Source organism: Crinia signifera, chromosome 7, assembly GCF_055691185.1.
Source record: "Crinia signifera chromosome 7, ASM5569118v1, whole genome shotgun sequence".
NCBI lineage: Eukaryota > Metazoa > Chordata > Amphibia > Anura > Myobatrachidae > Crinia > Crinia signifera.
The window spans coordinates 125,755,231-126,043,588 of NC_139223.1; the positions used below are offsets into that span (position 1 = coordinate 125,755,231).

At 45.5% G+C, this 288,358-nt stretch overlaps 3 protein-coding genes and 1 pseudogene across 3 annotated transcripts; 1 reads left to right on the forward strand and 3 right to left on the reverse strand.

Moving 5' to 3' along the window:
* Positions 1-42,002: 42,002 nt before the first annotated feature.
* CFAP65 (cilia and flagella associated protein 65) lies at positions 42,003-139,387 on the reverse strand. The gene is made up of 33 exons (XM_083153732.1): positions 139,210-139,387; positions 135,841-135,934; positions 134,861-135,048; positions 132,805-132,907; positions 130,117-130,283; positions 128,466-128,665; positions 123,863-124,002; positions 123,013-123,235; positions 117,577-117,842; positions 114,967-115,167; positions 113,554-113,901; positions 111,798-111,935; positions 111,478-111,723; positions 109,888-110,112; positions 107,895-108,047; positions 89,668-89,833; positions 87,997-88,125; positions 85,428-85,653; positions 85,175-85,303; positions 78,863-79,039; positions 76,343-76,409; positions 72,857-72,967; positions 71,233-71,424; positions 70,991-71,140; positions 68,330-68,473; positions 68,002-68,118; positions 67,801-67,926; positions 66,203-66,274; positions 59,508-59,722; positions 49,329-49,463; positions 47,816-48,100; positions 43,799-43,933; positions 42,003-42,992 (listed from the first exon to the last, which is right to left on the reverse strand). Exons 2-33 carry the CDS (start codon positions 135,916-135,918, stop codon positions 42,881-42,883), a joined length of 5,364 nt encoding a protein of 1,787 aa, XP_083009858.1. The 5' UTR covers positions 135,919-135,934; positions 139,210-139,387; the 3' UTR covers positions 42,003-42,880.
* On the forward strand, positions 98,501-100,536 carry LOC146020535 (uncharacterized). The gene is made up of 2 exons (XM_083153733.1): positions 98,501-98,521; positions 99,241-100,536. Exon 2 carries the CDS (start codon positions 99,242-99,244, stop codon positions 100,178-100,180), a length of 939 nt encoding a protein of 312 aa, XP_083009859.1. The 5' UTR covers positions 98,501-98,521; position 99,241; the 3' UTR covers positions 100,181-100,536.
* Positions 139,388-185,754: 46,367 nt separating the features above from the next.
* Positions 185,755-186,450, reverse strand: LOC146019546 (pyridoxine-5'-phosphate oxidase-like; annotated as a pseudogene).
* A 1,304-nt stretch (positions 186,451-187,754) lies between these two features.
* On the reverse strand, positions 187,755-226,824 carry LOC146019547 (motor neuron and pancreas homeobox protein 1-like). The gene is made up of 3 exons (XM_083152054.1): positions 226,567-226,824; positions 191,334-191,494; positions 187,755-188,737 (listed from the first exon to the last, which is right to left on the reverse strand). The coding sequence occupies exons 1-3, from the start codon at positions 226,754-226,756 to the stop codon at positions 188,456-188,458; spliced, it is 633 nt and encodes a 210-aa protein (XP_083008180.1). The 5' UTR covers positions 226,757-226,824; the 3' UTR covers positions 187,755-188,455.
* Positions 226,825-288,358: the final 61,534 nt, after the last annotated feature.

Consider the following 288,358-nt stretch of genomic DNA (forward strand, 5'->3'; position numbering starts at 1 on the left):
ATAAAATAGAATAATATAAAGCATATACTTATGACACATAATATGTGTCATAAGTATTTTGTTTGTATTATTTTATTATTTTAATCATTAATGACAGGGGAGGCACTGCCTCCCCTGCCTCCCCTGACTGCACGTCCCTGGTCTGTGGGCACCTTTAGGATTAGAGATTGGACTGTCCAGTAGGTGGACTGAGCTCGGTGGTGAGAAATAACTAGTGTAGTGGGACGACAACAGGAGCAGCAGGGGTCTAGCAGATTTAGAAGCAGCAGAGGTGTGCCAAAGGGACCAGGGGCAATAGGGATGAGGTCCGCAGCTGCAGGAGCAGTAGATGCACTGCAAGTCTCCCCGGAATCGGCTCCCTCGGCGGATTGGCCGCACCTGCATAACGCGAGCCGAACGAACAAAACTCTGTATCAGGCATTGCACGTCTGGCTCGACGTCAGGCAGATGCAGAGCAGGCGGCGGGTGTGCGGGCTCTTCGGTGCTCCAGACTTCATGTACCGGATGTCTCTGCAAGCAAAGGAGAGGAGTGAGAGCACCGGCCAGACGTGGCAGGAGAGAGGGCAGCAGATCACCCGCACCTTAGGGAGAGAGAGGCAGAAGTTACAGCAGGCACTGCGAGTCAGGGGGTAAGCTGTATGCCAGAGGCAGACATCCTGTACCATACAGACGTATGTGGGACTACAAGTCCCAGCATGGACGGAGCTGGGTGTTCATGCTGGGACCTATAGTTCCTTTACACGTTGCCTATACCGGTAACTAAACAGCAGTGATAGCAAGGAAATAGCCATCCACAAGTAGTAATACACACAGTGATATACAGCATGTACAGAATAAGGGTGTGGGTTATACTTACAGCATTGCAGGCACTGTCTGACTCAGCTGTGGGAGTACATGGAGAAGTTATTATGCCCAGGCTGCAGCACTTTCCCTGACTCACTACAGTATACCTGCCCTAGGTACCTGTGGCACTGCAGCACTTTCCCTGACTCACTACAGTAAACCTGCCCTAGGTACCTGTGGCACTGCAGCACTTTCCCTGACTCACTACAGTATACCTGCCCTGGGTACCTGTGGCACTGCAGCACTTTCCCTGACTCACTACAGTATACCTGCCCTAGGTACCCGTGGCATTGCAGCTCTTTCCCTGACTCACTACAGTCTACCTGCCCTAGGTACCTGTGGCACCGCAACACTTTCCCTGACTCCATTCAGTATACCTGCCCTAGGTACATGTGGCACTGCAGCCTGTGTGCCCATGAGGTAGCTGCACCTATAAAAAATAAAAACATGAATACAAGCCAAAAACCTAGCATCTGTATACCTATGGAAGAAGGCATTGAATGCTTGCCCAGGAAAGGGTCACTTGAAGCTCTGTGTACCCAGCTATGAACAACCTAGATGACAGGTAAGAACAATCTGCAGGTGAACTGTGCCTAGGAAAGAAAAAAAAACAAACTTTTCCAGTTAAACTCCTGTAGCCCTGTGTGCGGAAGCAAAAGGCCATCTGTAGCTCTATGTGCCCAAATGGGGACTACCTGTGCGCCAGGTTAGGGAAGGCGGCTGTTGAGTGCTGTGCTTCTCCTTTGCATATGGTTACAGGTAAGAAAGTCCTCGCTGCTCCGTCTGTGTTTGCTCAGGTAGGAAGGTACCTGTAATTCTTCATCTATGTGCTAAGTGTCTGTAGTTCTGCTTGACTGCTGTGACACGTTGGCAGGAGTTTGTCAGGTGGAACCAGCTGTCTTGCAGTTCCTGGGTAGTTGTGGAGTGAAGCCAGTGACTGAGGCTTTATATAGCCCTCCCCCAGTTATCCAAAGCTTTCTAATTTATCAGTGGACAAGAAAACATCCATATAGATATACAGGTATATACATAAATGCATACATACAGGCAACGCATGTCCGCAGAAAGGATATTGGTTTTGGTGTAAATGGAGAGAAGCTCTTCTCAGCACACCTGTCACATAGGTGCGTTGGTCCAGTGCAAATATTGACACAAGTGGGGGGGAGGGGGGTTGTAGGAGGGGGAGGGAGGAGCTGATTAGGTTTGGGCAACCTTTCATTTCTAGCATGCCTGCTTTTTATGCAAAGTAGCACTCTGGCCTTTTGTTAATGCAAGCCTGATGGGTGAGAATAGAAGGCTGTTTAAAAAAAATAGGGGAAATGGAGGTGGGGGGAGGGAAATCATGGATTTATTAACCTGCATTGAAACAACACCAGCTGCCACTTTCCACCCACCTGAAATTGCTCATTTGCACACATGTCTGTAAAGGGGGGCAGAGGTGATTGGGAGGTAGGGGGTTGCTAGGCAGACATTAGTTGATGGGGTATTTTAAGGGAATTAAAGCACCAGACTGCCCTTCAACATTATAAACAGACATCATGAATTTGCTAACAGAACCATGTATGCTGTTTTTTTTCCTCCCATTATTCCCTGACGCCATCTGCGCAGCCTTTGAGTCACCTGGCTTAACCGCTTCACTGCTAGACACAACTCCATGAGAGGTGGATTAACTGTATTTGTTATTAAATACATTATATTTAAAGACCATTGCTCACTTTTAACTGAACTATTTGTGGGGGGGAAAAAGCATCAAATGTGCTCTATACTTTAAACTTTAATTTGTGCAAGATACATAGGGGGAAATTGTCTTCTACTTCACATGTGATGTTGCTATGGGCAACCAATTAGAATCTACTTCTTATTTATTTAGCACCCTCAGAAGATAGTAGACCGGATCTGATTGGTTGCCCGTAACAACATCACATGTGAAGTAGAATACACATCTTAGCAAATCTCCTACATAATTTGTATCACTCAACTCATTTTAAATCATACTTGCCTACCTGACCCTCTCCATGCGGGAGAAAATGCTCTGTTCCAGGACTTCCCTGGTAATGTATGATTGCCATCACCTGTGGTGAAAAATCTTTCTTATCAATTACCTATCTCCCCACAGGTGATGACAATCCTACATTATCAGGGAAGTCCAGGAACAGAACATTTTCTCCCTCAGGACGGGATGTATACATCGCCGCCCTTCGCCTGACAGCCGCCGCGATGCTGCCGCATATGTACTAACATATGCGGCTAGGATCGGGTTGCGGTGACGGAGACCCCCGCGATACCTGTGATGTGGTCTGCGGGGGTCTCCGTCACATCCCGGCGGCTGCCAATGTCCCCCTGCGTCTCCGCCTCCCCCTGCAGCCGGATGTCCTCCCGGCTGTGACACCTGCTGGGGGAGGAGGAGATCAGGAGGGAGGGGGGGGGCGCGGACGGCGGACGTTGGGCAGCGATAGAAACGGTGGTGGCGATACCCTGCCAGGCGAAAACGGGGCGGACGGGTAATGGTAAATAGGAAAATGCGGTAAAAACCCCTGTGTTACTGCATTTTCCCTTTAGTACATCCCGCCCTCATGGAGAGGGTCAGGTAGGCAAGTATGTTTTAAATATAGGAGGTACAGTGCCATTGTAAAGAACGCCAGTAGTCTGTTCTTGTGCAGGGAGTGTACGTGATCTTGTCTACAGCAACCCTAAATACTGAGGATATAGAGGACGAATCCCACTGGGATGAGTAATAAGAGTTTACATTTCCAATCACTTTCCTCCTGTGTATAACATTTCTAATTTTTTTTCCTTTTTGCAATTTTTGATCCACTTGCTGCTGTTGTTGTATTTTTTTTTAAATAATACATGGATATTAACCCTTTGAGTGCCAATGTTGCTTTGAGAGATCCTCAAATATCCATAAAAAATGCCAGCGCCGCACACAGAGACTATTTTGTTTTTGGGTGCAATATTAATCTAATCTGTAATTAATTGACTTGGCTGTAATTGTATTTATTTATACTAAAAGTCGCTGTGAGCGACGCTGGCAATTTTTTGTGGATTTTTTGAGGATCTCTCACAGTGACATTGGCACACAAAGGGTTAAGGGTGATGTGAACACTCTAGTCTAGGACTCTATTATTATAGCCATAGTGCGACTACACGGTTTTAAAGCAGTTAACTATGTGATCTCTGTTGATCTAGGCCAGTGGTAGCCAACTCCAGTCCTCGAGAGCTACCAACAGAACATTTTCCAGGTCTCCTCACAGAGGCAGGGATGTACTAAAGGGAAAATGCGGTAAAACCCCCGTTTTACCGCATTTTCCTATGTACTATTACCCGGCCGCACGGCTTTCACTGGGCAGGGTATTTGGGTGGCGATACCCTATAGAAGCCTATGGGCTTCTTTTCGCCGCCTCGCCGACCCCCCCCCCCCCCCCCTTTTCCCCTCCCTTCGGCTTAACTTCTTACAGGTCCTCCTGGACCCCGGAAGGTAAGCCCTTCCTCCCCCTACCAACGGAGCCGGGCGTCCTTCCGGCTGCAGGGGGTCGGAAGAGGCGTCGGGGACAGCCTGCTTAGCTGTCCCCGGCATGAAGGCAGTTCAGGCGGCAGGGAGGAGACAAAGACCCCCCCCGCACACCACAGTATAGGTATTGCGGGGGTCTCTGTTACCGCACCGCGATGCCAGCCGCATATGTTAGTACATATGCGCTGGCATCGCGGCAGGCGTGTAGCGAAGGGCGGCGATGTATATTAATACATCCCTCCCAGAATCACAAGTGAAGTAATTAGCTCCACCTGTGGATCATTTATAATGTGTCAGTCAGTAATGAGTACACCTGTGCCCAGCTAGGTGATCTAGAAAACGGGAACTGTTGGTAGCTCTCGAGGACTGTAGTTGGCTACTGCCGCCCATAAACGTCCCGATACAGGCGTGCGTTCCGTGCTTAACTAGCACGGATCACATTGCATTGCATTGCCTGTGCATGCGTTGTGCATGCAATGCGATGCAATGTGATGAAAACAAAGTACAAAAAGTATGTGCAGGCACATACTTTTTGTACTGTGCGATAAGGTCCCGCGGGAGCGCGCACCTCAAAGCACACATCGGACAGCCCGCAACGCAGTGTGTATGGGCTGCTTACCACTGATCTAGGCTACTGTCGTTTTATTTTATATGAATAGCGAATGTTTAAGCAGATTACACAAAAAATATTTCAATATGTAGATCATTTCAGTCCTTTTAAACTGAAAATAATAGAACTTTTTTTATGCTGTAAAATACAGCACAAAGTTTATCCACTAAAAGTGATTTCTAGTAAATGTCATATTCACACATTTATGACCGAGAAGCCACAATCGCATACAGTGCATAAAGCAAGACCTGTACAATTGATCTTTGGGATAGGAAATTAAATAGTACAGGCCTGATCCTTATCTTAATGGAACAAGTTTCATAAACAGTCTTTTGTAATGATGGGTGTCATTTTTTGAAGTCAGAGTTGGTCTTCCCAATGTAATTTTGGTCTGAGCCAAATGTAATATGACAGATCCCTGTTAACCTACAGTAACAAGCCCTATCCTGCTTTCCCTGTGAATGACAAATCAGATTAGTCCTATCTACACAGCCAGCTGCATGGGGTCATAATGGTAAAATAAGTAAGTGCTCCAGAGTACTGGTGATGTCTGTATTCAACAGGGTTAAATACCAAAAAGATTTAGGCAGGAAGAGATGGCTATTTCTGTTTGCTTGTTTATATTCTTGAAACAGTTATGCTAATTATTATTATTATTATTATTATTATTATTATTATTATCCTTTACTTGTATAGCTGCAGTATATTCACTTGTGCATTACAGTGGGGAACAAAATGATAATAAAACAATACTGTGTAATATGAGAGACAGAGAAGTAAAGGTGCCCATACATGCACAGATTTTCCCGGTGCGATGTGTGCTATGAGATGCACGCTCCCGCGGCATCTCATCGCACAGTACAAAAAGTATGTGCTGCACATACTTTTTCTACTGTCTTTTGATCGCATGCGATGCTATTTAGCACAAAATGCACGGCAAAATCGGTATGGGCACCTTTAGAGGGATCGATATATACAACAAGCAACTGCCACATAGAGCCACTAAGAGATACTTTTTAAATGTTTTTTATATCTAAATGTTGTTTACACTTGAGCGTTCTTTATTGTGACACTCTATGGGCGGTATTCAATGAGGCAGAATCGCCAAGTTTTATGGCGATTCTGTGTTTTTTTCGTGTGTGCCGGCGATTTTTTGAGCTGAAAAAGCGAATCACCCTATTCAACGTCTTCTATTCGCCGATGACGACCGGTGAATGAAGCACCAATCGCCAAATGTTATTCTCTACAAATCGCCGGTTTTTGTGTATAGGGATTTTCATGGGGATTCGCCGGTAGTCGACGGGAATCGCCAAAAGTGTATTCAATGAGAAGTTGGCGATTCTTATTTCTTGTTTCATATCGCCGTTCCTCACCGAGTGTCCCTCGTCATCTTTTTGTGGTGAACTTTTATCGGAACCTGTGAAATAATTGGTTTTAAGTGTTCAATTTAACTCTGCAAGTGTAATGTATTATTATTTGCTGCCCTGTTGTGATGTGATGGTCGTAGAAGTGCTATACAAATATATATTTAATTTTTTCTGGTATTTTTTTTTTCTCCCACAACGCACTGTTCTTACCCATGGTGCACCTCACTTACCCATGATTCTCCTCCCCACCTCACTCCTTCGTTTGGCCTTTGAGGAGATTACACAGCTTTTGCAGTCTGCTGTATTGGACTAGTTTTTTCAGGGTAATTTGCATTTTTCTTGCATTTCACTGCGATTTCTTACAGTACTGAAGCTGTTTAGGGAAACGCCGGATTGGCTGAGAATCGCCGTTGGGGGCGGCGATTCTCAGCCACGTTGAATAGGGTGACACAGCTAGTCCCGGCGACTCCCGAAGCTTGGCGAATCGACGTAAAAAACCAGTGAATGGCTGGCGAATGTAAAATCTGAATCGCTGTGACCAACGATTCAGGTCATTGAATACCGCCCTATGGGCGGTATTCAATGAGGCAGAATCGCCAAGTTTTATGGCGATTCTGTGTTTTTTTCGTGTGTGCCGGCGATTTTTTGAGCTGAAAAAGCGAATCACCCTATTCAACGTCTTCTATTCGCCGATGACGACCGGTGAATGAAGCACCAATCGCCAAATGTTATTCTCTACAAATCGCCGGTTTTTGTGTATAGGGATTTTCATGGGGATTCGCCGGTAGTCGACGGGAATCGCCAAAAGTGTATTCAATGAGAAGTTGGCGATTCTTATTTCTTGTTTCATATCGCCGTTCCTCACCGAGTGTCCCTCGTCATCTTTTTGTGGTGAACTTTTATCGGAACCTGTGAAATAATTGGTTTTAAGTGTTCAATTTAACTCTGCAAGTGTAATGTATTATTATTTGCTGCCCTGTTGTGATGTGATGGTCGTAGAAGTGCTATACAAATATATATTTAATTTTTTCTGGTATTTTTTTTTTCTCCCACAACGCACTGTTCTTACCCATGGTGCACCTCACTTACCCATGATTCTCCTCCCCACCTCACTCCTTCGTTTGGCCTTTGAGGAGATTACACAGCTTTTGCAGTCTGCTGTATTGGACTCGTTTTTTCAGGGTAATTTGCATTTTTCTTGCATTTCACTGCGATTTCTTACAGTACTGAAGCTGTTTAGGGAAACGCCGGATTGGCTGAGAATCGCCGTTGGGGGCGGCGATTCTCAGCCACGTTGAATAGGGTGACACAGCTAGTCCCGGCGACTCCCGAAGCTTGGCGAATCGACGTAAAAAACCAGTGAATGGCTGGCGAATGTAAAATCTGAATCGCTGTGACCAACGATTCAGGTCATTGAATACCGCCCTATGGGCGGTATTCAATGAGGCAGAATCGCCAAGTTTTATGGCGATTCTGTGTTTTTTTCGTGTGTGCCGGCGATTTTTTGAGCTGAAAAAGCGAATCACCCTATTCAACGTCTTCTATTCGCCGATGACGACCGGTGAATGAAGCACCAATCGCCAAATGTTATTCTCTACAAATCGCCGGTTTTTGTGTATAGGGATTTTCATGGGGATTCGCCGGTAGTCGACGGGAATCGCCAAAAGTGTATTCAATGAGAAGTTGGCGATTCTTATTTCTTGTTTCATATCGCCGTTCCTCACCGAGTGTCCCTCGTCATCTTTTTGTGGTGAACTTTTATCGGAACCTGTGAAATAATTGGTTTTAAGTGTTCAATTTAACTCTGCAAGTGTAATGTATTATTATTTGCTGCCCTGTTGTGATGTGATGGTCGTAGAAGTGCTATACAAATATATATTTAATTTTTTCTGGTATTTTTTTTTTCTCCCACAACGCACTGTTCTTACCCATGGTGCACCTCACTTACCCATGATTCTCCTCCCCACCTCACTCCTTCGTTTGGCGTTTGAGGAGATTACACAGCTTTTGCAGTCTGCTGTATTGGACTCGTTTTTTCAGGGTAATTTGCATTTTTCTTGCATTTCACTGCGATTTCTTACAGTACTGAAGCTGTTTAGGGAAACGCCGGATTGGCTGATAATCGCCGTTGGGGGCGGCGATTCTCAGCCACGTTGAATAGGGTGACACAGCTAGTCCCAGCGACTCCCGAAGCTTGGCGAATCGACGTAAAAAACCGGTGAATGGCTGGCGAATGTAAAATCTGAATCGCTGTGACCAACGATTCAGGTCATTGAATACCGCCCTATGTCTGCCTCACCCACGTACACTTTACTTTGTTTACGCAGGTCGCCTTGGTTACCTGCGACAAGCGCTCCCGGCGGAAGAGCCGGAAGGTGAACACTGACCACTTCCGGTCATACGCCGGACGCCGCCGCAGAGAACGGGCTCCCGCCTTCATATCTCTTACTCTATAAAGGTAAGAGTCCTAGCACATATACTGTTGTTGTTTTTCTGCACCTTGAAAACGGGGTTACCACCCCGAAACGTCGGACACCCACGCACGATTGATTGCTGTGATGTAAAATAAATACATTGTTTTTTTCATCAAGACTGCCAGTGCCGCCATTTCTTCCCCTAACGTACTCACCTGTATTGGAAGGCACGACAGCGCACACCTACAAGGGAGGAGTGCCGGTCCGCCACCATTGTCTATATATATATATATAGATATATATATATATATATATATATATATTGTTAATGACGATTAAATATGACCAGAGAGACAATAAGTGAAAAGCGCTGGTTACGTAATAAGTCCGCAACCAACGTACCCTTTATACCTAACTACGTGCGAACAAAGCGTAGCGCAGCGTAGCGTACCTTTTATTGTATTATGTACACCAAGAACCAATACCTTAATCAGAGATTCCTTCGCAGTACTTTGTCTCTAATCGCGAATATACCTTATCGGACAGTGTCCGTAATATACCTTGTCGCTATTATGCGAATAAACAGACACGACCACTGTATAGAAATAAGGAGATAAGAACTCCGTAAAAGGTTGTATTTAAGTCCAAAATGGACAAAAGGGGGTTACAGAAATAAGAATAAACAGGTATAACAAGTAATACAATATACTAACAATGAACACTAAACAGACTCTGCTAAGGGGAAAGAATACAGATACAAGACACAACCAGCCAACATACAAATAAGTATAAATAGCGTTAATGCAACCGTTACCGTTCTCATCAAATATGCGAAGTGTAGTCCGGTCAGAGCTCACTATCGTTCAGGGATGAACTATAGTCCGGTGGTCAGGTCAGGGAAAGGTAGATGTGCCGAAGAGACTTTGGCTGCTCTGAGTCGCCTATCTTATAGGGTCAGAAAGGGGAGGTCAAAGGCCATTCTCATTGGTCAGAGATCATATGTCCGGTCCACTGTGATTGGAGGTTATACGCTGTACCTGGTCTGACCAGGTGCAGGGGAGTGAACTTTAAGAGTCCTTTGTTTGGTGGTTTCGGCGTCAGCAGGGATAAGAACTGGTTTCATCTAGTTTCCTTTGTTAGCTACTTTCAACAGAAACTGTCTCTGAGTTATGGATTATGTCCATAACTATCGGGCAGTGTACATTGCGAAATATTCGCAATGACCGGAATACTTCGCATAATGAGCTGAACGGAACGGTACTAAACATGATACAGACAGATGTATGCGGGGCTAACTAAGCTATGTGTGGCGTTCTAAACCTTTAACTACATTTTACTTAGTGTCAGTATGTATTTATGAATTTATGTGTGATAGTATGGCTACTCTTCTGGTCCACTTTGTCACGCATACTCGGGTATGGAAACTTTATTTGCGCAACTCTGCGAACCAAAATGGCGGCCATACTATCCTAAAATGGCGTGTGTGTAACTCGACTTCCATAGTCCACCCTTTAACAGTAATTATAAAACTGTTACAATACAAAACATTTCACACGACAATACAGAAATTCATAATCCTAACAGAGAAATTGGGATACATGAATTAAACATATAAGGGGAGTAAACCATCTGCTCTCGGCCGATCCAGGATCATGGATAAACGATGGGCCGCATTTATCGAACAACCTACTCAGGGTCACGAAGGATAATGTACAATTTTGGGATAAAAATAAAAACAGGGGTGGTTACAACATATACACGTTCACAAATATGGTTTCTTTAAAGGGAGGTGGTTTCGATTTTAGGGTCATATACCAAACCCTGGTCTTCCTCTGTATCTCTCGTTCTTACACTCATGATTTCGGTACGTTTTGTCTTTCCCCGGGTCACCACCTTTATACATTTGAACAATAGCACAAAGACTATGATGGCACCACCGATACAGAGAAGGAGTTTTCCTATGCTAGCTATGATCCCTTGCGCCCATTCTCCTAAACCAGAGAACCAGTGCATTGGATTCAACCAGGAGGTCCATTCACTAACTTTGTTACCTATTTCTGCCAGGCTGATATTATGTTCCCTTCTAAATTCCCATTTAAGCTGAAGAATCTCATCCATCCGATGATCGATGATTTCTTCTGGGTCTTCAGTATTGTTGGTGATATATGTACAACACTTCACCCCAAACTGTGTAGAGAGGGTGACACAATATCCTCCTGTCATAGCTGTCAGATAGTTCAGCACCATCCGATGTTGGACTAGCTCTCTTTTATATGCTTGCAACTCCTTCCCAGTGTATCTAAAGGTGTCATCATAAATCTCTGTGATGTTATCTACCAAGCTAGCTAATGCTTGTATATATTTAAAATGTATGACTCCTCTGGCGGTATGGGTGATATCTAAAGCAATGAGGAGTTGGATACCGAACGACTCGTGTATCATTTCAGAAGCTAGGGGTTCTTTCTTGATTGTTAAATCCCTTTTATGGATTTGATCATAATGGGTATGAGTGTAAGGAGGAGGTATACCTCTGTGTATGCCCACCATCTCATCATGTGTGAGGGTCATCACTTCAGGTAACACTCTGCCTAGATAACAAATACCAACGTAGTTCATGGAGAGCCAATTGTACGCCCTCCTACCACAAATATAATAAACATCGTCAGGGAGAAAATAAGGGACAGAGTATTTCATGATCTTGTCACACATTATCCATAAGAACATCCCCGTCCCCTGTTCCCTGACTTGTTCCTCACAGATCTCTGGCTGTAGGGTTACATTACAGTAGCCGGCTGATACTCTGCCGGCCATCATTTTACTTCTCTTCACCGTGTAGACATATTTATAGTGTCTCCCACTGGTTCGGATTTTTAACAACAATTCTTTATCAATAGGCTCTCCATCTGGACGCTGGGAGTAAGTTATTGTCTGGTTATGCCATGTCACTTCCCAAGTACCAATCGCTCTGGAACTTGAGAAGTTCATACATACCAGGGATTTATCCACTTGGTATGGGTGTAATCTAAGACTAGGGGACCTGGTATACAGGTATCTCTTATCCAATGGCCTCCCCTTATTTAATACGCTTATCTCTGAAATATTAAGCGGGTATGGGACTAGGCCTACACTACTCCTTTTATGTAGCACTTGTGAACACACCCAGCATTCTGTTTGGTTTAAAACCTTACCCACTAGTGAGTGGTAATCACTCAAGGGATGTCGGCCGGTAATTGCCTTACTTGTCGACTGACATCGCTGGATGCATTCTTCTTCCATTTTAGGTTGACAATATCTACAGACACAGTACTCACCAGACAATAACTCATCACATAGCCCTTGAACTACGTTTCCCTCATACTTTTTACCTTCTCCTGTCATGGGCAAAGTGTCAAGCTGGTTTAGGGATTCTACCTCACCCATATCTGGGTCCATTATTACACTGTCAGAACTCCGCTCCGATCGCTCTAGGATGTGGCAGCCACCGAGTATCTTTGGGTGAATAAAAGAACACAGAAAGAAAACAAAGACATATATGCATAACTGTGAACCTTTTGCTTGGAGTCCTTCCATCATCTCTACCAGGGGACTTTTATTTTGCTCTGCTCTTAGACCTTTGTTTGCTCAGGTTGCTCGACCTTGGCTGCTTCTCAGTGTTCCCGAAACAATGCTTCTAGCGACACTTCTTCTCTCTCGCTCTCTGCACACTGGGACTCTGGGTTACTGGCTTTCTTGCAGTGGGACGAATGTATCCAAGTCTCTCTATCTGCGACTTTAATTGATGTAGTGCTGGTCAACAAAACTTGGTACGGTCCTTCCCAACGGTCTATCAAACAACCTGAGCGTAAAAAAATTCGGATCATAACAAAGTCTCCTGGTTTAAGATTATGACAATTCTCTGTAGGCATATCAGGGTTCAGTAATTTCAGCTGCTTTTGTTGCTCCCTTAGCTGTTTGTTTAGCTTTAGGAGATACTGTACAGTTAGCTCATTGTTACATTTGAGATCATCCTGTGGGTCTATCATAATGTGTGGCTGCCGACCAAACAATATCTCGAAGGGGGACAAGTTGAGCGGAGTCCTGGGAGTGGTCCTAATGCTATACAACACAATAGGCAGTGCCTCTGGCCATAACAACCCTGTTTCAGCCATCACTTTACCCAATTTGTTCTTAATAGTACCATTCATTCTCTCAACTTTGGCGCTCGCCTGGGGACGATATGGAGTATGAAGTTTACTATTAATCCCCAGGAGTTTACACATGATTTGGAAGACCTCTCCTGTGAAGTGAGTGCCTCTGTCACTCTCAATGACCTTTGGGATACCATACCTACAGACAAACTCCTGACATATTTTCTTTGCTGTAAAGGTAGCAGTGTTGGAGGCAGCGGGGAAAGCCTCCACCCAACTGGAAAACATGTCAACACAAACTAATACATATTTCAAATTTCTACAGGGTGGTAACTGTATGAAGTCGATTTGTATTACCTGGAAAGGGCCTTCTGTAGGAGGGATGTGGGATGGCTCTGTTGGGATGGCTTTTCCAACGTTCTTCCTCAAACAGGTGAGGCATGACATTGCCACTCTACCTGCTTGAGAAGCGAACCCTGGTGCACACCAGTAGGCCTTTTCCAGCTTGCACATACCTTCCTTCCCAAGATGTGTCAGCCCATGGGCCGCCTCGGCTAGACTAGGAAGGTATGCTCTGGGGGCCACTGGTTTCCCGTGTCCATCTCTCCAAAGTCCGGTAGACTCTTGGCCACATCCCTTCGACTTCCATACTGCTCTTTCCTGTGGGGAACACAAATTCTGCATGTCTATCAGTTTGGATGTGGATACCATGTTCAGTGTACAAAGGTTGGTAGGATGGGTGAAAATATTTACAGGGCATGCGGCCCTTTTCGCTGCCTCATCAGCGCGGCTGTTACCAAGTGACACCGGGTCCTTCTCTGATGTGTGAGCTTTGCACTTGATAACAGCCACTCTGTCTGGAAGCTGAATAGCTCCCAGAAGTCTCCTAATATATGTCGCATGCGCCACTGGTGTGCCAGCCGCCGTCATGAAATTTCGGAGGCGCCATAGGGCTCCAAAATCATGGACTACTCCGAAAGCATATCTGGAGTCGGTATATATGTTGACTGATTTTCCTTGGGCCAGTTCACATGCTCTGGTCAGTGCCACCAGTTCCGCTACTTGTGCTGAGTGAGGTGGTCCCAAGGGTTCAGCTTCCACAATACCTTCTCCATCTACTACTGCGTAACCTGTGCACAGCTCTCCCGTGTCCGTCTGTCTATGACAGCTACCATCTGTGAATAAGGTTATGTCTACCTCACTTAATGGGCTGTCGCTTATGTCAGGACGTGCTGTGAAGGTCTGATTCAGGTAGGACATGCAATCATGTTTGTCCTCACTCTCACTAAACTCTGCTTTACCATATTCAGCAACATTCCCATCACCCTCCACCCTTTGTGCCTTGGAAGGCACATGAGGAAGGAATGTGGCTGGGTTTAGTGTGTTGCATCTTTTGATGGTAATATTTACTGGGGCCATCAGCGCCAGTTCCCACTTAGTGAACCGTGCTGAGGACACATGACGTGTTTGGGCAGAATTTAGGAGGGCAGAGACAGCATGGGGAGCATGAACAGTTAAATCGTGTCCCAACACTACGTCCTCACTCTTACTTACTAGTTGTGCTATTGCAGCCACACTTCGTAAGCAAGTTGGGAGTGAGCGTGCTACTGTGTCCAGCTGGCCACTGTAGTACGCTATTGGTCGGTTGGCATCACCATGTTTTTGTACAAGCACTCCTGCCGCACACCCACCTGATTCAGTTCCGTACAGTTCAAAGGGTTTCCCATAATCTGGCATTCCCAGTGCTGGGGCCTTGGTTAGGCTCACCTTTAGTTCCTCGAAAGCCAGTTCAGATTCCTCAGTATGAGAGACCCGATCAGGCTTAGTTGAGGAAACCATCTCTTGCAGTGGTAATGCCAGAATAGAGAATCCTGGGATCCAATTGCGACAGTATCCACACATGCCTAGGAACGTACGGATCTGATGCTGGGTCTGTGGCAGTACCATGTTCTGAATCGCTTGGATTCTGTCGTCGGTGAGGTGTCTCAGCCCTTGGGTAAGGCAGTGTCCCAGATACTTAACCCTGGTCTGGCATAATTGCAGCTTATCCTTTGATACTTTATGTCCTGTCTCTGAGAGATGCATCAGTAGCTGTCTAGTGTCATCCACTGATGACTCCAGTGACCCAGAACACAACAACAAGTCATCGACATATTGTATCAGTATCGAACCACTCATGGGTTGAAAGGATTGTAAACAATCATGCAAGGCCTGGGAGAAGATGCTGGGGCTGTCTATGAACCCTTGGGGTAGTCGTGTCCAGGTATACTGTACTCCTCTGTAAGTAAAGGCGAACAGATACTGGCTGTCAGGATGCAAAGGGACGGAGAAGAATGCTGAACACAAATCAATGACTGTGAAATGAGTACAATGAGGTGGGATTTGCATTAGGATGACAGCTGGGTTTGGCACTACGGGGAATTGGCTCTCAACTACCTTGTTTACCCCTCTTAAATCCTGCACTAGTCTGTAGCCCCTCCCCCCGCTCTTTTTCACAGGAAAGATGGGACTATTGGCCGTGCTGGAAGTTCTAACTAGGATTTCCTGTTGGAGCAATCGTTGGATCACTGGAAATATTCCTAGCTCAACTTCAGGTTTTAAAGGGTATTGCGGTATTTTTGGGGCTATCCTGCCTTCTTTTAAGCGGATTTCTACTGGAGCTACATTTGCCATTAGCCCAGCGTCCTGTCCATCTTTAGTCCAAAGGGAACTCGGTATTTGTGCTGTAATTTCAGCTACCCTAGATGGATTTGATTCTACAACAGTGGAATACAACATTAGCCTCTGAGGACTGTCCAGCATATCTTGCACTTCTTGTGTAAGATTTTTAGGAGTATCTAGGAATACTCCATCGGGAGTGCAATAGATGACACATCCCATTTTACATAGTAAATCTCTACCCAGGAGGTTAGTCGGGGCCGCTGCAGCCAACAGAAAAGAGTGTTTGGTATGCAGAGGCCCGATTGTAACCTCCGCTGGTTTCGTCAGTGGGTAATGTTGTATTTTTCCTGTTACCCCAATTGCCGCTACTGATTGGTTAGTGAAACCCAAGTGAAGAGGAGTGTTGAGAACAGATCTGGCCGCCCCTGTATCAACCAAAAAGGTTTGCCTTACTCCAGCTATATCAACCTTCACCTGAGGTTCCTCTCCAAGGTGTTGTGTTAGTCTAACTGGCTGTAGGATACAGGTATGACCTGTTTCCTATGGTCTGACCTGGGTTGCCCTTAGCACAGTGTCAGCCATCAGATGGGGAGGAGGCATGTTGCGTGACCTGTCTGTCTCCTCCCATTGTCTAGGGGCTGGGTATCTCCGTGTCTCACCTCTGTGAGATTCCCATTCTCGCTTATGTGTTTGGTAACTCCTGGGGTTTCCTGCCCTACACTGAGCTGAGTAATGACCTTCCCTATTGCAGTTATAACAGATAATTGGCTTTCTACCTGTGTCCTTGGCGTTTCGTGGTTGGTATGCAGCTTTGTTTGGGGCATTAGAAAGGGCCTGTATGCTAACCATCATCAGTTTGTCAGTTTGCAGTTCCTTGCGCTTTTTAATGTTGCGGTCGTGGTCCACAGCAGATTCCCGTAGGGCATCCACTGTCATTCCACGCCAATTTGGGAAAGAAGTTTGGACTCTGGTTCTCAGGTTTTCGCTAAGCCCTTCCACCAGCACAGAGACAATCAGCTCCCTCAGGTGGGGGTCGTCCTTAGGCTCGGAGACACCAGTGTACTTTGATACCGCCATCAAACCCCGGTTGAAATATTCGCTAGCTACTTCACCATCTTGTTGTTTGATAGTGAATATCTTGCTATATTCCACTGCTGCAGGAAAATACACTCCCAACTGTAAGTTAATCAGGCGTATATTCTCCTGGTTGATCTCATCATTTATCTCCTTGTCCACTTTCAATCCACTATCCCGAATGAATTTCGGGATGTCAATGTGAGTGGGGAGACAGGCCCTCAACATGATTCTCCAATCCTTGTTGGTGGGCTCATCAGAGTTTCCTAGATCCCTTACAAATTTCCGGCACAATGCCAGATCTTTCCTAGGATCAGGGAAATCTGTAATGATGGACCGCAGCTCTAACCGTGTCCATGGGTTTAGCATGGTCATCTTTCTGGTAGATATCACACCCTCTCTGTCTGCCTTACCATAGGGAACCTCCAGTGTGCGTACAGGGTATGTTTGTACCACATTCGCATTACTGGGACCTGCTTGGGAGTTATTTGTGTCTGTGCTGTGTGGTGCATCATTACTTGAGTTCAATACTATGCTGTTGGCATCAGCCGTCTCCTCCTCCTGTGCTGGGGCCTCAACAGCGGGTTGAGCTTTTCCCTCAATCATGTTAATTGCATGAGAGACGGCCAGTGCCAACAGCTGCTCGTTTTCCTCTCGGGTTTCCTTGTAAGGGGATAAGACAGGGTACAGGTTAGCAACGGATACATTATTACTTATTCCTTTCTTATGAGTCATTATCCCCTTCGGCACATATGGGGGTGGGGGAGCTGATTCTATTATGGCAGCGGTTGCATTTATATTTTGGCTGATTGTGTCAGGTATTGCCAGACCTCTGCTTCCCCATTGTTCCTGTCCTTCCTTCTGCCACAATTTAAGAATCTCTATATGCTTCACTCTCTCCTTACGACTGGAGAGTAGGCATATTTCATCTTTTACTGCCGATAAGATTTCTGGATCGAAGCTACCAACACTGGGAAATTCTAACTTGCTGCCTTGTGTCATTTTTCTCCATTTATTTTGGTAAACAACTGCGAGTTCACCGTGCTTCCTGCACATAATAAAAGCAGCCGATCCTTTTGGCCGGCTTGCTTCCTCCCTAACATGCACGTTATCACAGCGTGACCCGTTATTACCCATAATTACAGGAATAAACGTTCACAGCTTAATAGATACCGGTGGGTTATTTAAGTTGAGAGCTCCCCAACCACTCACTTCTCCACACAGCGACACTACAACGCAATCAAGCGAAGAGCCCACAATGCGAGGTAACGTACTCAATCACCAAGTCTTTCGACTAGCAGCGAACTTCTAGCCAACTTGCTTGGTGCGGCACAATTTTTCCAGGGTATAACAAACTTGTTTTCCTATACCCCCAAAAATCGGATTTCTAAAGTAGCTAATCGGAAACAAGTGCGTTCCGATATATCTTCTTGTACCCTCCTAGCGGAATCAATTCCACTGAAGGGGCAGTTCCTATGGGCACGTCGTCACGTGAACCCTAACCCTGTCCTACCTGGACTGTCCTACACTGGACTACACTGCGCTTGAGTCGTGTCGTCACACACCCGTTCGCCTCAGTTATTTTTCACACTGGGCGCTGGTTACACCTTGGTCTTATGCATATATTTGAAATATTTCTGTACAGAAAATCTTCCCAGGCCGGTAGCTTGTCACTAGATACTTATGCAGGTATAAATCCCTTATAATACGCTATAGGAATCTATTAAAATAATGCTTGAGTTGCTTGCTTAATGAAAAAATGAACAAAAAGAGAAAAAAAAACTATTTTCTCTTTATTTAATCACCGCCTCATTCGCAGTATATTACTATACTGTTTAAATAAAGCTAGTGGTTTAATACTGTTCACCTTTTAGTTCCTATGTGTGCTGCATGTGCAGTACCAATGAACAGCCACGTGTGTACATGCGCTGTTCACAGGCCGCCGATGAATCGGCCACCCACGTGTTCTATAGTGTATTTGCAAGGTTGCACTCGGGTTTCGTTATACGCAGTAATTGCGCCTAAATGTGGAATAAATCCCTTAACTCCGTCCGAAAGTTACGTATCAAGATGCGAAATAAATCCCGCACTTAATCCGTAAATCACGTACAAAGATGCGAAAATTTCCCGATATGGGCACGTGCGCGCGCACCTTGCGTAATACACAATAGACGCTTTACGTTACTGCAAAAAGGCCCAGGGCTTGTCGCCACGTGGCGGAGTCCCTGTTTTTGCGGTAACTAACAATAAAAGTTATAGTTTTGCACAGAGGGGATCCTCTATGTACTATAATAAACACAGACTCCACGTGTGCGAACCTTATCGCACGTGGTACTTATACTGTAATAAACAAGCAACTCAAAACACTATACCCCGTTAAACTACTTGTGGCAGGCAGAAGTACAGTTTACTAAACACTTAATATATGTTTTAAAACACGTGGCTTTCACTTATTGTACTCCGGGTTCAGCGCTAGCACTTCCCGAACCCCGCACCGCCGCGGACTCGGCCTATCCAGCAATGGAAACAAATAAATACTTCCACCCTTTTGCTGGTATAGGTCGAGCCGCACGCCTGGTACTGAGTTCCGGACTGTGGAGCGGACGGACGAGCCCTCAATTGTTAATGACGATTAAATATGACCAGAGAGACAATAAGTGAAAAGCGCTGGTTACGTAATAAGTCCGCAACCAACGTACCCTTTATACCTAACTACGTGCGAACAAAGCGTAGCGCAGCGTAGCGTACCTTTTATTGTATTATGTACACCAAGAACCAATACCTTAATCAGAGATTCCTTCGCAGTACTTTGTCTCTAATCTGCGAATATACCTTATCGGACAGTGTCCGTAATATACCTTGTCGCTATTATGCGAATAAACAGACACGACCACTGTATAGAAATAAGGAGATAAGAACTCCGTAAAAGGTTGTATTTAAGTCCCTAATGGACAAAAGGGGGTTACAGAAATAAGAATAAACAGGTATAACAAGTAATACAATATACTAACAATGAACACTAAACAGACTCTGCTAAGGGGAAAGAATACAGATACAAGACACAACCAGCCAACATACAAATAAGTATAAATAGCGTTAATGCAACCGTTACCGTTCTCATCAAATATGCGAAGTGTAGTCCGGTCAGAGCTCACTATCGTTCAGGAATGAACTATAGTCCGGTGGTCAGGTCAGGGAAAGGTAGATGTGCCGAAGAGACTTTGGCTGCTCTGGGTCGCCTATCTTATAGGGTCAGAAAGGGGAGGTCAAAGGCCATTCTCATTGGTCAGAGATCATATGTCCGGTCCACTGTGATTGGAGGTTAGACGCTGTACCTGGTCTGACCAGGTGCAGGGGAGTGAACTTTAAGAGTCCTTTGTTTGGTGGTTTCGGCGTCAGCAGGGATAAGAACTGGTTTCATCTAGTTTCCTTTGTTAACTACTTTCAACAGAAACTGTCTCTGAGTTATGGATTATGTCCATAACTATCGGGCAGTGTACATTGCGAAATATTCGCAATGACCGGAATACTTCGCATAATGAGCTGAACGGAACGGTACTAAACATGATACAGACAGATGTATGCGGGGCTAACTAAGCTATGTGTGGCGTTCTAAACCTTTAACTACATTTTACTTAGTCAGTATGTATTTATGAATTTATGTGTGATAGTATGGCTACTCTTCTGGTCCACTTTGTCACGCATACTCAGGTATGGAAACTTTATTTGCGCAACTCTGCGAACCAAAATGGCGGCCATACTATCCTAAAATGGCGTGTGTGTAACTCGACTTCCATAATATACACCATTGTGGAGTCAGTCCGGCACTCCTTTAATTAGAACAGCTGCCCCAATGCCCTCATCTGGTATAGTAGACAGGAACAACAAAATAGTAGTGGCACTAGGAGTCTGGTGATAAAAAAAAAACTTTGGTACTTGTTTCCTAGCACGGCCACACCGATTCTAATCGGGGGCATCGTAGGTAAAAAAATCTCATCGGTCGCATCGCATGCGTGCTAAAAAATCGCATGCGATGGTCCCGACGCGATGCCCCCGATTTCCCATAGGGAACAATGTTAAATGCCTCAATTTACCCAAATGAACAGGGAACAATGTTAAATGGTCCAGAAACCCCCCAAAACACCCCAGAACAGTGAAATGGCCCCCCAAAATTAGTTAACGCCACCCCACGATCAACGTGAACCCGAAGCGTGGCGTGGAGTTGAGAATAGAATAGTGTGGCGAGCGCAGCGAGCCCCGCGAGGGGACGCGGATACCTTCACAGTTATACGCGTCCCCTCGCGGGCTTCACAGGTGTCCGTGGCGACGCGGACACCTGTGAAGCCCGCGAGGGGACGCGTTTACCTGTGAAGGTATCCACTGCGCTCGCCACGCTTCGGGCTCGGTGGCTCGCTGCGCTCGCCACACTATTCTATTCTCAACTCCACGCCGACGTGGATAGTGGGGGTATGAAAAGGTCGGAGGACGCGTACCGCCGCCCCTCGCAGGCTCGCTGCGCTCGCCACGCTTCGGGTTCACGTTGATCGTGGGGTGTCGTTAACTAATTTTGGGGGGCCATTTCACTGTTCTGGGGTGTTTTTGGGGGTTTCTGGACCATTTAACATTGTTCCCTGTTGATTTGGGTAAATTGAGCCATTTAACCCCTTCCCGACCGGGCGTTTTTTGTTAACTTTTCTTTTTTTTTTCCTCCTCGCGTTCAAATAAGCGTAACTTTTTTAATTTTCCGGCTATATAGACACATGAGGGCTTTTTTTTTGCGGGACAAGTTGTACTTTTTAATGGTACCATTTACTATACCGTATAATATTCTGGGGAATCAGGAAATAATTCAATGTGGGGTAAAAAGGAAAAAAAACGCAATTCCACAATTTTGCGCTGGTTACGGTTTTTTTGGAGTTCATAGTTCGTTTAAAATGATGGGTTATCTTTATTCTATGGGTCGTTACGATTCCGGTGATACCAAACTTATATAGTTTTCGTTACGTTTTACCACTAAAAAAAAAATAGAAAGTTTTACGGTTTTTCTAATTTGCGTCGCGTCGCCATGTTCTGCGGCTTATAACTTTTTTTATTTTTCCACCTACGGACCTGGGTGAGGGCTCATTTTTTGCGGGCTGAAGTGTACTTTTTAATTAATACCATTATGGGATATGTGCGACTTTCTGATCTCTTTTAGTTACATTTTTTTGGGTAGGCGATGCGACCAAAAAACGTAGTTTTGGCGTTGGGAATTTTTTTCCGTTTACGCCTTTAACCGTGCGGGATAACTAATGTTATATTTTAATAGATCGGACTTTTAGGAACGCGGCGATACCAAATATGTTTATTTTTTTTATTTTTTATTTATTTTTATTTGTGAAATGGGGAAAGGGGGGTGATTTGAACTTTTAATATTTTTTTTTTTAACTTTTTTTTTATTTTATTTTTTACTTTTACTACAAGGCCCCCTAGTGTACTTTACCACTAGGGGGCGCGATCGCCTGTACTAGGTTCAGCCATAGAGCTCTATGGCTGAACATAGTGATTTTCAGCACTTCCTATTACATCCTGCCTCAGGCAGGATGTAATAGGAATGCTGACATGGCCAGCACAGGGGTCTACATTAGACCCCTGGCTGCCATGGCAACCGATCGGCACCCTCCGATCTCGCCGCGGGGGGCCCCGATCGGCGCCGGAGGGGGGCGCCCCCCCTCCGATCAGCTATTTAAGCACTGCGGGCGCTTTGCCCGCGGTGCTTAAAGGGTTAAACGGCCACGATCGGCGAACTCGCCGCTCGTGGCCGTGAGAGCAGGTACCTGGCTGTAATATACAGCCATTACCTGCTCTCTTTCAAGCCAGCTCACTCCGTGAGCTGGCTTGATTCCCCCGCAACCGTCATATGACGTACATGTACGTCATATGTCGGGAAGGGGTTAACATTGTTCCCTATGGGAAATCGGGGCCATCGCGTCGGGACCATTTAATGCTTATTTAGCCGCATGCGACGCGACCGACGCGATTTTTTAACTTTTCAATGCATTTCAATGGGAAATCGGGTCCATCGCGTCGGGGGCCATCGCATACCACTATTAAGGGCACAAGATCAATGCGATTGTGGCCGTGCTAGGAAACAAGTACCAAAACTTTTGTTTTCAAAAAATCATGGGTGTCCCACATTTCAGGGTTAACATACCCCTTTATCAAGGTGTGTGAACACCTTGATAAAGGGGTATGTTAACCCCGAAACGTCGGACACCTGTTGTTTGAATACAAAAGTTTTTTTATCGCCAGACTCCTAGTGCTTGATTACACTTCACCAATGATTAAACTTTTTTTTTTGGGGGGGGGGTGGGGGGGGGGGGGGTGACACTAGGACGAGGGGAAAGAACACTATGCCACCAAGTTTTATTTGGTTGGGGGAGGGGGACACACACTATGCCACCAATGTTTATTTGATTGGGGTCAGGGGGGGCACTATGCCATTGTTTATTTATAAGGCTGCTAATGATGTTAATTATCAGCCTGGCGCCCACTGCCCTGTGGTGCCAGGGACAGCCTTGGGCTTCAGCCCGGGTCAGTGGCACCCTGGAGGGGGGGACTCATTTATTGGGTTGGTCCCCACTCCCCCGGGGACCTGGCCTGGGCTGACCAGCCACAGAGGTAATGTGTCCCCGGCTGTGGCATTACCCTGATGGCTGTTTGAGCCCGGTGCTGGTTTCCAAAATATGGGGGACCCCTACTCCTTTTGTCCCCATAATTTTGGGAACCAGGACCGGCCCAAGAGCCCGGTGCTGGTTTCTTGAATAAAGGGGACCTTATAAAAAATTTTCCTCTGGTATTTGAGAAACTCAGAGAGTCCAGGGCTGGTCATGCTCGTATGGAGACCCTCACAACATTTTTTGACATTATTTATTCATTTTTCTATTATAGACAAATTTGAAGACTTTTTTTATTCCCCTGAAGTCGCCTGAGAGATTTAAAATCTGTCATGCTGAATCTCCCATTATGAATCTCTGGCACAAATCTCTCTATGTGTAGGGCCCTTAATAAGGGTTCCTTAGAAAGTAAAGTATTTGTAATTAACCAAACCCACTGCTGCTGGTAAAAAATCTTTCAAGTTGTATACCCTAAATCAGGGCTGGCCAATAGGTCGATCGCGATCTACCCGTCGATCGCTGAACTCCCGCCGGTAGATCGCGATCAAGTGCCCTAATGTACCATGGAAACAGCTGCTGAAACCTCTGAGAAGCTCTCAGAGGCTTCAGCGTTCCCAAGGATGCAGTGCGCGGGTACAGTGACGTCATGACGTCACCTGCGCACCGCAAATGAGGATCCAGGTGCTCGGCACAGTGGGGAACAGGCACTCGCTCCCCCCACACTGGAAAGCATGCATCCTTATGACATCCTCCCGGCCACCTGTGTCTCCCGTAATCCGCCTGTGTCTCCCGTCATCCATCCATCCGTCAGCCTGCCTGCCTGCCTCTGCCTTCCGTCAGCCTGCCTGCCTCTGCCTTCCGTCATCCGCCCGCCCGTGCTTTCCGTCATCCGCCCGCATGCCTGTGTTTGCAGCTGTACCACAGCAATACAGCAGGACAGATCAGGATGTGAAACGACAGGCCTGGAAGTAGTGTCTGCCGCTCTGCACTGCGCAAAGACAATTTGCAAGGTGAGGGGGCAGGGAGGCTGGGCAGGAAAAGCAGCCTTTATTTATACAGTGTGTGCATTTGTATAATTATATATATAAACACAAGAGGTGCAGCTCTCCAACCTAGTGTAAATCCTTTTTATTCCAAAATTTGGATTAAAAAGGATTTACACTGGTTGGATTGCTGCACCTCTCCTTTTTCTATACCTGGTCCCTGCTGTGTGGTCACCCACCAAAGTAACAGCCTATTTGTAGCTGTGCCGGACAACCGCCAAAATATATATATGCTTTCCCAGACACCCGCTATCCTAGCCTTCTCAGTAACAAGCTATCACCCTGTCACCCCAGCCTCACCAGTCACCCTCTATCTCTGTCACCCCAGCCTCACCAGTCACCCTCTATCTCTGTCACCCCAGTCACCCTCTATCTCTGTCAGCCCAGCCTCACCAGTCACCCTCTATCTCTGTCAGCCCAGCCTCACCAGTCACCCTCTATCTCTGTCACCCCAGCCTCACCAGTCACCCTCTATCTCTGTCACCCCAGCCTCACCAGTCACCCTCTATCTCTGTCAGCCCAGCCTCACCAGTCACCCTCTATCTCTGTCAGCCCAGCCTCACCAGTCACCCTCTATCTCTGTCACCCCAGCCTCACCAGTCACCCTCTATCTCTGTCAGCCCAGCCTCACCAGTCACCCTCTATCTCTGTCAGCCCAGCCTCACCAGTCACCCTCTATCTCTGTCACCCCAGCCTCACCAGTCACCCTCTATCTCTGTCAGCCCAGCCTCACCAGTCACCCTCTATCTCTGTCAGCCCAGCCTCACCAGTCACCCTCTATCTCTGTCAGCCCAGCCTCACCAGTCACCCTCTATCTCTGTCACCCCAGCCTCCCCAGTCACCCTCTATCTCTGTCACCCCAGCCTCCCCAGTCACCCTCTATCTCTGTCACCCCAGCCTCCCCAGTCACCCTCTATCTCTGTCACCCCAGCCTCACCAGTCACCCTCTATATGTCACCCCAGCCTCACCAGTCACCCTCTATCTCTGTCACCCCAGCCTCACCAGTCACCCTTTATCTCTGTCACCCCAGCCTCACCAGTCATCTACTATCTCCCTTTACCCTTGGGGGAACTTTTGTGTGGCCATGCCCTTTCCTTGCAAGACTACAACCCTTTTTTGTGGCGCCTTCAGTGCACTTAGTTCCTGGTTGACAAAAATCTAGATACGCTTTCCAAATAGATGAAGCTCGGGCCGGCCCTGATCCTCTGCGCCCCCTGTAAGTAGATCTCAGAGCTGGTACTGCCACCCTTTACATATGATTTTGGTAAATATGATGCCACAAACCTGGAAGTGCTCCATGTACTGGCTGTCACTTGTACCCTGTGCACCTCACCCTATGAGCCTGTGCTGGACCTTCTGTCCTTCTGTGCATTTTGCACTGAGGAGGGGGGGGGGAGGGGTGTATTTTGCACAGGGGGAGATGCCGGTAGATCACCAATAAGTAAGTGTAAAAAAAGTAGATCCCGGGTTACAAAAGTCCGGCCACCCCTGCCCTAAATCAAGGATCCTCAAACTATTTTGCTCTGGGACCTCATCAGACAATAAAATAATGACAGGACCCCAGCAAGTTACTGCAGAAGGTCATGATGTCACACATGCAGTCAGCAGACCTGCACCTGCATGGCAGCATTGTGGAGGCACAAAATGATGGGAGGAATCTAAACTAACAGACAATTCAACAGATTGTTAAGACTCCTTGAATCACTGACTGATGGTGATCATCATCCTGATGGTCAGCAACATGGAGACCTGACCCCATGCTGAGAAGGTTGGGACCCACTTTGGGGTCAGGACTTAAGCTGGGTACACATCTATACAATGTCGTCGAGCCGTTCCTCCGTTCTGGGACGGGCGGCCGTCCAGATTGTATAGGTGTGTACGCTGTCCCGACTCCCTCTGTACGAGCGATAAACGTCCAAAAACGGTCTTGTCCGTCCATACTCGGTCGGTCGAAGGTTTAGTGCTGTTTAATATTCATCTGACAGGACGGGCCTATATCGGAATAAAAGTGCAGTGTGTACGCACGTTCGATCGATATGCTGGCCGTTCTTGCGATTATACTCCCAAAGCTGGAACGCCCATGTAGGCGAACACTAGACATATATATATATAGAGATGATTACCAGTTATTTATATAGTGCACACATATTCCGCAGAACTTTACAGAAAATATTTGAACATTCACATCTGTCCCTGTCTCAGTGGAACTTACAATCTATATTCCCTACCATTTACTTTCTATAGAGTAGGGAAGGCCATCAGTGTGGTCACCATCAATGATTGCCATAGATGGTAATACTGCAATCAGCCATCGATAGTGACATATAATGTGATGGATGACCTATCGATAAACATTCATTTTCTTTGACTGACTGGCCCGTAGGCCAATCAGAATGTGGGGGCAGGGCTTCAGGGGTGTTGAGGGCAGAGCTATGCTCCGTGTCCCGGCACCTTGGTAAAAAAAAAAATACAGTGCCGCTGTGCCATCGATGGAAGTAAACCATCTGGTTCCCCCCATCGATGGCAAAAGTATGCTACATCAGCCATAAACCATTAATGATTTAGAATCATTGCTGGCCGATGGCCATCCCTATTGTGGAAGAGGCAGCTTAGGAGTGACAGAGCGGCCAGGCCACACATGGATCCATGCCTCTCCTACTACCAGGATACCCCATCTTCCAAAACAATCATGTAATCCACCAGTGTGGGGGGATAAGTGTCCATCCCCCGAATCAGCCTATGTTACTGAGTACCCACTGTATGTTTGTGTTTGGTGCTGAGGACACTGCCAAGTTCAGAAGTGGAAAGGAAGATAGAGTTACTGTGCATTTCAGCATGGCAGCGAAATCGGGGATCCATACAGATTGACAGGCACTGAAACAGAAGCAAGACATCTCATAGTCTGCATGTTCCTGGCTGTCTGTAGTTCCTACTGTAGGGCCACAGTTTGGCCATGCCTGCTTTAGATGAAATAGTTTTAATTCAAGTTTCCATGGTTTACTCCTTTTCATTTCCCAATCTTTTTCTAATCCCGGCACACTAGAGTATCAGAATTTTCCCATGGTACCCCTAGGCCCCAAAAAATATATATCAAATTCAGTAGATTGTGTTTATATGTGCTCCATAGGTTCAGTTATGTGGTAAAGGGCAGGATTTGGTTCTGATTGTACACATTTTATGATTGGCAGCCACCAGCACTGGTTTTATCCAGAAATAATTGATCATAAATAATTTGAATTGGTCCTGGACGACCAACCCAAGGCACCCCTGCAAGTGTCCCGAGGCACCCCAGGGAGCCTAGGAGCACAGTTTGGGAACCACTGCATTAAAGCAATAGTGTTAATAAAATTATCTGGAAGCATACTTATTCATTTGGTTGCTTTTAAGGAGCCTAAACACTAGTCCAATTTGGGAAGATTTCACCCTATCCAGATGGAAAAGGCAGATAAATCAGCCCAAATCTGAGGTGTTTGATGCCCCCCTCGGGTCCGATGCCTGGTCCCGTGCCCATCAGACCTAAGGGTCCCCATACATAGTGTATGGGGGTCAGTGGTCAGACCTGCTGCCTATACAACCTTTGACTCTGACTTGGCGGAAGATGGGGTTGCATGCGATACATTGCACGTGAAAGGCCAAATGTGATGTATTGCATGTGACCTTGCCGTCCGGGAGGGTCCATGCGGCTCAGGGGGTCGGATGAGGAATGTGCAGTCAGGGGAGGTAGGGGAGGCAGTGCTTCCCCTGTCATTTTGTTTAAAATAATACAAAGAATATACCTATGGCACATATTCTGTGTCAGAAGTATTTTCTTCATATTATTTTATTAATTTGTACTCTGTAAAATAGTTCGGTTGGGGGGCGTCGGCAGCGGCCACCGCGGGGGATGTCAGCAGGTGGTAGGCAGCGGGGGGTATCAGCCATGGGGTGGCGGCCGCGGTGAGTGGTAGTTCGTCTCTGGACACAGCCACCACAGCATGTCACTGGGTCGGATGGCCCATACACTGCTGCAATGGAATCGGGACATCTGTCAGAATGAACTTAGGTCTACAGTCATTAGGTCGACCCCACTAGGTCGATTGGCAGGAAGGTCGACCTGACTTAAGGTCGACATGGGGCAAGGTCGACATGACTTAAGGTCGAATTTGCATAAAGGTCGACATGAGGAAGGTCGACTGGTCATAAGGTCGACATGGGTTTTTCACTGTTTTTTGATCCGAATGTCGACACAGTCGACATGGACACAGTTGGCAATGAGAATCGGACCCTCGCATCGCTCGCTTCGCTCGCAATGCTTCGGGCACTATTTTATTCTCCCACCACGCCCTTGTGGATGGTAGGGCATGAAATACCGCCTGTCGGCACATGTCGGCTCAAAAAACAGTGAAAAATCCATGTCGACCTTATGACCAGTCGACCTTCCTCATGTCGACCTTTATGCAAATTCGACCTTAAGTCATGTCGACCTTGGCCCATGTCGACCTTAAGTCAGGTCGACCTTCCTGCCAGTCGACCTAGTGGGGTCGACCTAATGACTGTAGACCTAAGTTCATTCTAATAGATGACCGCATCCCGCTGCAATACACTTTAAGCTATGTACACACACTTTGTTTTGCTTTAGATTTGATGTTAGATTCGATTTTCTATTAGATCTGGCATTAGATCTTCCCATTCAATTTGGCATTAAGCCCTGTACACACACATCGATTTGCTTTTGATTCGATGTTAAGGTGTGTACACACGTACAGAGTTTCTGTCTGATCTATCTGGTGGGAACAAAAACCTGGAAATGTATTAGAGCAACTGCCAATAAAAAAAATGTTTCCAAACACTTGAAAACAGACAGTGATCCGTCAGACAAATTATTTAATTGTTCTAATATAACAAATTTATCAAAGCATATTTATTTTTTCTGTTTTCCTGCATTTGGTTGAAAATGTATGATTGTCATATGCTCCCATACATTTCCAGGTTTTTTTTCACACCAGATAGATCAGACAGAAAATCTGTACATGTGTATGCACCTTAAGATTCGATTTTCTATTAGATCTGGCATTAGATCTTTCCATTCGATTTGGCATTAGATCTGTACTTTTTCATTAGATATCGAATTAGATATCGAATTAGATATCGAAAGTAACGAAAAAACCATTTGATTTCCTTTAGGATTCGATTTTGCTTCTATAAGCAAAATCGAATTCAAAATCGGGAAAAAATCGATGCATGTGTACCGGGCTTTTGATCAGTACTTTTGCATTCAATTTGATTTCAATTTCGCAATGTAGACACAATGTACTCATTCGATTTACTGGATCGAATTTGAGATTTCCTTGGCTGGACAATCTATTTTTCTTTTCGATTTTGAGAAAACGGGAGCGCGCATCGAATCGAATGCAGATCGAAAGTGTCCTAAAAACCATTTGATGTGGATTCGATTTTGCTTCTATAAGCAAAATCGAATCGAAAATGGAAAAATCGAAGCATGTGTACACCGCTAAAGTCTCCACAGCTACAGTATAGTTATCATTTTGGATGGACAGATGTGAATGTGTTCATGTTTCATGTAAAGTTAAAATGATGAGGAATAACAGAATTATTGTCCTTGCTTTTATATGCAAGGTTTCTATTGTTTCCAGGATATGAGAATAAAACTTCTGATGATTTTTGTGAAAACTGTAAATATTTTAAAAATGAGTAAGCATATGGGAAGCCCTGATGTGCCGTATAATATGTAATGTGCTGTAAATGTAACAGAATTACTGAACTGATCTGATCTATTTTTCTATGTTTTTTTTTAGCATGTTAAGTTAATTTCACCCAAGTTTCTATACTTCCCAACATAATCCATTCCCCAGATAAACCACCATGGTCTGTCCCGTACTTCCTCTGCGATTGAAGTCCTGTGTCACTAGTCTCAGGTGTAACTCTGGGAGGCAATGGAATCATCTGCTGCCGGGCTCCTGCTCTCAAGGGGGCACCTCTCCTCCTCTGACGCTTTAAATCATTTCAATGAAAGTGGTCTATATAGCTTCTGTAGCTGATTTCTGAAATATGTATGTGTTCTCTCTATACGGTATATAAAGTATTTTTTCCTGTGTGTGTGTGTGTGTGTGTGTGTGTGTGTGTGTGGGGGGGGGGGGGGGTGTCCAGGGGTGGATTGGCCATAGTTTCCAGCTTACTTGCCGCAGTTTTGGTCCAGCATCTACAACACTGTGGCTTTGGACCCTGCCCTCTCCGATGTTTGCCTTGCGAAGTGCTGTTTGCTCATATACAGACTACTCCAGATGGATCTGACATATCTCAAGGATAGCTATCACACCCCAAGTTGGGCATTATACCGGGACAGCCCACCATACTCATTACACTGCAATGTCCCTACTCATTCTGTTACTCAATGTCATCCAGTGATGCTGGCATGGCTACATGACACATTATGGCCCATATTCTAATCTGTTCAGAATGGGGTGCACATGTGCATGGTCTTTTATGTGCATGTGCAGCTCCCTTTTGCGAATGGCGGGGGGTGGGGGTGCGGCTTTTTTGGCAGGGCAGTGTTATAGGTGCTTGGTAAGCTGTGAGCTTCTCAGTGGGCCATTTGTACAAACTTCCGTGACAGTCGCCCTTTGTTACTCTCTATACATTGATGAGGAACATGGTGCTTTTATATACAGTACAGAATATGTAATAGTATTAATCCTACAGGATTTGAACATTCATACTCTCACCATAAAAGTGTATTTAATAATAATTTATATGCCCAGCTATTGGTAATGCCTGATAACTAAACATGATTATTGTCAACAGCACCAGCTGTAGATGACTGCTTATGAATATTCAGGATGTTGTGTCTTGAAATGGGTTGGTCAGTTGTCCCAAATGCAGTTAGATACAATGCATGGGAAGGATGCAATTAGAATTTTGTCTTCTTCCTTGTATCAAACAAATTTGAATCTATATCTCCAGAACCACAAACTGCAGACATCCTTGTACTATCCGACCCACACCAAAGTTACAACATGCATGAATTGAATGATAATATAAATCATTTACTGGAGTGATATTTTTCCTTATGTATGGAACAGACCTGTCACTGTTATTAGGAAGGTTTAATTTGTGTCTCAGTAGAACACAAAGGATTGGGAATGTCAGTTGCTTTTAAGCAATTGCTCTCCCCACCCTCCTGGTCTCTACCTTTACCATCTGCCTCTGCATGATGTTTATTTTCTTCCTCTTTCCTATCAACAGCTTCCTTTCTGTTAGTTTTGAATAATAAGGAACCTGTTTGGCTTCATTCAAATCTCTGAGAAGTGGATTATGACTTCCATATGAAAATTATCTCCAGTCATTTCTCTCCTTGCAGCTGCTGTCACCAGTAAAACATGGAGGTTTTGCATATGACGTTATCACATTAGAGACAGGTACAGGAGCCCTCAGGACTGACATGCAGGCAAAGAAAGTCTGTAATCACTATGATGGGAGGGCTGCATTTACAGGCTGGGAATCATTTACTACTTTTCAATGGATCATGTGGTGTGTCTGTGTGTGTGTGTATATATATATATATATATATATAATACACACACAAGTATGATGGTACTTGCCGGTACGGTGTATCTTTAATAGATTGGCAGCCGGGACGCCTTACAGCTCGTTCTGTTCATCCCACAGCTGCATTGAAAACTTTCAAATTAGTAACAATAGTAATAATAGGATGCTGGTTGGCTGAGAATGGCTGTCTCTCAGCCAACCAGCGGCCTGCTACCATGGTAATGGCAGGTGACGATGTTCCCAGTGGCTGCCGCTGTGCCTGTCCTCTGCGCCCAGCCCCAGCACTGTGCCTTCCACATACTGTAGATGTGGCAAGCGGACAGAGCTAATTAATGTGCACCTTTTGGCTACCATAGCCCCAGCTCCCTCAGTCCCCCTTTGGGCATTCATAGTACATCGGCCTCATGCTCGTGTGTTGGTCTTTGCTGCTACCGTTAAAGTGGAGCCACCCAGCGCCCAGAGAGGGCTGGATCTGGGAGAGAAAGAGTGACTCCAATATCAGCTCAGTGATGGCAAGAGACCCCAAAAATATGTCATCTACATGTTTGGTAAGGTGATAAATGTGTAGATTGTAAGCTTGCAGCAGGGCCCTCTTTTCTCCAAGTCTGTCTGTTGTTACCCAGTTTGTTTTATCTCTGTTTACAATTGTAAAGCGCAACAGAATCTGCTGCGCTATATAAGAAACTGTGGTACTGTGTATTATAGCGGCGCCCATCGCATCGCATACCATAAGGCATGCGATGGTATGCGATGCGACGCGATATCGCGCGATATTGTACAATGTCATACAATTTTAAAAATGTATGACATTGTGTATGGCATACAATGCCATACAATGCGATGCGATTAAAAATTGTATAAGCACCCTAATGGGTGCTTACAATGTTAAATGCACCCCCACGCCACCCCCCCACTATAAACGTGAACCCGAAGCGTGGCGAGCGGCAGCGGTACGCGTCCTCCGACCTTTTTATACCCCCACTATCCACGTCGGCGTGGAGTTGAGAATATAATGTGTTGCGAGCCCGAAGCGTGGCGAGGGGACGCCGATACCTTCACAGGTATCGGCGTCCCCTCGCGGGCTTCACAGGTATCCGCGTCCCCTCGCCATGCTTCGGGCTCGGTGGCTCGCTGCGCTTGCCACACTTTCTATTCTCAACTCCACGCCGACGTGGATAGTGGGGGTATGAAAAGGTCGGAGGACGCGTACCGCCGCCCCTCGCGGGCTCGCTGCGCTTGCCACGCTTCGGGTTCACGTTTATAGTGGGGGGGTGGCGTGGGGGTGCATTTAACATTGTAAGCACCCAGTTGGGTGCTTAAAAGCACCCTTTAGGGTGCTTATACAATGTTTCATCGCATAGGGGGCCAAAATCGCGTCACATCGCATGCCATCGGGTGCATGGCATGCGATGCGATAAAAACATTGCGCGATGTACATCAGGGGCGCCGCTATAATACACAAGTACCGAAACTGTTAATAAATAAATACAGTATACACCAGTGGCAGTTTTTACCTATGGGCTTCAGGGCTGCAGCCCCCCTCTAGGTAAAATCCGTCACTGTGGTGAACTGAAAATCCGTCACTTTACTGAAGCCAGATGCAGTCTGTGAGACCGCACTGGCTTCACTGTGACTGGCAGTGACTTCCTATTGGAAGTCCGACCTGCCAGTCACCAAGGCAGTCCCATTGGGAGGTGCTCCCTTCCTCTAGGATGCCTCTATAGGCTGCTGAGTGGCAACTCATAAAATCCGGGGTAGGCGCATGCGAAGTACCTATGTCGGTACTGGTCATGCGCTGGTCATCTGTATTGTACAGGCGCCGGAACCATGATTTCCCTTCTTTGGGCTGTTGCAGAAGCAGCCCATAGAAGCTGGCCACATGCGCAGTACAGAGGTCGGTACCGTGCATGCACCAGTCCCAGCACCTGTTATCATAGTACAGGCGCTGGGTGGGAACGTGAATGATGTGGCTATCTTATATAGCGCAGCATATTCCATTGCGCTTTACAATTGGAAACAGTGATTAAAAACAAACTGGGTAGATACAAACCGACATGGAGGTAGCTTACAATCTATAGATTAGACGGCTAACTACATCCTGCCTTGGTGCTTTGCAACAGGTGTGTTGGTAACTGCCTCACCTTTAAAAGCACAGTTGCTGTGAGCTTTAAACCACATAGCATACTTAAAGTAGAACACTAATGTTTTATGGTAATTATTTTGAGCAATAGAGTAGAAACCTGCAGAAAAGTGCTTTAATATTATTAGTTAATATAGTGAGTGTAGATTTCTATTTAAACAATGTGGTCACTAACCATGTTGCACCCCAAATCTAGCAATGGTGAGTGCCATGGATTAGTTCTTTATATATGTATATGAAAAACAATTATGTACAGTTTTGCCATACCAAAGTGGCAGGAGTCTCACTTCATTATTCTCTGCTGTTGGGGGTACACTAGTTATTACACTAGCAGTCTTCCTGCTGTTTTTATTCGTCTCCTCACATCATGCAGGTATGGTTATAACTCACCGACAGTCGGAATGTTGATCCTGACTGTCCTGACAGTCCGGCAGGGGTGAGCACATTTAAGCCCCTTGCTGGCTCTCTTTGCTCCCCACCTATTCTATTCTCCTCTATGAAGTTTGTGGACCCCCATGAGGAAAAATAGCCTGTGTAAGTCGGGATTCCGACTGTCAGGATTCAGATGTCAGAGAAACGACCATCGGAATCCCAACTTACAGTGATTCATCCGGCACCCCATAATGCAGCCTTGTCCTCACTAACACATCACCCTTCTCCTGATATACTCTGTGCTGTGTATGCCAGTTTAATGAGCATAGTGTATTTGGCACTTCAGTTCCCCTAAAGTGAAACATTTGAATATTTCAGGATCATAGGCATATTTATAATGGGTGCAGATGTGTGGTGCACACAGGTTCCTTGATCCAGGGGTGCCTGCATTGTGCACCCTACAAGTGAGTTCCTCCTCAGCAAAGGTTAAAGTGAGGGGGAACGGGGTGGAACATTTGAATCTCCACATTGGCCCTACACAGTAATTCTCACAGAAGAGCATTCTAGTTTGCACGGGGATTCCAAAAAAACCCTACCACTCTCCCTGTCTCTGCCTTATGGGGGGAGGGTAATTAGATGGCATAGAGAAATTAGTTCCACCACCTCTACATGACCACTTTAGGCCCTGATCCTTGTCCACATCTTTACAGTGCCAGCATAAGGTCAAATGTGGAGTTTGGGAGTTGTGGGCTCACTGCTCAGTGGTGAGGGCCCTTGCTTAGTACCAATAGTTACCTTTGTGGAAATCTAAATGCTGTCACATAAGGAATGGTACCATAAAACTTTGGGAGATGGGCTAAACCTTTCATGCCATTGGGACCATCTCTAAATATTGGATCCTGATTTATCAGGGCCCATACTATAGTCTGTTTGTCTCATTTTTTAGTATTATGAGCCATTTACGAGGGGGCAAAAACAGCAAATATTAGTAATATCCTCTACAGTTCACTTTTTAATCCACACAATATCAGTCCCCAAAAAGGTTCACGGTGAGTAGGTGGGGTCCGTGCCACTCTTCAATATAGAGGTTACTGGTGGTGTTTGCAGCTTGAGTGAGATATAGTGGAATACAGTATCCCCTTAGTATAAGAATAGGGAAAGTATAATACTCTGTGGCCAAAAATGGGCAGGAAAGATAAATATTTTCCACCCATTTAGTAATTGTGAACTTTTCATTTATTTTTCAAAAAAGTTAATCCTGTTTTGGATCTCATTAATTTTAAATCTGGTCTTGAATCTCCTTAATATTCTTCCAATGCTTGTCTTCAGATGTTGCCATCGAAAGATTTAACAACACCAATACAATAATTTGTGCAAATATCTATTAAGCTGTGCATACATTATGCAATTATCGGCAAGCTCTGCAGAATGTATGCCCAAGGCCGATCAGCGACTGACAGGCATCTTATCTGACAATGTCTGCCTAGCATAACTCTTTGTAGTTTGGGATGAAGTGTTGTGGACAGCAGAAATTGGTCTAGTGATCATCTATTAGACTATAATCCTTCTAGCTCTCAGACTACCGCATTTAACTATCTTGATTTAATTAAATAAAAATATCAGCAAAAACTTCTCAAGTTCTATTGGCAGGAAAGGCAGCATGTATTAACAGTTCTTAATTTAATATTTGGAATGCTGTAGAGTGTGGTCGGCAGTTGGTTACACCGTAGATTTGAGAAGTGCTAAGTTAGGTGGCAGATGACTCAATGACAGTCAGGATTCTGACGGTCGTTTGTCCAACATCGGAAACCGGACGGTTATAAGCCTGGCAGTTGGGACCCCCCTAGAGGGAGAACAGAATAGGTGGTGAGCTCAGTAACCCCGCAAGGGGTTTTGAATGCGCTCCCCCTCCTCTCAGGCTATTGACAGATAGGATTCTGATGTCTGAGAAATGACCGTCAGAATCCCAACTGTCAGCGGGTAGTACAACATCCACTAGCTTAAAGATAGAAGTGGATTTTACAAAAAAATTTGCAGTCTTCCTATCAAACTATTTCACAGCAAATATGAAACAGTTGGACCTTTTTGTAGGGTGCCGTATGACGCTCCGACAGGGGGAATTCTGACTCACAGGGGCTATTCTCCCTTGTGGGGGTCCACGACCCCCATAGAGGGAGTATAGAACCTGTGGTGAGCACAGAAAGCCCGCAAGGGGTTTCTTTGCACTCGCCCCCCTGTCGGAGCACCAGCAGTCAGGAATCCGATGTCGGGATACTGACCGTCGGGGTCCCCCCTGTCGGAGCGCCATACCACACCCCTTTTTGTAGGTTGGAGTAAGTTAAGTGCTAAGTGTACTGGAGTACTTGTAAATTTGGTGATCAGTGTGTGATGCTGCATGTCATCTGTCTACAGAGGAATGACAAGATCTACAATGGGAAGTGCTAACAGTACATGAACCCTAAGCAATATGTAGCCTGTACCTGTTCTTATAAAGAAACCCTCTAAAACCGGGGTGTAACATTTATAGTGATTTCTTGTATTTAGAAATTTGTTCTATACAATTTGCTGATAGGGATCCCCAGGCTTTCCCTCGGCCTTGCCAATCAGAAGGTTGTTCCGGCAGAGTGCCCTGTTTTAAGGACGATGGGCGATGCGGGGGAGGAAACTCGGGACTAAACAAAGTTTCATCAGGATTTATTACAGAAAATGTCAAAGATAATCTGCTTCCAGCAGAGAATAACCAAACCTAAATACCCCTCCCCTATTACAGAGGAGCTGTGTGTGTGTGGGGCTAGGTTAGAGGAAGGCCTGAGGCCACAACTGCTGATAAGGCAGAACTAGAACATTAACCACTCATTATCCACACACTAAAGGCTGATTAAAAGCAGAGAAAATAAGCTTATTTTTTACTTGTCTCTATTTGAATTTTAGAAATGGCTTTTATCAGTGTAAAACAGAAAAAAATAGCAGTCACCATTACTTTGTGTCTTCAAAGTCACATCCACAGAATAAAACCCCTTAAATCCCTGTAGTTTGGGCTGTGCATATGAATGATTCAGCACCGAAAATTCTAAGTGATTCTACAACATATGTATAAAGGGCATACAGCTGCTACAGGACACAGATGTCAGTGGGGTACATAAATACTGGGTTGCCCTTATATAGGATCTCTGCTTTGCACATAACAGGCTTCTTGTGGGTCCAACTGCCAAAGCACAGCTACAGCACCATCACCGGATATTATCACAATTGTAGTACTGGGTCCAGTGAGACCCTGTACTGCCCAAGAGAAGCCAACCTTCAGCTTATAAATTCACTTTAACTAGGGACATCATTCAGGCAAGAGTCTTCTTTATCAGAGTACAAGACTGTCTTTATTTGTGCAAGTGAACCTAGATTTAGTGCATACCTCTCTTCATTTGAATATCGGGGTGGTAAAAGACAACCCTATTTGTCTAAGATACCCCTTTTGGATAAAAATTCCAGTTAGGACTGTACAGCCAAAATGTGGACACTTGGGAGGTACGTGATGGTACAGATTTAATGAGCAATGTGGTTGTATTAAGGGAGGAAAGGTTAGCACTGTGTATAACTGTTGGGCGTGGGTGGGTAGCTGGTTTCTTTGCTAAAAGAGATTATTGAAATTAGATTGGAGTCTTGCACACCTACAGTAGTTCTGAGACCCCTCTATAGAGAACATAGAGCAGAAGGGCACTGTGATGTACACAGGATGGACCAGCTAGGTGCATTGATGCAAAACTAATGTAGGGTACACACCAGGACGACCCGCTCACGATGCATATCGTGAGCGGGTCGTCAGTGTCTCGTCCGACCCGCTCACGGTGACGCGGGGGGGGGGGGGGGCACGACCCGCTCACAATGTGCACCGTGAGCGGGTCCGATCCGATGGCGACCCGCACCCGGCTGTATGGTCGTCATTGAGATCCTACCTGCATAACGACCGACCGACCCGCGGGACCGCGCATCGGATCGGTATCGGTCCACACCAGGTCAGAAAAGGGCCCAATCAGCACACAATCTACATCCAATTGATCGGAATTGGATGTAGATTGTGGGGATCTGGCCCTAGTCGTCCTGGTGTGTACCCAGCATAAGATGCTTTCAACTGTGTAGCAATTTTAGTCCTTTGTGTCTCATGCTTCAATTGTGTAATTATTACTAGTGAGGGGATTGGCTGATTCAGGCCACGACAGGGCAGCCTCCACACTTCTAAAAATATTTCTAAATAAAATTTTAAAACTCTGAACCCAAGAATTTTCTAGTATTTACTGATTGTATTTCAAGCAAATGCCCTGTAGTCTGCGCACCATGCTATATGTACACTCATGAGCAGTGTGCAGATCTGCAACCAATGAAACCATGGAGGTTATTCTGGTTGACTTGCAAGGCTGCGAATTTCCCAGTCTGGCAAGTCCACCAGATGCTGCATGCATGCCCCCCCCTCGCACGCCGTGATCCCCACATTGCTGCAAATGGATGTTTGCTCTTCGCAGCCTTGGGTGTGGGGGGAGACTCGATGGTTGCCGACCATTGAATGATTTCTCCTGCACTCGCAGATCTGAGACACCTCTGTGGTGTCTCAGATCTGCAGGATGCCCTGTGCGGCAAGCGGGCAGGCAGCTGACATCCGCTGACTTCAGCTGCCTGCCCCCCGCACCTGCGTCATTAGGGAAATACCATGAGAACGCACATGGTATTGCACTTCATCTCTGAATCGGGCTTCACATTTTCCATTTCACATTTTCCATTCTGCAGCACAAAATGTTTTTAATTTCTTCTAGGAACAAAATTTGCACCGAATAGCAAACTCTCAATCAGCCCCTTAATCTTGGTACCCTCTACCCAATTTTTAGCCCAAATTGCTAATAATTGGATGATCAGCTTGTGTTTGGGTGTAGTGTGCAGAGTGCAGGCTTCACCACACAACCAATAAACCTGTCCATAAATTGGCAGAAATGCCGGCCAAAACGCGTCAATGTTTCCTATTAGTTAGCCTGATCAGCCTTGTGGATGAACATAAGCAAATGTAATGTTGTTTGGCAGAAATCACCACCTTTAACAAAATAAATACTTAAGTGTGTTCTGGTGCTATAGTGTCGTTCCATTGATAGGAAAATTGCACAGTGCACAGTGTGTAGTAAGGTTTAGCCAGGGATTTGTCAGAGAACTGAAAGGTAACACTTATTCCTTATTACGTTCCACCAGGCAGGGGCGGAGTATTAGAGGGATAATGATGCATGAAATGACTGTGGATTTATGCATACCTGGCGCAATAAGTCCTGATCTAAGGAAAGCAGAGGTGGGTCAGCTTAAAGTGACCATTTAGAAGTTTAATGTATTATCAGGATAAGCAGCTGCAATGCGTGGAGATAAGTGAACTGCTTTACCATCAGATAGGCCTGACCTCATAGATGTTACTGTAATTAGTTGTTTGTCCTTAGGGGCTTATTCAAACCAACACTTAATACTTTTGCATGCAGGAAAATACTGTCTGCTTCTGCATGTAGCCAAACAAATATACAAATGCTTCGTATATTTGTTTTTACACCAAATTTTAGAATAATCTAGGTCACATCCTTTCCCAATTCTAAATGTCTGCGCATTTAAAATCTGTCCGACCTATAACTGAATAAGGTTTCAGAAATGCTGACGAGCTCTCCCCATCCTGCCCACTTCACTAGAATGTGGACGGGATGTCGAAGATAAACTCCCCTTTCCCAGCGTGCAACCAGAACCGGTAGTCTCCCGCCTGGACTAGGAGAGCAAGTATTGCTCCTTTTTTTTGTGTGTATTTTTTTTATTGGTTTGAATTACACATCATGCACACATCACCTATAATATAGCGTGACATGTGCATGCTATATTTTAAATTTATTTGATTTTAAACCATTTATTAAGCTGTGGGACATTACAAGTGCAGCTCATATTCTATACGCTGTGATCACCACACCGATCCTGACCCCTAAACACCTCTTCAGAATAACGGATGAGTCTTGCGGCAGTTAGAGCCTCACAAATCATCATTTATTCAGTTTTTACAAATAATTTCAAGATTATTCAACATTTGCCATGAAAAGGCTACAAAGGGAAGGTGGGACTTTAGATTCACAACAGCTGGTATACACAGTATAGCTATACAGTGTCTGCACAGGTAACCAGTTTTCAGAGAGCTATAACGTTCTAAGCACCGATGGTTGGGCTCCTCTCCAAATCAGGTGATCTGATGCCTGAAAGGTTCACCGGGTAGCTGCACAGATGCAAAAAGTGTGTGTATGTATGTGTATATGTATATATATATATATATATATATATATATATATATTATACAGCAACAACGATGCTCTGGCCCCCTGGGCTAGTTTGCTCCGGTGCCCTCAGGTAGGAACAACTTAACCATGTCCCCAATGATATGTAGGGACAGTGCGGGCGGCACTCGGAGACTGCTCGAAATTAGAAGTAGAGTGTGAAAAAAATGGGTGCTTTTATTGCCAACTCAATGTTTCGGGGATCGTGCCCCCTTCGTCAGGATGGGGGCACCTGTCAGCACCCATTTTTTTCGAACTCTACTTCTGATTTTGTGCGGTCTCCGAGTGCCGCCCGCACACAAGTGTTGAGCATATCAATAAACATTCTCAAGGATTTCGGGACTTTTTATTGTTGATGATCTTATAAGGTTATATTGAATAAGATTCACACCATTTTGCACCATCTCACCATTGTTGTTTTTATATATATATATATATATATATATATATATATATATATATACACACACAAACACAGGGGGCCCAGCACTCACTACAACAAACTAACTCACCTTAACATTCAAATAATCAATTAAATAAATAATGGGGTTTTAGTTCATGAATTGATCAATGCATTTAAGCTTGCAGCCCATCGCCAAAGGTCACAGGCCAATGCACCCCATCCTGGGAAGTGGGTGCTGTTTGCACCCCATTCTTAGGAATGGTGAGTGTGTTGGTACTTCTGTATCTATATTTTTGGGTTGATTTTTAATTAACCTGTTACTGTGATCATAGCTTTCTCATGCACCCTAGATAAGCTCATTTACCTGAAACCTGTGACAGCTGCCCCTTTAATACTAATTCAGGTGCTGTGTTTGGTATGGTCTCAACTTTAAAAGCCATAAGGACATGGCAGTTGAGCTTTAACCCAGGAAAATAACACATGTTCTTTTTAGCTATGATGTGCAAACAGTTGCCAGGTTCCCATGAAAACCAGTTGTTAGTGTAGGACTTGTAGTGAAATGGGGTCCCTTGGCGATGGGCTGCAAGCTTAAATGCATTGATCAATTCATGAACTAAAACCCCATTATTTATTTATTGATTATTTGAATTTTAAGGTGAGTTAGTTTGTTGTAGTGAGTGCTGCGCCCCCTGTGTTTGTATTTACTAGAGTGTGTGGTCACAGGCCAATGCACCCCATCCTGGGAAGTGGGTGCTGTTTGCACCCCATTCTTAGGAATGGTGAGTGTGTTGGTACTTCTGTATCTCTATATATATATATATATATATATATATATATATATATATATATATATATATATATATATCAATTTATAAATCTGAATTTTGAAAAACATAACAATAAATCCTCTGTAATCACAATCATTTTATTTTACCTTTGAACTGACCGATATCGCATGAGTAGCATGTTTCATATTCCTGCATTTCCACATAATGAATTCCTATCAATGCTGAATCGTCAATGTTTGGAAGCCTTTGGAAGGCAATATGAGGTAAGGCCTTATAGTCACAGCACAGAAAACAATTGGAGAATTATCTGTAAATTACTGGTAAGATCTTTTGCAGTATATCCTATACACTTTGGAGGTGCCAAGTTTGTGGGGGGCAACGCGTATGAAATGACAACCTATCTGCTCACTAGGGGGTTTATTCTAGTTCATTCTTTCTGACAAAATCCTTCTTAGATGGACAAAACCATGTGCACTGCAGGGGGCAGATGTAACATGTGCAGAGAGAATTAGATTTGGGTGAGTTATTTTGTTTCTGTGCAGGGAAAATACTGACTGCATGATTTTACACTTCAATATAAGTCTCACTTTGAAGAAAAACCCCACCCAAATCTAATTCTCTCTGCACAAGTAACACCTGCCTCACCCGCAGTGCACATGGTTTTGTCCATCTAAGAAGGATTTTGTCAGAAAGAATGGACTAGAATAACCCCCTAGGTGCTATTGGCATTAGAGAAGCGCTTTGTTCCTTATGCCTCATTGATGTTTCTAGCGAACTGAATATCTGATCCACTTACACAATGGCTGTCTCCACTATGTGCAGGCAAAAATATCTGATCCACTTACACAATGGCTGTCTCCACTATGTGCAGGCAAAGGTCACACTTACATTTATGAGCACATTAGCTTTATTACTAATTATTTTTAATTGGCAATGGATTAATGAACGCTGTGCTGAGTAACCTTGTGATATTACACTCTGTGGTGGACAGAGAGTCCATTACTGAATATCCATAGAAAGAAGAGGTCTTGGAGCTGCAGGCAAGTTAGAAGCTGCTGGTACATTGTGTGCTATGGATGCTGCCCGGGATGAGGAGCTCGGTGTGATCCCCCTGTCAAACACAGACGCAAGATATATTATTTGTTCACAAAGCCACAAACCTTTGGTGTTTACACAGCTGTAAAGTGCTGAGCGTCTGTCACCTGGGACAGTGTCTTCTATGGAGAGGTGCAGTAGGATGAAATTCATCACTGTACTCCAAATCTATCATGTTTGCAGACAATCTGTTAAATTACACATATATTGGTTAACCTACTCTTACTGCTACTAATATTAATTCACAAAATGTATACCTATCCAGAACATTTAAAAAAAAATGCTGCCATTTTTTTTGTTGTAAAGGTGCCCACACACTAGAACGATTTTTTTGGCAGATTTCCGATAAATCGGCTGATATATATTGTCCGATGTTTACCGATAATCGGTTGATTATCGGCCAATTTTTTTTACCGATGCGCACTCCCGTGGATCTTTTGCTAAATCTTCTGATCTTACGTGCTGCATGAAAGACCAGAAGATTTAACAAAAGATCCATAGGAACACACACAGGATCTTAAGAACAATCTTTGGTAAAGATGTGCGCTTGCCTGAAATCTTTTGTCCAGGAAAGGCAAAAGATTTGAAGGCTAATTTATGCGCACATCTTAAGATCGCAGATCTTTCTAGTGTGTGGGCACCTTTAGAATAAACTATGCAGTTTACCCTAACCCAGTAGTACACATTAGTAAAGAGCGAGTTTCCCGATGGTAGGACCCCCATAAGGATTCTGAGATATACAATAGTGGCTTTCTTTCACTTTTCAGTAGCAAAGTGACAGGATTATGGACTACCTAACTCTGCACCAGCACCAAGACACACCTGGGGGTCACAGGAGGTAGGGCGATGACACGAGGACGGGTTGTGAGTACAACTTCTCCACGGTTTGCTTCAGTCATAATGTTCTGCAAAGTGTTCTCCAGAATGGCCTCTGCAAGGTGGCTAAATATTGGTGTCCTGGAAAAGATGTTCCAAAATGTCACAATATTTGGGTACAGTACAAGTACTTTCTGAAAATGTTGAGAGGTCAGTACAGTCACAGAAGTAACCTCCAAATGGTAAAAGGAACCTTTGACACATTCCTTTTAATAATCTTCCTGCTGGGTGGTGGTGGGGGGGTCTTTTAAAACTGGTTTGATACATGCAAGCTGAAACCTCCTCTGAATAGAAAGGTGTAACCATGTTTAGGATCTGATTGTGTTACACTTTGCCCAGTTTGGGATTAAGCTGTGCACCTTGCTCCAAACAACACAACAGCCTTGTGTACCCTTATGAGGCTCTGACACCAATATCAAGAAAAAAAAAATCTATAGCACTGTATGAGCTGGATATTGGGGGGGATATACAATAGTCTATGAAAAAAATGGAAAACATTTGTAAAAAATATATATGTAAATAATAAAGTTTATTGAAAATTTCAAATTTTTACAAAAATATTTGTAATTTATCCCTGCAATTTCATAATAAAATAGCGATATTTATCATAATATAATCTCTTCCGATACAGTAATTTCCTACTTTCTTTCTTAGATTCTAGTGAAACAATTAGAAAAAAAAATCTTCTACAGTATGTATTATAACGTGTAACAGTAACACTTTATTGTGACGTTAACTAAGCCAGGCTCACTTATTTATATTTAGCATAAGAAAAATACTATAGAGTAAGGAGCACAAAGATGGACAAACCTAACCAAAAGACAAAACTCTGAATTACTAGAATTAATAAAACAAACATTTACAATACCATCCTACTGTCGGCTTACATGGCACAAAAGTATGTTGGGCTTTTATGTTTTTGTATGTATTTGTATTTTGTCTATATATATTTAGCAGCACGGATGGTGTAATGGTTAGCATTACTGCCTCACAGCACTGAGGTCATGCGTTCGATTCCCACCATGGCCCTAACTGTGTGGAGTTTGTATATTCTCCTCGTTGTGTGGGTTTCCTCTGGGTACTCCGGTTTCCTCCCACAATCCAAAAATATACTGGTAGGATAATTGGTTCCCAACAAATATTAACCCTAGAATGTCTGTGTGTCCGTGTACATGTGGTAGGGAATATAGATTGTAAGCTCCACTGGGGCAGGGACTGATGTTCAAATATTCTCTGTAAAGGGCTTCAGAATTTGCGCGCTATATAAATAACTGGTAATAATAATAATAATAATATGTACAAATATGGGTGGATCCACAATTGTTACATCTTTCTGATCTTTCATTGTTCATGGATTGAAATTCAGTTACTTCATAAAGCCCATACACACTGGGTGACTTTGAGCTAAAAGTCATTTAAAACAGGAGGTTTGAGTGGCTTTCAGCTCATAGCCGCCCAGTGGGGATGAGCGGTGAAAAGCGGTGAGTGGGAAAGCCGTTCATCCACCAGCAGATGAGCGGCTTTCAGGATGGCTTTGCATAGTGCTCCGCTATGCAACGCCGTCCTCCCCTCCTCCGTCGGCGCCAGGCAGGGGGAAAGCCGCTCAGTGTGTATGCACTGAGCGGCTTTCCCAGCAGCGATGAATGCGATCATCGCTGTCCATACACTCTGGGCATAGTCGCCCAGTGTGTATGGACCTTTAATGGTTTTGGTTATTAGGTCGACATTAACTAAGGTGACATTGACAAAAGGTAGACACAAGCATTAGGTCAACATGGCAATGGTCGACTCATGAAAATGTCAACATGAGCTGTATACAATGACTTTCTTTCAGATATTTGATTCATACTTTACGAGCAACGTGGTCTACAATTTAGATTGGTAAAGTGTGCTCATGTGAAGCGCGGCACCATGGCCGAAGCATGGCGAGCAAAGCAAGGGTACGCCTTACACTAATTGAGGGTCCATGTCGACATCAACACAAAGATGTGAAATATCATGTTGCCCTTTTCCTGTGTCGACTATTTGCTTGTGGCAATCTTTTTGTCACCTTTGTCGACCACATGCATGTTGACTTTTTCATGTTGACCTTTTCTTCTTTTGATCTAATGACCCACACCTGTCTATACTGTGGGTATATCAGACGTACATATTGGAAAATTGACGGAATACAGGATTAATATATGAGGTGTGATTCGCCCTTTTTGTTTGTGGTAAGGAGTTTGCGGTAAGGAGATGTTCATAGGTGTAAATGTAGTAACAATGAGTTACATAGACCTACATGGAAAGAAGGAAAATGATGTCCCGATTATTAGGACTGTTTGCTATGTGATCTATTAGTGCCACCTGGTGGTCAGCTCTAGAAAATGACATAATTCAGTGTCAATTCTCCTATACCCTTGATGGCTAACCTTGACACTCCAGCTGTTGTTGAACTACACATCCCAGCATGCTCTGCATCAGATTTAGCATGGCCAAATATCAAAACTAAAGCAGAGCATGCTGGGATGTGTAGTTTAAAAACACCTGGAGTGTCAAGGTTAGCCATCAAGGTCCTATACCTTACAATAAGATGTAGTGCGTATCCTGGCCCTCAGGACGTTGGCAGATGGAAGACTGGTGCCATAATCCCGACAACTGTCAGGATACCATCAGCTGACATCCCAAATTTATGTATCAGGAAAGGGCTAGGGTTAAGCTGCTTGAGGGGAGGGTTAGGTTGCAGGGAGTGTAAGGTTTATACTGCAGGGAGGATAAGTTTAGGGTTGAGGAAAGAAGGGTTACTTTGAGGGAGGGGAGAAGGTTAGCATACCTACCGTACAACTGTCAGGATAATTGACATCTTGATTCTAAAAACCACAAACCTTGTGTTGTCCAGGGCCCCCACAAACCTTAATCTGGCCCTGGTCTCAGAGGTAGATTTATTAAGCTTGTGAAGTGATAAAGTGTCTGGTTTTTATCACCGGCCAACCTGTCATTATTTAAACCAAGCCTGTAATGGAGCTGATTGGCCGGTGATAAAAAACAGACACTTTATCACTTCACCAAGCTTAATAATCTCCTTGTACATTTGCATGCATAGATGTACATAAGGGCTTAAAATATGTCCTCTGTCCAGTTTTGAAGGTCAGATGTGCAGATGGGTGCATAGAAAGATGAGCTGTGAAAATGACAGGTTTTTATAACAGCATAGGTTAAAAATATTATAGAGCGAGAGTAAGGGATCAGAATAAGAGGACAAGAACTACATTGCTGGGGGTCAAAGAAGGAGGAATGAATTGGCTGGAATTGCAGTATGGATAAAGTAGAAGGGCTATGTGGTTCTCATCAACAACCCCCCCCCCCCCCCCAAAAAAAAAGCCCATACTCCATACAGTACGTAACCATCGTCAGTGGCATCCAGCAGGGGCCTCCTGTTTGAACCCTAAACTTGTGCTCTCTATTGTACGGGATATATACGGTATATATACAGAGACTGACGCCGGCATTCCAATGGCGGGCAATCCCGACATGGGTCAGGTAAATATACTTACCCCCTCTAACCCTCCCTCCTGCAGCCTAACCCTATCCCTCAATGCTAGTGCCTAACCCCCATACCTTGCCATCTAAACCTAAAGCTTGCTGTGCCATCAGCTGTCTCACAGCAAACATGGGGCAGTAAAATCGTGGAATTAAATCACCTTCTTGCAGTGTTCCCTGGGCATTCATTAGACACGCACCTGATAGTGGACCAGTGAGCAAGCACTCTCAGCGACATCACACTCAGTCTATGATCATGTGAAGGAGGGTAGAGTGGGGAATGACTAACAAAGTTTGGTTAGAGCTGTGATCTAAGCAATAAAAGGCCTGGTCATGTATATAGTTGGATATTTAACTTGATGCTAGTGGTCTGTGTTGGAAAAAGCCACACACTAATGCCAACTGATACAAGGTCTATCACCCATAGCCCCAACCACCTTTTACCTTTTAATCTTCTCTTTCATTTCCTCCTTTAAACAAAGCAGATCTGTGGTTTCAGCCCTCTCATGTGTGACATCTGGCACTGGATGAGATGCTGGTGACTTCTCCATGTCCTTCTCCTCCTCATCTGCTGCAGCTGGGGTCTGCATTGACGTTACACCCGAAATCTCAGGGATGACTGTTGTACCTGGGCATATATCTGGGCTGTGCAGTTGGCTGAAGTAAGGGAGAGGATCGTCTTGTATCTGTTCCAGGGCTTCATGAAACTGCTTGTCATCCAAGAGATTTCTACAAAATGGATACTGTATACTTAATAGCTGAGAGCTTTACAGGGTCATAAACTAGATCTAAGGAGGTGATATCCAGATATCAGTTGGGGCACTCAGTGGACAGCTGGGTTTTCAAGCAGCAGCTACACAGGATGGGTAGTCACCCCCCATAACATGAACAAGAGGCTAAAGAATGGAGTAACTGCGCTGAATATAATCATTGTGTGCAACAATATAAAACATTAAAAAACTATTTAATAATACAATTGAAATAAAAAATTGTATAGTCCAGAAGTCCAGTCCTCTATTGCAATGGCTGGACCCACTGAGTGCAGCAATTGCAATAGAGTGTCCTTTCCTATTGGGCCCCAATGTAGAATAACCACTGTAGATTGTTACTGTAATTTCCACTCCATCTTCTTATCCTTGGTTTGGCTTAAAGAGGTGGTGTTCCTCCTAGTAGATGATGGTAAGAAAGAGGGTACTGTGGTAATGGTATGCCAGGAACGGAGGATGGCGATATCTGCGTAATAGTTGGTTCGTGTGTTTTGGCTATACCAGGGCTGGTTTGGTCACTGGCAAATTGGAGTGGGAGTCTTTAGTTCATAAACTAAATCTCTATTGCAGATTACAATTTATTCTGTAAGCCCCCTACACACTAGCAAACTCCTCACCGACACCAATATTGGTGGCGACGGGGACCCGGGCATGGTGCCGACCTCTGCAAGTGCATACACACTTGACTATGTGGGTGAGGAACGGAGCGACGGCCATGTTGCATCTGCAGCATGGCCATCCTTAACAGGGACCTCCCTTGCCAGAACATGCAGAACGAGAGGGGGGTTGTTAATAATGTGTGAGAGCACGCATCGTTAACGATATTGGGTGTACACACTAGATGATATTGTGAACAATACTGCTCAGAAAGTCCTTTCTGTGTGTATGTGGCCTAACAATGTCAGGCCTTTACTGTATGACTGCAGTGCTGGTTTAGTGCTGTACAGAAATACATGGATATTAGGCAATATTAGAAGGCGTAATTAGGCACTAAGCAATTGGTGTGTATCATGGTATTTACAGTGCAATATATGGAATAAAGCACAAAATAAGATGACACAAGAGGTGGTCGGTCTGGGCCAGGTTGCATTAGAGAAGTATATATGTGATAGCCAGTAAAGGTGCATACAAACTGGGCGACTGTAAACATCGTCTAGTGTGTACCCAACTAACCACTTGTGTCTCATTACCTGATTATTCCTGCCATTATGTCTCTTGTCATTTCCTGTTGTACCCTAGTAGGTTTTACTGGATACCCATCTGGCTCTCCTGTCTCAGGTTGGAGGGTGACAGGCGCAGGTTTCTCGACCTTCTTTTTGGGTAGTCTATAGAGGAAACAAGTAAAATTACTCCATGCATAGATATAGTATTCATACTGAGGTCTTAGCCCGTTAGCCAGTTGATTGGTGAGAGTGCTCTCTGCTCTCTCTCAGCCAATCAACGGGAGGCCTGTCTTTTGAAATTTTTTGTCAAATGTTGCCACCACACAGCACCTGCTGCTCAGCACTTCCTGGACACTGCCTGCCCAACCGCTGCATGCCCACCCCCTTAGCACTCAGCGCAGCCTAGACCCCGTTGCTGGACCCTGTACGTCACCACTGGTACACCTATGGATTGGACCCAACTCATTGTGGATGCTAAAAAGCACCCACGATGTGCCACTGATGGGTCCGGACCGATAGATTGCACCTGCAGCAGGTTCAATCTGTCGGGTGTCAAACACATCCGATTTGGGGCGAATTCTCGGGTTGATCCGTCGGTATCGGGGAAATCGTCCCAAATCGGATAAGTGTATGGGTACCTTTAACTCCCATTTTTTAAACATTGCGCTGTCACCTTCCACTTCATCTCCACTTTATCTCTTCACCAGGCTCAATACCCACTGTGAGCTGTATTCAGTAAAAGTAGCGCATAGAGGTTGCTCTCTGTTACTAATATTCTTTATGCAGCAAAACCTTTATTTAATTGACTTTGGATCTAATCCACTAATTAACAAGAATAAAAGCCTTTGCCCTGAATTGATTATAACGAAAAATAATTATAGACGGGTGTAAGGTGCCACTATCGTGGTGAATTAACACCAACAACGGTACTTAAACTTACACTCCGTTTTGTGGCCGACATGCCGTGTGGTGTGTACACACGGTGAGATTTGACATAAGATTTTGACTATATAGTCAAAATCGCATGCAGATCGCACAGGTTTTTACCTTGCGATCCCGATGCGTTCTCCCGGCACAGAAGAAATCGAAACCCAGATAGACAGGGCAGCAATGACTATATAGTGAAAATCGAATGTAGATCGTATGAATTGTATGTAAATAGTACAGAGTTAGCAAAGATTGCATAGCACTCGAATCTTAAGTCAAATAGCAAGGGAATCTCACCGTGTGTACACTCCATAAGTGCGACATAGTACGGCACTTACTCACGCGAAAAGATTGCCTTATGAAGTACTTAGTACTATCCATGCAATATACAAGCAACTCTTTTTCTGTTTTGCCAGATTCTATAAAATTATGCAGTCATAACGTCAGCACTAGTAGGTCAATACTGATGATGCCGAACTCATTAATTCCCTATATGGTTCAGGAGACAATTATACATTACAAGACATTAGCAACATTTCAGTACCATCATGCTGGCGGTGGGGGTTGTGTACAATGGGCTGCTGCTTTACTGCTGTGCTCCTCCCCCTGGTTGCCTCAAAATACAACCCAGCATCAAAAAAGCCTGGGGAGGACATCGAGAATGTCAACATAATATACTTTACCCCCTATCAAGTTAACCTGGATGGCCATTGAAGATGCAAATGCTTGCTGCCAGGCCTGGATTTCCACTTTTTGAGTCAATGAAAAGTTTCTTCTATATAACACTATGGCCCTTATTCAGATCGCTTCGCTCGAACGCGTACACGGGCTGAAGCGAATGTACCAAACCCGCCAAGCGAATGGATCGGCCGCGCTGCCCATTCGCACACCGAATTTGGCCGATCGGCATGCGAGCGGATGTTTTATGTGAACTTCCATTAGCATGCTTGTGGGAACCTCCCCCATCATTCGATGGTCGATGGACCATCCAACGATGTGGAAAGCACTCGCCCATGCACAAGTGTTCTAGACCACTCGTACATATGAGCGAAGAAAAGCAGGGATATGGGTGGGCAGCTGACATCTGATTAAGTCAGCTGTCCGCCCCCCGTACGCACGTCACAAATGCATCTCCATTCGCACGCCCTGCGTTTTCATGGGAACGCCCATGAAAGGCAGGGAAGCGGTACATCTGTCAGAACAGACTTAGGTCTACAGTCATTAGGTCGACCCCGGAAGGTCGACTGTTCCCAAGGTCGGCAGGGTTAAAGGTCGACATGACTTAAGGTCGACATGGACCAAGGTCGACATGGTTTTAGGTCGACAGTCATTAGGTCGACATGAGTTTTTCACTGTTTTTTTTACCCGAATGTCGACACAGTCAACATGGACACAGTTGGAGTCGAACCGCAGCCCCTCGCATCGCTCGCTTCGCTTGCGATGCTTCGGGCACGGTGCCTCGCTGCGCTCGGCACACTATTTTATTCTCCCACCACGCCCTAGTGGATGGTAGGGCATGAAATACCGCCTGTTGGCACATGTCGGCTCAAAAAACAGTGAAAAACTCATGTCAACCTAATGACTGTCGACCTAAAACCATGTCGACATTGGCCCATGTCGACCTTAAGTCATGTCGACCTTGAGCTATGTCGACCTTTAACCCTGTCGACCTTGGGGACAGTCGACCTTCCGGGGTCGACCTAATGACTGTCGACCTAAGTCTGGTCTGACAGATGACCGTTTCCCGAAAGGCAGGGCGTGCGCATATGGCAATGACCCTGATCAGGCCGCAGCGTCCCTCTCCACCCCCTGCTCGTAAGGCCAGGAGTGAGCACTCTGCGACTGGACTTCTCACCGAGTTCGCACGCTCCCTGCGTAGAGATATGCACAGAAATGGGTCTGCGCATGCGTATACACGCAACATGGGTACGCTGGCTGAATTCGCGTCCGAGCGAAGCGATCTGAATAAGGGCCGAGATCATTAGCAGTTTATGTGGACTGACATGCATAAGGGAATTAAGACATGAGAGCGTGAGCGTGGCCATCATGGATGTAATTCTGCCATCCTAGGCCTGGGCTGCTGTGGTCAGTACAGAAATCAGAATCTGCTGAGTGACTCACTGACTGACTGAGGAGAGAAATATGAAAGAGAATGAACACATTTATTCACAGAACAAAATAACTGCTCACTCCATTATACTGTGAAAAGAGTCTGTTAGAGTAAAATACAGCGTGTAACCCTAAAATTAGACACCTAAATGTATTTATTGCTTACATGTGAAGTCACCATTGATGCTACACTGTTATTATTGATGTGAATATGTATTAGAACAAAACTGAACGAGTATACAGGTCATACATCCACACGTTAGTTGTGCTGCTGCACAGAAAACACAAATAATGATACAGAATGTGATAGAGATGGTAGGTAGTTTATGGTCCAATATTCATGTGGCCAATGTGATTACTCAGTAAGCATAATGGCACTGAATCCACACTAGTACCGCACCTGCAATGCACACATACTGCTGGAAATCACCACAGCTTAGTTATTACATTCACACAACCGTTTCCTCAAGGAATTCAGTCGATATTTCGAAATTAATTAGGTGGACAGTCAATAGGTCGACCACTATTGGTCGACAGACAAAAGGTCAACACTTGAAAAAAGGTCGACATGGTCTAAAGGTCGAGACAAGCAATGGGTCAGCATGGAAAATGTCGACATGAGTTTTTTGTGTAATTTTTTTTTTAAGGCGGTTTTTCATACTTATCTAAGTGGACACAGAGGGAGAATACAATAGTGTGCTGAGCATAGCGAGGCATAGTGAGCACGGGGAGCCATGTGAGGGGATGCGGCACACTTATACAGTGTCCAGGTCAACTTATGTTCACATAGACACGCATAAAAACACATGGAAAACTCATGTTGACCCTATTTCATGTCAACCTTTTCCATGTGTCGGCCTTTACTTTTTCATGCGTTCATCAATATTGCTGAACCGATTGACTTTCGGCCTAACTACTGGCGACCCTATGACCCATACCCTTCCTGACTTGGCTGCCATATGCATGCATAAGACAAAATACGCTCCATAGGTTGACCGTTAATAGGTCAACACCATATGGTTGACGTGCACAAGGTTGGCATATGGTTGATACAAGCAAAATGTTGACATGGTAATGGTTGACACAAGAAAAGGCCGTCATAAGTTTTTTGTTTTAATGTTTTGGACCTTTCCATATATTCCCATCTGTGTGCAGCAGTAGCAGAGTGATCACCTGGCCTTATGCAATGAGTGTGAATGGAGCCCCGTGAGGGCATGCAGTCATTTGGAGTCCACACGATGAGTGGGAGTTCACTCTGGAATGGCGGTGTATACCTGATCACTGGGCTCCGAATATAAGCATCTGCCCTATCAGGTCTGAATTACGCCCCAGGTCTAATGTGAATGTATTCAGGGAACTCACAGGGTGCACACACAGGCTGGACGATTTTGACTAATCCATTCGGTCAGGCGATTTCGATTAGATAGGTGATTAGCCAGAATCACCCGTAAGTACACTGCAGGTGATAGTGATGCGCGGCCCTGCAGTGCTGCTATCGACCAAGTAGACTGTGCCGGAAAGTCAATGTTGACCGCACAGTGTATCAGGCTGTACACATGGGCTGCAGCTGGGGATGGCTACTTCTTGATGTTTGACTAAGCCAAATATGTCAAAATCTCTGAGGCCAAGCCTGTGCCTATACCCCTTTAGACAGGGGCGGATTGGGAATTAAAACCAGCCCGGAAAATATCTTGAAGCAGCCCTAATGGGGGTGGGGTTTTGCTTGCTGGGGACGCGCCCGATTTTTTTTGGGGGTGTGGCCCATCAATATAGGGGTGTAGCGTTTATTCTGCAGGCTGGGAAGATAGAGACGGGGGGGGGGGGGGGGGTGACAGTGGGTCTCCCAAGAATGCTGGGAGGGGAGATGCAAGGTGGCTGAGAACAAAGGAAGGGGGGACTTGCACAGGGTGGCACAGGATGCAGAGTGTGAGGGGGGCATGGTGGCACAGGATGCAGGGTAGGAGGGGATGCAGCGAGGGGAGTCACAAAGTGGTGGAGGATGCAAGGAAGGGAGACAGTGATGCCCATTATACATATGCCACACCCCGTGATGCCCATTACACATATGCCACACACCGTGATGCCCATTACACATATGCCACACACCGTGATGCCCATTACACATATGCTACACATCGTGATGCCCATTATACATATGCCACACATCCTGATGCCATTATACATGTGCCGCACATCCTGATGCCATTATACATGTGCCGCACACCGTGATGCCATTATACATAGAGAACACACCGTGATGCCCAATATACATATGCCTCACACCGTGGTGCCCATTATACATATGCCTCACACCATGGTGCCCATTATACATATGCCAAACACAGTGATGCTCATTTCACATTTGCCTCACACCGTGGTGCCCATTATACATATGCCAAACACAGTGATGCTCATTATACATATGCCTCACACCGTGATGTGAATTATACATATGGCACACACTGTGATGTCCATTATACATATGCTACACACCTTGATGCCCATTACACGTATGCCGCACACCGTGATGCCATTATACATATTCCGCACACCCGATGCCCATTATACATATGCTGCACACCGCAATGCCATTATACATATGCCGCACACCCTGATGCTCATTATACATATGCCACACACCCTGATGCCATTATACGTATGCCACACAACGTGATGCCCATTATACATATGCCGTACACCGCGATGCCCATTATACATATGCCGTACACCGTGATGCCATTATACATATTCAGCATACCCTGATGCCCATTATACATATGCCACACACCCTGATGCCATTATACATATGCCGTACACCGTGGTGCCATTATACATATGCCACACACCCTGATGCCCATTATACATATGCCACACACCCTGATGCTCATTATACATATGCCGCACACCCTGATGCCATTATACATATGCCACACACCGTGATGCCCATTATACATATGCCACACATCCTTATGCCATTATACATATGCCCCACACCGTGATGCCCATTATGCATATGCCACACCGTGATGCCATTATACATATGTTGCACACCGTAATGTTCATTATACATATACCACACACACCATGATACCCATTACAGATATGCCACACACTGAGATGCCCATTACATATTATGGCACATAAGCGCCGCTTACCGACATGCTCATTCCAAGGAGGTTTAATGCTTGTTGCCAAGGGGGTTTACATGCTCCTATCCAGGGGAAGCAGTCTGACAGCCAGGCAGAGAGGGGTGTGCTGCCCGGCTGTCTAAAGAGGGGGTCCGCAGTGGCTGCAGTGAAACAGTGTGACAGCCGGGCAGAAGAGGTGGGCTGCCCGGCTGTCTTTAGAGCGGGCCCTCAGCTGTTTGAAATTGTGCGATGGGTTGCCAGTCAATAGGAGCACACATTTACATGACACCCCTGCCCAAGCACACATTTACATGTCATCCCCTGCACATATAAACATGTCACACACACCCCCCCCCCCCCCTAGCACACATTAACATATCATGCCCATCCCTAGCACACATTACATACTTGGCTGTAGAGCTGCTCCAGGCTCTGCCCATGCTTGGCTGGCTCTTCCTATGGCTGTGGCTGCCAGGCTGCTGCTGCTATAGGGAGGAGGATAGCAGAAGGGTGGGCGGCGCTGCAGACTGCTCAATCTTTAATTCTGCCACTTTGCCAGCGCTGCCCCCTTCTTGTTTTTGATCCCCAGCACGCAAAAAACTCGTGCTGCGCTACCTGCTGGGGATCACCTAAGCAGCCGCACACACACTCGGAGGGGCCGCGGGAGCTGCTGCGCACGACCAAGCATGAGCACCAGCCATTATCACTACTGCAAGGGATGAGGCTGGCCGCAGCCATCTTTGTTGTGGTTAAAGTGCTGTGGCCGTGGCCGATAACCGCGGAAAAGGCGGTCTGTGGCCCAGCCAGGGGGGCGAGCGGCCGTTACATAGCTGAAATGGGCCGGCCCACCAGGAAAAAGCCCGGTATCCCGGTGGGCCAATCCGCCCCTGATGGGAGAGAATACTTTTGAGGGAAATTTGCAGCCACAAAGACCTATAGGTTGCAAGGGTATTGTTGTAACTGCCCCATTACAAACACCCACTGCTATTAATTAATGAAGCTAAGGTTTCTGTTTATAGGGAAAAACTTTTTATTGTACTGTGTACATTGTATTGTAAGGTGTGAGTTTCCTTTAATTACAGCAAAGTACTATTGGCACATTGATACCAGATACATAAGGCTGGGTAGACTGACGTCAGTTCTCTTACATGTCTGGATTTCAGTCTGCTAAACATGAATTATCATATATGCCGGATAATCTGGGGTTATAAAATGTGGAATTTCCAGTTCCAATAGAAGAGCCCATTTATTTCTGTGTAACGAGACGTGTTATTCATTAATCCTAGGTCGCAGGAAAAGGGAAGATAACACAGCACCTTGGAGAAAAACTTGCCATAGCCGTTTGCTATAGCCCACATAAATGAAACTATATGCAAGCACGTTGTTAACAAATCTATTTTAATCATTTTTATATATATATATATATATATATATTATATATATATATATATATACAGTTCAGTAGTACCGGCACTCCTTGGATCAATCACCAACGTTTGTGCTCAGGTGCCTTCTTAGAACGTGAAGTTCAATGTAGTAGATGAAGGAAGAAGCGGCACTCACGAGACTTGTCTTTAGGTGATAAAACAACAGCTTTATTCCAACATGTTTCGAGATATCCTCTCGTCGTCGTTCCCTGACGACGAGAGGATATCTCGAAACATGTTGGAATAAAGCTGTTGTTTTATCACCTAAAGACAAGTCTCGTGAGTGCCGCTTCTTCCTTCATCTACTATATATATATATATATATATATAATGGGCCTTATTCAGATCTGAGCTCAGTACAAATTTGTTCGGAAAATGGGCAAAACCATGTGCACTGCAGGTGGGGCAGATGTAACATGTATAGAGAGAGAGTTAGATTTGCGTGAATTATTTTGTTTCTGTGCAGGGTAAATACTGGCTGCTTTATTTTTACACTGCAATTTAGTTTTCAGTTTCAGCACACCCCACCCAAATTTAACTCTCTTTGCACAGGTTACATCTGCCCCACCTGCAGTGCACATGGTTTTGCCCATTTGCCAAACAAATTTGTACTGAGCTCAGATCTGAATAAGGCCCAATGTACACACACACACATACACACACACAGGTGTTGAGTATCCATTATCCAGATCTCCAAAAACCAAGTATTCTGAAAACTAGGCTTGATAGCTGACGCGTTGAACACCTGACTACAGAGACCCTGATCTCCCCCTTTCCCCAAGTCTCCTCCCTCCCAGGGAGTTCAGCGCATGGCACCTAACAGAGGATGGGGTTTGCGGACGTGCAGGATCTAGCGATACCGCTCGCTCCGTGGCCGTCCGAAGTCCAGAGGCACTGTGGATACAGGAAGCCCTAACCGCCCACATTGCCAGTGAAGCGAACAAGAGGAGGAGGCTGAGGGACATAGAAGGACAGGTAAGAGTGTACCGCGGTTAGGATGAGATGCCAGCCTCCTGCGACACTGACCTGTGCTGCTACCCAGTACCTCATTAACTTTGCTATCACCCACGGACATACCACAGCCACTTGTGAACTTTTACCCAAACCCCACCAATGTGACACAGCACCTTTTGGCATTGAGACATGTGTCACAGAAACTGTTTCATGAGCCTTTATATACCTGACACAAACTTATCCTCTGCGCAGATTCACATATGTAATTATAATTAGACACATTAACAGCTGTGATATAAGTTTTAGTGCATCACCTCACAAGCACAGGTCTCACCCCCCCTCCCCCCCCCCCCACCTATTTAAACCTGCAAGTAGGAACTCTCAGCAATGCATGTTTCACCTTATCAGCATCACTCACAGAGGATCTATGGAATGCAATTTCCCTTGAAGCTCCCAGTGCGAAAAATCTGTGTTTTTTTTTACCATCCGATGTGCATACAATCGAGCGATAAGTCACATGCCCCTTGCGACCTGAAATCGGGTGATGGAATAAGGGCTGGGCTAAATAAACTGGCAGATCGCACATCACATTGTGATATATTGCATGTGTTTAAAAACCACATGTGATGCGATAAATATTATGTGCAGCACATAATATCTTGAGATGCGAGACTTGGCCAACGTGCCATGTGACACATACTATTGTCATGCGATCCATGCAATTTGTCGGTGAGATTGATCAAAATCGCACCATTGTACCTTAGATCTCACAAGTGTATGGGCACGAGTTCACACTGGGCTCATATGGAAAAATTGTCAGTTTCTCAGCACAGTCTAAAGATGGCATACTTGCAAAAGCTTTTGTTTGTGAAAAATCATTTTTGAAAATGGATAAATGAATTGCTTATTGAGACGATCACACATCTCCAGCCACAAGATCATTACATTTGATACAGTGATACAGTGGCAAACGCAGGATTTTTATAGGGAGGTTTCCAAGTGTAATCCAAAATCTCCCACGCTGCAGGGCATTGGAGTAAATATGGGAGTCTGGGGGAGTGGTAACAGCCCAGAATATTGGTCTTTTTATACACTGGATACCGTATAGAATACAGTATTAATATTTAACAGTACATATGGTCTATATAGTATACGCTGTTTCAAACATTTAAATTAGATAATAGAAACAGTACTGCCCTTTCTAAGCTCACAATCTCCCACTTCATAGTAAGGCTCCTGTTTCTTCCTCCTGATAGCTACTCTCTGGTCCTTTGTGGTAGAAGAAGCTGGTACACTAGGAATATGCAGCAGCTTTGCTCTGTCACTTACACTGCATGATGAGGTGGCAACCCTATTGATCATATTACATATCAGTGCTATTGTTGTCATAATTTAAGGCATTTGCCAAGAGGAGGGAGGTTTCCGGGCAACCAGAAACCCTCCTGCTTTTGCCTATGTGATTTGCAATCATCTGGTTTGGACGGACCTCCATTTAGATCACTAAATTCAGAGTTGTGTTATATTTGTATACACAAATCATGTGTGAGACACCTGACAGAATAAACAGCTATGGAAATGCAGATTCCTTGTCCACAACAAGATCTATCGAATGTATCTAGCCGATCACAGATCTTTCATCAGGTACAAAGAAGGCCACTCACCGTTGCTGGAAATGTCTCTGGAAGTCATTGTGGAATTGGTTCAGAAAGTCTGGTATGTGATGTGATCTTGCAGTCACCGACAAGTGGAGCTGTAATGGAATAGGTGATTCAGGTCTAGCCAAGACTTTCTGTGCCTCTTTCTGTGCCCTACGACTCTTTCTGTCTCGGCTGACTGGTGGCCGGGCAAAATCAGCATTCTTGATGGGTGGTAGGGTCTGGTAACAAAATACAGCTCTGTTAAAGAATTCAAACTGGACTTATTACTCTGCACATTCTAAAGATAAGGATGCCCCCTTGTGGAAATTTCAATAACTATGAACATTTCTAGAGGAATACTGTTTTTCTAACATCACATTAATCAGGGTGACATGTCTGCAATCAATCATTTAATCATCACTTTCACATATTGACAAGGATAAAATGTTGTTCGAAAATCCCATTCCTAGCTCCAATGTTATCTGTGATTTGCTAAGAGAATACTTCAGGCTTCCATTTATACCTGCTGAAATCACATAAATCTTCAAGGGGATGCGGTCATTTGGTCTACTGCATTATGGTCGACAGTCATTAGGTCGAATCCATTAGGTCGACATGCTAAAAGGTCGACATGACTCTAGGTTGACATGGGAAAAGGTCGACATGATTCTAGTTCGAAAGGTCATTAGTTCGACAGGTTATTAGTTCGACAAGGTCATTGTCTATGTCGACATTCACAAGGTCGACATGGAGTTTTTCACTGTTTTTTGAGCCAACATGTGCCGACAGGCGGTATTTCATGCCCTACCATCCACTAGGGCAGGGCTGGGCAACACCGGCCCTCCAGATGTTAATGAACTACACATCCCAGCATGCCTTGCATCAGTTTCAGCATGGCCACATAGCAAAACTAATGCAAAGCATCCTGGGATGTGTAGTTCATTAACATCTGGAGGGCCTGTGTTGCCCAGCCCTGCACTAGGGCGTGGTGGGAGAATAAAATAGTGTGCCGAGCGTAGCGAGGCACCGTGCCCGACGCATAGCGAGCGCAGCGAGGGGATGCAGTGCACTTTAAACTGTGTCCATGTCGACTGTGTTGACATTCAGGTAAAAAAACAGTGAAAAACCCCATGTCGACCTTGTGAATGTCGACATAGACAATGTCGAACTAATGACCTTGTCGAACTAATGACCTGTCGAACTAATGACCTTTCGACCTAGAATCATGTCGACCTTTTCCCATGTCGACCTAGAGTCATGTCGACCTTTTAGCATGTCGACCTAATGGATTCGACCTAATGACTTTCGACCATAATGCAATAGACCAACTGATCCCAACCCATCTTCATGGGACAGATAATAAAAAAAATCTTTTTTGTTCAGCCATAAAAGTGTTGCATTACGCAAACTATTGATATATTAATATACATGCCACTAAAACGTTGGGCGTCGCCATGCGAATGCAGGTGGGAACCTGCCTGCCAGGGGTGGGCGGCTGATGTCACAGGACATCAGCTGCCCGCACAGTTCCCAGACCAGGACACCACAAATCTAAGTCAGCCCAGTACGCTATTTTCTTAGTGGGCTATTCTGCGTAGTGAAATCGCATCACATGGCACTTTGTCGAATGGATGTGATGCGATGTGATTCGATCTCACTAGTTAATTTATTCACTGCACCCTGTACAATTTCTGCATAGCACCGCATACCATAACACTAAAAAACGCATGCGATCGCATGCGATTTTATGTGTGTTGCGATTTACCTCAGAACACCCTGTGTATGTGATGCTTAATAACAGTGTGTATATATGTATGTGATGCAAATCCCGAAGCGTGGCTTGCGCGTCCTGCCGACCTTTTCATACCCCCACTATCCACGTCGGTGTGGAGTTGCTTTTATATAGTGTGGTGAGGGCAGCGAGCCACCGAGCCCGAAGCGCGGCGAGCGTAGGCGGAATACATGTTAAGTAATCCGCATCCCCTTGCGGGGCTCGCTGTGCTCACCACGCTTCTGACTCGGTGGCTTGCTGCGCTAGCCACACTATATAAAGTCAACTCCACACCGACGTGGATAGTGGGGGTTTTAAAAGGTCAGGAGGACACGTAACGCATCCCCTCGTGGGGCTCACTGCGCTCGCCACACTTTTGGGATGACGTGGATAGTGGGGGTCTTTTCAGGACACATTCACACCTGCAATATCATACATCTGACACAGTAATGACGACGTGTGTTAACGAATAACTGGTATTTACAATTAAATAATCACAATCTCTTATATATTTAGCCAGATCTGTCACTCAACCCCTGTGGAGAACGTTCCTGTGTAGAACAGTTTCATGTGTATAACGTTCCACCCCCTTGACATCACCTCCCCCCGCCCAGCCAGGGCTACAGTACACACCCACCATTACTCCAGAGGCACCATCCACCATTACTCCTGCACATCCCTACCCTCTGCCAGGACCCCCGCGACCCCCCTCCCGCAAATCGCGGGACCCCCGCGACCCCCCTCCCGCGAATCGCGGGACCCCAGCGACCCCCCTCCCGCGATTCGTGGGACCCCCGCGACCCTCCCGCGGTTCGCGGGACCCCCCCCCTCCCGCGATTCACGGGACCCCCGCGACCCCCCCCTCCCGCGATTCGCGGGACCCCCGCGACCCCCCCTCCCGCGATTCGCGGGACCCCCATGACCCCCCCCCTCCCGCGATTCGCGGGACCCCCGTTACCCCCCCTCCCGCGATTCGCGGAACCCCCACGACCCCCCCTCCCGCGATTCGCGGGACCCCGCGACCCCCCCTCCCGCGAGTCGCGGGACCTCCGCTTTCCCCCCTCCTGCGAGTCGCGGGGGTCCCACGACCCCCCCTCCGCGTGATTTGCGGTACCCCCGCTTTCCCCGCGATTCGCGGGACCCCCGCGACAACCCCCTCCCGCGATTCGCGGGACCCCCGCGAATCGCGGAACCCCAGCTACCCCTCCCTCCAGCGAGCCCCCTCACGCGATTCGCGGGACCCCTGCATCCTCCCCTCCCGCGACTCGCGGGACCCCCCCTCCCGCGATTCACGGCACCCCCCCAACTGCGATTTGCGACCCCCCCTCCCGCAATTCGCGCCGCCCCCTCCCGCGATTCACGGAACCCCCCGTAGCGCCCCCCTCCCGCAATTTGCGGGCCCCCTCGGCACCTTTTGCGACCGCTCCGTAATTCACACATTCGGGGACCCCCCCTCCCGCGATTCATGCCCCCCTCACGCAATTCACGGCACCCCCCACACCCCCCTTCCTGCGATTCGCAGCCCCCCACGACCCCCCCTCCCGCGATTCAAGCCCCCTCCTGCGATACACGGACCCCCGCACCACCCCCCTGCGCCCCCCCTCCCTTGATTCACTCCCCCCTCATGCAATTCACGGCAACCCCCCACACCCCCCCTCCTGCGATTCGCAGCCCCCCCATGACCCCCCCTCCTGCGATTCATGACCCCTCCCGTGATTCATGGACCCCCGCACCACCCCCCCATGACTCACGGCACCCCACGCGCCCCTCCCGCAATTCACGGACCTCCGCAACCCCCCTCCCGCAATTCACTAACCCCGACAACCACCCTCCCGCAATTTGCGGACCCCCCTTCCCACGATTCAAGCCCCCCCGCGCCCCCAGCCCACGATTTGCGGACCCCCTCCCGCTAATCGCGGATCCCCCGCACACCACCCCCCCTCCCGCAATTTGCAGACCCCCCTGACCCCCTTCCGGCAATTCCACCCCCCAGCGGACCACCGCAACCCCGCTCCCGCATTTCACGTACCCCCCGTGACAATAAGGGATCCTGTACCACCACAAGCAGGTACCGCCCCTAGGTGGGAAATCCGGCCCTGGCTGCCGCACTGCAGGTTTCCCCACTGCCCTCTGCACCAGCGCCACAACTTTTATCAATGTCTTGCCCACATACCACTATTATACAGCCTCCTGCTCTCATGCACGCTCACTCCCTCCCAGTGGGAGGAGACGCTCACCCACTGCCGGGAGCTGCATACTGTCCCCCACCCTCCTCCAGTTCTAGGGATGCCCATCGACCATCAATGATTTCAAATAATCGATGGTTTATGGCCGATGTTGAATACTTTTGCCATCAATGTGTGAGGACAAGATGGTTTCCCTACAACGATGGCAAAGGAGAACCGATCAAGTTTCAAATATTTTTAAGGCCACCAAGTTCTGATTGACCCACGGCCTATTCAGTCAGATATAATGGATGACCATCGATAGCTACAACAATCGATAGTTATCCAAGTAATATGTTACTACTATCGATGGCAGGGTGCAAAATCGCCATCAATGCCAACCATCGATGGTGTCTGCACCAATGCCTATCCCTACTCCGCAACAGCCAAAAACCTTTATTACCCCTCATGCCCACACACCTCTATCACTGCCCTGCCTCCTGTTCTCCTGCCCCGTAACTTCCGCCAGTGGAGACCCGCTCACCCTGTGTTGCCCACATTCCCCTATCATGCTTTACCGCCCAGCCTCCTGCTCTCATGCACCCTAACTCCCACCCAGTCGGAGGAGACACTGACTCCTGTACTTCTGTGCTGCCACACTGGACCCTCACCCACTGGCAGAAGCTGCACAGTGTCCACCACCCTCTTTAGTCCCCCGTATGCCCACACACCCCTATCACTACCCAGCTTCCTGCTCTCCTGAACCGTAACTTCCACCACTGGGGAGTCGCTGACGCTGTTTTGCCCACATGCCCCTATCATGCCTCATAGCCCAGCCTCCTGCTCTCATGCACCCTAACTCCCACCCAGTAGGAGGAGACACTGACTCAGGGCCACCGTCCGGTACTCCTGTGCTGCCACGCTGGACCCTCACCCACTGCCAGAAGCTGCAATACAGGGCATCTTTCATACAATTCTAACCATATTTCTCACAATACAAATGTTCACAAATTAAGGGGCGTAGCCCCTTACGCCGGTGTGAAGAGCGCCCGTAGGGCGCGATGAACCACCTCGTAATCACAATAAATAATGACAATAATAACAATCAATCAAGAATAACAACATTAATGAAGAAAAACTGGTATTTCCTTAATAAGTTATAATGAAAGAGCATATTAAATCAAGTAATCACAATAAATAATAACAATATTAGCAATCAATGAAGAATAACAACATTAATGAGGAAAATAATGTCCAAAAAAGATAATACAACAGTCAATTTGCCTTTGGAAGCAGCGTCAGCGCGTGAAGGATGCGCTCAAATGGCTTATCAGCACCCAAAGTTTTACGCCACATGAACTCCTGCAAGTAGGATTGCAAATGGTGACGTGCTGTGCCTCTTTGGCGCTTGTTCCGCCATTTGCAGGAGTTCCAAAGCCGTTCGATGTTTTGTGTGTGTACACCTGTATCGGGGTCAACAAAGTTATATCTGTGATTAACTCTGGCATGATTATATCCAACCTGTTCCAATTGCTCTGTGCTGTACGCCCGCCAGCAATCAGAATAAATGGTTGTGCCCAGCTCAATGTTCTCATTTATGGCCGCCATTAGAGTGGTGGCATCACGTTTTGGCCACTTTCAAGTGAGATCCCGCCAAAAAATCCATTGTTGAGGCAAAACACGGCTGACATTGCTTTTTCTCTTTACAAATAAGCTCTCATTGACCTCAATAATCTTCCCAGGTCCGATACACCGGTGCGCCATCAGGTCCATGGTGCAGGCCTCCCGCATCCATCCATTGTACAGGACCGCAGTTTTGTTAGAAATTTGGAGCTGACGCTCACAATAAATTGATTGATGTGAGCTCCTCTGCCCAGGAATATATAAATCGTATCATGGTGAGGAATGATAAGCGGCACCCCGGCACCAATGGCCTGCTCTTAGGCTCACCTTCTGACGGCATGCTTTGATATGGCACCGCCACATGCACTCCTTAACTGCATGTGCATGGGGTGCCCGTTGGTACAATTCTGTGTCAGCGGCAGCAGATGATGGTGCTGAAAGAATTGGACAGCCTCCTCCTCCTTCTTAGGCAGGCTGAACATATTAGTGACAGGTTCAGCCATTTCGGACAATTCTCCTCCAGGTCTGAGTGATGCTGCCATTCCTGTCAGAAATTCATCTCAGAATGATTCTGACAGGGAGCGGGAATACTATCTCTGACTGACTACGCAATTTACATTACCTATGCTAATTCTGAAACCACATGCGTAACAGACACCACTATAGAAGTACCATATTAACTACTGAAATAGCATCGCATGGCACTCTAACGCGTTGCGATTTCAGTACGGTAGCGTACTTATGCTAACTGGGCACCGTGATAATACACAAGTACCAAAGTCTTGTTAAGCAGTGAACTACTGTGTAGAATGACACAAAAAGGTTGATGTGCACAAGGTCTACATCAACAACACATCGACACATAAGGTTGACACATGAAATGGATGATGTAAGTTTTTAGGAGAATTGGGAACAGTAACCTGGTCCAAAGCATAGCGAGCAAAGCAGTACACTAAATGGGGCTCCACGTGCTCAGGTGTCCACACCGAAAAAAAGAGAAAAAGTCATGTAAATCTTTGCATGTATTAACCTTTTCGATGAAGACCTTTTCACAATGTCGACCTTGTGAATGTCGATCTTTTGCTATCGACTTAATGACTGTTGACCTAGATATTGTATGTCAGCTACTCCACCCCCGCTACAAAGGCTAGACTTCTCACCTTATATCTCTGTATCTCTGTCAGTTGCTGCTTAGCTTGAATCATGTCAGTTCCACCGGACTCTAGACAACACTAGGAAATAATAATACACAAAATAATTAATGACATGTCCAAAACATGTACATATAGAGCCATCCTCATCTAGCCCTTTAATAGGTTTAAAGGAGCCAAAGCTGTCTGATTTAATCCTATGCTAATCACCTACTGTATTGTTCTATATATTGTATTGCAGCTGAGAACAATAGGCCTTGGTGAGCCATGGCTATCCAGAGATGGCTAGTTGAAGAAGGCTCCATCTGTATCTTACCAATGATGGATAAAGCTATACTTAAAATGATTGTTAATAATGCTTATTTCTCCACATTCCATTCGGAGCACTAGAGGGGTGAGTTGAGCAAAAAGAAAAAAGTTAATGATTTCTGACTAAAACATAGCCAAAGCCTGATAGAAAATGTAAGGTTTCTCCTAGGCTTTTAACTTGTTACCATTTTCCAGTAGATGTTCAGGAAAATGGGAAAGCATGAGACTCCTCCTAAAGTGTTTGTACACAGTGACATAACTATAGAGGGGGAAGGGAATGTAGCTACTATGGGCCCAGGTGCTTGAGGGTCCCAAGGCCTAGTAGGCTATCCCCTGTACCTGCTTGAATGTTTTAGTGCGGCATGGTTCCATAGCTTACTTACTGGGAGGGAGGGAGGTGGAATACCTTCCCCCGCCAGTCCCATTCTCAGCAGCTTGAGCAGCCAACCACTGGCATTTGCAGAGCTGCAGTTGGCCAGCAAGTACCCTTCCTGTGAGCTGTATTCCCCACTCCCGTCTCCTCCTGTCCCCAGCTCCCCTCCAAATATAAGTCCTGACTCCCAGTCATTGTCCCTTCTTGTCCCTGGCACTTCACCACCTCCTCCTCCTGTGTCCTCAACCCTTTCCACCAGAAATCTAACTCCCAGCCACTGTCCCCTCTTTTCCATGCCTTTCCACCTCCTCATGTGTCACTAAGGGGGCCCAGTCAAGATTTTGCTATGCTGCCCACAAAGTTCTAGTTACACCCCTGGTTGTACTAGCTGTACAACCAGGGGTGTAACTAGAACTTTGTGGGCAGCATAGCAAAATCTTAATTCTCATCTTAAAAAAAGCTTTGTTAAAGAATGGTTCTGAAAGAAATTGTCAGGCTATTATGAATGAAATCTATTTTCATGGCAGTAATTATTTCTCTTAGAACTATGCAGGGTACAGTTTGCACAATTGCCAGGGTAACAATAGTAAATAGAAAATGTTAGCCATTTTATTTATGTATAATAGATTGAATATCATAAAATATCATAAATACATATATATATATATATATATATATATATATATATATATATATATATATATATATATGAAAAATATGGACATACAGAGGATTTTTTTGTAAATGGCTTGTTTGATCAAGAAAAACTGGGTGCAGGGTGTGTGGTGTGGGCCCCCCTAAATAAATTAGTGGCCTGTGAAAGACAAACAAAACATCTGGAGAGACCTACACAAATACCAGAGAACAGACTCACACAACAATTAATACAATAATGCCCGCATAATATGTTAAGAAGCAGACATACCACCCTTTGACCTCTCCTCTCTGAAACTGGTTCCTTGATCATAAACTCCACTGATTGGCGTTCTTCTTCTTCTTCCCACTCTCGAAGGTCTTGCTCATACTCAGCCAGCGCTTTCTCTATGAATATCTGCCAGGAGATGACAGGCTACAATTATATGCTCCATTACAAGTATTGTCGCCCTACAACGATTGAAATACCAACCTCACACACCAACTCCAGGGTATAGAAAGAGGCTTGTTCTCCAGACTGCAGACTAACCACAACACTGGTACTGTCACCTGGTCGCACTACACCTGACAAAGGAGAGACCTGAAGCGTCTGTCAATAAAGAATCCCAATAAATAAAACAATCAAATGAGCAACTTTCTTCCAAAGTCATCTAGAAACAATCAATACAATTTCAATACACGACAGATAAAAGATTTAGCCAGTAGGCTTCAGTTCCCCAATTCCCGTCAAAATACAATTCATACCTTACACTGCCCTGCTGGAAACAGCGTACATTATATGCACTGACTGTTCTACTCACCTCGCTAGCATTGGATGACCCTGCATACCAAGTAAAGAAAATGGCCTCTCTATCGGAAGTGTTTTTCAAAAACAGCAGACGGCTTGACTTGCAGAAGGTAGGAATATCACCAAATGTCAGTTTCTCCTGGGTCAAGTGAGAAATCTGTAGGAGGTAATAAGAAGAATGTTTGGTACTTGTTTCCTAGCACGGCGCCCATCGTATCGCATACCATAACACTAAATATCATATACGATGGTATGCGATGCGACGCAAGGTTGTACAATAAAATATCGCATTGTATACCATACAATGGCATAGGATGCGATCGTATACGATTTTTGATTGTACAACCACCCTGATGGGTCCTTACAATGTTAAATGGCCCCCCATTCTCAACGCCACCCTCACGATCAACGCCAACCCAAAGCGTGGCGAGCCCGCGAGGGGTGGCGGCACGCATCCTCCGACCTTTTCATACCCCCACTATCCACGTCGGCGTGGAGTTGATTCTATATAGGTCGCGAGCGGCCGTGGAATACGAGCCTGAAGCATGGCGAGTGGACGCGCAATACATGTAAAGTAATCCATGTCCCCTTGCAGGGCTCGCCACACTATCTAAAATCAACTCCACGCCGACGTGGATAGTGGGGGTATGAAAATGTCGGAGGACGCGTACCGCCACCCCTCGCGGGCTCGCTACACTTCGGGTTGGCGTTGAGTATGGGGGACCATTTAACATTGTAAGGACCCATCAAGGTGGTTGTAGAATAAAAAATCGTATACCATCGCATCGCATGCATTGTATGCGGCTATATGGCATGCGATGCGATCGCATAAGATGAAAATATTGGGTGCCGTGCTAGGAAACAAGTACCGAATGTTCTATACATTATATTGTACACAGTGGGGAATATCTACATTATGACAACCATTCTACAGGTAACTATACAAAAGAGAAGTACAACTATTCAGATCTTGAATGTAATATTTTCAGCACAATTTTGAAAATGTAAGCAAGCATCTGATTGGTTTCTGGGCTTGACACCACCAATTATTGAATATATGGAATAAAAATTATATATGAGTGTTATTATAAATGCAAAATAAAGATTTTTTCAGATTCATTCTGGGTCCAGTTTTATCATTGACACAAATTGAAAGCAGATGTACAAGTGCTCAATTGATCATGGTGTGGCTACACCATATATGGTGTGCAAAAAGTGTTCAAAAAAAGATTGGTGAGCATAAATTTATTCTTGATGCTTCCTAAGCTGACGTAGGTATGAAATAAATGTCTATGTCTTTATTCGCAGGTCCAGGATACCCATGGAAATGGACATTTTGGGCATAGCATAGTAAGCAATATACTGTTAGGATAGCCGGATTGTAGTTTGTGACCAGTGGCAAATTTTACCTATGTTCTGCAGGACTGCAGACCCCATTAATATCTGCCGTTTGTAGGGACTCTGTGCTAATCACAGCCAGGGAGGCAGTACCAGAATGTGTGTTCAACCCCTGTGACTGCCAGTCCAGACTGTGATAGCAGAGAGATCGTTTCCTATGGGATGCCCTCCACTGCTTTACCTTAAGTCCTCTCTGGGGTCTACGTGCTGCAGCCAATGTAATCTGTAGATTCCAGAATATTAGTTACTAGCACCGGATTTAAGCCCCACCCCCGAACTTAATCTCAGCCCACTCCTGCCTCTGGATTTACGCTCTGCCTCCCAGTGAATTTAGCCATTATTCACCAGGAGAGCAAGGCTAGGGAGCCAGGAGGAGATCAGCCAGCCCTCCATGCCAGAAAGGTAAGGTGCCGACACTGAAGTAATGAACATGACCACTAATTACAATATTAAAATAAACAAAGAACGGTAAAGTGTGCAGCAGTGGTAGAGCGAGAACACTATTTGGGGGTCCATGTGCTCAGGTGTCGACATTGAAATAAAAAAAAAAGTGAAAAAACTCATGTTGATCTTTATGTGTACTGACCTTTTCCATGTTGACCTTTTGCATGTGTTAACTTTTTTGTCACTGTTGACCTTGTGCATTTTTGACAGTGTAGACTTTGCATGTCGAGCTATTAACTGTCGACCTAGACATGGTCTGTGAGCTGATCCACACCCACTTCGTCATTACGGTCTATGCTTGAGCACAGGTAACTTAAAAAGCACCTCAGGCAATATGATATAACCATCTGGACTCAAGCATATATATCTTTAAAATTCAGACTATAGTGATGGAGTTTGTTAAACACTGTAGTACAGTGATGAGCTATCTGTAATAAATGCACTTGGTTTGATAGACACAAGATAACTATTATGGACAGTGGCATAGCTACGGACTACGGGTGCTGCTGGCTGAGCTGACAGGCGACAAAGGGAGCAGTGCATATTTAATGAGTGCCCCCCCCCCCCCATGCATATGTAATGGCCTTGCTCATCCCATATGCACGGGGCGGGGACCCGCTCATTCACTATACACTGCACTGGGTCCCCGCTCATTAGATATGTACAGGGCGGGACCAGCTCAGCTCTCACTGCTGCCTGGGTCGCCTGTCAGTTCAGCCAGCGGTCCCACCACAGACCCTGCTGGAGCCACTCCCCCAAGCCGCCGCGGGGTCTGCCACATATGTAGCTATGCCACCGATTAATGACAACAATGCATATAAAACCTTTTCACCTGTCCAGGAACTGAGAGCCTCGGAACTGTAGCCAATGGGAAAACATCGTCAAAAACAGCAATATCACCCAGTACACTACGCTCATAGCCAACCCCTTCAAAGGTAATGAGAGCAGAGTCACCTCCTAAGATCTGTACAGGGACAGTCACCTACATGTGAGAGTAAAGTCATTAGTATCAGTAAATGAGCAGCTTCTAGTGCACAGAATAATAAGAAATGCGGTAAGTGTAGAATTCGTTACCGAATAGGTTTTCGCCTCAAGTGGTGAGAAGATCCATTCCACAAAGGCAGTTGACCCTGGTAATATTTCCCCTCTGGGGTTCAGACACTGAAATATGGGGTGGTGATAGTTCTGTTCCTGGATCACCCTCAGCGGCTCCAAATTAATCTCATAGATTACAGCTACAGCCCCCCCGTTAAACAGTTCATAGATCTAGAAAAATAAAAGGCAACATGATCATTACAACAGACTATTAAGGGGTCTAGAAGATTAATAACAAAGAAAACAAAAGAAAAATTAACATAGGGTATAGCTAGATAATAATAAATAAAAGGGGTTCTAACTTCTAAGAAGCTTATAAAGCAGTGGTTCCCAAACTGTGTGCCGTGGCTCCCTGGGGTGCCTCGGGTTGGTGGTACAAGACCAACCAAAATTATTTATGGACAAAACCAGGTTTGGTGACTGGCAATCATAAAATGTGTACAAAAGGAACCATTTACAATATAACTAAACCTAAGGATCACCATATATAAACACAATTCACTTAATTTTATATAATTTTTCTACATTTGTTTGGCCATGGGGTGCCGGGAAAAGACTCTTGTACTCTAGGGTGCTGTGATTCAAAAAAGAATGGGAACCCCTGTTGTAAAGGAAAAGACTGGATAAGCATTAACACTATATTGTGTTAAGAAAGAATCACTATCAAACGAATCATTTTGTCTTACAGTGTGGTACAGTTACAGATATAATCAGTGGCGTAACAATAGTCCCGCAGACCCCGCAGCGGCGGGGAGACGCTGAGTAAAGTGTTGGCGCTGGGGGTCTGCGGGGCTATCATTCCACTGCTGCCTGCCTGCCTGTTCCTCTGCTGTCCCACCCCCTAAGAAAAGATAACACCCCCCCTGCCTTACACACTGCCACTTGCCGACGCTGCCTCTGTAACCGGGATACGTATATGTCCTCTGCGGTCCCGGCGCTCCTCCTCGTTCGGCTCTTGAGTCCTGCTATTATAAAGAAACTCCCACACAAAATGTCTATCCCCTTATAGCAGACCGTTTGTTTGGATGCTAGAGGAGGCCGCGGCCTCCTCTAGCATCCAAAACAATGGTGGGGGGGGGGGTCCAGGGGCGGGGGTAGCCTCACTATCCTCCCAGGACGGTGCTTTCCTCCTGCTCTCCTCACGCTGGCGGGAGTCGGGACCCTTCCTACTGCTGCTGCTCCTCCAGGCAGCTCATTACCGCCCTCCAATGCCTAGAGCTGCCTAGTGGTCGCGCCGGCCCTGGGTGTTCCTATGGTCCAGCACCGTCACCACCCCCGTCCGTCCCTAGACCTTCACTCCATGCTGCGAAGGGACTGGCGAGTGTGCAACTCGCCGTGGCCGTTCGCTGTCAGAGTTTGCACATTCGCAAAAATGGACATACACACACCCTGACCATTGAGATCACAGCGACTGATCCAGATTCGGCCCCTAAATTCCAGCCACACTAACTGGCACATTCCTTGGTGATTTAAATAAGAAATAAAATGCAATCTAGATGATTAATAATGGGGAGATAATTAACACTTAGATAACTAATAAATCAAGGAACCACAGACATTCTAGGTAATCAGGAGTGAGAGGACAAGATGAGAAATGCCGTACCTGTTTTGAAGGACTGGAGCTGCCAATAGCCACAGGAGTAAAGCGATGTTTTGTGGAGGTAAAATGCACATAGCGTTGCTCCTTCTCTACTGTGACTCCAATGAAATTTAGCTGAAGGAGCAAAACATTCACAGGTGAGTATTTCATGTTTCCTGTTAATCATTTATATTTGTAACTTGGTATTTTTTTAGATTACTAAACCCTGCTTTAACTGACATTCACTGGTGCTGAGTGACAGAATGACATGTCTGGTGCTGAGTGACAGAATGACACGTCTGATGCTGAGTGAGTGACAGAATGACATGTCTGGTGCTGAGTGACAGAATGGCATGTCTGATGCTGAGTGACAGAATGGCACGTCTGATGCTGAGTGACAGAATGGCATGTCTGATGCTGAGTGACAGAATGGCATGTCTGGTGCTGAGTGACAGAATGGCACGTCTGATGCTGAGTGACAGAATGGCACGTCTGGTGCTGAGTGACAGAATGGCACGTCTGGTGCTGAGTGACAGAATGGCACGTCTGATACTGAGTGACAGAATGGCACGTCTGATGCTGAGTGACAGAATGGCACGTCTGGTGCTGAGTGACAGAATGGCATGTCTGGTGCTGAGTGACAGAATGGCATGTCTGGTGCTGAGTGACAGAATGGCATGTCTGGTGCCGAGTGACAGAATGGCATGTCTGGTGCTGAGTGACAGAATGGCATGTCTGGTGCTGAGTGACAGAATGGCATGTCTGGTGCCGAGTGACAGAATGGCACGTCTGGTGCTGAGTGACAGAATGGCACGTCTGGTGCTGAGTGACAGAATGGCACGTCTGGTGCTGAGTGATATAGTGGCACGTCTGGTGCTGAGTGACAGAGTGGCACGTCTGGTGCTGAGTGACAGAATGGCACGTCTGGTGCTGAGTGACAGAATGGCACGTCTGGTGCTGAGTGACAGAATGGCATGTCTGGTGCCGAGTGACAGAATGGCATGTCTGGTGCTGAGTGACAGAATGGCACGTCTGGTGCTGAGTGATATAGTGGCACGTCTGGTGCTGAGTGACAGAGTGGCACGTCTGGTGCTGAGTGACAGAATGGCACGTCTGGTGCTGAGTGACAGAATGGCACATCTGGTGCTGAGTGACAGAATGGCACGTCTGGTGCCGAGTGACAGAATGGCACGTTTGGTGCCGAGTGACAGAATGGCACGTCTGGTGCCGAGTGACAGAATGGCACGTCTGGTGCCGAGTGACAGAATGGCACGTCTGGTGCCGAGTGACAGAATGGCACGTCTGGTGCCGAGTGACAGAATGGCACGTCTGGTGCCGAGTGACAGAATGGCACGTCTGGTGCCGAGTGACAGAATGGCACGTCTGGTGCCGAGTGACAGAATGGCATGTCTGGTGCCGAGTGACAGAATGGCATGTCTGGTGCCGAGTGACAGAATGGCATGTCTGGTGCTCAGTGACAGAATGGCATGTCTGGTGCTGAGTGATATAGTGGCACGTCTGGTGCTGAGTGACAGAGTGGCACGTCTGGTGCTGAGTGATATAGTGGCACGTCTGGTGCTGAGTGACAGAGTGGCACGTCTGGTGCTGAGTGACAGAATGGCACGTCTGGTGCTGAGTGACAGAATGGCACATCTGGTGCTGAGTGACAGAGTGGCACGTCTGGTGCTGAGTGACAGAATGGCATGTCTGGTGCTGAGTGACAGAATGGCATGTCTGGTGCTGAGTGATATAGTGGCACGTCTGGTGCTGACAGAATGGCATGTCTGGTGCCGAGTGACAGAATGGCATGTCTGGTGCCGAGTGACAGAATGGCATGTCTGGTGCCGAGTGACAGAATGGCATGTCTGGTGCCGAGTGACAGAATGGCATGTCTGGTGCCAAATGACAGAATGGCATGTCTGGTGCTCAGTGACAGAATGGCATGTCTGGTGCTGAGTGACAGAATGGCATGTCTGGTGCTGAGTGATATAGTGGCACGTCTGGTGCTGAGTGACAGAGTGGCACGTCTGGTGCTGAGTGACAGAATGGCACGTCTGGTGCTGAGTGACAGAATGGCACATCTGGTGCTGAGTGACAGAATGGCACATCTGGTGCTGAGTGACAGAGTGGCACGTCTGGTGCCGAGTGACAGAATGGCATGTCTGGTGCTCAGTGACAGAATGGCATGTCTGGTGCTGAGTGATATAGTGGCACGTCTGGTGCTGAGTGACAGAGTGGCACGTCTGGTGCTGAGTGATATAGTGGCACGTCTGGTGCTGAGTGACAGAGTGGCACGTCTGGTGCTGAGTGACAGAATGGCACGTCTGGTGCTGAGTGACAGAATGGCACATCTGGTGCTGAGTGACAGAGTGGCACGTCTGGTGCTGAGTGACAGAATGGCATGTCTGGTGCTGAGTGACAGAATGGCATGTCTGGTGCTGAGTGATATAGTGGCACGTCTGGTGCTGACAGAATGGCATGTCTGGTGCCGAGTGACAGAATGGCATGTCTGGTGCCGAGTGACAGAATGGCATGTCTGGTGCCGAGTGACAGAATGGCATGTCTGGTGCCGAGTGACAGAATGGCATGTCTGGTGCCAAATGACAGAATGGCATGTCTGGTGCTCAGTGACAGAATGGCATGTCTGGTGCTGAGTGACAGAATGGCATGTCTGGTGCTGAGTGATATAGTGGCACGTCTGGTGCTGAGTGACAGAGTGGCACGTCTGGTGCTGAGTGACAGAATGGCACGTCTGGTGCTGAGTGACAGAATGGCACGTCTGGTGCTGAGTGACAGAGTGGCACGTCTGGTGCTGAGTGACAGAATGGCACGTCTGGTGCTGAGTGACAGAATGGCACATCTGGTGCTGAGTGACAGAATGGCACATCTGGTGCTGAGTGACAGAGTGGCACGTCTGGTGCTGAGTGACAGAATGGCACGTCTGGTGCTGAGTGACAGAATGGCACGTCTGGTGCTGAGTGACATAATGGCACGTCTGGTGCTGAGTGACAGAATGGCACGTCTGGTGCTGAGTGACAGAATGGCACGTCTGATGCTGAGTGACAGAATGGCACGTCTGATGCTGAGTGACAGAGTGGCACGTCTGATGCTGAGTGACAGAATGGCACGTCTGGTGCTGAGTGACAGAATTGCACGTCTGGTGCTGAGTGACAGAATTGCACGTCTGGTGCTGAGTGACAGAATGGCACGTCTAGTGCTGAGTGACAGAATGGCATGTCTGGTGCTGAGTGACATAATGGCACGTCTGGTGCTGAGTGACAGAATGGCATGTTAACAGCCCCTTGTATCCATAGATTAGTACTGGCACTTAGGACCACTGTGCAGTAAGTTCTTTCAGCAGGCAGAGCATAAACTGAGTATTTAAATGATGGCCTCTATGCCTTCAAAATCCCTGCACCCGGCAGACACATGGGGAAGCATCTTTACAAACCATATTGCTGGAAAGCAGAGACATATTAATCTAGAAATAATTATGCATGGCGTACGTACCAAAATCTCCCGGCCATGAGACACTTTTAGGAGGACAGGCAGGCGATCGGTTCCAACAAAATCATGCCTATGCACAGCCGCAAAAGAAGATACAAGAAACATAAATCCTAAGATAGGATGCAAGACAAGTATATTATAATAAATACAGCTGTGTCTTCACAATGGGTAGCAATATAATAAATAAAGCCAATCCTCATAAACAGGGCTACACTAGATATAGAAGTTCTCTACTTGTATCACAAATACAGACCTCTCTCCTCATCCGTGTTACCCTAGAGTTGTGCCTCTATACATCTCATGTCATGATTCTGGGACAGATATAATGGATACACACTATAAGCGGACACAGATTATGAGACCACTCCTTTCTTATGTCAGTGGGTCCAAATCTGACTGATGGCCCCTCCTCCTCCTGTCATCCACGAATCACCATTGTTTCTACCTCTCTCACATCCATTGTGTCGTTCTCAATGTTGTGCTTGAAGGGCTAATTACTTAAGAAGGTGCCCTGAGACTGCATAGGACATGAATTGGGTTTAGGGCCTAATTCAGACTTGGTCATAGGCAAATTTATTTGCAAAATGGCTGGGCACCAGCGGACTGGAATTGTATATAAGGAAGTAGGTAGGCACCAGTGGACTGGAATTATATATACAGCAGTAGATAGGCACTAGCGGACTGGATTTATATACTGCAGTAGGTAGGCACCAGCAGACTGGAATTATATATAAGGAAGTAGGTAGGCACCAGCAGACTGGAATTATATATAAGGAAGTAGGTAGGCACCAGCGGACTGGAATTATATATACAGCAGTCGGTAGGCACTAGCGGACTGGATTTATATACTGCAGTAGGTACTGGTAGGCAGGGCACCAGCAGACTGGAATTATATATAAGGAAGTAGGTAGGCACCAGCAGGCTGGAATTATATATAAGGAAGTAGGTAGGCACTAGCGGACTGGAATTATATATAAGGAAGTAGGTAGGCACCAGCGGACTGGCATTATATATAAGGAAGTAGGTAGGCACCAGCGGACTGGAATTATATATACAGCAGTAGGTAGGCACTAGTGGACTGGATTTATATACTGCAGTAGGTACTGGTAGGCAGGGCACTAGCAGACTGGAATTATATACACTACTCAGTTGCAGCACTGAGTAGGTAGGCAGTGGCACCAGTGGACTGGAAGTACTATATGTAGTATACAGCAGTAGGTTGGCACTAGGACTAAGTAAATATATACTGCAGACGGCAGTAGGTAGGCACCAGCAGAGAGGAGCAGAGCAGAGACACGTCCTATCTGTTCCAACTCCAAAACTGATGTTTTGCCCGTGCGCTGGGATCTGAGGCTGGCGGGAACATCTGAACGCCACTCGGATCCCAACTAGGATTTGAACCATTCAGGTGGACTCGGATCTGGGGAATCCAGGCCTGCTCTTTTTTTCCACATTCTTGATTCTTGATCCTCCATAAACCAGCTTTCCAGTAACAGGGCAACAATTCACTACAGTATGTGCTGCTGTACTCTCCCACCTCCAATTCACCATCCAGAGTGCAACACCATCATAACCACTTGCCCCAGACGGTGGAAGGTCAGATACTCCATTGAAGTGATCGAAGAATGCTCTGTGCAGCACTACAGCTTTCCCCTAACCTCGGCCAACACTGTGGAAGACATAGGCCCTTATTCTGGTTGGTGCGGTAATATCCGCGTGCGTTCGTGCCGCCGATGTTTTGTGTCTGCGCATGTGCAGAGGCGTCTCTGCGCATGTGCGAGCGGGACGCACGGCTTCATTCCGCATGAAATGTGTACACTACGAACAGGGGGTGGAGAGGGGTGTGAAGGGCTGTTTGGGCTCATTACCATATGTTTACACCCCGCATTTCATGGGCTTTCCCATGCAAACGCTGGGCGTATGTATGGTAATGCGGCCGTGACGCACGTGTAGGGGGCGGACATATGACATTGCCGGATGTCAGCTGCCCGCCCAGATCCCTGCTTTTGCATGGAGAAATGCCTGTGTGGTCTGAGGTTGCGGGAGCTGCCTGACCACTCGGTCCTGCATTCAATGGTCTGCGACCATCGAATGATGGGGGAGGTTCCCTGAGATGGAGGAGGTGTATTCATGAGAAATACACGTGCGGTCCGTTCGGACAGCTTCTTACCGCGTACGGACGGAGTTGGCGATCCGTATGGAAGGCGGGGTTAAGGACGCACGGTGCTGGCCGCATATTCGGATCCAGCCGCACCGATCAGAATAAGGGCCATAGTGACATCTTTCCCACAGTGTAGCACTTGGGAGACAGAGGAGGACAGGCAGGGACATCAGATGAGTAAGCAATTTCCTGCGCTGTGCAGACCAATATTTTGTTTGAATTGGAAGGAAACTATATATAGAGAGGGTCCTCATCAAGGATTTAATTTAATGACCACGCTAGTGTTGTGAGTCATCAAATATGCTCAACAGCACTGTCTGCTTTCTAACAATATATTAAAATAATGAATCAGTGTTTCTCACCTATATGTTAGCTGCACCGTCTGTTGCTGTCCAGGTCTCAGATTCCCTGATTTCGGGTTAACAGAAAACAGTTTATTGTCTTGAATTCTCATCTGGTGGGTCTCACTGGGGTCAAACTCCCAGGTCTCAGCCCAGAACTCAAGCTCAATCTGTAGATCTGATGGAAATAAAAAGTCCCTGCAGAACAATATAACATAGCACAGCAATAAGAAGTATTAGACAACACTAATATACTGTATACCAACATCATGTACAAAAGGAGATAAGAATGAAGAGAGGAAACAAAAAAGTAGACTGTGTGGGGGCACAATTATGTGTCAGAGAGTGAACTGGTACAAATACTCATATTAAAATAGCTTTTCTTAGATATTCATAATATATTAATAAGTAATCATTGTCACATCTTTGTAATAAGTAACCCTTGTCACATACAAAAAATGTCTGGTACTCTTTACCTAGGACAGCGCCCATCGCGGGCATCGCGTCCATCGCATGCACTAAAGTAACGGGTGCGACGCGACCGACGCGATGCCCGCGATTTCCCATAGGGATCAATGTTAAATTTTTCAATGGACGCGATTTTTCAGTTCAATGCCTCAATGCCCGCGATTTTGCCATAGGAAACAATGTTAAATGGGCCACAGAGCCCAAATAGGCACCCTTAGCAGTGAAATGTCCCGCACAATTGTTAACGACACCCCACGGTCCACGTGAACCCGAAGCGTGGCGAGCGCAGCGAGCCCGCGAGGGGCGGCGGTACGCGTCCTCCGACCTTTTCATACCCCCACTATCCACGTCGGCGTGGAGTTGAGAATAGAATAGTGTGGCGAGCGCAGCGAGCCACCGAGCCCGAAGCGTGGCGAGGGGACGCGGATACCTGTGAAGCCCGCGTAGGGCCGCGTTTACCTGTGAAGGTATCCGCGTGCGCTCGCCACGCTTCGGGCTCGGTGGCTCGCTGCGCTCGCCACACTATTCTATTCTCAACTCCACGCCGACGTGGATAGTGGGGGTATGAAAAGGTCGGAGGACGCGTACCGCCGCCCCTCGCGGGCTCGCTGCGCTCGCCACGCTTCGGGTTCGTGTGGATCGTGTGGTGTCGTTAACAAATGTGGGGGTCATTTCACTGCTAAGGGTGGCTATTTCGAATCTGTGGCCCATTTAACATTGTTTCCTATGGCAAAATCGCGGGCATTGAGGCATTGAACTTCGCTCGCCACACTATTCTATTCTCAACTCCACGCCGACGTGGATAGTGGGGGTATGAAAAGGTCGGAGGACGCGTACCGCCGCCCCTCGCGGGCTCGCTGCGCTCGCCACGCTTCGGGTTCGTGTGGATCGTGTGGTGTCGTTAACAAATGTGGGGGTCATTTCACTGCTAAGGGTGGCTATTTCGAATCTGTGGCCCATTTAACATTGATCCCTATGGGAAATCGCGGGCATCGCGTTGGTCGCGTCGCACCCATTACTGTAGTGCATGCGATGCCCGCGATTTTTTACACCCGATGACCGCGATGGACATCGTGGGCGCCGTGCTAGGTAAAGAGTACCAAATGTCTAAAAGAAATGCGCTGCAAAATATATTGTTATAAATAAATATTGGTACTTATGTAATATCTGGACTCCCGTTTTTCTTATGAGACCGCGTCCCCTCGCGGGGCTCGCTGCGCTCACCATGCTTCGGGCACGGTGGCTCGCTGCGCTCGCCACACTATATAAAATCAACTCCATGCGTAGTTGGATAGTAGGGGTATGAAAAAATGGGGTGCATTTAACATGGGAGTCCAGATAATACATAAGTACCTAAATATTATTGCTCAATGACTCGTACATAAAAATTGCTGTACGGGCCAGCGGTAAGGTGTTGGTAATTTATAAGGTGACCTTCATCTCACCTATCGTTATAATCCCAACATTGGGAGAATAAATAGGATTTAACCCTTTGAGTGCCAACATCCCTGTGAGAGATGCTTAAAATATCCGCTAAAAATGTCAGAGTCGCTGACACTTGGGTACTTGTTTCCTAGCACGGCCACAATCTGGAGTAATCGTGTACCTTAAGTTAAGGTACACGATTACCCCGATGGACCCGATTTCCTTTGAAATCAGGTCCATTTGGCCGGCTAGGACAAAATATCGGGGGCATCGCGTCGGTCGGGACCATTAACAATGGTCCCGACGCGACCGACGCGATGCCCGCGATTTCCCCATAGGCTTCAATGTTAAAAAATATTTTAACATTGAAACGTGTCGGGAAAGGTAAAATATCGGGGGCATCGCGTCGGTCGGGACCATTAACAATGGTCACGACGCGATGCCCCCGATTTTTCCATCGGGTTCAATGTAAAAATATTTTTTTACATTGAAATAGTGCAAAAAATGTGAAAAATGTGAAATGGGCCAATATGACCCATTTCACATTATAGATGTCCCCGTCGTCACCCCACGATAGACGCCAACCCGAAGCGTGGCGAGCGCAGCGAGCCCGCGAGGGGCGGCGGTGCGCGTCCTCCGACCTTTTCATTCCCCTACTATCCACGTCGGCGTGGAGTTGAGAATAGAATAGTGTGGCGAGCGCAGCGAGCCACCGAGCCCGAAGCGTGGCGAGCGCAGCGTGCCCCGCGAGGGGACGCGGATACCTTCACAGTTATACGCGTCCCTTGGCGGGCTTCACAGGTGTCCGTGGTGACGCGGACACCTGTGAAGTCCGCAAAGGGACGCGTTTACCTGTGAAGGTATCCGCTGCGCTCGCCACGCTTCGGGCTTGGTGGCTCGCTGCGCTCGCCACACTATTCTATTCTCAACTCCACGCCGACGTGGATAGTAGGGGAATGAAAAGGTCGGAGGACACGCACCGCCGCCCCTCGCGGGCTCGCTGCGCTCGCCACGCTTCGGGTTGGCGTCTATCGTGGGGTGGGGTGTACGCCGTTAAATTTGGGGGGTGTTGGGAATATTTTTACACTGAATCCAATGTAAAATCGGGTCCCAGGGACCCGATTTACATTTCATCAAAAAAAAAAATCGGGTCAAAAATCGGTCGGTCGCGTCGATCGCATCGCATGCGACCAAATCGCATGCGATGCGATCGACCCGATTTTTCCGACACGACCACCCCGATGTAAATCGGTGTGGCCGTGCTAGGAAACAAGTACCGACACTTGTTATATAAATTCAAATAAAAAATGTTATGTACAAAAAAGATGATATTTCCTATATAAGGTAAACATTACAGGTCATTATGATGAATAAAAATGTTTGCATGGCAATTTTCACACCTATTTTGACAAATTCACTTGACACTCAAAGGGTTAAATATAGGTCACTTGTTTTATACCAAATACGAACTTAAAAAGGGAGCTGATACTTGGATGTGTTACAAGGGTTTGGTATTGTATCACGTCATAATTATAGATTATGTATTATATCAGGACAGAACCTGCACCTCAAGGGTGTGCCACTTCTGCTGTTCTCCTGTCTTGGCCTTGGGTATAGGACAGGGAATGAGAGGTTGGCACACCGGCACCAGGTATGAAGGGATAGATGGGAGGTATCAAGCTATGGTAATGGCAGTAATTGGTCCCTGTTGCACCAATGTGCATTGCAGAGTACAGAAATTATCACCAGTCCAGGTGATACCGTCCCATGGAAAAGCAAACGACACTGTGGAGAATATACGACACATCACATATGCAAAAGGTAGAACTTTACCAAATTATTGCTAAACGTTGCTATAATCCATGGGCTGCAAGCAGCAGTACAGGAAGAGGAACAAACCACCGTTAGTATAAGTAAGCTGGCATTAGATAAAATGCCAGTGTCTGCCTATGTAGTGGCTTGATTTTTGTCTCTACTATGCAGATAAATAAATAATTTGCCATTTGAAAAGACATGTATTAACCAAAGGTATAAGATGAGACAGTAAAGAGCCGCATAGACATACCCAGACCAATACCAAGTAAGGTGGAGAGGTGGAAAGTATTATGTGTGGGCATATAGTATCTCGGCACCCCAATGTTGCTCTCTGTAAGTGTGCTGACTGCTGTGGAAGCCCGCATTTCTGCACAGATTGGCACTACCGGTTATGTGTGTGCACCACGTGACCCGACAGGGTTCCATGACGTACGTTTTGCAGCGCTTGGTCACAGGGGGTGACCAATGAAGAGGAGCAAAGTGGGAAAAGCAGAAAGAAACAAAGAAGATGCCTGTAGGGGGAACGGGAGTCTGAAGCAATGCACCAAAATGTTGAACATAAATAAGAGGCTAACTAAAGCCAACAACAAACTTCTATAATTGGCAAATTGATCAAATACACAAAATGTGAACTTGCTATCAAGATGTGGTCTATAAAGATAATGTAATGTTGTGAGACATTTGCATAATGCTGGTCAGGTCACATAGATATAGATACTGCTAATAATATCAGAATATCTGACTGACATCGCTGCCATGTATTATCCTATAGGCATGATTAATACAAAGCTGTGAATGTCATTCGCAGTGGGCTGGCACCAAGCAAGCTCCCTTACTAGGCTAGACCAAGCTATAGATCTGAATTGGCTGAGTTGCAGTCACAGAAATCTCTTTGGAGTTGATCTAAAATTTGGCATAAACACATTTATTCTGTGAACATTTATTTATTTCTTTGCACGTTCACATTTATTTATTTAATAACAGTTTCTTATATAGCGCATACATATTCCGCAGCGCTTTACAGCGAATATTTGAACATTCACATCAGTCCCAGTGGAGCAATCTATACAATCTATATTCCCTACCACATGTACACGCACAAACATTCTAGGGTTCATTTTGTTGGGAGCCAATTAGCCTACCAGCATATTTTTTGAAAACCCACACAAGTACGAGGAGAATATACAAACTCTGCACAATTAGAGCCATAGTGGGAATCAAACCATGACCTCAGCACTAGGGTGGCCCCCAAAACGCGGGGATTTCAATCCCGGGATTAGAGTTTCCAATCCCGGGATTTCGGGATTAGACTGTGCATGCGCAGTCTAATGCCGGGCAGCGTCTGAGGTGATGCTCAGACGCTGCCCGGCTACTCCCGTCCCGGGCAGTGCGGCTCTGCGCAACACGCCAACGTCAGAGGTCACGCTGCGCAGGCCACACAACAGCCGCCGCCTCCTTCTGTGTGCGGTGTGCACCGCGCTGACCTCCTGCCGCCGCCTCCATGAGACCGCCCGCCCACCTAGGCTGCCTGCATATCTTCCCGGACCCCCGTACCATAGCCCGACGCCATGTATTTGTATTAGGGAAGCCAATACCGGGATCCCGGGAATACCGGGATTGGGCATTTTTCAATCCCGAATCCCGGGATTGAAAAGAAGCCCCGGGATTGGCATCCCTACTCAGTGCTGTGAGGCAGTAATGCTAACCATTACACCATCCGTACTGCACAATGAAATAATATATGAAATAATATATTTCACATATATGCCTATGTATATTTTACATATATTACAACTGAGATTTGGAAGTATTTTGCTGTAGCTTTTGTTTAGCCAAGTTTGTCTTGATCCCCCCCACTGATATTATTACCATTATTACTATTATGTCCCCCATTCACCAATTAACCTGCAATTTGGGCTCTTTTCCTTTGGTTGCAGAAATAAATCACAGGAAAAGAGCCCACATTTCAGGTGAATTACAGCAGGTTCAATGCAATGCGTAGCCCTATGTGCGTCACACTGGGCCCACGAAATTTAGTAGGATGAGAGATTCAGAAAGTGAGAGATTTGGCAAGAAATCTCCAGTTTTTTAAAAGCTATATAGCTGGATATTTCTTACCAAATCTCTCACTTTCTGAATCTCTCATCCTATTAAATTTCACCCTTGGTATGAAAATATCTCACTACAACAGAATTGAAAATGCAAATTGCGATAAATAAGCCACACAGACTGAAAAACCACCACCAGCCACCGTCAGGTATGATATGGTGGTGGGGGGAGCAGGATCTCTGTGCTTAGCAGTGACAAGGATACTCCTTATACCATGGGTCTTCAAACAGTGGCCCTCCAGATGTTGTGAAACTACAAATCCCAGCATGCCTTGCCACAGTTTTGTTATAAGGGACTGTGGCAGTCAACAGGATTTTAAACATTGAATTTGATGGCAGATAAGAACAGATGGCCCATCTAGTCTGCCCCTTTCTTTAGGTAATATCAACCATTTTTTAACCTAAGGTCTTTGTCAGGATAGTAATTATAAAAAAAATTATAAAAAAAAAAAACACCCTTTGACTAAATTCACATTTTAAGGGCTTATAATATCATGCACACCTCTTACACACTCACCACTTCACAGGTAATAATCCATTATTCTCCAGCAAAAGCAGGGCCACAAAAGGCTCCAACCCTACAGGAGCAGCCCCGAAATTGAAGTCAAGTAGGATAGGAGTGTTGACTGAAGGACGTCTGTGGGTGCTGTGTGGGAAAACAGGAACCATTACAAAACTCCAAACAAGAAAGTCACAGTGATGGGTTATAGCATGTTAATGGCAATTGCGGGACAACTGTGTTCAGTTATTTTCCACCCTTTGCTCCGTACCTGTGTCGGGTAGGAACCCTGTATATAAGTTCTCGTGGTGTAGGGTCACTTTGAAGACAGGAATTGAGTTCTTTCAGAGAAAAGAGCCTCCAGAGTTGGGTCTTGCTTAGGGTGCTGGCACTACCCGATGGACATGCGTCCACCACAGAGAAGGTGGGGTAGACTCCCTGCGCTGTCAGGGTGCACAGAAACCTTTCCTCTCCAATTATATTTGCTGGATCCAGACCTGCGAAGATGGAACACACAAAAGTCTGCTTAATGTGTGTAGAATTCTGAATCTGGCGACTACTGATCACAATGGCTTATCGTTTCTTATGCTCTTTTTTAAAGTGAATTTGATAGTCAGAGCCCATTTGTATTAATTTGCAGCTTGTTTGTACACAGGGTTCAAATGAGTAGTTAAAAGAAAACTTCCAGCCCATAGAATAAGATTTGTTGCAGCAACATAACATTTCAGGAGATGATTGTACTCATCTTGCACCCATATAGCTGCTCAACAAAGTTACCACAGAAATGGTGCAGTGGCATTTGCAGTAGGGAGATCACCTGTGCATGCACAGTAGACTCTAGCACATCCATAGAGTGCTAGTCAGCTCTGCCGGTAGCCAGGTAGAGAGGGGAGGGCCTGGACGGATGCTGCATATGGGGCCTTCTCTAGCTTAATACAACTCTGTGCCTGTCATTGTCATGATGTAAGGAGGGGAATAGTCCCCATTAGAGCAGGAAACAGCTAAATGTATAACCTGACCAGCTATTTCCAGCTATAAAGAGGATTACAGGAAAACATGAGCCCAAGCTACTCTCCGGAGATGTGCTGAGGCAAGCATACTGCCCAATGTTTCTCTGTGGTAGAGGAAATAGTAAGAGGAATCATTCTGAGGTATGCTATTTGCACTGCAGTGAGTGAGCTCAAGGGTAAATTAAAAAGAGATTAAACTAATTTAAGTAATGCAAGCCGGCCACTTAAAAGGAGTCCCACAAAATGGTGCCTGTTCCTGACAGCACCAGACTGAAACTGACTGTCCTGACTGTCCTGTGCCTGAGGGTGGGGTATAGTGGAGAGAGAGTCTGAGGCTACTGAGGAAAATAGTAGTAACCATTTGTTGCCCAGACTCTCTCCTCTCTAGGCTACGCCCAGTGCTCCCTGTCCCCCCTAGTGGACAAAAGAAGAAATATATTTATACTAGTAAGCCTGCTCGAAGCAAATGCTTTGAAAGCTGTTCTGCTACCTTGTGTTAGTGCATGTGTGAGAGAGAAAGAGATATAGTTTCGCTTGCTGCCAACAGATGTCAGTGTTTCGGAGACACACAAACAAACACTAAACATATATATATAGATGATATGTCTAGCCATAGCCATAGTAAGTACTGTATTTATTATCGCTACTGAAAGAGTACCTTTCAATGTTAGTACCACTAACTTTGAAAGTGTTAGTACACTGCAGTACCTTTCAAAGTTTTATTCTGCCTTGCAGTCTTAGGGGGTGTTTAATGTCGGCAGCCGCCTATTCACGAGATGCCTACTTTTCACCTCTCGACAGGCGAAACATTGAATTCCGCCTGTCAAGTATCTGCCGAGCATAGCGAAAACAGGCCAGGTTTCAGATTGTTGGTATTGTGTCGGATTGTCGGAATCCCAGACTGAATACCACCCTTAATCTAAATAAAACTGCAGAACAGTGGCCAGTGGGGAACCCAGCTGCATGTTTGGTGGTCCTGTCCACTAATCCACCAATATTGGTGAAAGATTCATAAACTAATACTGATGTAGTTGTCCCCAGCTCACCCCTATACTCTCTGCTCTCCAGCTCTATCCCTGATACCTCGCGCCAACTACAAAAGCAAATTAAGCATATGCTGAATACGGCTAAATGCCAAATTGGGGCAAATTGGAAATCAGCAACACCACCTACCATATACACCACTTTTAATATATATGGTTATATAGTTCACCTACAAACTAGAGCGCATGTTGCCCTACACGACACCCCGGATCATTTTATTAAAACATTGATGCCTTGCACTTTACACTTTCACGCAGAACCGCCATTGACAGCTAGCTCAGTCATATCCAAACTATGGCATCCAGCTGTTCTGAAACTACACACCCCAGCAGGCCTTGCCATAGTTTTAGCATTCCATAATAAAGGCATGATGGGACTTTTAGTTTCACAACAACTTGAGGGCAATAGCTTGGCCATACCTGACCTAGCTCAATAACTTTGTATAATTGAAATTGTTATTGCAAATTGCCTTGACTAGCCAACACTCTCCTGTTACCTTTTCTCCCTACCCTCTCCTCTTCTTCTCCCTCTCCAATTCTACTTTCGTTTACGTGTTGTGGTAATGGTATAGGTGATAATTGGTTAGAAGGGTTATTGAATGTCTTGATGGTAATTTTTATTGATGATATTCCCTTCACATGTTCTTTTTTATTGTACCATGCTTTTATTCCTGTTTACATATCATTATATTTGCAAAAATCAATAAAAAGCATCTAAAAAAACCCCTACAGAACAGTTTCTGTTTTAAGGCAAAAAATGAAGCATGTTACATAGAAATACACCCACTTTTGGGAGAGAGAATGCAATAGCTGATAATCCAGTTGTAGAAGAGCCTTCGGGCAGGACGAGCCGTGACTCTGATCCCCATCTTGGTACGTGCTGGCAGTTTGCCCTTGTTATGTTCAAACCCCAAGGCTGTTTAGAAAAGCATAGGTCATGGAATTACACAAATTGTAGTAACGTCTATAAAATAGCTTCATTGTTAAACTATAGGGAAAATAAAATATTATTACATAATTTTATTATTTTCTATTCCATATAATAAAGATTAGAACGTTATTAATGAACTGCTTTGCAGGTGTCTTCAAGTTAGTTGTATAGGCGGAAATGTAATAGGATGAGAGATTCAAAAAGTGAGAGATCTGGTAAGAGATCTCCAGTTGTTTTTAAAATGGCAATCATTTACACTTCAAAATCAAACTGGTTTTGCAGTGTAAATGATTGCTGCTTTAAAAAACTGGAGATTTCTTACCAAATCTCTCACTTTCTGAATCTCTCATCCTATTAAATCTCACCCTATGTTCGGAAAACACAGATTCTCCTGTGCGACAAGAAGTTCTATTATAAGTGGGATGGTATCGGCATCCTAGCGCTTGGGATGCCAGTGGCCAGAAGACCAACAGCAATATCTTGATGTGGGGGATCCTGACACACAGGTGTAAGAATTTTAACCTTACCCTCTAGTCCTCCATATCTGCAGCCTAACCCTCCTCCAGCTGCAGCCTAAATATAACCTGCCCCTTAGTGCTTAAACCTAAGCACCCTCCCAATCTAACCCTAAGCGTACCCCCTTAGTGCCTAACCATAACCTTCCCTGCTTAGTGCCTAACTTCCCCCTCCCCCAGCAGCCTAACCCTAACTTCTTCTAACTACAGATGTAGCGCCGCTTATCCAGGGCCGTGGCTCGCCAGACCACCGCCGCTGGCGAGCAGACGCTACATCTGACTGGAATGTGCTCGTCCCACACGCACGCGTGTCCTAATTTTCCATTGGCAGAGGACGGGAACCTTGCCCATCTCCACTTCAGGGAGACAGGCAGGGTTATGGGGGAGCGGGGAGGTGGGGGAACGCAGCGGGAACCCGGGAGAAGCCCCATTGTAAGAGGACGTGCGCACGTCCACTTCCAAAGGCTGGAGGGGGGCTGGCACGTGGCAAATCCACCACCAGCCCCTGCAATGATGAGCGGTGCTACATCTGTAGTGTTGGAATTACGGCATCAGTATTCTGACTGCCAGCACCCCAAATGCATCTGTTATAGTGTATAATAAATAATGCTCTTACAATAGTAAACATGTATTTTAGTCAATCCTAGCAAGCGCTAAGGGGGAGATTCCCGGCTGTGATGGTGTACAAACGTCGGCAACAGCACTGCAACTCCCCCCCCCCCCCCCCCCCCTTGGAGAAGAGGAGGGTGGTCCACAGTGTCAAAAGCAGCAGAAAGGTCAAGAAGAATAAGTAGAGAGTAGTGGCCTTTAGATTTGGCAGCATGAAGATCATTGCAGACTTTTGTGAGAGCAGTTTCGGTGGAGTGGAGAGGACGGAAGCCAGACTGGAATGGATCAAGCAGGGAGTGAGAGGAAAGAAAGGCAGTAAGGCAGTTGTGGACAATACGCTTAAGGAGTTTGGTGACAAAGGGATAAGAGAAATGGATCGGAAACAAATAACAAAGTGACTGACCTATTGGGTCATTGATGACTTCATCTGGGTCACATGGGCCAGTAATCTCCTGCTTAGCACTCAGTGTATACTCCAGGGTGCAGTCACTATCATTTATTAGAAGAAGATCATGTGACTGAAAGCTGCCAACCAAAATGTTTCCCAAATCCACTATCTCCTGGTGTGACTGCAAAAAGAAGAATGTAGATTATAATGTAGGAGTGGAGGGAGAGATAGTGTATATGACTGGCATATATAGAAAGAAAAGTCCTCAGTATCACTTATATCAGTGGTTACCCATCGAGGTCCTCAAGGAACCCCAAAAGTCCAGGTTTTAGGGATATCTCCGCTTGTGCACAGATGGTCAAACTGACTGACGTACTCATTAAGTCACCTGTGCTTACGCATGGATATACTTATAACTTGGTCTGCTGGAAGGCCTTGAGGACAATGTTTGGAAACCACTGGCATACATAAGTTCGGACACCCCTAGTTAAGTTGCATGTTTAACTGGATAGTTATATGAAAAGAACTGAACTCAACTCATGTATTTTAAAAAGATAAAGGGGGGATTTACTATCATCTGAATGGCTACAAATGTCCGAATTTGTAGCCATTCATAGCCATATACAGCCGCAAATTCATATTTTCGAATTTACAGAGCCAAGTAAACAGCTATTCACATTCGTATATTCATTCGTATTTTGAAAATATGAATGAATACACCATCGAAAGAATATGAATGAATTTCACCATTCATGAATGGTGAATCCAAATTTACTATCAGGCCGTATAGTATATACCGGTATTTCTCCTGGAAAATACTCCATATTTTCCAGGCGTATTTGGCTGAAGTCTGCATGGATCAGTCAGAATGCAGTCCCCCTGCCTGGAAATAACCAGCCCTGGGCTTATTGAGCCAGTCCTGGTTGCCAAAATACAGGGGGGGGGAAAGGTTGGGGTCCCCTGTATTTCATTAACCAGCATCAGGTTCATGTGCCAGTCCTAGTTCCCAAAATACGGGGGACAAACTGAGTAGGGGTCCCATGTAATTTGAAAACCAGCATCAGGCCTAGACAGTCAGCATGCTAATGCCACAGCTGGGTGAAACTTTTCCCAGCCAAAGCATTAACCCCTGACTGGTCAGCCTGGGCTGGGATCCTTGGGGAGTGTGGGACCCCCAATAAAGGGGTCGCCCTCTCCAGCCTGAACTGAAGCCCGGGGCTGTCCCCGGTGCCCCTGTGTGATGGGCACCAGGCCATACCTGCTAAGAATGCCAGCGTCTCTCACATTTGTTATATAAATTCAAATAAAAATTGTTGTGTAAAAAAAGGCTATATTTCCTATATACGGTAAACATTACAGGACATTATTGTGAATAAAAATTCACAAAGTTTGTATGGCAATTTTCCCACCAATTTTGACAAACTCACTTGGCACTCAAAGGGTTAAACCCTTTTTATGTAGCTATTCTGGAAGATAAAATTTGAAAGTGTCATATATATATATATATATATAGTTAAAGGTCCGGCACTCCTCACTTGCCCCTGCACCACTGGATAACTTGGCCTGGGTGCCCGCTGATCGCTGGCTGTACCAGCGCTTGTCAAATAGCGTATAGGAAGAAGCGTCACTCCAGGTACTAGTTCAATAGTAGTTTTACTGTTAGTCTACAGTGTTTCGGGCCGGAGCCCGTCTTCAGGACATAAACAGTGTGATACAAATGCTACAGATGTTAAATAGCTTACCAGGTCCCTGCGTTGGCGTCGCCATTCCGCCCCCTCCTTGGCGTCGGATCATACTTCCGGGTTGTCATAGCCGGAAGTGACGCGGCGCCCTTACCGGAGGCCTCATGCGTGCGCCTCACTGACTGTCTGCCAGTAGTTCTTTCTGGCATCTGAAAACCAACAAAATACTTTATCAAACTCGTTATAGTTGGTGTCTATATTATGGTGTGATGTTATCATGTCACCTTTCTCCCAAGTAAAAAACTCTTTTGTGCATTTATTAAAATATTAATTCGTGACTGACTGATTGATATGTGATGCGTCTTAAAAGAGGTGTAAAGTGGCCAGGTCGCCACTAGATGGTGCTCATGTTGCTTGTATTAATTTTCACTTACAACCTTATTGCTCTCATCTACGTGATTAACCTGTTGTGTTGATCTATTTAAGTGTGCTTGTGTCTTTTAAGAAAAATTGTCTCTAAGCAATTTAAGTAATAGGGATAGGTCTATTTGAATATATGAGTGTTTATTGTACATAGTGTGCCTGTGTCTCTGTCATTGGATTATCACCAATACGAGAGGATCAAAGCCTGTTGCATGTTTTAATTGTAAAAATTACATTCCACGCCACTACGTCTTGTGGCCTGATTTGTCATTGGGCCTATCTGTGTTTATATATGAAAAAACACAAATGTAAACAATAAATAATAAAAGAAGGAAAAAATTATTATTAAATAAACTTAAAAAATATGAAGCAAAAATGCAAGTGAAAATGTGCTAATGGTCATTAATAAAAATTATTAGAAAATTGATGTTGTAACCGATTCCCGTTTATATCAGCATATCTGCACAGCACAGGTGGATATAAACGGGAATCGGTTACAACATCATTTTTCTAATAATTTTTATTAATGACCATTAGCACATTTTCACTTGCATTTTTGCTTCATATTTTTTAAGTTTATTTAATAATAATTTTTTCCTTCTTTTATTATTTATTGTTTACATTTGTGTTTTTTCATATATAAACACAGATAGGCCCAATGACAAATCAGGCCACAAGACGTAGTGGCGTGGAATGTAATTTTTACAATTAAAACATGGGTACTTGTTTCCTAGCACGGCCACACCGATATCAATCTTGAGAGTCTTGAGCATCGCGTCGCATCGGTGGTTTTTTTGTATGGTAACGATGCTCCCGACCGATAAGATACCCCCGATATAGTTATGTACTCACGATGTGTTTTTTTCGCGTCGGTTTTCATATCGGCATCTTGTTGATTGAGTCGTGGCCCTTTTAATTGTGTACCCCCGACCGACGCGATACTACCGATTTACTTCTTTTCTCACGATCTCTCTATTAAATCGCGTCGGTCGCGTCGCATGTTTAAGTAAAACCCCCCGATGCTCACGATGCACACGATTTTCATCTGTCCCATTGGCCCAACGATTTTCCCGCTGTTTAGGCCCTTTTTAATAGGCCCAATTAATCTATATAGTCCGACCCCCTATAAAATCTACCTAGTAACATATGTTTTAATGTGTTGGAGTGTGTGTTTCTATGTCAATATGAAATCTTCCCTCTGTAATCTGCTCAGTTACAGCATCAATGTCAATATTTATTGTGATAGTCCGGCCCCTTACTTTGACAGCCCCTTCTGTTCTTTTTTCCCCTACTGCCTTTGTGGGTTTGTCTCGGTAGGAGTGAGACGTGTATTCAGTTGCTGGTGATTTCTTGGCTGATTGATCCTTTGCTGGTGATATCTCCCTGATTGATCTTGTGCTTTGAATACTATTTGCTGTTGTTCGTGAGCCTTGTGCTGCGGATTGCTGCTGTTCCAGTGGATTATTGCTGATCCTGATTATTCTGCGATTGATTTCTGCTGATCCTGACCCTGAGCCGTGCTGATCGTTAGTCCTGAGCTGTGGATTGGTCTGCTGTGGAGTGCTCTGTGGGTGATTTCAAGACCTCTGAGATGGCTGAGGTGAATATGTTCTCACTGCCTACAAGTGAGGAGGAGGCAGTGGCGTTTCTGCAGCGCCATCATCTGCTGCCATCAGAGGCTACATGCGACAATGGTCATCCGATGCGGCTGAATTTGAAGGAGACCATGTGGCGCTGTAACGTGAGGGACTGCCGTTTGAAGAGGAGTCTGAGAGCAGGACTGTTCTTTCCTGGCTGTCGTTTGCCTTTCGCAACGCTGGTCCGCTTCATATTTTCCTGGGTGGAGGAATATACCAGCATTGACTACTGCGAGAAGAATTTGTCCCTCTCTAAGAAGACGGCTGTCCTGTACAACAAGTATATGAGGGAGGCCTGCCTGCTGGACCTCATGGCGCAGCCGCAGCGCCGGATCGGAGGTCCCGGCATGATTGTCGAGGTGGATGAGACCCTCTTCGTCAAAAGGCAAGCCAATGTTGGCCGAGTACTGCCTCAGCAATGGGTATTTGGTGGTATATGCAGAGAAACTGGCCAATGTTTCGCCACCAAGGTTGCCACTCGGGACGCCAACACCCTCATGCAAGCTATCCTGCAGTTTGTGGAGCCGGGCTCTCATGTGTACACTGATTGCTGGAGAGCCTACAGTACAGCCCAGCTGAATGCTGCAGGATATGAACATGCCCAGGTCAATCACCGTTATAACTTTGTAGACCCTACAACAGGGGTACATACCCAGAATGTTGAACGGATGTGGGGGGCATGTAAGTGGCGGAATAAACGCCACAGGGGCACCGCCAGGCATATGCTCCAGAGTTATCTTGAAGAATTCATGTGGCGGAAGAGCCTGGGACAAGAGAATCCTTTTGCCCGCATACTAATTGCCCTGACTTTATTGCCCAAGGACTCTTGAGATTTACCCCCATTTCTGTTTCCCCCATTAATGCTCATGTCATATGTTTTGTTTGCCATTGATTATATACAGTTTTTATATTTTCATTTCAAAAGTAAATTTTCAAAAATGCTTTTAAAACACTTGTGTTTCTTGTCTCAGGTGAATGATTTGTGATGGATGAATGCTATGGAGTCACACCACCACTATCCAAATAATTTTTGGAGCGCGGTGAGTGTAGTGGAGCACTAAGTCAAAATCGTGGTAAGCGCAGCAAACCCCAAGAAGCGTGTGTGGGTTATTAACATTATAATTTTCATAGGCTTCTGGGGCTTGGGGCCCTCACCATGGTTTGGACACAGAGAACCACTTTTTTTAAGCATACTAAGCATGATCAACTTGAAGTTGACATGTTTAGTCGACATGTCGACATGATACACATGTTGACATGTTTAAAAGCATATCGCGTCGGCCGCAATGTACTGTGAGCTTAACAGCTCAATGCTGCCGACCGACGTGACATGTACTTGATTAAGCACTGTATAGTGCTTAATCAAGATCTTAACGTGTCCGTCGCGTCGGGGCCGTTTTACAACGGCTCCGACCGACGCGACCGATCAGTATAAGCACTATACAGTGCTTAATACTGTTCTTAACATATCCGTCGCGTCGGGAGCATTTTACAATGGCTCCGACCGACGCGATCGATAAGTATAAGCACTATACAGTGCTTAATACTGTTCTTAACATGTCCGTCGCGTCGGGGGCATTTTACAATGGCTCCGACCGACGCGACAGATCAATTGCGAAGTAACTCCCTGCATTACGCGCTACACCGTCAATATACAAAGAAATATCGCGTCGGTCGGTCTTATGCATTGTCGTGAGCGTAACATCACCGCCCGACCGACGCGATTTTTCTGCCTGCCGGAAAAAAAGCGCCAAAAGCACTCTGGGGAAGGACATCAGCAGCCATTTTGATGGTAATCAGTGAGCACTACGCAGCAGCTGTGTCTGTCTCCCTGCCCCTGCATAAAACAGTAAGTAGATTTACAGACTTACTGAGCATAGGTGGGCCTTTGGGTTTGTGAACAATATATACAGGCTTAGGAGGGTGGGGGTGGGGTGGGGGGGGGGATTTGGAGGGGTAGGGGCGCTTACTGTGGTTATACATGTGTCCTTCATATATCATTTGTTTGAGGATTAGGGGTTTATCATTGGCTGAATAGAGTGGATAATGCTTATGTTCAAGGGGTAGTGCTTATCTAAATAGCTATAAAGTGTTTATGTGCAGTAGTTTATGAAGTGTATGACTTTAGTGTCATGGCAATAATGATAATATGGATAACACAGGTTTATGTGCAGAGAATATCATGTGCCTGGAAATGATGTACTGTGTGTTATAATACATACAAAATAGTCTGTTGTTTCTGATAGTAATGCATGGTGACATAGACTGTAATGATTTCTTGGTACATATTTGTTAAATAGAGCAGTTTGAGGTGTGTTGTGCTTGTTATTGAAATGGTGCAGCAGGCAGTATGCTGTGTCTACTTTATAGTAATGTGCATGTAAAGTGGTTGGTAATTGAAGTGTGAAATGGACCCCACAATTGTTAACACCACCCCCACTATCCACGTGAACCCGAAGCGTGGCGAGCGCAGCGAGCCCCGCGAGGGGCGGCGGTACGTGTCCTCCGACCTTTTCATGCCCTACTATCCACGTCGGCGTGGAGTTGAGAATATAATAGTGTGGCGAGCGCAGCGAGCCACCGAGCCCGAAGCGTGGCGAGCGCAGCGAGCCCCGCGAGGGGACGCGGATACCTTCACAGGTAAGCGCGTCCCCTCGCAGGCTTCACAGGTGTCCGTGGTGATGTGGACACCTGTGAAGCCCGCGAAGAGACGCGCTTACCTGTGAAGGTATCCGCGTCCCCTCGCGGGGCTCGCTGCGCTCGCCACGCTTCGGGCTCGGTGGCTCGCTGCGCTCGCCACACTATTATATTCTCAACTCCACGCCGACGTGGATAGTAGGGCATGAAAAGGTCGGAGGACGCGTACCGCCGCCCCTCGCGGGGCTCGCTGCGCTCGCCACGCTTCGGGTTCACGTGGATAGTGGGGGTGGATTTGTATGTCATTCCAGTTTGATTATTGATTTTTTTTTATCTGTTTTGTGGAATTGCAGTTGCGGTTATCGGTGAATTAACACCTGAAAGGAATCTAATTCCATTTTTGCAGAGAATAATGTGAGTTGTGCTTAAATTGTGCTTCTAATTAATTTGTTAATGTACCCAAAATGACTTTTTTTCACAGTGTACCAGCCCCACTATCCACGTGAACCCGAAGCGTGGCGAGCGCAGCGAGCCCCGCGAGGGGCGGCGGTACGCGTCCTCCGACCTTTTCATGCCCTACTATCCACGTCGGCGTGGAGTTGAGAATATAATAGTGTGGCGAGCGCAGCGAGCCACCGAGCCCGAAGCGTGGCGAGCGCAGCGAGCCCCGCGAGGGGACGCGGATACCTTCACAGGTAAGCGCGTCCCCTCGCGGGCTTCACAGGTGTCCGTGGTGATGTGGACACCTGTGAAGCCCGCGAAGAGACGCGCTTACCTGTGAAGGTATCCGCGTCCCCTCGCGGGGCTCGCTGCGCTCGCCACGCTTCGGGCTCGGTGGCTCGCTGCGCTCGCCACACTATTATATTCTCAACTCCACGCCGACGTGGATAGTAGGGCATGAAAAGGTCGGAGGACGCGTACCGCCGCCCCTCGCGGGGCTCGCTGCGCTCGCCACGCTTCGGGTTCACGTGGATAGTGGGGGTGGATTTGTATGTCATTCCAGTTTGATTATTGATTTTTTTTTATCTGTTTTGTGGAATTGCAGTTGCGGTTATCGGTGAATTAACACCTGAAAGGAATCTAATTCCATTTTTGCAGAGAATAATGTGAGTTGTGCTTAAATTGTGCTTCTAATTAATTTGTTAATGTACCCAAAATGACTTTTTTTCACAGTGTACCAGCCCCACTATCCACGTGAACCCGAAGCGTGGCGAGCGCAGCGAGCCCCGCGAGGGGCGGCGGTACGCGTCCTCCGACCTTTTCATGCCCTACTATCCACGTCGGCGTGGAGTTGAGAATATAATAGTGTGGCGAGCGCAGCGAGCCACCGAGCCCGAAGCGTGGCGAGCGCAGCGAGCCCCGCGAGGGGACGCGGATACCTTCACAGGTAAGCGCGTCCCCTCGCGGGCTTCACAGGTGTCCGTGGTGATGTGAACACCTGTGAAGCCCGCGAAGAGACGCGCTTACCTGTGAAGGTATCCGCGTCCCCTCGCGGGGCTCGCTGCGCTCGCCACGCTTCGGGCTCGGTGGCTCGCTGCGCTCGCCACACTATTATATTCTCAACTCCACGCCGACGTGGATAGTAGGGCATGAAAAGGTCGGAGGACGCGTACCGCCGCCCCTCGCGGGGCTCGCTGCGCTCGCCACGCTTCGGGTTCACGTGGATAGTGGGGGTGGATTTGTATGTCATTCCAGTTTGATTATTGATTTTTTTTTATCTGTTTTGTGGAATTGCAGTTGCGGTTATCGGTGAATTAACACCTGAAAGGAATCTAATTCCATTTTTGCAGAGAATAATGTGAGTTGTGCTTAAATTGTGCTTCTAATTAATTTGTTAATGTACCCAAAATGACTTTTTTTCACAGTGTACCAGCCCCACTATCCACGTGAACCCGAAGCGTGGCGAGCGCAGCGAGCCCCGCGAGGGGCGGCGGTACGCGTCCTCCGACCTTTTCATGCCCTACTATCCACGTCGGCGTGGAGTTGAGAATATAATAGTGTGGCGAGCGCAGCGAGCCACCGAGCCCGAAGCGTGGCGAGCGCAGCGAGCCCCGCGAGGGGACGCGGATACCTTCACAGGTAAGCGCGTCCCCTCGCGGGCTTCACAGGTGTCCGTGGTGATGTGAACACCTGTGAAGCCCGCGAAGAGACGCGCTTACCTGTGAAGGTATCCGCGTCCCCTCGCGGGGCTCGCTGCGCTCGCCACGCTTCGGGCTCGGTGGCTCGCTGCGCTCGCCACACTATTATATTCTCAACTCCACGCCGACGTGGATAGTAGGGCATGAAAAGGTCGGAGGACGCGTACCGCCGCCCCTCGCGGGGCTCGCTGCGCTCGCCACGCTTCGGGTTCACGTGGATAGTGGGGGTGGATTTGTATGTCATTCCAGTTTGATTATTGATTTTTTTGTATCTGTTTTGTGGAATTGCAGTTGCGGTTATCGGTGAATTAACACCTGAAAGGAATCTAATTCCATTTTTGCAGAGAATAATGTGAGTTGTGCTTAAATTGTGCTTCTAATTAATTTGTTAATGTACCCAAAATGACTTTTTTTCACAGTGTACCAGCCCCACTATCCACGTGAACCCGAAGCGTGGCGAGCGCAGCGAGCCCCGCGAGGGGCGGCGGTACGCGTCCTCCGACCTTTTCATGCCCTACTATCCACGTCGGCGTGGAGTTGAGAATATAATAGTGTGGCGAGCGCAGCGAGCCACCGAGCCCGAAGCGTGGCGAGCGCAGCGAGCCCCGCGAGGGGACGCGGATACCTTCACAGGTAAGCGCGTCTCTTCGCGGGCTTCACAGGTGTCCGTGTTGATGTGGACACTTGTGAAGCCCGCGAAGGGATGCGTTTACCTGTGAAGGTATTTGCTTCCCCTCGCGGGGCTCACTGCGCTTGCAACGCTTCGGGTGCGTGTGTATAGTGGAGGGACACAAATATATAATTACTTCTGTTGTCAAATGTGGTGTAAATTGCATTTATTGTATCATATGCTATCAATATCTCAGATAAAAGTTTTTTTTTTTTGCGGTTTCTATTTCAGTTTGATTGTGATTTTTTGGCCCTTTAGGGGAATTAGTTTAAAACTCTTTTTTTTACACCTGCTACTGACTGAGGTAAATATTAGTGGTTTTTTTGTAGTGTGTTAATGAATAACAGTGCAGTGCGTTCATTTTAATAGTGTAAACCTAATTTTTTTTTTTTTTTTTACAGAATGGCCCGTCAGGTTGATAGAAGCATCATGAAGAAGTTGATCGATCTCTACAAAGAGAATAGATGTCTGTGGCGACAAGATCACATAGATTTTCACAACCAGGCAAAGAGGAATGAGGCCTTTGGGAAGATCTCGGCCTACGCTTTGAGACGTGTCCCTAATGCAGACGTCACGTGGGTCCGAAAGAAGTTCACTAATATGCGGACAGTGCTGGTGAAGGAGCACAATCGGGTCCAGCAGTCGCGATCTTCAGGAACTGACCCTGCAGATGTGTACCAGCCGAAGTTGTGGTACTACGACCGTATGCTCTTTATTGTGGAGGAGCAAGGAAGGAGGGAAGCAGAGGGAACTGCTACGGATGAAGACTCTTCATCCACTGCACAGGAGAGTGCTGACGTAGCAGTTCCCTCTGAGTCGTCGCAGCAGGGTGAGTCGTTGTCGGAGGTGGCGCCTCCTGTGGTGGCGAGCACCTCATCAGCTCCCCCCAGGAGGCGTAGAAGGAGACGGGCGACAAGACCTGCTGCTACCGGCCAGGAATATTGCTGCCCATACAAGGAGGAAGCAGTAAACAATCCCTCAGATGACTGCAAAATGTTCACGAATCATGTCTGCGCAGAAATGCGAAAGTGGAAGGGGTCAACACAACACCACTTTAAGCGTGTGCTGTATGGCCTGATGTTGCAGGCAGCAGAGGATGATATCTGTGCTGACTGCAACGGAACGTCATGCCGCAATGCGCACAGACAGCCACCACGCCCACACCCACATCACCCCCCCATGTTCAGTGCGCCGGTTGCTCCTCCGCCTGCCCCTTACTATGCGCCGGGACCCCCTATGCCACCTCCCACTGATCCCTCGACTTTGCCTGGTGCTGTGTACTCCGCATTGCGGAATGTGCAGCCCCCCACCCCAGGCGAAGAGCGTTATTCCAATTATTAATTTGGCTAATTCTGCTAATTTGACTTTTAATTTATAATTTGGCAGCAATGTTCTTGTTTCTCTTCCTTTCTGAGTACTCTACAATAATGAGTTTTTAGTCATGTACTACAATTTTGGTTGGTGAACGTTGCAGTGCGGTCTTCCTGAATTTTGCGATGGCTGTACTAGTTTTGCTCCTTCACTAACCACTGTTCTGCATATTTGTAACTTCTTTCGGATTCATGTGATTGTTTGCATTAGTGGGCACTGTTTTGTAGTGTGCCGTGATCTTCCCACGCCTCATTTCAATTTGCCTGGTTGTGATAGCCAGGCATCTATTCTCTTTGTACTGATCGATCAACTTCTTCTGATTTTGTATTTTGTGTGTCTCAAGTGTAATGACATTCCTATTGTTTAAAAATGAAAAAAAATGAACAAAAAGAAAAATGTCAAAAAATATTTCCAAAATGACATTTAAATTGTTAAAAAATAAAAAATTAAAAAAAGACAAAAAAAAACAAAAAAGCAAAAAGAAAAAAAACATAATATTTTTATTTATTGATTGTTTTCTATGTAATGTAATAAAATATGTTTCATTAAAAAAAAAATAAAGGAAAAAAATAATAAATTTTTAAATACGTTTAAAAAAAATAAAGGTAAAAAAAAAAACTTTTCAATAAAAGTGTTGAAATATATTATCATGTGTCGTGTTATTTATTATTTCGGGTGTAAATGAGTGTTTAAATTTGCGTCGCTCGCATCAGGGCCATTGAATAATGACATTCAGTGCTCCCGATGGGAACGATAGTTCAGGTGTAGTTTGAAATAGTGTGTAAATTGTAAATGGGTGCTTGCAATAAAAAACATTTAATCGCTCGCGTCAGGGGTATTGAATACAGACATTCAGTGCTCCCGATGGGACCGATAGTTCAGGTTTAGTTATAAATAGGGTGTAAACTGTAATTGTGGGTGTAAATGTGGGGTTCAATTGGAAGCAGCCATGTAAAACCATAAAATGGGTGCTTTCAATAAAAAAAATGTCGTCGCTCATGTCAGTGGCATTGAATACTGACATTCAGTGCTCCCGATGGGACCGATAGTTGAGGTGGAGTTAAAAATAGGGTGCAACTTGTAAATGTGGGTGTAAATGTGGGGTTGTATTGGAAGCAGCCATGTAAAACCATAAAATGGCTGCTTTTGATAAAAAAATCGCGTCGGTCGCGTCGGGAGCATTGAATACTGACATTTAGTGCTCCCGATGGGACCGATATATGGTAAAACCCCCGATATCGTTGAATTCTTCAATTATCGCGTCGGTCGCGTCGGGGACAATAAATCCTGTCATTTAGTGCTCCCGATGGGACCGATATCTGGTAATCCATCCGATTTCAGGAAAATCTTCAATTATCGCGTCGGTCGTGTCGCGGTAATTGAAGCATGGTACACGATACACAGGATTAGCAAAAATCAAGAGAATCGCGTCCGTCGGGGGTGATCGCGGCCCTTAAAGTGCACTAAATAAGAGCCGCGACCGATCCCGATTGTGGCCGTGCTAGGAAACAAGTACCGATTTTTTTTTATCTGTTTTGTGGAATTGCAGTTGCGGTTATCGGTGAATTAACACCTGAAAGGAATCTAATTCCATTTTTGCAGAGAATAATGTGAGTTGTGCTTAAATTGTGCTTCTAATTAATTTGTTAATGTACCCAAAATGACTTTTTTTCACAGTGTACCAGCCCCACTATCCACGTGAACCCGAAGCGTGGCGAGCGCAGCGAGCCCCGCGAGGGGCGGCGGTACGCGTCCTCCGACCTTTTCATGCCCTACTATCCACGTCGGCGTGGAGTTGAGAATATAATAGTGTGGCGAGCGCAGCGAGCCACCGAGCCCGAAGCGTGGCGAGCGCAGCGAGCCCCGCGAGGGGACGCGGATACCTTCACAGGTAAGCGCGTCCCCTCGCGGGCTTCACAGGTGTCCGTGGTGATGTGGACACCTGTGAAGCCCGCGAAGAGACGCGCTTACCTGTGAAGGTATCCGCGTCCCCTCGCGGGGCTCGCTGCGCTCGCCACGCTTCGGGCTCGGTGGCTCGCTGCGCTCGCCACACTATTATATTCTCAACTCCACGCCGACGTGGATAGTAGGGCATGAAAAGGTCGGAGGACGCGTACCGCCGCCCCTCGCGGGGCTCGCTGCGCTCGCCACGCTTCGGGTTCACGTGGATAGTGGGGGTGGATTTGTATGTCATTCCAGTTTGATTATTGATTTTTTTTTATCTGTTTTGTGGAATTGCAGTTGCGGTTATCGGTGAATTAACACCTGAAAGGAATCTAATTCCATTTTTGCAGAGAATAATGTGAGTTGTGCTTAAATTGTGCTTCTAATTAATTTGTTAATGTACCCAAAATGACTTTTTTTCACAGTGTACCAGCCCCACTATCCACGTGAACCCGAAGCGTGGCGAGCGCAGCGAGCCCCGCGAGGGGCGGCGGTACGCGTCCTCCGACCTTTTCATGCCCTACTATCCACGTCGGCGTGGAGTTGAGAATATAATAGTGTGGCGAACGCAGCGAGCCACCGAGCCCGAAGCGCGGCGAGCGCAGCGAGCCCCGCGAGGGGACGCGGATACCTTCACAGGTAAGCGCGTCCCCTCGCGGGCTTCACAGGTGTCCGTGGTGATGTGAACACCTGTGAAGCCCGCGAAGAGACGCGCTTACCTGTGAAGGTATCCGCGTCCCCTCGCGGGGCTCGCTGCGCTCGCCACGCTTCGGGCTCGGTGGCTCGCTGCGCTCGCCACACTATTATATTCTCAACTCCACGCCGACGTGGATAGTAGGGCATGAAAAGGTCGGAGGACGCGTACCGCCGCCCCTCGCGGGGCTCGCTGCGCTCGCCACGCTTCGGGTTCACGTGGATAGTGGGGGTGGATTTGTATGTCATTCCAGTTTGATTATTGATTTTTTTTTATCTGTTTTGTGGAATTGCAGTTGCGGTTATCGGTGAATTAACACCTGAAAGGAATCTAATTCCATTTTTGCAGAGAATAATGTGAGTTGTGCTTAAATTGTGCTTCTAATTAATTTGTTAATGTACCCAAAATGACTTTTTTTCACAGTGTACCAGCCCCACTATCCACGTGAACCCGAAGCGTGGCGAGCGCAGCGAGCCCCGCGAGGGGCGGCGGTACGCGTCCTCCGACCTTTTCATGCCCTACTATCCACGTCGGCGTGGAGTTGAGAATATAATAGTGTGGCGAGCGCAGCGAGCCACCGAGCCCGAAGCGTGGCGAGCGCAGCGAGCCCCGCGAGGGGACGCGGATACCTTCACAGGTAAGCGCGTCCCCTCGCGGGCTTCACAGGTGTCCGTGGTGATGTGAACACCTGTGAAGCCCGCGAAGAGACGCGCTTACCTGTGAAGGTATCCGCGTCCCCTCGCGGGGCTCGCTGCGCTCGCCACGCTTCGGGCTCGGTGGCTCGCTGCGCTCGCCACACTATTATATTCTCAACTCCACGCCGACGTGGATAGTAGGGCATGAAAAGGTCGGAGGACGCGTACCGCCGCCCCTCGCGGGGCTCGCTGCGCTCGCCACGCTTCGGGTTCACGTGGATAGTGGGGGTGGATTTGTATGTCATTCCAGTTTGATTATTGATTTTTTTGTATCTGTTTTGTGGAATTGCAGTTGCGGTTATCGGTGAATTAACACCTGAAAGGAATCTAATTCCATTTTTGCAGAGAATAATGTGAGTTGTGCTTAAATTGTGCTTCTAATTAATTTGTTAATGTACCCAAAATGACTTTTTTTCACAGTGTACCAGCCCCACTATCCACGTGAACCCGAAGCGTGGCGAGCGCAGCGAGCCCCGCGAGGGGCGGCGGTACGCGTCCTCCGACCTTTTCATGCCCTACTATCCACGTCGGCGAGCCACCGAGCCCGAAGCGTGGCGAGCGCAGCGAGCCCCGCGAGGGGACGCGGATACCTTCACAGGTAAGCGCGTCTCTTCGCGGGCTTCACAGGTGTCCGTGTTGATGTGGACACTTGTGAAGCCCGCGAAGGGATGCGTTTACCTGTGAAGGTATTTGCTTCCCCTCGCGGGGCTCACTGCGCTTGCAACGCTTCGGGTGCGTGTGTATAGTGGAGGGACACAAATATATAATTACTTCTGTTGTCAAATGTGGTGTAAATTGCATTTATTGTATCATATGCTATCAATATCTCAGATAAAAGTTTTTTTTTTTTGCGGTTTCTATTTCAGTTTGATTGTGATTTTTTGGCCCTTTAGGGGAATTAGTTTAAAACTCTTTTTTTTACACCTGCTACTGACTGAGGTAAATATTAGTGGTTTTTTTGTAGTGTGTTAATGAATAACAGTGCAGTGCGTTCATTTTAATAGTGTAAACCTAATTTTTTTTTTTTTTTTTACAGAATGGCCCGTCAGGTTGATAGAAGCATCATGAAGAAGTTGATCGATCTCTACAAAGAGAATAGATGTCTGTGGCGACAAGATCACATAGATTTTCACAACCAGGCAAAGAGGAATGAGGCCTTTGGGAAGATCTCGGGCTACGCTTTGAGACGTGTCCCTAATGCAGACGTCACGTGGGTCCGAAAGAAGTTCACTAATATGCGGACAGTGCTGGTGAAGGAGCACAATCGGGTCCAGCAGTCGCGATCTTCAGGAACTGACCCTGCAGATGTGTACCAGCCGAAGTTGTGGTACTACGACCGTATGCTCTTTATTGTGGAGGAGCAAGGAAGGAGGGAAGCAGAGGGAACTGCTACGGATGAAGACTCTTCATCCACTGCACAGGAGAGTGCTGACGTAGCAGTTCCCTCTGAGTCGTCGCAGCAGGGTGAGTCGTTGTCGGAGGTGGCGCCTCCTGTGGTGGCGAGCACCTCATCAGCTCCCCCCAGGAGGCGTAGAAGGAGACGGGCGACAAGACCTGCTGCTACCGGCCAGGAATATTGCTGCCCATACAAGGAGGAAGCAGTAAACAATCCCTCAGATGACTGCAAAATGTTCACGAATCATGTCTGCGCAGAAATGCGAAAGTGGAAGGGGTCAACACAACACCACTTTAAGCGTGTGCTGTATGGCCTGATGTTGCAGGCAGCAGAGGATGATATCTGTGCTGACTGCAACGGAACGTCATGCCGCAATGCGCACAGACAGCCACCACGCCCACACCCACATCACCCCCCCATGTTCAGTGCGCCGGTTGCTCCTCCGCCTGCCCCTTACTATGCGCCGGGACCCCCTATGCCACCTCCCACTGATCCCTCGACTTTGCCTGGTGCTGTGTACTCCGCATTGCGGAATGTGCAGCCCCCCACCCCAGGCGAAGAGCGTTATTCCAATTATTAATTTGGCTAATTCTGCTAATTTGACTTTTAATTTATAATTTGGCAGCAATGTTCTTGTTTCTCTTCCTTTCTGAGTACTCTACAATAATGAGTTTTTAGTCATGTACTACAATTTTGGTTGGTGAACGTTGCAGTGCGGTCTTCCTGAATTTTGCGATGGCTGTACTAGTTTTGCTCCTTCACTAACCACTGTTCTGCATATTTGTAACTTCTTTCGGATTCATGTGATTGTTTGCATTAGTGGGCACTGTTTTGTAGTGTGCCGTGATCTTCCCACGCCTCATTTCAATTTGCCTGGTTGTGATAGCCAGGCATCTATTCTCTTTGTACTGATCGATCAACTTCTTCTGATTTTGTATTTTGTGTGTCTCAAGTGTAATGACATTCCTATTGTTTAAAAATGAAAAAAAATGAACAAAAAGAAAAATGTCAAAAAATATTTCCAAAATGACATTTAAATTGTTAAAAAATAAAAAATTAAAAAAAGACAAAAAAAAACAAAAAAGCAAAAAGAAAAAAAAACATAATATTTTTATTTATTGATTGTTTTCTATGTAATGTAATAAAATATGTTTCATTAAAAAAAAAATAAAGGAAAAAAATAATAAATTTTTAAATACGTTTAAAAAAAATAAAGGTAAAAAAAAAAACTTTTCAATAAAAGTGTTGAAATATATTATCATGTGTCGTGTTATTTATTATTTCGGGTGTAAATGAGTGTTTAAATTTGCGTCGCTCGCATCAGGGCCATTGAATAATGACATTCAGTGCTCCCGATGGGAACGATAGTTCAGGTGTAGTTTGAAATAGTGTGTAAATTGTAAATGGGTGCTTGCAATAAAAAACATTTAATCGCTCGCGTCAGGGGTATTGAATACAGACATTCAGTGCTCCCAATGGGACCGATAGTTCAGGTTTAGTTATAAATAGGGTGTAAACTGTAATTGTGGGTGTAAATGTGGGGTTCAATTGGAAGCAGCCATGTAAAACCATAAAATGGGTGCTTTCAATAAAAAAAATGTCGTCGCTCATGTCAGTGGCATTGAATACTGACATTCAGTGCTCCCGATGGGACCGATAGTTGAGGTGGAGTTAAAAATAGGGTGCAACTTGTAAATGTGGGTGTAAATGTGGGGTTGTATTGGAAGCAGCCATGTAAAACCATAAAATGGCTGCTTTTGATAAAAAAATCGCGTCGGTCGCGTCGGGAGCATTGAATACTGACATTTAGTGCTCCCGATGGGACCGATATATGGTAAAACCCCCGATATCGTTGAATTCTTCAATTATCGCGTCGGTCGCGTCGGGGACAATAAATCCTGTCATTTAGTGCTCCCGATGGGACCGATATCTGGTAATCCATCCGATTTCAGGAAAATCTTCAATTATCGCGTCGGTCGTGTCGCGGTAATTGAAGCATGGTACACGATACACAGGATTAGCAAAAATCAAGAGAATCGCGTCCGTCGGGGGTGATCGCGGCCCTTAAAGTGCACTAAATAAGAGCCGCGACCGATCCCGATTGTGGCCGTGCTAGGAAACAAGTACCAAAACATGCAACAGGCTTTGATCCTCTCGTATTGGTGATAATCCAATGACAGAGACACAGGCACACTATGTACAATAAACACTCATATATTTAAATAGACCTATCCCTATTACTTAAATTGCTTAGAGACAATTTTTCTTAAAAGACACGAGCACACTTAAATAGATCAACACAACAGGTTAATCACGTAGATGAGAGCAATAAGGTTGTAAGTGAAAATTAATACAAGCAACATGAGCACCATCTAGTGGCGACCTGGCCACTTTACACCTCTTTTAAGACGCATCACATATCAATCAGTCAGTCACAAATTAATATTTTAATAAATGCACAAAAGAGTTTTTTACTTGGGAGCAAGGTAACATGATAACATCACACCATAATATAGACACCAACTATAACGAGTTTGATAAAGTATTTTGTTGGTTTTCAGATGCCAGAAAGAACTACTGGCAGACAGTCAGTGAGGCGCACGCATGAGGCCTCCGGTAAGGGCGCCGCGTCACTTCCGGCTATGACAACCCGGAAGTAGGATCTGACGCCAAGGAGGGGGCGGAATGGCGACGCCAACGCAGGGACCTCGTAAGCTATTTAACATCTGTAGCATTTGTATCACACTGTTTATGTCCTGAAGACGGGCTCCGGCCCGAAACACTGTAGACTAACAGTAAAACTACTATTGAACTAGTACCTGGAGTGACGCTTCTTCCTATACGCTATATATATATATATATATATATATATATATATATATATATATGTGTGTGTGTGTGTGTGTGTGTGTGTGTGTGTGCGTGTGTGTACTCTTCACGCTGTCTCTGACTTACTGACAAAGATCCTTTGCATCCCTCTCCAGTAATACGCAAGATGTAGCGGTTTCTTGGCGTGGGTTCAGAGCCTCCATCGGCACACCATGACACTACAGCAGCTTTCATAGAGTAGGATCTTTCTTCTTGAGGAACAAATGACCAAGTCTGGGCCTGCCAAAGACAAATACAGGTCGAGTATCCCGTATCCGAATATCCGTTATCCGAATTATTCCGAAATACGGACATTCCAGAAAGTGAAAAAATTTTTTTTTTTTGCTAAAAACTCACTGGGGACATTTGTTACAGCATCACTGAGGACATGATATGTAACTGGCACTATATATGTACAAGAAAATGATTGCTTGGCATTCAAATTCAGTGCTGAGATAGTACACACATTTTGTTTCACGTTTTGAAACCTTGTTTTTTGAACAAATAAAATATATTTGTGTGTATTTTATGTGGTAATAAAATATATTTGTGTGTATATTATGTGTTTATACAGCATAAATGCAAGATACTTCAAAATACATCATTGAAATATAAAAATATTCCGAAATACGGAATAATCCGTTATCCAAAATTCTCCTGGTCCCGAGCATTTTGGATACGGGATACTCAACCTGTATAACTATTTTCACTTTTCAGAGTCACTGCCTGCAGCCCTAATATACATATCCATAGCTTTAGTTACTGTACTATTTCTAGTACTTATTCCACTGTGGACTACTACAGAAGGCACGGAAGTAGGTTTCTCCAGTACATATATATGCAAACATACCGATTAGGGGATCACATTAGTTATGTATTGTACAATTTCTTATTTGTTAAACTTATCTCATTTAACACATTTGAATAACAAATGATTTAACGCCAAAGTGAATTATAAACTTTTTATCCACTGTATTTTCTTAGTTCTGTAGTGTTACAACAAAAAATGTGTGGCTTCTGTGTACGGCTGGTGACCATTGTCTCATAGGTTGATTACATAAATCTTCTGTTGCTTATATTGCATGTATATGTTTGCACAACACCAGTAGAAGGTATATCACCAGTCTGATCATTTATACAGCTTGTGTGATCCTTATATTAACTTACCAAATTCTGTAAACATAAGTAAAGCAGCAGACAGGGTAATAGTACGTGCAGTGTGTAACCAGCATCATACAACTTGTTACTGAGCTTTATCACTTATTATTGGCACCAGTGCCATATTGCCAAAGAGGCAGATTAGAGCCCCGCAACAACTGAAAATTACAATCAAGTTTTCTTAAATTGTTTCCAAAGGCAAAAAACTTAAAAAACAACAACTTTAGATTAAAGACTATAGCAAAAAAATACTGTATTAATGTAATGTACATTAACAACTTAAAGTATATAAAGTATAAACTATAGAGATCATATTCATATTACATTTTCCAGATCATAGACATTTGGTTGGTAAAATTAAAAACATTTTCGGAGATAATACACGAGGGAGGCCCCTAGATTTTTGTGAGGGGGGCTCCAAGATTTAAACTGCCAACGGGCTTCCACAGTGTTTAGGGCCCAATTCAGAAGTGTCCTCAGAAGTACCGGAACCACTACTTGGCGACTTTCCGACTTCTGCATATGTACACACGCCATAGCGCACATGCATAAGCACTGAAACTGTGATCAAAACCAATCGGCAATGGGTTGGTGACAAGCAGTTGCGGAGGTGGGACAGGCCTTTTGTGGGAGCTGTCCAGAAAACGCAGGCGAGTCTGGGAAACTCAGGGGAGGTGGCTGTGGCAGCTGCATGACATCACATGCAGCCGATGTGACCAAGGACATGGCTGGCCTTCGTCTGGCTCTGCAGCTAGGCTGCGAATGATCACTGTGTAGCAAGGCGCTCGCACTTTAGCAAAGTGCCCAGGAGTTGTATTTAGCAAGGAATTGGCAAACTACAACTAGGTCTGTATCAGGACATTTAACCGACACTGTTTGCCACATAAAGCCCAGTTTATATTTATCTTCTATGGCCACTTACCAAGGTTTCATTCGGTTTGATAATTCCACAGCTGGGACTAACTGTAATAAAGGGCAAATCTGCTGGCTGGATCTTCCATTTGAAGTGCACAGGAACTCTGGAGCAATTTCTCAGAGAATAGCTATGCTCAGACTCGGTCCCAATGCATGTTGGCTTGAAGAACAGTTTTCCTTCCCCCTCTAAATGCAATTGAGGGGTCTCAGCACGACAGAAGAGAACAAACTCCTGCCAAGACAATGACACTCAATTCAAATGGAGAAAGATGAATAATTATTTTAGAAATCTATATATTGATAGGACCCTAACCATTAAACATAATCTATACATGTATGCACATGACATTATATTAAACAAAAACTTCAAGTTATTTCATTGCTTCGACTAAATCAGAATGTTAGCTGAAGAAACGCTTCAGTCTCTCCAGGACCAGGGTGCTCATTACTAGATTCTGTTACTCATTCTTAAACATAAAAACATAGAATTTCACAGCGGATAAGAACCCCTTAGCCATCCAGTCAGCGTTCAATATTCTAGTTACATGTGAGCCCCAGAATCTGTTTTATTGATATAAGAGGCTTAAGCAACCTGTGGCTCTCCAGCCACTATAGTACTGAAATTCCCACCATGTCTAGTCAGCCCTTATTGGTTCTGTTTGAACCGCAAAGTGCTGTAACATCTAAATCCCCAATTGGAGTGCTACAGGGAAGGTGCAGAAATTATGTTAATACTACAGGAGGAGTCTTATATTAATAGATGCCTGCTGCATGCTTGTTTGATTCACTACAATGCTCAACACAGCCATCAGATCACTTGCATGAATATCGGCCATATGACCATGGTTTCCACACTTCCAGAGCCAGGAAATCTGCATTGTGGGAGGACCCTGGCCTTGGCACAACTACAAAACAGGGATGACAAGCCTCTATTATGTCAAATGGTCCATGTTTGCTCGCACTTCATCCCCCAACATCACTTGAAACAAGATCAGAGATGGAGATTGGCACATGTGCAGTAGAGATCCTGTGCATGTGCTGATCTGAAAACAATAAAGTTGTGTGTAAACCACATGAATCAGGTGAAATCCCAAAGAAGAGATCAGTAGTAGAAAGAGTTAATTCCCATTATACACAGTGATGTGGATGGCTGGTACAAATAGTATGTGATTGTCTTCATGTTGCCCTTTTCAGATGCTCCTTGTTTATGTTTTTAGATCAGTGGTTCCCAACCCTGGTCTTCAAGTACCCCCAACAGTGCACGTTTTCCAGGTCACCCGGCAGGTGCAGTCATTATTAAACACATTTTAATAGATCCACAGGTGGAGCTAATTATGTCACTTGTGATTCTGTGTGTACTTGAGGGGGTACTTGAGGACCAAGGTTGGGAACCACTGTTCTAGAACAGGCATGTCCAAACTGCGGCCCTCCAGATGTTGTGAAACTACACATCCCAGCATGTCTTGCCATAGTTTTAGCATTCCCTAATAGCAAAACTGTGGCAATGCATGATGGGACTTGTAGTTTCACAACAGCTGGAGGGCCATAGTTTGGACATTCCTGTTCTAGAGCTTCTATCAATGGAAAGAAAACTCACCTGCACAAAGTCCGAACTGCAATTCAGCTGCAATGACAGAGTGTTCCTAATCAGTCCGGTTTCACTCGGGTGGGTCCTCACAAGCAGAACCTGATGGGATCCAGGTTCCAGGTAGCCCGATGGTGGACTCACTTCAACTTTAGGGCAGCTTTTTCTGTCTATGACATAGGTCATTATTGTAGGACCTGTGTTCTGCAGAAGTAAACTGCGATGTGTGTAACCATTGTGGTTTACTGGTGGAAACACCTATAAAAGATGGTGCAATGTTACCATTCATGTGTTTTATAGAAGTGGATACTCGTGCTATTTACAGGCCTTACCATACGTGGGGAATCTAGAACACAGCTTGGTACAAAGTGTTGCTGCCCTAACTCAAATGTGTGTCCCGTTGTTCGTAGTGTTATGCACCATGGGGGACAAACAGTGGTGTCCTCAACATTACGATAATCCCGCAGAACCTGTGAATAAAAGACTCATTTTCAAGTTACAGATGAAGAATGAAAATGCACAGTTTCTGATTTCTGATTTCTGATTCTAGTTTCAAAATTGTAGACTGATCAAGTACAAAGCAAATCCAGATATCATTTATAAGTATGGTTGATACATGTTTTTTTAATTGTGCTTATGACTAACGGTTGTTGTGCCGATATGCAGTCACTATTTTGACAAACAGAATATGGCTACCGTGATGTCATCTTTGCCAGAATTTAAAACTGTGACAGTCTACATGATTTTAGAGTTAGGCTGCAATTAAGGTTACAATGGCATTTACTGCAATCCATTGTAGATCTGCTGACTGTCCTCATTCACAATCTCAACATTTTGGCAATGTTAACGTGGGAATATAATAGTGTGCCAAGTGCAGCAAAGCACCGTGCCCGAAGCTAGCCATGCGAGGGGATATGGTACATATATACAGTGTCCATGTTGATGTACGATTACATATGCACCAAAACATCTTGAAAAACTCATGTCGACCTTTTGACTGTTCACCTTGCCTATGTCACCCCTAAGATTGTGTCGACCTTTTGGCAGCACATAATGGGACAGATGTATTAAGCCTGGAGAAGAGATAAACTGGAGATAAAATGAAAGGAGATAACGCACCAGCCAATCAACTGTTTGAAAATGACAGTTGGGAGTTGATTGGCTGGTGCCTTATCGCCTTAAGGTGACCAGCGAAGAGACGCACCCATGGGAACGCCCAGCGTTTCATGGGTGTTCCCATGAAAAAGCAGGGCGTTCCCATGCTAATGCATCCGTGACGCAAGTGCGAGGGGTGGGCTGCTGACGTCAGCTGCCCGTCCGCTTCCCTACAGGGTGCCCGCAGACCTAAGACACCACAGAGGTGTCTTAGGTCTGTGAGCACTTGAAAAATCATTAGATGGTCGGCAACCATCGAAAGATTTTGTCCCATGAGTGCGCTGATATTCGGCATGCGAGGGGGGGTCACCGGTAGTGCGGCGTTTGAATGACCCCCAAAGCTGAGAATAACCAGAATAACCTCCACAGTTTCAAGGCTCATCAGAAACTGAATCAGGCCTGTACTCAAATATTCATTGAAACGGCCCGTACTCACATATTCATTGAAACGGCCCGTACTCACATATTCATTGAAACATATTTATTTATGCCATTAATATTCCTTTCTGCAAGTTTTCCATGGATTTAGGAAAATTAAAAAAATATTAATAGTATACCGCATTAATAGTGTACGTCAGTGGTTCCCAAACTTTTTAAAATCACGGCACCCTAGAGCATCAGAATTTTTTTTCACGGCACCCCTAGTTCAAAAGTTTCTTATTCTGTAAATTGATTTGTATGTCATACATGGGTTAATTTATGGGTGAGGGACAGGATTAGCTTCTGTTTGTCCACATATTTTATTATTGGCAGCCCACCAGCAATGTTTTTGCCTTTTACAATGACCATAAATAATTTCAATTGCCTCTAGACCACTAATCCAAGGCACCCCTGCAAGTGTCCTGAGGCACCCCAGGGAGCCTAGGCACACAGTTTGGGAACCACTGGTGTACGTTATTCATTGGAGTTTGTTTCTCTTTAACGTCTGCTTACCTTGTAAAAGACAAAACCTTCCAATTCTGCTGCATACAAGGTATTAGTCTGTGAGGGCTGGAAGACTACTCTAAAAGCTGTGGATTTCAGTGGAGGGATCTCAGTGCACTCTGGGGTAATTCGGAATGGGCTGTGAGGTTTGCAGGTCCACACAACTGTCACCTTTCCCTTTGTGTGATTGGTCAGGGACAGGGGAAGAGGTTCTGGAGAGTGTCCTTTGCACTGACCAAAATGAAAGTCTCTGATGCTGGCTGTAATATGTGATGACAATGTGGAGACCTCATGGTTTAACTCATCAAAGAATTCAGATGCAGGATCACTGGTGGTATAAGGTGAGTTGACTGCATCCTGGAATCAACAAATTAAGTTACTTCAGGATATAAACATAACCATGCTGAATCTATGAAGGAGTTTTAACACAGTCCCTTTCCTTAAAACATTGGTATTAAATAATGGCAGAAAAATAATTGCAGGACAAAGTACTTATGTTATAACATCTACTACCAGTACAGCCAATCAAGTTTGAACAAATAATAAAAGTGTCAGACCAGACCAATAAATAACACACATTTCCTATGTCTGTTCATTCTTAAACACTTTATTCATATTATTTCAGTGAAATTAGCAATTAAGCTTAAAGGCCCATATACACTATGCGATTTTGGGCTCAAAGTAACTCAGTTTTGCTGTTTGATCTACTCTCAGCTCAAAAGCCCGGGCCATGAGCAGTGAGCGCTGGTGTGCACTCCCGCATAATCACCAGCCGCTGACGCTCATCTGTTGGTATTACCAGCAGATGAGCGATGGGGGTGGACGGCTTCCCATAGCGTCCTGCTATGGAAAGCCATCCACCCTGGAAAAATCAGTAGAAGGGAGAAATTTGGTCAGTGTGTATGCACTAAGCGATTGTCAGCCTAGCTATTTTCTCCATCATCGTGGTCCTAACACGCTGGGCAAAATTTAGTGGGTGTGGTATGGTGCTCCCACAATCGGGATCGCGGCAGTCAGTATCCCGACATCAGAATCCCGACTACCGGTGTTCTGACAGGGGGGGCGAGACCAAAGAAGCCCCTTGCGGGCTCGCCTTGCTGCGGGCTCGGTGGCTCGCTTCACTCCCCACAGGTTCTATTCGCCCAGTATAGCCCCTGTCAGTCGGGAACCCGTCTGTCGGGCATTTAAACAATCGGGATTCCAATGTCGGATGCCGCCACCCCCTTTAGTAATGTGGGAAAATTGGTATATGAAGGGGAGTGCCACAGGAAAACAGGTGCTTGTGCTTAGAGTCAGACCTACGGTATGTTGCATTAGTGTACATGCTGAACATATTTCTGGTAGGGAAGGGGCCACAATCTAATCTAGGACTGCATACAATTCTAAGCAAAGTACTGAAAATTTCTCATTACAAACAGAAACCTGCTCTTGCTGAATGAGAGCTCCGGATGGGTCTGTGCCTAGCTTTCCTTCTTTGATCATGGTGCCCAGGATATCCGGAGGGTACACAGTCAGACCCCGTGTCATATTTGTTCGGTAAACAGAGATGTGTTTTGGAAGCACAGTGACAGGTTTTACCACGTCTGTGTGACAAGTGCCAATCAAATCCAGGAATAAAGGGTCCTAGAAAAACAATATTATTTCATCACTTCAACTTAAATAACAAACTACCAAGTTTTTCTGATATGTGATTATGGGGCAGATGTATTAAGCCTGGCGAAGAGATAAACTTGAGATAAAGTGGAGATAAATTGGAAGGAGATAACGCACCAGCCAATCAGCTGTGTTTGAAATATGACAGTTGGAAGTTGATTGGCTGGTGCGTTATCTCTTTCCAATTTATCTCCACTTTATCTCAAGTTTATCTCTTCGCAAAGCTTAATACATCTGCCCCATTATTAGTTACTAGATGTTGTCCCTGTGTTTTTATCTCTCTCCCTCTCTCTGGGCCACATGTACTAAGCTTTGAAAAGTGTGATAAAGTACCAACTAACCATCTACCAACTGTCATTTTTCAAACAAGGGGACAGATGTATTAAGTTTGGTGAAGAGTGGAGATAAAATAGAAGGTGATAATGCACCACACAATCAGCTACAGTATGTTTAGAAAATGTCAGTTAGGAGTTGTTTGGCTGGTGCGTCATCACATTCCACTTTATCTCTTCACCAGGCTTAAAATATCTGCCCCATAGCCTGTAACATGATAGTTAGGGGCTAATATCAGAATCAGCTTTATTGGCCAGGTAAACTTCATACACTAGGAAATTGAGTTGGATTGCTGTGCAACAGCCGATAGAGACAGTACAATTATCACAAAGGGAACACATACCCGCTGAGCTGTACAGCGCCTAGGCAGCCAATTCAGTGGCATCACTGGTCGTTGCACAGCCAGGCAGGTAACAATACAAGATGAGACAGTACAGTTATCACTCAGGGAACACATACCCACCGAGCTGCACAGCGCCTAGGCAGCCATCCGCGGCGCAACTGGTCATCGCAGCAGCCAGGCAGGCAATAATACAAGCAGAGGCAGTACAGTTATAGGTTGCTAGGCAGTGTACGAGACAGGGGAGACACAGAAGTGCATATGGCTGAGTGGCACAGTTCCTAGCCAGTCATTTGCTGCTCAGAGGCAGCACCAGGAAGGGCTCAACAGGCCATCCCCCCTACAGCACACTACAGGATGGAGCCTTAGATTGTAGGGGGGCAGCGTGTCAGGGCCCTGGCTGGAGCTAAGCTGGGGGGGAGGGGGACGTTCCAGCACGCACGACAGTCAGAAGATTCAGTCAGTGAGGCTGTGGGCCAGTAGTTGGAGTCCATAGGAGTTGTTGGAGCCTGCAACAACAGGGCACGCTGGGTGCTCGTGCGGCCAGGGGATCTTGCTGTCCCACTGCAGCAGCAGGGGTTGTCCTCTGGGCCGCCTGCTTTGGCACCTGTTCCAGGCCGGGGGGAGGGGTGGCTGCTGTATCAGGGCCCCCCCCAGCTTCCTTCGTGCCAACCTGGGTACACGTGCGGTGGTGGTGTAGCATGGAGGCCCACCACACGGCGCAGGGAACGGGAGTCATCCGCTTCTCTCCTCTGCCTCCTCTCCCCCATGTGGTGATGGAGCGCTCCGTCTCCACGCTGGGGGGGGGGCCGCACTGGGGGTCATCCGCTTCCCTCCGTCTCCTCCGTCACCTCTCCTCATTCTTCGCCTCCTCTCCCCACACATGGTACCTCCTTTCCCCCTCTCCGCTTCTCCGACCACCCCCGACCCCACCGGAAGTCATATGTTACAGATTGTGTTTTGAAAAAATAATAGTTAGGAGCAGATTGGTTGGTACTTTATCACTCTCCACTTTTTCACATTTCAAGGCTTAGCACACGTCGCCTTTTCTCTCTGTCCTCCTTTATTTTCAACAAAACACACAAACACATTTACACACAATCTATTTTTCGTATAAGAATTTTATTTCACCCAACCCTTAGCATTACTTTTTTTTTGTGAGTCCCTTTTTTCTGCACAGTGTTTTATCTTCTCTGTATTTGGCCAGTGCATATTATATATTTATTATGTGCCTTATTAATTTCTTCTATGCAGTTATACATTTTTGGCTGTAGATTATATTGTCACTTTGTAATTGGGTAATTTTTTGAGTGTCTGTGTTATCATCATAAGGTGGTATGTGATGGGTAAGCAGTGGCCTTTGCAAGCTGAAGGCATGTGCCCGCAAAGAGAGGCATGATCTTGCAGGCGCGCGCGCGGGGGGGGGGGGTGTGTGGCTTTGCAGTGCAGCCGGAGCAACTCGCATGCTCCGGTGTGCACGAGACCGCACATCACATCGGATCTGCTGTCAATCACATGCTTTTTCATGTGATTGTTCCACAATTGCATGAAAAGAGCCCAAATCTCATGCAAATCGCCTTGTTTATGGCCAGCTTTATACAAACACACACACACACACATATATCTATATATGAAATTGAATCTAGTACCTTTATAAATGGAAATAACATTAAGTATATGTTGTTTAACGTTAAACATTCTCTGACCTGGTGGTGAATAAGGCAGGCCACTCTCCGGTAGTGTGGGATTGGATGAGCTGGTGAGAAGATAATCTTCACACTCCGAGTCTCCCGTGGACCCAGGGTCCCATATGGATGATCAAATGAGAAAACACTTTCATTTGTGTCGATGTTAAACTGGTAGCGTGCTGGCACATCTGTGGAATTGGTCATTTCTAGGGTACGTAGAACCTTCTCCCCCAGGTTTATTAAACCAAAATCCAGTAAAGATGTCTGAAGAGTCATATATGGCCCTGCAAGTACATATAGAGGTTTATTACGTATAAAGTGCAACACTAACTCAAAAGAACTAATCAGTATTCAGATTATTTTGACCCATTTCAAGGGTATACAGTCGTTAGTTCGACACAGCTAAGGTCAACATCTATAGGGTCAACCACATGGTCAACCATGGGTCAACCACATGGCCTTAGGTTGACACCTGAAAATGGGCTTAGGAAAACAGGGTCATTAGGTCAACACAAGCATTAGGTCGACATGGGGTTCCAGGTTTTTTTTTGAGCCGACATGTGCCAACAGGCAGTATTTCATGCCCTACCATCCACTAGGGCAGGAACCGGCAACTGGCGGATTGGTGAGTGCCCAGAGATCACCGTACTCACCAACCCCTCTGTGTGTGTACCCTGTTCCTTTGCATGTGTGACCTCCTGTACACTGCTATCCCTGTGTGTGACCCCTCTACCCCCCTCATCCCTGGTATATGAACCCCTGTACCACCAACTATACCCTGCTATCCCCTTCCTCTGTGTCTGTGACCCTGGTGTCTGATCCCCTCTTACCCCTATCCCTGTGTGTGTGACACCTTGTACCTAAAACCCACTTCTTCCGACTAGCCTATCCCTCCTCCTCCTAACCTCTTTCGCTCCTCCTATCCTGCCTACCCTACCCCTCCATCCATTCCCATCTGTTCCTACTTATCCTATTGTTTTTCGTTCGTCTACCCACCACCTTTTAGTCTGTTAACTTTTATGAGCAGGGCCCTCCTTCCTCACGTACTCACCCTGTTCTTCCCTTCCTCCACTTCATCTTCAGTCTCCTCGACAATTTCCACACCTACTTCAGAACTGATGCTGATATTAGTTCTACCAGCTATACCCCTATTTATGCTTTATTTTATCAACACACCCTGTACGTTACCTTGTAATATGTTTTTTTGTTTGCTATGTACGGTGCTGCAGACATTTTGTGGCGCCTTATAAATAAACAAACTACTACTACTACTAATACTACTACTACTACCCCCATCCCTCTATGTGTGTGTGTGACCCTGTTCAACCCCCTATCCGTGTGTGTGTGAGAGACACCATGCCCCTATCCCCGCCCCTCTACCCCCTAATCCCTACCCCAATGTTTGTAGCAGCCTCTAACCCCATACTGTGTATAACACATGGTACACCCCCCTACTTCTTTGTGTGTGTGTGTGTGTGTGTGACACTACTCCAGTATTTTTAAGGCACCTTTTATCCGCACATGTCTGTGTTACCCTGTACCTTTCTTCTATATAGAAGGGGGCCCTTTCAGAAAGTAGGCCCACAAACTTCTAGTTACGCCAGTGAAGGAACCCCCTTGGCAACAAGCATGTAGGTTCTCCCTGTAGGTCCCCTTAGCAACAAGCATTTAACTCTCCTCTGGGCAACAAGCATGTAACTCCCCCTGGCAACGAGCATGTAACTTCCCCTGGCAATGAGCATGTAACTCTCCCTAGCAATGAGCATGTAACTTCCCCATCGTAACAAGCATGTAACCCCACTAGACAATGAGCATATAATCCCCTTGGCAACGAGAATGTAACCCCTGGCAAGAAGCATGTATCCCCTGGCACTGAGCAAGAAACTTCTGACTACGAGCAGGTAACCCTTGACCCCGAGTGGTCTTTCTTCATAACATCTGCTATTGCACAAAAGACTTCAATTGTATACTTTCATGTTATATTTTTAATCGTGACCGAACTATATTGTAAGAATCTTCAAAACCTATTCGGCTCACCACAATCTTCATCCAGAATTTTCCAATTTTCAGGACCGGTGGCGGGTGATGTGGTGCGGGCTGCTGCTTCGCTCCACGGGCAAGGGGGGGCTTACCGCCATCCGGGGGGCTGCTCCTAACTGCCGCCCTCCAGTGGCCAGCGCACCAAGCAAATGCCTAAAGCTTCCTAGTGGTGGCACCGGCCCTGCCAATTCTGCTTACATGAGAAGGCATTACATACGGCCGTCAAGCTTCCACCGCACTCCCGTGACAGGTCTCTGCCTGGCTGAACCTAACGGGGGCTCTGCTTGGTGCAACATGTAACAGGGGCTCTGCCTGGCAAAGCTTATATATGCTACGCTTAATTTTTTTTTTTTTGGGGGGGGGGGGTGAGGGGGATGTCTATTTCGTCAGTCCCGGGCCCCACAATTTCTATTTTTTACTTATCTCCAGTATCGGATTCAGGGGGGGGGGACCCAGGTAGCCGGGACCTGCAGTGCTCTGAATAAAGCCGGACAGCCCCCGCTCTCTGCCCGGCTGTCAATGGCTGTCACTTCTGCCCGGAGGCGGCTGCCCCCCAGTTTCTGCAAGCATGTATTCCTACTTGGCAACGAGCATGTAATCCCATAAAATTTAATAGGCCTTACGGTGTTTGGCATAATACGTTATGGCGTGTGGCTTAACGTGTAATGAGCATTACGGTGTATATTTTTGACACGCCCCTTCGGCGCGCAATGTCCCTGTTTATTGTATATATTGTGAATTTTGGAAAAATCCGTGTAGCATTATGTGAATTTTGGCTCAATCCTTGTAGCATTATGTGAATTTTGGCTCAATCTGTTTTGCATTATGTGAATTTTGGCTCAATCTGTAAAGCATTATGTGAATTTTGGCTCAATCTGTTTGGCATTATGTGAATTTTGGCTCAATCTGTTTGGCATTATGTGAATTTTGGCTCATTCCAATTGGCATCTGTAAGGGGCAAGTATAATGGGATCTAGTATTTTGTTGCATCATTCATAGAAGGTATATATGGTGTGGTACACTACACTCAAAGACACGCCCCCTTTTGAGTGGCCACACACCCTTTTCTAGAGCGGCTCGCACATCCTTCACTTTCGACGCCAAGGTGGGCCTGTGTACTTTAAATGCCAGGGCCTATTTTTAATCCCATTCCCGCCATCTCTCTTCTCTCCTCCTCTCTCTCTCGCCACTCTCTGAGCATGTACACAGGCACCACTAACACCCCCCCTCCCCTTTCATCCCCTCTCCTATCATGGTGCCATCCCTGGCATTTTCTCCTGGATCCGCCCCTGCTTATCTCTCTCCATTGACAAGGACATCCACATACTATTGACATAAAAAAAACATTCACAAACCTCCACAACTTTTTCAGAACATTTTTTATGCTGAAACCCCCCCCCCCCCTCGGCTTATACTCGAGTGAGGGTCCCACTTGAGTCAACAAGTTTTCCCAGCTTTTTTGTTGTAAAATTAGGTGCCTTGGCTTATATTCGGGTCGACTTATACTCGAGTATATACAGTACATTTATCTCTCTCCTGCTTCTATAACCTGGTGACATTTCAGCAAACCAAGGCCCCAACAGCTTGCCCCGCTCACAGACACCTAACTCACAATAACATATAAACCCAGCTAACCTCATAAACATCAAATATCTCCCCTTCACTTTCAAAATCACTAATCCTGTATGTGCCTTATAGAATGGTCACTCTACTGGCAACAAATTAACATCTATACACAACTTCTTCATATCCAACCTGCTGGCTTTAACAGACACATGGGTCACACATTCAGACACTGCCTCCCCTGCAGCCCTGTCATATGGTGGTCTCCCCTTCACACACACCTCCAGGCCTGGTTACAGTAATGGAGGTAGGGTTGGAATATTATTATTCCAATCCTCCTAATACATAGTGGTACCACAGGGTCCATCACTTACATTCACATCATTTGAAGTACATTCTATCAGGACTAAAGCCCCATACACATGGGGAGATTTCAGGGGAAATCGCCAGGATATACTCGCCGAGTGACCATATACCTGTGAGTACAGAGCGCCAGTCGCTGAGAGAGCGACAGCCCTGCAGTGGTCGCAGATGACAACAGGACACTCAGCAATTTGGTTGATAATTTGGTTTCATGTATCGCTGACCGATATCAATGAGTGACCAATCGCTTTGTGTGTTCGGAGATTTACACTTCTTTTTTGCTACATGTGGCAACTATCTATTGCTCCCACCTGGGAAACCCATAAAACTTATATTAGATATCTTTACCTGGCTCCTTCATTTCCTATCCTCTGATATCTCCTCCATCACCATGAATGATTTCTACAATGCTATTGATAGCCCAAAATCTGCTGGTCATGCCTCCAAACTACTCTATCTAACCTCCTCTCTTGGCCTATCCCAACAGACTGACCCCTTTACTCATCAGGAGGGCCACTGTCTTGATTTTGTTTTCACAAAACTATGCTCAGTTTCTGAATTCACTAGCACTCCTTTCCCTCTCTCAGATCACAATCTTATCATCTGCATGCTCTCCTCCATTTCTTCAAACTCAATGTCACTAAATTCCCCCAGTCTACTTCACACCCACAGAAATATTAATGCTACTGATTTCTGCTTTCATTACTCCTGAGATGCTTGTATCACATGTGAATAAGACCCCATGGTGCTTTAATACCCCTTTTACACAGAGGCAACCCAGGTTGGACCCAGGTCAGCGTTGGTATAAAAGGGTCAACCTAGGTCCATGTACACTGGAATCTTATTCAGGTCCTGACCTGGGTGGAACACTGGTTGGATCTTGGTAGTGGGCGGTGTAAACAGTCCCAACCCAGGTTGGGACATCCGGGTAGTGCTGAAAGGATACCAGAAGAGCAGGACGCCATTCCGTAAGTCAGCGACATGCGTTCCACAGTGCATTGCAGCGGCAAAAGGCAGCAACCAGGAAGGACGCAGCCACGAGCGGACAGTGCACACAGGCTCCGGGCACCCCTGATACCTGGCGCTCCACAGGCGGACCTGCCACAGCCCTATCCGGCACTAGGAAGCAGCACTGACAGGCAGTAGCAGGACCAAGAGCTTAAAAGGAGGAGGTGTGCCTGATGTGCCTCCCTTTTTAGGGATATATACCCTACCTACAGAAATCATAAATGGCTGTGTAAATGGGGTATGAAGCTGGGTCCAACCCTGGTGTTCAAAGACCAGGGTCTTACCAGGAATTTTGGTGTAAAAGAGGTATAAAGACTGTAGACAGGAGTTGTGCCTTTAGTTCTCATATTGAGCATTTTTGTTTGGTACTGGATTGGGGGTTATGAAATTGTACAGCACTGCAATGTTGAGGCTTTTTAAAGTTAATAATAAATATTATACTGTTGTTTTACTGCAATTTATGTTAAATGCCAATCATACCTTTACATGTTCCAGAAACCTTGAGCACGGTTTTCATGAGATTACCGACTGAGAAAACATGGAAATAGTCCACACTCTCCATGTTCACGGTACGTGGATGGAACTGCAATGGAATTCTCAACTTCCCTTGAGTTGGAACAACTCCATGTGTAACATCACAAAAAAAGTCGCAGTCCACTTGGGAGGACTGCTTCTGTCGTGTTAAACTGAAGGGAGCGTCTACCTATAGGTTAGAAGATGTGAACATATTGTTTAGCACTTACTGATAGTTTTAGCCCTTGTAACTATAGCAAGTAGCTTTTTTTATTATTCTTACAAATTCTGTGTCATAAAATAAAACCTCTAAAAGGCAAATTGAAATGTACATTTATTAAGCAACTCAGGCAACAATACAAAAGGTAATTTGGTAACTTAAGGCTGAACTAGCTTAAAGTCACTGCATGAATGGGACTGAGATAATAAGCAAACCTAATAAATACTGGATCAGAAGAAACAGTTCAGTCATATCAGTGGTTCCTAAACTTGGTCCTCGAAAAACAGTAACGTGTCCATGTTTGAAGTATATGCATGCTTGGCCACAGGTGACTTAATTAGTACCTCAGTCAATATGATTTAACCATCTGTGCTGAGCCATGGATATACCTAAAACTTGCACCGATAGTACTCCTCGAGGACAGAGGTTGGGAACCAAGTTGTAGACAATAAACCATGTTCATTATATTTTGGCCACTAGGGACACTGTTTAGTAAGAATTGATAGATGGTAATTATGTATCTATAACCAGCATTTTTTGATACCCAATTTTACATTTAACATGTAGAAGACATTTACAGATACCAAAATGACATACCAGTGACAGGTTGTGTATCTCTATGATTTTCTCAGCTACCATGTCCACTCCAACAGATCCGAACTGCAGTACTGGTCCCTTCTCTCCAGTGTTCTCACGAGATTCCCCCGGCACTGTCACCAGTAGATGAGGGTACTTTGCTGTAAAAGGAAACACACTGTAAAGATGTGATTGACACAGACAGTGGTTTTTAAATGTTCCCCACTTTAGTGCACAAATATGTAACCAGTGGCTCTACATCGCCTTTAGAGCCATAGACTGCCCACCTTTTGCTGTAGATGACAGAGTGATAGTTATTTACCGTAAGCAGAGTTAAGATTAGCATAGGGTTAGGATGGGGTGGTATAGTATACAAAGGAATTTATAGTTTGTGAAAAGGAGCTATTCAATTCAGCGAGCTTCTATGCCCGCAATGCTGTTTTGGGCTTTACCTGACACAAACAGAATCCGGGCAGGCACTTAGAGGGTTATTCTGGTTCACTCGCAAAGGCAAATTCACTCTCAGATGGATTTGGGAAAGAGATGTGCAGTAGGGCGGAGTGAAAAAACTGAAATTGAGAAATTCAAAATCGGCTAGTGTGGAAAAGTTGTGACTTGACTTGAATAAGAAACGTGCAAAAGCATTTTGATCTGAGTCAACATCTTCTGTTCTGGCAAGAGGCCTGAAGTTTCACTTTTTTGGTGAAAATGACGAAAACTGCGAAGATGCTTCGATCTAGTTATAATTATGTCAGGATGTCTTAGAGTGGTTCATTAATATACTTTAGCATAGTAAAAGAGAGTACGAGATTGTCCTAGTGCAAAGTGAATGACTTTGGTGGGAGAAAAAATCCCTAATAATTGACCCATTTTCATGGTCACAATTGTGAATATTGTGTGTTTTCTCCTGAACATGTTTATAATAGAAGAAGCACAAATACTCTAAATGGAATTTCGGTGACACTGTGTGAAATATAACACTGCATAATGGCCCTTAATCAGAGCTGATCCCAGCACAAATTTGTTCTCAAAATGGGCAAAACAAATGCTGCATTGCAGGTGGGGCAGATGTAACGTGCTGAGAGAGTTAAATTTGGGTGGGGTGTGTTGAAACTGAAATCTAAATTACAGTGTAAAAATAATGCAGCCGGTATTTACCTTGCACAGAAAACAAAATAACTCACACAAATCTAAAGGTGGCCATACATCTACAGATCGATTGTCAGATTGGGCCGGTTGGAACAAACAGCTGGTAATATCTGAATGACAGTTTTTCAGCATTTCAAAGCAAATGGTCAACTGTCATTTGCTCTCATCTTTTACCAGGATTTTGTTACAACCAGACAGATCGGACAATAAATCTGTAGATGTATGGCCACCTTAAATCTCTCTGCACATGTTACATCTGCCCCACCTGCAGTCCAGCATTTTTTTGCCCATTTTGAGAACAAATTTGTACTGCGATCAGGTCTGATTAAGGGCCATTATGCAGTGTTATATTTCACACAGTGTCACTGAAATACATGAAATTGGATTTATGCTGCTCTCTTTGCAGTGCATATACAAAGATAGACAATCCTGTGTATATAAATAAGAAATAACTGTTGCAGTCTGTTATTGAAAAACAGTAACTGTTACAATAAGTTTTACAAGTAACAGTGTAAACTGTCTAATGTATCATTTTACATATCACTTCTGTTTATTGACAGAAAAACAGTGTTGCATCCCCTATACTGGGAACATGATTGGGCTGCATTACAGCATATAATGATGCCAAAGATAAGCCAATATATTAACTGTTAAATATGTTGAAGTGTATTATGATGTAATAAATTGTAAGCTTGCAGCAGGGCCCTCTAACCCCCAAGTCTGTCTGTCATTACCCAGTTTGTTTTATCACAGTCTACTATTGTAAAGTGCAACGGAATCTGCTGAGCTATATAAGAAACTGTAAATAAATAAATAAACAAATACATTGATTCAAAAAATAACAGGTTAATCATTCTATGAGTGGTGTCCAGCAGTACATATATGCCAATCACTGTATTCATTTCTAGGCAGCAGGGCTGTCTTAACAGCAGTGTGGGCACCTGGGCAAAGCAATGCACTGGGGCCCTTACCCATTCTCCCCTCCTAGGGGTGGGGGGTGGTATCAGCAGCAGCTTTGATGTCCCACGGGTGGCAGGGGGTGCTCTATCTTCCATTCAACATGTAGGACCTGGAGCAGTAACTTCTGCTAATTACTCCTTTACTGCACAGGTGGTGGGAGGGTGAACACTAACGTGTGGAAGGGGGCACTGGGCTGTATGAAGGGTCCCTTGTAAATGACTTCCAGGGAGGTAGGGGGTGTTTTATACGCAGGGGACGGTTGGATAATGGAGTGGGCTTAATATTCGTCATTTTCCAGTGGAAGGGCAGCTTGTTTGACTGCAGATATCGCCATTATCTGGAAATAGATTTCTTAGCCTTCAATAGTATAGAATAGTATAAAAACCTAGAGTCCCAACTTTCAGGAGGTGCTGGTAACTTGGGGATCAGTGATCAGGAGCCAGAGCAATCCATTGACAAATATATAAAACTACACCAGATGTTTGGAGCTGGAGCAGGGACTGGCTGCTTGAAGGCTGATATCTCTGGTTCTGGGCATGATAGAGACAAGCCGCTAGTGTCAGAGAGAACCTGAGAAATATGACTGGCAATTGTACTTAACAGGTCGGATGTGGACTGCTGCTTTGAAGTTGGATATCTGCAGTTCCCCAGGGCCGATTTTCAAAATTCTGGTATCCCTGTAAAAAGGGGATCCTCAGCTATCAACATAGAGCCCTTATACGCCTGGGGCCCCTGGGCAAGTGCCCATTAAGCCCATACAAAAAGACGGCCCTGCTAGGCAGGATTGATCAGCAATACTTATTACAGCATAATGCATTTTAATGTATTTAACTGTTAATATATTGGCTTATCTTTGGCATAATTATATGCTGTAATGTAGCTGCAGGTGGGGCAGATGTAACATGTGCAGAGGGAGTTAATGTGGCCATACATCTACAGATTTATTGTCCGATCTGTCTGTTTGGAACAAAATACTGGTAATGGATGCTTTGAAATGCTGATACTTTGCTTTGAAATGCTGGAAAACTGCCAAAAACTGTCATTCAGATATTACCAGGTATTTGTTCCAACCAGCCAGATCTGACAATCGATCTGTAGATGTATGGCCACCTTTAGATTTGTGTTGAGTTATTTTGTTTCTGTGCAGGGTAAATACCTGCTGCATTATTTTTACACTGCAATTTAGATTTCAGTTTCAACACACCCCACCCAAATTTAACTCTCTCCGCACATTACATCTGCCCCACCTGCAATGCAGCATTTGTTTTGCCCATTTTGAAAACAAATTTGTACTGCGATCAGGTCTGATTAAGGGCCATTATGCAGTGTTATATTTCACACAGTGTCACTGAAATTCCATGTAGAGTATTTGTGCTTCTTCTATTATAAACATGTTCAGGAGAAAAACACACAATATTCACAATTGTGACCATGAAAATGGGTCAATTATTAGGGATTTTTTCTCCTGCCAGTCAGTCACTTTGCACTAGGACAAGCTCATACTGTTTTTTACTATGCTAAAGTATATTAATGAACCACTCTAAGACATCCTGACATAATTATAACTAGATTGGAGCATCTTCGTAGGTTTCGTTATTTTCACCTAAAAAGTGAAACTTCAGGCCTCTTGCCAGAAGAGAAGATGTTGACTCAGATCAAAATGCTTTTGCACGTTTCTTATTCAGGTCAAGTCACAACTTTCCCACACTAGCCGATTTTGAATTTCTCAATTTCAGTTTTTTCACTCCGCCCTAATGTGCAGGTCCTGATTTACCCCGATCTCAAAAGGGATCTTATTGGCTATATGATGTCACATGTTTTTGCTCCAAAACATGTGACAGCTGGATAGCCAATAAGATCCCGTTTTGAGATCCGGGTAAATCTGGACCTGTACATCTCTAATTTGGGTGGGGTTTTACTTTAAAGTGAGATCTATATTGCAGTGTAAAAATAAAGCAGTCAGTATTTTCCCTGCACAGAAACAAAATACCTCACCCAAATTTAAATCTCTCTGCACATGTTACATCTGCCCCACCTGCAGTGCATATGTTTTTGTCCATCTGAGAGTGAATTTGCCTTTGCGAGTGAACCACAGTAACCCCCTTAATTCAGAGACTACTGGTTCTCGTAACTAAACTCCTAGTTTAATTTGCGAGTGTTGACACTCTCTGACTTAAAAGAATTGAATCAACCACTATGCGCCCACTGCAACTTTTACTATATACATTGCTATTTTATTGCAGTAGTACATGATATAAAGGGTGTAAATCCTCTGCTCTAGCGCCTGCTGATGGAGATAATATGCAAATGCGACTTTTAGCCTTTACCTTGTGCACTAGCATGCTGGATGGAGTGCAAACCCTGCCTATTTTCAATGACTCTTATGCATTAGCACCGCGAGTGGTTCTAGACAGTCCACCATCAGCCCACCATTCACACTTGTCCCAGCCTATGGAAGATGCCATCTCTCCATCTGAACATGCAATTGGTTAGTCCATGAATCCTGCCTCCTCACCAATTGCCGTAAGCTGGATACTCCTTTGATATTCCTCATTCGCTCCAAAGTGACATGTTGCAAGCACATTGTATACGAGAGCACTCCGTGGCTGGAATAAGACTGTGGTCCGAATCTCACATCTGGGATCAAGCACCCCGGTGGCAGGGCTCAGCAGAAACGGCTCAGGGATGTCCCATCTGAACTGTGTCTCTAAGTCACTAAAACATATAGGGAAGATTTAATTTGCACTCTCTTTTTTCTTCTTCTTGCAACTCCTCTTATTTGGACTATAAAAAAAACCCAAATCCTGCAGAACTAAAAATATAAAGAGCTGAAAATCCCCAACTCCATGGGGATAAAATGTACATTTGTACTCATGTGCTGCCCAGAAGTAAACTATGCTTGTGTGCTTAAATCACTGTGTACTATCACATATGTGTTCCTAGATGTCTCCGTAACTAATAATTCCTCCAAAATGTACATGACTGCAATTTGAAATTACGTGGAATTATCTACATTCTCTCAATCTATTTGCAAAGTATATTTGCCACTTTGGGCTAGTTCTTCTGCTGAGCATTAAGGTGATGGAAATACTCCATAAAATGTACTTTTTTTTCAATGCAATCTATTTTTATTGAAAAGAGGCAAAAGCAACATATATAGCAAAGTACATGTTCAGGTCATACATGGGATAACAGCTACTGTACATAGCCTAAATCAATTTTAGAGTGGCATAAAATGCACAAATAGAGATATAGGGCCTAATTCAGGGCTGGTCGCTGGGCTGCAAATCTTTGCAGCCCAGCAATCAAGTGAACGCCGCCCCGCCTGAGTGGTTCCCCGTCCCGGTGCACAGCTGTGAATATGTTCACAGCTATACAAACAGAGGGAAACCAATCGCAAGTAAGTCTAGACTAGCCTGCATTATCAGGTGGCACGGCCTGAAAATTCCAGGGTGCCACCTACAAACACCCCATGGCTTGCGAACAGCCAGCGATGGCTAGCCATGTGCGGTCATTTGATAATTGGCAGGGCTGCAAATTCGCAGCCTGGCAATAGGCTCTGAATCGGGCCCATAAACTTGACAACAATGAAAGAAGAGGACAGAGATAAGAGTATACAGAAAGTTAGAAAAGGAAAGAGGAATGGGAAGGAAGGAAAGGGGGCACGATTGCCACCACTGAACCAGTATGTTTTCACATCAAAATGTGTCTTTTATCAGGCAATACAATCGGATAAAACATCAGATGAAACCAATGTTTTACAAGGGGTTTCATATGCTCCAAATCACTGTTGGTATAAACCTCAACCAAAATCAATCTCATGTCTTTTGATATTAGAGAATGGGTGGCCAAATTGGATGTAGATCCTGTCACTTGACACACGGGGACAGTAACAATTGTATAGACCCACCTGTGTATACACAGAGTTATTTTTAAGCAGATGTTATTTTTTTCTTGATATTAAAGTAATGTTTAAAAAAATTGAAAATGTAGAAAAGAGTTCAACAAAGTGATAAAGTTAGATAATATTTTTTTTCCATTGGCCCACACTTTACTTAATGTGGAGCACTCAGAATTAGCTCACGCTACCAAATGAAGAACACACTGGAGGGTACAATGGCTCCAGAGAACCTGCATGGCACATCTGTATCGAAGAAAACATTTACCTTGCACTGCGCAGGACAAACGCACCCTCTGAGGCATCATATACAGAACATGGGGGCAGGCTAAGTTCCACTGGAAACAACAGCTTGTGGCATGGAAGGGTAGCTCGCAACGCCACAGAAAAATGTCCCTCTTCTGTTTCAAAAGTGATCGAATCTTCAAAGTCACGCTATAAATTGACACCCATGTAAACACAAAAAGTCAAATAACCAGGTAAGCAATTACAATTGATCACATATGTATATAAACATGGAGATTGATAGAAACTGCTCTATAACTTGCTCTTACTGTTCCTTGAGGAGCGAAATTTGAAATACCTTTTTACGGTTGCAAGTCATCTGATCTCAGGTTCTCAGAAATTAACACTCAACTTACATACAACTTAACACTGTATTGCTCAATGCAGAGAAATGGACCTTTTTATGGAACTATTATGTCATCTTATTTTAAACAAACTCCCATTTTCTGTTGGCATTTAGGAATACTTCCCTACCTTTAGTCTGCTCTCCGGGAGAAGCCCGGAGAGCAGGCTCTCTGCAGCTTTTCTGGGGGCGGGGCTTGTTGGAATTAAGGCACATCCCCATTAAAACCGGGTTTTTGGAACCCTTCTGGCCATTCCGGGAGGGTAGGTAAGTATGCCTTATTTAGGTTGGTTTAATGGACAAAACCATGTGCACTGCAGGTGGGGCAGATGTAACATGTGCAGAGAGAGTTACATTTAGGTGAGGTTTGATCAAACTGAAATTTGCAGTGTAAAAATAAAGCAGCCAGTATTTACTCTGCACAGAAACAAAATAACTCACCCCTTAATGCGAGCGACTCCAGTATGCAAATGAGAGATTCAGTAGCAATCTAGCGAAAAAATATATAGATGACCCCTACCACTTAGCTTTTGGGAAAATTAAATATCTAATGTTTATATTACATTTCATTTTGTAACACAAATTATAAATAAAAGAAAGCTATATTTGACATGTAATTTATTTATTTCTGTAACCTCCATATAATAATTTCACAAGCTTTACATGCAGTTTCAATAGTTTATCTTAATATCATTAAAGACATTAATAGCTTAAACAGAAACTGTCCCAAACCTATTTTGTGGTTGGAGTACTTTTTTTTGGTTCCGTTTGCAGATTCCGTGGGGTTTCCCACTGGGTGTAACAGTTCCAAACCCACACTCCAAACCGGGAACAGGGTATTGAAGTGTAGAATGGGATTGTTATACTACTGGGGACATCAGTGGATCCAGTGAACAGATAATAGTTAAGTAGGTTGATTTTATAGGGCAAGTCACTTCTCACTACAGCCACAAGATGGCAGATGAAGACAAGTAAATAGAAAACTGACATGCACTCATCTAATAAGGCAGTTTCCCAAACTCGGTCCTCAAGGTACCCTAATGGTCTAGTTGGAGGCCACATATGGGAACCTCTGTACTAAGGGATTTTCACATTTTAGAAGGAAAAATGGCCAGTACAAATAAAATAAAATTGTAGGATAAAAGACCAGGGTAAAGCCCCATATAGACAGTGCACAGTGGAATAATAGTAGCATTTTATCCTGCAACATATTGGTCCTTTACAGGTGGCAAATGTTTAGTAATTCATATCAACCAATCACCAAGTAGATATGATGCAATTTCTGCAAGTCAGGCAATGAAAGCAAAAATGTGATTGGCAGCATACTGGAGCAGCACATAGTGAACACGTTACTTAATAAGCTGATATTTCCTTAAAACAAAATTAACCAGTAGTGATAAAAGGTGGGGGGGGGGGGTCCCTTTCAAAATTTTGCTATGGGGCCCACAACATTCTAGTTACGTCCCTGCCGTTCACATTATATATACAGCATGCAAACAGGAAACATGGAATGGAACACATTTATTTCTAAAAATGATCTTACTTTATTATTTATTTACGTATGTGCAGTAGTTATTATTCAACTTATTATTTTATGATTAACAAGATGTTATATAACTATTTCTGCACCTTCACCATAAAGGTGGCCAGACATGATGGGATGTGTAGTTTCCTAGAAGGTGGAGTGCCGGAAGTTACCTACACCTGTTATATTCCACGTTCTGTCTTTTGCTGTTATTTTTGGAAATTATCTTGTTTTAGTAATAGTTTGCTGCATGAAAGATGGAAATATTCGGTTATGGTATAAATCATAGACTGACTCATGATAGACAGTCATATGGTCGACCACTAATGGTCGACAGTCACAAGGTCAACAGGGTCAAAAAGGTCGACATGAAAAAGGTCAATATAGTCAAAAGGTCTACAGGTAAAATGACGCTGCGCTCGCCATGCTTCGGGCTTGGTGCCTCGGTATGCTTGGGACACTATTTTATTCTCCCTCCATGCCCTAGTGGATGGTATGGCATGAAATACCGCCTGTCGGCACATGTCGGCTGAAAATGTAGTAAAAAAACTGCATGTCGACCTTTAAACCATGTCGACCTTTTCCATGTCGAACTTTAGACCCTGTCGACCTATTGTGTGTCGACCTTTAAACCCTGTTGACCTTTTGACCCTGTGCTGAGCCAGTCTATGATCAGTCCGGATACTGAAATATTCTGTAGTGTTTCTGAAACATAGTAAAACATTTGCTAGCCAGTGTCAGCTATATACAGATCAGCAAAGAAAACACTGTTTATATACTAGGTATAATTCAGCACGCCATACCTTTTCCAGGGGCCGGAAAGTGACAGGGAGAGAACAAGAGATCCCTGCTCTCAGTGTGATGCTCTGCGGGAACAATGTGCTGAAGAAGGCGGTGACTGGAGGGCTGTCAGGTACACAACACATGGTTATTATTAATACCATGCTTACATAGGCGTGCGCAGCAGCACATTTTATTAGGGGTTGCACCGTCAAAGGGGTGTGTCTAGCACCACCTATTGGGCATATCTAGCACCACCAATCAGGTGTGTCTTCCATCATCTATTTGTACTCACTACAATATAAAACCTCTCAAACACACTATAATTTCCTGCCTATTTTGGTTTTAATTGGTCTGTGTAACAGTACATGCAAATAAAGTCAAAAACATATATGGATGACACAGGTATGTAGTGATATGACAACGGTACAATTAACTCTGCAAAACACACATACTTGAGAATGGGCGCTTCTTTTAATAGAATACAGTTCTAAAAAGCAAAGGTCTTTGCTAAAAGGTATTGCTGGTATTGCTATCAGCAGGGGGATGTTCATAAGGGTGGGCACAGCACTAGCATTAGGGGGCACAGCATTAGGGGGTGCCTGTGCACCCCTAACACTCAATGTGTGCAGGCCTATGCATGCTTAGCTCTTTAGATATACAGAGTGTTTATGTCAGTGGTGGCCAACCTGTGGCTCTTGAGCCTCATGCGGCTCTCCCCCTTGTAAAGTGCGGCTCCTGCTCCCACTGCTGCCGCCCAGTCCCCCCTGCTGCCAGTTCCCTGAATCCCTTCTCCTTTTGAGGGGAGGAGAGCACGCATCGCGCATCTCTCCTACCCCTTACTGTGCATCCTTGTGACTGGGCCGTCCGCCAAGCAGAGCTCGTGGGACAGCAGCCAATCAGGAGCCGGCCAGCGAGCTTTGATTGGTGGGCGGCCCAGTCACAGGGAAATGAGGGGGAAGGAGACGCGCGGTGTGCTGTGCTCTCCTCCCATCGGTGACATGACAGGAGGACTGCAGGGGGACACCAGACTGTCCTCTCCCCATCTGGCAGCAGCAGCAACAACGGTGAGTGCTGCTGCTGGGAAATTTGCACTGTGGGGGCATAGCAGTTTGTGGCACTGTGGGGGCATAGCAGTTTGTGGCACTGTGGGGGCATAGCAGTTTGTGGCACTGTGGGGGCATAGCAGTTTGTGGCACTGTGGGGGCATACAAGCTTTTTGGCACTGTGGGGGCATACCCGGCACTGTGTGGTGCATACCTGGCACCGTGGGGGGGCATATGTGTATCTGGCACTATTGGGGGCATATGTATATATGGCACTGCACTATTGGAGGCATATTTGTATCACACCCACCCAAGGGGTCAAAATAGACTATGCCCCTTTTTTGGCGCATGCGCCTTCGGCGCGCGCATGATGTCGGCTCTTTAGCTTGACTACCGATATTTTTCGGCTCTTTACCTCTGACCGTTTGGCCACCCCTGGTTTATGTTATCCATCTTTGCAGATAATGAATACAGATTTGTGTCTGTGGCCTCTTTGGCCTTTGTCTGTTATACATTCATTAGACAAAATTATACAATATAAATACAATTCAGACCCTTAATTTGCCTCGGTCACCCAATATTACTATATTATAATGCTTCTGTGCTGTATAACATGTAGTATGATACATGATACCTTACGTACAATGGGCCCGATTTAAAGATGGCCAAATTATACATATACTGTAGATCAAGGGACTGAATCAGAGGTGTGCGCAAACCCAGTAGTTTGTGTGCATCTGCAAAGGCTGGAGGAATGCACACATGTAGAATGAGTCATGCATTGTGCACGCAGTTATGCAGTTATGTACTTTGCCCACCCTTCCGGGGGGCAGGGAGGGGGACCCGATTTTTGTGAGACTCCCGGTAATTCCGGGAGGGTCGGCAACCCTGTCATACATCATATATCATACATCATACAACCTCCAGGAAATTAGAGTCCAGAAAAACAGATCCATTAGACCTACAGGTTGCTAACATTTATTTACTGCACTTACAGCTAAGTTTCACTCTTCATTCTAAATTGTGTAATCACCTGAATTTCAGTTTCTGTGTTCTTAGCCGGACATTCTTCAGGGTGAGAGTCTTGGTAAACTCCTTGCCCAGTTCCCAATTCTGCCAGTGTAAACACTTGCATACCTCAAACCCCAAGACAATGTCCTTCTTTTCCTTGGCCTTTCTGCGTGTGAGAGTACTAGATGGCAACTCAGTGGACACATTTCTCTGTAACACAAAAAAGTGTGAGATAAACATTGTGGAGGCCACAATTTAAGTGCTCCCATCAAGTACATACAACGGAGCCAGGCACTTTGTGGGGGGAGGGGAAGATACTTGAGATTTTGGTTACATCATACTTGCCCTTCCCGAAGCCTAAAAAATAGTTACAACGGTACTCTTTACCTAGCAGGGCGCCCGCGATTTTGATCATGGGCATCGCAGGTAAAAAAATCGCGTCGATCGCATCGAATGCGGCCAAAAAATCGCATGCGATGCGATTGACGCGATTACCGCGATTTTACATAGGGAACAATGTTAAATGGGTCAATTGACCCGATTTAACATTGGGAACAATGTTAAATGGCCCACAGACCCCAAATAGCCACCCTGGGCACCCCCAATTGTTAACGCCACCCCACGATCAACGTGAACCCGAAGCGTGGCGAGCGCAGCGAGCCCGCGAGGGGTGGCGGTACGTGTCCTCCGACCTTTTCATACCCCCACTATCCACGTCAGCGTTGAGAATAGATAGTGTGGCGAGCGCAGCGAGCCACCGAGCCCGAAGCGTGGCGAGCGCAGCGTGCCCCGCGAGGGGACGCGGATACCTTCACAGGTAAACGCGTCCCTTCGCGGGCTTCACAGGTATCCGCGGCCCCTTGCGGGGCTCGCTGCGCTCGCCACGCTTCGGGCTCTGTGGCTTGCTTGAAGTTTATTAATATTCTCTGTACAACACTTTGATATACAGTATGTGGTTGTTAAATAATCAAGAGTAATGCGATATTACATGTCTGTACTTACCGACTGAATGGAGGTGTTACGGTTCTGTCTCAAGAATGCACCGCAGTCCAGTGGTCTCATATGAACTGGCCCAAGCATTTTACTTTACCAGATTCTAAATTGAAAATAAAAATAGGAATGTATTGATAGAAAAATGTTTCTCCAATGGGATACATACAGATGACCGGTGGTTAGTATACAGACATCAGCATCCGATATGAATCCGAACAGATTAGTTAGGTTAGGTTAGTATACTTACCATCCCTTCTTGCAGCCTAATCCTAACAACCCCCCCCCCCCCACACACACACACACACACACACCAAACCTAACCCCCGCACCACACTGCCTAAACCCAACCCTGTTACACAGTCTGACCATAAAACTCCTGTCTTGGTGCCTAAACCTAACCCGCACACTATCCCTAATCTTCCCCTTCCCGCAGCCTAACCCTAAAGGCCCCCATACATTAGGCCGACTTGTCTGAAAGACAAGTCGGACCTAATGTCCTCTGAGCTCTTCCGGCAGCTCCCCGGGAGAGCTCACTACGATTTGGCACTTGATGTGCCATTTTTCACATGGGATAAATTGCATGCGATTTATCCCATGTAAATTCCCGGGGAGCTGCAGGGGGTCTGGAGTCCGAGCTGGATGGGGTCCAGGGTGGGCAGGAGTCTCCACAGTGTCCGGCTGGATGGTCACTGTGGAGACCGTGCGGTCAGCGGCGGCAGTGTTTTGAAAACAATTCAAACTATAGGCTGGTCGCTGAGAGAGGATGCGCTCTCAACCAATCAGCGACCTCGTTGATGATTGGCTGGGAGTGCTCTCTCCCTCAGCCAATCAGCGGCAGGCCTATCGTTTGAATTGTTTTCAAAACACTGCCGTCGCTGACCAGCGCAGTGTTTATGCAGAGCCGCCCCGGACCCTGCACCCGCCGCCCACTCCGCTGCCCCACTACCACTACAGACTAGGTCCCAAGTCGGGTGATCGGACGCGCAGCAGATCCGACCACCCGACGCAGATCCAATGCGCACGGGACCGCGCATCGGATCTGAGGGGGCATCAAAACTAGCCGATTTTGGTCCGATTTCTGCCAGATCCGACTGATCTGGCCGAAATCGGACCAAAATCGGCTAGTGTATGGGCAACTTAAGTCCCCTTACTAGTGCTTCCTTCATCCCTAGCCTGACCCTAACCCACCCCATATAATCACTGATCGAGAAGCTGGCTGTGAGTATGCTAAGGCCAAGGTACTAACTGCATGCAGTTCTCATGAATGCAGACCAATATAACCCTGCTTATCTGTCTAGTGTTCGTGAGTCTCCGAAACATTGCCATCTGCTGGCAGAGAGTGATAGTACATCTCTTTCTCACACATGCACAAACACAGACAGTAGCAGACTAGCTTTCGAAGCTTTTACTTCGAGAGGGCTTACTAGTGTATACATATATACAAAGTGTTCCTTCTAGGAACTGGGCAGGACAGAGCAGTGCTGGATGGGGGCAGCATAATGGGGGCAGACCGGGCCCACGTCATCACCAAGGGGGGTGTTGGCATCTACGGGGGCGCTGGGCTTCCCAATGCCTGCCGCGGGTGGGACAGCCGGACAGGACCTGAAAATCGGGACTGTCCCGCTGTAATCGTGACAGTTGGGAGGTATGCAAAATGGGTCATACTGAAGAGCTCATTGACTTCAAGGATGGAACTGGTATAGGATGCCTCCTTTGCAATAAGAGGGTTTATAAAATATAATCACACTACCTACATGTAGGTAGAATATTGGTCTATATCAGTGGTGTAAAACTCATGGCCCTCCAGCTGTTGTGGAACTACACAACCCAGCATGCCCTGCCACATATTTTATATAATGGACTGCTAAAACTGTGGCAGAGCATGCTGGGACGTGTAGTTCCACAAAAGCTGGAAGGCTATGAGATTGACACCACAGGTCTATATGTTGGGGGGAATATGTTTTTAGAATACAGCTAATATATTATAATGCTGTACAGAGTAGTGTGTGTAATGTATATAACCTGTAGGTAGAATTTGGGTGTATATGATGGGGGAAATATTTTTAGAATACAGCTAATACATTATAATGCTGCACTGAGTAGTGTGGGCAGTACGGATGGTGTAATGGTTAGCATTATTGCCTCACAGCACTGAGGTCATGAGTTTGATTCCCACCATGGCTCTAACTGTGTGGAGTTTGTATATTCTCCCTGTACTTGCGTGGGTTTCCTCCCACAATCCAAAAATATACTGGTAGATTAATTGGCTCCCAACAAATTAACCCAAGAATGTCTGTGTGTGCGTGTACATGTGGTAGGGAACATAGATTGTAAGTTCCACTGGGGCAGGGACTGATGTGAATGTTCTACTACACTCTGTAAAGGGTTGTGGAATATGTATGAGCTATATAAGAAACTGTTAATAAATAAAATAAAATAATAATGTAAATAACCTGTAGGTAGAATATTGGTATATACAGTATGATGGGGGAATTTATTTCTAGAATATGCTAATATATTTTAATACTATAGCATTAATACAGTATTGCGAAGGGGCGATGGTGCGAAGGCGATGATGCTATTCTGAAAGCGTCTACCGTAATTGGCGTAAGTGGCGGCCGCAAAGATGAGGAAGTACCCAGTCAATTACTGTACTGAGTAGTGAGTTAATGTATAGTATTTATAGGGATAAGTTGGGTGGTTATGCCTTATAGACAGGGATTTATAACTATAAAATAATATAAGTGGGTATTCTATTTCCCTAGAAACACACATTTTGGGTATATCCACAAATATTTAGTATCCCGGGAATGTACCTCCAATTCTAACAGCAGCTGCAGCCCCCATAGGTTTCTGGGTGCCGGACGTCTCTCCGACAGTTGGGATTCCGACAGTCATTACTCCGACGTTGGAATCCCGACTGCTCCCTCGTGGGGGACCACGACCCACATAGAGGGAGAATAAAATAGGTGGCGAACGCAGCCAGCCCGCAAGGGGCTTCATTGCGCTCCCCCCGCTGTGCAGTCGGGATTCCGACGTCGGGCTAATGACTGTCGGAATTCCGACTGTCGGTGTGTTATACCACACCCAGGTTTCTATGGGAGCTGCAAAACTTTCAGGATTACCAAGCTTTACAGAGTTTAGCTATGATAGATAACGCCTTATCTAGATAGCACCAGTTGGAGGGAATACATTTCTACTACTAATACAATATATAGCACTGTGCAGAACAGCGAAGTATTAAGTTTAGTATCTGTAAGATAAAGGTGTGTGGTGGTAGGTGTATATTACTTCATGGAAATGTAGTACAGCAGAACAGCACAGATATAATAATAACAAGTATAGAAAGGAACAGAGTAGAATAAGGACAAAGCTCACCCTACTGTAAATCTCTGTCCTTACTGTCCGAACAGTTTCAGGGCAGCCATGTTTCTATCTCCTAGGTAACCGGACGCGGCGGGCCAAGAAATGTTTTTCTTAGCAACCACGGCAGGGGCAGAGGGTCAATCTCGTTTGAAGGCGAAGCATAAAAAGTGTACGCAGTCCTCCTAGCACGGTACGTGCGACGGTGCGAGGAACAGGAAGCCGCGTCCCGGGACGGGAGACTGGATCTATTCTACAGCACTACAGTAGCTCTATGATTGTGCTTATCGGCACCGACCACTGTGACGAGACACCGCCCGTATGCCCATAAATAATATCATTCATATTAACACAGTTCTTAATGGGGTGTCAGCACTTCGTCATTTGTAATGAAATGTATTAACTCATTTTTGGACACAGAAAACATGTACACTTTGTATGCAATATTTAACTTTATATTTTATTTAGTTATATTTTACATTGCAATCCTCCCCCTGCCGAGATCCGAACCCTCCCAGAAACCTAACCCTAACCACCTCACGCCTCGGGCAGCCTGACCCAACGATCCCCGGCAGGGGTCAGACACAGACTGCACTAGCTAGGCTAGGGGTACTGGGGACGTACTAAAAGGAATGACAGTCTGGTCTGCTGAAAAGGAATGCCAATTGACTATAATGGGATAAAATATCAAAGGGCGTCATTCCATAGCAAGCAGCCGTCATTCCGCATCATTCTGCATGTAACATATGTGTAATGGTCTTAGCAAGATGTGTACCAAAAATATAGTTGATATGTTTAATAATGGGACTATGTAAAAACCGGACCGGACTAAACCCCGGACTAGACATCAAAATCTGCAGTCCGGAGCTTGTAGGGTCCGGTCCGGGGGGTGTCCTGTCCAGGGGTGTCTTGTCGGGGGGGGGGGGGGGGGTCCCTGTGATAGCTATCACCAGGGACATGGGGGAGGGGAGATTACAGCCTCCCCGGGTGGTCCGGACCGTCCGGTTTTTGCTACATGCCCGGACCATACAGGGAGGCTTTATTCTACCCCCCCCCCCTCCTCTACCTGGTGACAGGCAGCACCCCCGGACAGGACACCTAGGCTACAAGCTACAAAATGCAGAGTTTGATGTCCGGTCCGGCGGTCCGGAGGTTTTGTGTTGGTCCGGTTTTCACCCATACCCTTTAATAATTTCAGAAATATACATATAAATGTCATTTTCTACCATTATAGTCAATTGGCATTCCTTTTCAGAAGACCAGACTGTCATTCCACTGTCATTCCTTTTAGTACATCCTGGGTAAGGACCTCCAGACCCCCCACCCCACCCCCTTGAATCTGGTTGTGTTTCCCCGTACTCTGTTATACTCTGATTCCATGTGCTCTTATGCTGTGGTTTGCTTCTGTTATACTATTATATAAAGTTCACGATATCTAACGTGTAATCCGACTGATTACAATTATATCTATAACTATAGATATATCTTATTCACGCTTCCTATGTTCATATCACTTTAAGATTAAAAATCTCTTAAATTTTCTATTATAATATTCCTATTTGAGCGATTTCACTTTCACCCATATCACCATCACCCAACGGGTGTACCCACTGTCTTTTTCACATTATTCCTGATAACTTTGTCCAACTTATTTATGTGTATCTCTAAATAAAGGAAATATATGACCTCATGTATCCAATACACCATCTGTCAAGATTTTGCTCATCATACTGGTAGATCTATGAAAAAGTATTATACTGCTCGGTATGTAATATATTTCAATAACAGCCAATGATAAGGGAAAAGGAGAAACCCTACGTAGGGACAATTGCTACACACTACCGGTTACGCAATATACACGTAAACCGATAGAACACTCACCATTCCTTACCACTTCATACCGTGAATCAGAGCTGTCAATCAGAGTTGCCAGCAGACTCCCCGTCCCCGTACAGCGCATATCGCTGATAGGGAGACGTACCTGCCAATCAAACCCACGAACGCCTCACTCACCCTGCACGCCCACGGCTACAGGGTATTTAAGGAGCTTCAGGTCTATGAGTCGGGTTGGCCTTGAAAAAGCTGGAGGCGAAGCGCGCGCCGGCTAGCGGTGGTGCCTGCTCATTCGCCATTATTTAGCACTGTATCTTGATTGTGTATTTTTTACCCACAGGTTTCTCTGTACCTTGTCCTATACCGGCTGCTGATCCCTCGCTCTGTAGAAGGGCAGCAGCGGTAGCACGGCAAACCTAATAGCTTATGCACCTGGCACGCCATTGAAGCGCGTCACTTGCAAGGCTAGCACGTATCCCTGTGTAATACTGATTAAACGGGGGTCTAGTATACAGCCATAGAGCTGCTTGATTGACTAAGAGACCCGCCGCTATCACAGTATTAGTGCGGCATACGCCACAGGGATCTCCACGACAGAGCTCCTTTAAGTAGATACCAGTGTCGGATTTGGGAGACAGTAACCCAATCCACTCCTCTTATTAAACTTAATCAACCCATGGCAGCAGTTACAATTGTTACAATTGAGCCACCTGTATTCCATTTCTAAGTCCACCTTGCTAATGAAGCATCCATTACAGTGTATCAGAAGTGAGAATATGTAAAAATATTGCTGTTTAACAATTGTTACAATAAAAGTGACGTTTCTGACCCACCAGCATTATAACTGCTGAAGGGACTCAACTCATTTATCTATATACACAGTCTACACGATAAATTTATGCTTGCCGACTGGAAATGTGAATACTGCCTCCTAAAAAACACGCACACCTTCATGTCGACAGGTGACAGTCGACATACCACTGATAACCTATTAGGTCATATATAGATCGGTGTCAGTCACTTCATATCAAAAATAAAATGTTCAGATTTACATTCTAGGTTCCCTTATATCTCAGTACCTTATCCACTAACATGTGTCGACCGACACACAGCGTGTCGACAGTGACAGTCAACACCTGACCCGATATCATATAAATGTCTCTGGAACCTACTGTATCATATTTACGCGACATTATTTGATCTTATGTGACGACACCAAGTCGACTGAAAGAACTGTCCTAACTACCAATTTATTGAGATCGGTGTCAGTCACCTTATATCAAGAACAAAAATAAATTGTTCTAATTTACATCCTAGGTCCCTCCATATTTGAACACACCACCCACTAACAGGGGTCGACCGACACATAGTGTGTCGACAGTGACAGTCAACACCTGATGAGATACTTCACTGTATAAATATTTTTGGAACCTATTGTATTGTATTATATCTAATTGATACTATTTTGACCTCATGTGACGACACCAAGTCGACTGAAGAACTGTCTCAACCAACAATTTATTGATTTACCACAGTTTTTCTATGGGAATCATAACTACACTGCTATTTTGATGATTGATGTGTGATGTTTGACATTGATGCTTCATTTACTGCAAGACCACTGATATAACTTTTTTCTAAGAGCAAATAAACAGACACGGTACCAATCTAGAAATTTATTTCAAGGAGCACACATATACGTGAATTTTGAGACAAATTTATTGTCCTATTGTACAGATATATTTGAAACCTTAGACAAACCTGTGTAATAACAATAGTGCGAATTGAGCAGGCCACCGATTTTAATAAACACACCTACCCTTCCCCTTGTATTCACGTTTCAATGTTACATGTGTGTTTGTCATATTTCGCTTAGTTTTAGTTATCATCTAATAAAAGTTAAATTTTACCTTATTTAAGGACCTCATAGATGCACCCCACAAGGACATACCTTTCTTCTCTCTTCCAATAAAGCTAATCATTTTTGTCCAGAGGTCGCACACCTCCCGCAGTAAACCTATATATTCTAGGCTCACGCCATTTTGGTTATTATTTAGGGGGGTCCTATTTTCCTCACTAATGAAATGAGGATCCTGTGCGGATGACCATCCCTTCTTTCTGGTGTATTGGCAGATGTCAACATCTGCAATGACAGCACTTTTATAATGTCAACATTTTCGACATGTATTTTCCCAATTAGAAACCTTATAAACTCCCTGTCCTAGATTTGTACCCCCCAAAATGTTAGGGACTTGCCCGACTAATGAGGTCACCTAAACGCGGTGGGCAAGCCGTTACTTATGGCCATAAATAAGCGAACAACCTCGTTAAAAATGCAAAATTTTATTGCAATATTCATTAAATTGGGAGTTTGATTTGTGCACCTGCAACTTTGACTTTGCATGCAGTTCTACTGAAAGGTCTCCGCATGGTCGCACCTCTCAATTGGTGTGCACCCTAGGACCCCACCCCTGTAAAAGTCCCTGTATAATAAGTTCCAGAAACAAAAAAGTTTCAGGACAGAATTTAAAAGGGGCCCCTTCCTGCTAATACTTGTTGATAATTGTGACTGGGCCAATTCGTTAACAGCCGTTGATTGGAGTGGAGCTGTGGATGTCCTATCACAGACAGCAGGGGCGATATGTAATAGAGGTTGATTTTTTAGACATTTAGAAATCGCACGTTTTCCGAAAGTCACACAAATAATAAGGTGCAATTCACGGTAAAAAATTTGCACTTTTTACCGCAAATTCACACATTTTGAAGTGGCGATTTTTAGTCACACCAATTCACATCCAGATGTTTTCCCATTATAAAGTATACAAATTGCACATGTAATAGGGTGTGATTTTTGGTAAACATTACCAAATATCGCAAAAAAATTAGACCAGGTTCTGACAGGTGAATTTGACAGAACCATGCCCAGATCATTGAGATCTGGGCATGGTTCTGTCTTTAAAAATGTGTAAAAGTTAAAATTTAAAAAAAAATGACGTGGGGGTCCCCCCTCCTGAGCATAACCAGCCCCCGGCTGATAGAGCCGGACCTAGTTCCAAAAATATGGGGGACAGAAAGCGTTGTTGGCTTGATGCGACTCCATGGAGACGCTTTCAGCCAATCAGGGCTGAGCTATGCGCCTCCATGGAGACACGTCGAGCCAAGGATGCTAGCAGCCTCTATAGCGCTGGGACATGGTTCATGGTTCTGTCAAATTCGCCTATCAGAACCTGGTCTAATTTTTTAGCAATTTTTGGTAACATTCAAAATGTGCGAATTCGCGTCAGGGGTCAGACTACGGGTACTGACCTCCAGACACCCCACCCTCTTGAATCCGGTTGTGTTTGCCCATACTCTGTTACTCTGGTTGAATGTGCTCTTATGCTGTGGTTTGCTTCTGCTTGCTTTGCCATGGTTAGTCTAGCTTAGCTCAGAACACTCAGCACATCTCCCCGTGTTTTGAGAATGGGGACTGACTGATACATCAACTTTTGTGAAATACTGTAAGAGCTTTCCATTATATCTGTGTTGACTTTAGAGGACTGTGAGAAATCACCAGAAAGAATGGAGGGTGTCACTGTTTATTTACAGTAAACATATCTCCAAGTGATTCATAAGCTGGCAAATGTTTGCGTTTGAAAGCAGCAGTGAAAGTTCTGTATGTAAATGCAGCAGGGGTACAGGTAGATGCCTCCTGCTGCAGTAGTGATTTGTGTCGTGTCCTAGGGGCATAGTTGCCTACCCTCCTGCATTCTGCAGGAGACTCCCTGAAATAGCAGCAATCTCCCTCTCTGCCTCATTAGTCTGGCAATCTCCCTCCTTTCACCTATCCCACATTATACTGTTGCATTTTTTGGGGAAAAAGGGATGAGAGATAGATAGATACATTTACATTGAATCGTCTGCACCATTTCCCAGCACTTTAGCAAGTATAGTAGCTCTTACTAACTGCCTTAGGGCTTATCTACATTTGGATATAAGTAATTTTGGTACTTGTTTCCTAGCATGGCGCCAGCGATAAAAATTGTATCCATTGGGACCCCCAGAAATCGCGTTGATCGCATCGCATGCAACCAAATCGCATGTGATGCGATCGACGCGATTTTTACATTGGAATCAATGTAAAATGGTCCCTGAGACCCGATTTTACATTGGCCCCAATGTTAAATGGCCCCCAGACCCCAATTTTTATTGTTTCCCAACCCTGATGGGTCAAATGCCCCCCCCATTGTTAACGCCACCCCACAATTAATGCCAACCCAAAGCGTGGTGAGCGCAGAGAGCCCGTGAGGAGCGGCGATACGCGTCCTCCGACCTTTTCATACCTCCACTATCCACGTGGGCGTGGAGATGATTTTATATAGTGTGGCGAGCGCAGCGAGCCACCGAGCCCAAAGCGTGGCGAGGGGACGCGCATTACTTCACAGGTATTACGCGTGCCATCGCGGGGCGCGCTGCGCTTGCCACGCTTCTGGCTCGATGGCTCGCTGCGCTCGCCACACTATATAAAATCAACTCCACGCCGACGTGGATAGTGGGGGTATGAAAAGGTCGGAGGACGCGTACCGCCGCCCCTCGCGGGCACGCTGCGCTCGTCACGCTTTGAGTTGCCGTTCATCGTGGGGTGGCATTAACAATGGGGGGGCATTTGTCATGTAAAATACCCATAAGGGTGGGTATACAATGAAAATTTGGGTCCATTGGCACATTTAACTTTGTTCCCTATGTAAAATCGCATCGGTCGCATCGCATGCCTTAACTTAAGGCATGCGATGGACGCGATTTTTTAATTGTCGGGGAAAACGCTAAAAATAGCCCTAAAATCACGTCGGTCGCGTCCATTGCATACCTTAAGTTAAGGTATGCGACCACCTACGACAGGCGCCGTGCTAGTAAACAAGTACTGTAATTTTAAAAGATTGCTCTCAGATGTAGCGGTACACTCTCACGCTTCTAGGTGCCACGTTCACAATCTCTTTCCTCTACCTGCCCATGGCAGCCAACAGGAGGTAGTGTCCTCGGGCTACAAAATCGAATTTGTAAAGAAACTGGGAGATGGTTAGAGGAATCACCAATACCGAAATGCCAGGAAGAGGGAAGGGCCTTAATCGACCATGAAAGATCAAGGTGTGGTAGTGGTGGTGCCAAGGGAATAGGAAGGCTTGGGTTGGCACTCAAGGTTTTTTTATCCTAAGAAAGGCTACAGGAGGATTTGGAACTATCCTGGATCTAAGGAGACTTAATTGCTTTGTACAGATACGGAGATTCAAGATGGAGTCGATCAGGTTGATCCTGCCAGATATCAAGAGAGGCGCTTTCCTAATGACAATAGACTTCAAGGACATCAAAAGTCATGTCCTGCATAAACAAAACCACTTACCAATTTACCTCCCTGCCGTTCTGACTGTCAACATCACCAAGGACATTCACAAAAATCCTAGTGGTACTGATAGCCAATCTCAGAAAAAAAGGCAATCAATCTGGCCATACCTGGACGATCTGCTTATTATGGCACGGACAGAGGCCTTGGCACGAGAACACACAAGACAAGTGTTATATTACTTAGGCCATCTTGGCTGGTTAATAAATTTGCAAAAAAGCCACCTGGAACCCTCCTTGGTGTTGAAATACCTAGAGGTTCTCTTGGACACACAAACAATGTCAATAAGGCTGACTCAGGAGAGAAGACTAAAGCTGAGAAAGGAAGCTCTGAGGCTTCTAGGAAAAAGGATAATATCTTCAGGAAACTGTATGAAGATATTGGGCCTCATGTCAGCGGCCTTAGATACAATACAGTGGTCAAGGTTCCATATGAGAACCCTTCAAAACTGCTTCCTGATCCAATGGGACGGAGACGAAAAAAACTTGAGTCAAAGGATATGACTCTCGATGGGGCACTAGCGGATCTCAAATGGTGGTCAGATGCAAAGAGGCTGCGTCAAGGGAGGTCATTTGCAACAGGTGTACAGACAGTAGTTACAACTGATGCCAGCCAAACGGAATGGGGCGCAATATGCGAAGGTGTGGCAGCACAAGGAGAATGGAAGAAAGATCTATATCAAGCCCACTCAAATATCAGGGAAATGCGAGCTGTGCTTATGGCATGTCAGGCTTTCCAGAACCAATTGTGGAAAAAAGACGTCATAAGGTCAGACAACTAAGTAGTAGTAGCCTACATAAACAAGCAAGGTGGCACAAAGAGTGGAAGTATGATGTCGGAGGTGACGTCAGTCCTTATGTGGGCGGAGCGGTATGTGCGGAGCCTGTGGACTGTCTTTGTTGCTGGCAGGAGAAATCGGCAAGCGGATGCTTTGAGCAGATTCAAGCTGATGCCAGGAGAGTGGGAACTCTCTCCTGAGGTGTTTGCAGAAATTCTGCAGAAATGGGGCCTTCCTCAGGTGAACCTAATGGCGACTGCAAAAAATGCAAAAGTACCAACCTGCATCTCAAGGCACTGGAAGCCAGAGGCATAGCAAACAGATGCCCTAACAGCAACTTGGGGTACGGGCTTAGCATATGTATCCCCGCCTTTCCAGTCATCCCCAGGTTATTGAGCAAAATACAGAAGGAGAGGTTATTCAGGTTATTAGCAATTTTACCATACTGGCCAAGAATATCCTGGTTTCCCAGGCTGATGAGGATGGTGGTGGACAGGCCCTGGAGCCTACCAGATCGCAGCAATCTGATCCAACAGGGAAGATACTACCAACATCAACTGTACAATTGGAAGCTGATGGCATGGTTACTGAAACCAGAACCTTGGTATAAAAAGGTTTTTCGGATAAGGTAATGGATATTTTACTGAAGTCTAGAAAGCGGTCAACATCGGCCACATACCATAGGATCTGGAAAACATACGTAGGTTTTTGTAGGTCAAATTGTAAGAACCCAAAGTCGTTACCCACAAAACTTGAATAAAGCATATGTCCGCAAGTTTGTTGAAAGTACAGGTGTCGGCGCTTGGGGCCATGCTGGATATGAAAGTGGCGGACGATAAGTATGTACAAAGATTCATCCAGGCTATTAGGAAAATCAGGCCTACTTTCCATAACCCATTGGCTCCATGGGACCTTAATATGGTCCTTAATGTTTTGACAGAATTCCCTTTCCACTGGAGAAGGTGCCGATTATATGGCTTACGGCCAAGGTGGTGTTCCTAGTAGCTATTACCTCAGCTAGAAGAGTATCAGAGCTGCAGGCTCTTTGGGATGAGGAGCCATTTCTCAACTATTTCAAAGACAAAGTCGTATTAACGACAAATCCACACTTCCTACCAAAGGTGGTTTCAAGTTTCCATATGAACCAGGAAATAGTACTGCCATCTTTCTGTGCTAACCCAGTAGCGCACGCAGGGGGTTTCTGAGTACCCAGAAACCCCCCCCAGGAGTCTAAGGGCCCTCACCTGAAAGCTGAGGGTCCCCTCTTTCCAGGGGTACAAGAACTGTAAAAATCGGCCCTTGGGAACTGGAGATATCTGACTTCAAAACAGTGGTCCCCATCCAAGCCTGTTAATTGTTATTCCCAGTCAGATATTTCAGGTTCTGTCTGACTTAGAGTTTAGCTGAAGGTATATTCCAAAAGCTGGGACTCTCCCCCTTTGATAGACACTAGTAGCTTGTCTATCAGAGATATCAGCCTTCCAGCAGCTGGTTACTGCTCCAGCTCCACACACCTGGTATGTAGTTTTATATGCTCATTGGCAGATTGCTCTACCTCCTGAACTCTCATCCCCTAGTCCCCAATACCATTTGATAGATGAGATTCTCTAGTTTTTAATTCCATTAAAATCTAATAAATTTATTTCCGGGAACAGGAGATATCTGCAGTCAAGCAAGCTGTCCTCCCACCAGAAAATTATGAATAATAAGCCCACTCCACTATACACCCCTCCTCTGCATATTAAACATCCTCTACTACCCTGGAAGTTATGTATCAGGGCCCCTTCATTCAGCCCAATACCCCCTTCTCCCACCTCATCTCCCACCATCTGTGCAGTAAAGGTGTAATAAGTGGAAATTATTGATCCAGGCCCTACATGCTGAGCGGTTGATATAATACCCCATACCACCCGCAGGACATCAAAGCATCCCCCACCCCTACCGCTGGGGGATCGGTAGGGGCCCCAATACATCGCTATGCCCAGGGGTCTACACTGCTGTATTTTTTTTATTATTCTTATTATTTATATACATTTGGTCTATCTATAATACTTTAACTGACCCGGCATATACTGGGTCACCTAAGTGTCCACCTCCGTGCTTTGCTCCGCCCCTCTGGAAACCCCCTTCTGAAAATCCTGCGTTTGCCACTGTAACCCAGTTTACGCAAAGGAGGCCAGGCTTCACAGTTTAGACGTAATGAGAGCCCTTAAAATTTATCTACAAAGAGTGGAGCTGTGGCGAAGGACCAAAGGGCTGTTCCTGGTAACAGAAGGCAAGAATAAAGGCCTGGGGGCCACAAAAACGACCATAGCAAGGTGTATAAGAAATTGCATATTGGAGGCTTATAAGATCAGGAATCTAGATCCACCAAAAGGGCTCAGGGCTCATTCCACTAGAGCCATGGCATCTTCCTGGGCCGAAAAGGAGGTGGCGTCACTAGAGGAACTGTGCAAAGCTGCCTGCTGGGCATCAGCACACACATTCACGAGGCATTATAGGGCAGATGTGCTTTCTTCCAGGGATGCAAAATTCGGAAGAAAAATTCTGAGTGCTGCAGAAGTTTAGCAGAAAAGAAGAAGGTGGAATATAACCTTGTGGGCCAGATTCACTAAGCTTCAAAAGTGATAAAATGGAGTGATAAACAGCCAGCCAATCAGCTCCTACCTGCAATGTCACAGACAGGAGCTGATTGGCTGGCTGTTTATCACTCTCCATTGTATCCCTTTTGAAGGTTAATCGGGCCCTGTATCCTTTATTTTCTATGATTTGCCCGCCCAGTGACGTAACTGCTAGGGTACAACCCATATGTTGGCTGCCATGGGGAGGTAGAGGAAAGTACGGATTCTTTTTTTTTTTTTTTTAAATTCGGTATTTTTATTAAGATTTTGAAACATACAAAATAATTCCCACTACAGATATAGGGTATTGTGGGCCCAGACATTGTAAACCACAAATGATAGGATAACGACACAGGATACTAATACAGCAAAGAGCAGCCAGAGTAGCGTTAAAATTAGAGTGGTAAGTGTGAGCATCAATGTAGTAGGGGTAGTAAGTGTACATACATTAAGTGCAATCTCTGCATTTCAGGATTATCAAGTCCTATTGCCCAAAGGCGCCATCTGGGTTCTAGGTACTATCAGGAATAGGGCACATATACATACATAGTGACATACCACCCTACAATATGGCAAAAGTATAACAGTACGGATATAGAAATGTGAAAGGAGAATATGTTCCCCAGCTAAGAGAAGTAATGAAAGTAGGGAAGATTTTCGTTGCAGTGTCAATAGTCTGGTCCAAAAGGGAAATGAAAACTATAATTAAGTAACCCACTATCTGAGTAATTTACCTATACTACCCAAAACAAATCCCCCCGAAAACCCAAAATAAACCTCCCCAAAAAAACCCCCACCCTGTATGACCTAACCCCAACCTAGGTATACCTGGATCCCGAACAACCTATCCCCCCAACTGTCTATACTACTTCCTCTAATGCTGCTTTCAGACCGCATCTCTGGCTTTGACCCTGTATTTGGAAACGTTTCCAAAAACGGGTCTGCCAGATAAAACCCCTTTCACACCGCAGCACTTAAACTGTATATTACCGTTTAAGTGCCGATTTTTTGACACTGGCAGACCCGTTTTTGGAAACTTTCCAAATACAGGGTCAAAGCCAGTGCAGCCTTCAGCCCTCCCCTCCATGCAGCTCCCCCCCCCCTCGCGCGTGTCGACGCCCCCGCGCATGTCGACGCCCCCCGCGCATGTCGACGACCCCCGCGCGTGTCGACCCCCCCGCGTGTCGGCGCCCCCCCCCCCCCTTCCCCCTGTCGACTTACCCCGTGCCGGTACCTCCGTTGTGGATCCCGGCACTGCAGCTCAGTATGCTCGGAAAGCACTTATGAAAAAAGTGTCTTCCAGAAAATGGCTGCCCCATAGGAAACCCAGTTTAAAAAAACTGTCTTTCGTATGGGGGCAGCCATTTTCTGAAAGACACTTTTTTCATAAGTGCTTTCCGAGCATACTGAGCTGCAGTGCCGGGAACCACAACGGAGATACCGGCACGGGGTAAGTCGACACGGGGGGCGCCGACACGCGCGGGGGGGCGTCGACACGCGCGCGGGGGGGGGCTCCAGTGCTGTGAATACTTAATGAGCGCTCATTAAGTATTCACTGTGCTGAATTTAGGACCCAGCTCATTGGCTGGGTCCTAAATACCGTTTCAGAACCGATTTTGAGCCTAAAATACCGGTTCTGAAACGGGTAGGACCCTGCATTTTAACCGGTTAGAAAAAACGTTTTTTTCTAACCGGTTAAGTGGTCCTGCACCTTTCAGACCGCACACATTACCGTTTTAAAACGGTAAAAAAACGGCAATATACCGTTTTTAAAGTGCGGTCTGAAAGGGGCATAAGAGGGATAAATTAGTGGCCTTTAGCTTATATTAGCTAATCTAGCCTAACATCCTAATTCACCCCCCTCCCCCCCCTCCCCCTCCCTCCCCCTCCCTCCCCCCCCCCGAATATATAAAGGATAGACAGAACGGATGCCTAACAGGGGCAGTGTGAGACAGGATTAAATCACTTTAAGACCTAAGGGCAGGTCCCCCAAACCCATCGGACAAAAAAAACAATGTGATAAGCAGTACAGAGGATATGAATGTAGATAAGACAAAGTTTAAATACGGGTCGAGATCAGGCGATGTATATAGCGGAATCAATTAGTCCGGCCAGGTGTCAACGTGATTCATATATGCAGGTACAATGATTCTAGAGGCAAGTCTAGGTTCAGGAGGATAGACAGAGGGACCGCCAAGGGGGAAAGAGTGTGATCTCCACGATCTTACAGATGTATGTAGGAGAGCTGGATAATTTCCAAAGTACACCACAGTGTCTTTCAGCTGCATACATTCAGGGTACCAAGCATTTCCAGAAATAGGCAGGTCTTTCCAAGAGTTTTCAGCCGACAGAAGAACAATCGCAGTTGCTGCAGGAGTAGGAGTCTCAGGTGTAGGGCACTGATGCAGAATCTTGTCATCTCTGGCAATAAGCTCCCCGGACGCAGATAATGTGGGAGAAGCATCTCCCTGCAGTGCAGTCAATTTATTAATAAGCCTGTCAGCAGAGGCATAGATGGCCGTCAGGATTTGTTGGACTGATGTGCCCATTGTTAAGGAGATGGCTGTCCCCACTAGGTTTCAAATTAAAGGGGAGCAGGTGAGCTGCGCTGAAGGAATCTAGATAAGGGATAGAGGTGGCTAGCACACCTCTAATCCTACACAGGATGTTAGCACAGCCAGACACAGGGGACGCAGGAGAATAATCAGGCAGGCTGCAATGGCAGGTATATATTATACAAAGGCAGGTAGACTGCACGTGGCTGAAGTGCAGAGCCAGCTGCCAAGGAGTACCACCAGTAGCCAAGGAGGATCTTACCCGCAGCGCTAGGTATCACCGCCGTGGCCCAAGAGGACAGTCCAACCAGCAGGAGTCTCCGGAGGTAAGATGGCGGCCGCGCCGGGAACCATCGCACCCCACAGGCACCAGATGCGGCAATGAAGGGATAAAGTCCTGCTGACGGGAGGATAGCAGCCCCGATGCGGCGTTCGTCACAGGCAGCGCAGGGTATACAGCTCCGATGAGGGAAGCCAGGTGGCGCCGCAGATAGAGAAGTGCTTGGAGCACGTGGCGCGAGCCGTCCCGGTCCAGAAGCGTGCACACCAGGGAGCAGGTCACCCAGCCAAACAAGCACCGCAGATGGTGACCCGGAGGATGCACCCCGCTGTCCCAAAGCAGTGGGTAAGTTATTCGCTCCCCAGGGAGGGGGCAAACAGGATATTTTGCAGGATTTCTTAACGGAGCTCAGCACATTACATGCTACTCCATTCGAAAGTACGGATTCTTACCTGTTAATACGCTTTCCTCTAGTCCACCATGGCAGCATTTATTCCCGTCCCGTATTGGTTGTAATTGTATTTATGAATATCTATTATTTGTTGGAGCTTTAAAATTGAAAGACACAGAGCCTAGAGGGGGCAGTCCTTATATAGGGGCAGTGTCTTTTCTTTCCTTTCCAGATATCTACCTATAGGGAGAAACCCATATGTTGGCTGCCATGGTGGAGTAGAGGAAAGCGTTTTAACAGGTAAGAACCCGTACTTTCACAATCTCTCAATATATGGAACCAGGCGCGCCCTTTGGGTGGAGTATGACACACCCCCTCATTGGGGCACTGTGCAAAATTCTGCTACCAACTATAATCTCCCTGAAACTAGTTTTCAAAAGTAGGCAAGTATGCTTAGGGGCCCGATTCAAAGTCAGTTGTACGTTTGCAAAAGTACAACTGCTGGTGCTAGGCTGCCTTGTCCCTTCGCTTCCACAAGCGTGCATGCCAGATCTGGGGAAATTTCAGAATAGTGATTTTTCACAGATCTATGTTAGGGTCTGAATCAGGCTGCTAGGATGCAATGGTGTCACAGCAGCACCACCGGGCGGCTTGTAGTGGCCATGGAATTGCCCACACACAATAATGCTATCTCCGGTTTATCCATCAATGGCTTCCAGAGCAGTCTTAGGGACCCATTTATCAAGGATTGCATTTACAATGAATATTAAAGGAATACCACTGCCCAGGATCGCATTGTAAAATGCAATCCTATCACCTGAATGTATCACCCCCCCCCCCCCCCCCCCGCTTGCAGGGACAGGGTACTGAAAGGAGCCCATCCCTGTGATGTGCTGAGATGGGTGCCAGAGGGTCTGCACATGCGGCTAACGCTGACCGCACTGTCTCACATGGCTCGCTGCGCTCTTCATGCTTTGGGCACTATTTTATTCTCCCTCCATGCCCTAGTGGATGGTAGGGCATGAAATACCGCCTGTCGGCTTATGTTGGAGCAAAAAAAATGAAATAAACCATGTCAACCTTTTGACTGTCGACCTATCCCATGTCGACCTAATGCATGTGTCGACCTAATGACCCTGTCAAACCAAACCCCATGAGGACTTTCAGATATGTGTTCCGTGATGCATGTCGACCTTCAGTGGTCAACCTAATGACTGTCGACCTAGTGACCATATACCCTCTTGCTCACTATTCTGGGTATCCTACATGCTTATTCGGTGTATCTAGACCAGGGGTGGCCAGATTTTTGTGTCCCGGGATCTACTTTTAGTTCACATATTTAGCGGAGATCTACCAATGGGCCTGATTCGGAGGTGACCATATACTGATATTTAGTTTTGCTATTCTGCATGCATTAAAGTACCAGAAACCCCTTACTGCAGACCCGTACATCTAACTGTACGATGGCGGGCACAGTTGCACATGGCATTGCTGCCAGTAGAGATGGTAACTGTATATTTCTGCAGATATGAATATATAAGAATCAGCAACTGCACATACATACATACATACATATACATATATACACACATACATACATACATACATACACAAACATACATACATACATACATACATACATATGTTCGCTAGGCTGCTAACATACACAACCTACCGAACAGTCTGTATCACTGGAACCAGCGCTATTTTTCGGGCGGAACGCTCCGGAACGCCGTTCCTGCAGTTCTGGTGAAAAATGACCTCACCCGGAACGGCGTTCCGGAAGTTCCATTTAGCGCAGCAGAAATCTATCTGTCTCCGCGGCGGCCGGGTGAATGCCGGGACAGGAAGTGAGAGAAGGAAGTGAGAGCTGTGTGCGACGCCGTGCAGACTCCAGGCTGGTGAGCGGGAGTGTGTGAGCGGAAGCTGGCAGGTGGGGGACGCCGTATCGTGTGAGGCGCAGTGCGGGAGTATGAGAGCGGCAGCTGGCAGGTGGGGGACGCCGTATCGTGTGAGGCACAGTGCGGGAGCTTTGCAGTGCAGACACCGGCCGTTTGGTAAGTGAGTGAGCGGCAGCTGTCAGCTGGCAGGCGAGTGTTGGGCATGTGGGACGCCGACCTGTGCATTTTGAAAGAAAAGGAAGCTGAGCTGTGGATACTGAGTTGTACAGTCAGAAATGTGGGCGGCTCAACTACCGGAGAGGAGCAGATAGCAGACAGGAACGATCAGGAGGCAGGCAGCAAGCATCCGAGCTCTGCCTAATCCAAAGTTAAGTAAATTTACTTTATTTAAAACACTCATTCATTCTCATTATACCAGTATCATTTTTATAATTTATAATCCTCTGTTGTTGTTACCAATATTAGACAGGAGCAAAAGGAGTACAAACTCCTAGGTAGTTAAATCCATAAATTCAGGTGCTATAAGGGTTATTAGGGGTGTGTGTGTGTGTGGGGGGGGGGGGGGGGGGGTGCTGCTGTAGGGGCTGAAGGAGCAGCATCTGCTATATCCGTACAGTCTACTTAAAATTTGTGCACCCTTTTGAGTACTCACAGGACTAATCACTCTGCTCGGAGGGACAGTGGGAGTGGGCCTTATGTATAATGGGCATCTCTGTGTGGGCCATATGAATAATGAGCATCTCTGTGTGGGCCATATGTATAATGGGCATCTCTGTGTGTGGCATATGTATAATGGGCATCTCTGTGTGTGACATATGTATAATGGGCATCACGGTGTGTGGCATATGCATAATAAGCGTTACGTAGTGGGCCTTCTGTATAATGGGCATCTCTGTGTGTGGCATATGTATAATGGGCATCTCTGTGTGTGGCATATCTATAAATGGCATCTCTGTGTGTGGCATATGTATAATGGGCATCACGGTGTTTGGCATATGTATAATAAGCGTTACGGAGTGGGCCTTATGTATAACGGGCATCTCTGTGTGTGGCATATGTATAATGGGAATCTCTGTGTGTGGCATATGTATAATGGGCATCACAGTGTTTGGCATATGTATAATAAGCGTTACGTAGTGGGCCTTCTGTATAATGGGCATCTCTGTGTGTGGCATATGTATAATGGGAATCTCTGTGTGTGGCATATGTATAATGGGCATCACGGTGTGTGGCATATGCATAATAAGCGTTACGTAGTGGGCCTTCTGTATAATGGGCATCTCTGTGTGTGGCATATGTATAATGGGCATCTCTGTGTGTGGCATATCTATAAATGGCATCTCTGTGTGTGGCATATGTATAATGGGCATCACGGTGTTTGGCATATGTATAATAAGCGTTACGGAGTGGGCCTTATGTATAACGGGCATCTCTGTGTGTGGCATATGTATAATGGGAATCTCTGTGTGTGGCATATGTATAATGGGCATCACAGTGTTTGGCATATGTATAATGGGCATCACGGACAGCACTATCGGGGTCATATGAGTATTACGCCCCCATTTTCATTGGCCAAGCCCTATGTGGCCATGCCCATTTTTTGGCATGTTCACAGTAGCACTAGGTATTTTTTTAGACTTGCACCACTGGCTTGGGGCATTGTTTATCTGGCATTACTGGGGTTATTGGGGGCATTGTTTAATTGGCACCGCTGGTGGCAAGTGTATATATGGCATTACTGGTGGCATTATGTGTATATATGGCACTGCTGGGGGCATTGTGTATATAAGGCACTGCTGAGGGCATTATGTGTTAAAAAAAGTGTATGCACTAATTGATACCCTGCCCCTTTGGTAGCTCCACCCACATCACCGCCCACTTCTGCCCCGCCCACAGTTCCTGAACCTATTTTCCTACAAAAATAGCACTGACTGGAACCATTACCACAGCCCACAGTTATCACTCCTGAGCTGTCAGCAATCCACGTGGGATCATGCCTATATTATATGCAATTCAGATTTTAACATCTTCCAAATGTAACACGGAATTAATATCGTTTTTCTTATTTATTTTTTTACTTTCGGTCAGTTATGTACTTATTGTCTGTGATTGGAACCTCTGCAGTGTGAATCCTGTTCTACCCCTTTCACATCACAAAATGCAGGGTCGCACTGGGACTTTGAAACGGTTCAGTCCCTGGACAACCCTGCATTTTACTCTGTTCACATCCCCTCAGCGAACTGCCAATATTGCCGGTTCGCTGACCTCACCCAGGGGCGTGGCAGAGCATCATCGGGGGAGGTGGAGGAGGCAACGCTTAGTGCTGGCGCTGCTCCAAGCACTGCCTCCTCCATTGGTGTGAACGGGAAATGAGTCACTCGACCTTATTAACCTGTTCACACCGCAAAGCAACACGGCAACGAACCGGTAAGAACCCTTCTTTTTTACTGGTTCATATTGCAGTGTTGCTACCGCTTTGCAGGACCCAGTAACCCCTTTCACATCGCACCAATTACCGGGTCGAACCGGCAAGAAACCGGCATGAACCTGGTAATCACAGTAGGTGCGATGGGAAAAGGGTATAGGTTGCTTTTTATTTTACCCTTGTATGTCCTATTGTCATGTATTGCTAATTGCACATTTTAACCTACGTTAAAGATGGCCGCCTCGCCTGGGACTCTCCTGTGTAGAAAGAGCCGTGACTGGTTCTGATAATTATGCAATGATCTCTCCTAATCCCAATGTGCGTAGGAGGAATAATCCTTGGCATCGATAACACAAAATGTCTGTCACACCTCATTATTTCTGTATTCTCTGAAATTCTAAACTTCTGTAATACGTTCATGTTATCTGTAACGTGTCCTGTGCCGAATTGGAGAAAATATTGTAGAAATATAATTCTTCTTCTTCTTTTTCTTCTTCTTCTTCCTTTGTTAAATCTTGTTTTTATTTGTATTTATTATTATTATTATTATTATTATTATTATTTATCAGGAGTTAATAACCCATATATCATATAACCGACTTGCATTATTCACATACAACACATACAAATATAATGTTTCCCTACCAAACCTTGAGCACATATTAGCCGGAGGCATTGATTCATTACTCCATAAGCCCCGCCCATTTGTATGGTCAGCTCAGTGATCGGCCTGTAAACTTACTCCATAAGCCCCGCCCATTTGTATGGTTACCTCAGTGTTCGGGGTATAATCCTACTCCATAAGCCCCGCCCATTTGTATGGTCAGCTCAGTGATCGGGGTGTAAACTTACTCCATAAGCCCCTCCCATTTGTATGGTCACCTCAGTGATCAGGGTGTAAGCCTACTCCATACGCCCCTCCCATTTGTATAGTCAACTCAGTGATCAGGGTGTAAGCCTACTCCATAAGCCCCTCCCATTTGTATGGTCACATCAGTGATCAGGGTGTAAGCCTACTCCATACGCCCCTCCCATTTGTATGGTCACCTCAGTGATCAGGGTGTAAGCCTACTCCATAAGCCCCTCCCATTTGTATAGTCACCTCAGTGATCAGGGTGTAAGCCTACTCCATACGCCCCTCCCATTTGTATGGTTACCTCAGATCAGGGTGTAAACCTACTCCATAAACCCCTCCCATTTGTATGGTTACCTCAGTGATCAGAGTGTAAGCCTACTCCATTTACTTTCCATTACCACCTCTAATCCCATTTACCCACCAGCCCTCACTGCGACCTCCTGACCTTTTGGAGCATTTATTAATATAAATAAAGACAAATTCACACAAAATATATTTAATAAATAAATTCAAACTTTTATTTTAAGTAAAATGTATATATTATTTTTGCTCTGCATTATAAAATAGGGAATACTGGAACAGGATTGTTCCAGAACTCTTACACACTTGTCCTATAAGAGGAACAAGATGGTGGAGTCATCCATCAGCACTCAGGAGAGGAAAAACCCCCTCTGGGGGAAACCTCTGGGGACCCATGGTTGACGGACTGCCCGTCCCTCTAGGCATTAAGAGACTTTGCAGAGTTTGCCCAAACCACCCACCCACTAACCTTATATAACCCGTCATCCCTTCTGTCACCCCAAATCTGTATTTTAACTTTTTTCCCAGATGATGAAGAACGCACCCGATGGCACCGGGGGGCACGCGCATGTCCACAGTAATGGGGGGGAGAGACAAGGTAGGGGGGAGAGACAGACAAGGTAAAGGGGTGAGACAGACAAGGTAGGGGGCGAGAGAGACAAGGTAGGGGGAAAGAGACAAGGTAGCTAGCTACCCATTAGTATTAGGACTCCATGTAAGAATCAGCCAGAACCCCTTTAGGACTCGTCTCTGGTGCTATAGGGGGTTAGGGCTGCAATGATATATATAGGACAGCTCTAACTCTGTTTCCTATGTCCCCACCGGGTCTGATCTCTATACACATACACAGACGGCCGTCATGTATGTGCATTAGTCAGTAACCCATTGCCAACAGGCTGCTGGCAACACAGCAGAGGATGCAGCGGAGGAGGGGACACCGCTGGTCCTCGCTGGAAAGATACTGTGAGTGATGGTAAATACCAGCGGCATATCCTGTGTATCACACGGACACTAAACACAATATGCTGCCAGGATTTAGTATCACTCTTACATGGAGCCCAAACTATGATATAACTATAACAACAGTATCAGATAATAACAAAGTAATGGCTACAGCACCGTATACATCTCTCCCACCTCTGCACATTAATAAGTAGGGATCCGTACGGGGACTTGATGCAGCATAGGACACCTTGTGCCTTGCGACACGTCCTAACCGCTCCATACAGGGTTTATTCAGCGCCATCCAGACACCGCCCTTAGGTGTCCCAGGCACAGCCCTAGTGGCTGCTTAGTACTGCCCCCCTAGGTGGGAGATTTGTTTTTATCTAATACTGTCCTGTCGGTCAGGTGATCAGTCATATATTACAGTAGTCGCGCTTCGAGTCTGCCGCCGCATTGCACTAACCTGCCCTTATCTCTGTCCAGTCACTAACCTTATGTGAGTATGTCCTCCTGCTGGTGAGCTGCGCACTGCCCGGAGTAATGTGAGGTGAATGAGTGAGACAGCCTCAGTACAGCCCTGATTATGACATCACTATGACCTCACAGACCCCACCTGATTGGCCAGTTTGTGGTTTTAAGCCCATTATGACATCACAGCTCCTTTGTCTTTTGCATGGCTGACCTGAGGGAAATGTGATTTCACTTCTCACTTTAAATATTACATTCACATCAGAATCTAATGTATTATTTGATGGCAGGATTTCCCTATAAATCTTTGGGAATGTGAGGTTTTATATGAACACAATTTTCACTGTAGTTACGTTGTTTTCTAGCGGGGTGGCCAGATTTTTGTGTCCCGGGATCATACCTCCTAACATAACCCATTCCAGGAGGGACAAGATGCTCTCTTTCTGGACATTCATGTCAGTGGCAGTTGCAGGGCTGCAGCACAGTCCACAATTCAGATAGGGGAGCCCCACCAACTGCCACCCTAAACACCACAGTCTGGACTTACTGGCTGGTGTGGCTCCCCTTTTTGAATTTGCGACATTGGTGCAGTCCCACCTCTGCAACTACCACTGGCAGCCAGAGCCAGATTAAGGTCTAAATGGGCCTGGAGTTGAAAATGATCAAGGGCCTATTATGCGCAAGGGTTGCGGCCAGCATCTAATAATGTGGGGGATGTGACCAGTGTTCTGTTTGGGTGGTCTGCTCATGGGTGTGTCTCTATTTGTGTAAATACTTTCAACTAATTATATATACCTGGAAAATGCAGGGGGCTGGCATAAGAAAAATGCAGGGAGATATATTGGCGGGTGCACTCCAAAGGTGCACCCGCAGGACGCCGATGTCCTAAGATACTTGCGGGGTGAGACGGCACTCCAGTTATAAAAAAATACTGAAAACCGAAACTTGGTAGACAGTATGTCAGCACCTTTTATGTGGTAACCTAAGTTTACCACACCATATACCCCTTATACAAATCATGCAACACAATAGTAACCCCTTTATACTGTACTTGCCTCTTACACATTATGCCACATGGAATGAGACAAAATTCACACCGATTCACACTATGGCACACAGATGGAGTCAAAATTCACGTTGTGCCACACAGATTAAGGCAACAGTCACATTTTGCCACATGGATTGAGCCAAAATACACACTATACCAGGCATGTCCAAACAGTGGCCCTCCAGCTGTTGTGAAACTACACGTCCCAGCATGCCTTGACATAGTTTTAGCATTCCCTAATTGCAAAACTGTGGCAATGCATGATGGGACTTGTAGTTTCACAGCTGGAGGGCCATAGTTTGGACATGCCTGCACTATACCAAACAGATTGAGAAATTATGCACAATATGCTTCATAAATAAGGGCATTGCGCACCAAAGGCGCACATTAAAAATTTACACCATAATGTTCATTTCATGTTAACCTTCACACCATAATCTCCATTACGTATTATGCCAAACACCATAATGCCTATTAAAAATGATGCTACATAAGTGTTGCTTACCTACATGTTCATTGCCAGGGGTTCCATGTTCATTGCCAGGGGTTCCATGCTCATTGCCATGTGGGATTACATGCTCATTGCCAAGGGGAAATTTATGCTTGCGGAAACTGGGGGACAGTCTCCGCCGGGCAGAAATGACAGCCATTAACAGGCGGGCAGAGAGCAGGGGGCTGCCCGGCTGTATTTAGAGCACTGCAGGTCCCGGCTATTTGAAATAATACCCCTTTCATACCAGAAAATGCAGCGAATATGGTCCCAGGATCATGCAGGGACATTCTCGGACTGGCCCCTTTTACACAAGCCTAGTCCCTGCATTTTCTGGTGTGAGGGGGAGAGAAAACCACCCCGCCCCCTTTAAACAACCAGCTATATCTTCGAAACCAACTGACCCATTTACATGTAGCCTTCGAATGATTTTGATCCCGTGAAACTGGGCCGTTTGGTTCCAGAGAAATCTGCCATCAAACAACATGAACAGCCATGAAATTACATTTCAGAAATGAAAAAAAACAAATAGTTTTACCTGCAATATCTCTAGAACCAACGAACCCATATGGACCAGGTATCAGATTGAAGGCCCAGCGATTTGGGTTCGACTGAGATCAACCTCAAGTTTCTGTGATGCTGTAGGGGGAACTGGCAGCCGTTGGAACCGGGTGGAGGTCGGAATTAGCGGGTCCCATGTTATCTTATGGGGAAAACGTTCCAGGTTTTCCTGGCGGTATCTCCGGTTCCCAGGGGGCTAGCGACGCGGGCTGGTCTCGTTGGAAAGCCCTGACCCTCAGCTACAAAATGGGCCTATTTGGAGAGTGGGCCTGGAGCTATAGCTCCATCAGGCCCATTGTTAATCCGGCTCTGCCTACGGGTACAAAACAATAATATAGCCAACCTAACTGAAAGGGTACATGGGCAAACACAAGTTATATCAGCGCAGACTAATGCCTTGATTGCCATGCAGGCACAATTAAATTCAAGAATTAAATGCACTAGGTACAGCTACATCCACTATTAGTAGTGTGTCAAGTACACCACTGAGCGGCTCACCCACTTCACCACCACGTAGGAGTGTGCGAACCAGGGGTGAGCTGGGGTCAGGGGCAAAGGGGGGATGTGTGCGTACACAGGTACCTAAAAGGTGATTGTACAAGTTGCACGTATCTATTTTTGTTCTTTACAGTTTTATCATGAAGAATATTTTTGTGAAAATGTATGGTCCAGTAATAGGACCTAAAATCATTTTTTTGCATTAGTAAAGACGTTCCTTTACTGTAAAATGTGTCTGTGGTTTTTTCAATCCTAATGTTTTTATAATAAAACTGAAATGGTGTAACCTACTATGGTAATGTGCAGTGAGGGTGTTGAACTAATTTGGTATGTAATTTTTATAATTGCTATGCAGCATCGTAAAAATATACCAAAATAGCCAGCCCTCCGGCATTGGGGTGGTCCTGGAATCGGTCCCAGAGGGCTGAGTGACACAGAATATAGGCATCATGGCAGTTCCCTGGGTAGCCTGCAACCACACTGAGTATTTTTAGGTTGGCATCACATACCACCTGCACGTTCAGAGAGTGACACCCATGCCGATTGACGTAGATGTGTCCCCTCACGTGCGGTGGCCGAAGCCCAATGTGGCTTCAATCTATGGCTCCCACCACATTTGGGAATGCTGAGAGCCTATAGAAAGCCACCTTAAGGTCCTGCCACTCGGACTCACAACGTGGGAATTTGATATATGTGCACCACAACTTCTTGAAAGCAAGTAACACTTGAGTGAAATGCTTAGAGAAAGTGGCTTGTGAGACCCCCAATGACCATGAGGTCACAGACTGAGTGGAGACTGTGGCCAAGAAGTAGAGGGCACACATTCATTTCTGCAGCCCAGACACTGCATAGTTGGCACCCCATAAGGGTCCAAATCATCTCTCACCTGCTCATATAAGTTCAAAAGGTTATTGCGGTTCAGCCGAAACATCCCCACAACCTGTTGATCAGAGAGGGAGTTCAGGTACAGCCTAGCACGATACCTATGTGAAGCACGCAGTACTCGGGGTACCTGGATCTGGCGCGCAGCTTGCTCCCTCCTTCTGCACAGCTTCTCCAAATGATGAAAGTCACAAACAGCCAGCTCCACACCACTCTGCACAATCTCCATCTCTCAAACCCTCACAGGTGTCCTTAATGATGTTGGGGTATATGTAGGGGAGTTTATGATTTCTGCACTTGACCAAAGTTGCTTTTTGGTCAATTCGCCCATCAGCACCTGGTCTGCACCAGTGGGGATTTTTAGACACTTTTGAAATGCGAATTCCGTTTGCGCATTCCATAAAATAAGCAATATGTATACTTTTGTATGGGAAAACATCTGGATGCGATAAAAATGTGAATTGAAACCGGCAAGTGAGAAAGTGCGAGTTATCACACAAAATGTGCGAATTACGGGATTTAGCGCACCCGATTATGTATGCGATTTCGGCAAAAAGTGCAATAACCCCATTTTGTTGCCTAAAAATCGCAGAAACCCCCCCCCCCCCCCAAAAAGCGCATCTTATTAAATGTCACCCTCCATGTCTGGAAATAGGATTTCCCCACTTGGGGAATGAATATAGGAAGTAGGTCCGCCTCTCCACATGCCTTGAATAAGAAACCTTTTTGGTTTTAAAACGCTTTGGCCGTGGAGAGAAGGGTGGACAACACTGGACTTCACTGGGACAAAGGCTCCAGGGACGCCTGTGATATAAAACCAAGTGCCTGATTTGTCTACAAATGCTTTGTGGACAATTTTACTCGGTGAGAGTCTGCTGTGATACACTCTTGTTTTTATGTTAAATTGTTTGTTGTGAATAAAAAAGCGGTATTACACTATACCAGCTTCATTTTCTTTCATATACTACAATTGGAATTGGAAGCATTGGTGACTTGATGGTGACGTTACTGCTCCCTAAAAAGTGAATTGTGTCTACCTTAAACAGTAGACCACCTTATAGGGTATGAGTCTCATCTACTTCAAAATTCCTCCAAATGAAAATATATGCATAATTGCAAAAACTGTATTACACTATTGTGGTTTTTCTGTTCCTTTATTTTGGGTGAGAAAATTAATGAACGTGAAAAAAATCTCTGTTGGCACCAAGAATTTGTCGGTATCTTTTCTTGTATTTATTCAAGTGGAGTTACCACTCCCCCAACTAATGTCAGCACAAATCTCTGCATTTGTATGTGCTCCCCATGGGCGATCTCTACACCAGAAAATCGCCTACCCTAAATAGCTTAGCAAAATTGCTTAGCATACATCTCTACGTGTGTATGCCTCTTAAAACAGTAGTGAAATGCAATATACAGATGTGTCCTCATACATCCAGCCTCAACACGCCATGCAGCACGTGATGAGTGAGCCACCTGGTCACATGCGTCTTAGTAGCATCTGAAATGTAGACATGTGAAAATGTTAATATTCTGCAAGGACTAGATGGGTAGGATTGGGCTATGAGATGGGAGGTTAAGGATAGGCTATAGGAGGGTAAAGGGTACATTTACTAAGATGGAAGTTCTATTGAGGATGTGATGTTGCATATAATAACCAATCAGAGTCTCCTTCTTACTAATTTAGCAGCTTTTAGAATCTAGAAGACAATAAATAGAATCTTGTTGGTTGCTATGGGCAGTAAAGAGAAACAGTTGTCTAAATCGCTAGGGAGTCTCGCAGTGTGTAGTGTAGCCAGGGCCGGTGCAAGGCACCGGAGCGCCCCAGGTGAGTCGGGGTGGGGGCGCCCCGGTGCCGGGGGGGGGTACCTGTCCTGCGGCGCTGTGTATTTAAATCTGGCTGAGATCAGCGTGCGCCGTGCTGCCAGAGTTTTCACACTAGAAGCGCTTCCGCATAGCCCGGCGGATAGCGCTCGTGATTTCTAATGGACTGCAGGGACCCCCGCTGCCTCCGCCGCCAGATTTAAATACACAGCGCCGTAGGACAGGTAACCGGGCGGCACAAAATGCCGCCCTCCAGTGGCCGGCGCCCTAGGCAAATGCCTAGATTTGCCTAGTGGTGGCGCCGGCCCTGAGTGTAGCCCTGCAGCCACTATGCTGGAGGACTGTGAACCTCCAAAAAGTACCACAAGAAAGAAAACAGCGTGGGGCGCTCAATGGTACACACAAATATTTAATAACATTTATTAAATCTAAAAACACAAAATAACATAAAATGACACTAAAAAAATGTTTTATAATGATAAAAGGTTCATATATGCACATATCTGTCAAACCAGCTGAAATGTAACCGCTAGCACCGCTTCTCCTGCTGGACTCACATTGTGCAGAAGCGCTGTCGGAAGCTCTGCCACAGCGCCGGCAGCGCAGATGTGAACGCACCAGTCGGGTCCCTTGTGGCAATAAATATGCAGGCGGCCGGGTGTCAGTTTGACCAGACTCCTTAGGAAAACTCATTTCTCCACTCCAGGGTGGCTTTCTCAATTCCAGAGATGTCGTCCTGATCCTTTGTTTCCTCACCCTCTTCAGTGTGTACTTACTCATCCTCTCAGATTATCAATTCATCCCTGCTAGACTCCACAATCACAGGTCCCACTGTAATCTCTGGCGGCAATTGCTGGTCTTTATTCAAGAATTGATAATTAATTTCGATGAACATCATCTTCTCCACATTTTGTGGAAGCAACCTTCTACACCGCTCACTGACCAGGTTCCCTACTGCACTAAAAACTCTTTCAGAGTACACACTGGAGGGTGGACAACTCAGATAAAAAAGAGCCAGTTTGTACAAGGACCTCCAAACTGCCTTTTTTTCCTGCCAGTAGAGGTATGGACTGCTTGACATGTCTACTTGGATGCTGTCACCAAAGTAATCCTCCACCATTTTTTCAATGGTGACAGCATCCAATGCAGCGACAGTAGACATGTCAGCAATCATTGGCAGGTCCTTTAGTCCGGACCAGATGTCCAAACTTGCTCCTGCCTGCCCGGCATCCCCGCCACCGGGTTGTGTTGGAAATTTCAGCTGTTTCCTCGCAACCACAGGTGTGGGAAAAATGAGGGAGGAGCTCTTGCCGTGTCATGGTCCGCTTCAGATGACAATCTCCTGACCAGCAGGTCTTTGCACCTTTGTAGACTTGAGACTGCCGGAAACAGAGACACAACATACTCTTTAAACCGAGAATCGAGCACAGTGGCCAGAATGTATTCCTCTAACAGACCACCCTCATATCCTGACAAAGCGTATGGAGGGCTTCATCCATAGGAGCTACATGCTTTGCAGAATTGCAATGCTTTAGCTCCTCCTTCACTTTCTCCAGCTGCTTCTGCAACAGCCTGATCAGGGGAATAACTTGACTAAAGCTGTCAGTGTTGGAGCTGACTTCATGTGTGGCAAGTTCAAACTGCCTATGTCGTAGGTGGCCGTGTAGGCTTGAATGGCCTTTTGCTGCTCCTCCATCCTCTGCAGCATATAGAGGGTGAAGTTCCAGCGCGTCACCACCTCTTGTTTGAGGTGATGGCCGGGCAGGTTGTGGAGTTTTTGCTGCCGCTCCAGCCTTCGGAAGGCAGTGGCAGAATGGCGAAAGTGTCCAGAAATTTTGCGGCAAAATGATACGCCATTAACCCCACTCCCAGAACACAATATACCCCCCTTGCCAGCACACATAATTATACACCATCCCCCCTCTCAGCGCACATAATTATAGGCCATTCCTTGCAGCACACATAATTATATGCCATCCCCCCAGCGCAAATAATTATACACCATTCCCTCCCTTCTCAGTGCAAATAATTATAAACACCCACAGCCAATGCACATAATCATACACCACCCATCCCTTCCAGCGCACATTACTCTGTGACCCCCAGCAAAATAAGCTGACACTCCCTTAGCACACTCTGTTAGTGTCGTCGTCTTCCCCCCACTACACTAATCTGTGGCACTCTCCGCAGAAATCACCACCAGGACCCCCCCAAAAAGTAGTTTTTACCAGAGTCTCTTTTGTGCATGCTATTCAGCTGCTCCACTCGTCGCATCAGCTGGGCTCCTCCAGTCCAGTCTCCAGTGACTGTGCACCATGTGAGTCAAGAGAGGGGAGGAAATGACGGAAAAGGAGACGTGGGAGAGGGGAGGGCCGGGCGATGGTCTTGCATGTATGTCAGTACCTCACAGTTGAGACAGGGTGATAAGTAGAGACCTCTGACAGTGCCGCTGCTGCCTGTGTGACAGGCACCGCGGCAGCGCAGACTGGCAGCCAGTAGCGCACAGCAGGGTATTCTCATACCCCGTGCGCTACTGACTGCCAGTCTGCGCTGCTGCGGCGCCTGTCACACGGGCAGCAGCAGTGCTGTCAGAGGATGCAGGGAGTGGCTCTCCAGGCCTGCGCGTCCCTGCACCAGCACCACATACCGTGCTGTGCGGGTAGTGACGGCCCTAGCCACCGTACACGAGACACATTTTAATGGAAATCCCCAGCGCTGTCTGCAGGGGATCTCAGAGGCAGACACGTAGCTGCGGTCCCCACTCTGCGGCCCTCCAAGAAGGGTGAGCGGCCGTTTCTGCAGGGCATTAGGGCCAGCCCACCGGAATCTGACCCGGTGTTCCAGCATGCCAATCCGCCGCTGCCTATGGGCACCTTCACAGTCCATGTTTTAAGGATATCCTGGCTTGAGTCCAGTTGTTTATATTCAGTTGACTGATGTAATTCTGTTCTCTCACATGGACATCCTTAAACCCTGGACAGTAATTGCAGAATTTGGGAAATTCAGCCTACACTGTTTTTCTGAAGATCATGTGGTGTTAATTCCAAGATGTATCGCAAGACCCGTGACACTGACCCACAATATCATGTAATATTTTGGAGCTCTATAAATAATGATAAAAATATTATGTTATACTGAATCAGCTAATGTTAGCCCACATTTATACATATGTAAACAATAATAAGTGTAAAATAATGACTTGGAGACATATTGGCGATGAAAAGGGTCAGGTTTACTAATTAATAGATGAAGTTTACCAGAGTTTAAATGTTCAAATTATTAAATTATCAATGAGTTGGATTTAATTGTCAACACTTTAAAAATAATTAGCAGCTTAGCAGCTCTTCCAACACACCCATGAGGTGGCTGCTCAATGTCGTTTTTTTTTTTTGGGGTGTCGCCAGTAGCCCTAATCCCCATCTTGTTCACGTCAATTCCCTCCAGTTTCAAAACAGATAATTAAAAGAGAAAAACACTGTAAACATGTAACAACAATTGTTGGAACTGGAGGGATCAGTGACAAGTCTTTTAACTGTTTGAAAAAATTCAAAAACTGTAAATTGAAAATAAAAACACTCTAAAAGTGTAAAATATTTTGAACTTTAAAATTAAACAGGAACTTACCGCTTTAGACCATGATCTTATGTTTGGTTGTTCTGCTTTGCTGGGGAGCCGTCAGTAAAGGTGGGAGAAATGATCTGGGTTCAAGAGTCTCATGCGGCACAGAGGGCAGATGTTGTTGACCTGCAGCCATTCTGTCAGACAGGGAACATGGAAGGTGTGGTGACAGTACGATACAGCCATTTCTGTACCTACCCCAATGTCAGAGATGCAGATGGAGCAGTACTCTGGTTCCTCTCCGTCTGCAATGGTGCGCCTGCTGTAGGTGGGGAGATGGGACAGGACGAGCCGCATGATGCTGTCCAGCAGGAGGTGATCTACTCTGTCTGCAACTGCCTGATGGTCTCTTCCTCTTCGTCCAGATCTTCCTCTTCCTGATGTTGGTCCAGATCTTCTTGCTGACTGACTCCCACGGGATGGTCTGCGGCGTCCTGACCTCAGCCATGTCCCTCTGATGTTCGGGCTGGGTCCATCTAAAACGATATTTCATATATTGTAGATATAACAAATAGCCATATGTAACATGTGAGAATCAGATATTGCTGGTGTACAATAAGACTTCCAGCAGTAACATGATTTATATATTATATTACTATACAACTGAAAAACAGAGCTGTAACAGTATGAGTGTATGGATGCAGGCCCCAATGCTTAGCAGTTCCTGATCTGTAACTGACAGCATGGGAGGTGCCAGCCAGTAACACAGGGACACTGGCCAGCCACCACTACTATAATCCCTCCCACTACAATGGTCAACTGCTAGAGATGAGACATTGGTCTAAGATTTAATTTACTAATCAAACATTTTACTGACCTTCATTTCCAATCAGCTGGGATAACTCTCGGCGGCTCATTGTAGCCGGAGGCAGAAGGTGATCAAATTAAAAAAAAAAAAAAAGAAAAGGGGGGAAAAAGAGAAAGAAAAAGCACAGATGTAATTGTGCGCTGAGCTCCACTCACTGATAACTCACTAGGAGAATCACTGTCAGAAAATAATCGCCTGCAAATTGTTCTCACCTGAGAGGCCTTTTCTCCTGCGTCCACATCAGCTGCTGTCCAGGAAATGCCAGTGGTATTGCTGTGCACTGAGGATTGCAATGTGGCATGCGGGCGGCAGTTGGTGATGGTCATGCGGCACATCACATCTACAGTATACCCCACATTATTCTCTTCCCTCTTATGTTACACAGGGGGACAGGTGGGAAACCACCAAGAACAGGGTGTTTTAAGGCATATACTCAAACTATCTCACATCTGCTGCCAGGACTACTGGATTGTACAGAGCCACATGGAAATGCACATACAGAGTATACACACACATTGGTCTGGGTTTGTCAATCGCACAGATACTAATCACCTATAAAGTACCCCTTTTTTTGGTGTCTATCTACACAGATCATGAGTCATTTTTCTGGGGTGTGCTACCACTGGACAATAAGCAGGGGCTGGCTGGCAACTTTTAGCCTGGGGGGCAAGTCCAGAGCACTGGCCAATAAGTAACAACGCATCATTAAATGGCGGCTTTTCGGTAAAAAAATATGTATTAATAAAAAAAAAACATAATAACGACACCACAGGCTGCTCCCCCTGTATAATAACAGGACACCACAGGCTGCTCCCCCTGTATAATAACAGGACACCACAGACTGCTGGAAAAAAGAAGGGGTAGAGACCGCGCTAAAACTAAAACATGCAACAGGTATAGGTAATAATATATGAAAATTTTAATACACACTAAAATATATTATAAAATTAAGGATAGCATATCCTATAAAACATAGATACCACAATGCGTGAAGTATGAGAGGTATAATCACCCACAGTATATTGCACAGTCCCGAGTGCGTTCCTAGGATGCCTCTATAGAATGTCCCGATTTGAAAGCCTTTGGGAGAACATTGGTCTCCAATCCAGGGAGCTCCTTGCTGTTGTATAGGTGCTCTACCTGGAATTTTGTTTGTATTCAAGTGGAGTTACCACTCCCCCAACTAATGTCAGCACAAATCTCTGCATTTGTATGTGCTCCCCATGGGCAATCTGTACACCAGAAAATCGCCTACCCTAAATAGCTTAGCAAAATTGCTTAGCATACATCTCTACGTGTGTATGCCTCTTAAAACAGTAGTGAAATGCAATATACAGATGTGTCCTCATACATCCAGCCTCAACACGCCATGCAGCACGTGATGAGTGAGCCACCTGGTCACATGCGTCTTAGTAGCATCTGAAATGTAGACATGTGAAAATGTTAATATTCTGCAAGGACTAGATGGGTAGGATTGGGCTATGAGATGGGAGGTTAAGGATAGGCTATAGGAGGGTAAAGGGTACATTTACTAAGATGGAAGTTCTATTGAGGATGTGATGTTGCATATAATAACCAATCAGAGTCTCCTTCTTACTAATTTAGCAGCTTTTAGAATCTAGAAGACAATAGATAGAATCTTGTTGGTTGCTATGGGCAGTAAAGAGAAACAGTTGTCTAAATCGCTAGGGAGTCTCGCAGTGTGTAGTGTAGCCAGGGCCGGTGCAAGGCACCGGAGCGCCCCAGGCGAGTCGGGGTGGGGGCGCCCCAGTGCCGGGGGGGGGGGGGGTACCTGTCCTGCGGCGCTGTGTATTTAAATCTGGCTGAGATCAGCGTGCGCCGTGCTGCCAGAGTTTTCACACTAGAAGCGCTTCCGCATAGCCCGGCGGATAGCGCTCGTGATTTCGAATGGACTGCAGGGACCCCCGCTGCCTCCGCCGCCAGATTTAAATACATAGCGCGGTAGGACAGGTAACCGGGCGGCACAAAATGCCGCCCTCCAGTGGCCGGCGCCCTAGGCAAATGCCTAGATTTACCTAGTGGTGGCACCGGCCCTGAGTGTAGCCCTGCAGCCACTATGCTGGAGGACTGTGAACCTCCAAAAAGTACCACAAGAAAGAAAACAGCGTGGGGCGCTCAACGGTACACACAAATATTTAATAACATTTATTAAATCTAAAAACACAAAATAACATAAAATGACACTAAAAAATGTTTTATAATGATAAAAGGTTCATATATGCACATATGGGCTTAATAACTCTTATTTGATCGATAAACCAATAGCTGGATTAGCAGTTTTAGTCCGTTTTGGTAAGTATCACAATATACTGCAATGGCTGAATAGTTCTTGCTCAATTAGTAGGACCAAGACTCAGCTGTAAAGTGCAATAATCGCAATCTATCCAGCATCCAGTGTAGTCTGCTCAATGGACCAATACGAATATTTAGCTCCAAATAAGAATGTGTATTACCTCTCAAGATTCCACATAGGTAATTAGTCCAGGCAGCAGGTGTCCGTGTATTTGTAAATGGAAAGGAGTGCCTGCATCTGTGAGCTCACACGGCTCACCAATTTAGTGCAGTCTGTGTCGTAGGCTGTGCCGTTCTCCTCCTATCCACATGGAGGTCACCCGGCTCTGATATCTGTCAACCCAGCTGAGATGTAACAGCTTGCACCGCTTCTCCTGCCGGACTCACATTGTGCAGAAGCGCTGTCGGAATCTCTGCCACAGCGCCGGCAGCGCAGATGTGAACGCACCAGTCGGGTCCCTTGTGGCAATAAATATGCAGGCGGCCGGGTGTCAGTTTGACCAGACTCCTTAGGAAAACTCATTTCTCCACTCCAGGGTGGCTTTCTCAATTCCAGAGATGTCGTCCTGATCCTTTGTTTCCTCACCCTCTTCAGTGTGTACTTACTCATCCTCACAGATTATCAATTCATCCCTGCTAGACCCCACAATCACAGGTCCCACTGTAGTCTCTGGCGGCAATTGCTGGTCTTCATTCAAGAATTGATAATTAATTTCGATGAACATCATCTTCTCCACATTTTGTGGAAGCAACCTTCTACACCGCTCACTGACCAGGTTCCCTACTGCACTAAAAACTCTTTCAGAGTACACACTGGAGGGGGGACAACTCAGATAAAATAGAGCCAGTTTGTACAAGGACCTCCAAACTGCCTTTTTTCCTGCCAGTAGAGGTATGGACTGCTTGACATGTCTACTTGGATGCTGTCACCAAAGTAATCCTCCACCATTTTTTCAATGGTGACAGCATCCAATGCAGCGACAGTAGACATGTCAGCAATCATTGGCAGGTCCTTTAGTCCGGACCAGATGTCCAAACTTGCTCCTGCCTGCCCGGCATCCCCGCCAGCGGGTTGTGTTGGAAATTTCAGCTGTTTCCTCGCAACCACAGGTGTGGGAAAAATGAGGGAGGAGCTCTTACCGTGTCATGGTCCGCTTCAGATGACAATCTCCTGACCAGCAGGTCTTTGCACCTTTGTAGACTTGAGACTGCTGGAAACAGAGACACAACATACTCTTTAAACCGAGGATCGAGCACAGTGGCCAGAATGTATTCCTCTAACAGACCACCCTCATATCCTGACAAAGCGTATGGAGGGCTTCATCCATAGGAGCTACATGCTTTGCAGAATTGCAATGCTTTAGCTCCTCCTTCACTTTCTCCAGCTGCTTCTGCAACAGCCTGATCAGGGGAATAACTTGACTAAAGCTGTCAGTGTTGGAGCTGACTTCATGTGTGACAAGTTCAAACTGCTGGAGAACCTTACACAACACTGAAATCAGTCTCCACTGCACTTGAGTCAGGTGCATCCCCGCTCATCTGCCTATGTCGTAGGTGGCCGTGTAGGCTTGAATGGCCTTTTGCTGCTCCTCCATCCTCTGCAGCATATAGAGGGTGAAGTTCCAGCGCGTCACACCACCTCTTGTTTGAGGTGATGGCCGGGCAGGTTGTGGAGTTTTTGCTGCCGCTACAGCCTTCGGAAGGCAGTGGCAGAATGGCGAAAGTGTCCAGAAATTTTGCGGCAAAATGATACACCATCAACCCCACTCCCAGAACACAATATACCCCCCTTGCCAGCACACATAATTATACACCATCCCCCCTCTCAGCGCACATAATTATAGGCCATTCCTTGCAGCACACATAATTATATGCCATCCCCCCAGCGCAAATAATTATACACCATTCCCTCCCTTCTCAAATAATTATAAACACCCACAGCCAATGCACATAATCATACACCACCCATCCCTTCCAGCGCACATTACTCTGTGACCCCCAGCAAAATAAGCTGACACTCCCTTAGCACACTCTGTTAGTGTCGTCGTCTTCCCCCCACTACACTAATCTGTGGCACTCTCCGCAGAAATCACCACCAGGACCCCCCCAAAAAGTAGTTTTTACCAGAGTCTCTTTTGTGCATGCTATTCAGCTGCTCCACTCGTCGCATCAGCTGGGCTCCTCCAGTCAAGTCTCCAGTGACTGTGCACCATGTGAGTAAAGAGAGGGGAGGAAATGACGGAAAAGGAGACGTGGGAGAGGGGAGGGCCGGGCGATGGTCTTGCATGTATGTCAGTACCTCACAGTTGAGACAGGGTGATAAGTAGAGACCTCTGACAGTGCCGCTGCTGCCTGTGTGACAGGCGCCGCGGCAGCGCAGACTGGCAGCCAGTAGCGCACAGCAGGGTATTCTCATACCCCGTGCGCTACTGGCTGCCAGTCTGCGCTGCTGCGGCGCCTGTCACACGGGCAGCAGCAGTGCTGTCAGAGGATGCAGGGAGTGGCTCTCCAGGCCTGCGCGTCCCTGCACCAGCACCACATACCTTGCTGTGCGGGTAGCGACGGCCCTAGCCACCGTACACGAGACACATTTTAATGGAAATCCCCAGCGCTGTCTGCAGGGGATCTCAGAGGCAGACACGTAGCTGCGGTCCCCACTCTGCGGCCCTCCAAGTAGGGTGAGCGGCCGTTTCTGCAGGGCATTAGGGCCAGCCCACCGGAATCTGACCCGGTGTTCCAGCATGCCAATCCGCCGCTGCCTATGGGCACCTTCACAGTCCATGTTTTAAGGATATCCTGGCTTGAGTCCAGTTGTTTATATTCAGTTGACTGATGTAATTCTGTTCTCTCACATGGACATCCTTAAACCCTGGACAGTAATTGCAGAATTTGGGAAATTCAGCCTACACTGTTTTTCTGAAGATCATGTGGTGTTAATTCCAAGATGTATCGCAAGACCCGTGACACTGACCCACAATATCATGTCATATTTTGGAGCTCTATAAATAATGATAAAAATATTATGTTATACTGAATCAGCTAATGTTAGCCCACATTTATACATATGTAAACAATAATAAGTGTAAAATAATGACTTGGAGACATATTGGCGATGAAAAGGGTCAGGTTTACTAATTAATAGCTGAAGTTTACCAGAGTTTAAATGTTCAAATTATTAAATTATCAATGAGTTGGATTTAATTGTCAACACTTTAAAAATAATTAGCAGCTTAGCAGCTCTTCCAACACACCCATGAGGTGGCTGCTCAATGTCGTTTTTTTTTTTGGGGTGTCACCAGTAGCCCTAATCCCCATCTTGTTCACGTCAATTCCCTCCAGTTTCAAAACAGATAATTAAAAGAGAAAAACACTGTAAACATGTAACAACAATTGTTGGAACTGGAGGGATCAGTGACAAGTCTTTTAATTGTTTGAAAAATTCAAAAACTGTAAATTGAAAATAAAAACACTCTAAAAGTGTAAAATATTTTGAACTTTAAAATTAAACAGGAACTTACCGCTTTAGACCATGATCTTATGTTTGGTTGTTCTGCTTTGCTGGGGAGCCGTCAGTAAAGGTGGGAGAAATGATTCGGGTTCAAGAGTCTCATGCGGCACAGAGGGCAGATGTTGTTGACCTGCAGCCATTCTGTCAGACAGGGAACATGGAAGGTGTGGTGACAGTACGATACAGCCATTTCTGTACCTACCCCAATGTCAGAGATACAGATGGAGCAGTACTCTGGTTCCTCTCCGTCTGCAATGGTGCGCCTGCTGTAGGTGGGGAGATGGGACAGGACGAGCCGCATGATGCTGTCCAGCAGGAGGTGATCTACTCTGTCTGCAACTGCCTGATGGTCTCTTCCTCTTCGTCCAGATCTTCCTCTTCCCGATGTTGGTCCAGATCTTCTTGCTGACTGACTCCCACGGGATGGTCTGCGGCGTCCTGACCTCAGCCATGTCCCTCTGATGTTCGGGCTGGGTCCATCTAAAACGATATTTCATATATTGTAGATATAACAAATAGCCATATGTAACATGTGAGGATCAGATATTGCTGGTGTACAATAAGACTTCCAGCAGTAACATGATTTATATATTATATTACTATACAACTGAAAAACAGAGCTGTAACAGTATGAGTGTATGGATGCAGGCCCCAATGCTTAGCGGTTCCTGATCTGTAACTGACAGCATGGGAGGTGCCAGCCAGTAACACAGGGACACTGGCCAGCCACCACTACTATAATCCCTCCCACTACAATGGCCAACTGCTAGAGATGAGACATTGGTCTAAGATTTAATTTACTAAACAAACATTTTACTGACCTTCATTTCCAATCAGCTGGGATAACTCTCGGCGGCTCATTGTAGCCGGAGGCAGAAGGTGATCAAATTAAAAAAAAAAAAAAAGAAAAGGGGGGAAAAAGAGAAAGAAAAAGCACAGATGTAATTGTGCGCTGAGCTCCACTCACTGATAACTCACTAGGAGAATCACTGTCAGAAAATAATCGCCTGCAAATTGTTCTCACCTGAGAGGCCTTTTCTCCTGCGTCCACATCAGCTGCTGTCCAGGAAATGCCAGTGATATTGCTGTGCACTGAGGATTGCAATGTGGCATGCGGGCGGCAGTTGGTGATGGTCATGCGGCACATCACATCTACAGTATACCCCACATTATTCTCTTCCCTCTTATGTTACACAGGGGGACAGGTGGGAAACCACCAAGAACAGGGTGTTTTAAGGCATATACTCAAACTATCTCACATCTGCTGCCAGGACTACTGGATTGTACAGAGCCACATGGAAATGCACATACAGAGTATATACACACATTGGTCTGGGTTTGTCAATCGCACAGATACTAATCACCTATAAAGTACCCCTTTATTGGTGTCTATCTACACAGATCATGAGTCATTTTTCTGGGGTGTGCTACCACTGGACAATAAGCAGGGGCTGGCTGGCAACTTTTAGCCTGGGGGGCAAGTCCAGAGCACTGGCCCATAAGTAACAACGCATCATTAAATGGCGGCTTTTCGGTAAAAAAATATGTATTAATAAAAAAAAAACATAATAACGACACCACAGGCTCCTCCCCCTGTATAATAACAGGACACCACAGGCTGCTCCCCCTGAATAATAACAGGACACCACAGACTGCTGGAAAAAAGAAGGGGTAGAGACCGCGCTAAAACTAAAACATGCAACAGGTATAGGTAATAATATATGAAAATTTTAATACACACTAAAATATATTATAAAATTAAGGATAGCATATCCTATAAAACATAGATACCACAATGCGTGAAGTATGAGAGGTATAATCACCCACAGTATATTGCACAGTCCCGAGTCCGTTCCTAGGATGCCTCTATAGAATGTCTCAATTTGAAAGCCTTTGGGAGAACATTGGTCTCCAATCCAGGGAGCTCCTTGCTGTTGTATAGGTGCTCTACCTGGAATTTTGTTTGTAGAAAGCCGGGGAACGCACTCCTCCCAGACGCACTCTAAGGTCACATTTGTGACCAACACCTTCTCTACACCACAGACTGCTGCCCTGTATAATATCAGAACACCACAGGCTGCCCCCCAGTATTAAAATAACAGAATTGGACACCACAGGCTGCTCCCTCTGTATAATCATACCAGAACATCATAGGCTGCTCCCCCTGTATAATTATACCTTACACCACAGGCTGCTCCCCCGCATAATAACAAGAAGACACCACAGGCTGCTCCCCTATATTCAAAGATCAGGACACCACAGGCTGCTCCCTCTGTATAATTATACCAGGACACCACAGGCTGCTCCCCTTTATAATTATACCAAGACTGTCCTGGTATAATTATACAGGGGGAGCAACCTGTGGTGTCCTGGCAAGACACCACAGGCTGATCCCCCTGTATAATTATACCTTACACCACAGGCTGCTCCCCCTGTGTAATTATACCAAGACTGTCCTGGTATAATTATACAGGGGGAGCAGCCTGTGGTGTCCTGGTAGGACACCACAGGCTGCTCCCCCTGTATAATTATACCTTTCACCACAGGCTGCTCCCCCTGTATAATTATACCAAGACTGTTCTGGAATAATTATACAGGGAGAGCAGCCTGTGGTGTCCTGGCAGGACACCACAGGCTGCTCCCCCTGTTTATTTATACCAGGACACTACATGCAGCTCCCCCTGTATAATTACATCAAGACTTTTCTGGTATAATTATACAGGGGGAGCAGCCTGTGGTGTCCTGGCAGGACACCACAGGCTGCTCCCCCTGTTTATTTATACCAGGACACTACAGGCAGCTCCCCCTGTATAATTACACCAAGACTGTTCTGGTATAATTATACAGGGGGAGCAGCCTGTGGTGTCCTGGCAGGACACCACAGGCTGCTCCCCCTGTATAATTATACCAGGACACCACAGGCAGATCCCCCACCCCCATTATAACACCCAATACATAGTACTGTAACTTGCTTTTAGGCCCGGGTCCATGCTCCACTGCTGCGGCTCCCGTCTCTCTGCCCTGCCTTGCTTCCCAACGCTGCGGCTCCATCCTCCGAGTAGCAGTCCTTCGTCCACCGCGGCCTGCCCCTTCCCCCCTAGAGGCACGAGTGGTTGGCCAGGAATCTGGCCAAGAATGTCAATGTAACAGGCAGCCGGCCCGGGAGGCAGCAAGTCCAGGAGCAGAGCATTTTGTCCCTCCTGGAATGGGTCATGTTGGGAAGTATGCGGGATCTACTTTTAGTTCACATATTTAGCAGAGATCTACCATTGTCAATGGGCCTGATTCGGAGGTGGCCCATGTACTGATATTTTGGTTTGCTATTTTCCGCATGCATGAAAGTACCGGAAACTGCAGACCCGTAAATCTAACTGTACGATCGCGGGCACAGTTGCACATAGCATTGCTGCCAGTAGAGATGGTAACTGTATATTTCTGTAGATATAAATACATAAGAATCAAGAACTGCACAATCAGCGTGAATCTCAGCCAATCAGCGTGCGCCGTGCAGCCAGTGTTTTCAAAACAGAAGCGCTTCCCGCGCCGCCGCATAGCGCTAGTTATTTCTTATTCACTGAAGGGACCCCCCACCGCCGCCAGCTTTATACTCAGCGCCGCAGGTACCCGCGCGGCAAGGACACCACTGCAGGCTCCTGTCAGAAGCCGGCATGGACCCCCTTTGCACAGGGGGATGAGGGGCGAACTGCCGCCCTCCAGTGGCCGGCCCTGCATACATACATATACACACACATACATATATATACATACATACATACATACATACACAAACATACATACATACACAAACATACATACATACATATATATATATATATATATTTACTTACATACATACATACATACATATATACATACATACATATATACATACATACATATATACATACATATATACGGTACTTGTGGAGTATCACGGCTCCCATCGCATGCCATCACATGTCATATGTAGTGGCATGAGATGGCATGCGATGAGATGCGATTTTTACAGGTTTTTTAGCTATTTTTTGCAAAAATCGCATCGCATCGCATGCAATCAAATCGCTTTCAAATATTTTTTCAGAGTGTACCACCCCCACTATCAACGCCAACCCGAAGCGTGGCGAGCGCAGCGAGCCGGCGATGGGCGGCGGTACGCGTCCTACGACCTTTTCATACCCCCACTATCAACGTCGGCGTGGAGTTGAGAATAGAAAGTGGGGCGAGCGCAGCAAGCCACCGAGCCCGAAGCGTGGCGAGCGGACGCGGACACCTGTGAAGCCCGCAAGGGGACGCGTATACCTGTGAAGGTATCTGCGTCCCCCCGCGGGGCTCGCTGCGCTCGCCACGCTTCGGGCTCGGTGGCTCGCTGCTCTCGCCACACTTTCTATTCTCAACTCCACGCCGACGTGGATAGTGGGGGCAGTGGCGGAACTCTGGGAGGCAGTGGAGGCTCCTGCCGCCGGGCGCCAGGCCCTGGCAGGGGCACTTCCACTCACCTCCACAATCACAGCCAGAGTCAGGCTCCCTGTGTCCCCCTGAGAACTCCCGCGCCACCCCCACTACTTACCCGCTGCGGATCGGGTCTTTATTTCCGATCCGCAGCGCAGCTGTCACACAGTGACAGACAGCCGCCGGCGCCATTGAACAGCGTTGAACTTCCGGCGGCTGTCTAATGGAATTTGGTGGTCCTGACTCCGGCTGTGCACCGCGGTGACAGGACAGCGCGCAGGCTGCAGGAAGGTAGTGAGCGGGAGGATGGGAACAAGGCAGTGGCACACACAAACACATGCTGTGTTCGGCTGCCGCAGCCCTCTTATTTCAGTCGAATCCTCAGGTAAAAATAAATCCCTGCTGCAGCGGCCCCGTTTTTTTTTTGGGGGGGGGGGGGGGGCTGTGGGACAGTGTCTAATTTTTTTTTTATTGTGGATAAGATGTATTTGCCTATTTGGATTCAAAAAAAAATTTGGGGGGTGTATTTTTTTATGAATGTGTTTTGTGTTAGAACAGTGCATTTTTTTCTGGGGAATAATGTGTTTTTAATTTGTTGGAACAAGGTGATTGTTTTGTGCGGAATGTTTTTAGTGTGTACACTGTAATGTGGGGTTTTGTGTTGGAATAATGTAGGTTTTTTGTATGGAATAATGTGTTTATTTTGCGGGAATGTGTTTTTTCGTGGGGTATAATGTAGTATTTTTTCTGTGGTGCATAATGTTTTTCTTTGGTGGGTGTTAATGTGAATTTTTTTCTCTGTAGGGGATAATGGGGGCAATTTATTTGTGGCACATACCCACAGTTTGCCATCTATTTGAGCTATTCAATTGTTTCGGCAATCATTCGCCCATTAGCCGCTTACATCACATTTTTTTCTCGCAGCCTCCGGAGGTGCAAGAACAAATGTGAAACCGTAGTTTTGGCGCCCATGGCACCCAAATCATAACTGTGTGAGTGTGGTACAGGGGTCCAACAGTCGGGATCCCGACAGTCATTAGCCCGACTGTCGGGATCCCGACTGGCCGGACCCAGACAGCATGGTGAGAGCAACTAAGCCCCTTGCGGGCTCGCTGCGCTCCCCACACTGCGGGCACGGTGGCTCGCTACGCGAGCCACATATTCTATTCTCCCTCTATGGGGGTCGTGGACCCCCACAAGGGAAAATGGCTGACGGCCGTCGGGAACCCAGCTGTCGGTGTTTTGACAGTCGGGATCACGACGTCGGGTAAATGCCTGTCGGGATCCCGACTGTCGGGACCCCGTCCGGCATCCCTTTAGATATCCAGTCAAGATCTTTTGATTGAGTTGCATGGCTAGACCCAAAGCAATCAGCACATTACCTACTAATGCTGATCTGAGACAATTATTGATATACATCTATTTGTATAGATGCCCAGTAGTTGGCATGCACCACAATATAATTGAAAATGGGTGCAAAAACTATTAATATTAACTTTTAGGGCTCTTTATCAGAGCCAGACCCCAAAAAATGAAGATTCATATGAGCTTATCACTAAGCTCATAAGAAGTAATGTGATTGATCCCATTGCAATTACATCACTTCCTCCTTTCCGCCCCCCCCCCCCCCCCCCAGCTGTGCTGCTGCACATTCACCGATGGAGGCTGGGGGTAGGGGGCGCCACTGAGTGGGGGTATGAAAAGGTCGTAGGACGCGTACCGCCGCCCCTCGCGGGCTCGCTTCGCTCGCCATGCTTCGGGTTGGCATTGATAGTGGGGGTGGTACACTCTGAAAAATGACATTTGGGCAGCACGGTTGGTGTAATGGTTAGCATTACTGCCTCACAGCGCTGAGGTCATGGGTTCAATCCCCACCATGGCTCTAACTGTGCGGAGTTTGTATATTCTCCCCGTGCTTGCGTGGGTTTACTCCGGGTGCTCCGGTTTCCTCCCACAATCCAAAAATATACAGATAGGTTAATTGGCTTCCAACAAAAATTAACCCTAGAATGTCTGTGTGTGCGTGTACATGTGGTAGGGAATATAGATTGTAAGCTCCACTGGGGCAGGGACTGATGTGAATGTTCAAATATTCTCTGTAAAGCGCTGCGGAATATGTGTGCGCTATATAAGAAACTGTTAATAAATAAATAAATAAATTTAACATGTTTGCTACACATTTCAATGCATTTGGATGAATTTCAGTGCAAAATCGCATGCGGTCGCATCGCTCTTACACACATAGGGCCATATTCTGCTTGCCTCGCTCGGACACCAATTAATTTGCAGAGTGTATCTCAGCCCACTGCGCATGCGTACCATTCGCAAAGCGCATGTGTAGGTTTGGGCAACCGTGCACACTCGCGACCATACGAGTAGAAATACGCTAGTGAACAAACTCGTGCAGAGTAGTCGTAATGTGGGCGTATGGATTGGCGCGGCCACAAATCTGGGCACAACTAGGCGGTAACTGGGGCGTATACTGGGGTGGTGGCTACATGTGCTGGGCGGTGGCTTCGCTCCACTGTGAGAGCGCTCGGACTGATTGAGCTTAAAATCATTCGCTCTGTAAAAGTAAGTCTCACTTCTCGCAGGCCAGCCGATTCTCTGCCCCACATTCGCAGGGACAATTGCTAAAATACCTACACACAATATGCACCCATGCAGCATACAAGTTTCTCTACTATTAGTTATATAATCACATATATAAGAATGGTAGATGCTATATGTGATTGGATTACTAATAGTATTACTAATACTGGCCATAGTGACCTTCAAATGAAATTGGTTTTATATTGTTATATTTTATTTTGTATTTGAATTGCTTTGATACCTTTATGTTTATTTTTGGATTACATTTGATTTCTATTTTAGCGCAGTCTGTCTTTTTCTCTCTTTGTGATCTTTCTATATGTGGTCCAAGTACCCGCATCTGACTGCTGCCTGAACAGAATATTTGTGATTGCTCATAATTTGTTACACTGTGGTCTGACAGCGCATAGCCATTTTCTTCTGTTATAGGATCTATTAGTCAGTCAGCGACTGATAACCAGGACACAAGCACGGAACCACTCGGGTATTGTATCAACGGAGCAGGCAGCGGCTGTACTCCAGCAGCATCAGCCTGCAGCCACTGTACAACCCATATCAGACAATTACACCCCACACACTACATCCAGGAGTCGCTCAGGATGTACTTGGTGCTGTGAGGAGCCTCTGTGCTGGTACAGAGTGGTAAGCCCGGCATTACAATCTGTGGGTGTGGGGCCAGACTGATATATAGCAGCTGCAGAGGGCTCTTCACAGCACTCCGGTGACGTCATGACATCAGAGGCACTACCGGGAGCTGACGTTCTGAAACGTCAGATGTTCAAGTTCACGTGTATTTTGTTAATTTGGCTGTGATCTACCAGCGGATGCCCCAAGATCTACTGGTAGATCAGGATCTACCTTTTGGCCAGGTCTGATCTAGACTCAAGTAACACATCTCTTGCTTAGGGGTACATTTATCAAGGATCGCAATTACAATGTGATCTGGACAGAATATTACCTGGAACTAACGGTGGGATGTATCATCCCTGACAGGCAGGAGCAGGGCTCCGAAAGGAGCCCATCCCTGCGATGTGCTCAGCCGGGCTCCCTGCACCTACCCGGCTAGCGCTGACCGCACTGCCCCGGCAGCAGTGCAATCTGTATCCCATAGGCTACAATGGGCTACCGTCATCATAGAAGGGCAGTAGCCCACGGATGCAATCCGCTGCTGCCCGATGATGATACATTGGACAGCTTCGCATCCCCCATAGACACCTATGGGGGAGGCGGGTGGCGGTAGTGCAGGAGGGATCGCAGCAGGGATCGAAGATTCCTGCTGCAGTCCCTACTGATACATTCTGGGGGATACTTAATATTTGCAGCTAACCTCGAAAATGGGTGTTTTCAGGGATTTAGCCGCAAACATTGAATGATAAATGGGCCCCTTAGTATCATGGGTCTCACAATGATTTGTTATTCATTATTTATAGAGTATTTAAAAAGTATTGACACTGAACCTTATCAATGAATAATTGAGTGACCTTGGTATTGTAGCCTTTGCACCTCTCTGTCCAGCTTGTGAAGTGCGTGCAGTGAGAATTACAGGTGTATTTCATAAAATGAGAGAGGCAATGGTGTAGATGTCTTAGAGATAAGTGGGATTAATGAAGCTCTAATGAGATCAGTCTGTGTATACACAGTGAGTCATGCACCACGGGGCCCATAAATCAGTACACGGAGAGTGAGAAGCAGAACTGGGCCCCCTGCCCATCTCTCCCAAGAAGCATCATAAATAAAAGAGGGCCACTGCATGGCCTTCAAACAGCTCCAGAGGCCCAGCACTCACTGCAGGAATTACACCACCACATCCATCACTTTAATGCTTGTACTTTGCAAATTAAAGCTGTCACCGCATGGCGAGCAGCACAATTTAGATCTTTGACGTCCTTCCATCCCCCTCCCCCTTTCTGAGACACATTTAATCTTCCACACTGAATTTCAGCATGCATGCATTGTTACTGACAATGAAGGGACAATACTTGTCCTAACCTAATTAAAGTATTATAGACAAAACATAAGATGACCACGCTCACACTGCGAGCCAGGGTCTTGAAACTGCGCCAATGTCGCATTGGCGTGTCTGGACCTAAAGAGATTGCAGTGTCTGATAATGGACCAACAAGGAAATCGATCTGATCTGTATGTTGGTAAATATGATGAAAAAATGATTGTTGGTAGTCATAAATTGTTGGTGCACAAAAATGATTGTTGGTAGTCAGCAACATTGCTCCAACTGATTCTGTGTCTTCCAGCGTGACAAAGTGGTTATGTGTAACCAGATAGGTCACTTGGGCCAAGTTGTGGTATCAGCTATGTGTTGCCAGCATTAGGGAACACAGAAGAGGTCATACCAGAGCTGCCATTGGTACAAAGTAGTGCCCAGAGTTTCAAAACATGGGCTGGTAAATGGGCATCTAGTGAATGGGGTAAGCTAGCTACACAGACTTATAGCTTGCTATTGGTTTACTAAGTTACACCACTCTAGGTTGCATGTACAACATTGTATTTTGCTCAGACTGCACACATTGCCTAGTGGGGCCTTCAATGGGTGTCTGCTCTGTTGCCTGAGATTTATGACGTCAAGATTTCTCTAGTGTGTTATTTTGAAAATGTTAAATTTTTTTGCTATTTTTCTCTTACGGCTTTCTCTGCTTGTGAGTTAATTGATTCAGACGTCTTGTCTGTCTATATTAACATAAAAAGTGTCAAGCATTGGATTTGTAGGCATGTTTTAAGTTGGTATAACGCAAGTTAAAGTTACATTTTTAAATGGTATATATTTGATTTCAATAAGAGTGTTCCCTTACATAAGTGTCTTTTTTCATTCTTTACTTACACGTTTCTCTCGACATCCCAAAGTAGGAACTGTGTCCTGCTCACAACCACTTTGGGGCAATGAGGTACATCCTATTATGAGATATATTTCTTTTTGGAAAGGGTGATCCTAGTACAGGCTAATGATTGTACTACACAACATGCACACTTCATGGAGCAGTTGTGCCAAAGTGCACAAGAGACTCAAAACATTCCAATAGAGGTTCATCAATACAAGGACTGTCATACAGCCAATGGCAATGAGGGGCATATGCTCAGCTAAAAGCAATGCCGGTGTGATTGGTAAAGTATATGGCACAGTGGAATACAAGCACCTGGAGGTAGGTGCATCTTCAAGGATTAAGATAACAATACTGTTCTTTCTTCCACAAAGATTTTGGCACAGTCATAGGTCACAGGCTCTGGACCTAAGGTGCTAGATGCTCATACATCAATCCATCCTAACCAAGGCGAGTCCAGGGGCCTTTCTCTGCTTCTCCTTCAGCAGGAAGACTGAATACATTATGGTCATGTAAGCGATTAGTCTGTCCCTGTCAAAACTAAATGACAGAAGGGTGGACAATGTAACCACCCCATTCAGGTGGTCTAGGCACCTCCTTCTCCTTGTACTTCTCCTCAAGCTCAGAATTCTTCTTACGCAGATACTCTCGGTCTGGGATAACTTGGCTCAGTTGGCTCACAGCTGCTCCAATCTGACTACTTTTGGGGCGTGAGTGGAAATAATCATCAGATTCTTGGTCTGAAAGTCTTTCCATAGACCCCTCTATCCTCACCTGACGATTGAGGGGCTTCCAGAAAAGGAGAAGAGATGCAACTGGGTTGGTGTCCAACTCTTTTCCTTTTCTGCTCTCCCGGTTAGTGTAAAATCGGAACCCATCTGAGCCAAACCTTTTCAGGAGAACCATACGGGCAGAAGGCTTTCCATCCCTGGTGGCAGTAGCCAGAGACATAGCATTTGGCTCAGCAATCAGTGGGCAATTTAAGACATCCTGAAACCAAGCACCAAACTGAGCAATAGGATCAAGGGAAGTTAGATGACTATCTTCAAATGCTTTATTGTCATTTCGGTAAATCTTCCGCATAGACCCTAAATCCATGACCTCACTTCCAGCATATCCATTGGATGCTCAGACAGTCAGTGATAGACTATACCGGGGAACCTGCAACGCCAACGTCACCAGCCCCAACCACCTGTGTTATATAGCTAAATGACCATCACAAATTTGTGTTAAAAAAAGGTTAAAATCAAAACAAGGCACCAAAGCAACAAATGTGAATATACCATGGTTACCTGTTTACAGAGAATGTTTATTTTTATGTTGAATCCTCATTCACCTATATATTAATATGAACTTTCATGTAGCTTTTCTCAGACAAAGTAAAAATCATCAATAGACAGCAAAAAAACAGTGCCACCAAATATATAAATAATCACGAAAAACATACAGAATACTTGGAAAGCAATATAAATCAATAATGTTTGAAATATAAGCATTTTATTAAACCGCGAGGGGACGCGTAAAACTAAGCAAATAGCTTAGTGGGCGCCCAACTAATATATAAGTACCAAACATACTTATAATGTGTAGGTAGCTAGCTGCTGCTCTTCAGCTGTGTAGTTCCACCATCACTGGAGATCCACAAGTCTAGGGATGTCCTAAAGATAATATTTTCCTTTTGGTTGGTGGATAGTATTGCTGGAAAGTAGACCAGTTCTCAACATCTTTGGCTCCACTACTTAGGGCCTTATACATGTTTGGAAGGAACTGCACAGACGCATACCTCCCAACAGGAGGGACAAAATGCTCTGTTTCTGGACTTTCCTCTTAATTTATGATTACCATCACCTGCGATGAAGCACCTTTCTTATCCATTAACCTGTTTAAAACAGGTGATGGCAATCATACATTAGGAGGGAAGTCCATAAACAGAGCATTGTGTCCCACCTGGAGAGGGTCATGAGGTATGCAGACACAACAAAATGGCTGTTATTTCCATTTTATTAAAATTGAAATGCAGTAAGAGGAGTATGTAGGAAATAGGACACTTCCTGTTAACATTTGTAAAATCCAAGTGCGATGCCTGAGGACGCAACCTTACATCACCATGACAACCATTGCTAAAGCTGGGTTTCAGAAGCATGCCAGGGTCAAGAACTGTGTCGAAAGATGCAGTTTCACTGCCACTGGTGTCATTGTATGAGCGTTCTAAGCAACCAAAAGGTTACACTAATGACTGATGGTGGAGCTGATGTCTGCTCAATGGTGTGACTATTTTGCTCACCACTACAAATTAGAGCCCCAGCAGGTGGGCATCTTGGTGGACAGCCCATCAGCTGTGGCATTAACACATATGTAGTGGCTACAACTAAAGTCACAACAACTGTTGAATTCGCAATCACCTGCGAATCAGGCCCTTGTTAACAAACGCTCTACCTTTTCCAGGTAGAACAGAGACCTTAAAACTCTCCTGAATTAAATGTAACTGAAGACATACACAAATTGGCTAACAGTACCCATTTTTTGTATATTTATTTTCAAGCTCACCACAAAAAAGAGCGCACAACAGCCATAATGCCCAGTTCAATGTTCTACACGTTCTAAAGGCAAAGCCTGAAATGATACATTAAAGACAGGCTCCGTAGCAAAATATGGGACAGAAGGTCGGCCCAGTGATCCTGATCCATCCTTCAAAGGACCCCATTCTGTTCTTCTGAGCAGCGTTGGAACTTGTGCATGTGCAGTGAATCTTCAAGGAAACTTCAGTTCCAAAAGATTGACAAGTTTTTTTAGGGATGATGACAGTGTCTGCACACAGTGAAAGAACAGATGATTGCTTTCTTTGGTCGTAAGTATCTTTAAGCTGCACATTGTACTGTATATCATTAGAGCACACAAGCTATCCATGCTTATGAAGCCAACTTACAGTACGTATCACTGATATACATCCCAACCTCTGTCATCTCCCACCCAGACAACCCCTGCAGATAGTTAAATACTTATAAATTAAATATATCCGGCCTCTACATTTTGTGGATATTATTGTCTGTCATAAATAAATAAACTGGAGGTTGGGCTTTCTGTCACCCACAGTTCATGTGTCTATGTCTTAAGGAGATGGTACTGTAGTACTCTCTTCTTCCGAACAAAAGGATTCTGGGCTATAACTCAGCTGGGAAGTATGTCGTAGGATGTCTGTGTTCCTGTCTGCTCTGTGTAACTGCGTATCTTCTTCCTCGTCCTCTTCTTCCTCATCCTCTTCATCTTGAGCATCTTTGGATGGTGTCTTCCCCACTGATCTCTGTCTTTCCACTTGGCTGGATTGTCCCTGTTCTTTGACTTTCCGGCTTCTCTTCCACTTCATCCTGCGGTTCTGAAACCAGATCTTTACCTGTGGAGAGGAAAGTAGCTGAAGGTTACTTATTTATAATCAGCATTTAAAGTAATATAATAATTGTCAACAATTTCAAAAAGTATTTAAGATACTTTTTTTCTAGCCTAGACTCAACTGTTCCGAATCAGCAAGGGGCACCCAACATTTCTAAAGCTGGGTACACACTGGGCAATATATTATTAACGATATGGGCAGCACGGATATTGTGATGGTTAGCATTACTGCCTCACAGCGCTGAGGTCATGGGTTCGATTCCCACCATGGCTCTAACTGTGCGGAGTTTGTATATTCTCCCCGTGTTTGCGTGGGTTTACTCCGGGCTGCTCCGGTTTCCTCCCACATTCCAAAAATATACTGGTAGGTTAATTGGCTTCCAACAAAAATTAACCCTAGAATGTCTGTGCGTGCTTGTACATGTGGTAGGGACTATAGATTGTAAGCTCCACTGGGGCAGGGACTGATGTGAATGTTCAAATATTCTCTGTAAAGCGCTGCGGAATATATAAGAAACTGTTAATAAATAAATTTGGTCAAAATTTGGGTCCAGAATTTCCAGTTATGACCACAAGAGGGCAGACGTTCATTTGAAGATAATACAATAGTCAGCTGTAATTCCAGAAAAATCTGATACTACTGTTGTGCCCTAGAGGGCATATTATTACTTAATACAAAATTGGGTACTTGTTTCCTATCTGGGCGCCCACGATCATAATCGCGGTCATCGGGGGTAAAATCGGGGCCATCGCGGGCATCGCGGCCGATAAAAAATCGGGTGCGATGTGCCAGACGCGATGCCCGCGATTTTCCCATAGAGAACAATGTTAAATGCCTCAATTTACCCGCGATGACCGCGATTTACCATAGGAAACAATGTTAAATGGATCAATTTCCCCAAATTATCATAGGGAACAATGGGAAATGGGGCAAAAACACCCCTGAACATAAAAATGTCCCCCCAAAAGTAGTTGACGCCACCCCGCCATCAACGCGAACCCGAAGCGTGGCGAGCGCAGCGAGCCCGCGAGGGGCGGCGGTACGCGTCCTCCGACCTTTTCATGCCCTACTATCCACTAGGGCGTGGAGTGAGAATAGAATAGTGTGGCGAGCGCAGCGAGCCACCGAGCCCGAAGCGTGGCGAGCGCAGCGAGCCCCGCGAGGGGACGCGGATACCTTCACAGGTAAACGCGTCCCCTCGCGGGCTTCCCAGGTGTCCGCGTCACCATGGACACCTGGGAAGCCCGCGAGGGGACGCGTATAACTGTGAAGGTATCCGCGTCCCCTCGCGGGGCGCGCTGCGCTCGCCACGCTTCGGGCTCGGTGGCTCGCTGCGCTCGCCACACTATTCTATTCTCACTCCACGCCCTAGTGGATAGTAGGGCATGAAAAGGTCGGAGGACGCGTACCGCCGCCCCTCGCGGGCTCGCTGCGCTCGCCACGCTTCGGGTTCGCGTTGATGGCGGGGTGGCGTTAAAAATTTGGGGGGACATTTAAGGGTTAATGGGCTATGTGGCCCATTTAACATTGATTCCTATGGCCAAATCGGGTCCATTGAGCCATTTAACAGTAAAATCGGGTCCATCGGGCCTTTTAACATTGAATCCTATGGTAAATCGGGAGCATCGCGTCGTGGTGATCGCGGGTACATTTATGTCTGGCCGCGACGCGACCGACACGATTTCCATGTTTAACATGGGTTTCAATGGGAAATCGTGGGCATTGCGTCGGTCGCGTCGCGGCCAGACATAAATGTACCCGCGATCACCACGACGGGCGCCCAGATAGGAAACAAGTACCCAAAATTGTTCTTATATTTTCTGAAGGACCAACATTATCAAGGGATATTTATACAAATATTTATTATTTAAGCTGCGTATATGTACTGCTCAGTATTTCTACTGCTATATTTATATAGATAGATCATTTTATATCTGCACTTGGCATATACTGGCTTATATTCACATATACAGACTTAGTTTTTGCCATCTTGTTGTCAAGCCACCTGGCAGGCATGTGGCTCCAAATGACCATCTGATTAAACATTGCCATGACTGTAAATATCTCTGCGACTTATTCACAGTTGCATCCGTTATTCTCGACTAACTCACCTTGGCTGATTCCCCCTGTCATACCTGACTGAGATGAAGTAAGGCTTTAGTACAGAAAATTCTAAAAATCGCAATGGAAGTATAGTGAAGTTAATGTACTGTGCAGTGAATAATACCCTTTTTACAAAGCTAAAATAACCCAGGTTACTGTCAGGTCAATCTCAGTGTAAATGGCCCCCCAAAAATAACCCGGGTCCAAATACCTGGCAATCCAACCCTGGGAAATAAGCCTGGGATGTTTACAGCAATGGGAGAGCCCAAACCTCCCAACTGCAGCCTCCTATGGTCAGTCTGGAGGTTGGGTGACAGGGCGCTTGCACTCTCCACTGCTGCTATGCACACAGCAGCAGTGCCGGGGTGAAGGCGTATGGATGCCGTGTGCATGAATGCTGCTTTTCATAAATAAGATGATATATATTCAGAATATAAGTACAGAAATATTTCATAAAACAATTCTCCTAGTTGTATACTGTAGGTCAGACACTCACCTGTGTCTCAGTCAGCATAAGTGAAGTGGCCACCTCGAAACGCTTTGGTCGTGATAGATACTTATTGAGTTTAAACTGGTTTTCCAATTCAAGCAGCTGTTGGCTGGTGAAAGCGGTACGAGGGCGCCTGCACTTCCCCATCAGTCCAGGCTGAGCGGAGGCTGCAGAATAAAAAAATGCACCAGAATAACTACAAGGTACTTTACCATCTATCTCTAGCAACTTTTGAACAATGTTTCTTGACTTCAATTTCCCTTAAACTACAAATCAGTCATAGGTTTGACAACATGCTAGTCTCGTTTGACGTATTAATTTTACTCAAGTGGTATATCGAATGCCTATCTGCATCCTGAAAGGTGTAGAGAAGTATTCCCTCCCAGTGCCACTGAGTAAATGGCTGCTAAGATTGATCAAAGAGATTAATCCAGTGGTTCCCAAACTGTTTGTCATGGCACCCTGGGGTGCCTTGGGACACTTGCAGGGGTGCTCTTAGTTGGTGGTCAGTATCAAATAAAATGATGTATAATCAGTGTAATAGACAAAACCAGTGTTTGCGGTTTCCAATCATACCAGAATTCTGTCCCTCAGAACATAAACTGACCTTAAGGATGAGATATAAACACTATGGGGCAGATGTATTAAGCCTTAACAAGAGATAAATGCAAGGGTGATAAGGAGAGATAAACGTCCAGCCAATCAGCTCCTTACTGACTTTTTTCAAACACAGCCTGTAACATGGCAGTTAGCAGGTGATTGGCTGGACATTTATCTCTCTTTATCACCATTGAATTTATCTCATGTTAAGGCTTAATACATCTGCCCCAATGTACTTAATTTAATAGTTTTTCAAAAATGATTAATAAGAAACTTTTGGCCTAGGGGTGCCATGAAAAAAAAAATTGGATACTCTAGGGCGCCATGATTTAAAAAAGTTTGGGAACCACTGGATTAATCAACAGTTATAGCATATGTTTTCAGAATATTCATGTTGTAACTGCTTATGTACATGTATTTTTATCCCTCAATAAATACAGTGAATTCATGTAACTTTTCAGAGCGCAGGACAATTCCTTTGACATATACTCATGAGCGTTATAACCAGGTGTATAATATGCTGTTGGGCCACTGTGCGGAGCCAGAACAAAGCCTGCACTCTACAAGACTCGAAGATGTAATATGAAAGTATCATAGTTGACCTTTTTTCATTGACATAAAGTGACATCTGCCTCAGGCATCCTCCAGACGGAATAGCCCTGGGACAGGCACCCACCAAACCGGAAACTACAATCTCCGGAATGGCACAGTTTGATGAATGGAGCCTGTTCAGTCCGGGGTCCGCTCCGGTTCCGGTTTTTACTTAGTCCCCAGCCACACTGTATGGTGCTGACCGTTCTGGTTTTTATCCCATTCCCGGACCATATGGGGAGGCTGTAATCTCCCAAATGTCGCAGTCATTCCCATGGACAGGACTCTGATGTGCACTACAAGCTCCACAGTGGCACAAGTTGACACTGGCATGGAGCCAGTCCAGTGTGGCATTCCGGTTTTTACCCAAGCCCTTGTTTTAGCACACAGCCCCTCCACTGTGCATAAGTAAAAGGTCCACAGTTCACAGTGATAACTTTAATGCAAGCATGTATTGAATACTAGGAAAACATATTTACACATCTGTTCCCATGAGATACAGGAGAGATGGGGGAAAAATCAGATCAAGAAAAATAAGATTTGCCAAACAGTCATCTGCAGCTCAAACACTGCAGCAAATAAATGAAGAACCTGTCATTGCGACACAGCCACTGCTCACAATGGCCGGGGACTTAGCATGTGTGACTTTCTATGTGAGATTCACACCTAACGATAATATTTACACCGGCAGCAAATATCCCCTTCAGGTGTACTGTGCGCTGCGCTGCACTCTGACCCGCATGCTGTGATCCAGATAACACTGTGTAAACAGTTCTATAAACTGCATGTCTATCTTTGTTTGTAGACCAATCATTAGTTATTAGACAGCAGATAAAGACAGCTTGTCTCTATTGATTGTCATAGTCTAAAGCTTTTATTAATTTAGCTGGGTTTGGCCCTGAGTAATCTGCGGCCTTCTGTTCCAGTGTTAGCTCAATCCTACAGAATTGCTTGGAAAGACAGAAATGACAGACAACTTTGCATTCATTGAGTTGGATGTAGGGCCCTCATTCTGGTTTAATCGGATGGGGCTGAATTCGGCCCCGTTTCGATGTTTGGAGCTCTGCGCATAATATATCATGCATACAGTATGTCCAGGTCCCCTTTGAGCAGGGGTGGGGAACCTCAGGCCCGGGGGCCGTATGCGGCCCCCGTAGCTGGTCTGAGTGGCCCTCACACTCACCCAGCGGCTTTGCCGGGAGCAAAGTACAGGGGAATTCTCGCGATAGGTCGGTAGTTCTCGCGAGATTCCTCTTAATCAACAGCAGCCGGAGACTGTCAGTCCTATTCAGTGGCAGCCACCGGAGCGTGGGACGACTAGAACAGGACAATTTGTAAGAGAAAATTTTACATATGGCCCCCGAGGATTTTTTCCCCATACAAACGGCCCTTGGCACAAAAAAGGTTCCTCACCCCTGCCTTTGAGAATGGCTGAGGTGACTTGTATAGTCGCAGAGCCGTTCGGGGTGGCATGGTGGCAGACAGTGACTGGGGTTACCCTAACCCATGGGAACGCTCTGCATTTTATGGACGTCCCCATTAAAATGCTGGGCGTTCCTATGGGTGTGCACACGGGCCAGCAGTCGCAAATAAAAGTCAGTTTCCACTGACTTTTATTTGCGAAGGCAGGAGAAATCATTCGATCCTCGCAGCGAACCGAGCAAACCAGAATGAGGGCCTAGGTGTAAGTTCTCTGAATGTATGTAGGGATAAGACATATGTAAGAAAAGTGCAATTATGTGCATATGTTTAGTCAGATGTTGTTCAGGATGCATTAAGTTCCAAAACAGTTTAATTTTCACACATCGTATTTCAGGTATAACAAGTGTGTGTGCTGTATACTTACATCCTACAATAGTGTAGAGATGCACTTTTGCATCTACGATGGGTGCCAGGTGTGCGGTTCCCACAAGCCCCAGGTTGAGGGGCGGCAGGCACACCTCATACCCTCATCCATATAATTATACTTATCATTCCGGCAGACTGGTGCTAGCTAAAGGGTTGCAGAAATCATTAGGAAAAGCAATAGAGATGTCCCCGAAACAAGACCTGGGTGCCTAGTTCCCAGCAGTGGCAGAACTTGTGGGTGAGCCCTCCTGTATCCATACCTCCCAACTGTCCCGCTTACCGCGGGAACGTCCTGATATTCGGGGACGTTCCCGCACCCCGCCCGGGGCCGCCATTGTCCCGTGGTGGGGTGGGGACAGTTGGGAGCCCCCCCAGCCTGCCAAGAATAGAAGCTGTGCACATGCGCACAGCTTCTATTCAGCGCCGACGAGCGGCGAAAACGGGGGCGTGGCCGGATTTTGCGTCATCCCACGAGGCCACGCCCCATTTCCTCGAGGTCACGCCCCCTTTTCGCCGCGCGGACGTCCCAACCTCCCAACTACAAAAGTTGGGAGGTATGCTGTATCTGCAACATGACAGAGGGTGGCAGGGAGAGGCAGATTGGTGGGCAGGCCAATATCACTGGCCAATGATATACCAACAACCTCTTATTATATATTATAATGTAATGATAGCATAGTGCATTTGCACCCTCTCTCTCTGAGAGGCAGAGTGTGACAGGGAAAAAGAGTGGGTGACAGGAGCAGGAGTCGTCCTCTTGGGCCTACCTGGAGAACTGCACATGAGAAGTAGACTCTGGCACAAAGCCAGAGTATACAGCACCGTAGTAGGGGAGGGGACCTGGACGGAACCTGCATAGAAGCCCAATTTTCTCTTAAACAGCACCCGTACAGATGTATCGTGACTGCAAATTATTTTTTTTCCAGCACAAAAATCCACTGTGAATGTTCTTCTCTAGTGCAATTCAGAAAAAATGTCCTGGAATCGCCCCTTGTTTCTCTGCAGAGTAAATACTGACTGCTTTGTTCTTACACTGCAATTTAGATTTCAGTTGGAACACACCCCGCCCAAATCTACCTATCTATAAATTCCTCTAAATTTGGTAGCCTCTCAGACATTCCCAGATACTAGGTAGGTATAATGCTTTCAGTCCACCAAACAAATAACAAATCCACTAGATTGTCCAAGTTGCAAACTATGTTATGTTATGCAATCAGCACGGTTATAGTATGAAACATAGACTGACTCATGATAGACAGTCATATGGTCGTCAGTCACAAGGTCGACAGGGTCTAAAGGTCGGCAGGTAAAAGGTTGACATGGTTAAATGCTCAACATGAAAAAGGTCAACATGGTCAAATGACGGCAGGTAAAAGGTCTACATGGTTTAACCCCTTCCCGACATTTGACGTACATTTACGTCATGGTCGGGATGTACTTCCCGACACATGACGTAAATGTACGTCATGACTTTAAACTGTCACCGCGTCTATAGACGCGGTGACAGAGGGACGATGTCTGCTGTCCCTGACAGCAGACATCTTCCCTCATTGCCCAGGGGGGGCACCGATGCCCCCCCCCCTCAGCGATCGCTGCGATTGGCTGTTCAAACGTGAACAGCCAAAAGCAGCGTTTACTGTGTTAGGTGTATAATTTTGACTCTGCTGCCCCCTATTGTCCAAAAAAAATAAAAGGAGTTTGAAATAATGATTAAAACATAAAGTAGACATATGATCTTTGTTAGTTATGAACTATTTTGAGTGGTATGATTATTTGTCTCACAAGCAGAAAATTTAACATTTTGCAAATTGCAAAATGTTCAATTTTTTTACGACATTTTGGTATTTTTCACACAAAAAAAAGACTGTATCGACCAAAATTTACCACTAACTTAAAGTACAATGTGTCACGAGAAAACAATCTCAAAATCACTGGGATAAGTAAAAGCAAAAAAAAGTTATCCCCACTTAAGTGATACATGTCAGATTTGAAAAAAAGGCCTCTGTCAGGAAGGCAAAAACAGGCTGCGTCGGTAAGGGGTTAAAGGTCGACAGCAAAACGGTCAACATGGTCAAAAGGTCGACATGAGCTTTTAATGTTTTTAGGGTGTCTATGTTGACATAGGTCGACATGGACACTGTCTAAGTGTACCGCTGCGCTCGCGATGCTTCGGCCTCGGTGCCTCACTGCGCTCTGCACACTATTTTATTCTCCCTCCACGCCCTAGTGGATGGTAGGGCATGAAATACCACCTGTCGGCACAAGTCAGCTGAAAATGTAGCAAAAAAATATGCATGTCGACCTTTTCATGTCAACCTTTCATGTTGACCTTTTGACCATGTCGACCTATTGCCTGTCGATCTTTAAACCCTGTGGACCTTTTGACCCTGTTGACCTTTTGACTGTCAACCATAAGTGATCCACCATATGACTGTCTATCATGAGTCAGCGTGTGATCAGTCCGGATGCCGAAGAGCACTGTACAGGTAGGTATCTTAATCTGAGAATTCTATATATTATACCTCCAGGTAATTCTCTTACACACTGCAATGATTTACTATCTGACACATAAACAACTTGTTTTCTGTCTTCACAGAATAAATGCAATAACTGACTTAATTGCTGGTGTAATAGGGCAAGGCTCTGTATACAGCAGACTGCAAGCTCAGGACAGGACTGAGGCCCTTTGTTGGGTGGATATTTTAATGATCAAACCCGCCAGTTTGTCTCTGCTAAAGTAAGCTGTGTATATAATGATGTTAATGAAACCATTCATTAATGCCTATCACCTACTATAGTAAGTAATAATATTGTATTTCTATTTTCCCTCACAAAATGATGCAATTTTTATACTGTTGCATATATAGGAGGATAGTGGATGACAGTGCAGATGGTGTATATGCCCCCATGTCTCTCACCTCACCCACACAGCACTGCACTGCTCACACCTCCTCTGCTTCTAATAAAAGGCCCTTGATCCAAGGGCGTAACTACCATAGGCATACCTCCCAACTGTCACGATTACAGCGGGACAGTCCCGAATTTCGGGTCCTGTCCCGCTGTCCCACCCGCGGCATGCATTGTCCCGCTGCAGGGGGTGGCAGTTGGGAGACCCCCCAATCTAATAGAATAGACGCTGTGCGCATGCGCACAGCGTCTATTCTCGTATGAAAATAAGGTTGCAGCTAATTAGCATAAGCCACGCCCCGATTTTGGTGTCCTGTCCCGCTGTCCCACCCGCGGCAGGCATTGTCCCGCTGCAGGAGGTGGCAGTTGGGAGACCCCCAATCTAATAGAATAGACGCTGTGCGCATGCGCACAGCGTCTATTCTCGTATGAAAATAAGGCGGTGGCTAATTTGCATAAGCCACGCCCTCATTTGCATATGCCCCACCCCCTTTCCCGCGTGAGTGTCCCTATTTCATCAGCACAGAAGTTGGGAGGTATGCCATAGGTGCAAGGGGTGCAGCTACTATGGGGCCCAGAGCTGAAGGGGGCTCATCTTTGCTGTCTAAGTAATATGTTTTACATACATTTCTCACCATCAGTTGCTAAATAGGGGCCCTTAGAGACTTTTGCTACAGGGCCTACGAATATCTAGGTACGCCTCTGCCTTGATCGTTTTCATCTACAGGCCAATATGGACCATACACTGGTTCTAAAGATCCACACTCATTCAGTAGATGATATTTTTCCCAGCCCCATGTGCAGTCTCCTCAGGCCGGGCCCCCTCCTCTCTGCCGAGAGCAGCGCAGTGTGTAGTATTAGGGTCTGAGCACTACTGCAAATACAAAGATCTCCGAAAAAATGGCACAATAGATTTTGGCGATTTCTACAGGGTTTCTGCCGCCACTGGGTTACTAAAAGAATGGGTGCAGCGTGTGTGGTGCAGGCCCCGTGGAACTCAGGGCCTGTGTGCACCCAGGGCCGGTGCAAGGCACCGGAGCGCCCCAGGCGAGTCGGGGTGGGGGCGCCCCGGTGCCAGGGGGGGGGGGAAGGTTGGTACCTGTGTAAAAAAACTTGCGTCCCCGGCGTCCCTGCTGAGTGCTGGTGCGTGCAGGGGTGTCCGTGCCGCCGGGGGAGCCTGCGGCGCTGTTATTGTGTATAAGCTTGTCGCGGCCAGCGGGGTCCCTACAGTGAATAGAAAATAACTAGCGCTTCCCGCGCCGCCGCGCGCATAGCGCTAGTTATTTTCTATTCACTGTAGGGACCCCGCCGGCCGCGACAAGCTTATACACAATAACAGCGCCGCAGGCTCCCCCGGCGGCACGGACACCCCTGCACGCACCAGCACTCAGCAGGGACGCCGGGGACGCAAGATTCTTCACAGGTACCACAGTGCTGGGGGTGAGGGGCGAACTGCCGCCCTCCAGGTGCCGGCGCCCTAGGCAAATGCCTAGAGCTGCCTAGTGGTGGCGCCGGCCCTGTGTGCACCACGTACATTGCACCTATTGTAACTACACCACTGTGTCTGCCTAGCACTGCACATCATGGGTCTGATTCCTGATACAGTAATGAATGTGGCTTTAAGATAATGCTGCTACAAAGTACGTGTTTGCATCTCAGTGTGCCAGGATTCCAGGTGTTACACTCCCATAAGCTGCAACATCTCTGAGCTTCTTTACAGTCACCCCACCTGTTATTTCCCAGTCACCATTCATGGATCTTTACTTACTATTTTATCGCTGACTGTAATATTTTCTCAAGCCTTGCACATCAATTCCCAGGCTTGTACAGGGCGGGATTTCACTCTTTCACAGAGCTTGGTGGCGATTACCTGATCGCAGGGCTCTGCAAATTAGCAGCCCTGCAATCAGGTCTGAATAACCCCCAAATTCTGTGCACGCAGAACGACTCAGATGCATGCACAGGAGAAAAAAAAACATTGCTCCACAGCGTCTGTCATCGCCGATGAATCTGACTCAAAATTAAAACCTACTGTGTATATGATTTTGGTCAAATGTTTTTTATATAAATCAGGCCAATATAGGATTTCTGTTGATAAATAGGCCTCTGCTTATTCCATCATTTACTGTTTCCCAGAACTCTGTGTTTTGTGATGATTATACAGTGCTGTGGAATTGTTAATTTACCATAAAACTTAGCTTAGTAAAATTACTAATGAGGATTTTAGGGTTTGTACCATACCTGGAAACAGGGTCATTTCAAGAGCACTATGCAGTATAGAGGTGGCGGAAACAATTGGGGCCTGATTCATATTTGTGCATACAATGATGCAGAGACGCAAGACCCACTCTGCACATGTACATAACACTTGCAGTCCCCTGGCAGCCAAAGTATGATCACCCACCACCATTCAAAATGGGGCCAAATCAACCTTAGGTTCAAGCCCTGACATCCAGCGTCTGTGTTTCCGGACACATACTTCCTGGACCCCGGTGCTGGATCCTACAATGAGCTTGATTAAGTTTCATCTTATGCAGACTGGCCAGTGCCTGTAAACATAGTGAATTGTGGGCAATGGTGATCCGAGGCTGTGTCCCAAGACGCAGCACTCTCGGATCCTCACTAAGTTTAACAAAAGGCATCTATCTCCCATAGAAGCATCCTGCTACATTATAATTTTGCTGCTTCCTTGCTGCTGTGCAATTCTATACAAACATGAATCTGGTCCTTGTGACGTAAAGGAGCAGCATAATAATCATAGCTTTTGGTGATACAACATGTTGGTGGATACAGGACCTGTGCTAATTCCTGGTCTATAGAGTGGATACAGATGCTGTGATAATTCCTGGCTTGGAGCAGTTGGTGGATACAGGCACTGTGCTAATTCCTGGTCTAGATAGTTAGTGGATACAGAGGCTGTGATAATTCCTGATGTAAGTAGTTAGAGGATACAGACGCAGTGATCATTCCTGGCTCGGTGCAGTTGGTGCCCGTATCGGGCACTGCTCTAATTCCTGGTCTAGATAGTGATGCTGCTTTCCCACTGCCTACACGGGTAAAGACCCGTTTTTTTAAACGGGTCTTTAAACGGGTAAGAGCCATAAAGACTCTTTCCCACTGCAGCTTTTAAACGGTAAATTACCGTTTAAAAGCTGTTTTTGTCACATTCACACTTACCCGTTTAAAAACCCGTTTAAGCAGTGTAAAGATGGGGGGGGGGGGGAGAATTAAAAAAAAAAAAACGGCGTGGGGTCCCCCCCACTGCCGTAACCAGCACCAGGCTGAAAGAGCCGGGGCTGGTAATAAAAAATCAGGAAACCCGACAAATAGGGGTTCCCTGATTTTTTACAACCAGCCCCAGGCTCCAGGTCCGGGGCTGGTTCCCAAAATACGGGGGACAAAATGACTAGGGGTCCCCCGTATTTTAAGAACCAGCCCCAGGCACAACCAGCCAGCAGGGTAATGCCACAGCCGGGGGACACTTATGATATAAGTTCCCGCGGCCAAAGCATTAACCCTACCGACCAGTCAGCCTGGCCAGGGGCCCTGGGGGAGTGGGGACCCCCCCAATAAAGGGGTCCCCCCCCTCCAGGACTTACCTGACCAGGCTGAAGCCTGGTGCTGTCCCCGGTGACCCTGGAGCGGTGGTCACCGGGCTGATGGTATTGTGTAAAAAATAGAATAAAAACCATTGTCTTTTACTGGTGAACTATGAGTCCCAGCAAGCCTCCCCCGCAAGCTGGGACTTGGAGAACCACAAGTCCCAGCCTGCGGGGCATTAAAGGGCCCGCTGGGTCTTGTAGTTCCACAGTAAAAGAAAGAGTTAAATAAACACACTGACACACGTGAAAAATAAAAGTTTAATACATACATAACACATACATACTGATACTTACCTATCTTGAGCCCGTAGGTAGCCCTGGTCCTGATGTCCTGGTCCGTGTCGGCGTCTGTATCCAGTCGGCATCCCTGTCGGCGACGGCGTCGGCGGTCCGGAGTCCGAAGAAATCCATTTGGGAAGCTGTGGAAGGAAATCCTACTCACCTGTCCCAGCGCGACGTAGTCCAGGTAAGGTCTTTGCAAAAAAAACAAACCGACACCCGAACCAGACCGGACTGACGGAGACGCACGTGTGTTTGTTTACATCGTGCGGCTCCGCCTCCCGAATGCCGCTATTGGCCGCCTTGCGGCCTAGCGGCTCCTGATTGGCCGCTAGGCCGCAAGGCGGCCAATAGCGGCATTCGGGGGCGGAGCCGCACGATGTAAACACACCGTGCGTCTCTCAGCTGTCCGCTTGGTTCGGGTGTTCGGTTTGTTTTTTTTGCAAAGACCTTACCTGGACTACGTCGCGCTGGGACAGGTGAGTAGGATTTCCTTCCACAGCTTCCCAAATGGATTTCTTCGGACTCCGGACCGCCGACGCCGTCGCCGACAGGGATGCCGACTGGATACAGACGCCGACACGGACCAGGACATCAGGACCAGGGCTACCTACGGGCTCAAGATAGGTAAGTATCAGTATGTATGTGTTATGTATGTATTAAACTTTTATTTTTCACGTGTGTCAGTGTGTTTATTTAACTCTTTCTTTTACTGTGGAACTACAAGACCCAGCGGGCCCTTTAATGCCCCGCAGGCTGGGACTTGTGGTTCTCCAAGTCCCAGCTTGCGGGGGAGGCTTGCTGGGACTCATAGTTCACCAGTAAAAGACAATGGTTTTTATTCTATTTTTTACACAATACCATCAGCCCGGTGACCACCGCTCCAGGGTCACCGGGGACAGCACCAGGCTTCAGCCTGGTCAGGTAAGTCCTGGAGGGGGGGGACCCCTTTATTGGGGGGGTCCCCACTCCCCCAGGGCCCCTGGCCAGGCTGACTGGTCGGTAGGGTTAATGCTTTGGCCGCGGGAACTTATATCATAAGTGTCCCCCGGCTGTGGCATTACCCTGCTGGCTGGTTGTGCCTGGGGCTGGTTCTTAAAATACGGGGGACCCCTAGTCATTTTGTCCCCCGTATTTTGGGAACCAGCCCCGGACCTGGAGCCTGGGGCTGGTTGTAAAAAATCAGGGAACCCCTATTTGTCGGGTTTCCTGATTTTTTATTACCAGCCCCGGCTCCTTCAGCCTGGTGCTGGTTTCGGCAGTGGGGGGGGACCCCATGCCGGTTTTTTTTTAACGGGTAAAGGGCTACCCCTTTCCCACTGCCGAAAAAACGGCTATTACACGTTAAAAACACTGCTTTTTACACGGGTAACAAAAACCGGTATTTGTTACCCGTGTAAAGCAACCTGGAGCTTTCCCACTGCAGCTCTAGCCGTTTAAAAAGGCTAAAAAAACGGCATTTACACGTGTAAAGCCTGCAGTGGTAAAGGGGTATTAGTGAATACAGATGCAGTGATAATTCCTGGTGTAGGTAGTTAGTGGATACAGACGCAGTGATAATTCCTGGTGTAGATAGTTAGTGGATACAGACGCAGTGATAATTCCTGGTGTAGGTAGTTAGTGGATACAGACGCAGTGATAATTCCTGGTGTAGGTAGTTAGTGGATACAGACGCAGTGATAATTCCTGGTGTAGGTAGTTAGTGGATACAGACGCAGTGATAATTCCTGGTGTAGGTAGTTAGTGGATACAGCCGCTGTGATAATTCCTGACTCAGAGCAGTTGGTGGGTACAAGCACTGTGCTAGTACCTGGTCTGTGTAATACCCTTTTCACATTAAAACCAGGTCACCCATTGTATAGATAGCAACCAGGGTTTAACCCTTCTTTTATAACCTGGGTCAAATTGACGGATTATTTGAGCCCGTTTATAAACTGTGGTGGTTTCACACCACGCTTTGCCCTGGTTATGTCAGCAACCCAGCATTTACCCAGGTCCGAGGTGCGTTGTGAAAGGGGTATAAGTAATGCACACAGCAAACCTCCTAAATGCAATCCTTTTTAGACACTGCCCCACCTAAGGGCCACAGTGCCCCATTTGGAGGTGAAATGCATGGAAATGCCCCTACAATACAGCCTGGCCAGTGGCTACTACATGCAGTAGAGGGCAGAAGAAGCAGATTTCCCTATTAAGTCTGCAGTTTATTTGTCCATGGATGTGAGTGCTCAAACGTCGCACCAGACAGAGAAAATCTGTTAAGTGCCTTTCCATGATCATTGGGCCTGAAGTACTGTATTACATGAGCTGCACTTTGTGTGAGGCAGACTATCGCTAGTTACATGCTAATTAAGCATCCTTCATGGGCTGTCGACAATCGCTGTACATCACATATTTGGTTCCCCTCCAGAAATCCTGTAGCATAATACACAGATGCAAATGACTCAGAATCAGGGCCATTGTGAGGTATATGTACTAGCCTGCAAGTTGGCACGAGATTAGAAGCAACAATTCTTTAAAATTAAAACAAATTACTCAGGGGCAGATTTATTAAGCTTGGTGAAGTGATAAAGTGTCTGGTTTTTATCACCGGCCAATCAGCTCCTACCTGTCATTGTTCAAACCAAGCCTGTAACTTCACAGCTAAGAGCTGATTGGCCGGTAATAAAAACCAGACACTTTATCACTTCACCAAGCTTAATAAATCTACCCCTCAGTAAGGTCCTGATTCAAAGGTGGCCGCATTACAGATGTCGGAATACAGCTACATTTTGATACTGCAAATGTGTCACACTGCACACATGTCCCAATCCTGTCTGTACAGACGCATTTGCAGTTTTAGAAGCATGCATAGAAAAGTGTAATGAAAATGTAGATGCTGTTCTTGGGCAGTGAGAAGTAGGTGGCTTAGCACACACAAAGGTGGTCAATCTTATGGGTGTGTCATGGGGATATTGTGGGCCTGTCGGTGAAAGTGGTTGTGCACACTGACACTTAACCACTCACACTGGATGCCATACACCGATGGAGAAACTGCACCTGCATAGGGCTGGTAAAAATTTTGCCATTTGGTATTTCAGCATCTACAGACGCTGACAATTACCTATGCATCAGTGGCGGCTCCTACCTCTGTGGAGAAGGGGCTGCCTCAATGTCTAACCCCCCTCCCTCACCGTCCAATGCTACTGGTCTTTGCCGGCAGTGCCTGCTTGTCTCCATTGCCGGTCCCCCGACCCCCGTCACGATCGCGGGAATGGCGCATGCACAGTGAGTTCTTTGGTACTGCGCATGCGCTGGCCGCCAGTCTCCATGTGCTGCTTCGGCAGCAGTCCATAGAAGCATATTCATGGTCCCGGGTGCAGCGCATGCGCAGTATCGTCCTTGGTACTGCGCATATGCAGAGTTGTTTTTTTTATGGGCTGCCGCTGCAGCAGCAGGTAGAGGCATCTTGAAAATAGGGAACACCTCCCAATGGGACTGCCTTGGGTGACTGGCAGGTAGGACTTCCAATAATAAGTCACTGCCTGCTACAGTGAAGCCAGTGTCATGTACTGCATCTGGCTTCACACAGTGGTGGGTTTTATCTGGGGGAGGCTGCAGACCATAGGTAAACACTGCCACTGCTATGCAGCAGAACTGGGTTCTCTGCAGGGCTCTGTTAGAAGTCACACTTGGACCTTGCTGTATACCACACAGGTGCTGCTGTACATACAGGTGCCCCTTCAGGGCTTGGAGCCCAGAGACAGGTGACTCCATTGCCTCTGCCAGTTACGCCCCAGATTTATAGTAATTATGTGCCTTTAAAAGTAGACAAACCTATATTTGCTCTATCTAGGTGTCACTAATACAGTAACTTACATCACATAATAATAAATAATCTATTTCTCCAGAAACTGTCATTAGTGTTAAATAAACGATGATAAAGTAAAGTAATAAATACTTTTATGAGCGTACAAAGAAACTTTCTGTACACACTCGTGATACAATAATCTCATACAAATAACAAATTGGGAAAAAATAACATAATGACTTTGGGATGCCAGCACACACACACACTGCACGCCCTGTAGACAAACTGACATCTAATACACAATCCACACACACCCGGATCACAAATTTGTGGTTAGCGAGGAGGAGACCACTTTGTTCTCAATGCAGAGCTTTGTATTCTATGCTGAGAGCTCTTCATCCAACCTAATGGTGCATGAAAGTGAATCCTCCCCTGATATCACTTTAACATGACACTAAGAAAACCAGCAAGTTCCTTTTCACACAGGACAAATGAGGCCAAACACTGAGCCTCCATACAATTAGCCAGCCCATTGTGCTGCCTGCTGCCACACTCCAAACTTGGGGTCCCTGTGGGGCATTGGGAGAATCATTTATACAGTTCCCATTCTTACACTGTAGGACATGACTTTTGTCAACTGGTGTCTAGTTATTAACCCTGTGGAGCTTCTTGAAAATGACTTTGTCCTGGCTAGACATGACATATGTACATGCTAACTTGTAAAAGCAGTCACATTTGCACAGATGCAGTGTAATGACCACCTTGGCATAAGTTATATGGCTATTGTGAATCATCAAGGAGTCCAGTGACCACAGAAAGCCACGTTTTCCGGATTTTCATATTATTTTACAATGACTGCGTTGTCATAGCATTTCAAGATACTACTTACAGAGATATAATATACAGGAGTATCTTTATATTTTATTGTCACATCTACATTCTATATGGCTATAGTATTTGTTTACATGTACTTAGCTCTTGATATTAGAAGAGTGCTTAATGATAAGTTATGTATAGCATTCTGTATCTGTATGTATTCTCCTGCATTGAAGAGGCTAAGGTTATGGCACCATAATTATTTAGTGCCACCGCAATACAATAAGACAAAGAGAGAGGAGTTTACAGCTTGTCATCACCCAGCACAAAGCCGGCACTTAACGTGACAATTTATGGCCGCCAATCCCACTCACTCCTAATTTAATGAAATGTCCTTGGGAAACAAACAGATGGAATAAAAGAGTGCTAAATGTCAGCTCCTTAGGATAGGATGGATTACATTGATTAGGTTTCTCAGTATCAGTCAATAGGGCTAATTTACTAACATTCCATTTAGGTGCAACATTTGCATTAAACAACAGCAACCAATCAGAATCAGACTATCTTGCATTCAACTGGTAAAAGCTCATGGCTGATCGGTTGGAATAGAATCCTTAGCTGCTGAGATAACCCGTCCTGCATACAACACTTTTTAGCATCCATGACCTTCAGGCATTGCAGTCCAGGGCAGTGATGTTCTTTTATGTACAAAGCAAAAACTTACAATTAGGCCCCCATCCAGTAGTCAGATTTGGCCTGTTTCAGATGGATTCAGATGGATCTGGCAGACTGATCTGAAGAAAAAAGCCCAAATGTGAGCTCCCTCCTGGGAGAGGTCAAGGGAAATCTGTAGAGTCTTCTAGCTTCAGATATGTCTGCATATTGGATGAATGGGGGGGGGGGGTGTTTAACTTTTCAACAGTGTTTCAGATTCTGTAAAATGCCTGAACTGCTGCTCAGACACGAGCAAGTAGTCAGCATCCTTTTATTCAATAGAACGTGACCTCAAAATGCTGAAGACTGCTTCTTTCTTAAGTTTGTGTTAAATAAGTCACTTACATCTGGGTAAGAAAATGATAAGGTCTATTTATTAAGAAATGTTAATTGAACAACTCAGGAGAAAAAGTCTTTTCACTGGAATAGCTCAGTTTGCACTGGAACCATTCATCAAAGTTAATGAAGGATAAATAATAGATATATTCTTGCTAACCACATAGAGCTTTATGTGGATGAAGATAAGGGATCTATTTAACATTAACCACTTGAAAATGAATCATAACGGCATCTGTAGATGGCTTTATGCACATTTATCTTAGGAAGGCCTCACCTCCTCAAATATAGTCAAAGCCAACAAGTGGCGTAACTATAGATGTTGCAGAAGATGCAGCTGCGTTGGAGTTGGGAGCACTGGGGCAATGGTAATCCCTCTTTTTATTTGTAACTACTGCCGGTTGAGGGCCGGTTGAGGGCCCTACCATTTACCTCCTGGGGGGGAGGCAGGTCCGCTTGTTGTAGAGAATGACCTGGTGTAGCTGCGCCTGTGGTGCATGCACGCCGTCGCCACTACTATAGGCAAAGCTTCACTTCCATGTTCTCTACACAGCTTTGCCTCCTCCTCTACTCCAGTAAGTAAACTGCCAGGCCCTACACCTGGCCTGCCTGCGGAAAACAGTAATTGCAATAAAAATGAAGAAAAAAAAGAGTGCAGAGGAGATTGCTTTGGCTATATGTGCTCCTAGCCTTGTAGCCATGATCTGATTTCACAAGAGTATACTTTAATCCATTGCAATCCCAGATGAGCTATTACTTATATCAATACGGTTCAACCTGAAAAGCTAATTTCAAATGGCCCCCACACACAGCACAATTTTCAGGCACTTTCTGAGCGATTTTACTAAATCGCTCAGAAAATGCCTGAAAATGCATGTAAATCGCTGTGTATATAGCCCACACAGCGATTTACATGCGCGCCCCCGCCGTTCTGAATCTGCACAAGATTCAGAATGGCCCGGTCAGTCAATTCATAACAGTCGCTCAGAAGCTCCTGCTCATCTCCCGCATGTGTGGCGCGGGGATGAGCAGGGCCATCTGAGCGACTGTCATGCCGGTGACTGTGACTGTCAAGCCCCGCTGCCACCGACCTGGAAGCCCCGCCGCCGCCTGGAAGCCCCGCCGCCGCCGCCGCCTGGAAGCCCCGCCGCCGCCGCCGCCGCCTGGAAGCCCCGCTGCCGCCGCCTGCAAGCCCCGCCGCCTGGAAGCCTCGCCGCCGGAGCCCAGCAGAGACGCTTCCTGGACCTGCCGGGTGCCGCGCCCGCCCTCTGCAGTCAGATGGAAGCTGCAGTGAGAGGACGCGACGCTGGAAGACAACGGAGTTGGTAAGTATATTCTTTTTTTTTTTTTTACACTGTGCCACCAACGGTTGAGGGGAGAGGGGGATGCCACACTATACCACCAACGATTAAACTTTTTATATGGGGGACTAAAACTATTAAACTGTGTATGCATATATATATATACTGTGTGTATATATATATATATATATATATATATATATATATGTATATGTATATATATGTATATGTATATATATGTATATATATGTGTGTGTACTGGACATTGTGCAGCTGGCTACTCTGGATGTGCCTGCCCAGACTGCGCTATATATATATATATATATATATATACTGTGTGTATATATATATATATATATATATATATATATATATATATATATATATATATATATATAGCGCAGTCTGGGCAGGCACATCCAGAGTAGCCAGCTGCACAATGTCCAGTCGTGACAGATTTGAGATCTCCCGTGCTGAATCTCCCAATTTGAATCTCTGACACAAATCTCTCTGTATGTGGCTCATTGTCTGAAATGAGCCAATTAGTGAAATCTCTTGTGCTGAATCTCCCGTTATGTATCTCTGGCACACATCTCTGCGTATGTAGGGCCCTAAAGACAATGGGCCTAACACAGAGATGGATGCAAATAGTTACCACTCTATGGGGATACTCAATCTCCCGCAGCCATCTCCCGATGGCTGCGGGGCCGTATTCAATGCTGTCTTCCCCGACAGCATTGAACAGGGGATCTCGGCAGAACGAACCCAACTTCACAATCAGTCTGATTCATTCTGCCGAGAACGGCCGGGAATTGAGGAGCTCCCGGCTGCAGCTCGCCAATTCCCGGCCGCACCCCATGGCCACGCCCCCTTCTCGTTCCGCTGCAGGCGACATTGAATCCCACCTAGAAATTCTCGGTTGAGCAAACCGAGAACGGGACAGGGTCGCGGCTGTCAGGCCAGCTCGACAGCCATGACCCAAGATTGAATACCCCCCTTAAACGGCAGCTCAAGATTATAATGGTGGGCATGTCTGTGTATAAAGATGCAGTTTCACTGACATCTGTGACCATGTCCATACAGACATTGTGTGACTCTACAGGGCTGGTGTATTATCCGAAGGTTAGATTGATGATGCGTCTTTGTTTGCATAACTGTGGTCTAGTATCACAGCCTCAGTAGGAACAAAGCCCACTAGCTGCAGCATTAGCATAAAGATGCAGTTCTGTTGGGGAAAAACATGCACTCTGTGCTGCAAGTGCACCCACCTCTGAATCAGACCCAATATAAGGTTGGACCCTACAGTAGCAGCTACCATGCAGATGTTAAAATATATAAGTTAACGAGTACAGGGATGGCACTAGGGAAAGAATAAGCCTGGAATCTGGTCTGAGAATTGATACCAGTTTCAGATTCCATTCTTTCCGCTGAGCGCTGACACTTTACTCTTAAATCTATCTAAATGTACATAGACTGTTTAAATTATTTTAGTTGAATTGTGAAACCGTTGCTTGTAATTAGGGCCTCATTCAGGCCAGTTAACAAGGCTGCAATTTTTGCAGATGGACAAAACCATGTGCACTGCAGGTGGTTTAGATGTAATATGTGCAGAGAGAGTTAGATTTGGGTGAGTTATTTTGTTTCTGTGCATGGTAAATACTGGTTGCTTTATTCTTATGGGCACACACACACAGGGTGATTGAAGCCCCATTATTGCTTAGAAATTAAGCACAAATCGCTGTGTGTGTGTATGCCCCATAGCGATAGCGATGCGTGGCCCCACGCGTCCCTATCCCTGGGCTAGATATTTAAATGTTGCGTAATATATCTAGTAATCGCCTGTGTTCATTCTATTGAGAACACGGACAGTGACAGATCGCTCAGCACACAGAGCTGGTGCAGTGCTGTGTGCTGCGTGATCTGCGCTGAACGTTCTGAGCAATGCTAGATTGCTCAGCACAAAGCCCCCGTCACCCTGTGTGTACAGGGCTTTACACTGCAATTTTAGATTTCAGTTTGAACACGCCTCACCCAAATCTAATTCTATCTGCACATGTTACATTTGCCCCACCTGCAGTGCAGCCCACAAAATTTGCAGCCTTGCCAACAGGTCTGAATTAGGCCCAAAGACATTTTGGATGCCATCACCATACACATGGTGTAATGGTTAGCATTACTGTGTCACATCGCTGAGGTCAGGGTTTCGATTCCCACCATGGTCCTAACTATGTGGAGTTTGTATATTCTCCATGTACTTGTGTGGCTTTCCTCCGGGTACTCCGGTTTCCTCCCAAATATACTAATTGACTACTGACAAAAACGATCCCTAGTGTGTACGTGTGGGCAGCCTAGATGGGCAAAGTAGTTTGTATCTGTCATCAAGTTCTATCAACTTCATTTTCATAAGGAAACCATACTTCTTATTAGAAGGGATATTTTTAACTATGACCTCGTGCCTTGATATGGTCTCAGATCTCCTTGGTGATTTCTAATATCTATATAATTACTGATTTGTATAAGATAACAGTGATAATAAACCGTATGTGTCTGTGAACGAAGTGACAGTAATTGCCTCACCACTTAATTATCTGGTTACAAAGTTCTGATTTGCAGTTCCTGTTCTTGCATCTGTCATTTCAATAGGTGACAAATTAACTTCTATAATCCTAACCAAACAGCTCTGCTCATTGCTGGGAGAAGATTTAAAATGTACTTGCATGGCACACTGAAATGATGCCGGCTTCCACCAATTGTTCTGTGCAAATATATCTCTGTCTCATTATGTGTGGATGTATACACAGTCTGCACACAAGAGATGTTAATATAACAGCACAAAGATCACTAACAATAATTTCACAGAGCAATTAAAGAGCAATCTATCAAATGCACCTGTCGCTGGGTCACAATGGAGGCCACCATTTTTTTTAATATTCATGAACACATAGCCTCCAAATGTATAAGGGTTCAGTGGAGCAGTCCAAGCGGTATGGCGATGTGATTTGTATCATCAGTCCCCTATCACAGGGGTGGGGAACCTTTTTTGTGCCAAGGGCCATTTGTATGGGGAAAAAATCCTTTGGGGGCCATATGTAAAAATGTCTTGTACAATTTGTCCTGCTGCAGCCGTCCCACGCTCCGGCGGCTGCTGCTGAATAGGACTGACAGTCTCTGGCTGCTGCTGATTAAGAGGAATCTTGCAAGAACTACCGACCTCTCACGAGAATTCCCCTGTTCTTGACTCCTGGCAAAGCCACCAGGCGGATGGGTGGGCCACTCAGACCAGCTATGGGGGCAGCATACGGCCCCTGGGCCTGAGGTTCCCCATCCCTGCCCTATCTCAGCAGGAAGGTTGGTGTTATGATGAAATGATTTGTAGGTGCCCTGTTCTCCCAGGAGTCAGATAATTACCAATAATTCTGAGAGAGCAGACATGTAACCTTTCAATAAGAGATTCTTATTTATAAAATAATATTTTGCAGGATTCTCTACTACAGTAGGAATTATGGGATTGACATATTTTAGTGTTCCCCACTACTGACATTACTACGAACAAAATTTCTTAGACAATACACAAATTAAATTCTGGATATCTATAGCTAACTGTTCTGATTCCTGAGTGTTATGGCTTTGTACCACACTGGGAATGTTGAAAGGTTTCTCCTGTTCCCATGTGCCACTGTTTCAATGATGTACAGGAGAATGGAGCAACCTCTAATGCACAGGTTCTCAAAGTCGGTTCTCAGGACACCTCACAGAATCAAGTGAAATAATTGGCTCCACCTGTGAATCTTTTAAAATGTGTCAGTCAGTAATAAGTGCACCTGTTGAGTGACCTAGAAAACATGAACTGTGTGGGGTCCTGCGGACCGAGTTTGAGAACCACTGCTCTAATGTGATACAGAAAATGCTGCCTTAGATCAAAAAGTTGGAAAGTATCGCTAATATGTATTAAAAAAAAAAGGTAACTAATGCGTATTCCCTTACAGGAGCTTCATCAGAATTCTGGATGACTGCACAGCACCTACTGTATCTATCTGATTATACAACAGTAAATATCCTGGAGCACCTGTATTACACATGTCCATGAGGACGCAGCTGTAGCAGTGCATGAACCTGGTTAGAGAAGCTTAAAGAACCCATACACAAATGTATATAACATTGGTGATACAAATGTTTCAGGAACATAGAAGAGATCAGTGTATTTGTGACAGGTGTATTGTGTGAGAAAAGGTTTGCCTTGGGCCAGGGATGGGGAACCTTTGGCCCTCCAGCTGTTGTTGCACTACACATCCCAGCATGCCCTGCAACAGTTTTAACATGGTCACATAGCAAGCTAGGATGTGTAGTTCAACAACATCTGGAGGGCCGGAGGTTCCCCATCCCTGCCTTAGGCACTTTTGAATTCTCTCTGTAAGCGTTCTGATTCCTGAAACCTAACATTTCAGGCCAGCAGAAAATTACTGAATCCACGCAACTGCAGCACATGTAGACAAGATCTGATTTAGAGTTGCACGCAATTTCGTCTCAGTAGGGACTGTGACATTTTGAACAAACACCCATCTTTCAGAACCTAGATACGCAACTTAATTATGGCTGCAGCAGTTTTTGCTGATCTCTTCCTATGGGGTAACTCATGGCAACTGGGCATTTTCGCATCGGTTAAGTGCCTATAGACATGTCATGGTAATGTAGATGGATTTGCGGGCTATTCAGATGTGAGGGTATGCAGATGAATGCTGAAAGTAATGGCTACTTTTACCAGTCAATGGATTGTGTAAAGTGGACACAAAAAAGAAGGAATTCCCGCACCAGTACCTTTCATTAGGATTCTCCTCCCCCAGTTATTTTCAAAGTTAGGGGAGATCAAGTCTTCCCCTAAATTAGTCTGGGGGGTGCTACTCACTACTTAAAGTTATACCTACACACCCACAAAGAAAAAGAAGTATCTTACAGGGCGCACTGAGATTTTTATAACACTGTGCTCGGAATAGGAATCTGGTAGTACACCAGTTTTAGTTTTGAGGACACAAAAAAGAAGGAATTCCCGCACCAGTACCTTTCATTAGGATTCTCCTCCCCCAGTTATTTTCAAAGTTAGGGGAGATCAAGTCTTCCCCTAAATTAGTCTGGGGGGTGCTACCCACTACTTAAAGTTCAGTGCACCCTGTACTTCTTTTTCTTTGTGGGTGTGTGGATTGTGTAAAGTGTTCACATCGATTTAGCTGAATACAGGAGGAGATCTGCGTAATTTTCAAGTGCAGAACACATGGGCACAGTTGCTGCTGGAGTACATGCAACTCTGATCAGGCCACAATGCATAACCGTTTCACATTCTGTTAATGTATGGAATTTTTTACTACTATAATTTGGGGACTAAGTAAAAACCCTACCCGGGTAGGACTCGGAACGCCGGACCAGACATCAAACTCTGAGATTACAGCCTCCCCGAGTGGTCCGGACCGTTAAGGTTTTTGCTACATGCCCAGGCCATACAGGAAGGCTTCTCCTCCTCCTCTCCCTGGTGACGGCTGTCACAGGCAGCCCCCCGGACTGGGTCCAGTTTTTACCCTATAATTTGTGAATGTATCCTCTTGCACCTATCTGGTGATTGACACCCCAGTGCACTCCTCTGGCTCTAGTCATCTGATCGTCGGCTTCCAGTACTGTGATGTCATCATCTGATGTCTGCTGTAAACCGAGATGACATCAGACAACTGGGGTCACATTGCAGGAATCTGTAGATCAGATGTTTGGAGGCATGGTGGAGTGCATGGGGACACTGTATGTAGATAAATGTAAAATAAAAGACTTTTTTTTTTAATGGTCATCAGCCTGTAGACAGATTAGGTATACATGACTGATCACAGGCACTGGCTCCCAATTCTGCTCCGCATGTCATAATGCTGAGTCTAAAAATAGCATTAATATCACAGGGTTGTCGCCAGTATTTATTTTGCCCATTAAATTCATCCAGAACGCTTTTCCCATTACACGTATGTGAAATTTGATCTGATAAAATACATTTTTGGACTAGTTTTTTATGAAAACTTCTCCAAAAGCCCTTTAACATTTCAGTAAAACTAACAATGTGAAAAAGGAGGGGAAAACACACCTTTTTCACATTATTTTAGTAAAAATAATATGGATACATATGAACATTAAGCCTTGTACACATGGGCTGATTCTTCTAAGCGATTTTGACTACATCGTAAAAATCCCTTAGAACAGGGGTGTCCAAACTTTTTGCGACGAGGGCCAGTTTTGGTGAGGTGAAAATGTGGGGGGCCGACCATTCAGCCTGAAATTCTTTGAATCATTAATCACATCAGAATGGTCCCCCACTCACTTTATGTCCCCCAGCCTGCCCCTTTGCTGTATATTCCCTACACTGCCCCCCTTCTCTGTATTTCCTACAGCCTGCCCTCATTCACTGTATGTCCCCCACTCTGCCCCCTTTACTGTATGTCCCCAACTCTGCCCCCTTCACTGTATATTCCCCTGCCTGACCATATTTCTCTGTATGTCCCCCAGCCTGCTCCTCCTTCACTGTATGTCCACCATTCATTGGCAGGTATTCAATGCTGTTTGCGAGTGGTGACAGCGAGCAGGGCTTCCTGCTCGCTGTCACCACTCACCCTGACAGCATTCAACACAGCCTCCACATCCGCCAATTCCCCCTCGCTCCGTTTTTTGAGCGAGGAGGAATTGGCTTATGCGGCTCCAGAATCAGCGAGACCCGCGGGTAAAAACAGCGAGTTTTCTGCAGTAGCCGCGGGTCTCGCTGTTTTGGGGAATTCTCCTGTGACGGCGAGGATTTCCCCAGTACGTTGAATAGAGCGAGCGGCCGGCGCGGGGGTTAAACAGGGAGGATCGCTGGTTTTCAGCAATCCTCGCTGTTTAACCCCCTCGCCGGCCGCTCGCTGTGGCATTGAATACCCCACATTGTATGTTCCCCACTCTGCACCTATTCACTGTATGTCACCCTGCCTGCCCCCTCCCTTCTCTGTTTGTTTCCCAGCCCCTTGTGTGAGCCAGAGGATGAAGAGGCAAAGCAGGAACTGCAAGGACAGGAGATGCTTGGGCTCCCGCTGCCGCCCTCCTCCACTCTGCATGTGACGGGAGCAAGCTTCCCCCTTGCTGCACCCCCTCCCCACACATTGCTGTCACTGTGATTGCGGAGGAGGGTGATTTACAATTGCAGCTGCAGGGGTTGGATGCATACTCACCTGAAAGACGACAAACAAGCAAGGTAAAGGCATGCTCGCTGGGGCCCCACCTTTAGTGCTGTGTGTCCCGCATCTGATGCTCCACCAGCTTCTGGCTGGAGGCTGTGGGCCACTTAAAATGACAGCATGGGCCGCAATTGACCCCCGGGACGGACTTTGGACATGCCTGCCTTAGAAGGTTTCCCAGAATCGCTCCATGTGTACACAGTGGGTGATAGTAATGCGCAGCCTCACAGCATCGCTAAAATCTCCCTGCCTCCAGCCCGTGTGTACACCCCTTTAGACAAGTAGAGGGACTGGACATGTTTTAAACTATGTTTATTAAAAATAATAAGCATTTCGAGTGGTAAGGTGGTGAGTCAACACCACATCCAGTGCTCTGACCTCTGATGAAGGTTTTCCATTATCTTATCAGGTGAGTAAATCGTTTGTGGAGCATGATGTGGGCGATGTTACTGTTTACTAATGTTACTCTTATCACAATTGATAAATGTTAAAGGCTCTTGCCCCTAGATAACATAGTGTTAGGGTTCATCCAAAGATGTTTTCTCATGTTTTTATATGTGAGAATATGGCTCACAAAAACAAACTGCCAGAGAAATACTGAATTGGAAATACATTACACTTTTATGCAATGCCACTTTTTCTGACTGCCAGGCTAAAACCTGAAACACAAACACACATATATATTTTCTGTCTCCTGCAAAATGTAAATGGATAAGCAAAGTCACATAGATCAATGAATTGCTACAGTGCAGACTTAACTGTTGTTTATGCTAGTCATGAACTTGATGTAGTGTGGCTGGTGAAACCACTCAAGCCATGACCATGGAACCTATTTATTAGCGAACAGTGGAAAGGCTAATTTTCAATCACCTTGATAAGGCAAAAATACCTAATGCTTTTATAATTATAGCCAGGACATTTCTCATTCAATAAATGTCTCGATAGTTTGTATCCAATCTGTGTCCCACTATTTGTAATCCTTTGTAGAAATTTCAATTGTCTATTAATTGCTATTCAGGTACCTCTTAGAAAGCATCGGCGGTCAGTGGGGTTATTCAGTGCGCAGGGAAACCCAAATCTCACATCTTAGTAAATTTACCCCTTAGGGCCCCATCCATTAGTGCGAGGTATCGCATGTGGTAACTCGCATGCAAAACAAGCGGTCCTTTTGCATACAATGTATCATATGCAATACCACAAATATATAGCATCCCTCAAATTTCTGACTGAGGGACCACAGCAGATATCCCCAATAGCTCCATCCCACCTGCAGCTGGAACCCATAGGTTTCTATGAGAGATGCAATGCTGTCAGATTTACCAAGCTTTGCAATCAAGAGACTGGCCTTCACAGCTACCACCATCTTTGGCCTATGGGCTACAGATTGCATAATTAGCGAGAGGGTTTACCCAGAACCCTTCTCGGCAACGGTCGCCATGTACTCGTGGTTAGCTGAACGCAGCACACTAAGCAGATCTCAGTTATACATCTGACTGCAAGAATCACACCCAGATTGGTAAATAGGCCCTGTGCCACCTGTGACTGTCTGTCCCTATAGATTGTAAACTCTCACAAGCAGGTCCCTCCTTACTTTACTGATGACATTATCTTCACCCCATAGCTTAAATAGACTCTGATCCTGTTACGAGCCGCGCTGGCGGCTTCTGCCCGACGGGCTCCCGGCAGCGTGTCCCGGCTGTTGCCCGGCAACCGGGACGCCGCAGCGTGACCACGACGGCGGGCGGGGACAGTATTGCTAGCCGCACTAGCAGCTTCCGCCGCCGCCCGATGGTCTCCCAGCAGCGCGTCCCGGCCGTTGCCCGGCAACCAGGACGCCGCTGTAGGACCACACTGACAGGCAGGGCTAGGGAGGCGGGGAGCAGCGCATCGCCACTTCCTCCCCAGCAGCAGCGGTTGCCTAGGCGACGGGGGACGCCAGGCAGCCGCAGGGAGGAAGGGGTTTAGCTCTCAGCTGTCTCCACTCGCAGCTGCAGGGCAGGCATTGGCTGGTCAATGTATTTAAACCCCTCAAGCCTCTGGTCAGACGCCGGATATAGTTCTGACGTCCTGTCCAGAGTGTTCCCGGTTCCAGAGGCCAGTCCTGTCTGTCAGCTGTTGGTTACCTGTCCTGTGGGATTTTCCTCTAGCCTTCCAGCTTTCCAGCCCAGACCCTGCCTTGTCCTTGCGCTCAGCAGCATTCCTGTGCACCTACCAGATAAGTGGGAACGTTTCCCATATCTTCCTCTCTTACTACGTTAAGCTGTTTGCCATCTCAGCCGTGTGTATTTGAAGGTTGCAGGAATTGCCATTGATTGTTATATACCACCTCAGAGCATTGTTGCCATTGATTGTATATACCACCTCAGAGCATTGTTGCCATTGATTGTTATATATACCACCTCAGAGCATTGTTGCCATTGATTGTTATATACCACCTCAGAGCATTGTTGCCATTGACTGTATACATCCTTATTGCCATCTCGGAAGAGTCACCCCTCCTTAGGAGGTTCAGGGCTCCTCGCTTAGCTCCGCACTAGTTAGAGGTTCCCCTTGTTGTCGGCTAGCCTTAGCAGACACGTTGTCACACACAAGACCTGGTGGCATCGGGGTTAGAGCCGGCCTAACTGGCTCTTTCGGACGCGGCTATTATAGGCGAAGCCTAGCACCGCACGTGTCCGTCAACTGCTAGTCCGAGACAACGGAGTTAGGGTCAGCGTGGACGCCCCGAAACCTTAACATTATATCCGGCCGACAAATATTTAATATTTGACTCATTTCATTTAGTAGATGGATCCCACGCAACAGTCCGCGGCTCAGATCCTGGCCGGTCAGGTACATAGCTTGACTCAGAGACTCCAGGACCTTACCCTCCGGATGTTGGTTCTTAAAGAATTCCACTCCACTAAAGTTTCTGGCCATCCCGGAGTAAAGAAGACAGTGGAGTCACTGTCCCGAGCGGTGTGGTGGCCCACTATTCGGTCGGACACTTATCAGTTTGTCATGTCTTGCGAGGTCTGTGCCCGAAATAAATCCTCCAGAAGATCACCTATTGGCCATTTATATCCACTGTCCATCCCTCACAAACCATGGTCTCACATCTGCATGGATTTCATTGTGGAGCTGCCCTTATCCGGTTCCTACAACACCATCTGGGTAACCGTAGACCGCTTCAGCAAGATGGCCCACTTTGTTCCTTTACGGAAAATTCCCAGCGCCCAAGACTTGGCTCGTCTGTTCATTCAACATATTTTTAAATTACACGGACTTCCTGTGGATATCGTGTCTGATAGGGGATCTCAGTTTGTGGCCAGATTCTGGAGATCCTTCTGTAAAAGTCTGGACATCCATGTGAGTCTCTCTTCGGGGTATCATCCTCAATCTAATGGACAGACCGAAAGAACCAATCAAAGTCTGGAACAGTACTTAAGGTGCTTTGTCTCTAAATGCCAAAATGACTGGGCTGAGTTACTTCCAGTAGCGGAGTTCTCTTACAATAATTCGTGTCACACGGCCTCTGGGAGATCTCCTTTTTATTGTAATACTGGCATACATCCTAAAGCCAATGCTTTTGATATTCAGTCACAAGACACTTCCTCCTCGTCTCTGGTAGCTCATTTAAGGAAGTCTTGGAAGAAGATTCATGAAGCCCTTGAACGGGCATCCCTTGCTTCTAAACGTTCTGTCGACAGACATAGAAGACCTTGCCGGTTCAGGGTAGGACAAAGGGTGTGGGTATCCACTCGCAATATTAAACTCCACCAGGCCACAGCGAAGTTGGGTCCAAAGTTTATTGGGCCGTTTCTAATTCTCAAGAAAGTCAATCCTGTAGCCTTCCAATTGTTGTTACCCAGGTCCTTAAAGATTAACAACGTGTTTCACTGTTCTCTCCTTAAGCCGGTGGTTTCCTCTACCCGTTTTGGAACCTCTCAGATCCGTAAAACCAGACCCGTTCTGGTCCAAGGAAATGAAGAGTTTGTGGTGGAAAAGATTTTAGATTCCAAGAGGGTTCGGGGACACCTTAAATTCCTTGTACATTGGAAAAATTTCGGGATAGAAGAAAGGTCATGGGTATCGGAGAAATTCCTGCATGCTCCTAAATTAAAGGCCCTGTTTTTCAAGCAGTTCCCTGAGAAGCCTGGGGCCAAGGGTTCGGTGACCCCTCCTCAAGGGGGGGGTACTGTTACGAGCCGCGCTGGCGGCTTCTGCCCGACGGGCTCCCGGCAGCGTGTCCCGGCTGTTGCCCGGCAACCGGGACGCCGCTGCGTGACCACGACGGCGGGCGGGGACAGTATTGCTAGCCGCACTAGCAGCTTCCGCCGCCGCCCGATGGTCTCCCAGCAGCGCGTCCCGGCCGTTGCCCGGCAACCAGGACGCCGCTGTAGGACCACTCTGACAGGCAGGGCTAGGGAGGCGGGGAGCAGCGCATCGCCACTTCCTCCCCAGCAGCAGCGGTTGCCTAGGCGACGGGGGACGCCAGGCAGCCGCAGGGAGGAAGGGGTTTAGCTCTCAGCTGTCTCCACTCGCAGCTGCAGGGCAGGCATTGGCTGGTCAATGTATTTAAACCCCTCAAGCCTCTGGTCAGACGCCGGATATAGTTCTGACGTCCTGTCCAGAGTGTTCCCGGTTCCGGAGGCCAGTCCTGTCTGTCAGCTGTTGGTTACCTGTCCTGTGGGATTTTCCTCTAGCCTTCCAGCTTTCCAGCCCAGACCCTGCCTTGTCCTTGCGCTCAGCAGCATTCCTGTGCACCTACCAGATAAGTGGGAACGTTTCCCATATCTTCCTCTCTTACTACGTTAAGCTGTTTGCCATCTCAGCCGTGTGTATTTGAAGGTTGCAGGAATTGCCATTGATTGTTATATACCACCTCAGAGCATTGTTGCCATTGATTGTATATACCACCTCAGAGCATTGTTGCCATTGATTGTTATATATACCACCTCAGAGCATTGTTGCCATTGATTGTTATATACCACCTCAGAGCATTGTTGCCATTGACTGTATACATCCTTTTTGCCATCTCGGAAGAGTCACCCCTCCTTAGGAGGTTCAGGGCTCCTCGCTTAGCTCCGCACTAGTTAGAGGTTCCCCTTGTTGTCGGCTAGCCTTAGCAGACACGTTGTCACACACAAGACCTGGTGGCATCGGGGTTAGAGCCGGCCTAACTGGCTCTTTCGGACGCGGCTATTATAGGCGAAGCCTAGCACCACAGGTGTCCGTCAACTGCTAGTCCGAGACAACGGAGTTAGGGTCAGCGTGGACGCCCCGAAACCTTAACAGATCCTGCCTGCTGAGCCCATAATTAAGGGTATAGATTCAGGCAGAGGTAATTTGTGGTTATGGTGGCTGTATATTCATAAATGTATATTCATTGTGGAACATATTTAGTTTGTTTCCTGCTATATTCTGTTTTGTTTGGATTGCAAAGGTTAGATGTTTATTCTCTTTATATTCTTTTGTATTTGCACTTTTTTTGTGTAAGTACACTAATACCCCATTCACACCAGCATAATTTCCCAGGCCAAAATCCCCGGGCCTAGTGCAAGTGTGAAAGGTTCCTGGGCCAAAATCCTGGCAAAAAATGCCGGGATTTCAACCCTGCTATGGGGCAGGGTTGTTCCTGGGTTTGTGAATGGGGTAGGGGATACTTACCCGGGTTGCCGGTCCTCAGTGTGCTGTCCGGCCGGGGATACACACAGGCGGTGGGTGCAAATGACGGTACAGGCGGCGGATGAAGATGACGCAGCTCTCCGGCGGCAGTGAGGGCATCGGAGAGCTGCGTCATCTTCATCCGCCGGCTGTCCCGTCATTTGCGCCCGCCGCCCGTGTGGATCCCTGGCCTGCATGGAGGACCAGCAACCGGGGTGAATATTCTCACCACCTCCTGCCCACCTCTGCCGCCATCCCGCCAACTGCCCGCCTCCTCCCCACCTCCTGCCAGCCTCCTTCCCGCCCCCTTCACACACCAGAAATTGCAGGGACTTTTCTGGTGTGAAAGGGGCCAACCCGGGAATATCTCGGCAGGATTCCTGGGCCATATTCCCGGGTGGGTCCCTGCATTTTCTGGTGTGAAAGGGGTATAAAGAAAAATAATCATAATAATGTAATCCCTTAATAGGTTTACATCTACTAATAATAATAATAATGCTTTAGAGGGGGTATCCTATTAGCCATGATCATTTTACTTGTAACTTGTGGTCATTATTGGACTATTTATTTATTTACAGTTTCTTATATAGCGCAGCAGATTCCGTTGCGCTTTACAATAGTAGACAGTGATAAGACAAACTGGGTAACAACAGACAGACTTGGAGGTAGGAGGGCCCTGCTGCAAGCTTACAATGAAAGCCCTTTTTTCACAATAAGAATGTTCTGTGTTCGGCTAATAACAGATGGGTTCAAAATAAGTTACCAAACCCATGTGTTATCATGGCTGTAAGTGCTGGCTATCAGGGCTAACTGGGTAGCCATGCAAATCCATTAGCCACAGTAACTACTGTTCCTATTTGCATACTTCCATTTATCAAAATAAAGCATAAATATGCCGCGACAGAAGTTATTTTTCATGCCAATTGTATTCCTTCAAATCACAGCGGAATTGCTATCATTAATATTATCATTCCCTCTATGCAGGATGGACATTCCTCTATATCTACATGCTCAACACAGTTCTTTTTACAACTTTTTACCCCTAATCCCAAGAGTTAATTTCAACACAGTGTCTATGGGGGTATTCAATGTTGGTCGATTATTTGCGACAGGCAGAAATATTGTTAGTTTTCAACATTAGTAGGACGAATTTGCATTCGCCATTTCAATGTCAGTTATCAGTCACCCAGAGAGAGGCGGTCCTGCAGGCAGTGTGTGTGGCCGCTGCTGCAGTCAGTCAGCAAAGGGAGCCCTGCAGTGGCTGACAGATCTCCCCCGGGACTATGTAAAAACCGGACTAGACTCCGGACCGCCGGACAGGACATCAAAATCTGCAGTCAGGAGCTTGTAGGGTCCGGTCCGGGGGGGTTTCCTGTCCAGTGGGGGCCCTGTGATAGCTATCACCAGGGACATGGGGGAGGGGAGATTACAGCCTCCCTGTGTGGTCTGGACCGTCCGGTTTTTGCTACATGCCCGGACCATACAGGAAGACATTATTGTACCCCTCCTCCTCACCTGGTTACAGGTGTCACAGTCAGCCCCCCGGACAGGTCACCCCCGGACAGGACACCCCCCAGAGTTTGATGTCCGGTCCGGTGGTTTAGTCCTGGTCCGGTTTTTACCCATACCCATCTCCCCTGGCTCCGTGCAGAGCTGTCAGCTCTCTCCCCTGGCTCCCTTCAGTGGCTGTCAGCACTCTGCAGCAGCGGCCACGGCCACAGTATCAGCGCTGATACAGAGGCCGCTGTTGATAGGCTCCCTGTCGAGATGCCCACGACCCCCTCCCCCCCCCCCCTGAAATCTAAAAATTATTAATGTTGTCGTATCTGAAAGGCTTCAATGTTGTCGGAAACATGGAGAACACGCTGCCCTATCTGTCTGTAGATATATCTGCTAGTGTGTACCCAGCTTTAGATAGAGATTCTGTTTTCTAGACAATTGTCTGAGTGTCTATGTACTGGAGTGGAGTACTTGGTGTTATTAAAGCTTGAGAACCCCAGTTGTACAATATCATTGCCATGTTCAAGGGATAAAAGTTCACAGCGAGTGATGAACTGAAAATACTTGGACAAATGTGTAACGTCACATGCATAGTTAGCTATAATGTAAATGTGATTTAAAGGTCATTTAAAAACTTATATGATAAGGAGTAGTGGATGTCAATCAATTATTAGAAGGTTAGAGTGCCTGCTGAGTATAAGGAAATGAAACAACTATTACCCTAGAACTAGTGACTGCTCTGGCTACAGGCCTAGGACTATATACAATGCCTTGTAACCTTCCCTGCCCTGCCTGACCTCATCAGGGACACAAATTGAACTGTTGACATTTATTGAAATTGATTATCCCTGAGAAAAAAGGACTGCTCATTGTCTAATCCCCGAGGAGCTATTAACACTGTGTACTCACAGAAGTAAAGATAAATGATCAGGACAAAATATCACAGTATCCTCATAAGACATCAGACCACCTACTTGTTACACACTGATCAGGTGGACACAAACACCTACCTTTTATATAGTGGTTAAGGGTAGACAATGATACTTATTAGACACTGATCAAGTGCACACAAACACCTACCTTTTATATAGTGGTTAAGGGTAGACAATGCTACTTATTAGACACTGGTCAAGTGCACACAAACACCTACCTTTTATATAGTGGTTAAGGGTACAGACAGTGCTACCTACCTGTTACACACTGATCAGGTGCACAGAAACACCCACCTTTTATATAGTGGTATGGTGTACATACAGTGTTACCTGTTACACACTGAACAGGTGCATAGAAGCACCTACCTTTTATATAGTGGTTAGGTGCATAGACAGTGCTACCTGTTACTGATCAGGTGCACAGAAACACCCACATTTTATATAGTGGTAAGGTGTACAGACAGAGGAGTAGATGTATTAAGCTCGGTGAAGTGATAAACTGTCTGGTTTTCATCACCGGCCAATCAGCTCCTACCTGTGAAGTTACAGGCTTGGTTTGAAACATGACAGGTAGGAGCTGATTGGATGGTGATAAAAACCAGACACTTTATCACTTCACCAAGCTTAATAAATCTACCCCAGTGTTACCTGTTACACACTGAACAGGTGCACAGAAGCAACTTCCTTTTATATAGTGGTGTGGTGTACAGACAGTGCTACCTGTTACACACTGATCAGGTGCACAGAAGCACCTACCTTTCATAAAGTGGTTAGGTGTACAGACAGTGCTACCTGTTACACACTGAACAGGTGCACAGAAGCACCTACCTTTTATATAGTGGTTAGGTGTACATACAGTGCTACCTGTTACACACTGATCAGGTGCACAGAAGCACCTTCCTTTTATATAGTGGTTAGGTGTACAGATAGTGCTACCTGTTACATACTGATCAGGTGCACAGAAACACCCACATTTTATATATAGTGGTAAGGTGTACAGACAGTGCTACCTGTTACACACTGAACAAGTGCACAGAAACACCCACCTTTTATATAGTGGTAAGGTGTACAGACAGTGTTACCTTAGGCTGTTACACACTGAACAGGTGCACAGAAACACCCACCTTTTATATAGTGGTAAGGTGTACAGACAGTGCTACCTGTTACCACACTGATCAGCTGCACAGAAACACCCACTTTTTATATAGTGGTTAGGTGTACAGACAGTATTACCTGTTACACACTGAACAGTGTTACCTGTTACACACTGAACAGGTGCACAGAAACACCTACCTTTTATACAGTGGTTAGGTGTACAGACAGTGTTACCTGTTACACACTGATCAGGTGCACAGAAACACCTACCTATTATATAGTGGTTAGGTGTACAGACAGTGCTACCTGTTACACACTGAACAGGTGCACAGAAGCACCTACCTTTTATACAGTGGTTAGGTGTACAGACAGTGCTACCTGTTACACACTGATCAGGTGCACAGAAGCACCTACCTATTATATAGTGGTTAGGTGTACAGACAGTATTACCTGTTACACATTGTCACACAATTATAAAACTGTCTGGCTGTTCTTTCTATTCTTGATCAGTTTATGAGTTATCTTAAAAATGTGTACGCACCTTTGACCATGTTTTAAACAAAGAAAACCGGTTACATCTGAAGATCAGGTAAATTGTGTCGTTTAATTTTAATCAGATTGCATGGTACAATATTGGACAAAAAGTGTAGTGTGTACGCACTTTCGGATGTTCTATCCAATAGTCCTCCAGACAGATGAGTTTTATGGATCGAAAGTAGATTTTAAAGGTGTGTACGTGGGAATCTGAACTTTCATCTGGTATTCTGGTGGTAAGTGTAATTGTACAATCACATTGAAAGTATAATTGTACAAGCTTTACACATTCATCTGCTGCACAGAAACACCAAGCTTTGACATGCTAGTAAGGTATATAGTGACACCTACTATTTCCGAAGGATATAGTTACGTTATCAACAGTCATAATGCTGAAAGTCAACATGGCTAAAATGTAGACGCCTGTAAAATGTCAACACAGATAAAATGTAGCCAATGGAAATGTTAGAGGTGTGGGTTAGGATTAATGTTAATGTAATGTAACGGTCGACATTTTTACTGTCCACATTTTGAACTGGTGACATTTTATCTGTCGACATGGTGAATGTGCCTACATAATGGTGCCTATATAATGACTGTCGACATTGCGAATGCAGTGAAAACATACCGGAGCCTTTTTACACAATAATCAGGTGTAAAAAAGAGATAACTACACGATACACATGTATCAAGTGCAGAGAGTTCTACTTGTCACAAATTGATAAGGCGCTCAGCGACACTGTATCTACCTGTTACACAGTGACCAGCTGCACAGGAACGCCTACCTTCTAAACAGTGAATAAATTCTCAGAGACACCTACCCTTGCCTTCATACAGTGCTAAAGGACAGAGGGTGCTAAATGTTACACAGAGATACCTCCCTGTTACACAGGTGCAGAGACTAGGGATTTATTGGGAATACCTGTTATATATTAAAGACCAGATTATATATAACTATATACATAGTGATTACTAGAATGGATTGGATAGCTACATATTACACAGTGATCAATCACATGGACAGGTACAGTATACCAACCTGCCACACAGTGGAAAGCAGCACAAACTAAAAACACCTACCTGTTACACAATAGCTAGACTATGGGAACCTACCTGTTTGTACTGTGTTTATGGAGCATATTGTATAGTAATTTCCACAACAGATGTCAAGTCACAGAAGAGGACTACTGATCTGCTACATATATAAATGGTACCAGTAGCCAGCCATCAATTTATGTGCAAGGCTTGATCAGTCATATTGGGGAGGAGGGGACGGCAATGAGAGCACCTGGACAATGCTTAGAAGTTGGGTCCTGTTTTAGCAACTTCACTGCCAGCACCACACCCATGGGGCAACCTAGAGACACCTGTTTAATGGCAGAGAATAAATGGAAATAGGACACCTACCTGCAACATGTATTAGTCACTAGAGCTGTACAGTAATATGACATATTAATATGATTACATGCACAGCAGCACAGATACCCCCCATGCCCGTGTGCCACCCCATGGTACTTACGGTGCATGTCTGCCCCCCGGTGCAGGAGCATCCCCGCCCTCAGCCAGTGTTCCAGGGGCAATGATGCTGCCTTAATGTGCTCCGGTCCTGGGACAGGGAGCCCCGAGAAGCCGCTGTACGGGAAGTGATTGGGGTGCGCAGTGCCCAGGGCGGGCAGGTGGTAGAAAGGCGCCGGGTACAGGCCATGCATGGGCAGGAAGCTCGCCTTGGCGTACAGCTGTGACACTGCTGCGGATTGCGGGGGTAAGTGATGGAACAGGCGGGGGCGCTCTTCCGCCAGGAGGGCATCTATTCGGAACTTCTGCGAGTTCTCCATCGCTTTCTGCATCGCTGCTGAGACGCTTCCAGCCGCACGACTGGCCCGGGATGGAAGGAGGTGAGTAGCCCCGGTAGTAGGGGGTGAGCTCCGGGGTTCCTTGCTGAGCTGTAGTAATTAGCTGCCCGTGGGCTGTGGGTGAGGGTGCCTGCTGCGTGCAGTTCCTACAAGTTCCAGAGTGCTGAAAGTTTCTCCAGAGCCTGTTCCTGGCACCCTCTGCCCTATCAGCCTGCTGCTCTTTCCCAGCCTCCTCTGTCCCACAGTCCTGGATATTAGTCCCAGCGCCTGATTGGTCCTCAAACCATTACCTCATCACCCCTCTACTAAATGGCAACCTGACAGTTCTCTAATGAGCTAATTAGCCTCTCATCATAAGCCACGCCCACTGGGTCACCCTACCAGGTCATTTACCAATATCCTTTTTGTCCCTCTCCCTGGGGGGTGGTGTCGCAGCAACAGGGACACAACCCTTTTTATTGAACTCGAATTGACCTTGTTACCCCCACCCTCCCCCTGTCCATGAGTGCCACTGGTTATGCAACTGTCACCCCAGATGTTGTGGAACTACAAGTCCCAGCATGATACAACATTGCATGACTGTATATTAAACACCTGCCGATAGGACATAGTAATAGTGTATTAGGCTGCAGACACAGGGACAATCGCAGGGGTGAAGCGTGGACTCTGTTCTCGGGGTGTTATCTTGTTTAATACACCAAATTCTTGCTTGTGTGATCAGGGTTACAGATGGAAATAAATATCTCGTTATGTCGGATTGTTTTTTATTCATTTTACTAGTTGGGCTGTTTTGTATTAGTTATTTATGATCTTTTATTTTCTTATTTGACGTAGCTCAAAGGCTGGGATACAGTAGTATCATTTTATACAGTATCAAAGGAACGGTAACACACCGCTGTAATTACTAACCGAAATATGAAATGACCGAATTTTATTGCATCAATATACAGTATGTAGTACTGACACACACACACACACACACACACACACACACACACACACACACACACACACACACACACACACACACACATAAATATATATATACATACACTCATACACATTATATATATATATATATATATATATATATATATATATACACACATATTTATACATATATATATATATATATATATATATATATGTATACATTTTTATCGAATGCTCTATCAAAGTTGTACTTATTTTGTGCCAGTTCCCATTGTACCGAATGTCCCCAGTGATCGCTGCCCTCGCCCCTCATGTCAGGTACCAGTCAGTCTTCAAGGCTGTGTTGTTATAAACAGGAATTGATCGTTTAATCAGCGGTAAAGTGTAATGGCAGCTAATTAGTTTGGAGAGGTGTCTAATCTCCCTGGATGAGCAGGATTTTTTTTAAAGAGTTATAAAGAAACCGTTTAATGACAGCAACTAGATAAGAGAAAGCTGATTCTAGAAGGCCGGCTCCATAAAGCGGTTATCAGTTTATTACCTGTTCCCTGGGCAGATAGTTACAATGTCTCCATTGTAGTAATGCACTTCATACCATAAATCAGCCAGCCCACAGCTTCATATCCACTTCTCTCATCAGGGACAACATTTCCTTGTACCCGACAGCTGGAGCTTTATCCAGAAAACCATAAAACAATTAAAAGATAATTTGCTAAAGGTTACAATTTCCCAATCGCCAATATCAGAGGAGACGCATCATAAATAGGGAGAAACGAAGTATAACTTTATTAAAGACGGATCAATACGTTCGTTCTGTGGTCACAATGGAACTTTCGGAGATACACAATGGAATATTCATTATTAAGGGAGGCCAAAATGATATTTCCTTCCAAATAATATAGCGTAATTATGCTGCTGATATTAGATATTAAAAATAATATAATGATTTGCTATCTATTGTAAAAAGAAAATACACACTATAAAATGATACATTATAGTCCTTCATCGCTATTTGGACAGTATATTCCTCCCTAAATATAGTACATAGGTTTTATTGTATGAGCATTTAAGGTGCATACACACTGAAAGATATTTTGACCAATATCGCTCAGAAGGGCCAAAATGAACGAAATTGGTCAAAAAATTGGTAAACAAATTGTACAGAGTGTATGCACCTTTATATACTGTACCGCTGTGTATATATATATATATATATATATATATATATATATATATATATATATATATATATATATATATATATATATACATGCGTTTAATAATACATAGAAAATATTATATAGAGAAGATACAAACGATGACAATGACATCATTGTGGCAGATCTGTAAAATGCCAGTCAGGTGTTGTGAGTTCTGCCATATTACATAAAATCAGTCTGTTCTTATAAGACATTTACCGTTAGTAAACCATTAAATGGAATTACACATATAACAGTTTATGTAATGTACTGTAATATCTGTCAACACTGAAATGGGATAACATTAAACGGTTAATCTCTACAAAGACAACAGGTGGTTTGGGCCATAAGTATTTGTGCTACATGATACCACTTGGAAATATCAGAAAAGAGCTTTTGGGTAAAATGTAAAAATATCATATAAGGGTCCAGCTGCCAGAACACACTGCAGTTCTGTAAGGTTCCCTGACTGATCATTATTCCATGTGCCTGCATATATTCCATATATCCTGATACTATCTTGGAGTAACCTAAAGGCTACAGCTAGGTACTCACCTGACAGATTTGCCAAATGACAATATTTGGAACTAAAAGTGATCCAGAGATCATTATGTTTCACTGCACAATGATGAAGCATAGAGAAGGCACATTATTACTGATTTAAATGCTGATGTACGCAAACATGACATTATAATGTGAGGTTTCTGCAGGAATTGGAGGCCGACGGTCAAAAATCCATACACGCTACATTTCCATCCAGATCATTTTGTGTCTGTTTCTGATAAAGATGTTCCTGATATCAGGACCAGATTCTGACCAATCATCGGCCATGGGTGCAGTGGTTAATAAAAATGGAAATAGTGTTTTCAGCACAAATATTATATAGTGTGTGCCCAGCTTATAGGTGGTTTTATATAAGCTGACCATGACTCAAGAAATCAGTGACAGGATTAGTGCCACACTAATACAGCAGTGCATATAGTATAATTAGCCATTATGCAAGCTAGGCTCCTTTTAGGGCCAAGAGGGCACTAAGGGCAACACAATCTGATTTTAGGTTGCTCCTCTCCCCTCCCCCCTTTCCCCCCTTTTTGTCTGATGAACAGAGGTGGGAAGGGGGCTCGAATCAGGCTAATAACTGATAGGCCATACAACAGTCAACAACTGTAAATTCTAACGAATCAGATTAATGTAATAATGTTACATCTATTCTTTCAAAATAGTCCAATGCTGCTTTGATTCTTGTGTAGCAATAAGGAAATGACAGTGGTAAATGCAGCCTCATAATAAAATGTATCTATTTCTCATAACATAATTGCTTTTGTTTGGCCTCTTTCACTGTCCAGACAACATTTGATAATTGGTTTGCTATTCTAATTAAATCTGCAGTCAACACTGATAGCTGCACTGTAAATCTAAACACGTGAACGTAATTTCCACAGAAAGTTGGTTTATTATCCTTTACAAAGAGCCTGGTGTTATTGCTGCCATGTGTTCTACAATGTACTGTACTTATTGATTTGACTGTGACATCACTGCAACCAGGACTCAATAGACATACACAAATAAGTTTTATTTTGTGGTAAAATGTGACAGCTCATCAGTGTTGGGTTAAAACAGATTTCTTTCTGTTTTTTTTTTTTTTTTTTAATGAAGATTCACAGTTTAATTCATTTTATTTATGTGCTTTGGTTTTGTTGGGCAACATTTTCTGATTTTCAGATGTTTAGAAGGAGCCTGGTGTTTCCTGCTTCACTCAGGGGTTGAGCTGTGGCAAGGCCATACCGTATCCATAGGTGTGCGCACATTGAGTGTTAAGGGTGCACAGGCACCCCCTAATGCTGTACCCCCCCCCCACACACTTATTGCTGCTAGTAATACCAGCAATACCTTTTACCAAAGACTTTAGCTTTTTAGACCTGTATTCCATTAAAATAAGCACCCATCAATCAATTATGTGTGTTTTGCATTATTAATTGTATTACACCATTGTCATATCACTACATATCTGTGTCATCCAGATATGATTTTGACTTTATTTGCACATACTGTTACACAGAGTAATTAGAAGATTAAAACTGAAATAGGCCAGATATAATGGTGGGCTGAGAGTCGTTTTATATTGTAGTGAGTGCATTGGCGGTGTTAGACATGCCCAATAGGTGGTGCTAGACACACCGCTTTGACAGTGCACCCCCTAATAAAATGTGCTGCGCACGCCTATGACCGTATCTCTATAGAAATGTGCGCTTTCATACTGCTAGTCCTTCAGAATATGTTCAGAGGTGTATATCTTGCACTTGATAAAGGACAAATACAAATACACATTGAGGATGTTGATCTGGTGTAAACCCAATTCAAGTACTCTGTGCTGCCCCTGTGGAGTATGTACAACAGAAATTTAGGGCTTATTTTTCAGGGCTCCAGACCTGAAAGGGACACCTCCATTGTCCCCCATTTCATCCATGCACATTCTGCAGCTGCTGTGTTATACCCTTTTCACATTGCAAAAACCTGCTTTCAACCCGTTTTTCTAAACGTGTCTTAAAACTGGTCAAAAGCCAGTTAAACCCCTTTCATATTGCATGATGTAAAGGTATATTGCAGTTTAAATACCGTTTTGTACCTTTCAGATTCAACCCGTTTCACCCATAGAAAGCCATACAATGTCATTTTAAATGTTTTTTTCCTGCTTGTGGGCGGGGATCAAGTGTGGTTATCATTTATAGCAAATACTGTTTCTGAGCTGTTCACACTGCAGGTGAAACGGCTCCGAACCATGTAGGATCCTCCTTTTAACACGTGTCAAAATGCCGGTTTTCTGTAACCGGTAAATTGACAATGTAGCTTTCACATTGCTGCTGGAAACGTTTTAAAGCACTAAAAAAACGGCAATATACCGTGTTACAGCTGCAATGTGAAAGGGGTATTAGAGGACCCAGCAAGTGCAGTGCCTATCAGCATATGCAGTGCTCACTCCTTCTCTGTGACCTGTCTGGGTGCTCAGTCTGCTTAGGGACTAAGTAAAAATGGGAACATATCCTGGACCACTGTACCAGCTTCTTTTATGAAAATGTTCCATTCCAGAGCTTTTAGGGTCCCATCTGGGGGTGCTTGACAGCTGTGAAGATGGGGAGAAAGAGATTACAGCTTCCCCATATGGTCCGGACCGTTTCGATTTTTGCTACATCCCAGGACCATACAGGGACGCTGTAATATCTTCCTCCCCTTATAAACAGATAATACAATGTTTCTAATAATATATATTGTTCAGGATTACTGGGGATCCTCCAATGTGAATTATATCTGTATTCGCATGGTAATTTAGTAAACAGAAAATAATGTTTTATTAACATATGTTGTTTGACTAGCAATAGGAATAAGAATAATTAATAAGATGGCCTTTTAATACAACTGTATGCAAAGAATAAGTATTACGATACATGTCTGTTTGTTTATACAATATGTATTTGCTTTATGTAGTATGATGCAGTATTTGGAAACCTGGTACAACCTATATTTAATCTGAAATTCTTATGTATTTTTATCTGAAATGTATTAACCCTTAAAGTGCCAAGTGAATTTGTCAAAATAGGTGTGAAAATTGCCAAATAAACATTATTATTAATCATAATGATTTGTAATGTTTACCTTATATAGGAAATATAATCTTTTTTACACAACATTATTTATTTGAATTTATATAACAAATGTGAGCGCCGCTGGCATTTTAGTAGATATTTCACACATCTCTCACAGAAATGTGGAACACAAAGGTTAAAGCACTTTTAAGTTGACTTTGGTAAGTGTCCAGCTCCATAAATGCTGGATCACAGTTCTCCTCTGAGATTCCAGAATGCTCACTGTGCTGAGATTCCGGACTGATCACTGCTGCCGTGAATATAGTAGGAACCTGCTCTTGATCTCCATAATAATGCTGCTTTCACACCGCAAAAACGGCATTGACCCGGTAATTTAAAGCATTTTTAAAAATGGGTCAGACAGCCTTAACCCCTTTCACACCGTATATGTTAAACGGTATATTACCCATTTAACTGCAGTCTGAAAGGGGTATTACCGTTTCAATGCCGTTTTGTCCCATCACATTACACAGGGACACTGAAATGGGTAGGACCCTGCTTTTTAACAGTTTTGAATTACCGGTTTTCTTGAACCGGTAAATTCAAAACGGACCTTTCACACTGTACATATTACCGTTTTGAAATGGTAAAAAAAATGCATTTTACCTGGTAATAAGTGCGGTCTGAAACGGGTATTAGTGGCTCATATTACCAGCTAAGATTGTTTTATTTGCTAATTGTGAGCATTTCTAAACTCTTTAGGATAATACATTTGTGTACACATTGAAGCTTCTTTTGATTTTTTTTTTTTTTTGATTTTTTTTTTACATTAAATGTTTATTGACTATATGCAAAAACATTATTATTGGGATACAGAAAAAAATAAATGGACAACAAAGGAAATAAAATGTATGGTAGGGAAGACGGGACATCAACAGGCATCAGATAAACAAAACAGAGAAGTTACAGCGTAATTTATTCAAACATCAGGATCCAAAGTTTGGGGTTCATTCAGGTAAAAAAGGGAAAGAAGGACTCAGCACATTAGAATTAGCAGGGGGGCACCCTTACCCTCTGTGACATACAAGTCCCATGGGAACCATTTCATCACAGGAGAAGACGGGGCTGTGCAATGGGGACCTCTGTAGTCTCTATTTTAGAATGGAGCTGAGTTTTGGATGCAACTTTAGAAAATGAGAGAGAGTGGAAGGAGATTTCCAGTGCTGAGCTATAGTTACTCCAGAAGATATTAAGCTGTGCCTGAGAACATCTCGGGTGGATTTGGGAACCATAATGGGGTTGAATCTTTGAATCTTTTTGCAGGTCTCAAATTTAAATCTGATTGCTTCTGGAAAATCTGTATGTAGAGGCTTAGGAAAAGTGGTGACACAGCATAGGAGAAAACCGCTTGAAGTACTATTTTTATTTTTTTATTCACTGAAGCAGAAGCATTAAAAAGGGATACAGAGTACACATATGAATTGAGCATATCACATGTTACTTGAAGTACAATTTTAAAGCATGCAGTGTATTCACCTGGTTTGTTATGGAATACACTGTTCTATAAATACACTTATTGTCTACAATGGTGATGGTTAAATTACCAGAAGTTACAGCACTTGTACATTTACATGGACACACTAGGAGAAGCATGGTAACTGAAATGGATTCAACAAAACTGTGTTATCAACAAAAATCAGTAGTGATAAAAAAACACTAATATTTTGCATCATTTTGTTAAATTTAGTAGAGAAGCAATGCGACAAAAGAACTTTGCTAAACTGCCATTTCTGTGATCATCATCACTTGCTGGTGTCATATGTGTGTAACTAAGAAAGGAAAAGGAAACATTTCATTTGTCAAGAACTAGATCTCCTGGACTTTTTTTGTGTGTGTGTGTGTGTGTGTGTGTGTGTGTAATATATATATATATGTGTGTGTGTGTGTGTGTGTGTGTCTAATAATGAACATAAAAATGTTATAGAAATGTGACATTTTAGCTAAATCAAATACCGAATTTCAATTTTAGTGCTGATTGGTAAGATATTATTGTATTGTTATCATAACCTTTTACTCTACAATGATGAGAAAGCTGCCCCCTCCCCAAATAAAATTGTGAGAACTAGGTAAAGCTGACATCTATGCTATAGGCTAAAATGATTTCTAAAGTAAAATGTATAATAATAACAACAATAATAATAATAATAATTTTAAAGATCAGTTCTATAAATGTTCCGAATTGAAGAGATTGTACACCATGACAATGAGGTGCAGCAGTGACAGACTCTCTACAGACATTTATGACATGAAATATGCTGGTATTATAGACAAAGAGGTTCTCATTTGGCAGAATGAATGGTGATAGAATGCGCGGGCCTCCTGAAGACCCAGCTATTGCTGAGACTGCACACATGTACATATAGCCCTGTCTTGTTGAAATTACATTGTCTATTCATCCCACACCCAACTCCTCCCATTCATTTAATAAAGCATATTGTTGCCTGACCGCTGCCTGATATACAGCAAATTTACTCAGGGGAAATCAGAGGTAGCTGCAAAGCCTACTCCCCCAGCAATAGGACTGTGTATGATTTAAACCCCCTATAAAAGGCATAAAGACTTAAATCACTAAGACTTCAAAATGTAACTCTGTTCTGCAACGGAAGACATGTCAAGGTGGTATAAATATAATCACTTATCCCACTAGGAAGAAATAGAGGCTTATAGAATCCTTCTCATTATTAGTCAGTAACATTATTAGATTTGTAACTTTCTTTTCCCAGGGACCTAACATTAAAACTGTTACATACTGTATTTGAATCCTTAGCCAGTTCCAACTTTATGTAGGCACGAATGTTCACCAAGCAATTGCATTGATATTTTTCTAATATTATAACATACCTCTGAGAAGCTGATATCTTCCAATAATGGGCTGGTAAATATGAGATCTATGGGTATATGGTTGTTATGGTGACACATTTTAGGTTGACATGGATGGCTCAACCACCGAAGATCCAATGGCTTAGGTCAACAAATGAAATAGGTTGACATGGCTAAGTTCGACATGGTTGGTAGGTCGACAAAAGCATTGGTTCAACAATGGCTAGGTCGACATAAGTTTTTCACAGTTTTTTTTAGCTGAAATGTGCTGACAGGTGGTTTTTCATGCCCTACCATCCACTAGGGCATGGAGGGATAATAGTGTACTGAGCTCAGCAATGAGCCCGAAGTATGCTGAGTGCTGCAACCCATGCAATAGGGCGCGGTACACTTTAACGGTGTCCATGTCGTCCATGTCGACCATGTCTATATTTGGGCCAAAAAAAAATTCATGAAACATTTCTGTCAACCTAGCCATTGTCGACCTAATGCTTGTGTCAACCTTCCACCTCTGTCGCCCTAAGCCATGTCAACCTTTTGTGGTCAACCCAATATGTGTCTATCCAATGACCCATAATCTATACTTGTAATATGACACAAATATATTTAAAACCATTAATTCCTTACCAATGATGTTCCACCTTCTTCAGATAGAATCCCTCATTCATTTTTTTTTATCCCCTGTGCCAGGTGGACAGGTGCGGGTGTACTATGAAACTAAAGAAGCTTAAGCTTCAAGGCCTCTAATCCCAGAGGGGTCCTGAAGCAACTTTTTAAAATAAATACTTCAATGAAATCATTTGAGTTTTTTAAATGTGTATTATTAAAATAAAATAATTTAGTTATTTTGTTATCAATTTATTTTATGGAAGCTTCAGCAAGTGATGCATGAACAATCACAATATAAGTAATCTTGAAGCATGAAGAACTGCAATGGAACCAAGACATTCACAAAGTTCCATACCACCCCTTTTTTTTAACGTTGAGGATCGCAATAAAGTTCACAAAGTTCCATACAATCAATTTTGTGCATTTTAACACCAACATTTTTTTACCTCTTGTTTTTATGTACTGTATGGTTATAGTTCATCACCAATAACACCATGACAACCATGTATCACAATGCGTATTTATCCCCCTCTAGGGTTTCTGAATGGGAAATTCGGAAACACATACATGCCTAAAATGTCACCAAACAGAGGCAGACACCTAGCACTGTCTATGGGCTTGTCCCGTCATAAAATAACTTAGGCATTATGCAGAGGCCAAAGTTGTCACTTTCGTGAATTTGGTACTTGTGTAGTTTCACGGTGGCAGTTACACCGTCAGCGTAGCGTCCCTGTCAGAATCAGTGTAGTGTTCCCGTGGCCAGCGTAGTTAGCATAGTCAGAAGTAGTATAAGATGTATAAGAAATCCTATAAGATAAAAAAGTTTTCCACTTGTCTACAATGGCCTTCACCCAATCCATTCTGAACAAAAAAATTTAATTTAGCTAAAAATAAAGGTATCAATTCAGCCATGAAGTATTATCTTTTTACCTGTAGCACAAAGGGCCAATAGTAGATTTTTACTTTCTTTAGTCTTTAGTCTAAAGTTTGGATCAAAAACACCCAATATTGCCCACTCTGGGATAAAATTCACGGTACTTGTGTAGTTTCACGGTGGCAGCTTACGCTACGTTTGATGCTACGCTAACAGCGTAGCCCAACGGCTGCCTTACTTGTGTAATTTCACGGCGGCAGCCTAAGCTACGTTATCTGCCGCCATGAAACTACACAAGTAACTGCCGTACTGTTGCCGGGAACTGCATTTCTGTCCCCGGCGTCCCTGGCAAGCCTAGTCATCGCCTCTCTCACACCGCCAGGGCCAGCATGATCCCCTCACTTTGGCGGAGAGGTGATCATGCTGGCGCTGGCGGGTAGGCGCTCCATCTGTTTGAGACGCAGGAGCATCTCAGACGCTCCAGCAATGAGACGCTCCTGCGTCTGAGTAGCTATTGCGGCATTTACCAGTGTTCCTGATAACGTAGCTTAGGCTGCCGCCGTGAAACTACAAAAGTAAGGCAGCCATTGGGCTACGCTGATAACGTAGCTTAGGCTGCCACCGTGAAATTACACAAGTAAGGCAGCCGTTGGGCTACGCTGTTAGCGTAGCATCAAACGTAGCGTAAGCTGCCACCGTGAAACTACACAAGTACCGAGAATTTTATCCCAGAGTGGGCAATATTGGGTGTTTTTGGTCCAAACTTCAGAATGACTAAAGAAAGTAAAAATCTACTATTGGCCCTTAGTGCTACAGGTAAAAAGATAATACTTCATGGCTGAATTGATACCTTTATTTTTAGATAAATTAAATTTTTTGTTCAGAACGGATTGGGTGAAGGCCATTGTAGACAAGTGGAAAACTTTTTTATCTTATATATACATCCACCTTTCCCCTCTCCACATGGCAACAGATACACTTTAGTCTTAAGACTACTTCTTGGTATCTCACTAGATTGGCTGCACAGAATCCACCCGTTCTTCTGGTTTAGAAATGTGGAATTGGTTGGTGATCTCTTGCATAACTTCCATCCTTTACACAGTAATTAGACAAATGGAAACAACTCTTGTTTATCTTTAAGAGAATTATTTTATTGTGTTATTGTATAAAATATGTGTAAGTATACCAATATACTTTTCTGATATTATACTTTGAATGTACTTGTTGACTCTTAGTAATTGATGTCTCAATAAAAAACAAAACAAACATAATTTACAAATCATGGTATTACCTATTAACAAGGAGTCAAGAAAGGGGGGGGTACACTTTACATGGACTTGTTGGAGGGCACTGGGGGGCAGTCCCTCCAACAGGCCACACCTGCCACCCAAGCTCCTCCCCCTCCTGTGCAACAGGCACGGGTTCCAGGATGGGCACCAAGCAATTGAATCAGGCCCTGTGAATTCATACACAGCTGGAAGGCCTAGCCTTCTTAGGAAAGTCTGAGACAGCGTAGACTTGCTCAGTGGTGTGATGGTGCGACCAATGTTCCTGCTTATGTACATGAGCGACAGTAGGCATCTCTGTGCATAAGCCAATGGCTGACTCATTAGTATATTTTGCCATGTACCGAATCACTTCTGTGCATGCGACTGAATCAGACCTAATGTGAGCATTGCCATTAGCATGATGAGACAACATGGATTGAGATGTTCATTAATTTTAACTGTAAAAATAATTTGCTGCAGCTAGGTGATTTATGCTTGAGAAAGAAAGATAAGACACTGTAAATAAATAAATCTTTATAATTTAATTATCCAATCAATATGACCTGGTGCCCGTTTTTCCATAAGTGGTAACTGAGCACATCTACACCTGCTGCATCTAAATTGCATCTGTTCTCCTGTAATCAGACATACATGATGTGCACACCTGTTTTCTAATGTTGCTGTTACAGGATCCTGAAGTGGAGAGATTGAACTACAGACATTGGGTGAACAGTTGTACCATGCAGGGGATTCATTATAGGATCACTATGCTTAAACTAAATTACAATATTTTTAATCAACAGTTAATAATATCTGTTAAAATATAAATGTTTTGATCTGATGTGTAAGATTTTAAAATGTAATCTTATTTCACTTGACATAGATCAATAAATATTCATAATTCACACACAGATTCTCTAAGCTTCAAAAGTGATAAAATGGAGAGTGATAAACAGCCAGCCAATCAGCTCCTGCCTGACATTTTTTCAAACACAGTCTGTGACATGTCAGGCAGGAGCTGATTGGCTGGCTGTTTATCACTCTCCATTTTATCACTTTTGAATCTTAGAGAATCTAGCCCATATACTGTTAAAGCAGGGGTGGGGAACCTTTTTTTTTGTGCCAAGGGCCGTTTGTATGGGGAAAAAATCCTTCGGGGGCCATATGTAAAAATTTCTTGTACAAATTGTCCTGCTGCTTCCGCCCCACGCTCCGGCGGCTGCCGCTGAATAGGACTGACAGTCTCCGGCTGCTGTTGATTAAGAGGAATCTCGCAAGAACTACCGACCTCTCACGAGAATTCTCCTGTACTTGACTCCCGGCAAAGCCACCGGGCGGGTGGGCCACTCAGACCGGCTATGGGGGCCGCATACGGCCCCTGGGCCTGAGGTTCCCCACCCCTGTGTTAAAGAGTATTATTTCTTTAAAGCATGGTCCCCTGAATAGCTCAATCTGTGTCCTGCTGCTGGCCTAGGTATTAACCTAATCTACTACAAATCTATTCTCACAGCTATATAATTATTATAAAGCACAACATTGTTTCATGATCAGACCACAATCATTGCATTATCAGTATTGTTACAACCATATATGAAACATTAGGAAACTTTATTGCATATATTTTGTCTTTGTAGATGTGCCCAGAACATTGCTGTCACTGAATTGAATATTTTCTAGCAAAAAAATATGGTATTGTACCTTTTGCCAATAGTAGATAGACAAATGTTCAAATATTTATGTGTCTTATTTTCCTGTGGTTAGTATACACTGGTCGTTTTACTGAATATGTTTTAGCAATATCGGTACTTGTTTCCTAGCACGGCGCCAAAGATTTCCATCCTATGGCATCTTATGCCATCACATACCATATAGCTGCATACGATGCATGTGCACCATTCTATTGGGCATGTCTAACACGCCCAATGGGTGTGTCTAACACCACCAATCACGTGTGTCTACCATCTTTTTGCACTCACTACAATATAAAATGTCTCTCAGCCACACCATAATCTCCTGCCTATTTAATTGTATTTAATTACTCTGTGTAACAATACATGCAAATAAAGTCAAAAACATTTATGGATGACACAGGTACTCAGTGGCGTAATTATAGCTCCGCAGCCCCCCGCTGTGGCGGGGAGGCGCAGAGAAAGTTTGGGCGCCGTGGGTCTGCGGGGCTATAGTTACCCGCTGCTGTCTCTACCTAGACCTACCCACAATGCTAGGTGCGAATGGGATAGCGAACTAGCAGTTGGCCATGCCCGCTTGCACCCAGCATGTGCACATGCACAGAAATGCGCATGCGCAGACAGAAAACATTGCGCGCCCGCAAGCAAATTAATCATAATAAGGCCCAATGTGCAAGCGCAAACCCCCACCATCAACAGAGGGGCCGAATTCAGAATTGTACGATCAGGTCTGAATCGGCCCTCTATATGTGCTATCAGATTTTCATTGGACAGACTTTATTGACAACTTTCAGCTTAGTTTGCAATACAAATATTAGTCTGTAGCAATCCAGATAGAATTTTCTGAAATAACCAACAAAAGTTATATATAGATTCCTAAAGTTCTGGCTTCTTTTCAGAATACGACAAAAAAGTAAGAAAAGGGGTGAGAGGGAAGAGCAAGTTTGTTCTTCACCTGCGGACATGCCTCAGATGTATGCCTGTAGATGATCATCCTTTTGTCACAAATATCTCTAGGGGATTGAAATGTCAACCAATGGTTATTTGTATTGCTAGTAACAATAAATGACCTGCCGGCCAAGCCTGCCTTGAAATTGTGGGGCCCATGATGGACAAATAGTCAGGGCCCCCCTTCCCTTTCTCAAACACCAGGAAGGCTTGGGTAGACCTGTATCTGCAGCACCGGCCGTATTACTCAACCTCTACATTTACTTTATCACAAATTATACTTATAAACTCCAGTCCTGGGCCTGGAGTTCAGACAGTCCCCCACCCCGATGGCTGCCGCTGACCTGCTGCTGGCTTTTTGCTTTATTACGGTTAGCACCTATATTTACTTCTAAACATCATTGGAGCTATGGTCTTCTTTAATGGATCCGTGGAAGTGAGCGCAGATTCGCATGAGTTTAATTTATACTGCATATCTTACATATACAATGAATGGGTTGTTTGATTGTCTGTCTGTCCAGTTATGCATTCTGATACTTCTGCACCAATCAGCATACTGGCCAGGGTTCAGGGGGAGTTAGGGTCCCAGTCAGACCTCCTGTTGGCATATGCTAGGCAGAACTTTGGCCCAGGGAGCCTGTTCAGAAGCTTCAATGGGATGGATTTGGATGAAAACTTTACAGAGTGTTAACAATGGATCCCAGAACTCATACGAATGGATTGCGTTACTAGTCAGACCTCCAGTTGGTGTATGCTGTGCAGAACTTTGACATACTGTATGGATCTTGATTTGGGCACAACAGCATTGGAATACAAACATTGGTAACAGAAGGAAAAGATATAAATCCATCTTGCAATGTAAGTGATTATAAAACTGGACAGAAAGGACTGCTGGGGATAAGGGTTACTGGCAATATCCCCCTCCTTCCACCCAAAAAAAAACCCAATACTGGGCAATCACCTCATGGGTGTGTTGAAATGGCTGTAAAGCTGCTAATTACTTTTAAAATGTTGATTGTTACATCCAACTCATTTATAAATTAATAACATGGGGATTTAAACCCAGGAGGCTTACATATATCCAGCCATATAACCTGTGTAATTCATAGGTGTCCTGGTTTGAGAAGAGCAATGTAGGAATGCAAGTGCCTAGTGCCAGTAATGAGCTCAAATTGTACCTAATGTGACAAGGAATCACATACACTGGATAGAGATGAAGTTTGTCTTTATTGGGCAGGAAAACAGCATACCAGGTTCACAGCTTGGCAAGAAGGTTACAGCATTGCAGGGTTTTCCACAGAATTCACAGACATGGTACACTCCACACACGGACACATATAACAGGAAGCCACAGGTGCTTTTAATCAGCCAAACCTTGATCACATGAAACCTGGACTGGATCTAATTTTCCTGCTGCTGCTCTAAAACCTGGACTGGATCTTCCACATTACCCTCATGTGGAAATATGCTGTCTCTGCCAGACTAGATATATGTCACCCTGCCTGCATCCACCATCCCATCCTTTTACTTACTGTATATGTAAGTTGGGGCTGACGGTGCAGTTCCTTGCTTCTGAATCCAGCTGACATGAGTCACTCTTGAGATGTCTCTCAATCACAGTATCAGGTGCAGTGTAGCCATTTTTTTTTTTTTTTTTTTTGGTTCGCATCAGCTGTGTGTTGACTTCACACAGCCGACCTGGCTTGCATGACGCATATGATTGTTGTTGCAATGTCGCCAGTGCCAGTATATGGTCCGCATGGGCCTGGAGCGGAAAACTATATGAAGTGCCCTATTGTGCACAATGACAGGATGTGTGACCATAGTCGTGGCATAGTCAAAGCACTTTGCTTGGTTTTACGCCGACATTTTTCAGGACTAAGCCCATCGTCAGGGTATTTATATAAATAAATATAGCCCAGCTCATCCATCCGGTCACCTCTGTAATGCATACAGCATGCATTGCGGCACAGATGGTGCCACTAGTGTGTCTGTGACTATGGTGCCATAGGAATACTTTTTGCAGATTGTTTTTATCGGTTTGTATTTTATGGAGATGTTTTAAAAAATAAACCCCTTTTTATTAGAGATGAGCGGGTCCGGATCCCCGAGATCCGACAGATCCGAATATCGGGGATCCGGGCCAGATCCGAGCCGGCTCGGGTGTTCCCGTCTGAATTCCGGACCAATAACGAGGCCGAACGTCATCATCGCGCTGTCGGATTCTCGCGGGAGCGGGATCTTATAAAAGACGCACGCGCGCCCGCCATCTTCACTCCAATCTTGGAGAGGGAAGAGGGTGGTTGGGAAGCTCCGTGTGCTCCGTGCTGTGCTCTGTGCCATGTGCTCCGTGACCTGACCTGTGCCCTCACTGCCCTGTGCTGTGCTCCGTGCCATGTGCTCCGTGCTGTGCTCCGTGACCTGCCCTCACTGCCCTGTGCTGTGCTCCGTGCCATGTGCTCCGTGCTGTGCCCTGTGTTGTAGACTTGTGGCCTGAGCCCTGTAGTGTGATTTAACTAACTAGGTGCTGCAGTGCTCACACGCAGGGGCTGCAGTGTCCACTGTCCAGGGGCTGTCCTGTGGCCCGTGCCCTGATGTGATTTATTTAGCCCTAAGCCCTGTGTTGTGATTTATTTTATTTAGCCCTGAACCCTGTGTTTTTTTTTGTGATTTAACTAACTCAGTGCTGCAGTGCTCACACACAGGGGCTGCAGTGCTGCTGAGTAGTACACTGTGTACAGGGGCAGCATTAATACAAGGGGCTGTGTCCAGTGTGACGGCCTATATCTTATCCATTGTCCAGTGTCACAAGTCACTCACGACATATATCCTGTGTCCTGTCCTGTGTGACGACTGACGACATATCCTGTGTCCAGTGTGACGACATATATCCTGTGTCGTGCTGCAGTGCTCACACGCAGGGGCTGCAGTGCTGCTGAGTAGTACACTGTGTACAGGGGCAGCATTAATACAAGGGGCTGTGTCCAGTGTGACGGCCTATATCTTATCCAGTGTCACAAGTCACTCACGACATATATCCTGTGTCCTGTCCTGTGTGACGACTGACGACATATCCTGTGTCCAGTGTGACGACATATATCCTGTGTCCAGTGTGAAGACATATATCCTGTGTCGTGCTGCAGTGCTCACACGCAGGGGCTGCAGTGTCCACTGTCCAGGGGCTGTCCTGTGGCCCATGCCCTGATGTGATTTATTTAGCCCTAAGCCCTGTGTTGTGATTTATTTTATTTAGCCCTGAACCCTGTGTTTTTTTTTGTGATTTAACTAACTCAGTGCTGCAGTGCTCACACACAGGGGCTGCGGTGCTGCTGAGTAGTACACTGTGTACAGGGGCAGCATTAATACAAGGGGCTGTGTCCAGTGTGACGGCCTATATCTTATCCATTGTCCAGTGTCACAAGTCACTCACGACATATATCCTGTGTCCTGTCCTGTGTGACGACTGACGACATATCCTGTGTCCAGTGTGACGACATATATCCTGTGTCCAGTGTGACGACATATATCCTGTGTCCAGCGTGACATATATCCATTGTCCAGTGTGACGACATATATCCTGTGTCCAGTGTGACGACATATATCCTGTGTCCAGTGTGACGACATATATTCTGTGTCCAGTGTGACGACATATATCCTGTGTCCAGTGTGATTATTATTAAACTGCCACCCTGTCTGCCCCTGTAGTGCTGCTCTGCTTCCGACATGTGCCAGGTTGGAAGTGTAAGGTCCACATGTATGTGATGCCCACTGCTGTCGCCTAGCTTAGTCATCCAGCTACCTCGGGATAACCTTATGGCCCTACTACAGTAAATGAAAACGATTTTGTGAGCTGTGAAGTGATCAAAATTGTCTAGAAATGAGTGGAAACTAATGTTATTGAGCTTAATAACACTTTAGGGGCAAAAACAGGCCTGAAAACTATTATTTTAGCAATTTTTAGCATTTTTCCAAATAAATCCAGATCCAAAACCAAAACCCGCAAGGGTGGTTTTGCCAAAACCAATCCAGATCCAAAACACGAAGGGAGATCCAGATCCAAAACCAAAACCCGAAAAAGTGGCCGCCGCACATCTCTACTTTTTATGAAGAACTTGATGTGTCAACTGTGGTGGGGACAAAAATCCTGACCCAAAGAAACCTTAAAATGAATATAGGAATTAATTCCCAAGACAGTGATAGCTGTATATGGGCCCTTATTCTGGTTGACTCACAAGGTGTGCAGCCTTGAAAGTCCACCAGTCACCATCCACCGCCGGCACAGACAACCGCCCCCCCCCCCCCTTCTCATGGCGCAACTACCCGCAGGCATGCAAATGAATTCACAGCTTTGCGTGCGGACACAAAATTATTTGATGGTCGCTGACTATCGAATAATTTTTCAAGCGCTTGCAAATCTAAGACACTTTTTTGGTGTCTTACATCGGTGAGTGCCTGTATGGGAAGCGGGCAGGCAGCTGACATCCGCTAACATCAGCTGCCCGTCCCCCACACCATCGGGGAATTACCATGAGAACGTCCAGCGTTTTCATGGGAACGCCTATGAAACACTGGGCATTTCCATGGGCGAATTCCCCGGCCCGTAACCCCACACCCCCCGGTCGCACTGTTGTGTGCGAGCACCCGGCGAATAATCTATTCGCCATGGCCCCTCGCACACAGTGACTGCACATGCGCATAACTGACTATGCACATACGCAGTCGAAAAACATCGCTCCCCTCACACCTTGATGTACGAAGATTGATGAAATACAAACATACCTTTATATTTATATAAGGACTAGTTCACAGGTCAGTAATATCCTATAGAGGATATTCCATGGTGAATGAAGTATGACCAGATGTAAATAAACCTTTGTATACACATAGAAACTAGAGATGTGCAGACTCGGATTCCAGAGATCCGAGCCCCCACAAACGTCATCATTCCGAGCCCTGTTCCGAGCAGCGCTCGGAGATTCCTGCCTGACTCGGGTCCGTCTGCGTGGTCAGAACGTCATCTCCCGGCTCCGGATTTCGCGAGGCTTTAAATTGCGGCTGCTGCGCCCGCCATCTTCACTCCAGTCTAGTAGTGGGTTGGGAGAGGGTGTGTTGGTGCTGCTGCTGGGGCTTTAACTTGTGCTCCGACCAGGGCGCTGCAGGTTATGTTCTCCCTCTATGGGGGTCATGGACCCTCATAAGGGAGAATAGACCCTGTGAGTCAGGATCCCCCTTGTCGGAGCACCAGCAGTCGGGATACTGACCGTCGGGATCCCCCCTGTTGGGCAGTCATCCGGCACCCACTTAATCCGGCCCTGCATGTCACCATTTTGCGTTGACAAACAAAATGAGATTGCATCATTCAGGAATGGATCGCACATGCAAAGAAGTGGGATAAATAAATAAGAGGGAAAATCAGCTGACAATGATTTTCACCCTTCTGCAAGGCTAGCTGAAGTAGCACCATGGCCCACAATTTTGTATTTAAAACAAGTCCACATGAATTTACTGGTATGGATCATTGGATAGACACCAACTAGGTCGACAAGCATTAGGTCGACATGCAGGAAGGTCGACATGCAGAAAGGTCGACATGATTGAAGGTCGACATGGGGTAGGTCCAGAGCCAGATTAAGGTCTAAATGGGCCTGGAGCTGAAAATGATCAAGGGCCTATTATGCGCAATAATAGGGGTTGCGGTCAGCACCTAATAATGTGGGTGGCATGACCAGTGTTCTGTTTATATATTTATATTATATTTATATATGCCTGGAAAAGGCAGGGGGCTGGCATAAGAAAAATGCAGGGAGATATAATGGCGGGTGCACTCCAAAAGTGCTCCCGCAGGACGCCGATGTCCTAAGATACTTGCGGGGTGAGGCGGCACTCCAGTCATAAAAAAATACTGAAAGCCGAAACTTGGTAGACAATATGTCAGCACCTTTACCCCTTATACAAATCATGCAACACAATAGTAACCCCTTATACTGTACTTGCTTCTTACACATTATGCCACATGGAATGAGACAAAATTCACACCGATTGAGCAAAAATTCACACTATGGCACACAGATTGAGTCAAAATTCACGTTATGCCACACAGATTAAGGCAAAATTCACATTTTGCCACATGGATTGAGCCAAAATACACACTATACCAGGCATGTTCAAACAGTGGCCCTCCAGCTGTTGTGAACCTACACGTCCCAGCATGCCTTGACATAGTTTTAGCATTCCCTAATTGCAAAACTGTGGCAATGCATGATGGGACTTGTAGTTTCACAGTTGGAGGGCCATAGTTTGGACATGCCTGCACTATACCAAACAGATTGAGCAATAATGCACAATATGCTTCATAAATAGGAGCATTGCGCGCCAAAGGCGCACATTAAAAATTTACACCATAATGCCCATTACATGTTAAGCCTCACACCATAATCTCCATTACGTATTATGCCAAACACCATAATGCCTATAAAAAATTATGCTACGTAAGTGTTGCATACCTATATGTTCATTGCCAGGGGTTCCATGTTCATTGCCAGGGGTTCCATGCTCATTGCCAGGGGTTCCATGCTTGTTGCCATGTGGGATTACATGCTCATTGCCAAGGGGGAATACATGCTCGCGGTAACTGGGGGACAGTCGCCGCCGGGCAGAAATGACAGCCATTAACAGCCGGGCAGACAGCAGGGGGCTGCCCGGCTGTATTCAGAGCACTGCATGTCCCGGCTATTTGAGATAATACCCCTTTCATACCAGAAAATGCAGGGAATATGGTCCCAGGATCATGCAGGGACATTTTCGGACTGGTCCCTTTTACACCAGCCTAGTCCCTGCATTTTCTGGTGTGAAGGGGACAGAAAACCACCCCGCCCCCCTTTAAACAACCAGCTATATCTTCGGAACCAATTGACCCATTTACATGTAGGCTTCGAATGATTTTGGTCCCGTGAAACTTGGCCGTTTGGTTCCAGAGAAATCTGTCCTTAAACAACATGAACAGCCATGAAATTACATTTCAGAAATGAAAAAAAATAGTTTTACCCACAATATCTCTAGAACCAATGAACCCATATGGACCAGGTATCAGAGTGAAGGCCCAGCGATTTGGGTTCGACTGAGATCAACCTCGAGTTTCTGTGATGCTGTAGGGGGAAATGGCAGCTGTTGGAACCGGATGGAGGTCGGAATTAGCGGGTCCCATGTTATCCTATGGGGGAAAACGTTCCAGGTTTGCCTGGCGTTATCTCCGGTTTCCGGGGGGCTAGCGACGCGGGGCTGGTCTCGTTGGAAAGCCCTGGCCCTCAGCTACAAAATGGAGAGTGGGCCTGGAGCTATAGCTCCATCAGGCCCATTGTTAATCCGGCTCTGGGTAGGTCAACAGGGTCATTAGATCGACAGAAGCATTAGGTCGTCATGGGGAAGGTCGACAGTCAAAAGGTCAACACAAGGTTTGTCACTTTTTTTGTCAACATGGACACTAAAACGTAGCACCGTGTCCCCTGGTATGGCTCGCTATGCTCAGCACATTATTTTATTCTCCCATCATGCCCAAGTGGATGGTAGGGCATGAAATAACGCCTGTCGGCACATGTCGGCTCAACTAAAAGTGAAAAACCCCATATCGACATTTTAACTGTCAACCTTCCCCATGTCAACCTAATGCTTCTGTCGACCTAATGACCTGGTCGACCTAACACATGTCAACATTCAGTCACATTGACCTTCAGTCATATTGACCTAGTGACTGTATCCTAAATTTACATGTTTCATGCAAAACATTTTTAAAACAAGCCTTCCGATTGTGACTGGTGTCCTTTTAGTGATGTTGTTATTTTTTATGAACAAATCATGTACTGTAGGTTAGGTCCTTTTTTGTAACTGGGCATTATTGTTTGTCCTAGTTGCAATGGACCATAGTACCGTAGATAACCTTGGAATGACAGAACTCACAGAAGAGAACTCAAGTGGTATTCTGGAGTCATCTGTATTCTAATTGTCTGGTTTCAAAAGACTTTGGGGAATCTGTAAAAACCTAATTTTTGTAGCCATCAATTGACTATGGGAGAATTTGGGACTGACATTTGGGACTTCAGGAGTCCCTTATTAAGTTGATTTGAGGTTATTGGGGCATATTTACTAAGGTGAGAGTTTTTAGAAGTGTGAGATGTTGCCCAAAGCAACCAATCAGATGCTAGCTAATATCTTCTATAAGGTGCTACATCAATGATAAGTAGAAGCTAATTGGTTGCTAGGGGCAATATCTCACACTTTTAAAAATGCTCACCTTAGTAAATTTACCCCATTGAGTTTTAATAAGGCATTGTACTGTAGACTGTGATTGTAATTTTACTGTCAATTACTTTATTATGTACATCTCAGTGCGTAATTAATGTCAGTGTAACTATACATAGTTGTTAACTTGAATAGTGTCACTCAAGTTAAAGTTGTCTAACAATTCCTGTAGTTGTGTCTCTGGGCAACATCAAAAATATAAGATATCGCCTATATACTGTTTGTATACTAGAATCCTGGTACTCGTTTGTCAAAAAGAAAAACTCATGTTCTTGAAAAAAAACATGAATGTGTTGGCGTACAGTGGGCACTTGGATTGAATAGATGGAATGTAAATTAGACCGAAAAATTGTGCAGATTTTCCAACTGTTGGAAAATTTGTCACAGATTGTCAAATATACACACCAGTTACAGACGGCCTTGTCTGTCCAATATATAGTAACCAATAAACATGTCAGTATTCACTCACTTCCCACAATACTAAAGTAGCTCAGTTCAACCAGTTCATAAAATGTGCATGCTATATCTGCAGTTCATTTATCTCTGTCATTTACATGTATTAAAGTCCCTATACCCAAGCTTAAATCCTTGAACTCTAGTCTGTGAACCATGCCCCCACCATGAGTGTCCGGCAGTGGCATGCGGTGGGGTGAGGCAGGTGAGGCAAAGCCTTTTCTGTCATACTAACGTATATTCCAGAGTTTTGAATTTATAAAATATGTCAAAAATACAAATAAAATATAAAAAAAAAATCTTATTTTTATTATTCTAATAATTTTTATAGTCAAAACTCTGGAGTAAAAAGTCTATGGCAGGTTAGGCATAGACTTTTCTGCACATCTCTTATCAAAACTCATCGAATCTCCAGCAGTGTATACTGCTGCACATGTGTATAATGCCGGCATGTACCCCATGCAGAGGCGTAGCTAGAGCAGAGCCGGGGGAGCACCAGCTCTGGGCGCTGACATGTCACCTGGTGCCGGAGCTCTGCCGCCAGCTCCCCTGCCCTGCTCGCCCGCTCCCTGCTGTGCCCGGCATCAGTCTGTACTGGGGACAGTTAACCCCGCCGAGCACTCTCACTGCGCATGCGCCGGTTTGGGACTTTCTCTTTTCTAATCTGTGCCTAAGGGGCAGATATATTAAGCCTGGAGATCAGCAGATACCTACTCTGAAAAAGGCCATGACACGCCAACATTTTCTCAGCCAATCTCGTAAACTCCATGTTAACACCTCCAAATGCCACTTCCGGTCAATCATTGTGATCGCAATGTGAGTGTGATCGCTGTGTGAGTATAGCACATGTGCAGTTTGACAATCACTCATTTGCATAAATATCGGCCATTGTGTACAAACATGAATTAGGTCCTTTAACTGCATATTCACATCCCCATTCCTGCACCTAAAAGAAGGCCATCATGGTGCAAGGGGTCATAAATATGAAATATATGACAGCCAGCATCACCTATTTGGTGCACACATGCAGAAATAAATTCAATAAAAGTAATAAAAGGCACAAAATGTGGTTTTATCCAGTGGCAGCTCGCACCTGATTGCAGGAAGGCTGCCGCTGGCCATGATGCTGGCACCCCCTGCCACTGTCATTCATCCACTCCCCGCCGCAGTACCGGCATCTGTACAATGTAAATGCGCAGTCTGGGCCTTGGTACTGCGCATGCACACACGCCAGGTTCTATGGGCTGCTTAGGCTGCAGCCCATGGAAGCCAAAGAGGCAGCCCGGAGGGAGGGTAAACCTCCCAATGGGACTTCCCTGGGTGACTGGCAGGTCAGACTTCCATTATGAGGTCACTGCCAGTCACAGTGAAGCTAGTGTAGTCTCACAAACTGCATCTGGCTTCACTAACAGTTGTGCAGCCCATAGGTAAAACAACCGCCAGTGGTTATATCCAATTGTACATAAGTCTAATTCTGCTAATCAGGGGAGTAACTAGAACATTGTGGGCCCCATAGCAAAATCTTGAAAGGGCCCCCCTCCGCTCCATTATCAATTTAGTGCCCCTTAAAGGGCAGAAGAGAGAGAGAGAGAGAGAGAGAGAGAGAGAGAGATAGAGAGAGAGAGAGAGAGAGAAACAAAGAGGGTGTTATGGTAAGGGAGAGAGAAAAAGAAAGGGAGGGTCGATAGAAAGTGAGAGAGAGAGATAGAGAGAGAGAGAGAGAGAACTTCATGGAAAAAGAGGGAGGAGCATGGGAGGTAGAAAAAGAGAGGAAAGAATTGGGAGGGGAAGAAGAAAAGAGGAGAGGGGGATGGTGGATAGAAAAAAAAGAAAGCCAGCAGGGGAAAGGGAGCACAGGAATGAGAAAAAGAGTTGAGAGAGCGAGAGGAAAGAGAGTGGGGTTGGGGGAGCATGGGAGCAGTGTTCCCTCTAAGCTGTGCGCGTGTGCGCGCGCACACAACTCGCCGAGCCCGCGCACAGACATTACAACTGAGCGCACAAAGGTTAAAATCTTGTTTTAGTGTGCCACGAGTTTAATAAGGTTGAAAATCACTGCTATAGTCTATATGTGTGGTGTGTGAAGTCTGTAAACATTCAAATTGCTTTATTAACTCAACAGAACTCGAAACCTAGGCCTGTATACGTTATGTGACGCACAAAAATTTACATTTCCTTCCAAAGTTGCACAGCCAATATCTTTTTCTGCACAAAGCCTTCGTAAAATTAGAGGGAACATTGCATGGGAGGGAGAAAAAGAGGAGAGAAATTGAGGGAAGGGGAGAGAAAAAGAGAGGAAAGAGGGAGAGCCAGGCATCTTGTACAGTATTTCCTAATTTACCACATCCTCACCGCCTCCAACCCCCACCCGTCCACCACACCCACAGTAAGAGCTATATACAACACAGCTATAGTGTCCACTATACACACTTGGTGACCTGCTCCTATGCTCACCGCTGCTGCTGCCACATGACCTTTTTCTCTCTATGTACAGACGGCTCCACCAGTCCTCCTGCTCCCCTTGTACAGGCGGCAGGACCTCCAGGCCGTGACACTGGGTCTCCTGCTCCCTGCATAGAGGCTGGTCCTCCTGCTCTCCTCAGTGAGTCCTCACTGTGACCCACTCCTCACTGTACACCAATGCTGCTGCCAGAACACCTGCTCCTCGCTCTACAGGGGGAGCATAGTGTGAAAAAAAAACAATGAAAAAACGACATGGGTGCAGGGGAGTACCTGATGGGCCCTCAGGTCCCCCCAAGCCCCGTGCCCCATTGCAGTTGAACCCCCTGCACCCTCGGTAGTTATGCCACTGCTGCTAATAAAGAATCTCTCTTTTTTATGTCTCATATTTTTGTGACTTTTGGAGGATTGGTAACCAGATGGCTAAAATTGTCTAGACCAGGGGTTCTCAAACTCGGTCCTCAGACAGTTCACGTTTTCCAGGTCACCCGGCACTCATTACTCACTGACACATTTAAAAGATCCACAGGTGGAGCTTATTATTTAACTTGTGATTCTGTGAGGAGACCTGCAAAACATGCACTGTGTGGGGCCTGAGGACCGAGTTTGAGAACTTGTGCTCTAGGCTGACAGTCAATAGGTGGACAACATATGGTCGACATACATATTTATTTCATGTCAACTTTTTCCTTGTGTCGCCAATTATCCAGGGCCAACCTTCTGCATGTCAACCATTTGATTTCAAACTGCTATAGCACACTCCGGAGGTTTTTGCATCTTGGCAGATTCCTATTTTGCAACATTACAGCAAATTTGGTATTACTATAACAGTGTCTGTATTCCTGTTGTGACATTTAGTAGAAATACCCAGACAATACTAAGATATTCACCAGTTACTGATACCGGTATCTTCTCAGTTACTACAATCAAGGCACTATAGTAGCATTTCCTCATATCACTCAGTGATGAAACATCTGAGTTCATCCAGTTCATGAACTGATTCTTCTACACCTGCAAAGAATATTATCCTGTGTATTTAGTTCAACTCAAAATTGATTATTACTTTCATTAATTCTCTCTGCTGGCCTCATGTGAGCACGTTTTGGTGGGTGGAGATGTAGTCAAATTGTCATCAATGTAGACACCGCAATGTGGACATCTATAGCCCCTTTCACATTGCAGTTTTAACACGGCATATTGCCGATTTTTAACTGCTTTAAAACGGTACCAGCTGCAATATGAAAGCTCCACAATCAATTTACCGGTTACAAAATACCGGTATTTTGAAACGTGTTAAAAGCAGGATTCTACACGTTTCTGAACCGTTTTTCCTGCAGTCTGAACAGCTCAGAAACGGGATTTGCTACAAATGATAACCACACATGATCCCCGCCCACAAGCAGGAATTTTTTTTTCAAAATGACATTGTATGGCTTTCTATGGGTGAAATGGGTTGAATCTGAAAGTACAAAAATGGTATTGAAACTGCAATATACCAGTTACAACATGCAATGTGAAAGGGGTTTAACTGGGTTTTGACCCATTTAAAAAACGTTTACAAAACCGAGTTGAAAGCAGGTTTTTGATGTCCATATTGTAAACAGTCGACAATGTATCAACATCGCCAGAATATCAACACATAAAATTTGGACTGTCAATAAACATTAGGATTAGTGTGTGGAAGCGTTGGGTTTTAGGATTAAATATATGGTAGGAATACATAATGGACTGCTACAACATCAGAGGTCTGACCCCGGAAGTGATAGTCACATAACCACCTGATATAGAAGCCGCTGCGGATTGCCAAGAGTAGAAAAGTTACCTCTGGGTCACCAGGGACGATATGTCAACATTGAAACATGTCAACATTTTTTTACTGTCTAAATCAGTGGTTCTCAACCTCAGTCCTCAAGGACCCCCAACAGTGCACGTTTTCCAGGTCACCTGGCAGGTGCACTCGTTATTCTCTGACACATTTTGAAAGATCACAGTCGGAGCTAATTATTTCACCTGTGATTCTCTGAAGAGACCTGGAAAACGTGCACTGCTGGGGGTCCTTGAGGACCGAGGTTGAGAACCATTGGTCTAAATGTTCTCATTTGACATAATGAATGTCAGCATTATTACTGTTCTACCCAAAGTAAATGGTTTTTCTGCATTAAGGTGTTGAACCCCGGGCTCTTCCCCAGTTTTTCGACAGGGCCTGGAGACGCCCTGTTCTGCAGCATTAGTAGAGAGGACTTTTGCAAACATGTTTCAATCTCACCAATGGTTGCACTTGCATGGGATTATTAGGTACTTGTGTAGTTTCACGGCGCCAGTATGGCGCCGTGCGTCTGAGTCCCCTTGCGGGGCTCGCTTCGCTCGCCCACGCTGCGGGCTCGGTGGCTCGCTACGCTCGCCACGCTATTTAAAATCAACTCCATGCCAACATGGATAGTGGGGGTATGAACTATCCATGTTGGCATGGAGTTAAGTTACTTTTTTTAACAGTTTGTGGTGAGCGTAGAACCCGGAAGTAGCATGGCGCCATGCTGGCGCCGTGAAACTACACAAGTACCGATTATTATTATGGCAAACAAACTGGTGGTTGTGTACAAACTTAACAGTGTTACATCTGCACATTCTACGGTTAGAAAATAAATGTTAGAATACTGTATGACAAAAAAAATAAAAACACATTGTCTGCCATTGGAACAAATATAAAAAAAAACAAATGGTTGCCCTGGAAATATTATCAGTAAAGCAACAATATTATGCTGATCAAGCAGCAGCAATTGCATGGCTTGATATGGAAGCATTCAAAGCGCAACTGGTATATGATCAGTTCCCCTCTGTAACACCACAGCGAAAGGGTAGGATGGCAAAATTGATAATATTTTGAGATTGAGAGTGAAGAAGATTAAGGAGATAATGAAGTTGAAAATGAGTGAGAGTAAATGAAAATAATTATATAACAGATTAAAAGTATAACGGAAGGGTATATAAACAGTCAGTGGCTAGTGGCAATGGGATGTAATATTGGAGGATAAAGAGTTAATTTCTTTATTTACAGTTTCTTATATAGCGCAGTAAATTATTTTGCGCGTTACAATTGTAGACAGTGATAGAACAAACCGGGTAACAACAGACAGACAGGAAGGTAGAAGAGCCCTGCTGCAAGTTTACAGCTTATTTCTAGTAGTACATACCAGTGGCGGTTTTTACCTATGGGCTGCAGGTCTGTAGCCCCCTAGGTAAAATCTGCTAATATAGTGAAGTCAGATGCATTCTTTGAGACTGCACTGGCTTCACTGTGACTGGCAGTGACTTCCTATTGGAAGTCTGACCTGCCAGTCACCCAAGGAAGTCCCATTGGGTGTTCCCTCCATCCGGAATGCCTCTACGGGCTGTTGCGGCAGCAGCCCATAAAAACGGGTTCTGCATATGCGCAGTACAGAGGACGATTCTGCGCAACAAGGGTCGGGGCTGGCAGCGGTGTGGGGAGGAGCAGCGGGCACTGGCGGTGGGGACCAACAGCGGCTGCAGCAGAGGGGGGGAGGGCAGAGTCTCGGCAGCCCCCCTCCTCCACAGAGTTAAGAGCCTCCCCTGGCACATACCATAATAAAGTGTGCTGTGTCTCTGATTATAATAGAATACATTTCACAGACAGAAAGTAGACATACAGAAGACTACTTATAAATAATCCTAAAATGAACAACAAAAATTTTGAAGTTTTATTTTTTTGTCATGTATATTACCACTGCTGTTGTTTACTGTATCTGCTGCTCCTCTCTGTACTCCCATACTGTCTCCTGGCTCCACTGTCAGGGTAGAATATATATGCCCGTCGTGGAGAGGACCCGGATGTGACTTCAGGTGAGGATGGAAGTTCTTCGATGCTGCTATAGCATTTTAGTTTTTTTCTCCAAGCTAGGTTTTTGGTAGGTTTTTTTTTCTCTCATTTAGGCTGCATTGTACTCTTGTGGGCTCACTTCACTCACCACGCCTCGGGCACAGTGGCTCCCAAAGGGTACTATCCCTCTGTCAGACTCATGGTCGTAATTGGATTTTAGATGACATCCACAACCAGAGCAATGAATCTAGAGGGGAGGAGCTTCATTGATGATCATCCGTTCTCTGCTCAGGGACTCCTATGTAACACAGGAAAGACAAGGAACAGGGGTCAATGGAGGAGGTACCCCCTTAAGGGCTGGAGCCTGGCAGCAACTTAAACCCCTTTCACACTGACAATTATTTCCCGGGAAATTAGTCAGTGACAAGGGGTCCTGAAATATTATCCGGGGTCCAGCATTCCAACCTGGGTTTTTACCAGGGTTGGACTAGGGACGCTCGCGGGTCCATGGGCAGTATAAACGATTAACCCGTGTTGACATTCACTGCACTGTAAAGGCGCTGCTGGGAGATGCTGTCATCTCCCAGCACCGCCCTGGCCCCTCCTACCATGATGTCACCACCCTGCTTGCAAGCCGGGGCATAAGCCGGGTACAAAATCCTGGGTGTGACTCAGCTTGCTAGTGTAAAAGGGGTAATACTCCATTGTCCCTGGCAGTTCCACCCTTGAATCTCCCGCTGATACTATTACTTTTATTAGCATAACTAATGGACATTTGTTTTTATTTATCTGGAATTTTCTAAGTCTATGGCACCAGAGTAGTTTCCCATTAACTAGTTTTAAAGCTGAAGACAGCAAATGCTTGCTTTTATTATTCTTTTTATTTGCATTACGTTTTTATTGTGTTATGTGTACATGGTAAATGTGATTGTATTTTTTAACAACGCTGTACAGATAGAAACACTTGGCCCAGGATGGCCCAGGTTAGTGGCTTGGAGGAATGGCACAGTTACAACTACGCAAATGGTACCATCACCTTCCTGAGCTGCCTACCTCGTCTGAAAAGCAGCAGAATGTGGATGAATTGCCCCAAAATGTGGAAGTTTCCTGTAAATTCTGCAATTATGAATTAACAAGCCACACCTCCTGGTGTATCCAGGGCTATGCATACTGTTTTCTCCTGACACAAAATAAGGGTATATGCAACTCTGACAGATGCATATTAATATTTCTTCAGTGCCCTGCAAGCTGCGCAGATCTGCCCAACTCTAGCCCCAGTGTGTGGTGCTAGTTGCCTAGGAAACTTATGGAAAGCTCCTTTTATCAAGGAAGTTACTGCAGTGCTTTGACTACACTAGAGTAGTGGTCCTCGTCCCTGGTCCTCCAGGTTTTACTGCTGTCCCTGCTTATTCATACGTATTATCAAGCTGAGGTATACATGCTATCACCTGTGCCTAAAGCTAGATACACACTATAATAAAATTATATGTCCAATCTGGCTGGTTGCAATGAAAACCTGGTAATGCCTGGGAACAAATTTTAATCAACCATTTGCTCCTAAAAGCTGGTAAATGGACAAAAACGGTAATTTCCATAAATTGGTTAACTGAAAAAGCGTCTTTCCCATTTTTGCCAGCCAGGTCAATTGTCATTTGCTCCCAGAAATGACCAGATTTTCATTTCAACCAGCCAGATTGGAAAGATCCAGTTTAAGCTTGGATAGCCATAAAACCTGGTTTGTTGGTGTCCGTTGAGGACCGCAGTTGAAGACCACTGTACTAGAGCACACTTTGTTGTTCTTTTTGTAGCCTGTGAATACAGCTATACCGGGTATGGGTTATTGGCTCAACACATATTGCATACCCTCCAACATGACCCATTCCATTAGGTACAAAATACTCTGTTCCTGGACTTCCCTGCCAGTGGCAGTTACAGAGGTTGGGTTGCAGCACAGTCCATTATTCAAAAGGGAGCCACACCTACTGCCACCCCAAACATCACTGTCCTGTACTCACTGGCAGTTGATGTGACCCCCCTCTTTGAATATTGGACTGTGCTAGAGCCCCACCTCTGTAACTGCCACTGGCAGGGAAGTCCATGAACAGAGCATTTTGTAACTAATGGAATGGGTCATGTTGGAGGGTATGATATTGGGTCGACATGCATTGGGTCAACCATAGGTCGACAAGGCTTAGGTCGACACATGAAATAGGTCAACAGGGTTGGAAGAAGCATTAGGTCGACAGTCAAAAGGTAGGCATGAATTTTTCACTCATGGTAGACATGGACACTGCTACGTCCGCCACACTCGCCACACTATCATATTCTCCCTCCACACCCATATCAACTAAAAAAACATAAAAAACTAATGTCGACCTTTTTGACTGTCGACCTAGCCATTGTCGTCCTAACACTTGTGTCGACCTTCCAACCCATGTCAACCTTTTTCATGTGCCAACCTAAGCCATGTCGACTCTCAGTGGACAACGGAATGCATGTCTACCTAACGACCGTATACCGCTATACCTTAGTGGCAGCAGTGGATGACATTGTTGGAGCTCAATGTTTGGCTACGTCTGTTTATAAGTGAAGTTGTAGAACTGATATCATAGTAGGGCCCAAAGGAATAGAACACTTCCTAACCATCATTGCTCGTTATAGCTGGCTAATGAGCTCCTGCTTGCTGATAAAACAACTATTTGTCACCTGCTTCTAATTCCGCCATCTCTCACCCTGATTATTGGCTTTTTGCAACACAAAATACCGGTCCACCTGTAAGTTCCCAGGCCACGCTGATAAGGGTTCTTTATGGTGTGTGAGAAAACAAGGCCTCCCACGGAGAGTCACGCTGGTCCAGGCTGACATATGGGTCACAAAGCCCATTTTATCACAACCTCCAAAGTTTCAGCATATGAGCCATAGCACACTGTTATGTAGGAGCTGTTAATATGTAATATATTACTGGCCCATATCAACAGCTACACAATGGGATCCTTCAGTTCATAGTATTTATTTTGCAATTACAGTAACCAGAGCTGCATTAAAGCATTACTCCAGTTAAAATGTAATTTCTATGACATGTTCCTCTTCCTATCCTACCATCTAACAGAACAAGGAGATTTACATGTCAGGGCCAGTGGGGTCACTACCTGTGTAGCAGGGGAAGTAATCCTACTTGATCTTCATCTCGGACCCATGCTAAACATTACTTGATATCAGAAGTTCTCAAACTCGGTCCTCAGGACCCCCACACAGTTCACGTTTTTCAGGTCACCTGGCAGGTGCACAGGTGCATTCATTACTCACTGACACATTTTAAAAGATCCACAGGTGAGCTAATTATTTCACTTGTGATTCTGTGAGGAGACCTGCAAAACATGCTCTGTGTGGGGTCCCGAGGACCAACTTTGAGAACCTGTGCTCAATATGGATCTTCAAATTATCCAATTTCTCATAGCTATGACCACATGTACCCACAAGCTTTTGCTAAGTGGTTCAGACAAACATATAAAAACTGCGCTGGAAAATAACATTAAAATTGCTGGTATTTAATATGCATTATAAACCACTGTTTACCACTGACTACCCCTATCTCCTTCCTCCAACTCCTTCAGGCACTAACACCTACTGTATACAACATTCATGAACTTAACTTGAGTTTTCTTTGTATTTTGTTATTCAGTCACACTTTCTTTTCGGACAGTACATTGCTAAATGCTGTCACAACTGGCATTTGAACCCATCACCTGTGGCATTGTAGTCAGACATTCTATTCATGGTTTCTCTGGTTCTCTGGGATCAGTTTTGTCATGTCGCTTCCCCACAAGGGGGTGTCACTTTCTGGCACAGGGCAACAAAAAGTCAAGTTACAACTCTGGCTGCTGCAGTAACAGAGGGAAAGGCCACACTGTCTTGGGTGTATTTTTTGCATTGGCAGAAATTCATTCATGTTTGATCCATTGATGATTAAGTTCTTAGCAAACGCAGACTTACAACATCAGCCTGCCACCACCAATGTTCCTCAATGTTACGCAACATTGCTCGCATCAGGCCCTTTCTCTCACAGAGTGCAACTAAGCTGATCATCCACTCATTGGTCATCTCACGGCTCGACTACTGCAATGTTCTCCTCACTGGCCTCGCTCAATCCCAACTGGCTCCTCTCCAATTTGTCCTCAATGCTGCAGCAAGGCTTATCTTCCTCTCCCGGCACTCTAATTCTGCCACTCTCCTTCAACAATATCTGCACTGGCTTCCATTCCCCTACAGAATCCTCTTCAAACACCTCACACTCACATACAGGGCCATCTCTAATTCCATTGCTCCATATATCTCTAACCTCATCTCCATTCATACACCCTCCCGCCCTCTACGGTCGGGTGACGACTGTCGTCTCTTCTCCACCCTGATCACTGCTTCCCATGCTAGAGTACAGGACTTTGCCCGTGCTGCACCCCTTCAGGGGAACGCACTCCCTCGCTCCATTAGACTCTCCCCGACCTTGCAAAGCTTCAAACGGGCACTGAAAACTCACCTATTCATCAAAGCGTACCCTTCCACTGCATAAACCAGCTGGTTCTCCGACCCCTTGCCTGTTTACATCCTGCTATCTAACCACCACCCCCTCGCTTGCACCTCTTGTAATCTGTCCGTCTCCCCTTCCTACTAGATTGTAAGCTCCTCCGAGTAGGGCCCTCTTCCCTCCTGCAGAGAAAACGTAATCTGGATCACCCTCGGGCGCAGCTGCTTAAGGGTCTCAATACACTTATTGAGGAGTCACCACTCCTCCAACACAGAGATACAATACAATTTTTATAAGTGGAAACCCTCTAGCGCTGAAACATGAATGATGGTACTTCCCTTAGTTGGCGTGGATACTTCTTTATACACAGGTGTATAGAATGGATCGTCCTTGTAGTTTAGTTCTCATAGATTTTTATAGTCCATGTAAAGGAAGTAAAAAAACAAAGGCATCAGTCATCCACACTGTGCAATTTTTGTTCTACACCCGTGCGGATAGATGAAGACTGTGAGGTATTCTTTCTTCCACCCAACACAGAGAACAAACAGATGTAATCTGTATAAATGGTGTTGCGTACCAGAACTCACATAAAGATGTGGCTGGTTACACACATCAAGGTATCTTTAAATCTTTGGTGCGTACCCGACTCACAATTAAGAAGTATGGTATCCTCATATAAAGGTATCTTTCACCCAACAGATAGCAATTTTTAATCACGGGGATGCGTACCCCAACTCACTGGTGCAAATGTTGTGGTAATCGCATCAAGGTATCTTTCAGGCCACTCAGTTGGTAAATCAGAAAAATGCTTTAATGACTTCCACATCCAGAAGTGATAATATAAAATAAAATGAAATCAAAACAGAGTGATCACTGTGACTGCCGTATACAATTGAACAATGGTGCAAACTTGGAGTCTACAACCTGGGAGGTCTTCCGGACGATCCAGCCAGGGAGTAGGTCAGTCAGGGTTCCAAGGTCCAGCAGTCTTCCAGGGATCACCTTCCTCTAAGTACACACAACGCGTTTCGATCCACTCTGGGATCTTTTTCAAGTGTATAGAGGATGAATTTAGATGGGTTTATATACCCATGAACAGGAAGTAGCAGGACTTCCTGTTTCCTGTGATCCACACATTTTCACAAAAAAATTCACAGAGAAACAATATAGTACATATTTTCATATATACACATTTAATAACAATAGCCCTAGGTCCGCTTTCCCTATAAAAATTATTAAAAAGGCAGCAGCGTTTGAGAATAAACCAGCGCTGAAAACCGTAATGCCGGAAGTATAGTGCGTTCCACCGCACATACTTCCGCGTGTCAAGGCGGCCGGATATGTAGCTGCCGCGATCCCTGAGCCGGCAGCGTCACGGCTCTGTATTCAATGGATGCGCGGCGCCTCCTAATGAGGTGTGCGTTCCAATCCATCAGGAACTGCACTGTCTGTGCGCTACACAGAGAAGTTGAGACCGGCCGCGTCATATGGGTGTGCCGCGCCCACTAGTGATGTGTGCGTACCAACACATCAGGAACTGGGCTAAGGTGTGCGGTCCAAAGCCGGCAATGGGAAATATGTGCACTTATTCAAGCGCTAATGCTACCTAATAAAAGGTAGATAAAAACTATAGATAAAAATCTAAAAATCTATGGGAAAATTGACCATAGGCTGTACATAAAATACACAAATTAAACATAACACAATAAAAACATCTAATCATCAAATTCATATTTAAAATGCGTTGATGTAATTCATTTGTTGCTCCCAGATAAATAAGATGGTATACTATGGAGAAAGAAATACAAGTCTTAGAATAAAAATACACTTCACAGAATTAAAATACATAAAAGGTACTCATAAAAACCACTTTAATTCAAAGTCACTGTTGTGGCCACCTGGAGATAGTGTATTAAATTTAAAAATATATTCCATCTCCGCTTTCGCTAATTTGCTTGCCACATCTTTATCTCTTAAGTCCGAATTCACAATTTTTAGCCCAAAAAAACCTGATATATCAGTGGGTGAACAATTGTGTGAAGTTTTAAAATGGGCGGACAATGCATGAGTTTCAACCCCTTTTTTTATATTACGCACATGCTCCGCTAGGCGGACTTTTAAAGCCCTTGAAGTGCGGCCAATGTAGAACTTGTTGCATGTACATCTAATAGCGTATACTACATTTTGGCTATTGCAGGTAATGAAATCACAGATTTTTGCCTCTTTCCCATTTATTGAGATCTCGGTGATTTTGTTTTTTCCTTCCCCTTTTATATTTCTGCATGGTAAACATAAGCCGCATCTATAAAAGCCCATTGATCTGATCCTCCCTGCACGTACCGGAGGCTTTAATTGACTAGATGTTAATTTATTTTTCAGATTTGGCGCTTTTCTATAAATGCAGACAGGTTTATCAGGGATCAAATTTTTCAATACAGGGTCCTTATGTAACACATGCCAGTGTTTTTTAATGGATTTTTCAATTTCCCTGTGTCTAGGGTTGTACCCTGTTACAAAAGCAAAATCAAATTTGTTATCTTTTGTTTTCTGTGTTTTATCTTTCACTGCAGTAAGGGTACTTCGATCTATGTCCTTCATATTTTGAATAGTGGTTTCCAATAAATGTGGTTCATATCCACAAGCCAGAAATCTCTCTTGCATTTCTTTCGTTTGGACATCTAGGATCTCTGGTTCTGTACAGTTTCTTTTGAGCCTTTTAAACTGCCCACTTGGTATAGATTTTAACCAGTTGTTGTGATGGCAACTGGTTGCCTGTATATAGGAACCTGAGTCCGTAGGTTTCATAAAATTTTTGGTATAAATACAGTTTTGTTTGATGTATACCGTAATGTCGAGAAAATTAATAGTCTCCTGGCTTTTCTCAAAGCATAAATTTATATTTCTATCATTACTGTTTAATGCCGTGCAAAAAAGATCCAAATCAACATCACTTCCACGCCAAACAAAAAAGATATCGTCTATATACCTGACGTAGGACACGAGGCTCGCCCCCCAGCTAGTATTTGCCCAGATGGTGTTGGCCTCCCAATCCCCCATAAAGAGGTTGGCATAGCTGGGAGCGAACCTCGTGCCCATCGCCGTTCCAGTGTTTTGAACGTAGAATTCGTCTTTAAACAGAAAAAAATTATTTTTTAAGATGAAGGAGATGCCTTCCACAATAAATTCCTGTAATGTGGAACTGAGATCGGACTCTAATAAGGCTTTTTTGACTGCCTCAATGCCATGATTATGATCAATGATGGTATAAAGAGATGACACGTCGGCAGTTACCAACGTATCACCTTCTTGCCATTTTATCCCATCGAGTGTCCTGAGGAAGTCGCCTGTATCCTTCAAATGAGACCGGTTCTTAATCACTAATGGTTGCAAGTGATGGTCTATAAATTGCGAAAGGTTAGCCGTCAGGGAGCCCACCCCCGATATGATGGGTCTCCCCGGCGGGTTTTCAAGGCTTTTATGTACCTTAGGAAGCACATATATCACTGGAGTGATGGGATTCTCTGGAATCAGAAATTTACTCTGTGTCTCAGTGATAGTTTGATTATTACAGAATTTCTCTATCAGGTTCTTTAATTTAATCACTGTAGTCTCAGTGGGATCCTTTTTTAGCTTACTATAGACCTTGGCATCTCTTAATTGTCTATACACTTCTCCTTCATAATCTTCCAAATTCATGAGTACTACCCCCCCCCCTTTATCTGCTGGCTTTACAATTAGACTATTGTCATCCTTTAAATTCTTAAGAGCCTTCCTTTCTTTAGCAGTGAGGTTGTTAAGCTGTCTTTTGTTGTTTTTTGACAGATTCTCAACATCATCCTGTACTAGAGTGCAGAATGTCTCTATATATGGACCTTTGAGGTGCTTAGGGAAGAACACTGATTTCGGTTTAAATTGACTATTAGTTGTATCAGAGTCATTAACATTTTCTTTATCAGCGAAAAATTTCTTAATAGTCAGTTTCCTGACAAAGCGCTGTATGTCCAGAAAAGTCTCAAAAGGTTGGATGTCATTTGTAGGGGCGAACTTTAAACCTTTCCCTAACAAGGAGGTTTCTTCCTTAGTTAGATTATGGTTACTTAAATTGAAGATTTTGGTCATCTTCAATGGTTGAGAATCTTCCCTAATTTGGTCTTTTTTTGGCCTTTTTCTGTTGTTATGTTTACATTTGTTGGCCCTATTTTTAGAATGTTTATTTGTCCCACCTCTTTTACCACGTTTGGTTCTATGTGTTGTTAAATCCGTTGGGTCCCCCACCCACCTCTGTCTAGAAAAGGGGTTCTGGGTGTTTGATCCAAAATTGTGAACCGATTGCGCCATTGGGGATCTGGATTATCATTTCTTAAATGTCTTCTCCCAGGAAGGTCATTATGGTTTTGTTCCTGTCTATAGGTATTGCCGTCAGTCTGGGTTCTTTTATAGGGGTGTCTATTTTCCTCCCACCTAGGTTTTCCCAATCTCCGAGGTGGACTGGTGAAATCCATGTTCCACTGATTTCTCTGTGGTCTGTCGGTCTCTTTATTATGGACAGGTGGTCTATAATGCCTCATGTTATTATTCCCATTGGTTTCTCTGGCATTCATGGGGTTAATGTAATGACCCTTGTACTCATTCCTTATATTATCTCTTTTATTAATTTTGGGATTTCTAGGTCTAATGTATTGGGGGGTAGGGGGTTCCTCTACTATATTGATTTGGGCTTTCTTTATATCATTATCCCGATGGAATTTTTTTAATTTTTTTGTTGCTAGCATTTTTTCTGTTCTGCTAGTACTGGAAATAATTCTGTTCTCATACTGTTTATATTCAGGAGATGTGTTAAAAGGTATCACTAGGTCTTTATATTTAGTGATTTCTTTTTCTATATTCAACAATTCTTTCTTCCTCTCCTGAATAATTAAATGCATGAGAGAAAAAGAGCACTCCTCAATAATGGTATTCCATTTATTTTTAAATTCTTTATCAGGGGTAGTAAATGATGCTTCTTTTTCTATTTTTAATCCTTTAGGAATTAGTTTATGTGCCAGGTATTCCTCAAGGGTCGCAATTTCCCACCATGTTTTGCAATCCTTGATTAATACATGCTCTAATTTTTTCATAAGGTTCTCTAGATCATCATCATAGAGATCTACAACATCTTCATTCTTGTTAAAGACATTTTGAAACTTTGACAATCTACACTCTCTTGCATGAAACATGTTTTTATGCAGCCTAACGGTGATACCAAATAAATGGTGAAATTACAACAATACAGAGAAAACGTAATCTGGATCACCCTCGGGCGCAGCTGCTTAAGGGTCTCAATACACTTATTGAGGAGTCACCACTCCTCCAACACAGAGATACAATACAATTTTTATAAGTGGAAACCCTCTAGCGCTGAAACATGAATGATGGTACTTCCCTTAGTTGGCGTGGATACTTCTTTATACACAGGTGTATAGAATGGATCGTCCTTGTAGTTTAGTTCTCATAGATTTTTATAGTCCATGTAAAGGAAGTAAAAAAACAAAGGCATCAGTCATCCACACTGTGCAATTTTTGTTCTACACCCGTTCCTAAAGGATTAAAAATAGAAAAAGAAGCATCATTTACTACCCCTGATAAAGAATTTAAAAATAAATGGAATACCATTATTGAGGAGTGCTCTTTTTCTCTCATGCATTTAATTATTCAGGAGAGGAAGAAAGAATTGTTGAATATAGAAAAAGAAATCACTAAATATAAAGACCTAGTGATACCTTTTAACACATCTCCTGAATATAAACAGTATGAGAACAGAATTATTTCCAGTACTAGCAGAACAGAAAAAATGCTAGCAACAAAAAAATTAAAAAAATTCCATCGGGATAATGATATAAAGAAAGCCCAAATCAATATAGTAGAGGAACCCCCTACCCCCCAATACATTAGACCTAGAAATCCCAAAATTAATAAAAGAGATAATATAAGGAATGAGTACAAGGGTCATTACATTAACCCCATGAATGCCAGAGAAACCAATGGGAATAATAACATGAGGCATTATAGACCACCTGTCCATAATAAAGAGACCGACAGACCACAGAGAAATCAGTGGAACATGGATTTCACCAGTCCACCTCGGAGATTGGGAAAACCTAGGTGGGAGGAAAATAGACACCCCTATAAAAGAACCCAGACTGACGGCAATACCTATAGACAGGAACAAAACCATAATGACCTTCCTGGGAGAAGACATTTAAGAAATGATAATCCAGATCCCCAATGGCGCAATCGGTTCACAATTTTGGATCAAACACCCAGAACCCCTTTTCTAGACAGAGGTGGGTGGGGGACCCAACGGATTTAACAACACATAGAACCAAACGTGGTAAAAGAGGTGGGACAAATAAACATTCTAAAAATAGGGCCAACAAATGTAAACATAACAACAGAAAAAGGCCAAAAAAAGACCAAATTAGGGAAGATTCTCAACCATTGAAGATGACCAAAATCTTCAATTTAAGTAACCATAATCTAACTAAGGAAGAAACCTCCTTGTTAGGGAAAGGTTTAAAGTTCGCCCCTACAAATGACATCCAACCTTTTGAGACTTTTCTGGACATACAGCGCTTTGTCAGGAAACTGACTATTAAGAAATTTTTCGCTGATAAAGAAAATGTTAATGACTCTGATACAACTAATAGTCAATTTAAACCGAAATCAGTGTTCTTCCCTAAGCACCTCAAAGGTCCATATATAGAGACATTCTGCACTCTAGTACAGGATGATGTTGAGAATCTGTCAAAAAACAACAAAAGACAGCTTAACAACCTCACTGCTAAAGAAAGGAAGGCTCTTAAGAATTTAAAGGATGACAATAGTCTAATTGTAAAGCCAGCAGATAAAGGGGGGGGGGTAGTACTCATGAATTTGGAAGATTATGAAGGAGAAGTGTATAGACAATTAAGAGATGCCAAGGTCTATAGTAAGCTAAAAAAGGATCCCACTGAGACTACAGTGATTAAATTAAAGAACCTGATAGAGAAATTCTGTAATAATCAAACTATCACTGAGACACAGAGTAAATTTCTGATTCCAGAGAATCCCATCACTCCAGTGATATATGTGCTTCCTAAGGTACATAAAAGCCTTGAAAACCCGCCGGGGAGACCCATCATATCGGGGGTGGGCTCCCTGACGGCTAACCTTTCGCAATTTATAGACCATCACTTGCAACCATTAGTGATTAAGAACCGGTCTCATTTGAAGGATACAGGCGACTTCCTCAGGACACTCGATGGGATAAAATGGCAAGAAGGTGATACGTTGGTAACTGCCGACGTGTCATCTCTTTATACCATCATTGATCATAATCATGGCATTGAGGCAGTCAAAAAAGCCTTATTAGAGTCCGATCTCAGTTCCACATTACAGGAATTTATTGTGGAAGGCATCTCCTTCATCTTAAAAAATAATTTTTTTCTGTTTAAAGACGAATTCTACGTTCAAAACACTGGAACGGCGATGGGCACGAGGTTCGCTCCCAGCTATGCCAACCTCTTTATGGGGGATTGGGAGGCCAACACCATCTGGGCAAATACTAGCTGGGGGGCGAGCCTCGTGTCCTACGTCAGGTATATAGACGATATCTTTTTTGTTTGGCGTGGAAGTGATGTTGATTTGGATCTTTTTTGCACGGCATTAAACAGTAATGATAGAAATATAAATTTATGCTTTGAGAAAAGCCAGGAGACTATTATTTTCTCGACATTACGGTATACATCAAACAAAACTGTATTTATACCAAAAATTTTATGAAACCTACGGACTCAGGTTCCTATATACAGGCAACCAGTTGCCATCACAACAACTGGTTAAAATCTATACCAAGTGGGCAGTTTAAAAGGCTCAAAAGAAACTGTACAGAACCAGAGATCCTAGATGTCCAAACGAAAGAAATGCAAGAGAGATTTCTGGCTTGTGGATATGAACCACATTTATTGGAAACCACTATTCAAAATATGAAGGACATAGATCGAAGTACCCTTACTGCAGTGAAAGATAAAACACAGAAAACAAAAGATAACAAATTTGATTTTGCTTTTGTAACAGGGTACAACCCTAGACACAGGGAAATTGAAAAATCCATTAAAAAACACTGGCATGTGTTACATAAGGACCCTGTATTGAAAAATTTGATCCCTGATAAACCTGTCTGCATTTATAGAAAAGCGCCAAATCTGAAAAATAAATTAACATCTAGTCAATTAAAGCCTCCGGTACGTGCAGGGAGGATCAGATCAATGGGCTTTTATAGATGCGGCTTATGTTTACCATGCAGAAATATAAAAGGGGAAGGAAAAAACAAAATCACCGAGATCTCAATAAATGGGAAAGAGGCAAAAATCTGTGATTTCATTACCTGCAATAGCCAAAATGTAGTATACGCTATTAGATGTACATGCAACAAGTTCTACATTGGCCGCACTTCAAGGGCTTTAAAAGTCCGCCTAGCGGAGCATGTGCGTAATATAAAAAAAGGGGTTGAAACTCATGCATTGTCCGCCCATTTTAAAACTTCACACAATTGTTCACCCACTGATATATCAGGTTTTTTTGGGCTAAAAATTGTGAATTCGGACTTAAGAGATAAAGATGTGGCAAGCAAATTAGCGAAAGCGGAGATGGAATATATTTTTAAATTTAATACACTATCTCCAGGTGGCCACAACAGTGACTTTGAATTAAAGTGGTTTTTATGAGTACCTTTTATGTATTTTAATTCTGTGAAGTGTATTTTTATTCTAAGACTTGTATTTCTTTCTCCATAGTATACCATCTTATTTATCTGGGAGCAACAAATGAATTACATCAACGCATTTTAAATATGAATTTGATGATTAGATGTTTTTATTGTGTTATGTTTAATTTGTGTATTTTATGTACAGCCTATGGTCAATTTTCCCATAGATTTTTAGATTTTTATCTATAGTTTTTATCTACCTTTTATTAGGTAGCATTAGCGCTTGAATAAGTGCACATATTTCCCATTGCCGGCTTTGGACCGCACACCTTAGCCCAGTTCCTGATGTGTTGGTACGCACACATCACTAGTGGGCGCGGCACACCCATATGACGCGGCCGGTCTCAACTTCTCTGTGTAGCGCACAGACAGTGCAGTTCCTGATGGATTGGAACGCACACCTCATTAGGAGGCGCCGCGCATCCATTGAATACAGAGCCGTGACGCTGCCGGCTCAGGGATCGCGGCAGCTACATATCCGGCCGCCTTGACACGCGGAAGTATGTGCGGTGGAACGCACTATACTTCCGGCATTACGGTTTTCAGCGCTGGTTTATTCTCAAACGCTGCTGCCTTTTTAATAATTTTTATAGGGAAAGCGGACCTAGGGCTATTGTTATTAAATGTGTATATATGAAAATATGTACTATATTGTTTCTCTGTGAATTTTTTTGTGAAAATGTGTGGATCACAGGAAACAGGAAGTCCTGCTACTTCCTGTTCATGGGTATATAAACCCATCTAAATTCATCCTCTATACACTTGAAAAAGATCCCAGAGTGGATCGAAACGCGTTGTGTGTACTTAGAGGAAGGTGATCCCTGGAAGACTGCTGGACCTTGGAACCCTGACTGACCTACTCCCTGGCTGGATCGTCCGGAAGACCTCCCAGGTTGTAGACTCCAAGTTTGCACCATTGTTCAATTGTATACGGCAGTCACAGTGATCACTCTGTTTTGATTTCATTTTATTTTATATTATCACTTCTGGATGTGGAAGTCATTAAAGCATTTTTCTGATTTACCAACTGAGTGGCCTGAAAGATACCTTGATGCGATTACCACAACATTTGCACCAGTGAGTTGGGGTACGCATCCCCGTGATTAAAAATTGCTATCTGTTGGGTGAAAGATACCTTTATATGAGGATACCATACTTCTTAATTGTGAGTCGGGTACGCACCAAAGATTTAAAGATACCTTGATGTGTGTAACCAGCCACATCTTTATGTGAGTTCTGGTACGCAACACCATTTATACAGATTACATCTGTTTGTTCTCTGTGTTGGGTGGAAGAAAGAATACCTCACAGTCTTCATCTATCCGCACGGGTGTAGAACAAAAATTGCACAGTGTGGATGACTGATGCCTTTGTTTTTTTACTTCCTTTACATGGACTATAAAAATCTATGAGAACTAAACTACAAGGACGATCCATTCTATACACCTGTGTATAAAGAAGTATCCACGCCAACTAAGGGAAGTACCATCATTCATCCCTCTTCCCTCCTGTTGTCAAAGCCCACTTCTCTTCACATGTCACTCACAGCTCTCCTATACTCCAACACTCAGTGACCATCTTCGTCTGCATACTCATCTCCATCATTGGCCTCAAGCCTCTAGTTGTATGTTGATTGAGTCCTCACTACTTACATTTAAGCTGTAATGTGTATTGATCTGTGGCGCTATTTATTTGTACTGTATTTTTGTTATTTATTCAATGTTATGCCAAGTTTTGTCTCCCTGTATTGTTCCTTTGTACGGCGCTGCGAAACACTTGTGGCACCTTATAAATAAAATAATTATAATAATAATAATAAAATGTCGGGCTACCACCACTGATAGTGCGGCATCTGTGGACTGCCTATGATTGTAAACCACATGCTTCTGACCATAGATCAGGGATGGGGAACCTTCGGCCTTCCAGCTGTTGTTGAACTACACATCCCAGCATGCCCTGCAACAGTTTTAGTATGGCCAAGTAGCAAAACTGTAGCAGGGCATGCTGGTATGTGCAGTTCAACAATAACTGGATGGCCGAAGGTTCCCCATCTCTGCCATAGACCATTGATGGGCAATGGCTATCCCTAAGCAGCTCCTTTGTGCCCATTCCCTCCCCTCTGTGTTTGTACACGGCAGCTGGAATTATTAGACAAATAAAAAAGTAAATCATTTTCTGTAGTGTTTATTAATAAAGGCACTGTTATATAATACACAATTGCACATACAGTACATTAATTGTTTCTTGCTTGCTTGCATTGTTCTGCTCAATCTCAGGTACAAAGCTTACAAGTTGTGGGCGGAGGTGGTGTCATCCAGTTCACCAGATCATACAACGTCTCATAACACTCACACACACGCAGGCCAGTTATTACAGCAGCTGACATTACTGCCGTGTCTGCTTTTTACCCTGCAGTCATTACCATCAGGACTCTGTCCTAAGTGTGATGACTTCAGCTGTCTCTTATAGAATAAGTACATTGGGCTTCATTCAGGCCTATGCTCGAACCCTAGCAAACACTTCAGCACCGCCCCCGTTGAGCGCCGGCCCCACCCCCGATGCCAGCATTCCCTCGCAATAATGAGAGGGATGTGTATGAAAACACATTCCCTCGCATGCGGCCGAAGGGGAAAGAAATCATTCGATAGTCGCCAACCATCGGTTGAGTTTTCTCCCCTTTGGTAATAAAAGTCAGTCTGAACCGACTGTTTTCTCTGCCGTTGATTGACGAAAAGGGGGCGTGACGTTATCGCGGGAACGTCCTTTTTTTTGGGACTTTCCCGCATCTCTCCTGCTGCCAGCAGTGTCCCGCGGTGGAAGGGGGGGAGAGTGGGGAGTCTCCCCATGTTCCCTGTCCCCTCATGCAGCCCCACGGTCTGGGGACATAGCCTGCAGCTCCCAGAGCCGCTAGCCATGCCCCCAAAGCAGTGGAAATGGGGGCGTGGCCTCAAGGCAATAGGTCAAGGCGTGAGACCACACCCCCAACATTTCAGGCGCGCGCCTCCAGTGCGCAAAGCGTCCCTCCTTACTGCCCACCAATGTTGGGAGGTGTGCGTCATGTGACGTCAAATGCCCTCCCCGAGCAGGCATCAACCCGCTAGGCATTCCCCTACTGCCCTCCCCTGCTCGTGTGAACGCCTCAGCAAGTGTGATACTCAATAACCGGGTTCACACAGGGGGTGCGCACATGGGCATATTCACGCATGTCACACCCCACCATGCTAAACTGGGAAGAATTCGCCCCATCCGATGGGGTCTAAATTAGGCCCATAATACAGTAATTCTTAGGAGTAATGCTTGACAACATATTTTACCCATAGAAAAGATCAGCCTCTGCACTTACGACAAAATAAAACAAACAGGGCCCCAGCATTTTTCCGGGTGCCGGACGGGGTCCTGACAGTCGGGATCCCGACAGTCATTTACCCGACGTCAGTATCCCGACTGTTAAAACACCGACAGACGGGTTCCCGACGGCCACCGGCTATTCTCTCTCATGGGGGTCCACGACCCCCATAGAGGGAGAATAGAATAGGTGGCGAGCGTAGTGAACCACGGTGCCCGCAGCGTGGCGAGCGCAGTGAGCCCGCAAGGGGCTTTGTTGCACTCGCCATGCTGTCTGAATCCAGCCAGTCGGGATCCCGACATCGGGCTAATGACTGGCGGAATTTCGACTGTCGGATCCCTATACCACACCCCATTTTTTCATTGACTTGTAAAAAAAAAAATTGGTAGTTTTTATGACATGTGGTTTTTAATAGATAGTAAAAACCTGAAAGTAATTTTGTTATCGGAGAGACAGAATGGTATGTATACTGTGCTGCAAGCTCTTATCCAGCATGGTTGCTGGTTAATAATTATACCTCTGGCAATAAACGGTCATTATCTTGTTAATGTGGGGCATTAATTAAAAGCCAAGGTCTAGGTAGCATGCTTTGATTTACCCATCAGTAGAACACTGTGAACAGACATCCAAGGACATAACTACCATCACTTTAACCCCTCTCTAAACAACACAATTACTTTAACTCATACTTGCCTACCGGGTGCCGGACAGTTTCCAGACACTCAGAGTCCTGAGGGCCACCGGCTATTCTCCCTCATGGCGAGCGCAGCGAGCCCGCAAGGGGCTTTGTTGCGCTTGCCCCGCTGTCTGAGACCGACCAGTCGGGATCCCGACGTCGGGAAAATGACTGCCGGGATCCTGACTGTTGGGACGATATACCACACCCTGCCTACCTGACTTTCTCCTTAAGGGAGAAAATGCTCCCCTGGTAATGTATGATTGCCAGCACCTCTGGTGAAACACCTTTCTTATCAATTAACTAACTCACCGCAGGTGATGGCAATCATACATTACCAGGGAAGTCCAGGAACAGAGCATCTTCTCCCTCATGGAGAGGGTCAGGTAGGCAAGTATGCTTTAACTTCCGCTACACCGTAATCATCAGTAAACTCCACAGTACTTAAGGCGCCCAAGGGATTATGTTGGTTGCCTTGCGTTGTTACCCTTACATTACTTCCTAGAAATAATTCACACGGACACCTTATCTAAAAATAAGACTCAGACAACCATGGCATAAGTTTAAAAATGGTCAAGTTATTTATTTAGGTGGTATGACCCTTGTTAGTCTATCAAAGGGATGGCCAAGAAAGCACTTGAGACCAGCACCAGTCAGAGGTGTATGCCAATGGCAGCGACTGCATCGCTCCAATCTAACAAACACACCCCTTACGCAAGGTACAGCCTGCACCGTGACGGCTCCCCGCCCCCTCTAAGGTAGGGCGCGGACACCTCAAGGAAGTGCCCACCGTCCCCGCTCAGTTCGGGACTCGCCCACCGTCCTGGCAAGGGGGGGTAATACCGCACGGTGACCACCTGACACCTCACCCGACTGCTGGTCGAGAGCGCCTTCTCGCCGATTTTTAAACTAAAATTTAATTTCCGAATTGTTTGGACAGCCCGAAGGCAATGAGCACCAGAGAGAAGAAGGAAAAGAAGGGATGGGAGGGTGGGGATCCGGATTCCAAGAGGAAGTTCCTACCCCAGAGCTGGACCCTATATACCCCGCTTAAGCTACCTCCCCTCTCGGTGCTGATTGGCTCAGATGCACCACATGCTAACCTGCCTATGAATCATACACTGCTCTGTGCTGCATTGCAATCTGCGTTTAACCCCCAAATCCCTGGGCTCTTAACTGCACTCTGGCCTATGCTGCCCTCGTTTTGCCTAAGGCGCCCAAGGGATTATGTTGGTTGCCTTGCGTTGTTACCATAGGCGTGCGCAGCACATTTTATTTGGGGGTGCACCACCTATTGTGCATGTCTAACAACATCCATTGGGTGTGTCTAACACCACCAATCAGGCGTGTCTACCATCATCTATTGGCACTCACTGCAATATAAAAGTCTCTCAGCCACAACATAATCTCCGGCCTATTTCAGTCAGTTTTTAATCTTCTTATTACTCTTGGTAACAGTTCATGCAAATAAAGTCAAAAACATACATGGATGACACAGGTATGTAGTAATATGACAATGGTCTAGTACAGTGGTTCCCAACCCTGGTCCTCAAGTACCCCCAGTTTTCCAGGTCTCCACACAGAATCACAGGTGATATAATTAGCTCCACCTGTGGATCTTTTAAAATGTGTCTGAATAATGAGTGCACCTGCTGGGTGACCTGGAAAACGTGCACTGTTGTGGGTACTTGAGGACTGAGGTTGGGAACCACTGGTCTAGTACAATTAACAATGCAAAACACACATAACTGAATGATGGGCGCTTCTTTGAATGGAATACCCCTCTAAAAAGCAAAAATATTTGGTAAAAGGTATTGCTGGTTGCTAGCGGCAGGGAGGTGTTTATAAGGGTGGGCACAGCATTAGGGGGTGCCTGTGCACCCCTAACACTCTATGTGCGCACGCCTATGGTTGTTACCCTTACATTACTTCCTAGAAATAATTCACATGGACACCTTATCTAAAAATAAGACTCAGACAACCATGGCATAAGTTTAAAAATGGTCAAGTTATTTATTTAGGTGGTATGACCCTTGTTAGTCTATCAAAGGGATGGCCAAGAAAGCACTTGAGACCAGCACCAGTCAGAGGTGTATGCCAATGGCAGAGACTGCATCGCTCCAATCTAACAAACACACCCCTTACGCAAGGTACAGCCTGCACCGTGACGGCTCCCCACCCCCTCTAAGGTAGGGCGCGGACACCTCAAGGAAGTGCCCACCGTCCCCGCTCAGTTCGGGACTCGCCCACCGTCCTGGCAAGGGGGGGTAATACCGCACGGTGACCACCTGACACCTCACCCGACTGCTGGTCGAGAGCGCCTTCTCGCCACTGCCGAGGTTCCCAAGACATAACACAAGGTCGCCCGGGACCAGGCCCGCCACCCCTCAACTAGACCTACATGCCTACCTATTGCTGAGTTATGCAAGAAAAGATGTCACCCAGGAAAACCTCCATGCCCGCGTCAGACAGGTGAACCCCGTCAGACCTGAACAGATGGGCCGACTCCCTGACTATCGTGGGGTGCCGTACTGCCCTACCCCCCATGGCGTGTACCCTCCGGGAAACAGCATGGTTAACCTTCCGCCTTGCCCTATCCATGGCAACTGCATTCCTGCAGCCCCGCCACTGAAGACGGGGGACAATGTCGGACCACACTATCAGCACACCTGGCCAAAGGGCCGCAATGCGCTCTAGGTCCGCAGTTATGCTGCAAATGAGGGAGAGCCCCGTATTTTTAACCAGGTCGTTGCCCCCTAGGTGTATTATCAGTGTGTCGGGGCGCCCTGAGCTGCGGGCCTTGGCAACCAGGAGGCTATAAAGCCCAACCCACCGAAGTCCCCTAACCCCAAACCACTGGACTGAGTCGGCTCGTAGAAGGCCTGAAGCCCTGGCGGCCATGGGATGCCTGGCCGCCCAAAAAATATAGGAGTGACCCACTACCCAAACTATCCCCCGAGGTGGTGAGGAAAGGGAAGGGGCTGAAAAAGAAGAAACCTAATGTTAACATCAATATAATTTATACTGTAACACAACCAGAATGCAAGATACAGCCCAAGTGAAGGTGAAAAACTTAAAAAACCTCCGGTGAACTTTGGTGACAGCCGAATTGAATTAGTTCTACCTCGAAGTAAAAAGTAAAAAATTCACTCCACACCGTCGATTCCAGAACGCTAGCCGTTCCAGAACCGATTGTAAACTTACGTTTTTGGGCTGGCGCAACAGGCGCATACTACAACTTATCTACCTTATCTATCTTATCTAATCTTACATATTTCTTATAAGCCGATGACTTCCACCTTCCGACCTTCTGTATGGCAGAAGGTGGAAGCCCTGCCACCGCTGCGCACGTTGCAGCCCCTATGCGAAAAGAGTGTGTCCCGTAGTCCTGTGCCCGCAGGCCTAGGTCGGTCAAGCACCGCCGAAATACAGCCCCGAACTGAAACCGGGTGAGGGGCACGCCATCTGCGTGAACCAAAAACTGCATGGCTGAAACCGGCCTGCGGGACACATAGTCCTTGCTTAGTGCTACGGGACAAATGGCTTGGTCCACACTGGCTCGCAGGGTGGCCCAACTGCCCTTCCCCAACTGGTCGGTTTTGGATCTCTGAATCCTACACAGAACATGGTCCTCATGGAGAACCACGTCCTCAGACCGCAGACCAGACTGGGCCTTCTTACTAGCAGCTACTAATTCTCCAATCCTGAATGCTCCAAAGAAGGCGAATGAAAAAGCAACCTTCAGCAGCGCAGCCTCGAGCTGTCAGCCACTTTTTTCAGACAGGCTACTAATTCCCCCAGCATGCGCTCATCTATTGGCCGCCGAGTGTCAGGAGGCACTGGCCGCTGCTTTGCCCAGCCCCTTAAAGCCTTTGCCAAAATAAATGACCCTGTGGGATCCCGCTCCCCCCTCAAACGGGCGTGGAAAGCTATACCTGCCAAAGCCGCCGCCATAGCCGACTTCGACCTGCCCCTTATGAAATGGCCCCAGACAAATGCGAGCAACCGGTCCTCGACCGACTTACCGCAAGCGTCAGGTGCCGACTGAAACTCCTCCCAGTCCCTCCAGGCCGCCGTGTAAGCCCTGCGTGTGGAGGGCGCCAGTGACAGCAGTGCCAAACCCGTCATGCCGATTCTATGATCTGCCATACAAGATTTGGACACCTAAGCCCCAAGAATGACGCTTCCGGAGCCAGCTCCCGAAACTTTGTGAACTGAAACCTAGACAGGGCGTCAGCTATGGTGTTTTCTATGTAGGGGACATGTCTAGCTTGGAAATGAATGTTGTTCCTCAGGCAATGGAGCATGAGGTAACGTAGTAGCCTAAGTGCCTCCGGGGAAGACGCCCTCTGATTGTTGATGGCGTGAACCACCCCCAGGTTGTCGCACCAGAACACTATGTTCCGATTCGCCAATCTTGGGGCCCATAACTGCACCGATACAATAATGGGAAACAGCTCCAACAGTAAAAGATTGACCGTGAAACCCCTGTCAATCCATGACTGCGGCCACCGCGAGACACACCATTCCCCCTGGAAATAGGCCCCGAATCCTGTGGATCCAGCAGCGTCTGTGAAGAGCTGCAGCTCCTTGCTGGATTCCGGTTCTGTGGGCCATACTCAGAAGTATCATCATGCTCACCGTCTCCTGAAGCCTCGCCTTGAACCACGGGGTCCACCCGCAGCGTGGCCACCGGCCTTGCGGAAGTAGATGCTTCTGGCCCGGATGTAGAAGCCGGGGTCTCGATCCGCATGGCAGCGGGCGCTGGACCCCTGGATGGGGCTGGAGCCGCCACTGGTGTTGCTGGCCGAGATTCAGGAGCCCTCCTGGACCGCTCTGTGTCTTCCTCTTGAGACGACCCTCCGAAGACGACACTCGCACCACCGACTGAGGATACCTCGGGAGACAGAGGGGCAGTGTTAGGACTATATCCTGAACCCGTCACCCTCCCCGATCCCCCTGCCGTTGTACCAGAGCTCCCCGGGCCCCCAGTCGCATAAACCAGGTTGACCTGTTGAGCCTGGGTATACATGCTGGGGTGCGTATAGGCCACCCCTTGAAACGCCTGCTGTTGCCCCCCCCGGGACCTGGGGGTTTGGTGCACCAGCACCCTGCCATTCCCCCCCAAAATACCCCCCGGGAAACCCCCAAGCAGGCCCAGCTGTTTGGCCCTGATGCCATTGCTGCTGTGGGGCCTGCCACCCCTGAAAGGGGGCGGCACCGCCGTCTACCCGGCCGCCGACGAAAGCGCCCCCACGGCCACCGTCCCAGCCCAGGGGGAGGAGCGGCCCCCTTACCAGGGCCATGATGTTTGCTAGGGAAGCCAGAGGGACCTGCCCCGCGGCGCACTGACCCCCTGCCCTTACCGGAAGAGGGCTCCATGTGGGGCCCCCTGTTATGACCTGCAGCGGGCTTCCTGGCCCCTGTGCTAACGGGGTACTGGTTCTGGGGGGCACCCCCCCATCTGCCCCGCTGCGCGCAATCCCACTTTCGCTCACCCCGCTGCCTGATGCACGCGGGGTGACGTTCACAGCCTCCCCAGCCTGCCCTGGCGTTAGGACGCCAGTAGATGGCGCCAAAGCGCTGTCCCCAGCAGCGCTACTCGCTGCTGGGCGCACTGTGTGTGCGGAGGAAGCTGTATGCTCCCCGCTCACAGCAGAGCCCTGCTGAGCCGGGGAGCCGCTTCTGTGTGTGGGGGAAACCTGTCCCCCTGTGAATGACAATGCAGGAGACGGCGCGCGCACCCGCGATGACGCGGTCGCGGCCGTCCTGCTACCTCCCCTCCCGCCGCCGCGCGCTGGCACAGTGACCAGCGGGCGGGAGGCGTCTGCCAACCACCGTGGAGGTGGTGCAGATCTCTTGGGGCGGCCGGACATGTTGCAGCTGCGCGAGGGATACAGGCCTACAATAACTAAAAGGTACTTAGCTTCGCGTGCTGCACTGTGTAGATCCGGATTCCAAGAGGAAGTTCCTACCCCAGAGCTGGACCCTATATACCCCGCTTAAGCTACCTCCCCTCTCGGTGCTGATTGGCCCAGAAGCACCACATGCTAACCTGCCTATGAATCATACACTGCTCTGTGCTGCATTGCAATCTGCGTTTAACCCCCAAATCCCCGGGCTCTTAACTGCACTCTGGCCTATGCTGCCCTCGTTTTGCCTAATCCAAGTACACTTAGACACAGGATGTGCCATTATCACTTTAGCCTAATTCCACTCAGACACAGAGAGAGTCACAATTATTTGAAGAGCCCCAATACACTCTGGCGGTTATTCTGGTTGATTCGCAAGGCTGCAAATTTGCAGCCCTGCCAGTCACCAGACGCCGCCCGCCAAATGCCGGTACGCCTGCCCCCACATCCTTCGATGGTCGCCGAACTTCGAATGATGTGGAAGGCCCACGCAGATCTAAGGTAACCTTAGATATGAGTGCCATTTCGGCAGGAAGTGGGCGGGAAACTGACATCTGGTGATGTCAGCTGCCAGCCTCTGGAGCCAAGGGCGTAACTACCATAGGTGCAAGGGGTGCAGCTGCTATGGGGCCCAAAGCTGAAGGGGGCCCATTTTTACAGTCTAAGTTGTATATGCTATATATATATATTAGAGATGTGCACCGGCCACTTTTCGGGTTTTGGGTTTTGGGTTCTGATTACCTTGAGGTTTTGGGTTCTAATGGGTTTTGCCAAAACACCTCCTAAGAGTTTTGTGTTTGGATTTCTTGGGTTTTGGGTTCTGATTTTTTTGTTAAAAAAGCATAAAAACTGCTAAAATCGCAGAATTTTTTTTTTTTTTTTGCTCCTACGCTATATTAACCTCAATAACATTCATTTCCACTCATTTACAGTCTATTCTGAACAGCTCACACCTTACAATATTGTTTTTAGGGCAAAAGGTTGCACCGAGGTAGCTGGATAACTATGATAAGCCACACAAGTGTGCGGCACAAACACTAGACTGATATGGCACACTTAGCATACCCTCTAGGCTTATACTGCACACCTAGAATTACCCCTGGACTGATATGGCACAGGTAGCATCACCCCTGGACTGATACGGCACATTTAGCATCACCCCTGGACTGATATGGCACACTTAGCATCCCCCCTAGTCTGATACAGCACACCTAGCATCACCCCTGGACTGATATGGCACAGGTAGCATCACTCCTGGACTGATACGGCACATTTAGCATCACCCCTGGACTGATATGGCACACTTAGCATCACCCCTGGACTAATTCAGCACACTTGGCAGCACCCCATGAATTATACGGCAGACTTGGCTTACCCCAGGATTATACGGCACAGATGGTGGCACCCCTGACCTGATACAGCACACATGGAATTATACGGCACAGATGGCGGCACCCCTGGACTGTTACGGCACACATGGCGGCAGGCATGGAATTATACGGCAGACAAATTCCTGCAGTAAAAATAAAAATGTGTATTCTTTTAATTATAAAAAAGAGCAGCACACCTTACTTAGCAACACCCCATGAATTATACAGCACTCTTGGCTCACCCCTGGACTACAGTGCATTTAACAGCCCTTGCAGTAAAAAAAAAAAACACCTTAATTTTATTTTCATTATAAAAAAGGGCAGCTCCCCTGGTTTGATATGGGACACATGGGGCACCCCTGGAATTATACGGCACACATGCGGGCACCCCAGGACTGATACAGGACACATGGGGGCACCCCTGGACAAATACAGCACACATGTGGGCACCCCTGGATGGATACAGCACACATGTGGGCACCCCTGGACTGATAGTACTGGTATCCAGTGGAAACAGCAGATTGGAATTTTATACTGCAATAAATACTGGTAGCCAGTGGCAACAGACTGGAATTATATACTGCGATAAATACTGGTAGCCAGTGGAAACCGCAGACTGGATTTTTATATACTGTGATAAATAATACTGGTAGCCAGCGGCAACAGCAGACTGGAATTATATACTGCGATAAATACTGGTAGCCAGTGGAAACAGCAGACTGGATTTTTATATACTGTGATAAATAATACTGGTAGCCAGCGGCAACAGCAGACTGGAATTATATACTGCAATAAATACTGGTAGCCAGTGGCAACAGCAGACTAGAATTATATACTGCAATAAATAAAATACTGGTAGATACCATAGGCGAATCTAGGGGGTGGTCCGGGGGTGCACCGGACCACCCATTAGCCCATTCATTTTGTAGCTGAGGGATGGGGCTTTCCAACGAGCCCAGCCCCGTGTCTCTAGCCCCCGGGAACCGGAGATACTGCCAGGCAAACCTGGAACGTTTTCTCTATAGGATAACATGGGACCCACTAATTCCGACCCTCACCCAGTTCAATGGCTGCCAGTTCCCCCTTCGGCATCACTGAAGCTTGAGGTTGATCTCAATCGAACCCAAATCGCTGGGCCTTCAATCTGATACCAGGCTGGATCCATATGGGTTGATTGGTTCCAGGGATATTGAGGTTAAACCGTTTTTTTTTTTTTTCATTTCTTAAATGTAATTTCATGACTGTTTATGTTCTTTGAGGACAGATTTCTCTGGAACCAAACAGCCCAGTTTCACGGGACCAAAATCATTCGAAGCCAACTCAAAAGTTGTTCAATATGATACTGGTCTCATGTAAATGGGTCAGTTGGTTCTGAAGATATAGCTGGTTGGTTAAAGGGGGGTAGGGAGAGGGGAGTGGTTGTCTCTCCCCCTCACACCAGAAAATGCAGGGACTAGGCTGGTGTATAAGGGGTCAGCCTGGGAATGTCCCTGCATGATCCTGGGACCATATTCCCGGGTAAATCCCTGCATTTTCTGTTGTGAAAGGGGTATTATTTCAAACAGCCATGACCTGCAGTGCTCTGAATACAGCCGGGCAGCCCCCTGCTCTCTGCCCAGCTGTCACTGACTGTCACCCCTGCAGCTTCCGCTCCAATTCTTCTCTCCGCTTTCACCTCAGCCCGCCCCCCCTTTAATCATGTGGTGCCGGTGCCTGGCATGCTCCCCCGATGTCACACACAACAACAGCGCGCACAATATTTCAAATGTCCACTCGGCTAGAGGGAACACCAGGAGGGGAGTGGGAGCGTGCGCTGTGCTCTCCTCCTCTCCCCATAGAAGTAGCTGCACCGCTCTCTCCATCTCTCCCTGCAGCAGCAGCGAAGGCTCATATAAAAATTTACAGTAAGTGGCACTTTTGGGGGCATTGCTTAAGGGACGCTTCAAGTGGCGGTATGTGGGGGCATTACGCATAATTTGTGGCTTAATGTGTAAGGGGCATTATGTGTGCGGCATCATGTGTAAGGGGCACTATGTGTGCAGCATCATGTGTAATGGGTACTATGGTGCGTGGCATCATGTGTAATGGATACTATGGTGTGCGGCATCATGTGTAATGGGTACTATGGTGTGCGGCATCATTTGTAATGGGTACTATGGTGTTCGGCATCATGTGTAATGGGTACTATGGTGTGCGGCATCATGTGTAATCGGTACTATGGTGCCATCAAGCAAGAACCCCCAAGAAATGAGCACGTAGGTAAGCAGCACTTATGTGGCAAATATGTAATGGGCATTACGGTTTGTTATATAGTATGTAATGGGCATCATGATGTGTGGCACAATGTGTAATGGGCATTATGGTGTGTAGCTTTATGTGTAATGGGCATTATGGTGTGTAGCTTTATGTGTAATGGGTATTTCGGAGTTTGCTAAAATGTGTAATGGGCATTACTGTGTATGGTCTAAAGTGTAATACCACACCCCTTTTTGTGATACCACGCCTCCTTCCCATGAGGCCACGCCCCCTTTTTGCAGCGCGGCGTACTATTGTGTCTAGATCTGGGACCACCCGTTACCATAATTCTAGATTCGCCTATGGTAGCTACTGCCAGTGGCAACAGCACACTGGAATTATATACTGCAATAGGTACTGGTAGGCACTAGCCAGTGGCAACAGCAGAGAGCAGACTGCAGCAGACACTAGGCAGTGCAGGGCAGGCAGTGGCACTAGCAGCACCAGTGGACTATCACACTGTGACTGACTATACAGGAGCAGACTCAGCAGAGGCAGGCCCCAGCACAAAGGAGAGACAGAGCACAGCACCAGTCATCCTTGCAATGGTGATGTCTTGATCACTGAGCAGAGACACAGTACACAGCAGCACAGGCACCAGCAGAGACCACACACAGCAGCAGCACACCCTTCCCTACCCTTCTCCGAGATTGGAGTGAAGATGGCGGCGCGAGGTTGCGGAATTTAAGGGTTCCGTGATCTCGCGAGAATCCGACGCCGGGCGATGACGTTTTGCCCATGCGCCCGGATTCGAGTAAGGCGGGAAGCGCCGAGCGCTGCTCGTATCCGGGCCCGGATTGATGACGTCCGTGCTGGCTCGGATCTGAGGAATCCGAGCCCGCACATCTCTAATATATATATATATATGTATTGCCATCAGTTGCTAAATAGGGGGCCCTTACAAACTTTTGCTATGGGGCCTACAAATGTCTAGTTACGCCCCTGTCTGGAGCCCATGTCAATGGGCGATTTCCATGGGAACGCCCATCATTTTTATGGGAACGCCCATGAAATGCTGAGCATTCCCATGGGCGTGACCAGGGCCGGATTAACAATGGGCCTGATGGAGCTACAGCTCCAGGCCCACTCTCCATCCTGGAACGTTTTCCCCATAAGATAACATGGGACCCGCTAATTCCGACCTCCACCCGGTTCCGACGGCTGCCAGTTCCCCATTCGCAATCACAGAAGCTCGAGGTTGATCTCAGTCTAACTCAAATCGCTGGGCCTTCAATATGATACCTGGTCCCTATGGGTTCATTGGTTCTAGAGATATTGCGGGTAAACCAATTTTTTTTCATTTCTGAAATGTAATTTCATGGCTGTTCATGTTGTTTGAGGACAGATTTCTCTGGAACCAAACGGCCCAGTTTCACGTAACCAAAATCATTCGAAGTCTACATGTAAATGGGTCAGTTGGTTCCCGAAGATATAGCTGGTTGTTTAAAGGGGGGGGCGGGGGTGGGCTCTCCCCCTCACACCAGAAAATGCAGGGACTAGGCTGGTGTAAAAGGGGTCAGTCCGGGAATGTCCCTGCATGATCCTGGGACCATATTCCCGAGTAAGTCCCTGCATTTTCTGGTGTGAAAGGGGTATTATTTCAAATAGCAGTGCTCTGAATACAGCCGGGCAGCCCCCTGCTCTCTGCCCGGCTGTCAATGGCTGTCATTTCTGCCCGGCGGTGGCTGTCCCCCAGTTACCACGGGCATGTATTCCCCCTTGGCAATGAGCATGTAATCCCACATGACAACGAGCATGGAACCCCTGGCAATGAGCATGGCACCCCTAGCAATGAACATGTAGGTAAGCAACACTTACAGTATGTAGCATACATTTTAATAGGCATTATGGTGTTTGGCATAATACGTAATGGAAATTATGGTGTGTGTCTTAACATGTAATGGGCATTATGGTGTAAATTTTTAATGCGTGCCAATGCCCCTATTTATGAAGCATATTGTGCATTGCCACAGTTTTGCTATTAGGGAATGCTAAAACTATGTCAAGGCATGCTGGGATGTGTAGCTTCACAACAGCTGGAGGGCCACTGTTCAGATATGCCTGGTGTAGTGAGTATTTTGGCTCAATCCATGTGGCACAATGTGAATTTTGCCTTAATCTGTGTGGTATAACGTGAATTGTGACTCAATCTGTGTGCTTAGTGTGAATTTTGGCTCTGTCGGTGTGAATTTTGGCTCATTCCATGTGGCATAATGTGTAAGAGGCAAGTACAGTATAAGGGGGTTACTATTGTGTTGCATGATTTGTATAAAGGGTATATGGTGTGGTAAACTTAGGTGACCACATAAAAGGTGCTGAAATGTTGTCTACCAAGTTTCGGCCTTCAATATTTTTTTTATGACTGCAGTGCCACCTCACCCCGCAAGTATATTAGGACATTGACATCCTGCGGGTGCACCCGCCAATATATCTCCCTGCATTTTTCTTATGCCAGCCCCCTGCCTTTTCCAGGCATATATAATTACCGTATATACTCGAGTATAAGTCGACACGAATATAAGCCGATGCACCTAATTTTACAACAAAAAACTGGGAAAACTTATTGACTCAAGTGGGACCCTCACTCGAATATAAGCCGAGGGGGGCTTTTTCAGCATAAAAAATGTTCTGAAAAAGTAGGCTTATACTCGAGTATATATGGTAGTTGAAAGTATTTACACAAATACAGGCACACCCATGAGCAGACCACCCAACCAGAACACTGGTCCCCCCCCCCCCACATTATTAGGTGCTGACCACAACCCCTATTATTGCACATAATAGGCCCTTGATCATTCAGCTCCAGGCCCATTTAGACCTTAATCTGGCTCTGCCTTTTGTAAAATCTTTTTAAAAATTAGTGTGTATGCTCTATATCGTTAACGATGAAGGGCCCGCACATTGTTAATAACCCCTTCACCCCTTTCCCTATGTTTGTGCTGCATGGTCGACGTTGACTATATCATAAATGAGCCATGCTAGCAGCAGGGGCCGGGTGACGTCACTGATGATATTGTTTACCAAGTTTACCGAGTGTTTAGGCACAATATAATTTGATATTGGCGGTAAAGCCTGTAGTCTAGTGTGTACAGGGTTTTAATACTTTTTTGGGGCAAATATACGAGCCCACCTACCACTTCAGGTGTTTCCCTAACCTCCCTAATAAGGACATATATACATGTACTGTATCTAGGTAAATGCAGATGAATAACAAAGTCGCGAATGCAGTGAATAAAAAGGTCTGTAAAAGCTGATTATTGCAAATAACACAGGATATTTATTAATAGTGCCCTCAGATTACATTATGCAAGGTGCCCTCCCAAGGAGATCATACATTTTATATATATATATATATATATATATATATATATATATTAGAGATGGGCAGGCTCTGATGTACTCTGATGTACTCTGATTTCAAAGCCTGATCTTATTGGCTATCAAGCCAATAATATCCTGCTTTGAAATCAGAGTAAATCAGAGTAAATCAGAACCTGCACATCTCTAATATATATATATATATATACATACATATGTATATATAATTATTAATTACGAAGGGTGGGGCTTAGTTGTTGGGGCTATCAGGTGGTGTTTCTGGGTCCTCTGGTCACCACCAGTGACCCACATATTGACCCTTAATGCCTTTCACTGTTAATAGAAACTTCCACTTCTGTCCAAGATCCTGTAAAATCCTTCTGACGGCGTTCGGTCTATCTTGGTGGCAAATTGCGAGATGTGCTTTCTGTGGGAGAAGTGCTCTCTGTAGTCCGCGCCACAAGTCTCTGCAGTTTGTTGGGGTAAGCTCCTCATAGGATATATAATCCTTCATAGCACTAATATGCCTGACTGTTTGCCAAACATCCAAAGATCTGACCAGATGTTTTACTGCATGTAGCAGGATTGGCTTAAGCAGATGTTTCTTCGCCAGTTTACGATAAATCGCCTGTATGTATCTGGAGTCCTGCCAGTTGCTGCCCTCTTCCAGCCTCATGGTCTTGCAGCCCAGGTGAGGAAGGCATTGATTGATGCAAACCACTGCAGCAGACACAACGTCCGTGTCCTGGCTCTGAACTTGGATCATTAGTGAGTGGAGCTGTTCTGTAATCAGCCTCTTGATGGGACTCCATGGGAACAATCTGTATCTGTCAACTATCTCCCCAAACAGTATAGTTGAATACAGCTTGATGTCACGGTGGGGAAAGTCCATAAGTCTTATGATGTGGGGGAGGACTTCGTCATATGCCTTCCGTGTCTTATGATGACTCAGCCGTACTACTGCCAGTAATGTGTTTAGCAGCGTGGGGAGCAGTTTCTTCTTCCCCAAATAGATTTTTTGCAGAATAGCTGTTATGAATATATCTCTGTATCTGCGGGCTTCATCTGGCGATCCTCTGGTGGAATTTGTGATGCCTTCAAGTATTTTCATGCAAATGTTGGTGTCGATATCAATCAAGTTGTTTAGCATCTCTTTAAGGACCACATCATAAACATGTCCAGTGACACAATCTGGACAGGCCAGTAGGGCTGCACAAATACTGGCGATGGTCATTTTATTGTGGATGCTGTTAGATTTCCACAAAGGCATAAGATGATCTAACATGTCCTTCCAGTGCCCGGTCTGCACAAGCCTTTTAACATAGTCATCAGCAGACTGGCATTGTGCGTCAGTAAGAGCTGGTGGACGGATTTTGCCTGGTCCATAAGGAAGAAGTGGTGGTCCTCCTTTCTCTGTACCCATAGATGTACTGCATGGGTCCTTCAGCATAGACTCTAATTGGACTATGGCAGACAGTATTATATCCTGATAATAAGGGATATTCCTGCTTTGTGTTTCCCAGGTGTTCAGTAGGACACAGGCTCTGGTGAAATGTTCCTTTACTCCTTGTTCTAACACAGCAATACACTCCATGGTCAGTGCAGCATTGTGAATTATTATAGCCAAAATTCTCTGGGTGCGGAGATCAGTTGCAGATTCCATGAAAGTACATATCTCCGGCAACATATAACCCAGGAACCCGAGCGGCACGCTTGTGTATGATAGTATAGCGGCCAGTGTGGTAAGTGCTGAAATTGGAGGGAAGCATGAGGACTTCTGTATACAGGTCTGCACTTCCCAGATGGTAATCAGCGTGTAATTATTGGCTAAATGGTAGAGGACCTTACTTGCTGTAATCCAAGTGTCATCTCTGCCTGTCTGGTCAGCCTCCAGCATGGTGCTTAGGACGATGGGCACTGTATGTTCTGTAAACAGCTGGGCTGTGTCCTTCCTTGTTTCCAAAATGTGGCAGAAAAAGTCCAAGATTATGTGTGTCTCATAACTGGACAGGTCCTTGTAACGTAGGGCATCACTTAGCTGATCGATGGTGGAGATCAGTTTTTCAGATGCCATCTTGTCAATGATCTCAGGCAAACTTTCCCTTAGCAGTGGGGAATAGAAGATCTTAAGCAGCTGAAGATCATTCTCCATCTTTTGGGTGAATTCCCCGGAAGGGTGACCCGATGGGTAAGTTATTTGTGTGTTTAAAATAA

Bases quoted from the DNA above. Each gene is read 5' to 3' on its own strand.
- LOC146019547 (XM_083152054.1), bottom strand. From the start codon at position 226,756: ATGCATGGCCTGTACCCGGCGCCTTTCTACCACCTGCCCGCCCTGGGC. The intron at 191,495-226,566 runs GTAAGTACCATG...TTTATTCTGCAG, and splicing joins CCGGGGGGCAGACATGCACC to CCTCCGCTCAGCCTGGACTG. The intron at 188,738-191,333 runs GTGAGTGTCTGA...TCCTCTCCACAG, and splicing joins TTATGCTGACTGAGACACAG to GTAAAGATCTGGTTTCAGAA.
- LOC146020535 (XM_083153733.1), top strand. From the start codon at position 99,242: ATGGCCCGTCAGGTTGATAGAAGCATCATGAAGAAGTTGATCGATCTC.
- CFAP65 (XM_083153732.1), bottom strand. From the start codon at position 135,918: ATGCTTGGGCCAGTTCATATGAGACCACTGGACTGCGGTGCATTCTTG. The intron at 111,724-111,797 runs GTAAGGCCTGTA...CATCTTTTATAG, and splicing joins TTCTAGATTCCCCACGTATG to GTGTTTCCACCAGTAAACCA. The intron at 42,993-43,798 runs GTGTGTCTTGGT...TGTGTTTGACAG, and splicing joins CTACCTCCTGTGACCCCCAG to GGGGATCACACCGAGCTCCT.